Source organism: Delphinapterus leucas, unplaced genomic scaffold (genome assembly GCF_059928025.1).
Source record: "Delphinapterus leucas isolate spDelLeu-1000000601 "Yukka" unplaced genomic scaffold, BTC_Dleu_Yukka2 spDelLeu_asBTCV2_sq25, whole genome shotgun sequence".
NCBI classification, from domain to species: Eukaryota; Metazoa; Chordata; class Mammalia; order Artiodactyla; family Monodontidae; genus Delphinapterus; species Delphinapterus leucas.
Window position 1 is genome coordinate 19,257,456 of NW_028322234.1, and position 287,606 is coordinate 19,545,061.

At 46.6% G+C, this 287,606-nt stretch overlaps 1 protein-coding gene and 1 long non-coding RNA gene across 4 annotated transcripts; both read left to right on the forward strand.

Moving 5' to 3' along the window:
• Positions 1-201: 201 nt before the first annotated feature.
• On the forward strand, positions 202-20,125 carry PLPP2 (phospholipid phosphatase 2). 3 transcript variants are annotated; one of them, XM_089905858.1, is made up of 8 exons: positions 202-360; positions 3,351-3,502; positions 3,685-3,959; positions 7,191-7,248; positions 7,482-7,658; positions 7,913-7,975; positions 9,637-10,225; positions 11,461-20,125. In XM_089905858.1, the coding sequence occupies exons 2-7, from the start codon at positions 3,467-3,469 to the stop codon at positions 9,655-9,657; spliced, it is 630 nt and encodes a 209-aa protein (XP_089761984.1). In that variant the 5' UTR covers positions 202-360; positions 3,351-3,466; the 3' UTR covers positions 9,658-10,225; positions 11,461-20,125. The 3 variants fall into 3 exon arrangements, with proteins under 3 accessions (XP_089761984.1, XP_089761985.1, XP_089761983.1); XM_089905859.1 differs by lacking the exon at positions 7,482-7,658 and having other exon boundaries at positions 203-360; XM_089905857.1 differs by lacking the exons at positions 9,637-10,225; positions 11,461-20,125 and having other exon boundaries at positions 204-360; positions 7,913-8,103.
• A 9,712-nt stretch (positions 20,126-29,837) lies between these two features.
• Positions 29,838-133,936, forward strand: LOC111171345 (uncharacterized). Its single transcript, XR_016391546.1, has 10 exons — positions 29,838-43,195; positions 88,256-95,514; positions 104,318-104,402; positions 105,041-113,645; positions 113,752-115,878; positions 116,481-118,465; positions 118,843-118,909; positions 119,363-126,247; positions 130,034-130,127; positions 130,362-133,936. It is a non-coding gene; the product is annotated as an uncharacterized LOC111171345 (long non-coding RNA).
• The last annotated feature ends 153,670 nt before the right edge of the window (positions 133,937-287,606 follow it).

Here is a 287,606-nt window from a genome sequence, read left to right on the forward strand (position 1 = left end):
GGACTAGCCGTCCCTGAGCCTTAGCCTCCCGGCGGGGGGCGGGGAAAATGCTGGGCACCGACGACCCCCCTCCGCCAGCTCGGAGACCCGCGGCCCCTCCTGCCGCGGGTCTCGTACCGACACTGTTCCCCTGCCATCCCCGCGCGCTCCCCACGTCCCTCCTCCCCGCGCGCCTCGGGCGGGGCCGAGGCAGAGTCCGCCCCTCCCCTCGGAGGCTCCGCCCCGCCCTCCGCTCCCCTGCCCTGCCCGCCCCTCCCGGGTTGGGCCAGGCTCCCCGGCCATGTGACCCCGCGGCCCGTCTGGGACGCGACGGGACGCGCTGGGACGGGCGCCGGGGGTCGCGGGCAGCATGGAGCGGAGGTGGGTCTTCGTGCTGCTCGACGTGCTGTGCGTGCTGGTCGGTAAGAGCCGCGGGGACCCGGGTGTGTGTGTGAGGACCCTTTCCCAGGCGGGCCCATCCCCGGGCTGGGGGCTGCAGCGGCCCCCGGGGCTGCAGCGGCCCTATCTCTCGGAGGCCCCCTGGAGGTGGGGGGAGCCGGGGGGGGACCCTCGGGCCGCGGATCGAGCAACGCGCCCCCGCCCCGCGTGCCCCGGCGCTCGCGCGCGCCCTCTCAGGTCTCAGTTTCCCCCGCGCATCCCCGGTCGGAGGGGGTCGGTGTCCCCCGCCCGCGGCAGCAGGAAGTCGCTGCCGGGGGCCCCCCACGCCTCCCCTCCCGCCCTGCCCGGCCCGGCCTGGGCGGTGATTCACGCGGGCGTCGGCTGGGCTCGGGCGAGACGGGCGGGGGGCGCGGCCGCGGGTCGCCCTGGGAGGCCCTCCACCCCGCACCTTGGGTCGGCTGGTCCAGTGGGGTCTGGGAGGGCGGAGCCCTGGCCGGGGCGCACGGGCAGTGGTGGGATTCGAACCCGCGCCCCGTCGCCCTCCTCGCTCGGGCCCAGGAGAGCCGGGAGAAGGACTGGGCCGCAGGCTGTTGTGGAACTGGAGGCCTCGGGGTGGCGCGGGCCAAACCTGTCGGGCGGGTTTGTGGCCCAAGCTGGGGGCAGAGGCCCCCTCCCCGCCCCTCCTCCAGGGTCCCGGAAACAAAGGCTGTGTGTTTGCTCCGGGGCTGTGCGGACAATGGCCCCGGAATTCTACACCACCCCCACCCCCACCCACCCCCCCACCCCCCCCGCAGGGAGGGGCCCCTCCAGCCTAAACTGCCCTACCCCCAGTCAGGCTGCTGCTCCTCCGCTGGGGACCGAGGGGTCTGCCCTGACTACAGGCAGAGGCCAGGCTCTCCTCCCATGTCCTAGAAGAGACCCTTTTGGGATGCGCCAGGTGGCAACTGGAGGTCCCCGGGGGGCATCTGCCAACCCTGGGTATCGTTTCCTGAGCACTTATTTATTTAAACATTTGTGTGGCACTGACTGTATGTCAGGCACTAAGCAGCCTGCAAAATAATTAAACCTTTTTCTCCAATCAGCCTATAAGGGAGTGCTGTTATGCTCCCCAGTTTCCACCCAGAGATGTTCAGGTGCCCGCTGGAGGTCACACAGCAGTGGGGGAGGGGGGTTGGGTGCAGCTGCCAGGTGCCAGGTGCTGGGGGCCCGGGCAGAGCCAGCTCCCAGTCTAGAAGCTTCAGGACACAAAACAGTTCAGTCTTAGATGGTGACAAGGACCCTGGGGAAAACACCAGGGGTTGACACCAGGGCAGGGAGGCTCTGGTGGTGTCTACCGTGGGGACATCTGAGCTGGTGCGGCCCAGGCAGAGGGAGGCGCCATTCCTGTGCTCTGAGCTCTGTGCCCTGAATCCCGGGAGAGCCCAGCTCCAGTTCTGATCGGGGGTGCCCGAATCTCCAGCGGGGAGGGCTGGGGCTTGGGGACAGGAGTTGGGGGGCTGACTCGATGCCCGGGCCCCCATGGGAGCCCCTGCTCTGCTCAGGCCGTGGGGTTTCTCGGCCTCTCCTCCTAGGCCTCCACCCTGGCCAGAGAGGTCTTTTGGAAACATTCTCCCTCCCTCTGCTGCAACCCTCCTGAGACCCCCGCCCCTGCCGCAGAGCCCCTTTCCCCAGCGCTCTGCTCTCCAGGCTCAGGCCCATCTCCGGCCTTGGCACTGGCCACCCCTCTGGGGGATGTTCTTTCCCAGGTCTCCCCTGTACTTCTTCCTTTAAGGCACCTTCCCTGTGTGGCCTCCGCGACACCCTACTGAAGGCCGCAGCCACCTCCCCGATTCCGGTCATCGTGTGCGTATTATTTTTATTCCCAGTTGCTCTCAGCTCCATGAGGCAGATCTCTGTGTTCTTCACCGAGTCTTTCCCTACATCAGCACCATCACACGGTGGTCCCGGAGGCCCTTGAATTTGGCCTTTGGAAGGAGGAGTTGGCCCTGCCCTCCCCCTGCTCTGGTTGTCAGGCCCCAGCAGAGCCACACCCTTTTCCACGTGTCACCTGCCCTGCCAAGGCCAAAGGGCACCCTGCCTGGGTTTGTCTCTGTGCACCCACCCTGGGGAGCAGGGAGCCCTGTGCCCCAGCCGCCCTTGGTCACCCTTGGCTGGCGGGGCCTCTGGATTCCGGGGCTGCGGCCGTGCCAGGCAGGGCCCGGTCATGACTTGTGGCTCCTGAAAGCACCTTTGGATTGAGCTCCCGGGGCCTGGGCCGGGCCTGTCGGGTCACCATGTGGCCGGTTCAGGGACAACACGTGGATGAGGTGTGTTCCTTATCTCTCTGGCCGGCCCTAGGACAAGGAGCAGAGTGTCCTCCTTTTAACAGATGCCTGTTAAACACTGGCCTTGGCCAGGCCCCAGCAGGCTCCAGGGACTCAGCCTTGACCACGACAGGCGCGGCCCCCACCCCCACCCCCGGTGCTCACAGAGCGCTGTGTGTAGCTGGGAGAATCATTCGAGTATCACACGGTGATTGCACAGTTGCACACAGGCAAGAACCATGAAGAACGGAAGTTTCCTGCCGTGAGAGGGCTCCCAGGAGCACGGAAGGGAGTTCGAGATGTTCTGGGCCACGAGAAGGATGTGAGCAGAGGCCCTGGTGGCTGCCTGCTGGCTTCGTGCAAAGGGCAGAGAGGAGGCTTGAGGGAAGCGAGGCGGGGAGAGGGTGGGCGACGTTGGGGGGGTGGACACTGGGTCTGGGCAGGACGTTGGTGTTTATCTGATGGTGATGGGGAACCACAAGGGGGTTTAATGGGGCAGTGACCTCCCATTTGCTGTGAGAAAAGCTCCTCCTAGCTCTCGGGAGGGCTCGGAGACCCGGAGGGAGGCTGAGGCAGGCGTCCAAGCGCTCGGTGCTGGCGCAGGCTCGTCCGTGTGGCCCTGGGGCTCAGAGAACCTCGTGGCTACCGGCCTCCTCTCCCCAACCCCAGCCTCTCTGCCTTCCGCCATCCTGACGCTCGTGAACGCCCCGTACAAGCGAGGATTCTACTGCGGAGATGACTCCATCCGGTACCCCTACCATCCAGACACCATCACCCACGGGCTCATGGCCGGGGTCATCATCACCACCACCATCATACTTGTAAGGCAGGAGGGGCGTGGAGGGCGGAGGGCTGGGGCGTTAGCAGGTCGAGTCCTGCCCAGGGTGGTGTCTGCGGGGAAGAGGGCCCCCTTGGAGTTCCCAGCCCCCCAGTGACCGTAGGGAGGCCGCGCACCCTGACCCCTTTCTTCAGCGGCCCTGAAGTCCCCGGCTGTTCCCTGCAGGTGTCGGCCGGGGAGGCCTACCTGGTGTACACAGACCGCCTCTACTCCCGCTCCGACTTCAACAACTACCTGGCCGCCCTCTACAAGGTGTTGGGGGCGTTCCTGTTCGGGGCTGCAGTGAGCCAGTCGCTGACAGACCTGGCCAAGTACATGACCGGCCGGCTGCGGCCCAACTTCCTGGCCGTGTGTGACCCTGACTGGAGCCGCGTCAACTGCTCCGTGTACGTGCAGGTGGAGGTGTGCAGGGGAAGGCCTGCTGACGTCACCGAGTCCAGGTAGGTGCTGCAGGGGGCCCGGGCCGCAGACACCCCACCCGGGGAGGAGAGTGGGGGGCTGGAGAAGGGCCCTCGGGAGCTGGATATTGAGGGATGAGTTGTCAGGTATAGAAGGTACAGGGGCTCCACGCTGGGCAGAGAACAGGCAGGAGCAAGGCCTGCAGGTGCCCGTGGGCCTGTGTCCTGCAGGCGGGGAGGTGAGGTGGCGCCAGGCGTGTCGGGCCCTGGAGCAGAGCAGGAGGTTTCAGGAGGAGTGACCCACCTCCCCTAAATTTCAGGCCCCATCCTCACGCTGCTGCTCTGTTCTCTCACCATCTCTACTGGTAAACTTTTCATTTAATTGATGTCCTTATTTTCCTTCTTTAAAAATTAGATTAAAATTCACAAAGTATAAAATTCACCAATTTAACCATCTTAAGCTTCTGTCAGCTTCTGCCTCCTGTATTTTGGGCTCTGTTGTTAGGTGCTTATATCTTTGTAATTGTTATTTTTATACCTTCTTAATGGATGGATCCTTTTCTCGCTATGTAATGCTTTTTGTTTTGTTGTTTGTTTTGTGTATATTGTATCTTTTTTGTTTGTATTTCAATTTCTCCATTACTGCCTTTTCTGTTAATAGGTATTTACTCTGCCAAGAATTTGCAGCTATATAGTTCCACACACACACACCCCCGCCCCCTTACGAGGTTATTGTCACAAATTATATCTTTATACAGTGTGTGGTTATCAACATATATTTGTAATTACTGTTTTACGTGGTTTTTAGAAAATTGAGCTATATTTGCCACATAACGTTATGTTAGTTTCAGGTGTACAACATAATGATGAGATGTTTGCATTTATTGTGGAATGATCCAGTAAGTTTAGTTATGTGCAGTTGTTTTTTCTTTTTTTAATCACGTAGGGAAAAGCAGGACTATAAACTAAAATACGTTAACACTGCTGTTTTTGTTTTGTATTTACTTTTACTGGTGACTTTTACGGGTCTTTTTGTGGATTTGAGTTACTGTCTAGTACCCTTCATTCCTCCATGAAAGACTCCCTTTAGTATTTCTTGTAGAGCTTGTAGGTGTATGAGCTATGAATTTTCTTGGTTCTTGTTGGTCTGGGAATGTCTAAGTTTCTCCTTTATTTTTACAGGATCATTTTGCCAGATGTAGAATTCGTGATTCACAGGGGTTTTTTTCCTTTCAGTACTTTTGAGTATGTCATCCTTCTGGCCTCCATGGTTTCTGATAAGAAATGAGCTACTAATCTTACCGAGGATTCCTCGTACACAATGAATGCCTTCTCTTGCTGCTTTCAAGATTTTCTCCTTGACTGTCTTTTGGTGGCCTGATTATACTGTGTCTCTTTGTGGCTCTCTTTGAGTTTATCCTCTTTGAAGTTCATTGGGCTTTTTGGATATGTAGATTGATGTTTTTCATTTGATGAAAATATTCTTCAAGTATTCTTCCTGCCGCTTTCTCTCTTCTCCTTTTGAGACTCTTATATGTATATATGTTGGTACATTTGATGGTGTCCCACAAGGCTCTGCGGTTCATTCATTTTTCTTCATTCTTTTTGTTGTTGTTGTTGTTCCTTAGACCAAAAGTCTCGATTGACCTATCTCCATGTTCACACACGCTTCTGCCTGCTCAGATCTGCTTTTGAGCCCGTCGGGTGATTTATTTCAGATACTGTAGTTTTGAACTCCACAATTTCTATTTGTTTCCTTTTTATAACTTCTGTTTCTTTTTGGTGTTCTCTGTTAGGTGAGACATCATTCTCACAGTCCCTTTAGCTCTCTGAACATATTTTAAATGGCAGACTAAAAGTCTTTATCTAGTGAGTCTAACATCTGGGCTTCCTCAGGGACAGCTTCTAGTAATAGATTTTTTTTTCCCTAGGTACTTCCCGCATTTTTTCATGCATGCCTTATAATTTTGTTGTTGTTGTTGAAAACTGGGCATTTTAAATGTTATAATGTAGCAACTCTGGAAATCAGGTTCTACTCTCCCCAGGGCTTGTTTTTGCTGTCTGTTGTAGTTGTTGGTGGTTTGCTTAGTGAGTGTCGTGAACTAACTTTGTAGAGTTGGAGTGGCCGTGAAGTTCGGCTGTTAGCTGAGTGATCAGCTAACGATTGGACAGATAGGTCCTTAAATACCTGGAACCGGGGGGAAAAAATTCCATTTTACAGACGGGCTTTGTGTGCTATGTTGGGGCATGTCAGCTGACAACTCTGCCTTAACCTTTACTTACTTCTTGCTTGGTCAGCCAGAGGTGAGAGCTTAGGGCCTTCTCAGGTCTTTCCTGAGCCCTGAGGCCCAGCCCTGGCCTCTGGAATCCCAGCCCTTATTCTCCAGAGCTTCTCATTCCCTGGCCTTTCCTCCCAAGCTTTTTGGTGAGTCTGTTTGCTGCAACTGCTATCCGTTGCCGCAGGCAGTGGTGACCATTATATTTGCTGTAAATATTTACGACCAGTGATCCAGGGAGCCATCAGACAGGACCGAACTATCTCAGTTCTTTGTAAGCGAGCTCTGTTCTCCCTCCACGGCCACCACCAATCTGATTCTTACCGTTGTTGTCAGTTTTTTAGTTGCTTTTATGGGGTGGGGGGATGGACCTTTGGAGTCTCTTAATCTGCCATCTTTTCTCTTGTCCGTTGATGTCCTTTGTTAAAACTTGAAATTACATAAAAAGAAAATGTGGGGCTTCCCTGGTGGTGCAGTGGTTGAGAGTCCGCCTGCTGATGCAGGGGACACGGGTTCGTGCCCCGGTCCGCAAAGATCCCACGTGCTGCGGAGCGGCTGGGCCCGTGAGCCATGGCCGCTGAGCCTGTGCGTCCGGAGCCTGTGCTGCACAACGGGAGAGGCCACAACAGTTAGAGGCCCACGTACTGCAAAAAAAAGAAAATGTGAGCCTTGTATCAGTGACCACAGGTGGAAAATAGTCTTGAAAAGAAACACAGTGAAAGTGGAGCTGCTGGCTGGACACAGTTGTCTGCCCTCAGTTCTGAGTTCAGGGCCTGCAGCATCTTTGTGGTGAGGCCTTAAAGACCGTGAGACCCTATCGCATTGTCAGAGAAATGGAAAGGGAAGAACTGATGGTGTCCAACAGTGGCCGTGTTTCTACCTGAAATCTTCCCAGACTCTGGGAGGCATGGCAGGATGGGACCGGGGCCGGGGGTGTTTGAAGGCAGAGGTGCTGAGTGTGGGCCCTCCTGAAACCTGCCGCACTCTCCTTTCTCAGATTATCCTTCTACTCTGGACACTCCTCCTTTGGAATGTACTGCATGATGTTCTTGGCGGTGAGTTTGTTTCTCTGTGACTCGCTTGTTGTGGAGTGGTGGCCTAGGCCCTTCCCTGGGCCTCAGTAAAGCGGGGTGGGTGGTGGTGGTGATGGATGGGCTCTGGCTTGTTGATAAAAACTGGAGGCCCTGGGCCTACAGGTTCCAGGCTCCTGGCCTCAGTGTCACCGTCTGTGCGTCCGGCGGGGGTGGGCGGGCAGGCTCCCATGCTGACGGCTGCTCTTGGCCCCCAGCTCTACGTGCAGGCCCGGCTGTGCTGGAAGTGGGCACGGCTGCTGCGGCCCACCGTGCAGTTTTTCCTGGTGGCCTTTGCCCTTTACGTGGGCTACACCCGTGTGTCTGACCACAAACACCACTGGAGTGATGTTCTCGTTGGCCTCCTGCAGGGGGCGCTGGTGGCCGGCCTCACTGTGAGCTCCCGGGCCCCGACCCCCTGCCCTGACCAGAGATCCCCCTCTGGGGTCCTGCTGCCCTCTCTCTGCCTCTCCAGGACCCTAGCCCTCTCCTCCCATCTTTCCCCTAAGATCCCCCCCCCTCTGCTGTCCTCACTGACCCCGCCACGGTGCCCCTCAGCTCCTGGGCTCTACTGCCCCTCCCTGCCCTGTGCTGCCCCATCCCGTCCTGCCCCCGCCCAGTCAGCTCCTGCCTTCCTCTCCTCTGCTAGGTCCGCTACGTCTCCGACTTCTTCAAAGCCCGGCCCCCGCAGCACTGCCTGGAGGATGAAGAGGTAGAGCGGACACCCAGCCATCACTAACACTGGCCCTGGGCGAGGCTGGCTGCAGCCTCTGCGGGTCCCCTCCTGCTGGGGCTCGGGCTGTGGGCAGCGAGCGTGTCCATGGTCCTGGCAGGCCCCTAAGCCAGGATGGCTGGACCCTGGCGTGGGTTCCACTAACCCCACCTCCATGCACTGGGCTAGGGGGTACCTGGGGCAGCCCTAGCGTGTGGAGGGGGACTCTTCCTCAGAATCCCTGTCTTTTGTTGGATTAGGGAAGGGACTGAGAGATCCCAGTGGATGCCGGTTTTGTAAAATGTGACGTCTATGTGGATTTTTAGTAAAATAGGGCGTTTGCTTGACAGATGTTATCAGCACCTCTTCCTTATGGCCGTTCTGAGGACTCTGTTCCTACAGCAGAGGGGGGGAGACCCTCTCTGGTTGGGGGCTCAGCTGAGCGAACCAGCCATGCCTGCGTTGCTGCACTGGTCACGTGGGCAGGAGGGGTGCAGGAGAAAGGCCGACTGCCCGTTCCATTCTCCTGTGGTGCTAAGGTTGGGGGTCAGGTGGACCTGCACAAGCAATCGGGGTGTCACCCTGCAGAGAGAGCCCTGAACGAAAGACACCTGCCGTTGTTTGGCCCCTGGGGCCGGGGAGGCTAGCAGAGACCCGAGTCCACGTCGCGTGGAGAGGTGTATTTACAGCTCTTCCCTCCTCCCAGTAAGGAAGCCTCTGCCGGGGGCCCCTGGGCAGGCCCCCAAATGTAAGGGCTTGGGAAGAAGTTCAGATGTGGTTAAGACCATGGCCACAGGAGCCTGGGTCCTCATCAACGCCTCCAGAGACTGACTGTGTGCAGGGCTGTGCTCAGGTCCGCTGGGAGGGCAGCTCCCGTGGGCTCTGCCAGGTGGAGCCTTGCCGTGGCTGGTGTTGAGTTTGAAAGATCACACACGGGGTTTGGGCCTGGAGTGAGCTCCTTGTGCCCTTTCTGCTGGTGGATATACCACCCCAGCCCCCGGCCCAGGCCTCAGAGTCCCTCCCCTTCGAATGACCGGGACCTCTGCCCTCGGATCGTCCCGTCTCAGTAGTGCCCACCTGCGTCTGTCCACTCCCTGTGTCCCTGGAGGACTCACTGAAGCTGAAACTCCCCCACTCCTGACCCCTTCCCTCGGGTCACATGGACCCCTGTGCACATGGGGCTTCAGAAACGGGCCCCCATGACTTCTGCCCTGGAATGGGAACCGCTCACTCACCATCCACAAAAGTGAATGTCAGGCAAGCGGCATAGATCAGGCCATAAACAAACCTTAAAGAGGGAAAATAGGTTCAAAACCTTAGCGTGGGGAAGACTTTTGTAACTGGGAAAAATAGAGAACGGGAAGTAGAGGGAAGCTGGGGCCCAGGCCGAGGCGGGGGGGTCAAGCGGTGGAACAGACGATGGGGGATAGACTCCATGTGCCAGGAAGGTGTCCAAGGTGACTGAAGCTTCTGGACCTGATCACTGATGGGCCGGGGTCCCTGAAACTTGCAGAACACACAGAGCTTACCTGCTCAACCAGAGCGTAAGTAGGAAGTTTAATCTTTCGTCAAATATCTGGGCAAAATGGGTGATTTAGTTTTAAGAGTCTGTTTTTGTTTGACCTGCGCCCAGAACCTGTCTTATTCTGTATCCGTTTCAGGGTGGTCCCGTCTGGTCTTAGCAGTGCCTGGGGGCCGAGATGCAGCCTAGCAGCCTGCACTGGAGGCCAAGATGGAGAAGATGAAGATCTTCACGGCCACCATGGCCTTGCCCTCAGCCTGTGGTAGACGGGGAGGGAGGTGGCCCACACACTGCACGTCAGCAGGACGCTGAAGGTCAGGAACTTGGCTTCCTTGAAGGTACTGGGCAGGTTCCGGGCCAGGAAAGCCCTGGTGAAGCTCCCTAGGGCTAGGAGCCCAGGTATCCCAGGGCACAGTAGAAGACAGGGACCAAGCCCCGGTTGCAGGCGAGGGGGACACATCTAGGCTTGGAGTGCGTGTCTGTGTCAGTGAAGAGAGGAGAGGTTCCCAGGCAGATTCCACAGAGAGTCGGGTGGATTGGGGAGTGGATGAGAAAGGTGAAGTCGGGTGCCCCTGACACCAAGCAACTTTCCTCCCAGGAGCAGTGATCCTGAAAGTCAAGACCACACAGAGGGTTTTGGCCCGAACAGTGGAAACAGCGCAGTAAACACCGTGCCAGATGTGGTTGCTGGAGGGCGCAGGTGGCTGTGCTGGGACGGCCGATGAGGGGTGAGCAGCACAGAAAGCCTGGGCACAGGGAGATTAGGAGGACGCAGCTGAGAGTCTCGCTCTTGGCCTTGACTGTGGGCGAGTCTCGGGCTTAACGAAGACCCCAAGGACCACAGCCGTGAGAGCAGCGGAGGAGAGAGCCGCCCCCAAAGGGTCCTCAGAAGCTGAGCAGGTCACAGCCGTCGGGGGGTGGGCAGCGTTCTCTCTTACTGTTTGAGTATAGGATGCTGCACACACTGGTTTGCATCTGACAAGAAGAGCAGAGATGCAGTGTTTCAGGTGCAGCAATTCTTACGAACCCAAGCATCAGTGTGTGGTCACATTGGAAGTTAGGACATATTGACAACACCCAGGCAGCGCTGTAAGGAAACTCTCGTGTGTAATTTGAGGTTTATGGTCCTTATGGTTCTATGGCAAGAATGGTCTTTTCTCTTTTCCTCTTTACATGGAGGGGCGTGGGGGTGGTGCTTCTTTAGTTGATTCTCATGGGAAACTCCTAGGCTCTTAGCCAGGTAAATACCATTTCTCATGGCGTGTTCTCGACGCTCAACATTCCGTCTACCTTCTGATGGCGGGTTTTGAGAACCCCTCCTAACTGAGTATCGAACCATATGCAGGAATTTCTGTGCAGCACGGTGCTGTGGTTTTGTGGGAAGTCATGCTTGCTTTTCCACAGGTGAGATTTTGTAAGGGCTGTGACTGACAATATTTCACAGTACAAAAATGGGATGAAAATGTGGCAAAATTTAGTAATTATGAAGTCTGCCTGTTCGTGTATAGGAATCCATTATGTCACTCTCTTTACTGTATTTTGAAAACTTTTACAGTAATTCAAAACAGGAAAGCTCTGCCTAAGTAAATCTTCCTTAGTTGAAAAATAATGTATTCATTCCTCATTCACCAAATAAATCCCTGTTTAGGTTGGAACAACATAAAATCCTAATGGAAAAACTTTGTAACGTTGGTTACTGTAGCGGTTTCTGCTCATGGGTTCCCAGCAGCAGTGGAGGTCATGACGTTCATGTCTGTCTGACCGACCACAAACAGGCCATTGGTAGGGACTTCGTGGAGGGTCACCCCCTGAGGCTGTGTGGTTTGGGGATTCTTCCTGGAGGCTTCGCAGCCTCAAGCCTGCTAGACTAGCCCCTCCAGGACCGTCAGCCATCGAGCACCTCTTATGGGGGGTGGGAGGTGCTGTTCTACTGCAATTTTTAAAACCTGTGCTTTTCCTTCAGCCTCTTATAGCATATTTTCAGCAGCTGGACAGCTCCTAGGTCTCCTGTCGGCCTGCTGACTTCCCGTATCTGATGTAAACATGCCCCAGAATTTTTCTGTTGGCCTCATTTTTATCAGTGTGATTTTTTGGGATCCAAGTAGCCCAGTTTATACAATTGAGAGCTACATTTTTGGGTGAATCTAGGGCACTAAGTAACAATTTCCAACTGGAAAAAGGCTGGAATCACTTGACAACAGGCATCCACCCTGCAAGGGTGCCCAGATCTCCCCTGTGCATGTCTTTCCTTGGGCTCCAGAGAGGATGCTCACCTCTCACATCATCACAGACCAACAGCCCCGCCCAGGTCCAGCCATGGGGCAGCAGCAGCCACACCACGCCTGAGGCCAGAGGAGCACTCCTGGAGGCCACCTGACTCAGACCTGGTGACTGACCCTTGACACTCAGCAGAAGGTCACAGGGACCTTCAGTGACCTGAATGGGAAGGAGAAAAGCATGGTCAGTTTCTTCTCCAAGGGAACAATCAAGAGAGAATACCTCTGTGGTACTCATTTGAATCATATTCCTTTTCACCTGCCGTGGAAAGTGATCTAGATATTAAACAACGTTACTTTCAGTAAGTGCAGCTGCAAGGGTTTCTTCGTACCATGTTTTCTTTTCTTTATTTTTCTGGCCACACCGCACGGCTTGCAGGATTTTAGTTCCCTGAGCAGCGACTGAACCCGGGTCCTGGCAGTGAAAGCGCCAGGTCCTGACCACTGGACCACCAGGAAATTCCCCATATTTTATTTTCAACGTCACTGGAAGGGCTACCTGGAAAAATTGCTCAGAACCTATTTCTAGGACCTCCTGCGGTTGACTTTAGCCTGTAAAGTCTTCATTCTCTCCCTTGTCGTTGCCGAGTCAAGTAAAGAACATGCCACTCCAGTTCTGTGCATTCCGGTTTTCCACCTTGAACGATGTACAAGGACATTCTCTCTTCATTTGTTTTACCGCCATATTCTGTTGCTGGACAGGATGTATATTCAGCTCTGCCCCCGCCGCGCCTTCATCTCCACTTGTGGGAATTTGTAGAGGTCCAGCAGTGTCCCCCTGAGGAGGAAAAAGCTGATGTGGTTCCTGCAGTGACAGCGGTGGCTGTGTTCTCTTTCTCACAGGTGAGATACAGGTTGGTCTGGCCCGCTCCTGACAGCCATGCCAGGGAGCTTTGCCAAGGTCCTTTGGTCTCTTTTGTAGGAAATGTACACGTGATATCCTAAGGGTGTGTTAGGTGGGTGATTGGTGTTCCTGTTGATCTCCTCAGGGTCAAGTCCAAAGATCAGAATGTAAATATAGTTTCTGAATATCCACCTGCATTAAAGGAAGAGCATTAGGGATCCGAAGTCATCCACACATGCGGTGATTATCTATTAGGCTAATCACAGGGCACCATGTGGTGCTTTGTCCAAATATGGAAGCCACCAATGACACGTGGCTTTTTAAATTCAAATTAATTTAAGTGAACAAGATAAACATCCAGTTTACCAGTCACAGTAGGCTGAGGAGAAGAAAAAGGATATTTCTGTCATTGGAGGAATTCTTTTGAGATATTCTTGTTTAGAGAATTAAAACTAAGAAAATTCAGTTAGGGTTAAGGTTCCAAGTTAGAGTTAAGGTCAGGGTCAGAGGTTAGTTCAGGATGAGATTAAGGTCAAGGTCATCATTAAAGAGTGAGGAGGTAGCTCCATATCCTTGGTGGCTGAGTGACTATATCAATTAATTGGAATTCTCTGCATAAACTAAACTGAGGGGAAAAATAGACGGCCATACAATTATAGTGGAGACTTTGCTATCCACTTTTGGTAGTGGGTAGATCTAACAGACAGAACCAACAACAAGCAAAAATAAATAAATAAATAAAAATAAAAATCAGTGGACTTGAATAACACCACAGACCGAATGGACCTAACAGACATATGTGGAACTTTCAGCCCAACAACAGCAGGATGTACATTCTTCTCAAGCACATATGGCACATTCTCAAGTATAGATCACATGTTAGGTCAACAACTCTTTAAGAAGATTGATATATACCAAGTATCTTTTCTAACCACAGTGGAATAAAACTAGAAATCAATAGTAGAAGGAAAACTGGAAAATTCACAAATAGGTGAAAATTAAATAACACACTTTGAACAATCAGTGGGTCAAAGAAGAAATAAGAAGTGAAATTTAAAAATATCTTGAGACAAACAAAAATGGAAACACAGCGTACCAAAACTTGTGAGATGCAAAGAAATAGAAAACTGTCCCTGTTTGCAGATGACATGATCTTACCTATAGAAAACCCTAAAGACCAGAAACAAAAAACCTGCTAGAAATAAATGCTTTCAGCAAAGTTGCAGAATACAACTCAAAAATCACTTGTTGTATCTATACACTAATTAATAGTGATTAATGTTGAATCTTTTCAGGTGACTTGTCATCTGTAAACCTTCTTTGGACAATTGTCTATTCAGGTGCTTTGTTCATTTAAAAATTGGGTTGTTTGTGTTTGGTTCAGTTGTAAAAGTTTTTTGTACGTTAGGGCTAGAGTTAGGATATAAATGTTAGGGTTTAGGGTTGGGATTGGAGTCAGGGGTTAAGGGTCAGGATCAGAGTTAGAGGTCAAAGTTTAGAGTCCAAGGTCTAGGGTTCCAGGGTTAGGGTTGTTAGGGTTTAGGGCTTGAAGTTGAAGGTTGGGGTTAGGTTTAAGCCTCACTGGCCCACTTCCCCCTCTTCTTTCCCATCTCTCTGAGGCCTCCAGGATGGATAGGACTCACCTGGTCACGAGGCCCTAGCCTGACAAGGGTCTGCGTGGTACCAGGGGCCTCAAAGAGACCCTCAAGTCTGACACATGAGTCGGGAGTTGAGCTGGACCGTTGGTTGTCTGCCCTGCCTAGTCCTGGGCTCTGACAGTGGAAGAGTGAAATGTCCACACTGGTCACTGACTGTTTCAATCCAACCTAACCTCATTCAAGGATTGTGAAGGGCCTCAAAAGTCAGGCGGGGAAGGTGATGCTGGCCCCTCTCTATCCGGGCAGTCCCCAGGTCCAGCACAGCCCTGACACATGAGGGTACTTAGTAGACGTGTATAGATTTATGTAGGACTGGGTGCAGCGACCTGCCAGCCCCCAGGTGCTGCCTTCTTGATGGCTGATGTGGCCCTCCTGGGACTTGATGAATCCTTCGTCCCATCTGAGTGGGCAGCAGAAACAGGTCTCAGAACAGCCCTTGGTCTCCGACCATCCAGGCAGGCATCTGTGGCTCTCCAGCTCAGGTCAGTCTGGTCCCCCTCAAGCCCTCGTGGCCAATTACTGAGCTGACCCTGCTGCTGGGCCATTGACCAGCTACCTGGGCAGCCTAGAGAGCCCCTTGGGATTTTCTAATTCCCAGTATCCCCACGGTTGGGAAAAGGGCCTCCTTCCTCACATCCAGTTAGGTAATGGCCCTCTAAACGTTGAGTGTGGCCCTGGCCACCACAACCAGACGGTGGCCCTGCAGTCCTTTGCCCTTCTGGTTGTAACAAAGTTTGACATTCCTGTTCATTGAGAATCAAAGATACGGGAGCAACTGGGCCTCCCAACGGGCAGTTTCACACTAAGCCCTTGTGTTCTTGGAGAGCCACGTGCGTCCACGGTCCAGCCCCTGTGGTCTCCAGAAAGCCAGCCAACTGTGGATTCCATGGTAGGGAATAATCCTTGAGCCTCCCTCTGCTTCACTGAGCCAGTTTCCTTGCCATCCTAGCGTTCGGTCGAAGGCACATGGGCTGTTCTCGGCCAGTCTCTGAGATGCAGGGATCCAGTGCCCAAGGCGGGAGCCCTGAGTTTACCACCAGTACCTACCTTGCTTTTTCAGCAAGTGGAAGAGCTTGCCATCCTGGGAGAACAGCAAGGGCACTGGGTGTGCGGCTGCAGCCCCTGACCCTAAGCCAACCCCTTCTTTCCCTGGGATTCCGATCCCACAGCTGTACAGTGGGCTGTCAGCGATGTGGAATCTGCTGCTTTCACTGAGCCGGCATCTGTCCTCATGTCCAAGTCCAGCACCCCAGCTTTCCTTTGGGCACTACCTCTCCCCTGCTTCCAGTCTAAACAGTTCCAGAGGGCTGACCCTCCATTTCACCCACCGTGAAGACAGGTGTATGATCCAAGTCTAGCCAATCCCATGTTCCATCCTGTGGGTGCTCTGATGGGCTCAAGGATGAGAATGTGACCCAAGCCAGGCCAAAGGCATTTAAAGCTGTGATTTTCATGGAGCCCTAGGGACGCAGAAACCCTTCGCAGTAGACCCGCGGAAGCAGTGAGAGAGACTGTGCCTGTGAATGGGCCACCCCAGGGCACTTAGTAGGGTAGGGCTGGAGAGGGACCAGGAGGTCACACTGCGAAAGGGTGAGCCCCTGGGTCTGCCAGGTCCAAAGCCGTTCTTCAACCTGCCTCTTGCAACGATTAGTTTACTTCTATCATTTAAAGATATTAATTTATTTTACTTCAGTAAGTGTGTCCAGTCACTTGCCATCAAAAAAGTCCCGACACTTGAGAGAATCCGTAATCCCTGAGATTCCTTCAGTTGTCCTCACTGGGTGTGGCATGGCTGGAAGAGTTGAAGACACTGGCTGGGGTCTGGTTTTAGGGGAGCTGCCAAACATCTCTGTCCCTGTTCCTTCCTTTTCCCAGGGGAGGAAAGCCCCTGAACAACGAGCAAAGAACCAGCAGAGGGAAGAGGTCCCCGGGCGGTTAACTGGTCTGTTTGTATTTTCTTTATTTTAGGGTCAGTTTTGTTACTGTGTATTTTTACTAGGAAATCACCCATTTCCACTAGTTTTGCAGTTTGATGCGATAGGTTTCTCATATTTGACTTTCGATTTCTCCTCTTCTTCTAGCTTTCTACAGAACTGTTACAATTAGTGAACCGATATTCATACGTCATTTTAAACTAAAATGTCCGTATTTTATTTGGGTTCCCTTCTACCTTTTCTGTGCTAGGATCCCATCCAGGGTATCACATGACATTTATCTGTTATGTCTCTTTGGGCTCCTCTTGGCTTTGACAGTTTCTAGACGCCTTGTGTCAATGACCTTGACGGAGGTAGGTCACCGTGCAGACCCCACACTTCAGGAAAGGGGAGTTAGCTTCACTTCCCTGATGCATGGTTGAGTGTCTTATCAATTGTTCGGAATCCCCCTGCATACGAGATTTCTATTCAACCTCATTTATTAAAAAAAAAAAAAATCTGTGCGATCATTTATTTCTTACCAGTGTGGACACCTGTATAGATATTTTAGGCTTTTTGGTTTATAATCCAGCACTACAGTATTTGGTTGCTTCATTCATTCCTGCTCTGGCTACTGTGAGCTCTGTTCATTGGTCCTGTTTCCCTTGACATAATTCCATCGGTGGTTTTTTTTTCTTGGTACTTTCTTATTTATACTTCAGGGTTATCCTGGCTGATATATGTACTGTCTCAGTCCTAGTATCAGCCATTTCTTCAAAGAGCCCTGGTTCCTTTTACCAGAGAATGATATTAAAACATGTGGGAGGTAAATGTGCTCAGCTGACAATGCAGGGACATTTATGCATGCATTCTAACCTGTGTGAGTTGTTGGCGCTCAGGGCGGGCGGGCAGCTCCAAACTATGTCACAACGACAGAGTGATCATTTTAAATTCAAGTTACTTAAGAAACAGGCTGAAGCAAGAGGAACACTTTGACCCTTCTCTCTGTCTCCCTGAAAGCAGGAAATAAATCTCCTGTGTGAAAGGTGCATCTGGAGGTAAAAGGACATCGCTATTGCTGGAGACAAGGAATTCAGGGCCAGGAACATAGATAAACAAACCTCGTTACTTCTTTTTTTTTTTTTAAAAACGATCATACACCACCACCAAGTGGGTTTTATTTTATTATTATTATTTTTTGGCTGCGTTGGGTCTTCGTTGCGGTGCGCGGGCTTCTCTTTGCGGTGGCTTCTATTGTTGCGTGGGGTCTATGCATGCGGGCTCAGTAGTTGTGGCACGCGGGCCCTAGAGCGCGTGGGCTTTAGTAGTTGCAGCCCGTAGGCTCGGTAGTTGTGGCGCATGGGCTCAGTTGCTCCGCGGCATGTGGGATCTTCCCGGACCAGGGCTCGAACCCGTGTCCCCTGCATTGGCAGGCGGATTCTTAACCACTGCACCACCAGGGAAGCCCCTACTCCTTTAATTTACTCCGGAAGCCCAGACTCTGTTTAGATTCTTCACTAATTGAACACGTCAAACCTCAGTTTCTTTGTCCTGTCGATTCCTCACAAATTTATTGTTTCTTTGCCTAAAAAGTATAAAAGCTGCCTGCTCTGACTACTACTTAGGTCCCATTTCTGTGAGACCTCTGTGTGCAGGGATAAAGATTTGTTTTTTCCTCCTGTTAATCTGTCTTGTGTCAATTTTATTATCGGTTCAGCCTCAAAAACTCAAAAGGGAAATTCCCCCTCGCTGACAGTATATTCACCTAATTATAAAGATTTCTGTGTGGAACTGTCTTTATCCATATTAAACTAAAGATGAGTTTATACTGATGTCTCCAACATGATCTTTTATCACATGGATGTTGTAACCTTCTCCCCTTAATTATCTGTAACTTTCCACTCAGACGGTGAGAAAACTGCCTCCCACTGTCTGTCATTTATTTAATTCATTGCTTGTTCTCTTCCAGGTTACAGATATACTGGTTTCAGTATTGGTAGCTACTACCCCATGGGAAAGACTTTTATAAAATAGAGTCCATGTGTGGTTCATTTTGCCTTTAGTCTACAGAGTCTGTTCATTTCCAAAGTTACTGAGGTCAGCACCTTTTGCCCCACCACCAACAGTGAGTTTTTTTCATACATTTGTAAATTGGTTAGATTCTTTGTTACATTCTGCATTCCATCGTGTGACACTCCTATATCCTAAATAACTAAATTTTAATAGATTATGATTTACTTATTGGACTGTACAAATCCATGGGTTTAGACAAATGTATAGTGTCTGTTATCCATCACTTAAGTATCAAATGGAACCCTTCACCCCACCCCACCCCAGAATCTGTTTACCGTCTCTGTTTTGCCTTTTCCACATTTTCATATGAATGGGGGTCATACAATGTGTAGCCTCTTCTGGCTGTATTATTTCACTTAGTATAATTCATGTAAGATTCATCCTTTTTTTTTTTTTGCATGGGCTGATGGTTCATTCCTTTATATTTCTGAATAGTATTCCATTGCATGTGTATGAGAGGAAAAAGAGTTTTTCCCTCTATCATTGTAGGTTCTTTGTTGAGACACCCCCCCCCACCATAATAAAAGATTACCAGGAAAAAAAACAGAAGTTTAATAACATGTGTACCTTTTGTATGCATGAGAGATACCCAGGAAAACTGAGTAACTCCCTGAAATGGCCCAAATCACTTTAAATACCATCTTCTTCTAAATGGAAAGAAAACAGGGGTGTGGTTGCTGTGCAGATTTAATTCAGACCTTTTCCACTGAGAAGAATTTCTTGAGGTTTTGTCACCCTTCTATTCTTAGTTTGGGGAGGGAGATAACCTTTCAAATGAAGAGTTCCCTTATAAATGTAAATTTCCTTCACAAAAGGGCCATCTTGACTTGGGTTTTAGAGATTCTTTTTTTTCAGAGATTCTTATGTGTCTTTTTTTTTGTTTGTTTTTTTTTTGAAGATTTTTTTGATATGGACCATTTTTAAAGTCTTTATTGAATTTGTTACAATATTGCTTCTGTTTCATGTTTTTTTTTTTTGGCCGCAAGGCATGTGGGATCTTAGCTCCCTGACCAGGGATCGAATCCGAACCTCCTGCGTTGGAAGAGGGAGTCTTAACTGCTGGACCACCAGGGAAGTCCCTATGTGTCCCTTTTAAAAAAACCCAAAAAACCAAAAAAAAACCACCATCAGTCCCCAATAATCCTTATGCCAAAGAGACATCTTTTGGGGTGGCATGTTCAGTTCCCGTGACATGGATGTACCCCAATTTGCTTATGCTTTCATCCACTGAAGGACATACTGATTTCTTTATGTTTTTAGCCATTATGAGTGGAGGTGCTGCGGACATAGTTGATCAAAACAGTTGTCTAAATGGTGGAAGAGCAATTGTTGGATCCTGAGGTGAGACTTGTTTAGTTTTGGGAAAAAACTGCCAAGCTGTCTTTTGAAGCAGCTGTACATGCATTTCATCAGCAAAGAGGGAGAGTTCCTATTTTTCCTCACCCTCCAGCAATCGGTTCTGTCACTTTTTTGGAGTTTACCAGTTCTAATAAGTGTGCAGTGCTATCTTGTTTTCATTTGTAATTCTCCAATGGTATATGATACGAAACATATTGTATGCTTGTCTATTGTCTGTATGTTATTTGACCAGGTGTCTGTTCAGATCTTTACCCACTTTAAATGGTATTGTTTTGGAGTTCTTGGTATAATTTGAGTACTTTTATCAGATACGTGTTTTGAGAATATTTTTTTCCCTCTGTGGCTTGTCTTTTGGTTTTCTGAATAAGGTCTTTCACAGAGTAACGATTTTTAATTTTCTAAAGTCCACATTATACTTTTTTTTTTTCTTTTGTGGGTAGACTTTGGGGATTTTTGTGTTAAAGTTCATTACCAAAGCTGATAGGGATAGAGTAGGATAGTCACACAGGTAGCTGTAGAAGTCCCAGTAGGGCATTATAGATAGAGAGGGAAACCCAGGGGACTTTGGGAGAACACTGAGAGTTAATGACCGCTCAAGAAAGCCATCTGAATGTCGGGGAAGAGGCAGGCTTGTTTAACTATAAATAAATAAAACCACGAGATCTACCCTAGGTCATTAAGTGAAAGGAACAAATGAGGCCTGCATTCTGCTGGTTCAGCAAGGGGATGGCCCTTAGGACCAAGGACAGGTATCCTGTCTGATACTAAACAGGTGCGGTGATGTAAGCCTGACCTCAACTCGAAGAATGACGGAGAAAGCGGTCTTTTCCCCCTCCCCACTTCCCTTTGGTTATAAAAATGTAGCCCACTTAATCCTTGGGGCAGAGCCCCCTCTCTTGCCCGCTTGCATCCCTCACAAGTGTCCTATAAATCTACTTCTTGCCTATCATTTTGCCTCTCGCTGAATTGGAGACACAAAGAACCTGAGCCTCAGTAAGTCCAGACACCAGGTGAGTGATTCTAATTAAAAGACTGTGGGTTCTAGCCCCCAATCTGGGTTTTGGCTGGGTCCGAGTCCCGGCACATGGCTTCAAGTCCCAATCAGAGGTGCGTGGTTTCAAAACCAAGGTTATGTAGATTTTCTTCTAGAATTTTTATAGTTTTACATTATAAATTTGTCTATGGACAATGCTGAGTAAATTTTGGTGTGAGTTGTAAAGTTTGTGTCTATGTTCATTTCATTCCATGCAGTTTCCAATTAATTGTTCCATAACTAATTGCGGAGAAGTCATGGGCTATTTGGCTATTTTCATATTTTTATCTCCAAATCTTAGTGGATTCACCAGGACTGCCAGCAGGGAGCACAGTCCCCACTGAACTGTGGGGTGGTGTGGCCTGCATGTCCTCAGCGGCTCCCTGGGGGTGCGGAGCCCGCCTCTGTGACCCCGCAGTGTGTGCGCGTTCTATCTGTGGTCTTGGCTCCCTGCACAGAGAACGGGAGCTGTGTGTCCTCAGGACCTGCTGGGGAGGAGGCGCCGTGACGGGAGAAGTGGGGAGAAGCTTCCTGTGCATGGCTGACTGCTGGGGGCCAATGCTGAGGACCCAGCAGAAGAAGGGCTTGATTGGAACATTGTGGGTTTTTCATTGGTTTTGTGTGTGGCGCAGATGGCGTCCAGTTTTCCCAGCGCCCTCTGTTGAGGGGCCCGTCCTTTCCCTGCTGTGTGTCTTGACTCCTTCGTCGTGAATTAACCGACCACATGTGTGTGGGTTTATATCTGGGCTCTGTGCCTCTAGTCCACGTGTCTGCTCTTCTGCCAATTCCATGCTGTTTTAGTTGCTGTAGCTCCCTGATACAGTTTGAAGTCGGGGAGCGTGATTCTTCCAGCCTGCTCTCCTTTCTCAGGGTTGCTTTTGCTGTTCGGGGTCCTTTGTGGTTCCACACAAATGTTAGGATTGTTTGTTCTATTCCTGTGAAAAATACCTTTCATATTTTGATAGGGACTGCATTGTATCTGTAGATTGCTATGGGTATGATGGACATTTTAACGATATTAATTCTGCCATTCCATGAGCACAGAATATTTTTCTATTCATTTGTGTCTTCTTCAATTTCTTAATCAATGTCTTATAGTTTTCCTAGTACAGGTCTTTCATGTCCTTGGTTAAATTTATTCCTGGGTAATTTGTTCTTTTTGATGCAGTTATAAATGGGATTGTTTTCTTAATGTCTCTTTCTGACGGTGTGTTATTAGTGTATAGAAATGCAGCTGAGTTTTGTACCTTGATTTTGTACTCTGCAGCTATATTCTGACAATTTTTTGTCAGTATGGCTTCTTTCACTTAGGGTGTTTTCAGTGTTCTTCCATGTTGTAACACGTGCGAATACTTCGTTCCATTTTTAGTTGTTATTACAAATATATAACTAACCCCGACCCTAACCCTAACCACTTAAACCGTTTTAAGTATACAATTCTGTGGCATTAACTACATTCACATTGTTGTACAAATGTCCTCGCCATCCACCGCCAAGAGTGTTTCATTTTCCCCAAGTGAAACTGTGCATGCATGAACCACTGACTTCCTGCGGCCCCTGGCAACCACGTTCACTCCCTTTCTGACTCTCTCTCATCAAGGTATCTTACAGAAGTGGAATCATATACTTGTCCATCAAGACTGGCTTGTTTCACTTAGCATAGTGACTTTAGGTTTCATCCACATTGTAGCACATGTCAGAATTTCCTTAGTTTTTAAGGCTGAATAATATTTCCTTGCGCATATACCACGTTTTGTTTTTCCATTCATCCATTGATGGACACTTGGGTTGCTTCCACCTTTTGGCTACTGTGAATAATGTTGTTATGAATATGGGTGTACAGATACCTGTTCCTGCTTTCAAATATTTTGAGTATATGCTCTGAAGTGGAATTTGTGGGTCATACGTTACTCTATGGTTAAGTTTTTGAGGAAGTGCCGTATTGTTTTCCACAGTGGCTGCACCCTTTTACTTTATCCCTTTATATGGCAGAATAATATGGTAGTTTATGGATCTACTCCATTTTATTTATCCATTCGCGCTCTGGTGGACATTTTCATTCTCTCTAACTTTTGGTTGCTGTGAACAATGCTGCTGTGAATAATCGTGTACAAGTTTTTTGTTTTCAATTCTTTGGGGGCTATATCTAGGAGTGGAGTTTTGAACTATATGATAATTGTATTTTTATCGTTTCAAAGAAATGCCAAAGTATTGTACACATAAAGCTGCAGCATTTTTCATTTCCACAAGCTATGTTTAAGGGTTCCAATTTCTCTACGTCGTTGCCAACATATTATTTTTAGTTTTCTCGTTTATAACCATTCTAGTGTATGTGAAGCGGTATTGTATCATGGCATTAATTTGCATTTCCATTATGACTACTGATGTTTGAAATCTTTCCATCTGCCTGTTGGACATTTGTATGTCTTTTCTGCAGAATGGTCCATGCAAATCCTTTGTCCATTTAAAAAATTGGCTTATTTGTTTTTTTGTTGATGATTTGTAAAAGTTCTTGATACATTCGGAAGAACAGACTCTTCTCAGATATGTCTCATGTGCAAACACAGACCGTTCTGTGGTCTGTGTTTTCACTTTCTGGGTAGTACCGTGTGATGCACAGAAGTTTTTAAAACCGAGGAAATAGAATCTATCAATTATTACATGGGGAATGTAACCTTCCGCCTTTGTTCATCTGTAACTTCCCACTCCAAGGGTTCCACCATTTGTCATTCATTGAATTCATTGCCTGCTCCATTCCAGATTACAGATATAGTACCCTCAGTATTGTTAGCTCCTAACACCACGGGAAAGAACTTACAGAGTCCAGTATTTACGTATGACAGAATTTGCCTTTGTAGTACAGATTCCGTTCTTTTCTATAGGTAACTAGGTCAAGTACCTTTTGCCCCACCACCAACAGTGAATTTTTTCCATACATTTATAAATCATATTCTTTGTCACGTTCTCTATTCCACCCTATGACACTCCCATGTCATATTTGAATATATTACGATTTATTTGTTGGGTTGTAAGAATCCATGGGTTTAGACTAATGCATAGTGGCAGGTATCCATCACTAAAGTGTCATATGCAATATTTTGACACCCCCCACCCTCTAACATGTTTACCATCTCCGATTTACCTGTCCCAGAATGTGATATAAATGGAGTCATTCACTGTGTAGCTTTCTCGGACTGAATTCTATCACTTAGCAATATACATGTAAGATTCATCCATGTTTCTTGCATGGGTTGATGGTTTCTTCCTTTTTATCTCCGAGTATTATTTTATTGCATATGTATGGTAGAAAAATAATTTTCCCTTTACCCTCCTAGGTTCTTGACTGAGACCCCCACCCAGTAATAAAAGATATACACAATTATGCAGTCAAATGCGAATAGATATATCTTCCTTTCCAAAATTTTAGCCGTGAGTCAGTAAAACTGAGTAATAAAAAATTATCTGTTTATTTAAAATAGTTGGCTCAAAAATAGCACTACCATGTGACCCAGCAATCCCACTACTGGGCGTATACCCTGAGAAAACCATAATTCAAAAAGAGTCACGTACCAAAATGTTCACTGCAGCTCTATTTACAATAGCCCGGAGGTGGAAACAACCTAAGTGCCCATCATCAGATGAATGGATAAAGAAGATGTGGCACATACATAAAATGGAATATTACTCAGCCATAAAAAGAAACGAAATTGAGCTATTTGTAATGAGGTGGATGGACCTAGAGTCTGTCATACAGAGTGAAGTAAGTCAGAAAGAAAAAGACAAATACCATATGCTAACACATGTATATGGAATTTAAGAAGAAAAAAAAATGTCATGAAGAACCTAGGGGTAGGACAGGAATAAAGACACAGACCTACTAGAGAATGGACTTGAGGACACGGGGAGGGGGAAGGGTGAGCTGTGACAAAGCGAGAGAGAGGCATGGACATATATACACTACCAAACGTAAGGTAGATAGCTAGTGGGAAGCAGCCGCATAGCACAGGGAGATCAGCTCGGTGCTTTGTGACCACCCAGAGGGGAGGGATAGGGAGGGTGGGAGGGAGAGAGACGCAAGAGGGAAGAGATATGGGAACTTATGTATATGTATAACTGATTCACTTTGTTATAAAGCAGAAACTAACACACCATTGTAAAGCAATTATACTCCAATAAAGATGTAAAATAACGGCCAGAGGGCGGTAGCCTTTCTACGTTCCCCACGCTGGTACTAGGGGAACAGACCTTCCGGCCAGTGGTGTTCCTCGGTTATAAATTAGAGTGGAATGTGCCCGGATAAACCCACAAATGCTGATGTCTCCTTACTTTTGTTTGTTTTTAAAATTTAATTTATATTTTTTATTGGAGTAATATTCCATTGTGTACATGGACCACTTCTTCTTGGTGCATTCCTCTGTTGATGGACATTTTCGTTGCTTCCAAGTGTTCGCTATGGTAAATATTGCTGGATTGCAGGATTGCCAGCCTGTGACTTTTTGATTCTTTTTCTCAGATGATAGGCCCAGCAGTGGGTATGATTGATTGACTAGTAGTGCAATGTTTCCCTTTTGAAAGCACCTCCATTGTGTTTTCATTAGTGGCTCTTATCACGTCCCCCTTAGAACCCAGGGTACGCATTTCTCCACAATCCCTTCAGCATTTATTGTTTGCAGCATTTTTGCTAATGGCCATTCTGACTGCTGTGAGCTGATAGGTTTTTGTAATTTGGGTTTGCCTGTCTTTAAAAATTCCTAAAATTCATAATTTTTCCATGCCTTTTTCTTTTCTGTTAAAAAAAAGAAAGAAAAAAGTGTGAGTACAATATACTACTTGAAATTGAATTCTTGGAAGCTTGCTCTCTTGAATTTTTTGTTCGGTTTTCGACCCCAGGATTTTTTTTTTTTCCGGCAGGTGTCATTTACAGGCCTGCAATGAGTGTGAATATTTAGTGACCATTAGCACTGGGTTTAAAGCTGCTGTTGTGGGAAACGGCCACAAGGCGGCAGCATTTCTCCATTCCCAAATCTGGTTACTAGGGCAGCACAGCCTTTCTGGAAGTCGTGTTCCTAGGTGGTAAATTAGAATGGAATGTGCCAGGAGAAACCCCCGTAAGTTTATGTCTCATTACTTCTTCCTGGTTGTTTTAATTTTTGTAATCGGGGTAATGATTAGAATATTGTTTGTCCTATGTGTACACAATCTGGTTCCTTTGTACATTTTATGTCTATTCATGTACAGATCCACTTCCCATGTAAAACATTACAGAGTGTTCCGGAGACCTCCCTTGCTATATGGTCGGTCTTTTTGATATATGTATTTAATAGGTATTTGTACACGTATGGTAACCCTAATCTTAATTTTCCATTGCCCACCACCTTTCCTTTTAGATAAGCATAGTTTGTTTTCTAAGTCTGTGAGTGTCTTTCTCTGTGAAAATACGTTCATTTGTGTCACTTGTTAGATAACGCCTATAAGTGATATCATAGGATATGTCTTTTGCTTTCCGACTTACCTCATGTTCTGTGATTATCTCTAGGCTCAACTATGGTGCCTCAAAGAGCAGTGTTTCACTGTTTTCCATGGCTAGTATTCCATTTTGTTCATGGACCACTTGTTCTTTAGCCATTCATCTGTTGATGGACATTTTGGTTGCTTCCGTGTCTTGGCTATTGTGAAAACTCCTGCAGTGCAGATGTCGCAGCCTGTGCCTTCTCGACTCTGGTCTTCTCAGGTGAGAGGCTCAGCGCTGGGCCTGCTGAATGGAATGCTGGCTCAATTTTTACTTTGAAACGCAGCTCCTTTCTGTTCTCATTATTGGCTCTTACCACTTTACATCTCACCAGCAGCTAGAGGGTACACAGTTCTCTAAAACCCCTTCAGCATGTATTGTTTGTAGACTTTTTGCGGATGGTAGTTGAGTCGCGTGAGTTGAAACCTTTTTGTAGGCTAGATTTGCACGAGTCTAATAATACCTGATGTTGAGCTTTTACCCATTTTCCTTTATTTAAAAAAGGAGTGAGTAAAACTTAACTCTTCATACTATCCTCTTGAAAAATTTGCCTGTTTTGAATTTTTTTGGCCATTCCCTGGCTCAGGATATTTTTTGAGGGCAGGTGTCCTTTACAGCCCTGAATGCTTGTGAATGTTAAGTGACCATTAGCTGTGGTTTTAAAGCCGCTCTTGCGGGAAACGGCCACAAGGGGGGCAGCATTTCCACATTTCCAACTCTGGCTTTTTGGGCAGCAGAGCCTTCCTGGAAATCGTGTTAGTAGGCTGTAAATTAGAGTAGAATGTGGCAGCGCAAACCCCCAAGAGCTTATATCTCCTTACTTCTTGTTTGTCTTTTAAATTTTTTTTTAATTTATTATCAGAGCAAATCAGATAAAAATGTTTTGCTTGTTCTAGGTGTACAGAATCTGGTTTATTATGTCTATGTATCTATTCATCTTTGGATCCTTTCTCATGTAGGTTATTACAGAGTGTTGAGCAGACCTCTCTTGGCATTCCATAGGTATTTTGTGACTGTATATTTCATATGTATTAGTACATGTCTGTTAACCCGCATAACCTAATTCATCCATTCCTTACACCTTTCCATTTGGTTCAACACAATTTTCTTTTCTGAATCCATGTGTGTCCTTCTCTTGGACATAAGTTCTTGGGTATCATATTTTAGGTAACACCTAGAAGTGGTGTCATAGGATATCTGTCTTTTGTTTTCTTTCTTACTTCAAGTTGGGTGATTATCTCTAGGTCCTTCTGTGGTGGTGCCAATGGCACTGTTCCATGCTCTTCCATGGCTAATATCCCATTGTGTACATGGACGACTTCTTCTTGGTGCATTTTTCTGTTGATGGACATTTTGGTTTCTTCCAGGTCTTGGCTATGGTACATGTTGCTGCAGTGCAGGATTGCCAGCCTGTGTCTTTTTGATTCTGCTCTGCTCGGGTGGTAGGCCCATTAGAGGGCCTACAAGATCACATAGTACCTCAATTTTTACGTTTAAACGCACATCCATTCTGTTCTGACTACTGGCTGTTACCAGTTTACATCCCCCCAGCAGCTAGAGGGTACACAGTTCTCTGAATCCCCTTCAACATTTATTCTTTGTAGACGTTTTCGCTGATGATCATTCTGACGGCTGTGAGGTGAACGTTTCTGTAGACTGGATTTGCATGGCTTTATTAATTCCTGATGTTGAGTATTTTTCCATGCCTCTTTTTTTTAAACGAACAAAAAAGAAAGACAAAGTGTGCGTTGAATATGCCTGTTGAAATTGTCTTCTTGGAATGTTGACATCTTTTGAATTTTCTGGTCGATTTACGATGCCAGGATTTTTTTTGACTACAGGTGTTATTTACACGTCTGCAATTATTTTGAATATTACATGAGCATTAGCGCTGGGTTTAAAGCTGCTGTTGTGGGAAACGGCCACAAGGCGGCAGCATTTCTCCATTCCCAAAGTTGCTTGCTAGGGCAGCAGAGCGTTTCTGGAAGTCGTGTTCCTAGGTTGTAAATTAGAATGGACTGTGGCAGGAAAAAGTCCCTTAATTTTATGTCTCATTAGTTCTTGTTCGTTTTTTAAAATTTTACTTTATTTTTTTTCTTGTTTTTTAATTTAATTTCTATTTTTTATCACAGCAAATTTGATTACAATGTTTTGTTTCTTCTACGTGTGCAAGATGTGTTTTTTTTACACATATACATATATCTAGTCACCTTCGGGTCTTTTTCCCATGTAGGTTATGACACAATGTTGAGTATTCTTCTCTTGGTATTCCATAGGTTTTTGGTGATTATATATTTCACATGTGTTTGTATATCTCTGTTAATTCCAATATCCTAATATATGCAATCCTCCCACATTTACATTTGGTAAACCATAAGTTTGTTTAATGAATGTCTCATTGCCTGTCTCTGTGGAAATATCTTCACTGGTATCAATTTTTAGGTAACACCTATAAGTGATATCGTAGAACATGTGTCTTTCGCTTTCTGACTTACTACAAGTTGCGTGATTACTTCTAGACTCATCTACGGTGTTGCAAATGGCATTGTGTCATGTTTCTCCTTGGCTAATATTCCATCTGTACCTGTACCAGTTCTTCTTTGTCCACTCATCTGTTGACGGACTTTTCGGTTGCTTCCATGTCTTGGCTATTATAACACTGCTGCAATGCACATTTGCCTGCCTGTGCCTTTGTTTCTGTCTTTGTAGATTATAGGTCCAGGAATGGGCCTGCTGGGTCGTATGGTAGCTCAGTGTTTACCTTTTTAAGGCACCTCCATTGTGTTTTCATTAGTGGCTCTTACCACGTCCCACTTAGCACCAAGGGTACGCATTTCTCCACAACCCCTTCAGCGTCCATTGTTTGCACAATTTTTGCCGATGGCCATTCTGACTGGTGTGAGCTGATAGGGTGTCGTAATTTGGATTTGCATGTCTTACATATTTGTTTGATGGAACGGTATCTGTGCTCATTTGAAAGTCTTGTTTTAGGCATCAGCCCACCTCACCTTTCCCCTTAATCAGCCATAAGTGTGTTTTCTAAATGCGTGACTCTGTCCTCTTTTGTAATTCAGTTCATGTGTAGCGATTTTTGAAAACCCCCTATAAGTGATATCATATGATAAGTTTCTTTTTCTGTGTGGCTTATTTCACTTAGAATCATCGTACCTAAATCCACTCATTAGGCTGCTACTGGTCTTATGACATTGATTTCATGGCTGAGTCATATTCCATTGTACGTAAGTACTACAACCTGTTTATCCATTTTTCTCTTTCCTGGGATATTTAAGGTGTACCCGAGTCGAGGTTCTTGTAAACAGATCAGCCCGAAATTATGGGGTGCGTGTGTCCTGTCGATTTTTGGTTTTCCGAATATATACGCCTGTAAATGGAAGTGCCCTCGGCTCTGTAGCTCTGTTTTTTAGATGTTTCAGGAAACACCATACACTTCTCCAGAGTGGCTGTTGGCAATTTACATCCCGCCCATCAGCGTAACAAGGCTCCCTGTTCTCCATGGCCTGTCCTGCCTTTCTGGTTTTTACACTTTTTCAGGATGGCCCTTTTGACCGGTGGGAAGTGAGACTTCATTGTAGTGCGGATTTCCGTTGCACGCTTGTTTGGTTGGCCAAAAAGGGCGTATGCGTTTCTTCCTGAATATATTCAGGAAGAAACGCATACGCCCTTTTTGGCCAAGTGCATCATTGTCGACGTTCTGCCTCTTTTCATATGCTTTAAATGCAATTCCAATCCACCTCCTGAAATCGGTTTCCTGCAATTCTGCCCCGCTTTGCAGTCCTCTTCGCAGCCTTACTTCAATATATTTTTGGACGATAGTTATTATTTATAACCCTGCAGGTTTGTGAATTGCAGTGCCCCTGAGCTCCATTTTTCAACTTCCTTTTCTGTGAGCTGGCCGCAAAGCCGCAGAATTGCTTCAGGCCCTATTCTGGTTCGGGGTGGGGGGTGGGTGGCTGAGCTTGTGGTTAATTCTTCTTCCTGATTGGAAATTAGAGTGACATGTGCCCGTCCAAACACCTACAGCTAGTTTCTCATTGGTTCCCCCTTTTCCCCTTCATCCTCCGGACAAATTGCAAACTGTAAGAAACAGGTTAAAGGTGCTGATTCTCCAAGTGGGGAGATTATTAGTAAAGCGGCTGGAATGGCAAACCCGATCACCTGGAGATGAAAAATGAGGCGCGTTTTAGAAACCTTTCCCGATCACACGGTGTACCATCGTCTGGGTTTCCCATGCATGTTTTAGCTGTAGGAAGAGTCCCTTGAACCTGGACATTTGGGACCCATGGAATGGGGACCACACAGTATTACTTTAAAGGGTCTGCATTTGCTCACCTAACCTCAGCAATCCTCTCAGCCCCAAGTGTCCAGCCTTATGTCTCACCCAGCTGTGGGTCTAGTTGTGGTCAATCCAGGTTGCATCACAGGCTCTGAACGAACCTTGTAAGAATTTCTCTCTCTTTCACTGTTTTTTTTTTTTTGAAATGTATTTTTATAATGGGGTTTAGCTGCTTTTCACTGCTCTGTTTATGCTGCCTTATGCCCACTTGATTCACTTATAGAGAGATATCAGTAAATACTTTTTAAGGTTCTTACTACTCAGATATATTCTTCTGCAGTGAAAAGGGGGTGTTGAGCCCAGTTCATTGAGCAGTGAGTAGATCTTTTCTGTTACATATTTGGTTTATGGAACGGTATCTGTGCTAATTTGAAACTCCTCTTTTAGGCATCACCCCACCTCACCTTTCCCCTTAAGCAGCCATAAGTGTGTTTTCTAAATGTGTGACTCTGTTCTGTTTTCTGATTCAGTTCATGTGTAGCAATTTTTCGAAACCCCTTATAAGTGAAATATTATGGTAAGTTTCTTTTTCTCTCTGAATTATTTTACTTAGAATCATCGTACCTAAATCCACTCATTAGGCTGCTTCTAGCCTTATGACATTGATTTCATGGCTGAGTGATATTCCATTGTACATAAGTACTACAACTTGTTTATCCATTTTTCTCTTTCCTGGGATATTTAAGGTGTACCCAAGTCGAAGTCCTTGTAAACAGAGCAGCCCTAAACTTTGGGGTGCCTGTGTCCTGTCGATTTTTGGTTTTCCGAGTATATACGCCCGTAAGTGGAAGTGCTCTATGCTCTGTAGCTCTGTTTTCTAGATATTTCAGGAAACACCATACACTTCTCCTGAGAGGCTGTTGGCAATTTACATCCCGCTCATCAGCATAACAAGGCTCCCTATTTCCATTGCACGCTTGCTTGGTTGGCCAAAAAGGGCGTATGCGTTTTTTCCTGAATTTATTCAGGAAAAAACGCATACGCCCTTTTTGGCCAACTGCATCATTGTCGTTGTTCTGCCTCTTTTCATATGCTTAAAATGCAATTCCTGTCTACCTCCTGAAATCGGTTTCGTGCAATTCTGCCGCGCTTTCAAGTCCTCTTCGCAGCCTTACCTCAATATATTTTTGGACGATAGCTGTCATTTATAACTCTGCAGGTTCGTGAATTGCAGTGTCCCTGAGCTCCTTTCTTCAACTCGTTTTTTTGGGGGCTGGTAGCAAAACCGCAGGGTTGCTTCAGGCCCTGTATTGGTTCCGGGGTGCAGGCTGAGCCTTTGGTTAATACTTCTACCTGATGGGAAATTAGAGTGACATGTGCCCGTCCAAACCCCTACAGCTAGTCTCCCATCGGTTCCCCGTCGTCCCGTTCATCCTCCGGACAAATTGCAAACTGTACGAAACAGGAGGTTAAAGGCACTGACTCTCCAAGTGGGGAGAGTGTTAGTAAAGCGGCTGGAATGGCGAACCCGAGCACAAGGAGATGAAAAATGTGGTGCGGTTTAGAAATCTTTCCCGATCACACGGTGTACCGTCCTCTGGGTGTCCCAAGCATGTTTTAGCTGTACGAAGGGTGGCCTGCATCTGGAGATTTGGGAGCCCTGGAATCAGGACCAGGCAGTATTACTCTAAAGGGGCTGTATTTGCTGACTCATGCTCACCAAGGCTCTGCCCCACAAGTGTCCAACCTTGGTTCCCATCCCGCTGTGTGTTTAGATATGGTCAATCCATGTTGCACGCAGCCCCTGAACGAATCCTCTAAGAATTTATCTCCCACTCGGTGTCTTTTTTTTTTTTTTTTTTTGCAATGTATTTTTATAATGGGGTGTAGCTGATTTTCAGAGCTGTGTTTCTTGCTGCCGTACATCCACTTGGTTCACTTACAGAGAGACATCGATAAATGCTCTTTCAGATTCTTACCGGTTGTATATAATCTTTTCCGGCGTGTAGAGTGTGCGGAGCCCAGTCCTTTGAGCTTTAGAGTAAGCCTTGTTGATTGCCCATTTGGTCTATGGAAAGGTATCTGTGCTCATTTCAAACTCCTGGTTTATGCCTCACCTCAACCGAACTTTTCACTCTTGCAGTCATAAGTGTGTTTTCTAAATGTGTGATTCGGTGTCTGTTTTGACATTTAGTTCATGTGTAGCAATTTTCAAATTCCACATATAACTGACATCTTATGATAAATCTCTTTTTTCTGTCTGACTTATGTCACTGAGAATGATTGTACCTAAGTACACCCGAGTTGCTGCACCTGGCCTTATTTCATTGATTTCATGGCTGAGTAACATTCCATTGTACATAGGTGTCACATCTTCTATATCCATGTTTTCCTGCCAAGGCGATTTCTGTTGTATCCAAGTGGAGGCTCTTGTAAACAGACCAGCACTAAACGTTGTGGTGCCTCTGTCCTGTCGAGATTTGGTTTTCCAAAGATACACGCCCATGACTGGAAGTGCCCTATGCTCTGTAGCTTTGTTTCTCAGATTTTTTTAGGAAACAGAATACACTTCTGCAGAGTGCCGTTGGCAATTTACCTTCCCACAATCACCGTAAAAAGGCTCCCTTTCCTCCACGCTCTATCCTGCATTTCTGGTTTTTACACTTTGTGAGGACGGCCCTTCGGACTGATGTGAAGCGATACGTCTTTGTAGTGTTGGTTTGCACTGCGCGCCTGCTTGGTTGGCCAAAAAGGGCGTATGCGTTTTTCCTGAATATATTCAGGAAAAACGCATACGCCCTTTTTGGCCAGCGGCATTGTTGAAGAAGTTCTGCCCCTTTCCATGTGCTTTCGAGGCGAGACCAATCTCCCTCTTGAAATCCCATTCCTGCAATTCTGCTTTGCTTTCAAGTCCTCTTCCGTGACTTACCTCAAGGAATTTTTCCACGTTAGGTACCATTTACAATCATGCAGCATTGTGAATTCTAGTGCCCCTGAGCTCCACTTTTCAACTTGTTTCTTTGGGCACCGGCCACCATACAGCAGGATTGCTTCAGGCCCTCATCTGGTTCCCAAGGCTAGCTGAGCCTTTGGTCACTTCCTTTTTCTCATTGGAAATTAGAGTGGCATGTGCCTCTCCACACACCTAGGCGTTGCCTCTCATTGTTCCCCACCTTCCAGTTCATCCTGTGGACAAATTCCGAAGTGTGCGACACAGGACGTTGAAGGTGCTGACTTCCCCTAGTGGGGAAGTTGTTAGGAAAGAGGCTGGAGGGGGGAACCCGAGCACCAGGAGATGGGGAGATGAGGGGCCTTTTCCAAACTCTTCCCGATACGACGGTGTACCATCGTCAGGGTGTCCCATGCATGTTTTAGCTGTACGAAGCGTCCCCTGCACTTGGAGATTTTGGATCCATGGAATGGGGACCAGGAAGTATTACTCTAAAGGGTCTGCATTTGCTCACCCCACCTCACCAATCCTCTCAGCCCCAAGAGTGTCCAGCCTTATGTCTCATCCAGCTGTGGGCCTAGATGTGGTCAATCCAGGTTGCATCACAGCCCCTGAACGAATTTTGTAACATTTTCTTTCTGTGTCTTTTTTTTTCTTTTTTTAAAATTTATTTTTATAATGGGGTAAAGGTGATTTTCCACGCTCTTTCTGGCTGCTGCACATCCACTTGTTTCACTTACAGAGAGACATCCATATATTCTTTTAAGATTCTTACCAGTTGTGTATATTCTTTTCTGGTGACTAGAGTGTGCCGAGTCCAGTTCTTGAGCTATAGAGTAGGTCTTGTCGATTACCTGCTTGGTCTTTGCAACCGTATCTGTGTTAATTTCAACCCTCTGGTTTATGCCTCACCCCACCCCACCTTTCTCCTTTAGCAGCCATAATGTGTTTTCTGAATGTGTGACCCTGTTTCTGTTTTGTAATTTAGTTCATGTGTAACCATTTTTAGATTCCACCTATAAATGATATCGTATGCTAAGTGTCTTTTTGTGTCTGACTTTTGTCACTTAGAATGATCGTATCTAAGTCCACCCGAGTTGCTGCAACTGGCCTTATTTCATTCATTTCATGGCTGAGTACTATTCCATTGTACATAAGTACCATATCTTCTTTATCCATTTTGTCCTTCCAAGGACATTTATATTGTTTCCAAGTCAAGGATCCTGCAGAAGTGCTGCATTCATAGTTGAAGTTCCTGTGTCCTATAGATTTATGGTTATCCCGAGATATACACCCAGGAGTGGTAGTGCCGTATGCTCTGTAACTCTACTGTTTTTTAATTAAGTAAGCAATTAATTTTGCCTGGGTTGGGTCTTTGTTATTGCGCGCGGGCTTTCTCTAGTTGCAGGAAGTTGGGGCTACTCTTCGTTGAAGTGCACGGGCTTCTCATTGCGGTGGCTTCTCTTCTTGTGGAGCACGGGCTCTAGGCATCGGGCTTCAGTAGTTGTGACACACGGGCTCCGTAGTTGTGGCTCATGCGCTCTGGAGCACAGGCTCAGTAGTTGTGGCACACGGGCTTAGTTGCTCCGTGGCATGTGTTATCTTTCCGGACTAGGGCTCGAACCCGTGTCCTCTGCCTTGGCAGTTGGATTCTTAAAGTCTGTGCCACCAGGAAGTCCCTGTAACTCTATTTTTTAGAATTTTTAGCAAACATCATACCGTTCTCCAGCGTGGCTGTTAGCAATTGACATTCCCACCATCAGCGCAGCAGGGTTCCGTTTTCTCCACATCCTCTCCTCCATTTCTGGTTTTTACACTTTGTGAGGTTGGCCATTCTGACTGGGGCAAAGTGCTACATCTTTGTAGTGTTGATTTGTATTTCCCGCATGTTTGGTTGGCCACAGAGGTCGTATGGCCTCTGTACACCCTTTTTGGCCAACTGAATCATAGGCAATGTTGAGCAGCTCTCACGTGCTTTAACGGCGAGTCCAATCTACCTCTTGCAATCCAGTTCCTGCAATTCTGCCTTGTTTTCAAGCTCTTTTCAGTTACTTACCCCAAGACATTTTTCTACGATAGTTGTCATTTACAACCTTGCAGGCGTTGTGGATTGCAGCGCCCCTGAGCAACTGTCTTCAACTTGTTTCTGAAACTGGCCACAAAGTGGCAGGATTGCTCCAAGCCCCATTCTGGTTACAGGGGCAGCCTAAGCCTTTGGGAAATTCCTCTTCCTGATTGGAAATTAGAGTGTCATGTGCTGTCCAAACACGTAGAGCTTGTCTGTCATTCCTTCCCCCAGCTTCCCTTTCATCCTCCCGAGAAATTCCAAGCCTCGCACTGACCGGCTGTTGAGTGTGCTGACTTCCCCGGGTGGGGAGATTCTAAGGAAAGAGCAGGGAACCCTCCCCCAGGACATGTGGAGATCAGGTGACTTTTCCAAACTCTTCCCGCCTATATGGCCCCCAATCCTCTGGGCTTCTGTCCGGACACCCCGTGGTTTCCAGCGGTGCGGGTCTCTGGCGCTGCCCTGCAGGGAGCAGCCCTGCTACCCGCGCCTGCAGCGCCGCCTGCTGGTCTCTTCGTCCTCCCGCCGGGCACAGTCTTCCACCTTCCCCGCTGCCTCGGAAGGTCTGTCTCCACACTGTCCTGTGATCAGCCCCTCGTCCCCACCGCCGTTACCCCCAGCTCCACACCCCTCCTCCAGCCTCAGGGATGACCCAGGACTGGGCTCCCCACTCAGTCCACGTGTGCAGACAGGTGAGGATGCCCTCCAGAGGTTCCCAAACGCTTCACCCCTACATCCTCCCCGGGGTCGGCCCATGTCCTGTCGGGATGTTCCACCCTCAGCAAGCCCCCGCGTACATGCCAAGGGCAGGCATCAGGCCTGCTGCGTGCACTGCTGTATACACAGGCATGACCCTGCCCAGGGTGCAGGAAAGGCAGCCTTACCTCGGGATGTGGGGAGAGGGGCTGCCCACAGAACGGACGTCAGCTCTCAGTTCACCAGGCAAGGGCAGCCGGGTTCTCACTCCTTGGACCCTTTCTCACCCAGCCGGACCATGACCCGGCTTTGTTCCCACCCCCGTTGTCCCTCCATTGGCCTCGCTCTTGTGAGCAGAGCAGGCCAGTGTGGTCTGTGGTCACAGGCCGAGACACACAGACACTGGCTGACCCGCGTGCACCCAGCTGACCCCACGGAACGGGCACTGCACCAGGGCCCGTGCGGTGTGGGTTCGCCTGCCCACAGAGAGGCCGGGCCTCTGTCCTGGCTCCAGAGGTCACCTTGAGTCTGACGGGAGTGTCCGTGCTCCGTGGGCCTCGCTCCAGGCTGGCCTGTGCTGACGGTGTGATACACGGTGGGGTTTCCTGAGTCCCCCCGGGGGCTGGAGGCCAAGGCCAGGCACACGGCGGTCCCCACGTTGACGTGACAGGCCCCAATAAACCCTGCGCTTCAGGACTCAGGTGGGCTTCCCTGGGCTGCCACAGCCGAGGAAGCTGGACCCTGCTCGTCCCCTCTGTCCTCGCTGATTTAACTTTCATCCTTCACCATAATAACCACCTGGGTATAACAGCTTCAGGGAATTCTGGGAGCCTCCAAGAAAAAAGAAGCCGGGGACGGGGTCTCTGGGTCCCCAACTCTGCGGTTGGCTTAGAAGTCGGTGGGGAGGATCTTGGGGCCATGACTGGACATGAAGGACCAGAAACGGGTAAAAGGAGGTGGTACCCCACCCCCTTGGAGAAAGCCCCGCCCCTTCCCCCCGGAAGGCCTCTTCATCCCACCACTAGCCTCCCTCCTCCTCCCTTTGTCTTTACTCTTTAAAATTAAAGCACTCTCTCCAGGGGGGCCAGAAGGTGACCTGTGAACTCAGTTCCCGCTTCTCCGTTCTTTGGCCACCGAATAGAGCCTGTGCTGTGTTGGTCTCGGCTTTGGTTCTGTTCTTTGCCTACTTGAACCCACATGGAAAAAGGAAACCTTCCCGCCGGGACAGAGTGCCTCGCAGGCTGGGGCCCGAGCAGGGTGCACATGACTTCACCTGGTAACAGTCTGTAAGGGGACGGTGGTCTCTGCCTGCGGGGTGGGGAGGGAACACCTACAGCCACAGCACCGGCTCCGTGGACGGCACGGCCCCTCGTGGGCCTGGACCGTGTGCTCTCGTCTCCCCACGCCTCACACCCCCTGACAGTCGTGACGCGGTGACACTGGCTGCTGGAGGGACCAGAGGCAGCACCTGGTGCCAGGTGAGACGTGCCTTTTCACGGGCAGGGGACATAGGAGATATTAGGACTTTGTGTCTAGAAAACAAACCAAGCGGCTAGAAGGTGATCTGAGCTGTGGACTTGAAACCCACGTGCGAGGTGAGGGCTCCCACTGGACACTGGGTCGGGAGCTTCCGCACAGGCGAGACCACACCCGTGCTTCCCACCCGACCCCTCCAGGCCTCCCTGCGGGCACAGCTGGACCTGCGCCCCTCAGGCTCCCCGACCCAGAGCCTGGAGGGCTGATGCTGCCAGGGCCTGGGGGACGCGAGGGGTCCCTCCACCAACGCTGCTCGGCCCCTCCTGCCCAGTGACCAGGGGAGGGAAGCCCCGTGGAGTTTGAGGCCCGGCACAGGCGAAGCTCGCACCCCCACCCCCGGGACCCCCAGCCCCGCCCTGCTTCCTCAGGCCCACCGCCTGCCCCTCCCGGTGCCCGCGTCCCACCGACCCGCATTCCCAGTGTGGACGTCCACGTGCACAAGCTGCTCCGTGTCCTCTTCCCACATGGGACACCCCCATCCCTGCTTCTCCCTAATGACGGCCCGGACCCCGAATGTTCTGGGCAGGAAGAGGGCAAAGAGGATGCCGGCCTGTCCCGTCTGCCTCCCGGGGGCCCAGACACAGGGCTCGAGGGCTGCTGGGCCTTGATGTCTGGATGCTCCCAGGTGTGGGATGAAGCTGCCACTGCCCGCTGGAGCTGCTCCTTCCGAGACTCAGGAAACAGGGGGCCCCACCAAACAGAGCCCATCCCCAGGCTCTGCTGCAAGTCTTCTCAGATTTGCTCTCCCGATCCTGAAGGCAGACCTGCGGGAAACAGGGCCTGCGATTCCCATACTGACGGTGTTCTGTGGAATTTCCACTAGACACCTTCCTACCCTGTTCTGAGCAAATTACTAGTCAGTCCATGCTACCATCACCCCATGAGCAGACCGGGAAGCTGAGGCTCCGAGAAGCCAAGTAATCCAGCCGGAAGCACAGCTGTGAGACCACGGAGTGGGGTCTGCACCCGCCGCCCGCCCAGGGGGACTGCCCGCTCCCCGCAGCTTCCACGCCTGTTCCCTTCAACCCCCTCCCGGGGCCAGCTCACAGAGCCTCCTCTTGGGGGGATTCACTTACCTTCTTCTAACAGGATCCATCTCACTATCCTGTTCTGGGATCACCCGGAAGCTTGTCACTGAAGCAGGATCAGCCTCACGTCACCAGGGCAGCTTTCCTGGATCGCACGTCCACTCCCAGCTCAGAACCAGAAAGGCCACCTCAGCCCCGAGCCCCATAGCTCTGCCTGGGCTCCCACCTCCTCCTGCCTGGTCTGTCCCTCTCATGTCCCCTGCAGTGTCACCAGGCTCTCTGTCCTGGGGAGGCCTCCGTGGTGTCAGGTGGATGACACAAGAGGTACCCGTGGGGCCTCCCTTATGCAGCACAGTGGCCAGTACCCGCCTACTGACCTCATCACCCTGGATGGACGGGTTCGGGGGTCCATGGCATCTCCTGGCTCTCATTTCATCCCAGCATTGCCCAGAGGGAAGTTGCTAAGCAATTCTGTGCTGGCTGCACAGAGAGGACGTTCATACACACAGCCCCCTCCCAGCACACGGGGCTCTCGTGGTCAGGGACCTCCCAGGATATGGAGCTCACCTGCACAGGTACCCAGCAGCCCCCCGGGGCCCTCGTGGTCAGGCCCCTCCCAGGATATGGAGCTCACCTGAGCAGGTACCCAGCAGCCCATGGGGCTCTCGTGGTCAGGCCCCTCCCCAGGTATGGAGCTCACCTGGGCAGGCACCCAGCAAGGCTGGGAACACAGGAACCGTGCACATAGCCCTCATTGCAGAGCACCCCCAGGTCACCTGTCGCTCAGAGCTGACACAGAGCACCTCAGAGCAGGACTTGAACTAACAAACAGCAGCTCCGACAGGTCTGTGACCCTGGGCATCACTCTGGACGGCCTCCCTCTGCCTGGTCTTCCAGAGACTTCCACTGCAGCCGGGGCACCAGGCCCCTGGCTCCACCCACCACCCCTCCTCTCCCTGACTCCTGGGTTCCTCTCATTAGGAAAGGGTCTTCTCGAAGTTGTCTCCCACTCATGGACCAGATAAAATTATTAGAAAACAAGCTAGAGCTGCAGCCCCTTGTCTATCCTGACTCTCAGGAGCCCACACCTGTTCCTTGGACCTGGCCGGTGCAGCAAGGCCCATTTTCTGCAGCTATGAGCCCGTGATGGGCGAGGATTGGCTGACCTGGGCAGCGTGACCCGGTCGGCCAGCCCTTCCCAGGTGTGCCTGGTTTGAGGTCAATATAAACACCGCTCCAGGCAGCAAGAGCCCCTGCAGCTGTGCCGGACGCCATATTCTCTGCCCCGTCAGCAGTGTCGGGGCTGGGCTGGTGGGAGGGAGTGAGGGGCCACGGCTCTGTGGGTGCCCCAGTGTGAGTGGGGCTCTGCTGGACTTTCTGCAGCAGTTTCCAGGCTGCCACCTGCTAAAGAAGAGGATGTGTCACCCATACCTGCCGCTGGAATTTCTCCCTGGGCAGAGGTGAGGAAGGAAGAAAGCAGTGGGGGCCGGGACAGCAGGGGTACCTCAGGCAGGGAAATGGAAAGCTTCCAGAAGAGTGTCCGAGGCCAGGACCATCCTGGTTGGCCTGCAGGCACCAACTCGGCCTGCATGCTGTCGCTGGTGTGGCTCCACGGCCCTTCCTCTGGCTTTCAAGTCCTTGCACACATTCAGGTGTTTTACCTGGGAAGGGTGGGAACAGTTCAGCAGCAGCTGGCCTGGGGCTCAGCTCACGTTTACTCACAGACGCCTCGGCACGGTCCCCCAGCTTTGCAATGAGGACGCTTGTTGCGTGGGGGCTGCTGGCTGAATGGGAGACGATTCCCCACCACTGATCAACTTCAGAACTGTTTACCACTGGAGCAAGTGTCCTGATAGGGTTTTCATCTGTGTAACTGGTGGGTTCTTAATTAGCAACGTGAAGGGTGACATCAGAGGTCCTGAATCAGGGTGTAAATACTTATCCCCAACATGTACAGGCGTAAAAACCTGGGGAGGCTGTGTGCAGCCGGCAGCCTCAGGGATGCACCTCCGACTGACCCCTCAACATTTTGGTGTCCAGCCTCTGCTTTAGGTTTTCTGGGCCCCAGTCCTGACTCTAAGGGTTCTGCAATCCAGCCTCTGTCGGCCTTAGTGAGACCTGAACTTCCAGGATCCTACAGAGCAGGGTCTGTGTGACTGTTCTGTGGCTTCTGTAACAAATGACAACAAGCTGGGTGGTTTAAAACAACAGGAATTCATCCCCCCAAGTCCTGGAGACCAGACATCTGAGATCAAGGTGTTGCAGGACAGAAGTCTCTCCAAAGGCTCCAGGATAGGGTTCTTCCTGCCTTTTCCAGCTTTTGGGGTCTCCAGGCGTTCCCAGGCTTGCAGCTGCATCCCTCCCGTCTCTGCCTCTGTCTTCACATGGCTTCTCCTCTGTGTCTGTGTTTCTCCTCTTTTGTCTCTCATAAGGACTCTCTCAATTGGATTGAGGGCCATCCTAACCCAAGATGACCTCACCTCAAGATCCTTAACTACATATAGAGAGACCCTTTTCCCAGATACGGTCCTGTTCACGCGTTCTGGGGGGGCACATCTTTTGGGGCCAGCATTCAACCCATTATCTGTGTATAAAAAAACCCTTATTTTAGGAGATTACCAAGGTCCCGTATAGACTGGCACAGACAGCAACCATGTGGGTGGGGTCTGGGCAGAGTGACGACCCTGGAATCACCTGGAAGGGATGAAGCCCTGGCTGCATTAGGTGAGCTCTTCCACCACGGGGCCCGTGGAAACAGCCACTCCACTCTGTCCGTGGAAGGGGACCCAGTGCCGAGTCCGGAAGTGGTTATGTTGCAAAGCTGGCTCTTCTGGGATCTCATCATTAATAGCATCATGTAACCAATAACTACAGGCTTGGGGGAATCGCTTTCTGGCACGTGATGACAGCACTGTCACTTTAGGCTCATCCAGCCTAGAATAGGAATGTTTGAAGAAGGCTTTGGGAGATTCCCAAGCTTGGTTGTTAAGGAAACTGAGCAGGTTTGTCAAGGTTGTCAAGGAAACGTCTCCCTTAAACTGAAGGCAGGGCTGGGAGAGCTGAACTCCAGGGGTCTTTTAAAGGGGCTGCTCTGAAGCACCATCACCTGAGAGGTGGTGTCAGCGTGAGTTGGGGTTTGAGAAAAGTGTGATGAGACTGAGCCTGACTTTCTGTGACAGCTGGGGAGGGGTTTGTAAAGCACCTTAAAAGTGCCTTAAGAGCACTTTGCTTTGTTGCTAAAACAGAGTGTCTCCCAAATACGGGCCGAAGCTCAAGATATCTTTGTCCCTTTCTTGTGAGAGTCCAGGGCAGGTGGGTGTCAGGTCCCAGGCTCTGTCTCCCTTGCGTCTCCTCCCTGCTTCCAGGTGAGGGCTCCAACCAGCAGGGTGGGGTGACCAGGTGGGCATCATGCCCTCCGTCCTAGGATGCAGGCTGGTCAAGGCCCTCACCACCTCCACCCCTCCCCCTCGGTAACACGAAGACACTGCGCACCAGCTGCAAGGGGTGGGAAGCCTGGGAGGTGCGGGTTAGCCGTGAACAGGTAAAAGGGAAATAGGTTCTGATGGGCAGCTGCGCGGCTCTGCCGTGAGGGTCGCCTGGATGCTAGCGCACGCACTCTGGGTCCTGTGGAGCTTCGATGCTTCGTGGTTCTGGAAATCCTATAGCGAAGCCAATGCTCTCAGTGGAGGTGGGGAAGCCAGAGATCCGCAGCTCACACTGAAGTCGCTGATGTACATACAGGACAAAACCATCTTGTGTGAATGTGGATCAGACACGTTTAACGCGAATGCAGTCGTGTTATGCCTAAAATCTTCTATCTTGTGCCTCCCATCAGGGACCCCCTCCTCAGTTCCTGAGGCTCCTGTAACTCATGTACAGGGGGATGGAGAGTGGGTTCTGTCCAGTCTGGGCCCTGAGTTATCCTGCGTGTGAGTCTGCTCAGCACCGCCGTAACAAATAGCACAGACAGGGCAGCTTGCATAACAGACCTATGTCCCAGTCCTGGATGCTGTCGGAGATCAAGGTGAGTGCACGCTGGCTTCTCCTGAGGCCTCTCTCCTTGGTGCTTAGACAGCCATCTTCTCCCCAGATCCTCACATGGTCTCTCCCTGTGCCTATCTGTGTCCTAATCTCTTCTTGTAGGACATCAATCCTATTGGATTAGGACCCACCCTACTGACCTCATTTGTACCTTGATCACCTCTTTAAAAATCCCATCTCCAAATACAGCCACATCCTCGGGCCCTGGGGGTTAAGGATTCAGCATGTGAATTTGGGGGGGACGTGACTGAGCCTATACCACCCTCCTCAGGAACCAAGTGTGCTTCGGTCCTTCCTTCCCTCAGGTCACGAGGTGATGTAATGGCTCAAGGAGAGGCCACTTGTGCAGAGTGTGTGTCCCAGCTGGGGAAGCCTCCTCTGCTGTCTCTGATCAGGCTGTGACAGTGCCTGCCCCGTCCTGAGGTGAGCAGTTCTGCGGTTTCCTGCCGTGTCTCCCGGCCTGCTGAGGTGCTCATTGTCAGGGAACTCAGGAGCCAGCAGCCTAGTGGGGGTGCCGCGGACTCTCAGGGCCTTGGCAGATGTCTCTCTCGGCAGATACCCTAGTGAAAGGGGGGAAACATTTGGGGGATTACGGGTGGGGGAGAGTCTCGTTTATGCTTCAGAAAGACCAGGTTGGGTTGGGATGTGAGACACACCGTGCGGGCAGGGAGCTTTGTCAGGCCTGATGGAGGAACCAGGCACCAGATCGGGCTTGGGCCAGGGCTGTGGGCGTAGAGGGGAATTAGTGTGGGAACTGGCCACAGACTCTGGAGGAGGAGCTGACAGTCACTGGGGCACAAGGAGAGTGGGAGCCTGGGAGGACCCAGTATTACCGAACCACTTGGGTCTGCTTGCCCCAGTGCAGCAGAGCCAATCTACTGACACCAGTTGTGGTGAAGGAAAGTGCAGCTTTAATTGTAAAAGCGCCAGTACAAGGAGGCCAGGTGGCTTGTGCTCTAAAAGCCCAAACTCCCTGAGGGATTTCAGCAAAGCATTTTAAAGGCCAGTTTAAGGAGGGGGGCGGTCGCAGGGTATGTGATCAGCTGGTGCACAGCTCTCTGGCTGATGGTGAGGTAACCGGCGGTTAACATTATAAATTCTTAGGTGCCAGAAGCTCCGGGGCTACCTGTTCATGATCATCAAGTAGTTAATTTCTTCCACTTGGTTGTGGTTTTAGCATCTGTAAAACAACTCAGGAAGCGTGCATCAGGTACTGTTATCCAGGTACTTCAGAGAGGAGCTACAGCAGAGCATGTGGGGGAGGGGTCTGTCCTGAGAAGGCCCCATAGGGTCCTGCTCGGTTACACCCGGTGCCTGGGATCGGCAACCTGGGAAGGTGGGGCTGCTCCTGGGTGTGCGGAGCTGCGGGCCCAGTCCTCTGAGGGGCCTGTTAGCCCCCAAGGTGAGATGGGGGTGCAGTGGCTGGACAGAGGCATCTGGCCTAGGAGAGGGGTCCAGGCTGGAAATGTCACGGGAATCATCGCAGGCAGGGAGAGGAAAGAAAGGCCAGTGGGGGCAGGTAGGTTACAGCAGACCATGCGCAGGTGCCTGCGGTCCTGTTGGAAGCAACTCAGCCAGAAAGGAGTGGCCATCAGGGGCTCAGCTCCATTCTCCTGTTCCTTTGTAAAACCACTGTGTCAGAGTTTGAGACACCGCCAGGAGACGTCTGGGCCCAGTGCTGCCATGGCTTCATCAAAGGGGCCAGGGGGAACACAGAGCCACTGCAGGCCCCGCCCATGTCCTCACTGGGAGTGAATCCCATCGGGGCTCCTGGGCTCACAGACTTGAGGGAACCTCTGTCCTCAGGACCGGTCTTCCTCCCTCCTCTCACCTGCTGGTCAGAGGCCCAGGAACCCCCAACCTGGCTCCACCCCCAGGGCCTGGATTCTGGGACAGCTTAGAGGTAAGCAAGACCCTCACGTTCCTTTATCTGCCTGGGGGTGAGAATGTCTTAAATGCTGCAATTGACTGATTACGGAAGGCTGAATGTTTCCAGCTGGTATGGGTGGAAAGATGGGATGTGAAGTTCCTATGTCTTCAGGGTCTTCCCAGCATGAAGATGTGTGTGTTTCCCCCGGCCAGTCAGCATCCTGCCAGGAAGCCCAGATCCAGGATTACAAGGGCAGAGGCTCTCCCCTTGCTTATCTGTAACTTCCCACTCCCACAGCAAGGAGCCTGGCTCCCACCACTTGCCGTTTATTTACGCATTGCTCCTTTTCAGATGACAGGTGCAGAGGTTTCAGAATTGTTAGCTACTACACCCTGGAAAGAACTTCATAAAATAAAACGCTCTGTTTATGTACAGTCCGTTTTGCCTTTAGTCTATAGATTCCATTCATTTCCAAAGGTAACTTAGGTCAGCACCTTTTACCCCATCCCCTACAGTGAGTTTTTTCCATATATTTCTTTTTAAAAAAAATTAATTTATTTTTGGCTGCATTGGGTCTTTGCTGCGCGTGGGCTTTCTCTAGTTGCAGCGAGCGGGGGCTACTCTTTGTTGCGGTGTGTGGGCTTCTCATTGTGGTGGCTTCTTTTGTTGCAGAGCACGGGCTCTAGGCATGTGGGCTTCAGTAGTTGTGGCTCACGGGCTCTAGAGCGCAGGCTCAGTAGTTGTGGCGCACGGGCTTAGTTGCTCCACGACATGTGCGATCTTCCTGGACCAGGGCTCGAACCCATGTCCCGTGGTTTGGCAGGTGGATTCCTAACCACCGAGGCACCAGGGAAGTCCCTGGATAGCCTCTTTTGATGCACAAAGGTTTGTAATTTTGAGGAACTTCAGTTTATTTTTTCTGTTATTGTGTGTGTTTTAGTGTCAGATCTAAGAAACCGTTGCTAAATGCAAGGTCATGAATCCCTTGGTTTATTCCAGCATACTGTCATCCCTCGGTATCCACTCAGCTAGGGTTTAGGTCTGGGGTTTGAGTCAGTGTCAGGGTTTAGGGGTCAGGGTCAGTGATCAGGGTTGGAGAATCAGGGTAGAGGGTCTCGGGGTCTGGGGTTAGGGTGTTAGGGTTCTTTAGGGTTAGGGTTAGGTTTAAGCATAACTGGCCTCCATTGCCTTTCCCTTCTCCTCTCTGAGGCCTCCAGGATGGATAGGATTTGCCCAGTGTCAAACAGGAGTCAGGGAGCTGAGGTCAATAACTGTTTTCTGGCCTCCCCTCCCCAAGTCCTGAGCTCTGAGAGAAGAATGAAATGTCTGTTCTTGTCTCACACTTTTTCGTATCCAACTCGACCTCTGTCAAGGATTGGGGAGGGTGTCAGAAGCCATGCATGGTTTCCTTCTGCCCTCCTACCTGGGAAGGGTGATGCTGGCCCTACTCTGCCTGGGCAGCCCCAGGTTCCAGCACAGCCCAGACAGGAGGACACTCAGTGGACATGTGTGGATTTATACAGGACTGGGTGCAGTGACCTGCCAGCCCCCGGATGCTGCCTTCTTGAGGGTCCTCTAGCCCCGTCCAGCCTGGGCATTGTCAGGCTCTCATGTACAGTTACTGAGCTGACCATGCTGCCGGGCAGTGGAACAGCTACCTGGGCAGTGTAGACATTCCTTTGAGAAGTTTCAACTACCAGCATCCTTGGGGTTGAGAAAAAGGCCTCCCCCTCACAACCTCGTAGCTTTCCAAGAGAGGTAATAATCCTCTTAACATTTGAATGTGTCCCTGTCACAACAACCTACAACAGACCATGGCCCTGCAATCCTTTGGCCTTCCAGTTGTAGGAAACTTTTGACATTCATACTCATTAAGAATCGAAGATATGGGAGCAACTGGACCTCCCAATGGGAGGTTCACACTGAGACTGCATTGTCCTGGAGAGCCATATGCATCCATGTGGCCTCTGGAAAGCCTGCCAATTATGGGTTCCATGGCATGGAATAATTCTTGAGCCTCCCATTACTTCATTGCACAAGAGTTTCCTTACCATCCTAGCATTTGGTTTCTTCCCTTAGAAAAGGAGAGAGAAGAAACTGGAAAAGGAGCAGTATTGTTTTTCAGGGATGGGTAGTTAATATGGCCAGGGAGATGGCATAGCTCAAGGGCTCTCACCTCTCAAGGGCAGGAATGAGGTCTGTGTGTCTTCTGAGGGCACATGGGTTGTTCTGGGCCAGCCTCTGAGATGTGAGGACCTGGTGCCCAAGGAAAGAGACTTGAGTTTACCACCACCAATTCCTGCCTTTTCAGCAAGTGAAAGAACTTCTTGCAGTCTTGGGAGGACAGTAAGAGCCCTGGATGAGTAGCTGCAGCCCCTGACCCTAAGTGAACCCCTTTCTTCCTTTTGTGTCAGATTCTGTGTTGTGCAGTGAGCTGTAATTGACATAGAATCTGTTGCTTTTTCCCAGCCAGCATCTGTTCTCATGCCCAAGTCTAGTGCCTGAGTTTTCCTTTGGGAATTACATCTCCCCTGCTTCCAGTCCAGACAGTTCCAGAAGGATGACCCCAAGTTGCACCCAGCTCGAAATGGGTTTACAGCCCACATCTAGCCAGTCCCATTTTCCATTTTCTGGTGATGGGTCAAGGATAAGAATGCAACCCAAGCCAGACCAAAGGCATTTAAAACCATGACTTTTCTTGGAACCCAAGAAAAGGAGAAACTTTCTCGGAAAATGGATGGTGAGTGGTTGTCAGCCTAGAACTGCTGTTGGCCCAAGGGCAGTGAGAGAGCCTGCCTGTGAATGGGGTCCCCCAAAGGCACTGAGAGGGACAGAGGTTTGGAGAGAAGCAAGGTCACACTGAGACAGTGTGAGCCACTGGACCTGCCAGGTCCAAACCCATTCTTCAACTTGCCACTTGCAAGTATTTATTTCTTTCTACCCTTACAATAAATACTAATTTATTTTACTTCAGTAAGTGTGTCAAGTCGCTGGGAGAAGAAAAATTCCTAGTTGACACATCTGAATCAATAATCCCTGGTCCTTTCTCAGGTGTCCTCACTGGGTAGGCGTGGCTGGGGGAGGTGAAGACACTGGGGTCATATACTAGGGGAGCTGCCAAACAGCTCTGTCCCTGTCCCTTCCCTGTCCCGAGAGAGGGAAAGCCTGGAACAGTGATAGGATAACCAGTAGGGGAAGAGGTTCCTCAGTGGTTAATTGGTCTTTTTGTGTTTTCCTTAATGTAGGGTCCATTTTGGTAATGTGTTTTTACAAAGAAATCACCCATTTCCTCTCGATTTCCAGTTTGTTACAATAGGTTTTTCTTATTTGACTTTTAATTTTTCCCATCTTTATCTACAGAATCATCACAAATAATGAACAAGTATTTAGTTTATTATTAACTCAAGTCCATATTCATGTTCCCTTTGTTAAACCTTTCCTTGTCCCAGGATCACAAATGACATGTGGTCATCATGATTTCGGGTGGCCTCAGCCTGCAGCGGCTTGAAGCAGGGTTTTGGTTCACGGCCAGTGATTGAGGTCGGGTCGTGGCGGTGAGAGCACTGTATCCTAGTCACTAGACCAGTGGTCAGTGACAAGGTCCTGGCCCTACGGCTTTGCAGAAGTTAATTCCCACGAAGATGGAAAGTATTGAAACAAGTAAAGTATTTATTAGAAAAAAAAGAGTAGAGTACGCGTGGCTAGACACACGGGCGGTCACAGAGAGAGAGTTGTGCCCTAGAGGCAGTTTGAATCACTTTCATGGGACATTTCTTCCATGTTTCCTTTGGCCAATCATTTTGATTTGCCTGGTTCAGAGTCCTTATTTGGTGTATCTTGGGATCTTCCCATGCATGCATGTGCATCTCTTAGCCAAGATGGATTCTACCGAAGAGGCCTATGGGTAGACTTAGCCCCTTAGCATCACTTCTCTTTTGACCTCCTGGGAGCCTTTCTGCACATGTAGTTGGGGAGGTCTCCTGACTTTAAGAATGAGGAATATGTGATCTCTTATCTTCTATCTGGGCAGGGCCCAGCCTCGTCTGTCTCTCAATTGTCAGTTATTCCCATCTCGGAGTATTGGTTCACAGGGAATTAACTCAAACCGTTTGCCCTGGGAGGCCCGTCTGTCTCCTGCCTCAGTCATGTCTGTTTAGTCTCTTCCGGGCTTTGACAGTTGCTCAGACTCTCCTTGTTTCCATGAACTTAACAGTGTGGAGGAGGACTGCTCAGGTATTTTATAGACTGCTCTGCACTGGGATTTGCTTGGTGTTTTGGTTGTGATTAGACTTGCCTTTGAAAAAGCAAATCACAGAGGTGAAGTGCTTCCTCTTCACTATATATCAAGAGAACAGGCTCTCAAGGGAACTTCTCACTTATATTCTCAAGTTTGGTCACCTAGCTGAGGTAGTGTTTGTCAAGTTTTCCCACAGTGAAGTTCATTTTTTAAAATTTATTTTACTTTTTAATTTATTTATTTTGTTGTGCCAGGTCTTAGTTGAGACAGGCGGGCTCCTTATTTGAGGCTCGCCGGCTCCTTAGTTGTAGCATACAAACTCTTAGTTGCGGCATGCTTGTGGAATCTAGTTCCCTGAGCAGGAATCGAACCCGGGCCCCCTGCATTGGGAGCATGGAGTATTAACCACTGAGCCACCGGGGAAGTCCCATGAAGTTAATTTTTCCCCATGTCCATCCTGTGTGTCTTATTTAGGAAGAAGTCATAATGCAGAACCCACACTTGAGGAGAGAGGGGTTAGCTTCACATCCCTGATGGACAGCTGAGTGTCTGTATGAATTGTTTAGAAGCTTTGTGCTTAGGAGATTTCTGTTTAACACCATTCATCAAAAACTCTGTAATTTATTTTTACCAGCGTGGATACATGAATAATTATTGTAAACTTTTGCTTATAATCCAGCACTACATGATTAGACTGCTTAGTTCATTCTTGCTTTGGCTGTTGAGAGCTTTTTCCATTTGCTCCTGTTTTCATTTTACATAATTTTTCTTTTTCTTTTTTTAAAATTATTTTTGTCTGCGTTGGGTCTTCGTTGCTACGCGCAGGCATTCTCTAGTAGCAGTGAGCGGGGGCTGCTTTTGTTGTGGTGTGCGGGCTTCTCACTGTGGCTTCGCTTGTTGCAGAGCACAGGCTCTAGGCACGTGGGTTTCAGTAGTTGCAGCACGCAGGCTCAGTAGTTGTGGCTCCCGGGCTCTAGAGCACAGGCTCAGTAGTTGTGGCGCACGAGCTTAGTTGCTCCGCGGCATGTGGGATCTTCCTAGATCAGGGCTCGAACCTGTGTCCCCTGCATTGTCAGGTAGATTCTTAACCACTGCGCCACCAGGGAAGTCCCTTACATAATTTTTCTCTTGTGTTTTTTTTTCTTTCGGTATTTCTTTACTTTCTGATATTTTAAGATTATCTTGCTTCACATATTTACTGTCTCAGCCCTTTCTTCACAGAGCCCTTGTTCCTTTTATTAGAGAATGATATTAAAAGTGTACTTGTGGTAGCTAAATCTGCTCAGCTGACAATGCTTGGAAGTATATGCACGTATCCCAGCCTATGCATTATACACATAATTATAAAGATTTCCATGTGGAGCTATGTGTATCTCTGTCAGGCTAAAGATAGTTCATACTGATGTCTCCAACCTGATCTGTTATGACATGGATATTGTAACCTTCTCCCTTTGTTTGTCTGTGACTTCCCACTCCAGTGGTAAGAAACCTGGCTTCCACCATTTGTCATTTATTAAATTCAGTGCTTGTTCCATTCGATGACTGATACAGTAATTTCAGTACTGTTAGCTACTACCCACCATGGGAAAGAACTTTGAGTCCACTGTGTATGTATGGCACATTTTGCCTTTGGTCTACAGATTCTGTTCATTTCCAAAGTTCATTTAGGTCAGCCTATTTTGTCCCACCACCAACAGTGAGTTTTTTCATACATTTCTAAATCAGTTAGATTCTTTGTTACATTGTGTATTCCAGCCTTTGACACTTCCATATCCTAAGTAACTAAATTTGAATAGATTATAATTTACTCATTGGGTTGTAAAAATCTGTGGATGTAGACAAATGCATAGTGGCAGGTATTCATAGCTCTAAAGTATCATATGAACTGTTTCAACGACATGTTCCATAAACTGTTTCCAAAACATGTCTGTTTTGCCTTTTCTAGAATATCATATAAATGAGGTTACAGTGTGTAGCACTTCAGACTGGATTCTTTCACTTAGCAATGTAAGTGTTAGATTCATCTTTTTTTTTTTTTTTTTTACATGGGTTGAAGGTCCATTCCTTTATATCTCTGAATACTATTGCATGGCATGTATATGAGAGGAAGAATAATTTTCCCTCTTCTCTGTTCTTCATCGAGATCCCCCTTGTAATGAAAAGGGAGATGAACTGGAGAAAAATAATTGGAAGTTTAATTTATACCATGCATACCTACTTGTATACTTGAAAGATACCCAGGAAAACTGAGTCACTCCCTTGAAATGGCCCAAGCCATTACCTTAAGTGCCATCTTCAGCTGAGATCAAAAGAAAGACTTTAGGGAATGAAGGAAGCCATTTAAGGGAGGTTATTAGGCAAAGCACAGTAAACAAGGGTATGGTTGTTACGCAGATTTACATCCAGGCCTCTTTCACTGACAAGATTGCGTTAATACTTAGTCATCATTCAATTCCTGGTCCAGAGAGGGACACACCCTTAAAAATGGAGATACCCTTAACAAATGTAAATTTACTTTATAAAAGGACATTTTCTACTTGGTTTTCAAAGATTTTCCTGGGTTGGCTGTTTTTTAAATTAATCAGCCCCAAATAATCCTTTTGTCAAAGGGACATATTTTGGGGTGGTGTGTTCTCCCCTTGACATGTTTGTGCCATAATTTGCTTATGAATTCATCTACAGAAGGACATCCTGATATCTTTACTTTTTTAGCTCGTGAGCTCTCTGAGCACGGGCTCAGTAGTTGTGGCGCACGGGCTTAGTTGCTGCGCGGCATGTGGGATCTTCCTGGATCAGGGATCAAACCTGTGTCCCCTGCATCGGCAGGCAGATTCTTAACCACTGCGCCACCCGGGAAGTCCAAATGCTAGCTTGTGTTTGAACACAGTTTTTCAAAGCAGTTGTCTAAATACAAGAGGTGTGCTTCTTGGATCCTAAGGGGTGAGATTGTTTAGATTTGGAAAAAACTGCCAAACTGTCTTCCAAAGTTGGTTGTACATGCATTCCACCGGCATCGTGAGTATACTCGTGTCTGCTCATTTAGTATCTGTATATCTTCTTTGTCCAGGTGTGTGTTTCAGTCTTCACCAAATCTTAATGGGCTTGTTTGGTATAATTTGAGTACAAATCCTTTATCAGGTATGTGTTCATACAAATTCTCAGTAAAATAGAAGTAGAAGGGAGTTTTCTCAAGTTGATAACAAAAATCTACAAAAACTGTAACTTCACATTATGCTTAATGGTAAGAAACATGAAACTTTCCCACTAAGTTCAGTTAAAATTCAAGGATGTGGGCTTCATATCCTCATGCTGTCCTTTATCTGGTCCACAAGTTGAGAGCAAAGAGTTCAGTACAGAGCTGACGTATGAGAGCACAGGCTCCGGACGCGCAGGCTCAGCGGCCATGGCTCACGGGCCCAGCCGCTCCGCGGCATGTGGGATCCTCCCGGACCGGGGCATGAACCTGCATCCCCTGCATCGGCAGGCGAACTCTCAACCACTGCGCCACCAGGGAAGCCCGCATTTGTCTTTTTGAAGTCTGGTTTTCTGCAGATGTATGCCCAGAAGCAGGACTGCTGGATGATACGGTAGCTCTATTTTTACTTTTTAAAGGCTTCTCCATACTGTGCTTTATAGTGGCTGTTACCAGCTTACATCTCACCAACAGCATAGGAGGGTTCCCTCTTCTCCATGTCCTCTCCAGCATTTACGGTTTGTAAACTTTTTGATGATGGCCGTTCTGACTGTGCAAGGTGATACCTTGTTGTAGTTTTGATTTGCATGTGTCTAATAATTTGAGATGTTGAGCATCTTCGCATGTGGTTTTTTTAAACACTGTGAGAAAAATTTACAGTTGACATTGGCTTTTTGAAAGTCTGACTGTTTTGAATTTTTGTTCGATAACTACCACAGGACGTTTGTTAAGAGCAGGTGTCATTTACACCCTGGCAGTCCTTGTGAATATTAAGTGCCCATAAGCACATGTTTTAAAGTTGCTGTTGTGGAAATGGATACAAGCAGTAGGATTTCCTCCATGCCCCTCTCTGGTTACTTGGGTAACCACAGCCACTGTGAAAGACAGGCTCCTGGATTGTAAATTAGTGTGGACCGTGCCGGAACAAACACCCAAAATCTTGTGCTTTGTTACTTTTTGTTTTTTTTAAATTTAATTTTTCTTTTTTTGTTGGAGTAAAGTTGATTTAAAATATTGTCTGTGGTAGGCATACAGAATCTTGTTCAGTTATGTATATTCGTATGTCTGTTCATCTTCAGGTACTTTTCCCATATAGGTTATTAGAGAGTGTTGAACAGCCTTCCCTTTGTTTTATAGTAGGTCCTTTTTGATTATCTATTTTACATGTATTAGTGTGTAAATGTTTTCCCCAACCTCTTGATTTATTCCTTCCCCTCCCCTTTCTCATTGGGTAACCATAAGTTTGTTTTCTAAGTCTGTGAGTCTGTTTCTCTCTTTTATTTTATTTTTTTGGCTGCACTGCAAGGCGTGCGGGATATTCTCCCAACACCAGGGATCGAACCCACGCCCCCTGCAGTGGAAGCATAGATTCTTAACCATTGGACCACCAGGAAAGTTCCTGTTTCTCTCTCGTAAATTAGTTCATTGGTATCAGTTTTTAAATTTCACCAATAAGTGGTATCGTATGGTATTTGCCTTTCTCTGTCTGACTTACTTCACTTAGTATGATCATCTCTAGGTCCATCCATGATGCCGCAAACGGCGTTCTTTCATTCCTTTCCATTTCTGAGTAATATTTCACTGTGAACATGTACCACTTCTTCATCCATCCATCTGCTGATGGATATTTGGGTTGCTTCCATGTCTTAGACATTGTAAATTGTGCTGCAGTGCACGTTGGGCGCATGTGTGTTTTCCAGTTCTGGTTTTCTCTTGCTATACGCCTGGGGGTGGGATTGCTGGATCGTATGGTAGCTCTAATTTTACCTTGTAAAGGCACCTCCATACTGTTATTTATAGTGGCTGTTACCACCTTAGATCCCAACAACAGTATAGGAGGGTTCTCTCTTTTCTACAGTCTCTCAAGCATTTATTGTTTGTAGAGTTTTTGATGATGGCTATTCTGACTCACGTGAAGTGATCCCCCATTGTAGTTTTGATATCCATGCTGCTAATAATACACGAATTAGAGCATCTTTTCAAGTGTTTTTCTTTTAAACAGTGTAAAATTTACCTATTGAAATAGGACATTGAAAGTCTGTTTCTTTTGAATTTTGTTTTGCTTACCTACCCCTGGACATTCCCTGATGGCAGGTGTCATTTACAGCCCTACGGTCCTTGTGAATATAAAGTACCCATAAGCGTTGGTTTTAAAGTTGTCGTTGCAGGAAAGGGCAACCAGGCAGCGGAAGTTATTCATACTCATCTCGATTGCTAGGGAAAACAGAGCCTTAGTGGAACTCCTGTTCCTAGGTTGTAAATTAGAGTGGAAAGTGCCAGGACAAATACCCAAAAGCTTGTGTCACGTTGCTTCTTGTTTAATTTAATTTTTATTTCTTATCAGAATAAATTTGATTACAATGTTGTGTTTGTTCTAGGTGTACAGAATCTGATTTATTCATACGTATACATGTATCTAATCAGGTTTAGATTCTTTGCCATGTTGGTCATTACAGAGCATTGAGTAGACCTCCCTTGGCATCCAGTAGGTCCTTCCTGATTATATATTTTATATGTATTATTAAATGTATGTTAACCTAACATCTTAATTTTTCCATTCCTTTCACCTTTTTCTAAGTCTGTATGGGTCTTTCTCTGTGGAAATATGTTCATGGGTATCAATTTTTAGATAACGCCAGTAAATGATAGCATCGAATATTTGTCTTTCTCCTTCTGACTTACTTTACGTAGTATGATTATCTCTAGGCTCATCTGTGGTGCTGCAGAAGGCATTGTTTCATCTTTTCCATGGCTAATATTCCATTGTGTACATGGACCACTTCTTTTTTGTCCATTCATCTGTAGCTGGACATTTTGGTTGCATCCATGTCTGGCTATTGTAAATATCGCTGCAGTGCACGTTTGGGTGCCTGTGTCTTTCTGAATTCTGGTCTTCTTGGCTAATAGGCCCATTAGTGGTTCGGCAGGATCACATGGTAGCTCAACTGTTATCTTTAAAAGGCACCTTCATTCTGTTCTGATTAGTGGCTGTTACCAGTTTACATCCCAGCAACAGCATAGGAGGGTACCCACTCTCGGAAACTTATACAGCATTTATTGTTTGCAGACATTTTTTCTGATGGCCATTCAGACTAGTGTAACGCGATACCTTTTTGTAGTTTAAATGTGCATGTCTCCAATAATTCTTGATGGTGAACATTTTTTCATGTTCTTTTTAAAAACAAAAACCAAAAAACAGTGTGAGCAAATTTACCTTTTGAAATTGTCTTCTCGAGAGTTTGCTCTGTTTTGAATATTAATGTCCATTCCTGACCGCAGGACATTTTTTGAGGGCAGGTGTCATTTAAAGCCCTGCATTCCCTGTGAATATTAAATGACCATTAACACTGGGTTTAAAGCTGTTCTTGCGGGAAATGGACACAAGGCGGCAGCATTTCTCCATTCCCAAATATGTTTACTAGGGCAACAGAGCCCTTCCTGGAAGTCATGTTCCTCGGTTGTAAATTAGAATGGAATGTGCCAGGAAAAAACCCCATAAGTTTATGTCTCATTGCTTGTTGTTCGTTGTTTTAATTTAATTTTTTTAATTGGAGTAATGAGTAGAATACTGTTTGTTCTAGGTGTACACAATGTGGTTCATTTGTACATTATATATATCCATGTACACATCCACTTCCCATGTAAGTTATTACAGAGCGTTCAGTAGACTTCCCTTGGTATATGGTCGGTCTTTTTTTGTTTTTTTGGTGGTACGCGGGCCTCTCACTGCTGCGGCCTCTCCCGTCGCGGAGCACAGGCTCCGGACACGCAGGCTCAGCAGCCATGGCTCACGGGCCCAGCCGCTCCGCGGCATGTGGGATCTTCCCGGGACGGGGCATGAACCTGCGTCCCCTGCATCGGCAGGTGGACTCTCAACCACTGAGCCACCAGGGAAGCCATGGTTGGTCTTTTTGATATATATATTTAATATGTATTTGTATAGGTATGGAAACCCTCAGCTTAATTTATCCATTCCTTCCACCTTTCCTTTTAGGTATGCATAGGTTGTTTTCTAAGTCTGGGAATGTCTTTCTCTGTGGAAATATGTTCATTTGTGTCAGTTGTTAGATAACACTTTTAAGTGATATCATAGGATATGTCTTTTGCTTTCTGACTTACCTCATTTTCTGTATTATCTCTAGGCTCTTCTATGGAGCCTCAAAGAGCAGTGTTTCACTGTTTTCCATGGCTAATATTCCATTGTGTTCATGGACGATTTCTTCTTGGTGCATTTTCCTGTTGATTGACATTTTGGTTGCTTCCAGGTCTTGGCTATGGTACATGTTGCTGCAGTGCAGGATTTCCAGCCTGTGTCTTTTTGATTCTGGCCTTCTCAGGTGATAGGCCCAGCAGTGGGCCTACCAGATCCTATGGTAGCTCAGTTTTTACATTTAAATGCACCTCCACTCTGGTCTCAGTACTGGCTGTTACCAGCTTACATCCCACCAGCAGCTAGAGGGTACACAGTTCTCAAAATCCCCTTCAGCATTTACACTTTGTAGACGTTTTCGCTGATGATCATTCTGACTGTTGTGAGGTGAAGGTTTTGTAGACTGGATTTGCATGGCTTTATTAATTCCTGATGTTGAGCATTGTTCCATGCCTTTCTTTTGTTAAACAAAAAAAAAAAGAAAAAAGAAAAGAAAGAATGTGAGTAAAATATACCTCTTGAAATTGTCCTCTTGAAAGGTTGACCTCTTTTGAATTTTGGGGTCGATTTTCGACCCCAGGATTTTTTTTGAGGGCAGGTGTCATTTACAGCCCTGAGTCCTTGTGAGTATCAAGTTGACCATTATCTGTGGGTTTAAAGCTGCTCTTGCAGGAAACGGCCACAGGGAGGCAGCATTTCTACGTCCCACACTCTAGTTACTAGGGAAACAGAACCTTCCTGGAAGTCGTGTTCCTAGGTTGTAAATTAGAATGGAGTGTGCGAGGAAAAACCCGGATAAGTTTATGTCTCATTATTTTTTGTTCTTTTTAAATTTAATGTTTGGTTTTATATCAGAGCAAATTTGATTACAATGTTTTGTTTGCTCTAGGTATGCAAGATGTGGTTCTTTTACACATATACATATATATCTATTCATCTATTCATCTTGGCATTCATTTCCCATGTAGGTTATGACACAATGGTGAGTAGTCTTCTCTTGGTATTCCGTAGGTCTTTGGTGATTATATATTTCCCATGTGTTTGTACAACTCTGTTAACCCCAGTATCCTAATTTATACAATCCCCACACCTTTCCATTTGGTTAACCATAAGTTTGTTTAATGAATCTATGATTACGTTTATTTGTGGAAATACCTTCACTGGTATCAATTTTTAGGTAACCCCTATAAGTGATATCATAGGATATGTGTCTTTCGCTTTCTGACTTCCTTCAAGTTGTGTGATTACCTCTAGGCTCATCTATGGTGCTGGAAATGGCACTGTGTCATTTGTCTCCTTGGCTAATATTCCATGTGTACCTGTACCAGTTCTTCTTTGTCCACTCATCTGTTGATGGACTTTTTGGTTGCTTCCATGCCTTGCCTATTGTAATACTGCTGCAGTGCAGATTTGCCTGACTGTGTCTTTCCAATTCTGTCTTCTTAGGTTATAGACCCAGGAGTGGGCCTGCTGGATCCTATGGTAGCTCAATGTTCACCTTTTAAAGGCACCTCCATTCTATTTTAATTGGTGACTCTTACCGGTTTACGTCTCACTTGAACTTGAGGGTATGCATTTCTCCACAACCCCTTCAGCATTTATTGTTTGCAGTGTTTTTGCTGGTGGTGATTCTGACTGGTGTGAGATGATACTTTTTTTGGATGGATTTGCATGTGTCTAGTAATTCCTCATATTGTGCTTCTAGCCGTGTCCTTTTATTTTTTTTAAAAAGTGACTACAAGTTACCTATTCAAATTATTTTCTTGAAGTATGTGCCACATTTTGAATGTTTTTGGCCATTACATTCCCTCAAGACATTGTGAGGGCAGGTGTCATTTACAGCCCTGCACTCTTTGCGAATATGAAGTCACCATTTTAAAGCTGCTGTTGCGGGTAATGGCCACAGGGCGGCAGCATTTCTACATTCCCCAAACGGGTTACCAGGGAAGCAGAAACTTCCTGGAAGTCCTGTTCCTCGGTTGTAAATTAGAGTGGAATGTGCCCGGATAAACCCCCAAAAGCTTATGTCACCTAACTTATGCTTGTTTTTAAAATTTAATTTATATTTTTTATTGGAGTAATATTCCAAGTGTACATGGACCACTTCTTCTTTGTACCTTGATCTGTTGATGGACATTTTGGTTGCTTCCACGTCTTGGCTATGGTAAATACTGCTGCAGTGCAGGATTGCCAGCCTGTGTCTTTTCGATTCTGGTCTTCTCAGGTGATAGGCCCAGCAGTGGGCCTGCTTGACTGAAAGGTAGCTGTATGTTCACCTTTTAAATGCACCTCCATTCTGCTTTCATTAGTGGCTCTCAACAGTTTACGTCCCAGTTAGAGCTGAGAGTACGAATTTCTCCACAACCCCTTCAGCATTTATTGTTTGCAGAATTTTTGCTGACGGTCATTCTGACTGGTGTGATCTGATACGTTTTTGCAGATTTCATTTGCATGTCTTTAATGATTCCTAATGTTAAGCATTTTTCTACGCTTTTGTTTAAAAAAAAAAGGAAAAAAAGGGTGAGTAAAGTATACCACTTGAAATTGTCATCTTGAAATGTTGCCCTCTTTTGAATTTTTTAGTCGATTTTCGACACCAGGATGTTTTTGAGGGCAGCTGTCATTTACAGGCGTGCAATTATTGTGAATATTAAGTGACCATTAGCACTTGGTTTAAAGCTGCTGATGTGGGAAACGGCCACAAGGCGGCAGCATTTCTCCATTCCCAAATCTGGTTACTAGGGCAGCACAGCCTTCCTGGAAGTCGGGTTCCTAGGTTGCAAATTAGAATGGAATGTGCCAGGAAAAAACCCCAATAAGTTTATGTCTCATTACTTGTTGTTCGATGTTTTAATTTAATTTTTTAAATCGGGGTAATGATTAGAATATTGTTTGTTCTAGGTGTACACAATCTGGTTCATTTGTACAGTTATATATATCTATTCATGTACAGATCCTCTTCCCATATAAATTATTACGGAGCGTTCAGTAGAACTGTCTTGGTATATGGTCAGTATGTATGTAATAGGTATTTGTACACGTATGGTGACCCTAATCTTAATTTATGCATTCCTCCCACCTTTCTATTTAGATAACCATAGTTTGTTTTCTAAGCCTGTGAGTGTCTTTCTCTGTGGAAATACGTTCATTTGTGTCAGTTGTTAGATAACGCCTATAAGTGATATCATGGGATATGTCTTTTGTTTTCCGACTTACCTCATGTTCTGTGATGATCTCTAGGCTCATCTATGGTGCCTCAAAGAGCAGTGTTTCACTGTTTTCCATGGTTAGTATTCCATTTTGTTCATGGACCACTTGTTCTTTAGCCATTCATCTGTTGATGGACATTTTGGTTGCTTCCGTGTCTTGGCTATTGTGAAAACTCCTGCAGCGCAGATGTCGCAGCCTGTGCCTTCTCGACTCTGGTCTTCTCAGGTGAGAGGCTCAGCGCTGGGCCTGCTGAATGGAATGCTGGCTCAATTTTTACTTTGAATCGCAGCTCCTTTCTGTTCTCATTATTGGCTCTTACCACTTTACCTCTCACCAGCAGCTAGAGGGTACACAGTTCTCTAAAACCCCTTCAGCATTTATTGTTTGTAGACTTTTTGCTGATGGTAGTTGAGTTGCGTGAGTTGAAACCTTTTTGTAGGCTAGATTTGCATGAGTCTAATAATACCTGATGTTGAGCTTTTATCCATTTTCCTTTTTTTGAAAAATCATGAGTAAAACTTACCTCTTCATACTATCTCCTTGAAAAAGTTGCCAGTTTTGAATTTTTTTGGCCATCTGATACCTCAGCACAATTTTTTTTAAAACATCTTTATTGGAGTATAATTGCTTTACAATGGTGTGTTAGTTTCTGCTGTATAACAAAGTGAATCAGTTATACATATACATATGTTCCCATATCTCTTTCCTCTTACGTCTCCCTCCCTCCCACCCTCCCTATCCCACCCCTCTAGGCGGTCACAAAGCACCGAGCTGATCTCCCTGCCTCAGCACAATTTTTGAGGGCAGGTGTCCTTACAGCCCTGAGTCCTTGTGAATGTTAAGTGACCGTTAGCTATGGGTTTATGGGTTTAAAGCCGCTCTTGCGGGAAACGGCCACAAGGCGGCAGCATTTCTACATTTCCAACTGGGTTTTTGGGCAACAGAGCTTGCCTGGAAATCGTGTGTTAGTAGGCTGCAAATTAGAGTGGAATGTGCCAGGGCAAACCCCCAAGAGCTTATATCTCCTTGCTTCTTGTTTGGTTTTTAAATTTAATCTTTATTAATTATCAGAGCAAATTTGAGAAAAAATGTGTGTGTTCTAGGTGTACAGAATCTGGTTCATTATATCTATGTATCGATCTATTCATCTTTGGATCCTTTCCCGTGCAGGTTATTACAGAGTGTTGAGTAGACATCTCTTGGCATTCCATAGGTATTTTGTGATTATATATTTCATATGTATTAGTATATGTCTGTTAACCCCCATATCCTAATTCGTACATTCCTTACACCTTTCCATTTGGCTCAACATAATTTGGTTTTCTGAATCTATGAGTGTCCTTCTCTTGGAAAGTATTTCATGGGTATCAAGTTTTACATAGCACCTATAAGTGATGTAATAGGATACCTGTCTTTCGGTTTCTTTCTTAGTTCAAGTTGGGTGATTTATCTCTAGATCTTTCTATGGTGGTGCCAACGGCACTGTTCCATGCTTTTCCGTGTCTAATATTCCATTGTGTCTGTGGACGACTTCTTCTTGGTGCATTTTCCTGTTGATGGACATTTTGGTTTCTTCCAGGTCTTGCCTATGGTACATGTTGCTGCAGTGCAGGATTTCCAGCCTGTGTCTTTTTGATTCTGGTCTACTCAGGTGATAGGCCCATCACTGGGCCTACCAGATCACATGGTAGCTCAATTTTTACCTTTAAACACACGTCCATTCTGGTCTCAGTACCGGCTGTTACCAGCTTATATCCCACCAGCAGCTAGAGGGTACACAGTTCTCTAAAACCCCTTCAGCATTTATACTTTGTAGACTTTTTTGCTGACGATCCTTCTTACGGCTGTGAGGTGAACGTTTTTGTAGACTGGATTTGCATGGCTTTATTAATTCCTGTTGTTGAGCATTTTTCCATGCCCTTTTTTTTTTAACAAAAAAAAGAAAAAGAGAACACAAAGTGTGCGTAAAATATGCCTCTTGAAGTGTTCGTTTTGAAATATGCACGTCTTTTGAGATTTTTGCTCGATTTACGACCCAAGGATTTGTTTAGCGCGCAGGTGTCATTTACAGGCCTGCAATTATTTTGAATATCATGTTACCATTAGCACTGGGTTTAGAGCTGCTGTTGTGTGAAACGGCCACAAGGTGGCAGCAGTTCTCCTTGACCAAATCTGGTTACTAGGGCAATAGAGCCTCAATGGAAGTCGTTTTCTAGGTTGTAAAGTAGAATGGAATGTGCCAGGAAAAAGCCCCTTAAGTTTATATCTCACTACTTCTTGCTCGTTTTTTTAAATTTAATTTTCATTTTTTATCACAGCAAGTGTGATTACAGTGTTTTGCTTGTTCTAGGTGTGCAAGATGTGGTTGTTTTACACATATACAATATATCTATTGTTCTTTGGACCCTTTTCCCAATAGGTTATGACACAATGTTGAGTAGTCTTCTCTTGGTATTCCGTAGGTCTTTGGTGATTATGTACTTCACCTGTGTTTTTATATCTCTGTTAACCCTGACATCCTAATGTATCCAATCCTCACACCTTTCCATTGGTGAACCATAAGTTTGTTTAATGAATCTGTGATTGCTTTTATCTGTGGAAATATCTTCACTGGTATCAATTTTTAGGTAACACCTGTAAGTGATATCACAGGATATGTGTCTTTCGCTTTCTGACTTACTACAAGTTGCGTAATTACTTCTGCACTCATCTACGGTGCTACAAATGGCATTGTGTCATTTTTCTCCTTGGCTAATATTCCATCTGTACCTGTACCAGTTCTTCTTTGTCCACTCATCTGTTGATGGACTTTTTGGTTGTTTACATGTCTTGGCTATTGTAATACTGCTGCAATGCACATTTGCCTGACTGTGTCTTTCCAATTCTGTCTTCTTCGGTTTTAGGCCCAGGCGTGGGCTTGCTGGATCATGTGGTAGCCAAATGTTTACCTTGTAAAGGCAACTCCATTCTGTTCTCATTAGTGGCTCTTACAAGCTTACGTCCCACCTAAAGTTGAGGGTATGCACTTCTCCGCAACCCCTTCAGCGTTTATTGTTTGTAGTTGTTCTGATGATGTTTATTCTGACTGGTGTGAGCTGATACCTCTTTGTGGTTGGATTTGCATGCGTCTCATAATCCCTTGAAATTCAGCTTTCAGGCATGTCCTATTTTTCTTCAAACTGTGAGTACAGCTTACCTCCTCAAATGGTTTTCTTGGAGTATGTGACACATTTAGAAATATTTTGGCCATTACCTCCCTGAAGACATTTTGCGGGCAGGTTTCATTTACAGCCCTTCAGTACTTGTGCATATGAAGTGACCCTCAGCACAGGTTTTAAAGCTGCTGTTGCCGGTAACGGCCATTGGGCGGCAGCATTTCTGCTTTCCCCACTCTGGTAACTAGGGAAAGAGTCTTTCCGGCTAGTGGTGTTCCTCGGTTATACACTGGAGAGGAATGTTCCCGGATAAACCCCCAAAAGGTGATGTTGTCGTACACTAAACTGTACCCTAAACCGTACCCGTTCCCTAACCCTAACGCTTACCCTAACCCGTACCCTAATCCTAACCCGTACACTAACACTAACCCGTACCCTAACACGTACCCTAACCCTAACCCGTTGTCGTACCCTAACCTGTACCCTAAACCGTACCCGCTCCCCAACCCTAACCCAAACGCCAACCCTAAACCGTACTCTAATCCTATCTTGTACCCTAACATGTACCCTAACCCGTTGTCGTACCCTAACCTGTACCCTAAACCGTACTCTAACCCTAACCCTTACCCTAACCTGTACCCTAATGCTAACCCGTACACTAACACTAACCCGTACCCTAACACATACCCTAACCCTAACCCGTTGTCGTACCCTAACCTGTACCCTAAACCATACCCTAACCATAACCCTAACCCGTACCCTAATCCTAACCCATAGACTAACACTAACCCGTACCCTAACACGTACCCAAACCCAAACCCGTTGTCGTACCCTAACCTCTACCCTAAACTGTACCCGTTCCCTAACCCTAACCCATACCCTAATCCTAACCCCTACACTAACACTAACCCGTACCCTAACCCGTTGTCGTACACTATCCTGTACCCTAAACAGTATCTGTTCCCTAATTCTAACCCTAACCTTTACCCTAACACGTAGCCTAACCTGTACCCTAAACCGTACCCGTTCCCTAACCCTAACCCTAAATCTAACCCTAACCCTTACCCTAAGCCATACCCTAATCCTAACCCGTACACTAACACTAACCCGTACCATAACACGTACCCTAAATCTAACCCGTTGTCGTACCCTAACCTGTACCCTAAGTCGTACGTGTTCCCTAAACCTAACCCTAACCCTAAACCTTACCCTATCTCGTACCCTAATCCTAACCCGTACAATAACATCAACCTGTACCCTAACACGTACCCTAACCCTAATCCGTTGTTGTACCCTAACCTATACCCTAAACCATACCCGTTCCCTAACCCGTACCCTAATCCTAACCCGTACAATAACACTAACCCGTACCTTGACACTTACCCTAACCTGTTTTCGTACCCTAACCTGTACCCTAAACTGTACCCGAACCCTAACCCTAAACTTAACCCTAACCATTACCCTAACTCGTAGCCTAATCCTGACCCATACCCTAACACTCACACAAATGCGAATACAGGTGTAATACATGTTTCAGAGGTTCTGTTAGTTCCTACTCACCCAACCCCGTTCCCTCAAATCCAGAATACAAGTAGACAGAAACTTCCGATTTCATCTAGTGACAAGTCAGGAAACTCTTAATCATTTTTCACAGCATTTTAACACCTAAATTCCAACACCATTGGATGTATGCAAGTTAAATTTTTCTGAATTATTTTCTGAGCTAAACCTAAATGCAGCAGTTTCTTTTTCTTAATGACCTAGGTAAGTGGATGAAGCCTTACCCTGCTCTCTCACAAAATATTTCACTGAACAGTGGCTGAAATTGAGCCCCGTCCAAACCCAAATTTGAGGCCTCAACCCCCCTGGCCCCCGTGCCTTCTGTTGCCCCCAGGGGTCCAGTCCATGGCTTACCTGTTTTTCCCACGAGTGTCTATTCCATGGCTTCTTGCTACTCTCTGTTAGCAGTGCCAATCCTGCTGTTCTTTCCTCCAAGGTTCACTTAGGACCACAGCCCCCTCTTTTTTGTACTGTCTCGAGCCCTCCCTTCTAGACTGCGCGCTGATGCTGGGGCTGGAACTCTGCAAACGTCACTGCCCGTTCGCCGTCTGTCTCCCTGTTGGGCTCTGCCAGGAAGGGGTGCTAGATGGAGGCCAGGCCAGGAATTCTTCCCCTTTGCTTGCTGGTCCTGTCAGTGTCATCCCAGCCACACTTCCTTGCCACGGCAGCAGTTGCTTCCAGTAACAATTGGTTCCAAATTCCAGTATTATTCTCCACCTCTTTAAAGGTATTAGCCCCAGCCAACTGCTAGCTGCCTCCCCGGAGGCCTTGGTCCCAGCTCTGCAAGCCTCGGCTCATAGACTTTAGGTTCTGATAATGTCACTTTCTTCCATTTCTTCCTGCGGGCCTAGGAGTGGGCCTTGCTTCCAAGTAGCAGTGACTACCTCTGTGTTACCTCAGTCTTGCCTCCTTCTCTTCTCAGTCCTTTTTCCCCGAGTCCCTATATTAAATTATCTCTGTTAAAGTAACTGGTGTGTTTCCTCCTTTCTCAGCTGCATCTTGACAGACACTTCTCTGTTATGATTCCTCAAGCATGCCACATATCAGTACAAGGGAGCCTGGAAGCATCCCTTCCAACTTGTCCAGGGTTTACTGTCCCCTCATTGAGATCTGTGTTCTTATATAAAGTGGCCCCTAAAGGCCCTCCTATGCATGTGCAGACACACACACACAAATTTCTGTTGCTGCTTTGTGACTCCTGCGTGGATTGGCCACACACCAAGGGTTCTGCCCAAGGGTTCCCTTTGATCTTTGCTCAGAAAAACCAGCCTCCCTGGTGTGGAACCCCAACAAAGAGCCTAGACTCTAGGACATTCCTATCGTTGATTCCATCCTTATCAGGATAACTTGTATCTTACTTCGGGTCAGTCTGCTTTCCATTCTGACTACTCAGAGAGAGCTGACCCCTCCCCAGAGGGCCATACACTAGCTGGTCAGAGGGCTCCTAGATTAGCCCTAAGATGCCTCATCTTAGCCCCACAAATCACTTCTTAGATACACTTGCATTCTGACAGGTAAAATGGACCTTAAAAATTATCTAGCATCTATTCCAACCCTTCATCTTAGGGAGGAGTCATACATTCCATGTTTTTTAAAATGACAATTTGGGACAAATAAAACAAAAAAAATTGGTTGACTAGATAATTCACAGAATTCTCATTTCCCTCTGCCTGACGCTGTAAAGCAGCCAAAGTATTCAAAGGAAATCTTATAAAATACATTTAGATTTTTTTTGATCTTTAACATGTGTCTACACACCTTCAAGCGTGGGGGTTACAGTCTCAACAAGGGCCAGGTTTGGGAACATGTACATTTTATGGAAGAGTATTAAAGCAATTTTCCCATAATTATTCAGCACCTGTCATTCCTGAAAATTGTAACTGCAGTGAAATATCGAACAGAATTTTCCCCATCATGAGGGGAGGCAATGTTCTGTGATCTGGAGCATGCGATGCCAGTGAACGCAGCCTATAATCTGAATAGCTCGAATATGAAATGAAAATACCGCTAGGGTATATGAGGTCAACATTTTTCAGTTATTCGAAATACTTTACATTATTTTGATCCCTCGTGTACCAGTGGTCACATTCTGAAGTGATTGCATATAATCCTCTGTGTGTTCTAGTTCTGATATTTGACTATGTATGTCATCCTCACCACTATAAAAAACAGCCATGCTTGTGTACGTTTAAAAAGCACTTTAAACAATGAACTCCTTCTTTTCCCCATAAATGTAAAACAGCTGAAAAGCAGGGGTGGTTCTCTGTAGTTACGTTTGAATGTCCTGAATTCCATTCCGAATGTTAGGGTTATCTGCTGGTTTTCTATTGCTACACAACAAACTACCCGAAATCTTAGTTTAAACCAGCAAACTATTATTCCACCATTTCTGTGGATCAGGAATTCAAGAGCACCTTAGCTGGGTGGTGCCTCACACACTTGCCTGAGGTTGCAGTCAAGCTGTTGACCAGGGCTGCAGTCATCTGAAGATTTCACTGGGGCTGGAAGATTGGTTTGCGGGCTCACGCAGGTAGTTATTGGCAGGCCTCAACTCCTTGTGGACTTTTGGCCAGAAGCTGCAGGTCTCCCACGGGCCTACTCAGAATATAGCAGTTTGCTTCCCTCAGAAGCAAGCAATCTCTGAGACCCTGCTTTCAATTCTTTTGAATGTATATACCCAGAAGTGAGATTACTGGCTCATATAGTAGTCCTATATTTAGTTTTTTGAGGAATTGTCACATTCTTTTCCATAGTGGCTGCACCATTTTACAGTCCCATCAGCAGTTCACAAGGGTTCCAGTTACTCCACATCCTTGCCAGTACTTGTTATTTTCTGGTTTCTTTGTTTGTTTACATTAGCCATCATAATGGGTATGAGGTGGTATCTCATTGTGTTTTTGATTTGCATTTCTCTAATGATTAGTGATGTGGAGTATCTTTTCCTATGCTTGGTGACCATTTGTCTGTCTTCTTCGGAGAGATGTCTATTCAAGTCCTTTGACCATTTTTTAATCGTGTTATTTCAGTTTTTTGTTGTTATCGAGTTCTAGGAGTTCTTTATATATTTTAAATGTTTATTCCTTATCAGATATATGATTTGCAAATATTTTCTCCCACTCCATAGATTGCCTTTTCACTCTGTTGACTGTGTCCTTTAATGCACAGAAGTTTTTAAGTTGGATATAGTGCCATTTGTGTTATTATTGCTTTTGTTTGCTGTACTTTTGGTGTCATGTCCAAGAAATCATTGTCAAATATGAAGTCCTGAAGCTCTTCCCTCTGTTTCCTTCTGAGAATTTCATAGTTTTAAGTCTTAAGTTTAGGTCTTTAATCTATTTTGACTTAATTTTTTAGAATTTTATTGAAGTATAACTGATTTACGAAGTTGCATTTAATTTCTGCTGTACAGCAAAGTGACTCAGTTATACCCATATATACATTCTTTTTCATATTCTTTTCCATGATGGTTTATCACAGGATATTGAATATAGTTCCCTGTGCTCTACGGTAGGACCTTGTTGTTTTTCCATCCTATATATCATAGCTTGCATCTGCTAACCCCAAACTCCCAATCCCTGCCTCCCCTACCCTCTCTCCCCCTTGGCAACCACAAGTCTGTTCTCTATGTCTGTAAGTCCGTTTCTGTTTCACAGATTGGTTCATTTGTGTTGTATTTTAGATTCCACCTATAAGTGATATCATATGGTATTTGTTTTTCTATTTCTGACTTACTTTGCTTAATAATCTCTAGATCCATCCATGTTGCTGCAAATGGCATTATTTCATTCTTTTTTATGGCTAAGTCGTATTCCATTGTATATATGGACCACATCTTCTTTATCCATTCATCTGTTGATCAGAATTTAGGTTGTTTCCATGTCTTGGCTATTATAAATAGTGCTGCTATGAACACAGGGGTGCATGTATCTTCTCAAATTATAGTTTTGTCTGGGTATGTGCCCAGGAGTGGGATTGCTGGATCATATGGTAACTCTATTTTTAGTTTTTTGAGGAACCTCCATACAGTTTTCAGTGTGAGGTGGTACCTCTTTGTAGTTTTTTTTTTAACATCTTTAGTGGAGTATAATTGCTTTACAATGGTGTGTTACTTTCTGCTTTATAAAAAAGTGAATCAGTTATACATATACATATATCCCCATATCTCCTCCCTCTTGCGTCTCCCTCCCACCCTCCCTATCCCACCCCTCTGGGTGGTCACAAAGCACTGAGATGATCTACCTGTGCTATGCGGCTGCTTCCCACTAGCTATCTATTTTACATTTGGTAGTGTATATATGTCCTTGCCACTCTCTCACTTCATCCCAGCTTACCCTTCCCCCTCCCCATGTCCTCAAGTCCATTCTCTACGTCTCTGTCTTTATTCCTGTCCTGCCCTTAGATTCTTGAGAACCATTTTTTTTTAGAAACCATATATATGTGTTAGCAGACGGTATTTTTCTCTTTCTGACTTACTTCACTCTGTATGACAGACTCTAGGTCCATCCACCTCACTATAAATAACTCAATTTCATTACTTTTTATGACTAATATTCCATTGTATATATGTGCCACATCTTCTTTATCCATTCATCTATTGATGGACACTTAGGTTGCTTCCATGTCCTGGCTATTGTAAATAGAGCTGCAATGAACATTGTGGTACATGACTCTTTTTGAATTATGGTTTTCTTAGGGTATATGCCCAGTAGTGGGATTGCTGGGTCGTATGGTAGTTCTGTTTTTAGTTTTATAAGGAACCTCCATACTGTTCTCCATAGTGGCTGTATCAATTTACATTCCCACCGACAGTGCAGGAGGGTTCCCTTTTCTCCACACCCTCTCCAGCATTTATTGTTTGTAGAGTTTTTGATGATGGCCATTCTGACTGGTGTGAGGTGATACCTCATTGTAGTTTTGATTTGCATTTCTACTTTGAGTTAACTTTTGTATATGGTGTAAGATAAGGGTTCGACTTCATTTTTTTGATATGCATATCCAGTTTTCCCAATATCATTAGTTGAAGAGACTGTCCTTTCCTCATCAATTGGTCTTGGCACTCATGTCAAAATTCGTTTGACTGTATATATGAGGGTTTATTTATGGACTTTCTATTCCATTGGTTTATACATCAGTCTTTATGCTAGTACCACACTGTTTTGATTAGTATGGCTTTAAAATACATTTTGAAATCAGAAAGTTTGAGACTTCCAACTTTACGCTTCTTTTTCAAGATTGTTTTGGCTAGTCCGTGTCCCTTGAAATTCCACATAAAGTCTGAGATGAATTTTTCTATTTGTGCAAGAAGCGCCCTTGAGATTTTGTTAGGGCTTACATTGACTTTGTAGATCACTTTGGACAGTATTGACATCTGAACAATATTAAGTCTTTCAACCCATGAACACAGAATGTCTTTCCATTTATTTGTGTCTTTAATTTCTTTCAGCAGTGTTTTCTAGTTTTCAGTGGTACAAGCCTTTCACCTCCTTGGTTAAGTTTATTCCTAAATATTTTATTATTTTTCATGCTATTTTATATGGATTTTTTTCTCAATTTCCTTTTCAGATTGTTCACTGTCAGTGTATAGAAACACAAGTGACTTTAGTGTGTTGATTATGTATCCTGCAACTTTGCTAAATCATTTATTCTAATTTTTTTGGCATGGAATCTTTGGAGTTTTCTCATATAATGTCATCTGCAAACAGAGATCATTTTACTTTTTCCTTTCCAATTTGGATGCCTTGTATTTCTTTTTCTTACCTGACTGCTCTGGCTGGGACTTGCAATACTATTTGGGTTTTTTGTTTGTTTGTTTGTTTTTAAACCTTTTTTCTTAAATTTATTTATTTATTTATTTATTGGCTGCATTGGGTCTTTGTTGCTGTGCGCAGGCTTTCTCTAGCTGTGGCGAGCCGGGGCTACTCTTCATTGCAGTGCGCGGGCTTCTCATTGCAGTTGCTTCTCTGGCTGTGGAACATGGGCTCTAGGTGCGCAGGCTTCAGTAGTAGTGGCACACAGGCTCAGTAGTTGCGGCTCACGGACTCTAGAGAGCAGGCTCAGTAGTTGTGGCACACGGGTTTAGTTGCTCCATGGCATGTGGAGTCCTCCCGGACCAGGGCTTGAACCCATGTCCCCTGCTTTGGCAGGCGGATTCTCAACCACTGCGCCACCAGGGAAGTCCTCTCTCACCACTTCTATTCAAAATAGCATTGGAAGGGCCTTCCCTGGTGGTGCAGTGGTTAAGAATCCACCTGCCAAAGCAGGGGACACGGGTTCGAGCCCTGGTCTGGGAAGATCCCACATGCCGTGGAGCAACTAAGCCCGTGCGCCACAGCTACTGACCCTACGCTCTAGAACCTGCGAGCCACAACTACTGAGACCTCGTGCCACAACCACTGAAGCCTGCGTGCCTAGAGCCCGTGCTCCACAACAAGAGCAGCCACTGTAATGAGAAGCCCGCACACCACAAGGAAGAGTAGTCCCCACACGCCACAACTAGAGAAAGCCCGCGTGCAGCAATGAAGACCCAATGCAGCCGAAAATAAATAAATAGGTTTAAAATAAATTTTAAAAAAAAGAAGTGGTGAGAGCAGGTTTTCTTACCTTGTTTGTGATCTTAGAGGAAAAGCTTTCAGCCTTTCTCCAATGAGTATGATGTTAGCAGTGGGATTTTCGTATATGGCCTTTATTATGTGGAGGTAGTTTCTTTCTATTCCTAGTATGTTGTTTTCATCATGAAAGGTGTTGGATCTTGTCAAATGCTTTTTCTGCATCATTTGAGATGGTCATGTGGGTTTTTCTCCCCCACCCTTTGGTCCTTCATTCTATTAACGTGTTATACTTACATTGATTAATTTTCATATGTTGAACCACTCTTACATTCCAGGAATAAATCCCACTTGGTCATGGTGTATAATCGTTTAATGTGCTGTTGAATTGGGTTTGCCAGTATTTTGTTGAAGTTTTTTGAGTATGACCTCGTCTTAGCTAATTACATCTGCGGTGATCCTATTTCTAAATAGGGTCACATTCTGAAATAACTGTTAGTTAGAACTTCAACATCTCAAACCTTTGTGATTTCCAGCATAAGTACCCACATACTTTATTTATTTTGAGTTCTGCAGTCCCAGAGAATTGCTTTTCATTGGTTACAGAGGTCCTTTGAATGCAAACCATTTGTATCATTCCCTTGATTTTTCCCTCCTGTGGAAACTAGCCACTTTTGTACAGTGAGTTCACTTTCAATTCAGGAAACTAAAGAAAATAAATGGTTGGTATGTAGGTCAGTTCCTAGTTCTGCCTTGGTTAGAAAACAAAGGATTAGGGTTCAGCTAGAACTTGCATAGTTCAACTATTTCTTTTTTTTTTAACATCTTTATTGGGGTATAATTGCTTTACAATGGTGTGTTAGTTCCTGCTTTATAACAAAGTGAATCAGTTATACATATATGTTCCCATATCTCTTCCCTCTTGCGTCTCCCTCCCTCCCTCCCTCCCTCCCTCCCTATCCCACCCCTCAAGGCAGTCACAAAGCACCGAGCTGATTTCCCTGTGCAACTATTTCTTAATATGGCCTTTGTACAGATGCTCGTGTGCATTTCACCCTGCTCTTTCTTTGTGACCTAGAGATAGTAAGCCTCCAAAGACCTGGCTTTTGAGGCTAGGTTAAAAAGTCCCAATTTATTACATCTTAGATGAATCTTATGTGAGGCTTTAGAGAAGCTTCTTCTGACCTCGCTCAACCAGCTTGCTTTCTCTGCATAGACATAATTATTTTAAAATGAACTTCATATGGTTATTTAAGAGAATGTGTTTTTCTGCCAGCCAGATGATTCCTGTAAGATTTTAAGCATATTGTTGAGACTTTAGTACGTAATCTCTCAAAACATTCAAGGGATATATAGGATCTTTGGTTGCTTTATGGCACGCTTCTCTTTTGGAAATCTCCCTGGTGCCCTGACCGCCCTCCCACGTCACCCTCAAGCTCCGACCAATGTCCTACAGCTTCAAGACCATTCTCATGCACCTCACTGATTAAGAGCCTTCTACCCAAAGCTTCAACAGGTTGGAAATAAAGTTTCCACTGCAGAACATTTTTCATATTTAAAATTAAAATTGCAGCACAGCTCTGGTTAGAAGAGTAGCATTTTTAACTAAGGTGAGTGACATCAAGTCACACATGATACAGATGAATCACTTTATGGTATTTGCCATACTTGACAGACAGAGCAAGATGCTTCAGAAAAATTAGGCACTGGCTTCTAGCATCTGTCCACATAAATCTATTTCTTGAAAAATGCTCACAACCAACCTTCTTTTGGGAGATTAGGAAATAACAGAATGACTTTTCCACAGTCAAGTATCGTATTTTCTTATGAATCAGGAAGAAGGTTATAATGTTTATTTAAGAAGGACTACTTTTGGGCTTCCCTAGTGGCGCAGTGGTTGAGAGTCCGCCTGCCGATGCAGGGGATGGGGGTTCGTGCCCCGGTCCGGGAAGATCCCACATGCCACGCAGTGGCTGGGCCTGTGAGCCATGGCCGCTGAGCCTGCGCATCTGGAGCCTGTGCTCCGCGACGGGAGAGGCCACAGCAGTGAGAGCGCCGGGTACTGAAAAAAAAAAAAAGTACTACTTTTTTTTTAAGCCAATAAACGTTTATTCAGTATTTGTTATTTTCTAGCATTGTACTGGGTGCTTGGGGACAGAAGGATGAAAGTATAAAATACATTTTCTTTTTTAAAGGAGACTTCTTTTTTTGGCCATGCCATGCGGCTTGTGGGATCTTAGTTCCCCGACCAGGGATTGAACCCGGGCCCTCGGCAGTGAAAGCACCTAAAAAGGACTTCTTATTTATAACATTTTGTCTAGTGAGGTACCAGAGCCAGCTCACACTGGCCCATAAGAACTAATTGTTAAAATATTCAGGAATTTTGTGAGTTAATTGACATCATATTGGTAACTTGAAATCAGCCACGACAGAAGTATTTACACCAAGGGAATCAGCAAATGATCAGGACTTCTACCAGCATACCATTGATTTTTGTCCCCTCTTTTTAAAAAACTCCCAAGCAAATCAACATTATGCATGAAATGCCTACCATGTCCTTTTTAAGATGGTGGACTACCCCACCCCCCAAAGAAAGACACTTTTGCCGTGGAATTTGTAACCTACTTGAAGGGAAAAACAAACAGGGACCATTAAGCAAACGAGTATGACATGAACCACGAGGACAAAAGGAGTCCAAAGAGAGAGAAAGGAGTGGGCACACATAAGGCAGAGACGTCATGAAAATGTTAGACTTTGAGCCGGGCTTTGAAGGACAGGTAGGAAAGGAAAATGGGCAGTCGAGCAGAGAGAAGGTCATGGAGAAGAAGCGGGAAGCACACAGAGGAATACAGTCTCCTGTGAATATGCCAAGCAAGTGTGGAAGGAGAGCGGTGACGTGGGGACAGCAACTGTGGGACAGCACAGTTTGTGAAGCCTTTCTGTATCAATACCTCATCTCATTCTGACCTTCAAAGCAAGCCTGAGGGACAGGGCAACTGAGGCACAGAGAACTGGTGCGAGGCAGCTGCGTGGGCCTGTGTTCAGAACGAAATGTTTGTCTTTGGGCCGTGTTCAGCATTCTTCCCACCGTACCGTGGTGACTGCTCATCTAACATTGTACAGCAAGTGACATAGAAAAGCAGCAACGAAAAAGAATTTTAAACAATATATTTAACACACCCCTGTATACTTTAAATGTGAAGATATGATGTTCTGGTGGCTCTGAATGACAGTAAAGCCTAACTTCTAAGTATCATCGCTTTCAAGAGTTCAGACACGATTTCTCTGTGAGGCGCCCACAGCTTTGTTGTATTCAACCCTAACTCTTGACAGGAAACAGAATTAGAACCAGAGCTCGATTTCTAAGAAAAAGAAAACACAGAACAAATAGAAAAACAGTGCTATCTAAACTACGAGGGCTGGATTCTTAGGTCCCCTGAAAGTCAGCTTTTCGAATAGAAATGTTTTTGTTCTTCTCCCCATACTAAACCTCAAGAGGGATAAACAAGAACTGAACTTTTGAGTTTAAAAATTTCCAGAAACCTGAATCTCACACACACAGTGTTGAGCAAAAAAAGCCAGACACAAACACAGTACTTAGGATTTCATGTCTCTGAAGTAGGAAAAACCAGGCAAAACTAAACGGTGTAGTCAGAAGCCAGCCCTGTGGTTACCCTTGGTGGGGTGGGAGAAATGGGGACAGGAAGGGGTCGCCAGAGAGCCTCTGGGCGTAGTAATGTTCTGTTTCTCCATCCAGCTGCTACTTTCACGGGTATATGCATTCTATAAAAACTCATCCACCTTCTACATTCGTAGCTTGTACATTTTTCCTTATGTCTGTCATACTTTGATTTTTCAACAGTGCTTAAATATTTCCTGGATCCTTAAGCAAGATAGAGGCAGAATTACAATTCTTTCAGAGGCAAAGACCGTTTGATGCGGGAAAAATGCTCGACGATAAGAAAGTGAAGTATTAGAAGTCTGGCTCCAGCCGATGCTGGAGCGGAGCCATCTTAGGAGGTGGGACAGGACGAAGGCCATGTACACAGGAGTGCTGGTACAGTCCAGCCCTCCAGATGGGCCCCACAGTGGACCTGAGGGATACTTGAGAGGATCAGATGCAGTAGGCAGCCCAAGGTGGCATATGATATATACTATTACAAGAGATAATATCAGGATCTGGCCCGCTCTTGGGGCCACTTTCCCAAAATTCAGCTGATTGGCTGCCCTCGGAGGTCTTAATTCAGAAGGAAATGATTTTAGATAAAGATGGCAAAGGCTATGCTCATACAGGCAAAGTAAAATGTTCAATCTTTAGGCACTCAACAAAGAGGATGCAATTATATAAAAAAGCAGGGCATAGGGGCCCTTGAATTTCACGCCCTGTTTACTCTTTATAATTTTAGCAGATATTCAGAATCGTAGGATTTTTGAGCAGAAAGAGGTGTGCAGTTTAAGAAATGTGCTATCTTATCTCCCTTCTAGGTTTTCTAAGCCTATACTTATATCAAGTTAGATCATCAGAAAGTTCTGGATCATGTTAGGTTTGTCTCTTACTTCCTTGGAGCAGGAGTCTTATCTTTTACTATGCTACAGGGCCCCCTGGTGGTCTGATGAAGCCCATAGGACCCTTCTTAGAATAACTATTTCAATGCATAAAGCAAACGCAGGGGCTTGGAAAAACCACTTACACTAAAATTCAGTTATCGGATATGTCAGTATAGCAACATACGTGCTTCTTAACTAAAGCAGCACAGACAAGACCTGCCTGAGATCTAACGTAACTGTAATTCCAGAGTAGCAAGGAGAATGAACGAAATTTTGAGATATCTGCAACAACTCTATCACGGTAAGAAAATATCTGCGATTTCTGTTGATGGCAAAGTTACGGCTAATGGTAAAACTCTGCTGGCGTCACGGACAGGGGAAGAAAGTGCTCAGAAATATCAGTTAGAAGTTGAGGAGACTGGTTCAAGATTGTGGAGTGGAAGGACGTGCGCTCAGTCCCTCTTGAGAGAGCACCGGAATCACAACTAACTGCTGAACAGTCATCGACAGGAAGACGCTGGAACTCACCAAAAAAGATACCCCACGTCCAAAGACAAAGGAGAGGCCACAATGAGACGGTAGGAGGGGCGCAATCACAGTAAAATCAAATCCCATAACCGCTGGGCGGGTGGCTCACAAACTTGAGAACAGTTGTACCACAGAAGTCCACCTCCTGGAGTGAAGGTCCTGAGCCCCATGTCAGGTTTCCCAACCTGGGGGTCTGGCAATGGGAGGAGGAATTCCCAGAGAATCAGATTTTGAAGGCTAGCAGGATTTGATTGCAGGACTTCAACAGGTCTGGGGGAAAGAGAGACTCCACTCCTGGAGGGCACACACAAAGTAGTGTGCACATCAGGACCCAGGGGGAAGGAGCAGTGACCCCATAGGAGACTGAACCAGACTTACCTGCTAGTGTTGGAGGGACTCCTGCTGAGGCGGGGGGTGGCTTTGGCTCACCGCAGGGACAAGGACACTGGCAGCAGAAGTTCTGGGAAGTACACCTTGGCGTGAGCCCTCCTGGAGTCCGCCATCAGCTGCACCAAAGAGCCTGTAGTCTCCAGTGCTGGGTCGCCTCAGGCCAGACAACCAACAGGGCGGGAACTCAGCCCCACCCATCAGCAAACAAACGGATTAAAGTTTTACTGATCTCTGCCCACCAGAGCAACACCCAGCTCTACCCACCACCAGTGCCTCCCATCAGGAAGCTTGCACAAACCTCTCAGATAGCCTCATCCACCAGAGGGCAGACAGCAGAGGCAAGAAGAACTACAGTTCTGCAGCCTGTGGAAGGAAAACCACATTCACAGAAAGACAGACAAAATGAAAAGGCAGAGGGCTATGTACCAGATGAAGGAACAAGATAAAACCCCAGAAAAACAACTAAATGAAGTGGAGATAGGCAACCTTCCAGAAAAAGAATTCAGAATAATGACAGTGAAGAGGATCCAGGACATCTGAAAAAGAATGGAGGCAAAGATCGAGAAGATGCAAGAAATGTTTAAAAAGACCTAGAAGAATTAAAGAACAAACACCTAGAAGAATTAAAGAACAAACAAACAGAGATGAACAATGCGATAACTGAAATGAAAAATATACTAGAAGAAATCAATAGCAGAATAACTGAGGCAGAAGAACGGATAAGTGACCTGGAAGACAGAATGGTGGAATTCACTGCTGCAGAGTAGAATAAAGAAAAAAGAATTAAAAGAAATGAAGACAGCCTAAGAGACCTCTGGGACAACATTAAACACAACAACATTCATATTATAGGGGTCCCAGAAGGAGAATATAGAGAGAAAGGACCCGAGAAAATATCTGAAGAGATTATAGTGGAAAACGTCCCTAACATGGGAAAGGAGATAGCCACCCAAGTCCAGGAAGCACAGAGAGTCCCAGGCGGGATAAACCCAAGGAGAAACATGCCAAGACACACAGTAATCAAACTGACAAAAACTAAAGACAAAGGAAAATTATTAAAAGCAACAAGGGAAAAATGACAAGTAACATACAAGGGAACTCCCATAAGGTTAACAGCTGATTTCTCAGCAGAAACTCTACAAGCCAGAAGGGAGTGGTACAATATATTTAAAGTGATGAAAGGGAAGAAGCTACAACTAAGATTACTCTACCTGGCAAGGATCTCATTCAGATTCAACACAGAAATCAAAAGATTTACAGAAAAGCAAAAGGTAAGAGAATTCAGCACCACCAAACCAGCTCTACAACAAATGCTAAAGGAACTTCTCTAAGTGGGAAACAGAAGAGAAGAAAAGGACCTCCAAAAACAAACCCAAAACAATTAAGAAAATGGTCATAGGAACATACATATCGATAATTACCTTAAACGTGAATGGATTAAATGCTCCAACCAAAAGACACAGGCTCACTGAATGGATACAAAAACAAGACCCATATATATGCTGTCTACAAGAGACCCACTTCAGACCTAGGGACACATACAGAGTGAAAGTGAGGGGATGGAAAAAGATACTCCATGCAAATGGAAATCAAAAGAAATCTGTAGTAGCAATACTCATATCTGATAAAACACACTTTAAAATAAAGAATGTTACAAGAGACAAGGAAGGACACTACATAATTATGAAGGGATCAGTCCAAGAAGATATAACAATTATAAATATATATGTACCCAACATAGGAGCACCTCAATACATGAGGCAAATACTAACAGCTATAAAGGAGGAAATCGACAGTAACACAATAATAGTGGGGGAGTTTAACACCTCACACCAATGGACAGATCATCCAGACAGAAAATTAATAAGGAAACACATGCTTTAAATGACACAGCAGACCAGATACATTTAATTGATATTTATAGGACCTTCCATCCGAAAACAGCAGATAATACTTTCTTCTTAAGTGCACACGGATCATTCTCCAGGGTAGATCACATCTGGAGTCACAAATCAAGCCTCAGTAAATTTAAGAAAATGGACATCATATCAACCATCATTTCTGACCACAGCACTATGAGATTAGAAATAAATTACAGGGAAAAAAGACACAAAAAGCAGGAACACATGGAGGCTAAACAGTACGTTACTAAATAACCAAGAGATCACTGAAGAAATCAAAGAGGAAATCAAAGAATACCTAGAGACGAATAAAAACAAAAACATGACGATCCAAAACCAATGGGATGCAGCAAAAGCAGTTCTAAGAGGGAATTTTATAGCAATACAATCCTACCTCAAGAAACAAGAAAAATCTCAGATAAACAACCTAACCTTACACCTAAAGGAACTAGAGAAAGAAGAACAAATGAAACCCAAAGTTAGTAGAATGAAAGAAATCATAAAGATCAGAGCAGAAATAAATGAAATAGAAACAAAGAAAACAATAGCAAAGATCAATAAAACTAAAAGCTGGTTCTTTGAGAAGATAAACAAAATTGATAAATCTTTAGCCAGACTCATCAAGAAAGAGAGGGAGAGGACTCAAATCAATAAAATTAGAAATGAGAAAGGAGAAGTTACAACAGACACCGTAGAAATACAAAGCATCCCAAGAGACTACTACAAGCAACTCTATGCCAATAAAATGGACAACCTGGAAGAAATGGACAAGTTCTTAGAAAAATATAACCTTCCAAGACTGAACCAGGAAGAAATAGAAAATATGAACAGACCAATCACAAGTAATGAAATTGAAACTGTGATTAAAAATCTTCCAACAAACTGAAGTCCAGGACCAGATGGCTTCACAGGCGAATTCTACCAAACATTTAGAGAAGAGCTAACACCCATCCTTCTCAAACTCTTCCAAAAAATTGCAGAGGAAGGAGCACTCCCTAACTCATTCTACGAGGCCACCATCACCCTGATACCAAAACCAGACAAAGATACTACAAAAAAAGAAAATTACAGACCAATATCACTGATGAATATTGATGCAAAAATTCTCAACAAACTATTAGCAAACAGAATCCAACAACACATTAAAAGGATCATACACCATGATCAAGTGGGATTTATCCCAGGGATGCAAGGATTCTTCGGTATACGTAAATCAATCATTGTGGTGCACCATATTAACAAATTGAAGAATAAAAACTATATGATTATCTCAGTAGATGCAGAAAAAGCTTTTGACATGATAAAAACTCTCCAGAAAGTGGGCATAGAGGGAACCTACCTCAACATAATAAAGGCCTTATACGACAAATGCACAGCAAACATCATTCTCAATGGTGAAAAACTGAAAGCATTTCCTCTAAGATCAGGAACAAGACAAGGATGTCCACTCTCACTACTATTATTCAACATCGTTTTGGAAGTCCTAGCCATGGCAGTCAGAGAAGAAAAAGAAATAAAAGGAATCCAAATTGGAAAAGAAGAAATAAAACTGTCACTGTTTGCAGATGACATGATACTATACATAGATAATCCTAAGGATGCTACCAGAAAACTAGTAGAGCTAAACAATGAATTTGGTAACATTGCAGGATACAAAATTAATGCACAGAAATCTCTTGCACTCCTATACACTAACAACAAAGGATCAGAAAGAGAAATTAAGGAAACAATCCCATTCACCATTGCAACAAAAGAATAAAATACCTAGGAATAAACCTACCTAAGGAGGTAAAAGACATGTACTCAGAAAACTGTAAGACACTGATGAAAGAAATCAAAGATGACGCAAACAGATGGAGAGATATACCATGTTTTCGGATTGGAAGAATCAATGTTGTGGAAATCACTATAATAGCCAAAGCAATGTACAGATTCAGTGCAATCCCTATCAAATTACCAATGGTATTTTTTACAGAACTAGAACAAAAAATCTTCAAAATTTGTATGGAGACACAAAAGACCCTGCATAGCCAAAGCAATCTTGAGGGAAAAAAATGGAGCTGGAGGAATCAGACTCCCTGACTTCAGACTATACTACAAAGCTATAGTAATCAAGACAATATGGTACTGGTACAAAAACAAAAATATAGATCAATGGAACAGGAAAGGAAGGCCAGAGATTGACCCACACGCCTATGGTCAACTAATCTATGGCAAAGGAGGCAAGGATATACAATGGGGAAAAGAGAGTCTCTTCAATAAGTGGTGCTGGGAAAACTGGACAGCTACATGTAAAAGAATGGAATTAGCACACTCCCTAACACCATACACAAAATAAACTCAAAATGGATTAAAGACCTAAATGTAAGACTGGACACTATAAAACTCTTAGAGGAAAACATAGGAAGAATACTCTTTGACATAAATCACAGCAAGATCGTTTTTGACCCACCTCCTAGAGTAATGGAAATAAAAACAAAAATAAACAAATGGGCCCTAAGGAAGGTTCAAAGCTTTTGCACAGCAAAGGAAACCATAAACAAGACGAAGCAACCCTCAGAGTGGGAGAAAATATTTGCAAACGAATCAGTGGACAAAAGGTTAATCTCCAAAATGTATAAACAGCGCATGCAGCTCAATATTAAAAAAAACAAACAACCCAATCCAAAAATGGGCAGAAGCCCTAAATAGACATTTTTCCAAAGAAGACATACAGATGGCCAAGAGGCACTTGAAAAGCTGCTCAACATCACTAATTATTAGAGAAATGCAAATCAAAACTACAATGAGTTATCTATCACCTCACACTGGTTAGAATGGGCACCATCAGAAAATCTACAAACAACAAATGTTGGAGAGGGTGTGGAGAAAAGGGAAACCTCTTGTACTGTTGGTGGGAATGTAAATTGATAAGCCACTATGGAGAAAAGTATGGAGCTTCCTTAAAAAACTAACAATAGAATTACATATGACCCAGCAATCCCACTACTGGGCATATACCCAGAGAAAACCATAATTCAAAAAGACACATGCACCCCAGTGTTCAGTGTAGCACTATTTACAATAGCCAGGTCATGGAAGCAACCTAAATGCTCGACAGATGAATGGAAAAAGAGGATGTGATATGTATATACAATGGAATATTACTCAGTCATAAAAAGGAATGAAATTGGGTCATTTGTAGAGATGTGGATGGACCTAGGGACTGTCATAGAGAGTGAAGTCAGAAAGAGAAAAACAAATATCATACATTAACGCATATATGAGGGATCTAGAAAAATAGTACAGATGAACCGGTTTGCAAGGCAGAAATACAGACACAGATGTAGAGAACAATTATATGGACACCAAGGGGGGAAAGTGGGTGGGGGGGGTGGTGGTGGGATGAATTGGGAGATTGGGATTGACATGGATACACGAATATGTATAAAATAATAAGAACCTGGTATATTAAAAAATTAAGTTAAAAAATAATAATAAAAAAAAGTTGATGAAGGTAAGGATACAGTTCTCTTACATCCAAGCCCACAGGTCCCATGAATTCTCCACACAGACTTGGGATTTGCAAATCCCAGGTTAACAGTCTCCAACTGTTGACCTGTATTTGCTCTTACTAGCCATTTGACCCTAACATTCTTGATTTCTTAATAAATTGGTTTAAATCATTGTGTAATGTGTAGTTCAAGGTCTCCTGCATAAAGGGTTTAGATTTTAGCATTAAGAGAAACCAACTCTGTAAACTCAGAAGGGTTATATGTGACTGCCTTGCTTACATTTTTGCCCACGTTAAATTTTCCGTTTATTGACAGTAACTATATTAACCTTTGTGGCTTGCTTATCAGGCTTTCTGCCTTTTCACAATTTTAGTTTTCTACGGCTGGTGCATGAACCCAGTTTTATGTGTGTTTATATCAAAGCCATCTTGTGTGTGTGTGTGTGTGTGTGTGTGTGTTTTAAACGGTGTGGTATAAATATATAAATAAGAGCCATCGTCCTGTCACACTTGGGGCTGCAGAGCCACCAGGAGGATCTGGGGGTCTAGTTTACATACCATGTGATCTTTCCTAGACCCCAATACCTGCTTCCTGTTTCACTGTTTGCTGGCAAAACTAACCAATAGATTAGATATTTAATCCTGGAAAAGCAAGAGTAAAAGGTCTTATTTCTGGAAACAAATGAAAATGACATATTTTCAGGAAGTTCAGAGATAAAAGCCCACAGGAGCAGGCAGGCAGAAGGAATACAATCTTCTAAGGATAACATGTTTGTCAAACCATGGGAGGAAAATCTCATTTATGCCCTCCATGCTAAAGAAAGGGCGGGATGGTGTCTCAGTATACCAGTTAGGCTTTTATGTCATCCGTCCATCGCATGAAGATTCCCAGGTGCCTTGTGAAAATTCTGAAGTATTCTGAAGGCTAGCTTAGGAAGGACTGTCTACCCTGCTCGAGAGAGCACCAATGAGCTTCTCTGTTCTCTGTGGAACATTCTTGAGATTGAAAATTTCACATGGATAATCCCATCCCCAGCCCCAGTTCATTTTCCTCCACCGATTCAACCTCCTTCAAATACACACACAAACACGCCCCACAAATTGGATTATTCCAGGATCTGAACATTCTGAAAGAAATTTATGATCAGGAACAAGAGTTTACCTTAAGGTTTGAGGGAGGAAAAATCCTGTTTGTTAATGTCGTATTTCCAAATATTTGAAAACTCTGGCAAATAACAAGCGTAAGATTTAGAACTAGCTTGTACTGCAGTTGAGTATGGATTTATAGTCCCATGGGAGAGGCTGGTCTCCAGCAGACAGGAATTGCCTTTGAAAAACAGTCAAATGCAGAATTCCATTTGGTGTGCTGGAGGAGTCCACGCCCATGTCCTGTCACTGAAGGCGACGTCAGAGGGTGAACCAGGACTGATCTCTAGGCAATGGCAAATTTCCTCTCATGTTCTAATCTTCCCACCCCCATTTAAATGTGATTCTTTTTCTTATACTGACTTCAATTTTACAACTCTCGGCTTAGGGAGAAACAACAGAAGAGTAATTTATTCATTATTTTTAAAGACCTTAGAGGGACAGCAAAAAGTCTTATTCTGATTGATTAAATTCACTGTACTGCCTGCATGATACATAACAAATCTATTTGCTGGATTGGAAAAGGGCCTCACATGGCAGCCGAGAGAAGATAGATGAATTGTGTGATAATTTTCTTTGCCCTTCTTTAGCAAATGCTATGGCTGTGATTTTCTTCACTGTTAAGCTTGAGAGTGACCATGACAATGGATGACTCCAATTTGGAGGCAAGGCCATCCTTAAATGCATTCTCCATTCTTCCGCGTCTGTGAAAGAGACAGTGACAGTACATGACTCCTCCTTCGAGGCAAAACCATCAATTGTCCTCTCCATTCTTCTGCCTCTACATTTGAAGCAGGAGCTACATGAATCATTTATAATGGGTTTTTTGGGGTAATCATCAAAGTCAGGTCCTTACAACTTGTGGATCTGAATGTCCACCCTAGCCAGCCAGCAAAGGCATAGGATGACCTTCAAACCCTTTAAAATGGTCCCCCCTTGGGGCTAAGGATTAAAAAGCCTTTTAGTGTTCCCTTGAGAAGTTCATGACTCCAGAGTAGGCATTTAAACAGTTTTATCGAAGAACAGACAAGTTTTCTACTCCTTCCTCCACCTGTTGTATTTTAAGCCTATACTCCATGTATCCCACAGATATCTGGGATCTCATGAGACTTGTGCCCATATAATTGGCACATTTGAAACTGGAAGAACTTAACTCATACAGAAACAAACTCACTCTACTGTCCTTCATTTCTGTACAAGACACAGTTTTTCTCTCCTTCATTTGAGAATGAAACATGGTATAAAAGCCTGCAGGGGACTGGATTATTTCGACCGATGGTCTCCCCATTTTCTCAGATCTCATCTTGCTCAAACGCTGCTGCTCAAGGGCTTTTGAAGAATAGCTCTCCACTGCCTATGAAATAAAAAACTTAACCTTATTAGCCTGGACTCACAGCATCTGTGATTTACCTTACTTTTTTTAAAAAAAATATTTATTTATTTATTTGGCTGCACCGGGTCTTAGTTGCAGCATGTGGGACCTTTGTTGTGGCATGTGGGATCTAGTTCCCTGACCAGGGATCGAACCCAGGCCCCCTGCATTGGGAGTCAGGAGTCTTAGCCGCTGGACCACCAGGGAAGTCTCTGTGATTTGCCTTCTGACTCATCTCCCTCGACCCTTCCCCATCACATGTTACCTGCCAGCAATACTCATTAAGAGCAACACCCTCAAAATGTCACGCTCTCTCTTCTCTTTGGACCTTCACACGTAACATTTCTCAAAATAACTTACCTGATTTGTGTGCCTGGGAAACTCCTATTCATCCTTCAAATCTTAGCTCAAAGCTCTCACGTCCTATCACCCCCCAGCCAATGAATCCTGCTGCCCTGTGCTCCAGACACTTCGCTCATGTCCATCTGCAAGGGGTCTCAGCCTTGGCTGCACATCCTGAGTTCATTACATCAGAATCTCTAAAGATGAGACACAGGCATCAGCATTTTTAAAAACTCCCCTAGTGATTCCAAAAAAAGTGAGGACCACTTTTTTCCTCCCCCAAATGAAGACTCCAGGCAAGCAGTGACCATGCAATTACTCTTATAAACTTAGTGCCTAGTACAAAATCAATAAATACATAGAGCCTGGGAAGTAACTTTCTTCAAAATGTGTTTGTCACTACTGAATTCTTTAGAATATAACTCCAGGGAACAGCAAAAACTGCTTAATACAAATCTTTTTCAAATCACCTCCCATCACTTTCAGAGAAGGAAGGGGACTTTCCCTTCAAAATTGCTGTTTTTTAATGGGGTTCAATGTATCTTATTCATTTAGCACAATCAGAAAAAAATATAAAAATAAGTAAAATTAGCAAGTTCCCTTCAAAAACGATCATCATGTGCAGTGGAGAAAGGGGGTATTACCTAGTAGAGCCCCTGGTCCATGCTGTCTGCTCAGTAATGGCGGCTGGTATTCTGGCTCCCTCTTCCCGGAAAGGCTGCCGTATTAACTTGCCTCACACAAAGGCATCTGGAGATGACACTAGAAGAGGAAATAAGGTGACTTTCCAAATGCTTCCTCTCATTAATGTACAGCCCATGAGATTTCCTGACTTCATTCATCATAAACAGAGAGGTGGTTGCAGCTTTAGAAATTCAATGGATATGTTCCGCATCGCATGACACACAGGCAAAAAAGACCCAGTTCTGTTCCACCTTTTCTCACTCCATTTGGCTACCGCTATATAAGGCCTGCTTTTCTAGATCCTTCTTTTTTTCCTCAGAACAGTGGCTCTACGTTTACCCAAGAAGCCTTCAGATTGTTCCAGGGCTAGCCAGCTACTTCTTAGCTTAATCACACAACTCCGCTCCTACACAGGCCCTTCTTTCCTTGGGGTTGTGATTCACCACCACACGAGCTGAGTCATTCAGTCACAATCGCATTTTTTGCCTCCACCTGAGTGACTTTCTTTGGGCAGGCTGCCTTTGTCAAGCATTAAGTGGCAACATTTATTTATGCCATAGCATTTCTTAGTACACAAGGTACAGATCAACCCTGCAGGCTTTTGAGGCATGAATTAAAGTGACAGCTCTCTGTGTTACAGTGACAGCAAAATTTGAGTTAGCTGCAAGTCTCAATAAACAAGTATGTTTTTATTTAATTTAATTTTTATCCAATTCAGGATGAACTTTAAAAAATCATTCTGTTTTCATCCCTTGGTTTCATGCTTTAGTAAGTGCCATGCATGAATGCAATAAGGTTTTTCTTTTGACAATTAAGTCTTGCCGTGTGGGTTCATAATGATGACTGTAACTTTTCACTGACTAGGCCTTCAAGAATTGATTAAGCTACACACAGAAGACCAGACCTTCTTGGCATAGACTAGCTAGCTGTTGAACAAACCCCTCTCCTCTTCCTCCTGGGCACCCACATTTCCCAGCTGCCCTTGAAGTTAGGTGTGGCCATGTGACTGCATCCCGGCCAATGAAATGCAGACAGAAGTAATGCAGGTGAATTCCAGGCCTGGCCCATTAAAACTCTCTAAGCACCATCCTCCATACTCTTTCCCACTGTCTCATGACCTTGGAGGCCATACGTTGAAAACAGCAGAGCCACCTGATGCATACAGCCTGGGTACCAGCATTCCCACTTGGAGAAATGTCGCCCACCTATCAGGAATACCTTTCTTGGACCTTACATGAGAAAGAAAGAAATTTCTATTTTTTTAAGCCCCTGAGGCTTTGGACTTACATGTTATAGCATAGTTTTACCTTAACTCATAAAGATTTATACTGTACTTTAAAAACTAAATTGCTATGTTCCCCCAATGACAGTATTATATTTTCATTGTTTACTATGTAGAAAATACTCCACACTGGCATGTTAATGTCACCTGAAAAATGCTTGTAGAAATAAATCTCTGATAAGAACTTTGTTAATGATAACATCCTTCCTTTTTCGTGAACACGGAAGGCTAAAAAAAAAAAGACCCCCTCAACTGAAATGCATTATTCTGATTAATGTTTTAGGAACGGAAGAGGTAATTCTAATAACTAAACGCAGAGTATTAAGCAATTTTGGAATTGTAACTTTCTCAGGCCCCCAAGACGTGACGCAGTCAGTTGCAATGACAGCATTTCTATTTTACAACTAGGATACAATCTGGGCTCTGCTCGAAATTTTCTCAGCATACCTCAGTACGTGTAGAAATGGAAACTGTCATGCAGTTGAGGCTTGATATAGTACCTTATTGTTTCTGGGACACAAATACAGCTAACTTTCACAAGTTATATGCAACGCTTTATATTCAGTGTCACATTCCTTCAGATAAGTGTTTAGGCTTTGCCGTCTGCTTCACTCTTATTTACTCACTCAGACATTTATTAAATAGTGACTATGAATTGTCTAGGTGCTTGGGGCACAAGACTGAATGTGAAACAGTCTTGATAACTGAGGAGCTTATAGGTCTGGGCAGAGGGGGACTAATTCTCATGAGGAAAAAGACAGGAAAATCTTCACATACAAGATTATATCTGATAGAGGTCTAGAAAGGAGGAGTGAGAGTGTGATAGGAGTAAACCAAGGAAGGGCATCTCAAGTTGAGAGAACAGGGACCAAGTCATAAGATTCTTAATGAGCCTGAAGTATCTGGGGAATGATGAGTTCATTTGGGCTAGACTTTAGGGGGAAACTGGGGAGTACCGGAATAGGAGGCTGGAGAGGCAGACTGGGGGCCAAGTTATAGGGCCTTGGATGATAGTCTATAAATCTTGAGCATTTATTTTCTGTGTAAGAGGGTGGCCAACAAATAGATAATCATAGATGATAGATATTTTTTAAAGATGTTGGGGGTAGGAGTTTATTAATTAATTTATTTTTGCTGTGTTGGGTTTTCGTTTCTGTGCAAGGGCTTTCTCTAGTTGTGGCAAGCGGGGGCCACTCTTCATTGCGGTGCGCGGGCCGCTCACTATTGCGGCCTCTCGTTGCCGAGCACAGGCTCCAGATGCGCAGGCTCAGCAGCTGTGGCTCACGGGCCTAGTTCCTCTGTGGCATGTGGGATCCTCCCAGACCAGGGCTCAAACCCGTGTCCCCTGCATTAGCAGGCAGATTCTCAACCACTGCGCCACCAGGGAAGCCCTAGATGATAGATTTTAAGCAGAGCAGTGAGTGACCTGATCGTGTTAGGTTTAGGGAAAGAATTCTAGGCATAGCACGGAGGATGGCCTAGAACAGAGATAACCCTGGAAGCACAGAGGCCAATTAGGAGGCTGTTGAAATATTGAAGTAGAGGAGGCACTTGATTTGGGAGAGGTTTGAGACAGAAATCAGTATTTTATTTGTTAGCTGTTTGGGTGTAAGGGAGAAGAAGTTAAAGATGCCTGAGGTTTCCAGCTGTGGTATCTAGGTGGACAATGATACCGAAAGCTAAAAGCTAAATTTATAAAGGAGAGCAAAGCAGAGGTGAAGCTAAAGAGGTTGGTCGTGGACTTGTGATAAAAGGAACTGTGGAGTGTCTAGGTGGCACAAAAACTAAAAGTACACTGTAGTTTACAGTCTCAAAGTGTCTCCTTATTAATAGTTCATATTAATTGCAAATGAGAAAAAAATATTTTTTTTTTACAGTGGAGAAACCAGGAAGTCACCACCTTAACCGAATGATGAGTCAACACCAAAATGTCTCCCGATACAATACACTGATAAGGATGCCGCATCACTTAAGAAATTCTTCTGCCAGAAATCCATAACCGGATCCTAATCATGAGAAAATATCACACAACCCCCATTATGTTACAAACAACTGCCCTGTGTTCTTCAACCATGTCAATGCCACAAATGACCAAGAAAGGTAAGGAACTCTTCCAGATTAAAGGTAACTAAAGAGATATGACAATAAAATGCAATGTGTGATCCTGGATAGGGTCTTGGATTGGGAGAGAGGGGAACTGCTATTAAAAAACATTACTGGGGGCTTACCTGGTGGCACAGTGGTTGAGAGTACGCCTGCCGATGCAGGGGACATGGGTTCGTGCCCCGGTCCGGGAGGATCGCACATGCCACGGAGCGGCTGGCTACATGAGCCATGGCCGCTGAGCCTGTGTGTCCGGAGCCTGTGCTCCGCAACGGGAGAGGCCACAACAGTGAGAGGCCCGCGTACCGCAAAAAACAAAAACAAAAACATTAACATTACTGAGGTGTAGCTGCTACAGCTGGGTAGTAACTGATGGGCTCTGGAGATTTCAGACTTGGGTCACGTCCCCGCGCCCCATCCTCTCGCCACTTCCAGCGCCTGCGCGCGCCTCAACTATACGCGAGACATCCGGGCACTGCGCGACTAGAGTCCGCAGCTTGCGTGCGCGACCTGCGTGATCTTCTCCCTGTGCGCCTGCGCGAACCCATCCGTTTGACCTACGCAGATGTGGCTGAGAGTGGACTGCTGGTGGACACTTCTGTTAAAAGCAACCGAAAGGGCTTCCCCGGTGGTGCAGTGGTTAAGAGTCCGCTTGCCGATGCAGGGGACATAGGTTCGTGCCTCGGTCTGGGGGGATCCCACATGCCGCGGAGCGGCTGGGCCCCTGAGCCATGGCCGCTGAGCCTGCGTGTCCGGAGCCTGTGCTCCGCAACGGGAGAGACCACAACGGTGAGAGGCCCGTGTACTGCGGAAAAAAAAAAAGCAACCGAAAGTTCCTTTTCCAAAGAAATTTGGTTAGCACCCCCACCTCCCCGCCCAGCACCCAGTTTTACAAAATAAAGGACCGCTGTGACGTGCACACGAGGGGGGGAAAGATAGCTGCTGTTCTCATTGACTGCTAATGGGGCGCTCCAGCTTTGACCAGGAGATGAACTGTTCGGAAGATTCAAATTCAAAATATAAACACGTCTATCTTAAGACCTATCTTAGGTAGCAGCCTAAGAAAAACAGATAAGAGACCCAGAGACTAGAGATCCAGTGTCTAAAAGAAAATTCGAGAGCCAATGGAAGCAAAGCAATATTTGGAGAAGAGAACAGTTTTCTTGAGCCGAAGAAAAATGTTTCATCTTCAGATGAGAAGTCCCTACCACAGTCAACACAAAATCGACGAAAATTGTTCAGTACCTAGATGTGAAGAGCTAACGTTTTAAATTTCAAAGATGAAGAATGTCATCGTTTTGCAGAAAAAAGATTATCCACAAAGTACAAAATCTGGCATCTGCTGCGTGTCAGAGTAACAGGATACACAAGACAGCATATGTAATATTTTGAAGGGGGAGGCTGTTTGTGACTCAATAATAGTATGTCAAGTCATGGGTGAAAGCCACAGAAATCTCACTTATATACGGGCTCTGAAGATTCAACCCTCTCTGAAAAAATTCACGTGTGTACTCTAAATAACTGAAAGATTAATCAAAATGAAGACTTTTGAAGTAAAACTGCATGGTAGAAGTCCTGATGGTGAGTGTAAAAGTCAATTAAATTGGGAAGTCAGTATAATTATTGTAAATATGGTCTAAAAGCACTGCAAATGTTTTTAAAAGTTCAAATTTTAACCCGTTTTGTTTGTTTAAAAAAATCTATTGATAAGAATAATTTGGTTCAGTTGAAAAATTATTGAGACTTAGGAAAGTTTGAATTAGAAGTACCTACTAGATAATAGTACTGTGTATCACCATTAAATTTTCTAAATTTAAGAATTGCACTGTGGTTACGTTACAGGATGGCATTGTTCTTAGGAAATACTGAAGTGTCACTGGGGAAATGACTATATACACACACAAGAGGGAGAGAGAGAAAGCAAGTGTAGTTAAACGTTAACTGGGGAAGCTGGGTAAAGGGTGTACTGGAGCTTTGTGTTATTTTTGCACATCTTTTGTACACTTGAAATCATTTGAAAATAAAATGTTTAAAAATAGTTTTTTTAAAAAATGTAGAATCAGGATGTTATTAATATTCTGGCGAGAGACATTTCCATGCAGTGGTTGGAGTCAAAGCCAGTTTGGGTGGGCTTATGGAGCAAGAGATGGAAAAAGTAGAGAAAATGAGAGGGGCCTCTTGGCCCTAAAATATAGATATCGTGCCTGCTTAAGTCTTGGATGTTCATAGTTTGAGTTTTCATAGGCAGATCACATGTAAACTCACTGATTGATGTACCCATATAGATTTATTCTATGCTCTAATGTAACAAGACATAAATTCTTCAGGGCTCTTATTATTCTAAACAGGAAATTCCAATTAATTTTTAGACGGAGATTAGAATTCTGGCCAAGGTGCAGCACCAGGTGAGGAAAGAGAAATACCAGCAGAGATGCTGAGGTTTGTTACCAGTGACCAGGGTGCTGCATTCTCACACCAGCCCCTCCCCTTCTTGGAAAGTGAGGGCAGGATTCTTGGGTACAGACCAGTGATTGCTTGATTGGCTCTGGCCCTCAGTGGCTACATGATTATACTCTTTACTCATGAAAGAAAATGGAAGTGGTTGTGTAAACACATTACATGTCATTACCAAAAATCACAACATGGCTTCTTCCTGGCTGCCCAGCTAAATATCTAAATTACCCACTCTTGCCAAGGAGGGGAGAAAACTGGACCCAAGGAAAAACAGGGAAGAGAATGACTTAAGATGGGAATGTTTGTAAAACCTTTATTTGTGATTAAAGTGTTTTTAAAATATATGAAGGACATTTAAAAAATGTACATAATTCCAATATCTCAACAACATAATGATTTGCATTTGTTTGGAGTTCTTTCAAACTTTTATCCATATGGATATATTGCTTCTAAGTTCATCAAACTATATATATATTATACATTTAAAAATTTTATGCGTTATGTAACATTATTTTAGAAACACTTTCCCTTGATTTTCACTTTTATCATAAATTTTTGATAACCATGTTACATTCCATTGTATTTATATATAATATATATACTTTATTTAATCATTTCCTTATTATTGGATGCAAATGCTGTTTTTTAAAAAAATTATTAATAACTCTGCTGTAAATGTCTTTATACATATGGATTTTTCTCCTTTTGAATTTACATATTTCCTCAATTCCAAGATACACATTTTTCTTCCTTTATTATATATCAGGGTACATTTTGGTATAAGGTGACAATATTCTTTCTCTTCAGAAAGTTAGTATTAAAGATGTTGCATCTTAAAATTGGTAGTCTAGGGCTTCCCTGGTGGCGCAGTGGTTTAGAGCCCGCCTGCCGATGCAGGGGACACGGGTTCGTGCCCGGTCTGGGAAAATCCCACATTCCGCGGAGCGGCTGGGCCCCTGACCCATGGCCGCTGAGCCTGCGCGTCCGGAGCCTGTGCTCCGCGATGGCGGGAGAGGCCACAACAGTGAGAGGCCCGCGTACCGAAAAACAAACAAACAAACAGACAAGAGTACTTTTGTCCTCTTGAATAGCACCAAACACCGGACTTCTACAACAAAAAAGAAATACTACCATCTTTGACTTTCTGTTACATCTAATGGTAAGGTCAGTGCGTATATCGGAGCCCAGAAAATGGAGGCCACGCCAGCGGCACGGCCCACATCACAATTCTAACCCTGAGTCAGCCTGCATTTAGGAGAAATGCCTCTCAAGGGAACCTAACACACACCAGTCACAGCCCTCCAGCTCAGCTTTAGGTCGCTCACCTTACCCTAGAAAATAGTGTAACAGGGAAGAGCTAAATGGGACTCCATGTTGGATCTGTTTCTTTGACTTTAGCCCTTGCTTTTCGTTGCTTTTGTTATTTTAATCATACATAATGGCCTGCCTCAGGGAACCCTGCCCCTCCGCTATTCAGCTCTCAGGGAGATAATCTGACCCTGCCGCCTGTGAAAGGCTACAAGAAACTAACAGATCCCCTCTGAAGCTTGTCATTCCAGGAAATGTTTTGCAAGACTGATGGCCCTTTTACTTTACTTCCTCACTGCCTCTCCCTCTCTGATTTCATAAAAGAAACCCGCATCGAGACCCCGATATGAGGGTTTCTCGGAGACTCTGGTCTGCGGTCTTCTCGGTCAGCCATCTTCCTTGAATCACACCTCGTGTCCGATTCATTGACCTGTCGTGCGGTGAGCAGAGCGAGCTTGGATTCGGTAACAATAGGATTGCCCGTCTTGTAAGGAAATCCACAGCCTCCTAGCCAACTGTGTGCTGTTTGCACGTTGCCTCTTCCAATATCCTCTAAAACTCTTTCTTGCCCATAATCCTCAAGAAGAGCAGTCTGCTGCTTGTGAGGCACTGTACCCCTATTCCATGGATTGTTTTCCCTTGAATAAAGGACATCAAATTCATTACTAAATTTAGTTTTGTCATTTGACACTAACAATGCTGGGTTTTATAAGTATCTGTTAAATGATATACAAATCCATGTACAGTGATGTTGATATTTTTTACTGGGCCTAGAACATCTAATTGTTTGGTGTCTTCTTAAAAAAAGGGAGAGGATAATGAAGTTAAGTAATCAGAATTCATAAATAGAGTTTCATTTTTAAGATAAATAGTATGCTTAGAAGTGGCAACCTCTTCTGTTTGTGTATCTATTTGGTTTCTCTTGATTTTTAAAAAAGTACTCTGGTATTGTGATTTATGAGATTTATATAGATTTGGTCTTCGTTCATGGTTTCTGGCTCACAGCTTCCCCAAACCCTTGGAATTTCCTGAGTGAAAAGAGTAAATGAGAGTGTCTTTTGTTATAATATCTGGTCTCCTGTCCTCAGTTCCTGAAATCCCTTCAGAGCCATAAAGGTGAAATGGCTGTCTTGTTATTCAAAACAAGGCCTTTCCACTACTACCGGGTTTGTGTTCTTGAGGTGACTTTTGGAAAGCTCCTAAGGAGGGGGGCTGGTTGCCAGGGGAACCAACCTTGATTAGGGGGTTGGAACTTTCAGTCCCACCCCCTGATTTCCAGGGAAGGGAGAGGGGAGAGGGGCTGGAGGGTGAATCAATCACCAGTGGCCAGTGAGTCAGTCAATTATACTTGTATAATGAAGCCTCCATAGAAACCCAGAAGGATGTGATTTGGGGGGCTTCTGGGCTGGTGAACATGTAGAGGCGCTGGGAGAGTGGGGCGCTCGGAGAGGGCTTTGGGGTTCTGTGCCACTTCCCTGTACCTTGCCCTCTGCCTCTCATCCAATTTTGTTGTTCCTGAGGTACATTCTTGTATAATAATCCAGTGGTCTGATGAGTAAAATGTTTTTCTGAGTTCTGTGAGCCATTCCAGCAAATTAATCAAACACAGGGAGGGGGTTGTGGGAACCTCTGATTTATAGGCCAGAAGTACAGAGAAGTACTTCTGTCAGAAGTACAGATGTTCTCTGGACTTGCAATTGGCATCTTAAGTGGTGGTGGGGAACAGTGTTGTGAGACTGAATCCCTAACCTGTGGGATCTGATGCTCTCTCCCGGTAGTTAGGGTCAGAATTGAATTAGATTTGTGGGACACCCAGCTGGTGTGGGGAATCCCCCCCATACATGTTATCGTTGTTCTTAGCACCTTAAGAACCAAAATAGTAATTTTAGTAATAGTAATTTTAGTATCAACCCCTGGAGTTCCAAGCTTACATAAAATAAAGTTATTATTAGGATTTATACTAATATGTATGATATAATATATATCATGTGTATAATAACAGCTATACAGTATTGTGACTGTATTCAGAGATAATAGTCAAGACATGAGATATATAAAATACAGAATTAACTTTGGAAGTCATCTCAGTCATGGCCTGAGAGGGTGCAAGGCTGCAAAGACAAGGATCCTTGCTGAGTCAGGAAGTGCCATAGCTGGAAGCCCAAATGCCAGACTTTGCCCTCTGTTCTGCCTACAGCAGGGCCCAGCTGTCTCTTGTTGCCCAGTAGATGCTGATAAACACAGAGAGGCAAGCTCTTCAGTTGCTCTTTCATACTGGTAATAGATGTGACTGTAAAGCGTTTTCTCTCCTAGTGTCAAAATGTAAAGGGAGAGCCCCACATGAATCTGACCCCAGGAGTTTTGAACATAAAAACCCAGTTGGTAGCACATTATAATTTTAAAGCACATTTAATTTCCTACAAGGCAGGAAATAATTCCATATGAATTCAACCAGTGCATGTCACAAGATCATTACACTACTAGCAAAGAAGATCATCTTTCTCACTTTGAAAAAGGAAAGAGTGAATTAGGTGGGATGTAGGTTTAGTAGACAGAACGGTGGTCTCAGGGACCCTTTGTGCCCCGGTTGCTGCATTAATTTGTCACCAGTATTGTTTCTCACGGGTGATGGCTGATCTTGGTGTGTAGAAATGGCTAGTAGCTAAGAATAATCATTAAGAAATAGAAGGTTTTCTTTATAAAAGGAAAATTGCCTGGTGGTCTATCAGTTGTTTTTTTTTTTTTCCTTTTTTGGTGTAAGCGGGCCTCTCACTGTTGTGCCCTCTCCCGTTGCGGAGCACAGGCTCCGGACGTGCAGGCTCAGCGGCCGCTCCGTGGCGTGTGGGATCCTCCCGGACTGGGGCATGAACCTGTGTCCCCTGCATCGGCAGGCGGACTCTGAACCACTGCGCCACCAGGGAAGCCCCGGTCTATCAGTTTTACGTAGTGTTTATCATCTCTGTGGTCCATTTAACTTATCAGTTTTCTATTATCAGGAAGGGTTGCAGAAAAGTGAGGGTGCAAGGAGAAATAAAGAAGTTTGAAGCTGAAACCAACCTCAACATGAGAAGTAGAGCCTTTACTAATTGCATTCTGCTTCTTTTAGCCTTTGGGCAATCTGAAGGACACAGCCATCAAAATTGCAGCCATCATGTGGAGCTTTTTTCCCCCAAGAATCACCATAAAATTGGTTCCCATACTGTAGACCTAAAACGAGGGGATGTGGATTGCTGCTTCTCTCTTGACATTTTACTTGATTTTCGAAGGAAAGGTGACTAAGAACTTTATGAAATTCAAATATGGTTACTGATACTAGGTTGTCATGAAAAGCCCAATAAGAAATTTAGTGGTAACGGAGATAAAAGATTTGCTCTGGTAAATGGGGTGATATATATATTAAATTATATATATATATATATATATATATATATAATTTTTTGGTTAGGTGTAATAATATTTAACTATTGGGGTTTTTTTTTTTTGGAAATTTGTCAACTTTGGACATATTGAAATCCAGTAAGTCCCTGATCAACATTAATATACATTAATGTTGTATAAACTAAGTTCAACATTAGTATAAACTAAGTAATTTGTAATGTAAGTGTTTATCCATTTTTTTCATTAAGTATACAAATTTGGAAAAATAATAAATTTTAAGGCATATGTAGAATAAACTGGCACATTCCTTCATCCACAAAAGTCACATCAGATTCATGAGAAAGCAAGATTGAGTTGTCATATTAAGTAGTGCCTCCGTCTGTTCATTTATTACTTTATTCATGAGTACATCCTGGTAAATACCTAGAAGAAAGGGCCTGATGTGTAGCGTTTGCCAGTTTCTGTGGTGTAAATACTCCACCATGGCCTATTTCAAGGCCGCTGAACACTGAGTTGCCAAGAGATGGCAATTATCAGCTCCTGTTAGATGGTAAGCGCTGGCTTGAGAATTCTACTGCCCGTAACCAGGGAAATTCAATGGTTTAGAACGTTCACATAAAGGATGAGAGGGGATGACGGGCTGAGGCTGGTGAGGCAGGCAGAGTCAGACATGAAGAGCCTTGAATGTCTAGTCAAGAGATTCAGTGACCATAGGACTTGGCAGATGTTCAGGTAAGAGATGACAGTGGCTGTCACCAATGTAGTGACCACAGTATTTTGAAGGAATCCTGGGAAGAAATGGTGGTATCCTTAACTATGTTAGTGCCATGGGATTTTGTAGATGGAGAGTAAAAAGACGGCAGAGACCCTGACTATGTTTATATCCATGGGACTTTGTAAACAGCGAGGTAGGAAATGAGGATGTTCCTACCTAGGAACATGTTCCTACAAAATTATGATCGATGTAACCATGGGAGTGACCATGGTATTTTGTAGATATCCAGTTAAGATAGAATAGTGGCCTTAACTATCAATACAGTACTGAAACTGGGATTTCTCAGGTAGGCAGGTAGAAGCTGATCGTGTCCCTTACCACATTAGTGAACATGGTGTTTTGTGGTAGTCCCGGTATGATGGTGAACCTAACCACAAAAGCAACCATGGGATTTTTCAGGGGTTTAGTGAAGAGATGATGGTGTCCTTAACCATGAAATTGATGATGGGATTTTGCAGGTATATGCAGTCAAGACATGTTAGTGATCCTAACCCCAGTACTGAGCAAGGGATTTTGCAAGTATTCAGGTTAGAGATGTTGGTGTCCCTAAAAATGTGACGACCATGGGTTGAAGGTGTCCAGGTAAGACATGATGTATAACTGACAATGGTAGTACCAAGATACTTTATAGTTACCCAGGTTAGAGATGATGTGTCCCTAACAATGGCATTTATCCGGATAACTGGTAGGTCTCCGTGTAAGATATGTTTTTCTAAACCTAATAAAGACTACAGGCTTCTGTATTTATCCAGGTAAAGATGATGTGTCGTAAACCGCTGTGGTAACCAAGGTACTTTGCAAGTATCTAGTCAAGAACTGATGGTAAACCTAGAGTGAATATGGGACTATGAAGATATTGTAGGGGAAGAAAACACATTTTCCCTCTAGTGTTCTAGGTTCTTGGCTGAAACCCTCCTGTAATAAAAGACAGATTAACAGGGGAAAAACAAATGATTTTAATTACATATGCACATATGTACATATGGGAGCCCCACAAAGATATATGAAAAAGCAGCCAGGCAATTGAGGCTCATATACATACCATCCTGAGCTAAGGGAAGAGACAGGGGTCTGGGGTTTCCAAGGGGAGGAAGGCAATTTACAGGAAGCCGAGAAGAAGAAATAGATGGTAAACAAAGTTTGCCCTGCCATGAAGATAAGTCTCTCAGGTGAAACAGTGATCTCCAGTAATAGCTCTCTTTCTGGTGCAAGCCCCCTTTCTAATGTAAATTTCCCTTACAAAAGGGTAACTTCTACCCTGCTTTTAGAGCTTCTCTGTCTTCAGTTTCTCAAAATAACAAGCTCAAAATAATCCTTGTGCCAAGGAAGCCTATTTTGTGGCTGCATACTCTGCTACCCTTCAGCATCCATTAGGTAATGATGGTGACTTAAGTCATGGCAATGACCGTGGGATTTTCAGGTGTCCTGGTAAGAGGTGATATATCTCTAAGGTTGTCACCATGATTTTTTGCAGGTTCCAGTAAGGAAATGAAGTTGAAATTTACCACAGTAGTAACCCTGGGATTTAATAGATGACAAGGAAAGAATGTGGGCTTTAACCAAGTGGACTTCACAGTATTTTGTAACTGTCCAGATAAGTTATCATGGTGTCACTCACCACAGTACAGACCATGGAATTTTTCAGGTTCCAATCAGTAGATGATGGTGAACCTAATGGAGTAAATGTGAGACTTTGCTAATATCCAGGTAAAAGATGATGTGGGCCTTAAACACATTAGAGAACATATGATTTTCAGATATCTAGAAGAGTGATGATGCTGTCCCAAACTCTTATCATAGCCATGTGTTTTTTTTGACTATCAAATATATTTAATTTTATTTTTATTTATTTATTTTAAACATCTTTATTGGGGTATAATTGCTTTACAATGGTGTGTTAGTTTCTGCTTTATAACAAAGTGAATCAGTTATACATATACATATGTTCCCATATCTCTTCCCTCTTGCATCTTCCTCCCTCCCACCCTCCCTATCCCACCCCTCCAGGCGGTCACAAAGCACCGAGCTGATATCCCCGTGCTATGCAGCTGCTTCCCACTAGCTATCTACCTTACGTTTGGTAGTGTATATATGTCCATGCCTCTCTCTCGCTTTGTCACAGCTCACCCTTCCCCCTCCCCATATCCTCAAGTCCGTTCTCCAGTAGGTCTGTGTCTTTATTCCTGTCTTACCCCAGGTTCTTCATGACATTTTTTTCCTTAAATTCCATATATATGTGTTAGCATACGGTATTTGCCTTTCTCTTTCTGACTTACTTCACTCTGTATGACAGACTCTAGGTCTATCCACCTCATTACAAATAGCTCAATTTCATTTCTTTTTATGGCTGAGTAATATTCCATTGTATATATGTGCCACATCTTTTTTATCCATTCATCCGACGATGGGCATTTAGGTTGTTTCCATCTCCGGGCTATTGTAAATACAGCTGCAGTGAACATTTTGGTACATGACTCATTTTGAATTATGGTTTTCTCAGGGTATATGCCCAGTAGTGGGATTGCTGGGTCGTATGGTAGTTCTATTTTTAGTTTTTTAAGGAACCTCCATACTGTTCTCCATAGTGGCTGTACCAATTCACATTCCCACCAGCAGTGCAGGAGTGTTCCCTTTTCTCCACACCCTCTCCAGCATTTATTGTTTCTAGATTTTTTGATGATGGCCATTCTGACTGGTGTGAGATGATATCTCATTGTAGTTTTGATTTGCATTTCTCTAATGATTAATGATGTTGAGCATTCTTTCATGTGTTTGTTGGCAGTCTGTATATCTTCTTTGGAGAAATGTCTGTTTAGGTCTTCTGCCCATTTTTGGATTGGGTTGTTTGTTTATTTGTTATTGAGCTGCATGAGCTGCTTGTAAATTTTGGAAATTAATCCTTTGTCATTTGCTTCATTTGCAAATATTTTCTCCCATTCTGAGGGTTGTCTTTTGGTCTTGTTTATGGTTTTCTTTGCTGTGCAAAAGCTTTGAAGTTTCATTAGGTCCCATTTGTTTATTTTTGTTTTTATTTCCATTTCTCTAGGAGGTGGGTCAAAAAGGATCTTGCTGTGATTTATGTCATAGAGTGTTCTGCCTATGTTTTCCTCTAAGAGTTTGATAGTTTCCGACCTTACATTTAGGTCTTTAATCCATTTTGAGCTTATTTTTGTGTATGTTTTTAGGGAGTGATCTAATCTCATACTTGTACATGTAGCTGTCCAGTTTTCCCAGCACCACTTATTGAAGAGGATGTCCTTTCTCCACTGTACATTCCTGCCTCCTTTATCAAAGATAAGGTGACCATATGTGCGTGGGTTTATTTCTGGGCTTTCTATCCTGTTCCATTGATCTATCTTTCTGTTTTTGTGCCAGTACCATACTGTCTTGATGACTGTAGCTTTGTCTGAAGTCAGGGAGCCTGATTCCTCCAGCTCCTTTTTTCATTCTCAAGATTGCTTTGGCTATTCGGGGTCTTTTGTGTTTCCATACAAATTGTGAAATTTTTCTTCTAGTTCTGTGAAAAATGCCAGTGGTAGTTTGATAGGGATTGCATTGAATCTGTAGATTGCTTTGGGTAGTAGAGTCATTTTCACAATGTTGATTCTTCCAATCCAAGAACATGGTATATCTCTCCATCTATTTGTATCCTTTTTAATTTCTTTCATCAGTGTCTTATAATTTTCTGCGTACAGGTCTTTTGTGTCCTTAGGTAGGTTTATTCCTAGATATTTTATTCTTTTTGTGGCAGTGGTAAATGGGAGTATTTTCTTGATTTCACTTTCAGATTTTTCATCATTAGTGTATAGGAATGCAAGAGATTTCTGTGCATTAATTTTGTATCCTGCAACTTTACCAAATTCCTTTATTAGCTCTAGTAGTTTTCTGGTAGCATCTTTAGGATTCTCTATGTGTAGTATCGCATAGAGATACTTCTTTTCTGATTTGGATTACTTTTATTTCCTTTTCTTCTCTGATTGCTGTGGCTAAAACTTCCAAAACTATATTGAATAAGAGTGGTGAGAGTGGGCAACCTTGTCTTGTTCCTGATCTTACTGGAAATGCTTTCAGTTTTTCACCATTGAGGATGATGTTGGCTGTGGGTTTGTCATATATGGCCTTTATTATGTTGAGGAAAGTTCCCTCTATGCCTACTTTCTGCAGGGTTTTTATCATAAATGGCTGTTGAATTTTCTCAAAAGCTTTCTCTGCATCTATTGAGATGATCATGTGTTTTTTCTCCTTCAGTTTGTTAATATGGTGTATCACATTGATAGATTTGCATATATTGAAGAATCCTTGCATTCCTGGAATAAACCCCACTTGATCATGGTGTATGATCCTTTTAATGTGCTGTTGGATTCTGTTTGCTAGTATTTTGTTGAGGATTTTTGCATCTATGTTCATCAGTGATATTGGCCTGTAGTTTTCTTTCTTTGTGACATCCTTGTCTGGTTTTGGTATCAAGGTGATGCTGGCCTCGTAGAATCAATTTGGGAGTGTTCCTCTCTCTGCTATATTTTGGAAGAGTTTGAGAAGCATAGGTGTTAGCTCTTCTCTAAATGTTTGATAGAATTCACCTGTGAAGCCATGTGGTCCTGGGCTTTTGTTTGTTGGAAGATTTTTAATCACAGTTTCAATTTCAGTGCTTGTGATTGGTCTGTTTATATTTTCTATTTCTTCCTGATTCAGTCTTCGCAGGTTGTGCATTTCTAAGAATTTGTCCATTTCTTCCAGGTTGTCCATTTTATTGGCATAGAGTAGCTTGTAGTAATCTCTCATGATCCTTTGTATTTCTGCAGTGTCAGTTGTTACTTCTCCTTTTTCATTTCTAATTCTATTGATTTGAGTCTTCTCCCTTTTTTTCTTGATGAGTCTGGCTAATGGTTTATCTATTTTATCTTCTCAAAGAACCAGCTTTTAGTTTTATTGATCTTTGCTATCGTTTCCTTCATTTCTTTTTCATTTATTTCTGATCTGATTTTTATGATTTCTTTCCTTCTGCTAACTTAGGGTTTATTTTTTGTTCTTCTGTCTCTAATTGCTTTAGGTGCAAGGTTAGGTTGTTTATTCGAGATGTTTCATGTTTCTTAAGGTGAACTTGTATTGCTATAGACTTCCCTCTTAGAACTGCTTTTGCTGCATCCCATAGGTTTTGGGTCGTCGTGTCTCCATTGTCATTTGTTTCTAGGTATTTTTTGATTTCCTCTTTGATTTCTTCAATGATCACTTCGTTATTAAGTAGTGTATTGTTTAGCCTCCATGTGTTTGTATTTTTTTACAGATCTTTTCCTGTAATTGATATCTAGTCTTATGGCGTTGTGGTCGGAAAAGATACTTGATATGATTTCAGTTTTCTTAAATTTGCCAAGGCTTGATTTGTGAGCCAAGATATGATCTATCCTGGAGAATGTTTCATGAGCACTTGAGAAAAATGTGTATTCTGTTGTTTTCGGATGGAGTGTTATGTAAATATCAATTAAGTCCATCTTGTTTAATGTATCATTTAAAGCTTGTGTTTCCTTATTTATTTTCATTTTGGATGATCTGTCCATTGGTGAAAGTGGGGTGTTAAAGTCCCCTACTATGATTGTGTTACTGTCGATTTCCCCTTTTATGGCTGTTAGTATTTGCCTTATGTATTGAGCTGCTCCTATGTTGGGTGCATAAATATTTACAATTGTTATATCTTCTTCTTGGATCGATCCCTTGATCATTATGTAGTGTCCTTCCTTGTCTCTTCTAATAGTCTTTATTTTAAAGTCTATTTTGTCTGATATGAGAATTGCTACTCCACCTTTCTTTTGGTTTCCATTTGAATGGAATATCTTTTTCCATCCCCTTACTTTCAGTCTGTATGTGTCTCTAGGTCTGAAGTGGGTCTCTTGTAGACAGCATATATATGGGTCTTGTTTTTGTATCCATTCAGCCAATCTGTGTCTTTTGGTGGGAGCATTTAGTCCATTTACATTTAAGGTAATTATCGATATGTATGTTCCTATTCCCATTTTCTAAATTGTTTTGAGTTCGTTATTGTAGGTCTTTTCCTTCTCTTGTGTTTCTTGCCTCGAGAAGTTCCTTTAGCATTTGTTGTAAAGTTGGTTTGGTGGTGCTGAACTCTCTCAGCTTTTGCTTGTCTGTAAAGGTTTTAATTTCTCCATCAAATCTGAATGAGATCCTTGCTGGGTAGAGTAATCTTGGTTGCAGGTTTTTCTCCTTCATCACTTTCAGTGTGTCCTGCCACTCCCTTCTGGCTTGCAGAGTTTCTGCTGAGAGATCAGCTGTTAACCTTATGGGGATTCCCTTGTGTGTTATTTGTTGTTTTACCCTTGCTGCTTTTAATATGCTTTCTTTGTATTTAATTATTGACAGTTTGATTAATATGTGTCTTGGCATATTTCTCCTTGGATTTATCCTGTATGGGACACTCTCTGTGCTTCCTGGACTTGATTAACTATTTCCTTTCCCATATTAGGGAAGTTTTCAACTATAATCTCTTCAAATATTTGCTCAGTCCCTTTCTTCTTCTTTTCTTCTTCTGGGACCCCTATAATTCGAATGTTGTTGCGTTTAATGTTGTCCCAGAGGTCTCTGAGAGTGTCCTCAGTTCTTTTCATTCTTTTTTCTTTATTCTGCTCTGCAGTAGTTATTTCCACTATTTTATCTTCCAGGTCACTTATCCTTTCTTCTGCCTCAGTTATTCTGCTATTGATCCCATCTAGAGTAGTTTTCATTTCATTTATTGTGGTGTTCATCATTGTTTGTTTCATCTTTAGTTCTTCTAGGTCCTTGTTAAATGTTCCTTGCATTTTGTGTATTCTATTTCCAAGATTTTGGATCATGTTTACTATCATTATTCTGAATTCTTTTTCAGGTAGACTGCCTATTTCCTCTTCATTTGTTTGGTCTGGTGGGTTTTTATCTTGCTCCTTTATCTGCTGTGTGTTTTTCTGTCTTCCCATTTTGCTTATCTTACTGTGTTTGAGGTCTCCTTTTTGCAGGCTGCACGTTCATAGTTCCCGTTGTTTTTGATGTCTGTCCCCAGTGGCTAAGGTTGGTTCAGTGGGTTGTGTAGGCTTCCTGGTGGAGGGGACCAGTGCCTGTGTTCTGGTGGATGAGGCTGGATCTTGTCTTTCTGGTGGGCAGGTCCACATCTGGTGGTGTGTTTTGGGGTGCCTGTGGCCTTATTATGATTTTCGGCAGCCTCTCTGCTCATGGGTGGGGTTGTTTTCCTGTCTTGCTAGTTGTTTGGCATAGGGTGTGCAGCACTGTAGCTTGCTGGTCATTGAGTGAAGCTGGGTGTTGGTGTTGAGATGGAGATCTCTGGGAGATTTTCGCCTTTTGATATTATGTGGAGGTGGGAGGTCTCTTGTTGACCAGTGTCCTGAAGTTGGGTCTCCCACCTCAGAGGCACAGCACTGACTCCTGGCTGCAGCACCAAGAGCCTTTCATCCACATGGCTCAGAATAAAAGGGAGAAAAAGTAGAGAGAAAGAATTAGTAGAAGTGGGAAGAAAGAAAGAAAGAAAGGAGGGAAGGAAGGAAGCAAGAAAGAAAGAAAGAAAGAAGAAAAGAAGGAATGAAAGAAAGAAAGGAGGGAGGGAGGGACGGTGGGAGGAAGGAAGGGAAGGAAGGAAAAAAGAAAGAAAGAAGATAAAGTAAAATAAAATAAAGTAAAATCTAATAAAGTTATTAAATTAAAAAATAATAATTAAGAAAAAAATTTTGAAAAAACAAAAAAATGGACAGATAGAACCTTGGGACAAATGGTGGAAGCAAAGCTATACAGACAAAATCTCAACACAGAAGCATACACATACACACTCACAAAAACAGGAAAAGGGGAAAAAATCATAAATCTTGCTCTCAAAGTCCACCTCCTCAATTTGGGATGATTCGTTGTCTATTCATGTATTCCACAGATGCAGGTACATCAAGTTGATTGTGGAGCTTTAATCTGCTGCTTCTGAGGCTTTTGGGAGGTCTGAGGTCTTCTGCCAGCATTCAGTAGGTGTTCTGTAGGAGTTGTTGCACGTGTAGATGTATTTCTGGTGTATCTGTGGGGAGGAAGGTGATCTCCGCATCTTACTCTTCCGCCATCTTCAGAACACCCTAAACCATGTGTTTTTGTAGGTATCCATGTAAGAAATTTTAATGTCCCTAACAAAAATAGCAACCATCAGATTTTACTGTTTTCTAGTTCAGGGTTGATTTTGTCTTAAAACTTAGTAGTGACAAAGATACTTGCAAGTATCCAGATAATATATCACAGCGCTCTCACTGTAGTAGTGACCATGGGATTTTTGAGGTATCCAGTGAATAGCAGATGGTGTCCAAAACTACAGTGTTGACCTTAGAAATCTCTAGATATCCAGGTAGAGTTGGTGGTTGCCATAATGGAATTGACAGATGGAATTAGCAGAGGCCCAGATGGAAAAACGTTTTCCTAACCAGGGTTGCCACCATGTGTTTTTTTCAGGTCCCAGTCAAGAGATGATGGTGTCTCTTAACTAGTGTTGACCTTAGAACTAAAGGATCCAGGTTGAGATCATGATTCCCCTAATGATAGTATTGATCATAGGATTTTTTGAGGTCCATGTAGGAGACGTATCCCTAATCATAGTTGCCATCATGTGTGTTTGTAGGCTCCAAATCATGAGATAATGGTGAAGATCATGGAATCCAGGCAAGTGATGACGTGGACCTTAAATATTACATAGACCATCTGATTTTCAGAAATCTAGGTAAGCGATGATGGTGTCCCCAACACGTGTTAGTACCATGTTGTTTGCAAATATTCAGGTAAAAGAATGATACGGGGCTTACAAACACTGATAACTGTGAGATCTAGTTTAGCCAGTTTTCTAGTTTAGAGCTAATGTGTGTTTAACTTTAGGAATGAATGAGAGATTTGAAGGTATCCCGGTAAGTATGCATAACGTTCTCCACCACAGTGTTGACCATGAGATTTTTACAGGTACAAGGTCAAGAAATGATGGTACCTGTAACAACAGTGTTAACCTTGAAGTTCTGCCAGTGTTCAGGTAGCATTGATGTGCCCATAAAGTTGGAAGTGACAAAAGTTCTTTGCCAGTGTCCTGCTAGGAAAAGTTATGTCCTTAAATACATCTGTCACAGTGTGTTTCTTTTAGGTTCCAGTCAGGGGATCACAGTGACCCTAACAATGGTGGTTAATGACACTTTGCTGGATGCAGTAAGTGACTATGTGAGTCTTACCACGCTATAGCCCTTCTGACCTTCAGAAATCTAGGTAAATTATGATGGTGTCCCGAACATCTGTGTCACCATGTTTTGCTTTGTTTTTGCAGATATCAGGTAAGAAAAGTTAGTGCTCTCATAAACACTACTAAGAATTAGCCCTTACTGTTCACTAGGTTTTTTACAAGTGTCCAGTCAACAAAGGATATTGTTACTAACAAAGGTGCAAACAATGGAATACAGTAAGTATCCAGGAGAAAAAAGATGTGTAAGTAGAAACATTTGTAACAATGTGTTTGTCGGGTTTCAGTCCGGAAAGCATGATGAACTTTACCATGGTCATTGACAGGGATTTTGCTGGTGTCCAGGTAAGTGTGAACTTTACCATGGTCATTGACAGGGATTTTGCTGGTGTCCAGGTAAGTGATGATGTGGGCCTAAACCATAGCACAGGCCATCTGATTTTCAGATATCTAAGTAAGTGACAATAGTGTCCCTAACACTTAACATGTTTTTATTATAGCTATTTAAGTAAGAAATGATAGAGTCCTTACCAATTTTAGAGGCCGTGAGTGTTTACATTTTATATTTTGAGAGAAAATTTGTTTTACCTTCCAAGTGTCCAGAGGTTACAAGTCTACAGGTAATTATGGTGTTCTTTCCTACAGTAGTAACCATGGGATGTTTGCAGGTATACAGTTAGGAAATGATGGTCTTACCCCCAAAATGATGCTGACCTTGGAATGCTGCTTATATGCAGGTAGAGTTGATGTGTCCCATAATAATAGAAGTAAACAAGGTTATTATTTGCAGGTACGCTGGTAGAATAAATTGTGTCCTTTGACACGTACTTCATAATATGTTTTTCAGGCTCCTACCAAGACATAGTGGTAAACCTAACAGTGCTCATTAATGGGGACACTGCTAATGTCCAGGTAAGTGATGATGTGGGCCTAAACCAGAGCACAGGCCATCTGACCTTCAGAAATGTAGGTAAGTGGTGATGGTGTCCCTAACACTTTCTGACCATGTATTTGGTACAGCTATTCCATTTAGAATAATAGGGTCCTCACCAATTCTAGTAACCATGATCGGGGGTAGCCTATAATCGGTACTTAATGTGAGACATGGCTGGTATCAAGGTATGTGATAATGAGGGCCTAAACAACAGCCCAGGCCATCTGATCTTCAGAGAGATAGGTAAGTGATGATGGTATCAATAATACTTAAGATAATTTTATTGCATGCTATTGAGGTATGAAAATGTAGAGTCCTTACCATTCTAGAAACCATGGGTTTTCATTTTTTTATATTTTAGAGAAAATTTATATTTATTCATTAGAGTGCCGAGTGAGCATGTGTTCAGGTAACAGTCATGGTGTTCCACAACACAGAGGTAACGTGGGGATTTTGTAGGTGTACATTCACCAAATGATGGCCTCGTGACAATGGTATTAACCTTGGGGTACTGGAAGTATCCATGTCTAGTTGATGTGTCCCATAATGATAGAAATAACCAAGATTATTTACACATACCCTGGTAGAAGAGGTTGTGTCCTTAAACACATTTGTTAAATTTTTTTCAGGTACCGGTTAAGAGATCACAGTTAAGCTCTCAGTGGACATCAGTGGGATTTTGCTCTTAATCAGGTAAAGATAATGTGGGTCTTACCACAATACAGACCTCAAATCTGATCCTCAAATATCTAGGTAAGTGAGGATGGTGTCCCTAACATTTGTGTTACCATATTTTTTTGCTGGTATCTCATCACAGTCTTTGATAGTATACAAATATGGAATTACGTTACATTAACCCACGGGAGACCTTCTTTATTTCAGATATCTAGAAATGAATGATGTTATAGAAACTCTTTTATTAACCTCTTATTTGGCATGTATGCTGTTAAGTTAATTTGTTCATAACAACACTGGTAAGCATGAGATTTTACTATCTTCTTGTTTAGAACTAATGTGTATTTAACATTCGCAGTGATAGGTTTGCAGGCATCCAAGTAATTTATCTTATTCTCCATCACACCTAATTGCCCATGGGATTGATTGATTTATTCATTTATTTTTGGCCGCGCCATGCAGCGTGTGGCATCTTAGTTCCCCGACCAGGGATCGAACCCATACCCCGTGCAGTGGAAACATGGGGTCTTAACCACTGGACCACCAGGGAAGTCCTCGACCATGGGATTTTTGCAGGCATCCGTCCAAGAGAGGATGATGTCTTTTTCTAAGGTATGACTCTGGACTTCTGCAAGTATGCAGGCAACATTGATGGGTCCTGAAATCGTATAAGTGACAAAGGGAATTTGCAGGTGTTCAGGTAGAATAAGATGTGTACCAAACACATTTTTCACGATGTGTTTTTCAGATTCATGTCAAGATGTCATGGTGAGCTTATCAATGATAGTGAACATGGGATCTCAAGGTAAGTGATGATTTGGTCCTAAACCACAGCACAGACCATCTGGTCTTCATATACATAGGTAAGGGGTGATATATCCCTGACACTTCTTGTTACCATGATTTTTACAAGTATTCAAGTAATAAATGGTAGATTCCTAATCAATTCTTATAACCATTGGTTTCCACATCTTACATTTTAGGGAAAAATTATGTTTCACTTTGTGATCGCTGAGGTATTGTACGTATCCAGGTAATTATCATGGTCTTCCCCATCCCCGCCCCCAGGTAGTAATCATGGGATTTTTATAGGGGTTTTGCAAGAAATTATGATGTTATCTGATAATGATATTGACCTTGAATTAATCCAAGTATCCAGATAGACTTGATATGCTCTGTAATGATGGAGTCACCATGGTTATTTGCATATGTTCTGGTAAAAAAAAGTTGTGTCCTTTAACATATATTTCACAAGGTGGTTGTCAGGTTCCTATCAAGATACCATGATAAATTAAACAGTGGTCATTAACAGGGGGACATTTCTGATATCTAGGTAAGTGATGATCTTCATATCAGAGACCATCTGATCTTCATATATCCACGTAAATGATGTTGGATCACTTACATGGGTTTTATGTGTGAGTTCTTAGCAGGTCGTCAGGTAAGAAATGATAATGTTTTGCCAGTTCTAGCGACCGTGTTATTCTGTGGTTTTATATTTCACAGAAAATGTATGTTTAACCCTGTGAGTATTGAGTAATCTGCATTTACTCAGGTAACTGTCCTGGAATTCTGCTTCATAATAGTAACCATGGGGTTTTGTAGATGTAAAGTCAAGAGTTGATGGTGTCTCTAAATATGGCTAGACCTTGAATACTGCAAAAATCTAGTTGATGGGTCCCGCAGTGGTGGAAGTGAAGAAGGTTATTTGCAGGAATTCATGTGGGAAATGTGTGTCCGTAGATAAAACATTTGTCACCATGTGTTTTTCAGGCTCCAGTCAAGAGATCATAGTGAACCTCATCGTCATCATCAAGAGACTTTGCATGAATCCCAGTAAATGATGATGCGAGCCTTAAGCACCTTACAGATCATGTGATCTTCAGATTGAGGTAAATGTGGATGATGTCACAGTAGTAACCATGGGATACTTGCAGGTGTGCAGTGAAGAGTTGATGGCGTCTCTAACAGTGGTGTAGAGCTTGGACTACTGCAAATATCAGGTAGGTCGATAGGTCCTACAGTGATGGACGAGGAAGGTCATTTAAGGTATCCAGGTGAAAATGTGTCTCCCTGGACACATTTGTCACAATGTATTTTTCAGGGTCCAATCAAGAGACCATGGTGACTTCATAAGTGATTGTTAACAGAGACTTTGCTTATATCCAGGTAAGTGATGATGTGTCTTTAAGCCCCCTTCAAATATCTGATCTTCAGATTTCTTGGTAAGTGAGGATGGTGTGTCTAACATTTGTGCACCATGTTTTTTTTTTTAAGATATTCAGGTAAGAAGTGACACTGTCTCAACCAAATCTAGTAAGCATTAGACCTTACAGGATGAGAATTTAAATATAATGTATGTTGAACCTAGGTAGTGCTAGAGGTATATGCAGTTAAGGGACCCTACAGGTCCATACCACAGTACTGATCTGGAGATTTTTACATGTGCCCTGCAGAGAGGTGGTGGTGTCTCTAAGAACATTATTAGCCTTGAAGTACTGCCAGGTTGATGGTTCCCTCATTGATGAAAGTGACCAAGATTATTTGCAGGTGTCATTGTAGAGCAAGTTGTTTTCTTAAATGTATTTGTCATGTATATTTTTTTGAGATTCCAGTCAAGGAATCATGGTGAATCTAACAGTGGTCATTACCAGGACATTGCTAGTAACCAGGTGAGTGATAAAGTGGGTCTTACTACAATGCAGACTGTCTGATCTTCAGTATCTAGTAAGTGAGGATGATGTCCCTAACACATGTGTTACGTTTATTGCCGGTATCTCATTAAGGTCTTTGCTAGTAAGGATGTATGATATTATGGGATATTAACTCATTAGAGACTTTAGTTGTTTCCACACATCTAGGTAATTAATTAATGACGTTCCCATGATTCTTATAATAACCTTGCTTTTGGCATGTATACAGTTAAGAAATTAATTCTTCCTGAACAACACTAGTAAGCAAGAGCATCAACTGTATTCTTGTTTAGAAATAATGTGTTTTTTATACTCTTGATAATAGATATGCAAGTATCCAAGTAATTTATCACATTGTCCATCACAGCGATATTGACCATAGAATTTCTACAGGCATCCCTTCAAAAAAAGAAGGTACCTCTTACTAGGCTTGGACCTTGGAGTTCTGCAGTTACCCAGCTAACACTGATGAGTTACAAAATGATACAACTGACCAAGGGAATGTTTTCGCTGTACAGGTAGAACAGGACATGTACTGAACATTTCCCACAACACGTTTGTCAGGTATTTCAATGGTAGTTAACAAGGCACCTAGCAAGTATGGAGGTAAGGGATGATTTGGGCCTAAACAACAGCATAGATCATGTGATCTACATATATTTAGGTAAGTGATAGGAAGTGTCTCTCACACTTCTTGTTAGAATGATTTCTTTGCAGGTATTCAGGTAAGAAATGATAGAGTTCTTACCAATTCTAGTAACCATGTGTTCATACATCCATATTTTACAGAAAAGTTATGTTTACCAGTGTAAGTGTTCAGGGATTGATCGTGTTGGTAATTGGAGTTTCTCACCACACTGGTAAGGATAGGATTTTTGCAGGTGTCCAGTGAAGAAATGATGGTCTCTCATGACCATGGTATTAACCTTGATTTAATGCTAGTATTCAGGTAGAGTTGATGTGTTAGGTAATAATAGAAGTGAACAGGGTGATGTGCAGGTGTACTGGTATAACAGGTTGGGTCCTTAAACACATTTTATCCATGTGTTTTTTCAAGTTCCTGTGAAGAGAACACAGTGAACCTAAGAATGATTGTTAATGGAAGCTTGCTCATAACCAAGTAACTGAAAAGTGGGTCTAACCACAATGTAGACTATCTAATTTTCAATATCCACGTAAGTGTTGTTGGTGTCCTAACACTGGTGATACCATACTTCCGTTTTGTTTTTGGTTTTTTTTTGGCAGGTATCCTGTTAAGGTCTTTGCTAGTATACAGATATGAGATGATGTGGCATTAACTTATTAGAGACTTTCTTATTTTCAGATCTCTACATAATTAAAGTTTCCAAGGCTCTTAAATTTGTTTTTGGCATGTATGCAGTTCAGAAAGTAACATGTCCCTAATAATACTACTAAGAATAAGATTTTATTATTTATTTGGAAACACTGTGTATTTAACACTTGGAATGATCCTGCAACATATATGTATCCAGGTGATCTATCATATAGTCGACCACTGCTTTATTGACTCCGGAATTTTTGCAGGTATCCCTTCAGGAGAGCAAGGAGTCTCTTTCTAGGGTATGACATTGCAGTTCTGCAAGTACACAGGTAACGTTGATGGGATACAAAATGATACTGTTGACTGAGGAAATCTGATGGTGTACCCTAGGATAATATGGATATCACAAACATTCTCTGAATGTGTTTCCGGACTCCTGTCAGGACATGATAGTGAGCTACCAGTGGTAGATAACAGGGGACGTTGGTGGCATCTAGGTAAGTGATGATGTGGGCCTAAAGCACATCACAGACCATGTGTCCTTCACGTACGTAGGTAAGTGATGATGGCGTTCCTAACGCTTCTCGTTAGCGTGATTTTGTTGCACACGTTCAGGTGAGAACTTCTAAGAGTCCTTACTAATTCTAGTAAACACGAGTTTACACTTTTCGTATTTTAGTTAGAATTTGTTTAATCCTGTAAGTATTGAGGAGTCGTTCACCTCCAGGTAGTTGTTGTGACGTCTCTCCGCTGCCGTATCCATAAGATGTTTGCAGGTACCCAGGTAGGTGCCACTGGTCTCTCCTGACAACAGTGTTGACCTTGAATGGATGCAAGGAGCCAGGTAGAGTTGATGTGTTCTCTAATAATGGACGTGAACAAGGATAGGTGCAGGCACCCTGGTAGAAGAAGTTGTGTCTTGCACACATTTGTTGCATGTATTTCATCAGGTTCCTGCTAGGAGAACGGGGTGAACCTAATGGTTCCTAGCGTAACACTTAAACAGGTGCGTGTTAAAGTGCGTCTTACCACAGCGCAGACCGTGTGAACTTCAATGTCTAGGTAAGTGAGGACGCTGTTCCTAACAGTTGTGTTAATGTCTTTTATTTATTTATTGTTTCTGCAGGTATCCTGTAAAGAAGCGTTACTGCCTCACAGTGTCCTTGACCTCAGAGTCAAGTCCCGGAAGTATTGAGGTGGAGTTGATTTCATAACGATGGAAATGACCAAGGTTGTTTGCAGGTGTCCCGCTAGAGCAAGTTGTGTCCTTTTACACGTATATCATCACGTGCTTTTCCGGTTCCTGTCAAGAGATGAAGCTTGGAGCGGTCATTCTCTGGGGACACGTATGGTATCCAGGTAAGTCGTGATGTGTAATGATGTGCACCTTCACCATATCAGACCATCCGCTCTTCACATTCGTAGGTCAGTGTCAGTGATTGAGTAAAGTTACCTACCGTGTGTGTTTCTTTTCCGAGTGGTCAGGTAAGAAATGACAGAATTTTACCCATCGTAGCAATCGTGAGACGCTGCTGTTTGCCATTTTAGAGAAAATTTGTGTTTAGTCGTGGGAGTGTTGAGCAGCTCGTGGGTATCCAGGTCACGATGATGGAATTGTGTGGCACGGCGTCTTTGCAAGTGAGCTGGGAATTGATGACGGCGTGTCTAACTTTGGCATCGACCTTGGAGTACGGCATGAATCCAGGGAGAACTGATGGGGCCTGCGGTGATGGCAGTGGGCAAGGTGGTTTGCAGTGTCCTAGTAGAAAAGGTGTGTCCACAGACGTATTTGTCTCAAAGCGTTCTTTACATTCTTGTCAAGAAGTCATGGTGAGTCTCGAAATGACCATTAATGGGACTTGGCTTGTATCCAGGTAAGTGACGACGTGGGCCTTTAGCTGCCTCAAACAGTCTGATCGTCACATACGTAGGCTAGCGTGGATGGTGTTCCTAACTGTTGTATTACCATGGTTTCGTGTTGGTGTTTTTGTAGCAGGTGTTCAGTTAAGAAGTGACATTGTCTCATGCAGTGCTAGTAAGTATTTGCCTTTTTTGTTAGAATTTTGACAGAACGTGTGTTGAATAGAACGCGTGTTTCAACAGTGACAGAGGGTAGTGCAGGTCCAGGCAACTTATTCTACTGTTGAAATATTAACCGTGAGGTTTCTTCCACAGGTACTCGTAGAAGAGGTGACCCTGGGCCTAACAGTGGTGTTGACCTTAAAGTGCTTCCAAAATCCAGGTAGTGCATATGCTTCCCCTAACGATGGAAGTGAGCAAGATTATTTGCAAGGTACAGATTTTGCATATAAAAAAGCACGTCCTTTACAGAATTGTGGAATGCATCTCTCAAGTTTCTAGCGTTCATTGTGACGTCATAATGAACGAAATCACAGTTGTCAGTGGGACCCTGCTAGTAACCAGGTATGTGATAAAGTGAGTCTCACCCCAATGCAGGTTATTAGGTTTTCGGATATCTAGGCGAATGAGAATGGTGTCTCTAACACGGTGCACTATGCTTTTTTTATAGGGTTCCCGTTAAGTCCTTTGGCTCGTGTACAGGTAGCAGACGACGTGACGTTAATTCACTGGATAACCTTCTTTTTTTCAGGTAGGTAGGTAATGAGTGATATTTGAAAGATTCTTAAATTAACCTTGTTTTGGCATGTAGTATTTCAGAAATGAGTTTGTCCCTAATAGTATTAGTCAGCATGAGAAATTCTTCTTCTTCAGAGATCATTTTTGTTACACTATTGTGATGGTTTCCAGGTAATTTATTGTATTTTCCATACCCATAATACTGACCATGGGATTTTTGCAGGTATCCCTTCAAAAGAGGAAGGTTCTCTTGTTACGGTTTGACCTCAGGTTTCTGCAGTTACGCAGAGAATGTTTATGCATCCGTAAATGATAGAAATGACCAGTGGAATTTGCAGGTGCACAGGTAGAATGAGGTGTGTACTGAGCACATTTTGCGTGATGTGTTTCCAGATACATGTCAAGATCCCTAGGTGGGCTTCTCAGTGGCAGTTAACATGTGACATTGCTGGTATCGAGGTAAGTGATGGCCTGGGCCTAAACCACAGCACAGGCCTTCTGGCCTTCACGTGTCTTGGTGAGTGATGTTGTGCTCTCACACTCAGATTAACGTGGTTTCTTTTTTTCATGCAGGTATTCAGGTAAGAAATGATAGAGCTTTACCAATTCTAGAAAACACGTTTTCGCTTTTTGTATCAGAAGAAGTCTGTGCTTCACCCTGTGCGTGTTGAAGGATGACACATACCTAGGTATTTATCACGGTGTCCCCAACCCCAGTAGTACCCACAGGTTTTTTGCAGGTATCCAGTGAAGTAATGATGATTTTATTTGACATCAGTCCTGATCTTTCATTAATGAAAACATCCAGGCTTGGTTGGTGTACTCCATAAGGATATTTGCAGATATCCTGGGAGAAAAAGTTGTGTCCTTTAACAGAGCTTTCCGAATGTCTTTTTCAGGTTCCTGTCAAGGCATCCCTTTGAACCTAGCGTTGCTGTTCACGGGGGACACTGTTAGAGTGCAGGTAAGTGACGATGTGGGCCTAACTCACGGCACAGGCCCTCTGATCTCCAGATGGCCCGCTAAAGGATGATGGCGTCTCTCAGGGTTTTAGTTACCACAGTTTCTTAGCTGGTATTCAGGCAGAAAACTATAGAGTCCTTACTGATTCTGAAAACAAGTCGTTTTCACCTTTCATAACTTAGAGAACATTTTTGTTGAACCCTGTGAGTGTTGATGCATTGCCACATCCACGTAATTAACATTATGTCCTCAAGCGCAGCAGTAACCGTGGAAACGTTGCAGGTGTCCCATAAAGAAACACTGTCTTACCTGGCAGCGGTCTAGACCTTGGAATACCGCAAGTATTCAGTTCCAGTTGATGGCCTCATAACGATGCAGTGACCGAGGTTCCTGCAGGTGTCCTGGAAGAATAATTGCATCCTTTCACACGTACATCATAATGTAGTTTTCAGGTTCCTGTCGAGTGACCTCAATGAACCTGACAGTGGTCATTCAGGGGGGACATTTCTGGTGTCCAGCTATGTCACGAGGTGCACCTTCGCTACGTGAGACCTGCCGGTCTTCGTGTATCTACTTAATCGATGTTGATTGCTTGAACTCGTTTTACCATGTGTTTTCTTTTCAGATATTCAGGTAGAAATGACAATAGTGTTTTTTTTTACCAATGCTAGCAAACGTCTTACTTTTTCATCTTAAAGAGGAAATGTGTGTTTAAGCATGTGAGTGTTGCGCAATCCATGGGTATTCACGTAATAAAACTGGAGTTGTAGGTCACACAGGTGTTCCCCTAGTATTTTTGCAGGTAAGAAGTCAAAACATGATGGCGTCTCACAATGGCATAGATCTTGCAGTAATACAAGATTTCAAGTAGAGTTGATGGGTCCTGCAGTGATGGAAGTGGAGAAGGTTATTTGAAGTGTCCTGGGAGAAAAGATATGCTGTAGACACATTTGTCACAATTTGTTTTTCAGGTTTCTGTCAAGAGACGACGATAAACCTCGTAATGCTCAATGACGGGACTTTGCTTTCATCTGGTCAGTAACGATGCAGACCTATGTTTATTGAGGACCCTACAAATAATCTGCCCATCTGACAGGTAGGTAGGTTAAGTGTGGATGGTTTGGTAACTTTTCTGTTACTATGTTTTTTTCCTAAAGAGGTCAGTTAAGAAATGATATTGTCCCAACCAATGCTACTAATCGGTTTAGAGTTCAGGTAGAATGTATGTTTCACCTTAGCAGTGGTGGAGGGATGTGCAGGAATCCGGGTAAGTTACCCTGCTGTTCCACCCCAGCCCGTTGAGCATGAAATTTTCACAGGTACTCAGACAAGAGGTGATCGTGTGCCCAACCGTGGTGTTAACCTTGAAGTGCCTGCAGGACCCACATAGTGTTGATGATTCCCCTAATGATGCCAATAATCAGAATTAATTACAGGCAGGCTTTTTTAGTTTTGTCTTTAGGTGAAACGGTTTTTTTGCCGTAAACTCCCTTGTCAAATGTGTTTCTTCATGTTATATTAGTGGTGACATTGCACTGAACCTAGTGACGGTCGTTAATGGGACCCTGCGAGTAGCCAGTTAAGTGGAGCTGAGGACCTTACAGCAGAGTATAGACCAAGTGTCTTCAGATGTCTGCATAAGAGAGGATGATGTCCCAAAGCCCGAACACAGTGTTCCCGTGGTTTTTCTCCCTGCAGATATCCTGTTACGGTGTTTGCTAGTATGAAGGTACGAGATGTCACATGAATTCATTAGACCTTCTTATTTTCAGGTATGTATGCAATGAATGGTATCTTGAAGACTCTTGATATTTTAACTTACAGATACTATATTAGCTTTATGTTTGGCTCGTGCGCCGTAAAGGTATTAATTTGTCCCTAACAACACAGGGAGACACGATGTTTTACTATATTCATGTTCCAAAATACCATTTTATAGCCTCCTACTGCTAAGAGGCTCTGCAGCTATCCAGGTAATTTATCCTATTGTTCATCACCAGAGTAGTGAGCATGGAATTTGAAATACCTCTTCAAGAGAAGAAGGTATCTCTTACTAGGGTTTAGTCCCAGACTTCTGCAAGTGCCCAGGTAATGTTGATGAGTCTCAGAAGTATGCAACTGACCAAGGGTATCTGAAGGTGTACCCTAGAATGATATGGATATCAGACACATTCCCTCAATGTGTTTTCAGACTCCTGTCAGGACGTGATGGTGAGCTACCAGTGGTAGATAACAGGGGACGTTGGTGGCATCTAGGTAAGTGATGATGTGGGCCTAAAGCACATCACAGACCATGTGTCCTTCACGTACGTAGGTAAGTGATGATGGCGTTCCTAACGCTTCTCGTTAGCGTGATTTTGTTGCACGCGTTCAGGTGAGAACTTCTAAGAGTCCTTACTAATTCTAGTAAACACGAGTTTACACTTTTCGTATTTTAGTTAGAATTTGTTTAATCCTGTAAGTATTGAGGAGTCGTTCACCTCCAGGTAGTTGTTGTGACGTCTCTCCGCTGTCGTATCCATAAGATGTTTGCAGGTACCCAGGTAGGTGCCACTGGTCTCTCCTGACAACAGTGTTGACCTTGAATGGATGCAAGGAGCCAGGTAGAGTTGATGTATTCTTTAATAATGGACGTGAACAAGGATAGGTGCAGGCATCCTGGTAGAAGAAGTTGTGTGTTGCACACATTTGTTGCATGTATTTCATCAGGTTCCTGTTAGGAGAACAGGGTGAACCTAATGGTTCCTAGCGTAACACTTAAACAGGTACGCGTTAAAGTGCGTCTTACCACAGCGCAGACCGTGTGAACTTCAATGTCTAGGTAAGTGAGGATGCTGTTCGTATCAGTTGTGTTAATGTCTTTTTTTTTTTGCAGGTATCATGTTAAGATCTTTGCTTGTTAAGCCTGTATGAGATCACGTGATATTCAGTGATTCAAGACGTTCTTATATTGAGATATCTACATAATTTCTGATTTCAGTGTCTTATATTGACTTTGTTTTTGACATGTGATCTGTTAGGAATTTAATGTGTCCCTAATAATACTGGTTGGGATGAGATTTTTAGTAGTCTTCTTTAGAGATAATGTGTATTTAACACAGTAGTGAGAGATGCATTTGCAGATGGGACCTTGCTGGTGTCCAGGTAAGTGATGATGTGAGCATAAAGCACAGCACAGGCCTTCGGAACACCGGATATTTGAGTAAGTAAGGATGTGTCCTAACACTTCCTGTTACCATGGGGTTTTTTTCAGGGATCAGGGTAAGAAATAATAGTGTCCTTGCCAATCTGGAAAGCAATAGTTTTCCCTTTTTATAGTTTAGAGAAAATTTAACACTCTTAAGTGTCGAGGGATTGCACATATGCAAATATTTATTATGGATTTCCCACCACACTACTTCCCATAGGGTTTCTCAGATGTCCAGTCAAGAAAGTATGGCTTTCCAACCTTGGTGTTGACCTGGGAGTCCTGCAAGTATCCAGATAGAGTTGATGCGTCTTATAATGATAACGTAATCGAGGTGTCCTGGTAGGAAGGCCATATCTCATGTCTTTTCCAGGTTCCTGTCCAGACCTCACTCTGAACCTAGCGTTGGTGTCAATGGGCGACAGTGTTGGGGGGCAGCTGTGTGACGATCTCGGCCTCACCCACAGCACAGGTTATCTGACCTGCGCATACGTAGGTAAGTGATGAGTGTGAGCCTGACACTTGTTACAATGGCTTGTTTGCAGGTATTCAGGTTAGGACCGATTCCTTTCCAGTTCTTAAAACATTAGCTTTCAGTTTTCATATACCTACGTACATGAAGATCAGACCATCTGTTTTTCATGTACGTAGGTAAGTGTTGATGGCATTCCTAACACTTCTTGTTAGCTAGATTTTGTTGCAGGTATTCAGGTAAGAAATGCTAAAATTTCTTAATAATTGTAGTAACCATGAGTTTATGTTTTTTACGTTTTAGAGGCTAGTGATATTTAACCCTGTGAATGTTGTAGGTTGATCATATCTTGTAAGTGTTTTGAACTTGCCACCACAGTCGTAACCATCGGTTTTTTGCAGGTGTCCAGTTAAGAGGTGAAAGTCTTACCCGACATTGTTGTTGACCTGAATTAACGCACGTACCCAGGTAGAGTTGATGTGTTCCATAATAATGGAAGTAAACCAGGTTAGGTGCAGGTGTCCTGATAGAACAAATTTTAATCTTTTTCTTTTTAATTAATTCAGTTATTTAATTTTGGCTGCATTGGGTCTTTGTTGCTGCCTGTGGGCTTTCTCTAGTTGCAGCGAGCAGGGGCTACTCTTCGTTGTGTTGCTCAGGCTTATCATTATGGTGGCTTTTCTTGTGTGGAGCACGGGCTCTAGGCACGTGGGCTTCAGTAGTTGTGGCTCTTGGGCTCTAGAGAGCAGGCTTAGTAGTTGTGGCGCACGGGCTTAGTTGTTCTGCGGCATGTGAGATCTTCCCAGATCAGGGCTCGAACCCGTGTCCCCCTGCATTGGCATGTTGATTCCTAACCACTGCGCCACCTGGGAAGTCCCACAAATGGTATATTTAAACACATTTGTTGAATGTGTTTTTCAGGTTCCTGTCACGAGATAACTGTGAACATAACAGTGGTTGCTAACAGAACCTTGCTTTCAAACAGGTAAGTGATAAAGTGGATCCTACCACAGTGAAGACCCTCTGATCTTCAATATGAAGGTAAGTAAGTATTGTGTCCCAAACATTTGTGTTACCATGTTTGTTTTCAGTTATTAGTATACAAGTATGAGATGTTGTGATGTTAACTCATTAAAGACATTCTGATTTTTAGATATCTATGTAATTAATTTTTGAGACTCTAATATTTACCTTGTTGGCATGTGTGTAGTTAAGAAATTAATTTGACCCTAATTATATTAGTACAAATGAGATTTTTTTGTATTCTGTTTAGAGATGACATGTATTTAATACTTGTAGTGATGAACAGATATGCAGGTGATCCAGGTAATTTATCATATTGCCATCACTGAGTTAGTGACCTTGGGAATTTTTTCAGGTATCCCTTCAAGAGAAGATGGTGTTTCTTCTCAGGAATTGACCTTGAACTCCTGCAACTAGCCAGATAATGTGGATGGGTACCAAAATGGTACAAGGGACCAAGGAAATTTATAGCTTTAGAGGTAGGATGATTTATGTGCCCCAAACATATTCCACACTGTGTTTTTCAGATTCATGTCAAGACATCCTGGTGAGCCTATTAATGGTAGTTATTGTGGGTCATTGCTGGTATGGAGATAGGTGCTGGTGTGGGGCTTCACCACAGCACATTCCATCTGACCTTCGTATACCTAAGTAAGTAATGATGTGTCCTCCTATGTCTTGTTACCATGATTTTTGAAGGTATTGAGGTAGGGAATGATAGTCTTTACCGCTTCTAGATACCATGAGTTTTCATTTGTTCTATTTCTGGAAATGTTCACTTTTACCCGTGTGAATGCTGAGGTATTATGTGAATACAGGTACTTATCATGGCGTTCCCCATCACACTACTAGTCATAGGATTTGTACAGGTGTCCAGTCAAAGAAGGACATTTTATCTAACGTTGGTGTTGACCTTGGATTGCTGCAAGTATGCAGGTAGATGGATGCGTCTCCTAATGATGAAGTGACCACCATTATTTGTGGGTGTCCTGGTAGAAAACGTTGTGTCCTTTAACAGGCATCTCATATTATTTTTCTAGGTTTGTGCGAAGAGATCTTGATTAAACTAACAATGCTCATTAATGGTGGACATTGCTTGTGTACAGGTAGGTGACCATATGGACTAAACCAGATATGGAGTAAACCAGAGCACAGGTCATTTGATATTTACATAGCTGGGTAAGTCATGATAGTTTCCCTAACAACTGTTGTTACCATTTTTCTTTGCAGGTATTCAGGTAGGAAATGACTGTTCTTACCAATTCTAGAAACCATGAGTTTTCATTTACCTTATTTTAGAGAAAATTTTTAATGAGCCATGTGAGTGATGAGCACTTGCCATATTCGGGTGATTGTCATGATGCTCGTAACCATGAGACTTTGCAGGTGCCCCATAATGAAATGCTGTCATATTTGACAGTGCCCTCGACCTTGGCGTACTACAAGTATTCAGGTAGAGTTGATATTCTCATGGTGAAGGAAATGTCTAAGGTCGTTTGAAGGTGTCCTGCTACGAGTTCTGTCCTTTTGAACCTGTAGCATGTGTTTTTCAGGATCCCGTCAAGAGATCAAGATAAAATGAATGGTTGTTATAGGGGGTCCTTTCTGGTGTCCAGGTAAGTGATGATGTGCACCTTCGCCACGTCGGAGCATCCTGCATTCACATCTCTAGGTAAGCGGTGTTGATTGGCTAAACTTGTTTTCCCATGTGATTCATTTCAGGTCTTCAGGTAAGAAATGATAGCGTTTTATCAATCCTAGCAGTCATATCATCCTACTGTTTTATATTTTTGAGAATTTATTTTGAACCCTGTGAGTGTTGAGCGATTCCCGGGTATGAATGCAATGATGACCGAGCGTGTGGCACAGTAGTGACCGCGGCGTTACTGCAGGTGAGCAGGGAAAAGAGGATGGAGTTTCTAACAGTGGCATAGACCTTGGAGGACTGCATGAACCCAGGGAGAGCTGATGGCAGGTCCTGCACGGAAGGCAGTGAATGGGGTTATCTGCAGGGTCCTAGTAGAAAAGGCATGTCCATAGACATATTTTACAGTGTGATTTTCAGGTTCCTGCAAAGACATCCTGGTAAAGATCATAATGATCGATAACAAGCCTTGATTGTATTGAGGTAAGTGATGGCGTGGACCTTTAGCCCCCTTCAAACCATCTGATCTTCATATATGTGGGAAAGTGTGGATGGTGTTCCTAGTGTTTCTGTTCCTGTGTTTTTATGCAGGTATGCAATTAAGAAATTATGTTTCCCAATCAGTGATAGTAGCATTAGCCACTTTTTTTAGAGTGTACATATAACGTGTGCTTAACCTCAGTTGTGACAGAGGCATCTGCAGGTGGCAGCTAAGTTATCCTAGTTCGGATTCACAGTATTGACCATGAGATTCCTACAGGTGCTCAGAGAAATCTGTCTCTAGCACTGATGTTGACATTGAAGTTCTGAAAGGTTCAGATAGGGTTGATGGTTCCCTGAATGATGTAAGTGACTAAGATTATTTGCTGGTGCCGTTTTTTCTTGTATTTATTTGTTTGATTTTGTTGTTGTTTTCTTTGGGTTTTTTCTTTTTCGTGTCACACAAGTGTTGTCCTTCAGTCCTTAAACACACTTGCCGTGAATGATTTTACATGTTCCAGCAGTTCTGATACCACAGTGGACGTAACAGTGCTCATGAATGGGACCTTGCTAGTTGACAGGTATTTGATAAAGTGGCTTTTACCCCAGTACAGGTCATTTGACCTCAGACACCTAGGTAAGTGAGCATGCGGTCTCTTCACACAGTGTTACCGTGGTTTCTGCAGGGATCCTGTTAAGGTCTTTGATGGTGAACAGGTATGAGATGACGTGACAATAACTCAGAGACATTCCCAATATCAGTATTTACAAAATTAATGTTTTTGAGACTCTTAAATTTACCTAGTTTTTTTCATACATGTGGTTACGAAGTTAATATGTCCCTAATAATACTAATAAGATTTTTATGTCCTTCTTTAGAGGTAACATGTACTTAACTACTAATGAAAGATGCAGGGATTCTTGTAATTTATCATGTTGACATCACAGCATTACTAGCTCAGGGATTATTGCAGGGAGCCCTTCTGAGAAGAAGGCGCCTCTTCCTAGGGTTTGACCCCAGTGTCTGCAGGCAAGTGTCCAGGTAGTGTTGATGGGTACCAAAATCATACCAGAAGTGACCAAGGGAATCTGGGGGTGTAGAGGTAGAATGACATGTGTACCAACTACATTTACTGCAATTTGTTTTGCAGATTCAGGATAACACGTCACAGTAAGCGCATCAGTGGTAGTGAACGTTGCAGCGTGTTGGTGTGGAGGTAAGGGATGATGTGGGTATAAACCACAACACAGGCGATCAACATTCACATATCTAGGTAATGCTGATGGGTCTGCACGCTTCTTGTTATCATGACTTTTTTTGCAGGTAGTCAGGTAAGAAATTGTAGACACCTTACAAATCTAGCAACCATGTTATCCTATAGTTTTATATTTTAGAAAACTTGATATTTAACCATCTGATGGTTGAGTGACAGATATCCATGTAATCCTCGTAGAGCTATGAGTCACAGTAATAACCAAGGTTCCATGAGGGTGTAAATGCAGGAGATAATGGTCTGTGTAACAGTGGCCTAGGCCTTGGAGTATAGCAAGATTCCAAGTAGATTTGCTGAGTTCTGCAGTGATGGTCATGACAGGGTTATCTTCAGGGTCCAGGCAGTAAGTAAACTTGTGTCCATAGGCACATTTGTCACAATGTGTTTTCCAGGTTCCTGTCTAGGGATCATGGTGAACTTCTTAATGATCATTAAAGGGACATGGCTTTTATCCAAGTAAGTGATAGTGTGTGCCTTTTGCAGGCGACAGGCCATGTGATCTTCGGATATCTGGGTAATGAATATGATTTCCCTAACACAGTGTTATCCTGTCATTTTGCAAGTGCTCTGTTAAGTCCTTTCCTAATATGCAGGTATTAGGTTATGTGACTTTAGCTCATTAGAAAGCTTCTTATTTTCATATGTGTTAACGATGATGCTTTCAAGACTACTTTAAGTATGGCTTTGGCACGTATGCAGTTCAGAAATTAAATTCACCCCAACAATACCAGTGAGCAGGATATTTGACTGTATTCTTGTTTAGGGATTATGGGGGGGGTTGTTTTTTTTTTTTTTTTTTGGTGGTACGCGGCCACTGTTGTGGCCTCTCCCGTTGCGGAGCACAGGCTCAGCGGCCATGGCCCACGGGCCCAGCCGCTCCGTGACGTGTGGGATCCTCCCAGACCAGGGCACGAACCCGTGTCCCCTGCATCGGCAGGCGGACTCTCAACCACCGTGCCACCAGGGAAGCCCGGGTTTATGGGTTTTATATACACAGAGTGCTAGATGGATCAGTAGATGGCCAGGTGGTTTCTCATACTGCCCATCAGTGGTTGTTATTCACTCTGGGATTTTTCCCGGCATCCCTTCAAGGGAGGAAGGTATGTCTTATTAACGTTTAATCTCAGATATCCAGTTATCCATGGAAGGCCGATGTGTCTTAAAATGATAGAATTTAACAAGGAATTTGTGGGTGTCCCAGTGGAATAAGATGTATACCAAACACAATTTACACAATTTTTTCAGCTTCATGTAAAGACATCACAGTGAACCTATCAACAGCAGGTAACAAGGCACATAGCAGGTATTGAGGTAAGTGATAATTTGGGCCTAAACCACAGCCCAGATCATGTGATCTTCACACATATGAGTAAGTGATGATCGTGTCCCTAACACTTGTGCTCCCCTATTTTTTTTTTTTGCAGGTATTCTGTTCAGGTCTTTGGTGGTACATAGGTATGAGATGTGACATTAACTCATTAGAGGATTGCTTATTTTCAGATATCTATGTAATTATCTGATATTTACCTTGTTTTTTGGCAAGTGTAAGCCAAATTAATTTGTCCCTAGTAATAGTAGCAAGTGGTAATTTTTACTGTATTCTTGTACAGAGATAACGTGTATTTCTCACTTGTAGTGGTAGACAGATTGCAAGCATCCAGGTAGTTTGTCATATTGTTCTAACTGCGTTATTAACCGTGGGATATTTGCAAGTAGCTGTTCGTGGGAGGAAGGTGTGTGTTACTAGGGTTTGAGCTCCGAGTTCTCCAAGTATCCAAGTAATGTTGAATGGTCCCAAAATGATACAGATGACAAGGGAATTTGCAGGTGCACAGGTAGAACGAGACACTGTACCAAGCACATTTTTCACACTGTGTTTTTCAGGGCTTGCCAAGAGATCAGGCAGCGAGCCTCTCTGTGGCAGTCGATGGAGGGACATCGCTGGTGTTGAGATAAGTGATGTGTGGGCCTAAACCATCCAGTCTTCCTGTATGTGGGTAAGTGATGACGGGTGTCAGTGCTGCTTGTCACCGTGACTTTGTTGCAGGTGTTCAGGTAAGAAATGAACAGGTAGTCTTTACCAAATCTAGAGACCATGAGTTTTCACTTTTTATATGTTAGGGAAAATTTATGTTTAACACTAGGAATGCCCAAGGGTTACAGGTATACAGGTATTTATCATGATTTTCCCCACCACAGTACTACCCATAGGGTTTGTATAGGTGTCCAGTCAAGAAATGACAGTTTTCCAACCTTGGCATTGACCTTGGATTACTGTAAGTATCCAGGTAAAGTTGATATATCTCCGAACGATTAAGTGACCAAGATTATTTGCAGGTGTCCTGGTAGAAAAAACTGTGCCCCTAACAAATGTTTCAAAACATGTCTTTCACGTTTCCTTCAAGAGATCACAGTGAACCTAACATTGGTCGTGGATGGGGGGACATGGCTGGGATGCAGGTAAGTGACGATATGGGCCTCAACCACAGCACAGGCTTTCTGATCTCCAGGTAGCCGGGTAAGTGATGATGATATCCCTCACGCTTGTTACCATGATTTCCTTGCAGGCGTTCAGATAGGAAATGATGGATCCCTTACCAGTGCTAGAAACCAGGAGTTTTCATTCATTATATTTTAAAGAAACTTTCTGCCTTTCTCTGTGAGCGTTGAGTAATTTCACATAAGCATGTAATTAGCGTGATGGCCCCAGCCATGGTAGTGACCATGGAAATTTTGCCTGTGCTCCCTTAAGAAACGTCAGCTTACCTGAGAATATTCCTGGCTGGGCTTACTGCCAGTATTCAGTTAGAGCTGATGTTCTCATAATGATGGAAATAGTGAATGTTCTTTGCAGGTGTCATGTTAGAACAAGTTGTGTCCTTTTACACATATATCATAATACCTTTTTCAGGTTCATGTCAAGAGATTGTGGTGAACCTGACAATGGTTGTTTTCAGAGACATTTCTGTTATCCAGGTAAGTGATGACAGGCACTTTCACCCCATCAGAGACCGTCCAGCCTTCATATCCTTAGGTAAGTGATATTTGTTCCTGTTTTGCCATGGCATTTTGAGGGCTAGGTTTTCAGGTAAGAATTGATAGTGTCTCACCAATTCTGGAAGCCATGTTATCCTCCTGTTCTTTATTTTATAAAAAATTTATGTTTGTGTAATGGTTGAGAGACTTGCAGATATCCAGGTAATTCTCATACAGCTGCGTGTCACAGTAGTAATCATGGTTTTCTTTTGCAGGTGAGCATCCAAGGGGTAATGCCGTGTCTAGCAATGGCCTAGACCTTGGAGTTACTGCAAGATTCCAGGTAGATTTGATGAATCCTGCAAGAGTGGTGGTGACAGGGTTATCTTCAGGGTCCAGGTAGTAAAGGTGGGTCCATAGACACATTCGTCACAATGTGTTTTCCAGTTTCCTGTTGAGAGGTCATGATGAACCTCATAATGATATGAAAGGGACATGGCTTGCATCCAGATAAGTGATAAGGTGGGCCTTTTGCACACAACAGATGATCTGATCTTCATATCTAGGGAAGTGTGGATATTGTTACTAACTGTTGTGTTGCCATCCTTTTTTGCAGGTATTCAGGTAAGAAATGTTGTCCCAACCAATGCTAGTAAGCATTAGCCCTTATGATTTTAGAGATTAAATATAACGTGTGTTTTTCCTTAGTAATGACAGAAGGATATGTAGGTATCTAGGTCAGTTATCATTTTGTTCATCACCTTTTTGTTTACCATGGCTTTTTGCAGTTATCTCGTCAAAGACAGGATTGTGTCTCTAACTAGGGTGTTGACATTGAACTCTTACAAGTTTCTGGATACATTTGATGGGCCTCATAATTTTTTTTTTTTTTGCGGTACGCGGGCCTATCACTGTTGTAGCCTCTCCCGTTGCGGAGCACAGGCTCTGGACGTGCAGGCTCAGCGGCCATGGCTCACGGGCCCAGCCGCTCCGTGGCATGTGGGATCTTCCCAGACCAGGGCACGAACCCATGTCCCCTGCATCGGCAGGCGGACTCTCAACCACTGCGCCACCAGTGAAGCCCCAGAAATCTCTTGAATCCCTATACCCTAATGATGAAAAGTCTGAAAGAGAATTAAGGAAACAGTCCCATTTACCATTGCAACAAAAAGAATAAAATACCTAGGAATAAACCTACCTAGGGAGACAAAAGGCCTGTATGAAGAAAACTATAAAACACTGATGAAATAAATTAAAGATGATACAAACACATGGAGAGATATACAATGTTCTTGGATTGGAAGAATCAACATTATGAAAATGACTATACTACCCAAAGCAATCTACATATTCACTGCAATCCCTATCAAACTACCACTGGCATTTTTCACAGAACTAGAACAAAAAATTTCACAATTTGTATGGAAACACAAAAGACCCCGAATAGCCAAAGCAATCTTGAGAAAGCAAAACGGAGCTGGAGGAATCAGGCTCCCGGACTTCATACTGTACTACAAAGCTACAGTAATCAAGGCAGTATGGTACTGGCACAAAAACAGAAAGATAGATCAATGGAACAGGATAGAAAGCCCAGAGCCAAACCCACACACATATGGTCACCTTATTTTTGATAAGGGAGGCAAGAATATACAATGGAGAAAAGACAGCCTTTTCAGGAATTGGTGCTGGGCAAACCAGACAGCTACATGTAAAAGAATGAAATTAGAACACTCCCTAACACCATACACAAAAATAAACTCCAAATGGATTAAAAACCTAAAGTAAGGCCAGACACTATCAAATTCTTAGAGGAAAGCATAGGCAGAACACTCTATGACCTAAATCACAGCAAGATCCTTTTTGACCCACCTCCTAGAGTAATGGAAATAAAAACAAAAATAAACAAATGGGACCTAATGAAACTTCAAAGCTTTTGCACAGCAAAGGAAACCATAAACAAGATGAAATGACAGCCCTCAGAATGGGAGAAAATATTTGCAAATGAAGCACCTGAGAAAGGGTTAATCTCCAAAATTTACAAACAGCTCATGCAGCTCAGTGTCAGAAAAACAAACAACCCAATCCAAAAATGGGCAGAAGACCTGAATAGACATTTCTCCAAAGAAGATATACAGATTGGCGACAAACACAGGAAAGGATGTTCAACATCACTAATCATTAGAGAAATGCAAATCAAAACTACAATGAGGTATTACCTCACACCCGTCAGAATGGCCATCATCAAAAAATCTACAAACAATAAATGCTGGAGAGGGTGTGGAGAAAAGGGAACCCTCTTGCACTGTTGGTGGGAATGTGAATTGATACAGCCACTATGGAGAACAATATGGGGGTTCTTTAAAAAAATAAAAATAGAACTACCATACGACTCAGCAATCCCACTACTGGGCATATACCCTGAGAAAACCATAATTCAAAATGAGTCACGTACCACAGTGTTCATTGCAGCTCTATTTACAATAGCCAGGACATGGAAGCAACCTAAGGGTCCATCATCAGATGAATGGATAAGGAAGATGTGGCACATATATACAATGGAATATTCCTCAGCCATAAAAAGAAACGAAATTGAGTTGTTTGTAGTGAGGTGGATGGACCTAGAGTCTGTCGTACAGAGTGAAGTGAGTCAGAAAGAGAAAAACAAATACCATATGCTAACACATATATATGGAATCTAAGAAAAAAAAAGTTCTGAGGAACCTATGGGCAGGACCAGAATAAAGACACAGACGTAGAGAATGGACTTGAGGACATGGGGAGGGGGAAGGGTAAGCTGGAACGAGGTGAGAGAGTGGCATGGACTTATGTATACTACCAAATGTAAAATAGGTAGCTAGTGGGAAGCAGCCGCATAGCACAGGGAGATCAGCTCTGTGCTTTGTGACCACCTAGAGGGGTGGGTTAGGGAGGGTGGGAGGAAGATGCAAGAGGGAGGATATACGGGGATATATGTATACGTGTAGCTGATCCACTTTGTTATAAAGCAGAGACTAACACACCATTGTAAAGCAATTTTACTACAATAAAGATGTTAAAAAAATTTTTAAAAACAAGGTATATTGGGCTTCCCTGGTGGCGCAGTGGGTGAGAGTCCGCCTGCTGATGCAAGGGACACGGGTTCGTGCCCCCGTCTGGGAAGATCCCACATACCGTGGAGCGGCTGGGCCCGTAAGCCATGGCCGCTGAGCTTGCGCGTCCGGAGCCTGTGGTCCACAGCGGGAGAGGCCACAACAGTGAGAGCCCCATGTACCGCAAAAAAAAAAAAAAACCCAAAAAACAAAAAAATATATATATAGTTCTTAGGCCCTTTTCTAGGTACTTGATATTCTGTGTCAGTCGAGGTCCTCCAAAGAGTGGATGCCAAGAGGAAATGATCAATGAAGCGTGCTAGAGGCATATTGGGGAAACCCTTGTGCAGGATGGAGTGGAGGAAACAGTAGCAGGCCAGGGGGGTCTTCCGGCCGCTGTACAGGTCTGATGCCGGTGAGAGGAGGCAGGGAAGGGAGCAGGCGCGCTGGGGAGGGCGCCCTCAGGCGGCGGTGCAGTCTACGAAGTCTTGGGCCATATCAATGGGTCATCTTCAAGCTCATCTCCCATCAGAGGAGTCTCTTGTCCCCCAGCAGTGGGCCTGAAAGGGTGTCTCTGCTGTGCTTCATTGTCGCCCACTTGCAGCCTAGGGGAAGCACAGCCTCAGTGCAAACCCACGGGAGAATCCAGAGCTGAGGCTGTGAAACACTTAGGCTCCCAGCAGCAGATTCTCTAGAAGGAGCTCTGGCTGGTGCATGTCCATGGTCACCACACAGCTATCATGTTCAAAGCTCACAACCCCTCTTCCAAGCATTTTATAATCTCCAGTTAACAAAAGGGGAAACAGGGCTTAAATAAATTGCCCCAAAGCACTTGGCCCTGATTTGGTCCAGCCAGCTTCCAAAGCCAAGTTTTAAAGACCCCCAAACCGTGTTTTTTCTTCTCTCATGTGGTAGATTAAATTATTGTTCAGCAAGTATGTAGCCTCCTACCCCCACCAACTCTATGGGAGGGATCATTCTGCCCCATTGACGTGACCTTGGCGTGTGTCTTGTTTGGGCCATGGAATGTGGGTATAAAGGACTGTGAGCCAGTTCTGAGCCTCAGCTTTGAGAGGCATCATGTGTTTGCCCTCATCTCTTCCAGGAGAAGCCGTATCAGGAGAAGATCAGACGCCCAGTCAAGCCCTGCCTGAAGCAAAGCACTGTACCCCCCACCTAGCCAACCTGCAGATCCAAAAGTGAGCAATAAAGGCTTGTAGTTGTACATCATTGAGATTTGGGTGACTTCTTAGGCAGTATTACTTTGGCAAGAGCTGACTGATACATATCATGTTGCCAACAGAAGGAGTAATTGATGCTGCCTGAGGGAGATGGTAAAGACTTCATGGAGGAAGTAACATTTAAGCAGATTATTGTTTGTTTTTTTTTTGCGGTATGCGGGCCTCTCACTGTTGTGGCCTCTCCTGTTGCAGGGCACAGGCTCCGGACGCGCAGGCTCAGCGGCCATGGCTCACGGGCCCAGCCACTCCGTGGCATGTGGGATCTTCCCGGACCGGGGCACGCACCCGTGTCCCCTGCATCGGCAGGCGGACTGTCAACCACTGCGCCACCAGGGAAGCCGCAGATTATTCTTAAAAATAATAAAATTCCATTTTTGAAAAAAGGTTTGTCTATTTTCATTGTCAAAATTTTGGAAAATATGGCAAGTATTAAAAGGAAAGTCAAAGAGATTACATCTGTTGATATTTTTTATATTAGAGTCCTTCTCCATGCATACTATGCCTTTATACACTCTGGGGCTTTGCCTTTTATGACCTAACCTACTATCATCAATCAGCATTCTTATTTATTTATTTATTTATTTATTTATATTTTTGGCTACATTGGGTCTTCATTGCTGCACGTGGGCTTTCTCTAGTTACGGCGAGCAGGGGCTCCTCTTCATTGCGGTGCGCAGGCTTCTCATAGCAGTGGCTTCTCTTGTTGTGGGGCATGGGCTCTAGGCATGTGAGCTTCAGTAGTTGTGGCACATGGGCTCAGTAGTGGTGGCTCACGGGCTCTAGAGCACAGGCTCAGTAGTTGTGGCACATGGGCTTAGTTGCTTCGTGGCATGTGGGATCTTCCCGGACCGGGGCTCGAACCTGTGTGCCCTACATTGGCAGGTGGATTCTTAACCACTGTCCCACCAGGGAAGTCCCAATCTGCATTCTTATATATGATCAAATATTCTTTGAAAACATAGTTTGTAATGGTTGCATAATATTCATGGCAGCACTAACTTGAGCTTCAAGGACAAGTTGAAGCACATCAGAAGGACATTCTTCCATTCATTTGTTTAAAATTATTTATTGAGTACTTGCTATGTGCCAGGCAGTGTTCAAGGTACTAGGAAAACAACTGTTACAAAGAGACAAAGCCGCAGTGTCTGTCAGCAGGTGGCCAATAAAGAAATCATAGCCTATCCATACAGTGCAAGATTACTCAGCAATAAGAAGGAGCTAACTACTGATAGGGGCTGCAACATGGAGGAACCTCAGAAACATTATACTGAGTGAAAAGAGCCAGACACCAAGCGCTCTATGTTATGATTGCATTGTTATAAAACTCTAGATGATTCAAACAAATCTCTAGTGACAGGAAGCAGACTAACAGGTGTGGGAGAGGAGGGGACAGGGAGGGAAGAAAGGAATTATAAGGGGCATGAGAAACCTTTGGGGGGGTAGATATGTTTATTATCTTGATTGGGGTAATGTGGTCATGAATGAATACATGTCAAAACTTTAAAAAAATTTTTAATTTTATATTGGAGTATAGTTGATTTACACTGTTGTGTTACTTTCAGGTGTGCAGCAAAGTGGTTCAGTTATACACACACATATACTATCCTTTTTCAAATTCTTTTCCCATTTAGGTTATTACAGAATATTGAGTAGAGTTCCCTGTGCTGTACACTAGGTCCTTGTTGGTTATCTATTTTAAATACAATAGTGTGTATATGTCAATCCCGAACTCCCAATTTGTCCCTCCCCCTTACCACCTTTCCCCTTTGGTAACCATGAATTTGCGTATGTCTAAAGTTTAAATATGTGTGGTTTATTGCATGTCAGTCCCACCTCAGTAAAGCTGTTAAAAAAGTCATAGGAGTAGGGTGGGGTCTGACAAAGTGGAGGATAAGCATCTGGGCAGCAGGAAAAGCACGTACAAGGCAAAGAGGCATTTTATTTACTAAGCACATAAAACTTACCATCTCCTAGGCAATGTGGCAAAAGTTTTACAAATATTAACTCATTTTCTCCTCACAGCCTCCCTGGGAGGTAAGTACTATTAATGTCATCCCCACATTGCAGATAAAAGAAATTGGCCCAAAGATATTAAATAACTTGGCCAAAGTCACGGAGTAATGGTCATAGCTGGGCTTTGCATCCGCAAACCTAGATTTAGAATCCTGCTTGAAATCTGATGACAAGCTGCCTTCCAGGAACATATCTGGTAGTATTCACAGGTATATTTGAAGAGCCAGGTGTCTGTAACCAAAAGTGAATGGAGAAGAGAAGAAGCAGAAGACCTTGGAAATGTAGGCTGGGGTCAGTTCATTTCAGTCTGAAAAGTCCAGTCATATAACGTGAAGATGTATTGGAAGGCTTCTGAATGGTATCTGTATTTTGCATGGACTAATTTTCATTTATCATCAAATACTAATTATATCCTCAGTGGAACTCATCTGAAAGTAACTTTTCCATCACTCTTATAAAGGACTTAGTCCCAGATGCACAAATTGATGAGACAATGCGTTATGCTCCCCTGGTAGCTTAAGGTGACATTGCTCACAAAAAGAGCTGCTCCCTTTTGGAGCGGGCATTTGGAGGCTTCCCTTGGTACCCGCTTGGGGAGATGCAAATAGAAGAGAAAGGCAGCCTCCCCATGAGCAGTGACACCACAGCTTTTGCTTTTCTCTCTGGCTTTAAGTCCGCTCTCTTACAAAATCTCCTTTGCTTGTCTAAAACCCTGAGGAGGGCATGACTGGTAATTGGGCTATCAAATGCTATTAAACCACAAAGCAGGCTACGAAGGTTCTTAAAGTTTATACCAACTACGAAATACACCTCGAGCAGCAGCTGTGTTGGAGACAGGAGCCTCCTGTCGCATGTCTTCCCAAATCCAGGCATTTATTGCTGCTCGTCTTGGCTGGCCTGTGTCACTTCCTCTGGGAGCCCAGCCTGCAAATAGAAGACTCTCCCCAAGTCTTTCTCTCTCCTATTCATTTCCTGCCAAAACATGTCTCCAGAATCCTGAAGAGATGAATGAGCCATTGGGGGGGTTGCCTTGAGGGACTCAGGAGCTCATCCCTCACAGGGGCCAGCAAAGCAGACTAAGCTCCCGGTGTTGGTCTGCCCGGCTGCCATAACAAGATACCACAGGCTGCCTGGCTCAAACATGAGGACTTGATTTCCTCACAGTTCTGGAAGCTGGCAGTCCTAGATCAGAATGCCAACAGGGTCAGGTTCTGGTGAGAGCATTCTTCCGGCTTATAGACGGTGTCCTCACAGGGCCTTCCTTCAGTGCATGCGCAGGGAGAGAGATGGTCCCCCTCTTATAAAGCCACCAATCCTATTGGATTAGGACTCCACCCTTATGACCTCCTTTAACCTAAATTACCTCCTAAAGCCCCATCTCCAAATACAATTACATAGGGAATTAGGGCTTCAATGTATGAATTCAAGGGGGACGCAATTCAGATCATACCACTCCCCCTCCTCCAGATTCAGTGCTGCATCCATTTGATAGAGTGGGCCCCGGCATCCGTACCTCTCCCCGTGTGAAAGCCACCCTCCCACAACCCAGGCATTTGAGATTGTAAACTTGAGACCCATGCGTTAGATTTCAGCTTTCACAAATATTTTGTTCAGTGCACAGTTTTTAAACGAATTTAAATTAGCTGTCAACAGTTAAAAGTTGGAGCATAGCAAATCATCATTTGCATTCCCAGCTTTTCTTGAAGGAAATCTGCAGTGGACTGTGTTTTAGTCTTTGTATTGGCATTGATAGCTCCAAGTCAAGCTTGTGTCCAATGGCTAAAACATCAGGGCAAGACCTTATGGAATCTATGGGGGATGGAGCCAAATTGCTTCTGGACTCATTTTATTTCTTCCACCCCTAATTAAGTTTTTCTCCCCCTTTTCATCAAATTATTTATCTTTTGTTGCACCTTGCATTTATAATCCACTTCAAATTTAGGGGAAGATAAAACTAGGTATGTGTATGTGTGTGTGTACATATATATGTACGTATGTGTGTGTATATGTATACACATATATAAATATACACCTTCAATATCTGTTTGCTGCAAGAATGAATGAGTGAATGAAAATGTGCCTGTGTGTATATGTGTATTGTCAAAATGTCCAAAGAGGACTCCTTATTGAATTCAGAAATAAATATAGCATTTGAAAGGCAACTTACTGTTTAACAAAATCTTGAAAAGAACTAATACATAATAAAGGGAAAACGTCTCATTCATAAATTAATGAATCTGTATCGTACTTCACAGTTTACAAGGCATGTACCCAGATACTATCTTATATATGGTTCATATCTGGGAGCCATCAGGGAGAGGAGGGCTTGACGCTTACAGCTGAGCTGTAAAAATAAGCATATGAGCTACAGCTCACATCAAGCCCGTTTGATGGTTTATCCCCATTTTGACACAGGCTCGAAGACATGGGTTCATGGGCAGTGCAAAGAGAAGAGACAGATCTTCTTGAAATATTTGTCCAAGGCTGGTTCCTGGCATGTGTAAAACACTATATCATTCAAGGAGTCTTCACATTAATGATCTCACTAGATGCTCACAGGAAATGTTATTTCCATTTAACAAATGTGGAAATTAAAGCATTATGAATGGTGTGCCAAGTTCACATGGCTATTTGGTGAAAGAGGTGGAGCTAAAACCCTGGACCTGACCACAAGCCCAGTTTTACTGTAGAAAGCTAGCCCGAAGTGTAGCCAGGGAACATAGTGCTATGGGATGTCAATAGGTATTACACAAAACAAAGTTAAGAAAAATTAAAATCTCCATGATGAAATAGATTTAGAAGGTTTGAGATTAAACAAAGTCCAGCATTTTGCAAGACTTTTCAGAGACTTGAACATACTACCATCAATTGCCAGGTTATAATGGAGAATTTGGTATATAGTGTTTTCCCAAATCATAAGACCATGCAAGCCATTCTTTAGCAATGTCTCACACAACTAGTGTTCTTGAGGATGCACTTTGAGAAACATTTTCCTACATCAATCATGAGTTACATCCAACCCTGAGTGACATCACAGCCCTGTGAAATGTTCATTCTTAAGTCTGTATGTTATTGGGTCTAGGGACACAGAATTAGAAAAGTTCATTGGAAATATGGAAAGTCTTCTGTGTTCATAGTCACTGGCACTCTCCAGGGAAGGATCATCCTTCTCTACCCCGTTAATGTCACACTTGGTTGTATAAGTTACTTTGGCCAATGAAATGACAGTGGACCCACCTCGTGTGACTTACAGGCAGAGGTTCTAGAGCCAGCATGTGATTTGCTATGCATCTTTTTCTCTGCCATGATGACCAGCCATGATTCAGATAGAGATAGTTCCATCAGCCTGGGGCCTGGAGTGAGGACCCCATGGAGCAGAGGTGTTGACCAACCCAACTGTTCCCAACAATGAGAAATAATCCTTTGCTGTTGTAAGCGACTGACATTTGGGGGCATTTATTGCTGCAGCATAACCTATCCCATCCTGACCATTACAATTTCCAAAACACTTATCACATAATTAAGTATTGATAGGGTTTTTTCTTCCACAAAGTCTTATTTATATGTAATATTTGAAGAGTCATTAAGACTCAGCAGAAAATTCAGTGGTCCTGAATTTAGATCTGTTTCTAACTTGTTTGCCCTTGATAATGTCACTGAACTCCCCTGAACCTGTAGTTTTTAAAAATGCCTACATAGCCGTGTTCACATGGTTGATGAGGTGATCACATATATGGGAGTATTTTAAAAGCTGTGAAGTGCTAAGCAACTGTAAGACCTGTAAGTGCAGCCTTCTGTCCTAGGCTGGGTTTCAGAGCTCCGGCTTTGCAAATGAATGACAGAGCACAGTAGCGTCCAAGTGGGGAAACAGGAAGTTAAATGCTCTTGATCCAGGTCTACGGTTCCGTTTCTTTGTACAGTTAACCCTTGAACAACATGGGTTTGAACCCCATGACTCTACTTACACACAGATTTTTTTTTTCTTTTTTTCTTTTTTTGGCCACGCCTCACGGCTTGTGGGATCTTAGTTCCCTGACCAGGGATCGAACCCGGGCCCAGGGCAGTGAAAGCACCAAGTCTTAACCACTGGACCGCCAGAGAATTCCCTAGATTTTTTTCAATACTAAATACTACAGTACTGCATGATCTGTGAGCAGTTGGGTGAATTCTCAGATACGGAATGGCAAATACAGAGGAACTGTGCATATGGAGGGCAAACTATAAGTTATGTGTGTATTTTAAACTGTGTAGAGGATTGATGCCCTTAACCCCTGCTTTGTTCAAGGATCAACTGTATTTCATGAATTTTATAGCAAGAGACTTGTAAATAAATGAATATTAAAGTTTCTCCATCTTTTATCAAGGTGTTTTGGGCTCTAAGTAAAAGAAACCCTGACTCACACAGACTTGAACAAGAGAATATTTCACCTGACCAAAACCATGTCCAGAGGTTGGGCAGGTGATAGGTAATTGACAACTTGATAATGTTAAAGACTCACGCTTTCTCTGAGTCTCTTTTCCACTGTCCTCAACACCAGCTTCATCCTAAATCTGAGGTTTCCTCATGGTGACTAAATGGCTGCTGGAAGAAATCATGTCTAGCATCTTTGGCCACATCAGGTGAGAGACAGAGATATGAACACTTAACTCCTACAAGCTTGTAAGTCCTTCTTCAATTTACTGAAAACGTGTGCCAAGGGCTTGCTGAACTAATAGTGAAGGAGTCAGCTCAGGAGCTCAGATGAGGATATCAAAAGAAAATCAAGGATTGTTAGGAAGGAGGGAAGGAGAAAGAGACAAGAAACTAATATTTTGCAAAACAGTGCAACAGGAGAAAATCTAGCACCTCGTGCATTTCCACAGACCTGTGAACTGTTTAATGTTCAGATTTGCAAACCTGATAGTTGGGCATAAGTAAGATCTCCTAACACTTAGCTCTACCATCTGTTGCTGACATAACAGTTTTACATAATATGAAAAATGCCAGATGGAAGCTACACATTAACTATGTCCAAGATGTTTTATGCTCACACAACGTACACGGAATAGAAGGAATTAGTTTTGTCCCATAGACTGTTGAGCTCATAATTCTCCAGTTGTATTTCTGGCCATTGATGGATAAGGACAACTCCAGAGCTTCCTAAACACTTACGTTGCCATGGTGTTTGGAGGGCCACATGAACTGGTGGCCGTGGAATTTCTATGCAGGACAGACTTAGAAGCTACAACTTGTAGAGCTGAGGGCTGAAAAGGGGAAGGCACACGTATTTGAAATTGTGTTTGCACAGCAAAGACACAGTTTTTAGCTTAGAATCTATATCATGGTAAATAAGAACAGTAAAGTTTTCTAAAGATGTTTTTATTTTTACTGTATATAAGATTGAGAAACTATCAGTTGTACAGGTCATAGAATAAGAAGTCAAGTAATAGCTGTTGTTTTGGAGCAAAGGTGATGGCAAATGTTTTAGGGGAAATCAGATTCTTACCATAAACTTTCTACAAGCAGGAAGAAATTTATAAAGTACAGGCAACAATTTCCCCATTTTGTTATAAAATGCTTCAAACATATATTAATCTAGAGAGTGGTATAATAGACATCCAGCCACATGCTCAACACTCGGGTCTATCAGATGTTCAGATTCTGACATTCTCCATTTCCACCTTTTGATGTATTCCCTTTCTTTCTGTAGTGATTACCCCATCTGGTATCAAGCTTCTGCATATTTTATACTATTACCATATGTGCATGTATCATAATAAGACCATAGTTTTGAAAGTGGCGTCGTATGGGATGTTATTCAGCAGCTCGCCCGTTCTTTCATTGTTTTGATGAGTTTTACCCTTGTTGTTCTAGTTCCCTCTTTTGAACTGCTCTATAATATTCTGTTACTGAATATAGTACAATGTACTTGCCTGTTCTTCTGCTGATGAACACTTAAGCTATTTCCATTTTTCACCATCATAAACAGTGCTGCAAAGAACAATCTGATGTGTGCTTCCTCATGCACAGGTCAGAGACCTTCTCTAGGTTACAGATCTGCAAAGGTGGAGTGAGAAATTCTTCTCCATCCTGATTTATCAAGTAACAGCTACACCAACAATGTATATGAAACCTCCTTTTTCTTCATTTTGCCAATCTGTTGGCTATGAGAGCATTTTCTGCATAGCTATAGAGATAGAGCAACTTTTGATTTATTTGATATTCAGATTTCCTCCTCTGTGAATTTGCTCCTTGATATATTTTGCCCATTGGGGGGCATTTGTCTTTTTCTTGCTGAATTATAAAAATATTTTTACATATTTTAGATACTAACATTTGCCGATTATATGCACTCAATATTTTCTTCCTGTCTATGACTTGTCTTTTAAATTTTGTTTAAGATGGTTTTTCACTGTATTTAAATTTATAATTTAAATTTATAATTTATAATTTTAGTGTAGTTATATTTGGCTACCTTTTCCTTAATTAAGGGTTTTTTTTTCTTGTGCTTGTCTATGGAATCCTCAAGATTTATTCAGGGTCATACAGAGATTTTCCTTTATTCTTTTCCAGGTGTTTTAGTGGTTTCTTTTGTACATTTAGATATTTAATCTGCCTGGAATTTGTCTTTGCAAGGTGTAAGATAGTGACTTAATTTTCTTCCCAGAAGGATAATTAATTTTCCCAGACTCATTTCTTGACTAGTTCATACATTCCGTCCTGATTTGTAGGGTCCTCTCTGTCCAGCATCAAATCTCTACATGTGCCTGGGGTCTATTTTGTCCAACTCAAATAGCATGCTGTCTACATTACGATTAATAAGTAGTTAATTAATAAGTCTTGGTATCTGGTAGAGCAAGCTGTCTGGCTGTGTCTTGGCTTTTGTGATGGTTAATTTTATGTGTCAACTTGACTGGGCCATGGGGTGCCCAGATTAAACATTATTCCTGGGTATGTCCGTGAGGGTGTTTCTGGATAAGATTAACATTTGAATTGGTGAACTCAATAAACTAGATTGCCCTCCCCAATGTGGACAGTCATCATCTAGCCCACTGAGGGCCTAAATAGAACAAAAAAGCAAAGGAAGGGAGGATTTTTTTCCCTTCCTGCCTGCGTGCTTGAGTTAGGACTTCGGTCTTCTACTGCCCTTGGACTGGGATTTATGCCATCGGTTCCCCTAGTTTCCAGGACTGGAATTAAACCATCAGCACTTCTGGGCCTCCAGCTTGCAGACAGAAGATCACGAGACTTCTCGGCCTCCATAATTGCATGATCCAGTTCCTGATTCCACATGATAAATCTTCTTTTGTGTCCCATTGCTTTTGTTTCTCTGGAGAATCCTATTATGGTCTCGTTTCTCTCCTATACAAACGCTAGGGTCAGCTTGTCACTTCTACAGAAAACCCTGTTGGGATTTTAATTTTAATTCCATGGCATTTATAGATTAATATGGGGACAAGTGTCGTCTTCCTAATCTTGTATTTTCTTCATGAACCTGCTATATCTCTGCATATATTCAGATCAAATTTTACATTCTTCAGTACTGTTTTGTAATTTTCTCCATAAAAGGTTTTGCACATCTTGTATAAATTTATTCTTAGGTATTGTAACTATGAAACATACTTTTTGTAGCTATGAAAAATGAGAATGCTGTTTGAAAACATTTTCTAAGTGGTTATTGCTATATGTAAGAATGCAAAAAATGTTAGTATGTTGGTTTTGTACCCAGCACATTGCCAAACTTTGTTATCAGTCTAAAAGTTTTTTGTAAATTCTCTTGAATTTTCTATGGAGATAAACATATTGTTTATAAATAAGGACTGTTTTATCTCCTTTTAAAATATTCTTAGACATCTTATTTCTTTGCTTACCTAGAACCTCCAATGCAAAATTGACCAATGAGTTTATTCTTTCAATCCTGATGTAAATGGGAATGATTCCAAAGTTTCTGATGAAGTATGATACCTGCTAAAAAGGTTGATAACAGATATAACTTGTCAGGTAAAGGAAATTCTCTTCTATTCCTGGTCTGCTAGAATATCACAATTACTTCTGTTGAATTCTTTTATTAATTGAGAAAAATATAGTTTTTATGCTCTAGTCTTATGATATAAAACATTAATTGAATTCTAAAAGTTAAAATATTAATTCAGTGCTGGGAAAAACCGTACTTGAAATTATAGACATATATTATAAAGCCATAATCTTTTTGACATAAATAAATTATATCTTTCATATAGTCAAATATAATAATTTTATTCCTTTTCTTATTTTCTTAAGGAAATAATCCTATTTCCTTATTCTATGATAATCTTATTCCTTTTTAATTCTCTCTCTGACTTATACTTTGAAGGTCCTTCCCCACTTCAGTCAACTATCAACACTTCTCATTATTTTTTGCAATTGTTAAAAGCATTTGCATTTTGTTCTTTGTATGATGTGACATCTAACACTTTTCCTCCAGTCAATTATTTTTAACTCTTTGATGAATTATCTCTTGACCACTGGTTTGTGATGCTTCCTTTATTATATGTTATCTTCCCATATATATCAGGATTTTTTCTCTACATTTGCTTTGTTTCCATTGATGAATATATCCATTTTCATGCTAGGGTCATGATGTTTCTATTTCTACAGTTTTTTAAAATGTGTGTGTGTGTGTATGTACACACAAAAAGTAGATCAATAAAATAATGCATCTTCTTCTAAAGGTAGTATTGAACCAGGATCCACTGACATAATTTTTTTTTAATTTGTATTATGCTTTAATGTCTAGCAGTGCAGCTCAAGTAATTACTCTTGGAATTGTGTTAAATCAATAAGCTAACTTGGACAAAACATGCTTCTATAATATTCATTCTTCTCACCTGATTATATGGGTATATATTCATTTACTTTTATGATTTTACATATTTTTTTCTTTGAACTCTCAGTAAATTTTGCAACGTTCCTTATATATTCATTTTTAACATTAAGGTTATATCTGGATATTTTGAGGTGGAGCAAAACCTCACGTATTCAATATTTTTTTGTTACTTTGCGGAGGGCAGGAAAGCTTGTTACTTTAATACACGTATCTTTAACCAGCCATTTTACTGAACATCCATAAAGATAACCAGTTTTTAATTATCTTGGGGTTTCTCGATAGGCAATTATATCATCTCCAAATAATACTTTTTGTCTTCTCATTTTCAATAATAATGTCCCTATATCTGTACTACAGTTGTATTAACTGATACAATGGTGGAGAGCTCCTTGTTCTCTTTCTGATTTTAATGGGATCCTGCCTCCTAGTTTTGTTATTCGTCCAGTAATGCTGGTGCTTATTAAATGACGTCATTCCTGTTTTGTGTGGATTCTCTAGGCACATGATAAGCTCCTTGTGAAGACAGGCCATCCTGTGCCAACACATCTAACACTCTGGATCTGACCTCAGCATCCCCAGGCGCTGAGCAAGGAAGTTGGTCAGGGCCAGAAAGAATCTGTCTTATGCTGGATTCTGGGGAGGCAATAACAGACTGGGGCTGCTTCTCTCTGGGTGTGGCCATGTGTCTAGACACTTCTGCCCTCCCGCAAGCCACAAGAAGGCCTTGACTAAGCCAAGAACAGAAAGTGGGTCTTCTAGAAAATTCTGTGCAAAGATACTAATGGCACCTGTTACCCCCTGCAGCATACTTTTTTCCTACTCGCATTACAGTTCTTCACTCAAGTCAGAGCTAGTCATTGTAAAATGCCCAGTCTGATTCTAGGTCTACACAAGACCACTCAAGTTGGGAATCCAAAGGACTCAAGAGCAGTGCCAAGGGCAGGGGCGGGGGTGAGGGTGGGGAGTGGAACGCTCACAAGTCAGGGGGCTTTATTTCCCGCCCTAATCTCCATCAGATCCCCTCCACCTTGCTTATGTGCACCAACAATATTTTCTCAAGGTAAGATGAATTCCTTTGCCGACATATCTCTGAGACCCTGCCAACCTTCCAAATAGGTCACTGTTCTTAAGTTCCTCCCAGCGCTGCCATGGAAAGAACTGAAAATTTGGAGAGGACCACCTTGAGTCATTGCCCTTATGAGAAATTTTCCAGAAAGCCTCTTGAGATGCCAAAAGACCTTGAATTTGCCCTCTTTTCTTGCAAGGATCCTTAGCCGCCCTTGAGCCTGCATTAATAAACTCATATAGCGTTTTTGGAGTCAACCCAGTGGGACCAAGGAGGGCGTGTGCCGTGAGCTAATCGTATGTGAGGCCGTGAGCGGGCTTTGCAGGGACTCAGCCCAAAGTCTATGAGCCAACATGTGTTCCACGAAGTAAGAGGAGGGGAGAGGGACGTGCACAGGCATTTATTCTCCCCTAACCCTCATAATCCTAGCTCCATACTGGACAAAGTGTTTTTACTAGCTCTAAAATCGGAGGGAAGTGCCTTCTTGTTAGGTCAATATTCCGAAGACACTGAAAGTTCATGACAGTCCACGGCTTCCGAGGAAGGGGAAAGCAGCTGGTCCGTCTCCTGGGCTATGGCCAGCTGCAAGGCTTTCCTCAATGACAGCAGGGAAGCAATACATCAGGTACTATGAAGTCTTATCCACGAAGCGTTTGTCTCTAGAAAGTGTTGTACTTCAAGTAAAATGGTCGTGGACAAGTGAACTTCAGAATGACTTAAACAGCATTTTCATCTGCTTGAACCTGGCTTCTAATGAAAATAGGGGAGTGTTAGCCTAATCCAGTCCTCCACTGGGGCAGCTCAGACGTGCTCTGGAAGATTTGAAAAGAAGCACAGCTGTGGACTCAGGCGTGAATTTCTGATTTACTGGCAGAAAACACCAAGTTCTTTTTAATCTCACTCGAGAGAGATAATTCTGTTAAAATCACAGTTTTAAATGTAGCCTGTAGAACCAGGAAGTGTCAGTTGAATGCATTGATATTTCTCAGTTTAGAAAAGAGTGAATAGTTAAATTTAGCTTATCCAAACAACCCAAAAATGCCCCACCTATTCTTGTTCAAGGAATTTCAATAACTCTAACATAGGGTCAAGCAGTGAGGCTACTCACAGGAGACCCCACGTGGCCATCGTCGGGGCAGGGGTGGTTAATATCTATGCGATCCTCCAGGTGGGATACAGGACTGATGAGAGATTTTAGAACAGATGTTTTCAACCTTGGCTGCACATTATGTAACAGAGAAGAGCCAAATCTGCCTACATACTGGATCTGTTTCTTTTACTTTAACCTTGCTTTCCACTGCTTTTGTTCACTAAAAGGATACTGTCAGGACATAGTGGCCTGCCTCGGGGGAACTCTTCCACTCTGCCTGAATGTTCAACCAAAGTGCCTTTGTTCAGGGAAACAGCCAGACCCCATCCACCTGTGAATGCCTACAGGCAAGAAGAAATTAACACATCCCCTCCCCGAGGCTGGCCGTTCCAGGTGATATTTTCAAAACTTATAGTCTTTTTACTCTACTTCCTCATCTCCTTCCGCTCTGCGTGCTATAAAAGAAACTGGCATCCTGACCCCGATAAGATGGTTTTTCAGAGACTCTAGTCGGCCATCTTCTCGGTCTGCCGACTTTCCGAATAAAGTCTTCTTCCTTGCATCAGCACCTCGTCTACGATTTATTGGCCTGTCTTGCTGGGAGCAGAGCGAGCTTGGACTCGGTAACAATTGGACTCACCTGAGGAATTTTAAAATACTGACGTTGGGGTCCCGCCCCCAGAGATGCTAATTTAATTGGTCTGGGGTGTGGCCAGAGTGCCAAGAGTTTAAAAAGCTCCCCAGGTGATTGTGATGCACAGCTACAGTTGAGAAGCAGTGTTTAGAGTGGGGCTCGCCAGCCTGTTTTTACAAATAAAGATTTTTTTTGGAACATAGCCACCCTTCATGTATATAGCGCCTGTGGCTGCTTTCCTGCCACGATGGCAGAGTTGAGTAGGTGCAACAGAGGCCTTAAAACCTGCAATGGCAAACATATTTACTACTTGGTCCTTTACAGAAAACGTCTGCAGAGCCGCTTTGAAGAGAAACTTCAGGAGGACATTCAGTATCATGTGAAAAGCCAAGTTAGAGGGATTTTTGCTCAAGGTAACGGCAGAATTCCCTTAAGGGGATTCTGACAGAGACAAAATATTCAGAGGACATAAATATTAAGGGACGACAAAGGTAAATGAGCCTTCACAGCTGTGCCTGTTTTCCTTGGCCTGGAGAGGCAAGATGGAGGTCAGGAAGAAGGAAAGGCCAGGCAGGTTTATGCTGCAGAAGCAGGAGCTGTTTTTAGGAAGAAACAATCCTGAAAGGAAAAAGCTGTGAGGCAGAGACGAGCCAGAGAGCTTCAGGTAAGAGTTTAAAAGGTTTTGAGGGTGGAGGGTGGGGGTCGGAGGTGGAGCTGAAGCTGTCACCCTGTACGAGTGGCACTGCAGAGGTGGACGTCTCTGGTGATCTTTAGAAATTTGGCTGTGTGCTCTGAATCATAATGCCCTTAGTCTGAGAGACTATAAAGTTATATATGTTTTCCATGCTTTTTTTAAACATGTTTATTGGATTATAACTGCTTTACAATGGTGTGTTAGTTTCTGCTTTATAACAAAGTGAATCAGTTATACTTGCATGCTTTTTAAAATGTTAGTTTTGGTTGTTTTGCAATGTGACTCTGTACTATGACTGGTCCCAATGGAAGCCAGAAGTATTTGTGTTACAGGATGAATGTGTCTTAAAACCACCCATCTTAAACAGCCTTGTAGCAGTTGGAATTGAACATCTAGAGAGTCACCAGCAGGAAAGTAAAGAAGGAGTAAGATGGGTGAGGTAAAAGCTTGCAGAAGAGCAATGTAACATCACTGGGTCAGTTTTCCCAACTCTGAGCTCTAAGTAACTCTGATAGGACACATGTAAAGGAGCATCTGCTCTGCTCCTGGTCACTGGAATCCAAGACCATTTTATTCATCCATCTCCAATTTACTGCGAGGAATGGAACACCAGCACTTTAAGTGATTGTCCAAACCAACATTATCGCCAAAGTCATCGTCTTTTAGATCTTAGATTTCCGTCACTCAGAATCAAGGCTTTTAAAAGGTGGAGGACAGGAATTGGAATGAATACAAATGCTTGCCCCTGGAGAAGGCCTCCTAGAATTACCAGCAAACACTGCACTCTTTCCCTGGTTTGTCAGTTCTCCCAACACGAGAGAAATGGCTTAGGAACCTGCATTCCTCAAGACCCTGAATGATCGGGCACATATGGAGGTGACCTAGGATAATGTGAATCACGGGGTTGTCAGCCTTAGAGCAAGGGATCAAGTCAGATGCCAGAGGCAGGAAGCAAATCTGGGCTTCCAGCATCTTGGACAACCAACACGAGCTGGGTGTTTATCTCTAATTCAGAAACCAATCATCATTATTATCATTTATTCATCATATCATTATCATATTCCTACAGGCTGAACCCTGAGAGCATCTAACTCAAAAGAGTATTGCAATAAAATATCCATAGGAAGTGTGCCTGCCTACGGTATATTTCAAAAGTAGAATCCTTCAGTTTCAGCCCTTCTCCCATTTCTGTCTATGCTTATCTCTCTATACACGCTTATCATATTGTTTCATAAATATTGGAAGGCTTCGTTATCCAAGGATAATACGTATCTGAAAAAGGCTATTTAAAACAAATCCACCTAAAATAGGAACCAAATGTCATTAGTAAGTACTGGAAAAAAAGATTGGACCATAATTTCATTCTGAAAAAAAAATTTACTCTTAAAAAAAAGGAAAATAATTTTATACACTCTCAAATATTAAAGATTCAATACAATTGCCGTATATTCTTAATATGAACAACAATGACACATGTTGATTTTTCTTTGGCCATAATTGTTCTGGAAAAACTGTATGATGGTTTTGTGTGGCCCTCTTTTCACAGTTGGCTTTCAGGCATGGTCTCAAAGGTCATCTTATAAAAACATTTGAAGGTTTCCTCAGTTTCCCACAGAGACCTTGCTAAGCCCTTGATATTCAAATCTTTTTTTTTTCAAACCCCATACTCTGACATTGTAGAGGAGGAAAAATAATTTTCCCTCTACCCTTCTAGGTTCTTGGCTGAGACTCCTACCCCCCCTGTAATAAAAGAAAGATTAACAAGAGAAAGACAAAGAGAAGTTTCATAACATGTGCACCTCCTATATACATAGGAGAGACCCAGGAAAACTGAGTAAACATGGTCTAAGCCATAAACACCTTAAATATTGTCTTCAGCACGGTAAACAGGGATAAGGTTGCCTTCTCCATTGATAAGAATCTTTCTTCCTGATACAGAGGGAGACACCCTCACAAGCAGAGATTTCCTTTATAAATGTAAATTTCCCTTACAAAAGAGTAAGTTCTACTCTTTTTAGAGTTTTTTTCGTGTCTGCTTTTTCTCAAAAATAATCAGCTCAAAATATTCTTTATGCCAGAGAGGCACGTTTTGGGGTGCCGCATTCCGTTAGCCTTCATTTGGAGAGGAGGATGGGATTGCTGCTTCAGAGTGAGAAATGGACACAAGACAGCTGCTCTGAATAACTCTCATCCTGGACAGTATTCCGTCCTTGTTCATTTTCTCTTCTTCCAATGTTAACTCCAGCAGATTCTTATCTTGGCTTTGCCAACGATTTGAGCCATTCTCCTGGTCATCTGCTTTGTGAAATCCTTCATGTTAGCAAGCTGTGTGATTTCAGTTAAAAACTATTTGCATTACTTTGTTAGATTTTACAATACCTATGTTCAATGACACAGTTATTTACCAGCCTCATTCACTAGATTAAGAACTCTTTAACAGAGAGGATGTGAGTTATCTTGTACCGCCAATGACTGGCATAAAGTAGGCACCAATTAACGTTAGCTGAATTTAATGACTTTTCATTTAAGTTCTTCATCTTCAAATACTAGTGTGAAAGGAAAATAAAAATGGAGTCGGTATTGCTAAGACAGGTCTCTAAAATGGAGCCAGGAGACCACTGAGGAAGTATGACTTATGTACATCTCAGCCCGGATGGAATCTGACCTTTTGACCACTCATTGTCTTAACACAGCCATCCACAACATCTGGACAATGTTCCAGAAACTCAAAACACTTATTGGACCCTTACCCTAAAATAACTCATGACAGCCTATCCCTTAAGTACAAATATTTCTTGTGTCAGAGTACAGCCTTGTGTCTTTCACCTTTATAAGCTCCTGATTCTTGCTCTTAGCCAGAACACTTTTGGCTTTACCCAAATCTGTGTCTCCCAAATTGCAATTCTTAAGACCCCAAATAAACTCTTACTTGCAGCCTTCTGCAGTTTTTTGGTCGATGTTACCAAAGACGCCAACACAGTAGGCAGGGATATGCCTTAGTGTCAAGGAGGGATGCTTGGCTGGGGACAAGTTTTACTAAGTAGTCAGTTCCTTGGTATATTTTTAAACGTTACATTGACTTTTGCTTCCCTGAACAATCTGTGAATATTTGAATAATAAATATTTGGACACGAGCACCACTGATACTGTTTAATCATCATCCTTCTTAATGGAGGGGCTGTGACTTATTCATCTTCTACCTCCAATAACTACCATAAAGTCGGTATCAATGAACAGTAGTTGAATTGAATGTCTTTTCACGTTGTATCTTCATCTTCCAATAGTTCCAGGCCAAAGAGAACCACATAATAAGCAGCATGTCACCCAGTTAGATTATTGGCAGTGTTAGAAAGACAATCCGGAAGTAACTTTGAGCACATGCAGTGTGTTCCATAAGTGTTCTTTGTTGTTGCTGTGTTTTTTTGTTTGTTTTGTTTTCTTTTTCTTTTTTTTTTTCTCGGTATGCGGGCCTCTCACTGTTGTGGCCTCTCCCGTTGCGGAGCACAGGCTCCGGACGCGCAGGCTCAGCGGCCGTGGCTCACGGGCCCAGCCGCTCCGTGGCATGTGGGATCTTCCCAGACCGGGACACGGACCCGTGTACCCTGCATCGGCAGGTGGACTCTCAACCGCTGTGCCACCAGGGAAGCCCTTCATTTTTAAATTTAATTTTAATTTTACATTGGAGTATAGTTGATTTATAATGTTGAGTTCGTTTCAGGTGTACAGCGAAGTGAATCAGTTATACGTATATATATATATATCTATCCATTCTTTGTCAGATTCTTTTCCCATATAGGTTACTACAGAGTATTGAGTAGAGTTCCCTGTGCTATACAGTAGGTCCTTGTTGATTATTTTATATATAGTAGTGCGTATATGCTAATCCCAACCTCCTAATTTATCCCTCCCCCCTACCTTTCCCCTTTGTACCTTTTTCCATCCCCTCACTTTCAGTCTTTTTGTGTTCCTAGATCTGAAATGGGTCTCTTGTAGACAGCATATATACGGGTTTGGTTTTGTTTTTATTATTTTTTATTGACGCGTTTTGTTTTTGTATCCATTCAGCCAGTCTGTGTCTTTTGGTTGGGGCATTTAATCCATGTACATTTAAGGTAATTATCGATATGTATGTTCTTATTGCCATTTTGTTGATTGTTTAGGATTTGTTTTTTTAATAAATTTATTTATATATTTATTTATTTTTGGCTGTGTTGGATCTTCATTGCTGAGCACGGGCTTTCTCTAGTTGCAGCAGACAGGGGCTACTCTTTGTTGCGGTGCTCAGGTTTCTGATTGCGGTGGCTTCTCTTGTTGTGGAGCATGGGCTCTAGGCACACAGGCTTCAGTAGTTACGGCACACAGGTTCAGTAGTTGTGGCTCACGGGCTCTAGAGCACAGGCTCAGTAGTTGTGGGATCTTCCTGGACCAGGGCTTGAACCCGTGTCCCCTGCATTGGCAGGTGGACACCAGGGACGTCCTAGGATTTGTTTTTGTAGGTCTTTATTCTTCCCTTCCTCTTTTGTTCTCTTCTCTTTAGTGTTGTGTTTGGCTTCCTTTTTCTTTTGTGTGTGTGTATCTATTGTAGATTTTTGGTTTGTGGTTACCATGAGGTTTTGATACAGCAGTTGCTGGTCTCTTAATTTCAAATGCATTTCCAATATCCTGCCTCTGTATTCTCATGATTGCTGGGTTTGATATCTTATTTGTGTGTGGATGATTTCCTAGTTTCATTGTATGTTTGCCTTTACTGGTGAGCTTTCCCACTCATAATTTTCTTGTTTCTAGTTGTGGACTTTTCTCCACCTAGAGAAGTTCTTTTAGCATTTATTGTAAAGCTGGTTTGGTGGTGCTTGATTCTCTTAGCCTTTGCTTGTCTGTAAAGCTTTTGATTTTTCCATTGAATCTGAATGAGAGCCTTGCTGGGTAGAGTATTCTTGGTTGTACGGTTTTCCCTTTCATCACTCTGGCCTGCAGAGTTTCTGCTGAAAAGTCAGCTGATAACCTTATGGGGATTCCCTTGTATGTTATTTGTTGCTTTTCCCTTGCTTTTAACATTTTCTCTTTGTCTTTAATTTTTGTCAGTTTTATTAATATGTGCCTTAGCATGTTCCTCCTTCGTTTTATCCTGTATGGGACTCTCTGCGCTTCCTGGACTTGAATGTTTCCTTTCCCATGTTAGGGAAGTTTTTGGCTATTATCTCTTCAAATATTTTCTCAGGCCCTTTTTCTTCTCCTTCTGGGACTCCTGTGATGTGAGTGTTGGTGTGTTTAATGTTGTCTCAGAGGTCTCTTAGACTGTCCTCATTTCTTTTCATTCTTTTTTCTGTAGCAGTGATTTCCACCAATCTGTCTTCCAGGTCACTTATTCGTCCTTCTGCCTCAGTTATTCTGCTATTGATTCCTTCTAGTGTATTTTTCATTTCAGTTATTGTATTGTTCATCTCTGTTCATTAAATCTTCTAGCTGTTGAACATTTCTTGTATCTTCTCTGTTTGTGCTTCCATTCTTTTTCTGAGATCTTATATCATCTTTACTGTCATTATTCTGAATTCTTTTTCAGGCAGATTGCCTATCTCTATTTCACTTAATTGTTCTTCTCGGATTTTATCTTGTTCCTTCATCTGGGACATATTCCTCTGCCGTCTCATTCTGTCTCACTTTCTGTGCTTCTGGTCGTTTCTTAGGCTTCAGGTTTGTAGTTCCTCTTGCTTCTGGTGTCTGCCTCCTGGTGGGTAAGGTTGGTACAGGGGCTTGTGCAGGTTTCCTGGTGAGAGGGACTGGTGCCTGTGCACTGGTCATTGGAGCTGGGTTTTGTTCCTCTGTTGGGCAGGGCCGTGTCAAGGGGTGTGTTTAGAGGGACTGTCTGCTGATGGATGGGGCTGTGTTCCCACCCTGTTGGTTGCTTGGCCTGAGGCATCCCAGCACTGGAGCCTGCAGGCTGCTGGGTGGGGCCAGGTCTCCAGGAGAGCTCACACCAATGAGTTTTCCCTGGGGCCTCTTCCACCAGTGTCCTTTCCCCCACAGTGAGCCACAGCCAATCCCCGCCTCCCCAGGAGACCTTCAAAGACCTTCAGGTAGTTCTGGCTTATGCTCCTATGGGAGTCACTGCTTTGCCCTGTGTCCCAGTGCATGTGAAAACTTGTGCATGCCCTGCAAGAGTGGAGTCTCTGTTTCCCCCAGTCCTGTGGAGCTCCTGCACTCAAGCCCCACTGACCTTCAAAGCCAAATGCTCTGGGGGCTCCAGACCCCCAGGCTGGGGAGCCTTAAGAGGGGCTCAAAACTCTCACTCCTGTGGGAGAATCTCTGTGATATAATTATTTCCAGTTTGTGGGTTGCCCACCCGGTGAGTATGGGATTTGATTATATCATGAATGTGCCCCTTCTACCATCTCGTTGTGACTTCTTCTTTGTATTTGGTTGTAGAATATCTTTTTTGGTAGGTTCCAGTCTTTTCTGTCGACAGTTGTTCAGCAGTTAGTTGTGATTTTGGTGTTTTCATGAGAGAAGGTGAGCTCAAGTCCTTCTACTCCGCCGTCTTGTCTCCTCCCTCTATCCATAAATGTTCTTTGAATTGAATAATGGATCTTTAAACAAGATAGAGAAGACTTTATTTTACCTACAACCTTGTATGGAAGTCTTGAGTGACCATAATAGTCATATAGTCATTCCTAGTCTGTCTCTGTCTCTGTCTCTGTCTCTCTCTCTCTCTTTCTCTTTCTCTTTCTCTTTCTCTTTCTCTTTCTCTCTCTCTCTCAGCATTGACATCCTGAAGGACTAAGGGAATGGCTTACAAGAGCCAAATATCTCTATGTTGATGATAATATAACAGAGATTCAAGATGCCCCCAAAGAAAGAGTATTTGCTTATATGGGCATTGTGTGTACTCGCTTTTAGTGGAAAGATGTTTCAGTACGCTTATTCATTCCTCCCATCTTCAGGAGATTTTGTAGCCATTTGACTTACTTGGTGACCCTTGCCCTTTCTGGAAACAGCCATAAATGCAAAGCTCTCAAAGGAGAAAGTCTGTCTCATTCCAAAGGCTCCGTTTAGTCAAGATTAGAAAGATAGGAGATAAAGATCCTCTCCCATCCCCCTTGATTTTAAATACACAAATTAAAAAGCACATGAACCCTTTGTTTAAAAAGAAAACCAGAATGTCACAAAAGGCAGGAATAATTCAAATGCAGTTTAGGCTAATGAGGGGACTGTATCCTTTCACTGTTTTATTCTGGGAGCTTTTCAGTCAGCATTGGCAAAGCTTCTGAACAAAGCCAGTAATTACCAAATAAAAATTGGCTTCAGTGCATTGTCTAACTGTGTTCACAGTTTGGCATGAACGGACTTATGATCCTTTTATTTCAACAGGAACTACCAGTCCTCCCTTCACTTCAAATAACCTATTCATCTCAGCATAAAAACGGCTAAAATACACCCGCAGAATATTCTGCCTCTGCACACAAGCAATAGACAGCAGGAGTCAGCTTCTATCAACAGACACCAATAGAGCAGGCTTTGAAAAACTCCATCCAAAACAGAGACTCTAAACATCTCTTAAATATTTATTTTTAGAAAACAGCAATTATTTGGTTTCACTTCTTTTTACTACTCTGGATATTTTGTTCAAAAGCAAATTCATTCCATTTTGTATAAAATGGTCCAAAATAAAGACTATAATAAGAAATTTATGCTTAAATAGTGATATGTGGCCGCTACTCAGATACATAGATTAATACTTTCTATTCTTGGGTATAAGTGGCATAGGTATATATCTCACTATCATAAAGAATCACTTTATCAGAAACCACCTAATTGGTGGCATCATCAAGCAGTTTACTTTACTCCCAACACCCCTCTGCAAACCATTCTCTTTTGCTACCCTCTAGCCCACGCTTGAGGTAAATGTGTATATACATATAAACCACATGTCCAAATCCTAGAATAGCATTGAGAAAGGAAGTCTCTATAAAAAAAATCGAGACCTTTGCACAGAACTTTGTGTTGCAGTATAATACAAGGTATGTTAAAACGCTGACCTGAGACAATCTACAGATATAATGGTTATAAATGTCGGGGAGGAAGAAATGTTCTACCCTTCTAGTTCTTGCAGCTGGTCTAAGAATTACATTGACATGAGACGGATTAACAGGAGAAAATCAAAAGTTTAATAACATGTATCCATGGGAGAGACCCAGGAAAACTGAGTTACTCGCCAAAATGGCCAAAGCCCTCACCTTAAACAGCATCTTCAGCTAAAGACAAAAGAGGACATGGGGGTAGAAGTTTGGGACTTCAAAGGGGAGGAAGGCAATTGACAGGGAGATGGAAAAGCACGTGTTTGGTAAACAAATGTTTGCTGGGTCCTGCAGAGACAGTGGGACACAGAGTGGACTCTGATCTCTGGGCCCGCCCAGTACCCCAACGACACCTAGCCCCATCTTCTTTGAAGATATTTCTGTTGACTGCTCTATTCTGGCCACAGGCCCTTTATCTAAAGTCTTTAAGCAGCTAAGAGGGAAGTAAAAAGAAAACTTCCTGAGTCTTCTGTTTCTTAAAAAGAATCAGCCTAAATTAATCCTCATGCCAAAGAGACACAGTTTGGGGTGGCAAAGTTTTCTCCCCTGTACAAGGTCAGTTCCAGCCACAACGTTTTTATTGGTCAGTATCACATCATGTCCTCATGGCATTGTGAGCTTAGCAGTTGTTACCTTTGGCTTTTGGGTTCTCAACATTGCTCCACTGGGTGTATACCAACTGTACACATTGGGTTGTCCCAAATGTACATTGGACGTGTGACTATTTGGCTAAGGTGGGTGTATAGCTATCGCAGAATGGGGTCCTGGAAAGGGCACTCTCCAAAAAGTTGGGAGACTTGCTTCTACTCTTCAATCTATTATTGCCTGCGTATAATGTCAGGTAACTCTCTTTACCTCTCTGAACTTCAGATGCTATTGTTTAAGGATAGAGGAAGGAGCTGGTCCAGATGATTCCCTTTGTCTCAAAGTGTATTTCATAGGGAAATGATCTGATGAGATACAACAATGCTTGTTACTATGCCCTTCTGTAAGAATGAAGCCTCTGGGAATCCCTGCAATAAGTGAATCTGTTTAACTTTTTAACTCAGGATTATATAAATTTATAAAACCACGGAATTCCTTCTTTTTTTAGAAGAAGGCTCAGGACATCCCCACTCTGCTTGTTTCTCAACTACACTTGGAGAAGCCCTGGACAGGCTCCCTTCCAGACCTAATATTCTGTGTTCTGATTCTAGGCTGTCTCCACTTGGTGGACCAATGGCCGTGGACCTCCATCATGGCCAACTGCTGGAAAGCTTGAGAATTTTTAAAACTCAATGCAGTTTTTTCTGTCCTCCAACACTTATAGGGACAAAAAACGTCTCTCCCTATGTATTCTCCAACCACCAAGCACATGCGAAGTGTCTACGATCACCAGGCACATGTGAATCTAAATTTTGCAAATGTACCCTTGTTTGTGGTTCCTTGGTCGATGTAGATAAGGGGTTAGCCCTGAGTAATCTGAATATATATGAAGCAATAACATTTTGCCTTGTCTAAGTCCTGTCCTTTAAAATCAATGCAAATTATACCTTAATAAAGTCTTCATGGATACCAGCATGTCACTGGTCTTGTCAGGACTTTGCCTGCAACCTGTTTTAAATCCCAACTGCTCCCATTTTTGCTCACTCCGACTTTCTCATTCTGGATGCACCCAGAGAACAAGTGTCAGCTACCACCCATAGAATAGTGATTGGCATATTTGAAGTCTTATTTCCCCCTCAACATTCTTTATTTCATTTACCATTTTTTTCTAGAATTCCACCATCCGAACTTTTAATGGCTTTGCTTGCTTTTCTCTGAACTCTCTACAGCTCTCTTTTGAACTAAAAGTTCCTAATTTGAACACAGTGCTTCCATGGAGATATGACTAATAATGCATTGGATCTTAAATCTGGCTGAACATCAGAATCATATTTTTTTAACTATAGATTCCTGAGCTCCACACAGCCATGTATGGGAAACATGGAACTGTTACCATGTTGATTTTCATTGGAATGGCTTCCTTCCAACAGTCCAGGCCTACCTCAGTTGTTACCTCTTTGGGAAGCTTTTCCTCATCCATGCAACTCAAGTTAACAGATATCCCTCAGAGTTTATAAGGCCCGTTGGGCTTTGGACCATATTGCATTGCTTTGCTAGTCATATATAGTAGTATCCCTTTTGGGAGCTTTTAGATTGTAGAGCCCCTTACTCTTGTGTTTGTCTTCCAACCCCAGTACTGGGAATGAATCAATTTCAGTTAGAAGCAGCACTTGGGACAAGTCCTCATTATCTTCCTCTGCACACATTTCCTACCAAACAGCAACCAAAATGAAGGTCCCTTCAAGTCTGAGCATTTGTAATCTGCCTATCACTACCACATGACGTGGCATATAACATCTGTATTTTTTAGTTGAAAATTTTTTCCCGTTGAGATTGGAAGCATTCTGAAGGTGGGCATTAGGTTTCAGAAAATTTTGCATTTCCTATAGGGACTGTACCTAGTAAACAGTCCTCAGTAAATAGACCATCAGAATGGAAAAAGAGTAATTAAAGACTAAGCATTCTAATAACAAAAAAGAAGTAGACTCACAGATATAGAGAACAAACTAGTGGTTACCAGTGGGGTGGGGGCCAGCAAGATGGGGTGGGGGCCAGCAAGGTAGGGTGGGAGGTACAAACTACTGGGGGTAAGATAGGCTCAAGGATGTACTATACAGCACAGGGAATATAGCCAATATTTTGTAATAACTGTAAACAGAAAGTAACCTTCAAGATTTTTAAAGTTTTTAAAAAGTAAAAAGAAAAAAAAAGACTAAGCATTCTAAACCCCCATTTTACAGATGAAGAAACTGAGGCCAAGAGAATTGAAGTGATTCACTCAGATAAAAATAGGTTTCAAACTAGTCAGGCTACCCTATTCCCTGGGCTCTTTTTGCTTATTCCATGTGCCCTCTGTTGATTGAATGGAGTTGATTGATAGAGTTCCTGGAAATGGAGCTAGGAAACCAAAGTAAATCTCTACCACTGAACCCTTGAAAGGCATGTCTTCTGAAGGCTGGAGTTTCCCATCAAGGAAACAGGGAAATGCCATAGGCAATAAGCTGAAGACTGACTTTAGTGTACTCTACTGTGCATGATTTTAAATGAGCAACTACTTGTACCCACACGTAGGCCACACCAACCTCGGGTAGATTTGAATACATTAGGTAATCGAGTATGAAAATATAAGCACAAGTGAGGCCAGGCTCAAAAACCTGACCTCATATCAGTTAAAACCGTCATATCTAGATCAGACACTTTTTTTTTTTACATCTTTATTGGAGTATAATTGCTTTACAACGGTGTGTTAGTTTCTGCTTTATAACAAAATGAATCAGCTATACAAATACATATATCCCCATATCTCCTCCCTCTTGCGTTCCCTCCCACCCTCCCTATCCCACCCCTCCAGGCGGTCACAAAGCACCGAGCTGATCTCCCTGTGCTATGCGGCTGCTTCCCACTAGCTATCTATTTTACGTTTGGTAGTGTATATATGTCCATGCCACTCTCTCACTTTGTCACAGCTTACCCTTCCCCCTCCCCATATCCTTAAGTCCATTCTCTAGTAGGTCTGTATCTTTATTCCCGTCTTACCCCTAGGTTCTTCAGGACATTTTTTTCCCTCAGATTCCATATATATGTGTTAGCATACGGTATTTGTCTTTCTATTTCTGACTTATTTCACTCTGTGCGACAGACTCTAGGTCCATCCACCTCACTACAAATAACTCAATTTCATTTTGTTTTATGGCTGAGTAATATTCCATTTTATGTATGTGCCACATCTTCTTTATCCATTCATCTGATGATGGACACTTAGGTTGCTTCCATCTCCTGGCTATTGTAAATAGAGCTGCAATGAACATTTTGGTACATGACTCTTTTTGAATTATGAAAACCATCATATCTAGAATAAAAAGAATAGAAGATATCACTTGCAGTTGAATTAAGTTGGACTCATTTGCATTCCAATTTCAAGTTAGCAAGATTTCATCAGAAGGGTTCTCCTGCAAATTGAATTCCATCTTACTGTTATTATTTGTATTCTTGGGGTGGATGTGTAGTTTTGGAATATCTTAGTATTGTTGCTACCACCGTTGTATCTGTTATTGTTGGATGCTGGGACTCATATTTCCAATCACGCTTTTACCCAACTGGGTAGCCTCCATATCAGCCCTCGCTGGTGAGTCAGATCATCTAAATAGATTCTCTAAAAGAAACACCCAGCGATGAAGGGGCAACCAAGGTGGCCGTAATCCAGTCCTTGTGAGCCCAGGACCTGAGCATAAATGTTTATCTGATACACATTTAAAGGAATTCCAGGGCGGGGGAAACAAACTTAGCAAAGGAATCTTTAACTTGTAGAATATATTCTTTAGAAGTGGTTCCGAAAGCCATGTTAAACCCCCTCACTCACCAGGATACTGAAAACCCAAAGCAAAGCTTCTTGTGAGCTTCCCCTGTTTGGTAGCAGCAGGGAGGCAGGGGAATGGCTCAAGGAAAGTGTGGCTTCTTTTGCATTATGTGCCTGAAAAATTCTAGTCCAACACCAAATGAGTCAGCAGAGTTTTGTGGAATAGCCAAGGAGAGGATGCTTTCTTTAGGAGATTATTTATTTGGGTGCCACATAATACTGTAGATAATTAGGAGTCAGAATGAGTGAGATTATTTGGAAAAAGTGATAGCAGCTTGAAAGGTTCCCTCGCTTGTGACGTCATGGAGGAAGAAACATTACGGTTCCATGCAACTCGTTATTTTGAGGGGGAGTAAGAAAGTGACATCAACCAAAATGTTATCATAAAATCACTGACCATACTAGCCCAGATATCAGCCTTACAAGGTCAAGATTTTAGAAAAGCAAATTGGTTCACAATTTCAATAAACCCTTGACATTTAAAGGAGCAAAATTTGTGCAGTGTGGCTCCCAATATGTTAAGTACATCAAGAGAAAAATCTAGCCAAAGTGCAAATTAATATGGCTTGGAAACATCTTTCCTCATCTTCTAAATGTCTCCACATCTGGCAAAATGACCAGGGTGGAGGGAGATGTTTTCAGTATGCTCAAGATTCAGGCTGAGTTTATAGTGATGACTTGAGAGACTCTAGTCTCTGAAATCTACCTCCTGTCCCATCATGTCTTTTTTAAGAAATTTTTATTTTATATTGGAGTATAGTTGATTTACAACGTTGTGTTAGTTTCAGGTGTACAGCAAAGTGATTCAGTTATACATATACACATATGTATTCTTTTTCAGATTCTTTTCCCATATACGTTGTTACAGGGAATTGAGTAGAGTTCCCTGTGCTATACAGTAGGTTCTTATTAGTTATCTATTTTATATATAGTAGTGTGTGTATGTTAATCCCAACCTCCTAATCTATCCCTCCCCCCTCTTTCCACTTTGGTAACCATAAGCTTATTTTCTAAGTCTGTGAGTCTGTTTCTCTTTTGTAAATAAGTTCATTTGTATCATTTTTTTAGATTCCACATATAAGTGATATCATATATTTGACTTACTTCACTTAATATGATAATTTCTAGGTCCATCCATGTTGCTGAAAATGGCATTATTTCGTTCTTTTATGGCTGAGTAATATTCCACTGTGTATATATATATGGTGGAATCTTCTTTATCCATTCATTCGTTGATGGGCATTTAGGTTGCTTCCATGTCTTGGCTATTGTAAATAGAGTTGCAATGAACACTGGGGTACATGTATCTTTTCAAAGTATGTTTTCTGCAGGTATATGCCCAGGAGTGGGATTGCTGGATCATATGTTAGCTCTATTGTTAGTTTTGTAAGGAACCTCCATACTGTTCTCCATAGTGGCTGTATCAATTTAGATTCCCACCAACAGTGCAAGAGGGTTCCCTTTTCTCCACACCCTCTCCAGCATTTATTGTTTGTAGACTTTTAAATGGTGGCCATTCTGACTGGTGTGAGGTGACACCTCTTTGTAGTCCATCATGTCTTGAATGTTTGCTTCTTAGGCTGTTTCTTCTCTCTTCTTGGTCATCAATTGCTCCAACTGCACTGGACCATTTCCATTAGCATACATACACCTTCATGTATTCATCACCAGTTTAAAACAATTATCCACTCATGGCGAACTTTATTTCATCCATGCCCTTTCCCTTGAACTATTTTGAAGCACTTTCCAGACATTATACTGTCTTAATCCATAGATAGTTATGAATTTATCTCTAAAAATAAAGATCATTTTAAAAAACGTAACCATAATACCATCATCCAACCTAAAAATATTAGCATCTTTAACAGTCTGTTTCTTACTAAGAACTAGAAACTATACTAGAAACTGACCAGAGACAAAGATCATCTGATTCTTTTCTTGAACGTTTGCTTGCAAAGAATCCCATGTCCACCAAAGAGGGCCTGGCCCTGTCTATTCCACCAGTAGGAGCAGCATGGTATTTGGGAATGAAAGGCAAAAACTGAAACGTCATCATAAGTCTATAATGCCGCTGTCTGGAAACGCTGACCTCCGAAGGTGGGTTCTGAGGTTACTGTTCTCTTAGTTTTTAAGAGAATATACACTGATCATTTTTTAAATGAGAATGGGAGCTTACAACAACAAAAACCCTCCCTTGAACATTGGCTCTGCGGATTAAAGTAAATGGAACTTTGTGGATGAGACTGGCTTTCTAGAGGTTTCATGGCTTAGAACGAAAAGAAGGCAAGCTGACCTGTGAAGACCTTCACAAGGTCACGAGTTCCTCCCAAGCCCAGCTTGGTACCACGATTAATTTTTTAGGCCAGAGAAATCAACCTTAAAAGATCTTGCATTTGCTTTCTGCATATTGCTGATCTGAAATAAATAGACTGCCGGATATTTCTCCAGGAAAGATGTGTTTATTTGGGATCAGCAGAGAATTGCAATTCAGGGTCTGCAAGCTTGGCGAGCCACAGGCAAGTCCCCGCCTGTCAAGGGAAGAGCACTTTTATAGAGGGGAAAGGGTTATAGTAAACAGGGTCCATGGCTTTTCTTTGGCTGAGCCCTTGCCAGGAAAGAAGAGGAGTCTTTCTTCTTCCTGTTGGACTCTGCTGTCATCAAACGGCATGAAAGCTCCCCTTCTGGTGTCCTGACTCTATTTAATCAAGGTTTCTGTTTATTATTTTCTTTACAATTCTGTTTGCTTCTTAAGGAGTATGATTAAGCTGTACCGGGGTCTATAGGCTAAGAAAATCCTTAGTCTTGGGAAAAACACTGCAGAGGAAGAGGAAGGCCTCAGGCCCCAGACACCCACCAAAATTAAATTGAAATCGTCTGGTAGAACAAACAATCCCATCACCTTATGCCAGCCCCTAAATTCTTGCTGGCAACCAGAATTTAGCCAAGATAAAGGTACAGTTTTTGGCTTCTGGGGTGAGCCTTCACCCAGCTCAAAACATTCTGTAAGAAGGATGGCCTGACACCTGAAATTCTACAATCTTAGGCGCTCCTTTTCAAGGAGCAGGTCTTCATCAGATGTACCCCTCCGTATGGCAGTGGTATAATTAATGTATAATCCAGTAGAGCTGGGCTTCTCGGCCTGGGCACTACTGTCATTTGGGCCAGGCAGTTCTTTGCTGTTGGTTGAGCGGAGGCTAACTGAGCACTCCAGGCTGCTGAGCAGCTTCCCTGGCCTCCACCCACCAGATGCCAGGAGCGCCCTCCCCTGGGGTGGGGCGAGGTGCAGAATCACCCCTGTTTGAGAATTCCTGCAATAGAAGTGATATTTCAGCGACTGCATGAAGCATAAATGTTGCCAAGGGATACAAAGTAGACTACTTTAGATATCGTCTTAAAGGGAACTACTTTAATCATTATTGGAAAAAAAAACAGTGCTAAATGATTAGACATAAAATAATGAATGAAAACTACTATTGCTTTAAAATATTCCCTCAAGGAAGTGAAGTAGTTGCCCTTTCACCCATGAAGGTGACTGCGATCGCAGGTGTGGTGAAAGACATTATTCAGAAGCTCAACCTGTGGTTTGCTGGTGAGAATAGTTCCTGGCTCGGGGCTACAGCTGCCGGGCAGAGTCTGGAGCTGCCACTCCTGAAAATCCCCACGTTGTTTGAACTTGAGTACTGTAATTACAGACGAGATTCTCAGAGCCAAAAATGAAGCTGCTTGGCCAGAGCAGCAGGATATAGAATAGACCCTTGGGGCTGTAAATGTTAATTTTTGTGGTTTCCAAGTACTCGTAAGTGTGGTGGAGAAGGATTTTGGAGATGATCCTCAACATGTCAGAGGCCCTGGCATTCTTTTACCCACAGCCATTGTAGAGAATCCACCCCAAGTTCAGGAGTATTGAAGCAATACTCCTTCTGAGCCTGGACTGTTGTGTGTGAAAGTTAAAAAGAATGACGTTCTGTACACGTGTGCATTGTGGTCATTACGTACATGCACATACATATGCATATGTCAAATAAATCAATCTCTAGAAATGCCTAAGGCAATGAAAGTGATGGGGGCGGTTTAAACTGTTTGGCACATAATCGGGCTGAGACACTGATCAGAGAAAAATGATCTGTAACACCGAGAAGGAGCCAGCTGGTGTGGGTGGAGGCTCAAGCAGAGAAAAGTGGGGAGGCCCCAGGAACAGATGGGGAGGCTTGAACCCCGACACAGAGCAGAGGGTCCAACAGCTTGAGCTGATGAATCCAGGTGGCTGACGATGACATCATGTGTCAGGTTACACCCAAGTGAGCAGCGCAGCGTTCCAAGCAAGTTCAGGCCAACATGGAGGCCCTTCCCAGTGTCCACCTTGGAATTCCAGGAGGGATGGAAACACTGCCCAGCCCTGTCTTGTGTCCTCTATGGAAAGAGTAGGAGGAAGACATATAGGCCCTTCCCACCCCTTCTTTATTCTTTTTCATTCTCAGGTTAAAAAGGAGTAGAAAAGGAGAGAAATTGGGCTTTTAAAGAACCTTGTTCCCCTCTGCCTTTGTTCTCTGCTTGCTCTCTAAATTACGTTACAGAGGGAAAGATAAGGAACTTTAACGTAGGAAATTCAACCCAACAAACTGATCCCAGAGTCCAACATGTCGGGGGTCTGGGGGGGGGCGGGGAATGTTTCTGAGGATAGATTTGATCCACTTATGCTTCTTAGTGAGCCCATAAGCACTTCCAACAACCTACCGGAAGCTGAACTTGACACATGTCCCCTCTCCAGCATTCTCTTCAAGTCAGAAACTGAGCTCCGGGTGCCCAGTTATATCGTCCATCAGTTATCGAGTCTTGGAGATTCTGTCTCCTTAGCATCTCTTGAAACCATCTTCGCTTCTCCATGCACATTTCAATTGTCTTAATTCTGACCTTCATTGAGTTCTACCTGGGCTGTTACAATTGTTTCTTCTAGCTGGCCTCTTTGCATCAATGCATTCTTTCCATAGCTTCCAGAATAATCTTTTAAAAACGCAAATCTGTTCATATTATTTTCCTACTTACAACTCTTGTATGACTGCCCATTCTCAAAGGTTTTTCAACTTCTTTTTTGCCCTGACAGACCCAGTACAGATGCCATTCATCAGACCAATGGAATCCTACAGGCAAAGTCAGATTCTGACCAAACTCTTCCTTTTTTTATTTTTTTCAGGGAAATAAAGCTCAGCCCAGTGAGTCACGGTGTCTCATCACAAGGTATGGTGTATATTACATACACTAGGCAACGTGCACATTTGTCTTTGTGCTAGGCATAACACATCACCTTCCTGTCACCAAAGGATATGTGTTGGTACCAATGATAATGTCTTAGTTTTGATAAGTGGACTATGGTATTTTAACTGTAGAAGATGTTATATTAGGGGAAGGTGGGTGAAAAATATGTGGGACCTCTCTGTACTATCTGTGCAACTTTTCTGTAAATCTAAAATCATTTCAAAATGTTACCATTACCTATGTTCTTGATGTTACTTATGTCTATTATATCTGACTAGTGGAAATACCATACAATGATGTGCTACTGGTCATCTCCCCCAACTCCACGTTCAGTGATCCCTACTTTGTGCTTTGATAGCAGATAACTTGGGGGTATTTATACCATGGCAGTTGATAAATGTCATAAACATTTATCAGCATTGCAAAGCAGCCAGACATTACCCTCTCTGCCTGAAAAATGGAAAGATATTGATAAATATGAGTGGCCAAAAGTGTGAGGGGGAAGAGAAACTGGCATCTGTGGAAGCCAGCTCCTCCTTTTTCTGAAAAAGCCTGCTGGTTATGAGTGTTTCAGTCACTGGGCGACCAGGTCACAGGCATATGGCATATGGTGGAGATCCCTGTGCTGCCCCCGGCCCCCAAGAAGGCAGGGTGTGGAGCCCAACATTGGAGATCCTGAGGGCTTTGCGCAGTAAGGATGAAGGTGGAGACAGTAAGCCGAACAGGAAGATTCCCATAATGTGAGCCATTGTGAATACTGAGAAACATTCAGACTACTTAAAAGTTGGCATGGTTCATCAGTTCTACATAGCAGCTACCAACATAATATTTTCCAGCATGGCTTTCTGTCCGTTAAATGATATGATTCTGTGCCGAAATCATTAGATTTAGTACAGAGAGAAAAAAGGACCACTTTCATCCCAGCAGAGTGGGGTGTTGCAAAGATTCACCATCCTGATCTTTCATGGCAGAGATGACCAGCATTGAGGGTACATTTGGGTGATTTTTAAGGTACAAACTCTATTCAGCTTTCCATATACATGGGGATTCATCCTTGAGGGAGGGCTCAGAGATGAGGTTAAGTATTAAAATCAGCATATAAGGCAAAAATGGTTTATAATTAGAACGACTCTCTAAAATCCCTTAAATTAGTGGTTTTGCAGAGAAGGTACACCCCTAAGGGGAATTTGGGAAATTTTGCTGTGTGTTTTTGGTGTTCCCACCAGTAGGGAGGTAGGGGAAGTTGCCTTAGACGCTGATGAGCCACAGTTGGGGATTTCAGGCATCATTTGCTGCTCATAAAGCCCAGGACGACGAAGGATCCTCCTGGGTCCTGCTAGAAGGACACATTCATGTGTGTGAAAACCTGCTCAGGATTATCTGAAGACAGATATCACGTCATTTTACAAATAAACAAAAAGCGTTTTTAGGCCAGTTTTAATGAACGTTGAGTTTTTCTGGAAGTAAATTACCGCGTAAATCGGAAGATTGTGTTTTCTTTGGGATGGAACTTTAGCACAAGCCGTTTGCTCTTCTGGAAAATCATGACACCACCCGTCTTCTGTCGTGCACACCTGTATCTATGGGCATGTATAGCAGTTGCATTTTTGGTGATCCTACTAATAGGCACAGGCATCTGAGGACTTTATCTACCAGTGCAGCTTTTATACAAATCAAAATGCATTTTATTTCATTATAGATTATCTTTTTATTTCTCCCTGATATATTACAATCATAACATTATGTTGATATTTTTAAAATTATTTGTATAATTAGCTTTATTATCTCTGAATTTCATTTCAGGATAGAAAAGGAACAGTTACAAAATATAGGTTACAAAAAAGGCCCACCGGGTCTGAGCAAGTTGAGAATTATTGCCTTAAATTTCTCTAAATCACTGGAACCTGGGATGCTTGAAACCGAACCAAGAGTGAAATTTGTTGTTTTTTTCGTTTTGCATCTTAGGCTGTGGATTCCTTTCCCAGGGATATTGGAGGTTCCAGCTTTGCTTTATTTAAGGCAAAGTTTCTCAACCCCACAACTATTGACAACTTGGGCTGGATAATTCCTGGGGTGTGGTGGGGTGGCGATGAGGAACTGTCCTGTGCCCTGGAGGATGTTTAGCAGCGTCCCTGGCCTCTACCCACCGGATGCTAGGAGCAGCCTCCCCCCAACTTGTGACAACCAGAAATGTCTCCAGACATTGCCACGTGTCCCCTAGGGGCAAAGTCACCCCTAGCTGAGAACCTCTGATTTTAGGGAACTCCACTATGGAGTTCTTTTCAGAAAGAGGGGAGTTTTGGTCATGTTTCTCAAAGCATGATCTGCAAGTCGAATCAAAAAAAGAGGATCCACCAGAGTGCTGACAAAAAGTGCAAATAGACTCTGGGCTGGGGGCAGAAATCGGCATCTGAACGTACGCCTGAGGGCTGGGGAAGTACACAGAGCTAGGAAGATCCTGGCTTGATCCCAGCCTGTTGGTAACAGTGAGACTTTGACAGTTCAACCTCGGTGAACTTGAGATTCGTCATCGACCAACTGGGGGTGAAAATCATGACGCGAGGATTAAATGAGATGCTGTAACTGAGGGGTGGACAAGAGTGTAGGCCTTATTTATCTTGGTAATGTCTTGTTATACTAACCCAAGCCAGGCACACTCAGAAGGTAGAAGTGCAAGAGCCTGGGAGCATGGACTGATGAACCAGCCCTGGCTTCAAAAGGTCCGATGCCTTGAACTGTTCCTGGTGGTGGGCTGCCAGCCCTGCCCTTGGAGGACAGCTGCTACTCCAGCCCCCTTGGGTCAAAGAGCTGAGACTCCCTCCTTCCTGCTGCCTCCCTTGCAAGGGATCACCCATAGCCCCAGGGAGCAAAGATTAAACAGAAACAATCACAGAACTTCTGGGGTGATAACCTTAGCGACCAGGTGCTCTGCTCTTCCCTGTGACATCATATGATCTTTCACACAATCAAGATGTAGGAATGAACAGGAATGAGCTAGGCTCATCCACCCATTCCACCCCCCTTGCACGTGCAGCAGTTACTGTTATGTTGCTCAGAAAGGTTAAGTGTCTTGGCCAGTGTCACACAGCTAGTAAAGGGGAAAGCAGGGATCCGGACCTAGTCAGTCTGACTAGAGTATATGCTTTCAAAACTGTAAGTAAGAAACATGTCAAAGTAGCAATGACATATCAGGGCTTCAGACCAGCACTATCCAATCCAGCGGTCCCTTGCCATGTGGAGCTATCTAAATGTAAATGTGTACTAATTATAACTAAATAAAAGGTCAGTTCTTCGGGCACACTAGCTACATGTCACACAGTGAGGGACTACTGTATTGGACGGCACAGATACAGAACATTTCTATCATTGCAGAAAATTCTATTGGACAGCATTGGGCATTTTTAAAATAATTTTTAACAATGTCATTTATTGAACCCTTAGCATGTGCTTTACATCCATTTTCAGGTATCCTTACACAAATTCTAAGTATTTTCCATTTTACAGATGAAGAAATTCACAGTCACAGTGGGAAGGGATTTGCCCAAGTTCACATAGATAGTAAACAGTAGAACCAAGTATTTAAAAATTGACCCTTTCTGCTACCCCATGTTAAAGTTCTAAGGAGGAGTGAGATTCTTTTTTTGTTGAAGTATAGTCGATTAGTTGATTTAAAATATTTCAGGTGTACAGCAAAGCGATTCAGTTTTCTATCTATATGTATAAATATATATATCCTTTTTCAGGTTCTTTTCCATTATTTCATTCTTTTTCATGGCTGAGTAATATTCTATTGTGTGTATATATATATATATATATATATATATACTACATCTTCTTTGTCCATTCATCTGTTGATGGACATTTATGTTGCTTTCATGTCTCGGCTATTGTAAATAGTGCTGCTATGAACATTGGGGCACATGTATCTTTTGGAATTAAAGTTTTCGTCTTTTCCAGATATATGCCCAGGAGTGGGATTGCTGGATCATATGCATTGTGCATTTATTTTTAACTGAAGTACAGTTGATTTATTGCTACAATGTTGTGTTAGTTTCAGGTGTGTAGTACAATGATTCAGTTATATATATATATATATATATATATGCACATATACATGTATATATATATATATATTCTTTTTCAGATTCTTTTCCCTTATAGATTACTACAAAATACTGAGTATAGTTCCCTGTGCTGTACAGTAGGTCCTTGTTACCTATTTTATATATAGTAGTGTGTATATGTTAACTCCATCCTCCTAATTTATCCCACACCCCTTCCCCTTTGGTAACCATAAGTTTGTTTTCTATGTCTGTGTGTCTCTTTCTGTTTTGTTAATAAGTTCATTTGTATCTTTCTTTTTTTCTTTGATTCCACATATAAGTGATATCATATGGTATTTGTCTTTCTCTCTCTGGCTTACTTCACTTATTATGATAATCTCTAGGTCCATCAGTGTTGCTGCATGCATTGTGCATTTTAAATCACCACAGAAGCGTAGCTCATTGTGTCTGTCATTTTTAGTATGACTATGTTAAACTAAAATGAAGACATACATTAGGAATTTCTGGGGAAAAGCCATATTTGCTCACTGTAAATGGTCTTTTATTTCTTGTCATTTTGCGGAAACACACCAGAGAACAAATTAAAAAGTAAAATATTCCCTGTACCTGTATTGACTCCTCATTAAATTAATAATGAGACACAAATAAAATATTCCCTTTTCCAATACTCTTTGTTACTGCTCAGTCTGTTTTCAAAGAGAACTTATTTGAGAAATGCCCTACTCAGAATTGTCACATTTTCCTCAAATAAGTACTTCTATATATTTTTTAAATGACACTAAAACGTTGTAAATCAACTATACTTCAATTTTACAAAAGAAATAACATATCCATTACCCAAATGAATTAAATAAAATAAGTCCAAGATCTTCCACAACATTAACCAAAAGGGAATGATTCATAAACAGCCTTCCATCATTTTCTCTGGTTGTTTCAAGGAAGAGCAAAGGCAAACCAAGTGTATTCCATCTTTCATAGCTGAAGAGTTTGTATTCACAAACCCAATGCTAATCGAGAGAAACTTTAGCTGTTTACCAAGGAGAACGCTTAACTTGTGGAAATACCCAAGGAAAACAGTGTGGGTCGGTTCACTTCATGGATTAGGGCCTCTTACAACTTTCTAGAGGAATCATAGAGTCATAAATTGTTGGAGCCAGAAAAGATCTGAGCAAACATTTTATCTACATTTGCAGATAAAGAGACCGACACTGAAAGTGAAGGCACCCACCCTGTTAGTAGCAGAACCAAGACTAAGGGAGGGACAAGGATCTCTTTGGCTTCAGACCACTGGTGCTTTCCTTTTTGAAGCCTGGCCAGAGAAGTAAATGCCCTTTGCTGTAGTACTAAGAACAGACCAGCAGGTATGGGGTGTCTTTTATATCCCATATCAGGTTCAACCATGTCATGTAACTTCCCCAGTTGGTGGTTGTCAAATCCGTGACACAACATAAAGTTCCAAACAGCCCTTTCCATTCCCCAGCTCACAGTGTCTTTGAGAACATAAGGATCAGCCCCTTATGCCCTGCAAGACCCTCGGCTGCTTCCTTCAAAGGAGGCAGAAGTTCAAAGGAAAGTAGTCATGTGGAGGCCCACTGTTTAGGCACAAGCTGGCTGGGTTTCCAAGGCCTCAAGGGAATTGGGTGTTGAGGACCATGTCAAGTTGATTAGGCCTTCAAACAGCCTTTCATGAAGTAATCCTTGAGAGGGTCTCATTCGAGAGCCAGGAGAGTACCTTTCTCCCTGCGCTCAGTGCCCTCTATCTGTTCTCTTCTTAATGCCTTGCTTTGTCTCTTCTGCAATGCAGAAGTCATTGGATATTTATGAGGAAAACCTGCAAGACTTTCTACTATTCCCCCAAATTTGTGTACATCCCTAAAGCATAACATTTTAGCTCCCTTGACTTTGAGGTCAGGCAACTAGTACCTACATCACAGGATTGTTGCAGGATTCAATGCAATCCTTTATTAAGTGAGTTGGGGGTTCTGGGTTTATGAATTTCCTAAAGGACTTTCTGCCACTAGAATACACACTAGCCGAGTGGTGTTCCTCCCCCAAATGGAAAATTGCTTCAGCAAAAACCCTTTCCACTCAGCAGAGAAGAAGTAAAGAGTCATATGTGACACCCACCAATACCAGGAGTCCAGGGAGGTCTCTTCAGTGCCTCTTCTTGTGTGAAGCCTTATATTGCTGTTGGATAAGAGGATGAGAGGAGACAACTCCCCAGACCCTGAAATATGATGACTGGTCCCAAATAATGACACTCTGAGGGCCTGCCTTAGTTAGCTATTGCCTTGTAACAAATTACCCAGAAATGTTGTGGCTCGAAATAATAAACATTTATTAGCTCACAGTTTCTAGGGGTCAGGAATCCAGGTGGTTCTGCCTCAGGGTCCCTCATGGGGTTGCTGTCATCTGAAGGCTCAACTGGGGCTGGTAGATCCACTTCCAAGATGGTGTACTCACAAGGTGGTGGGCAGGAGGCCTCAGGTCCTCACCACCGGACTCTCCATAGGACTGCTTGAGTGTCCTGATGGCTTGGCAGCTAAGCCGTGAGAGTGAGAGGAAGGAGGAAGCCACCATGCTGACACCATCTAGTCTCAGAAGTCACACAGGGTCACTTCTGCCATATATTCTATTATTGAGAAGTGAGCCATTAAGTTTAGCCTATACTAAAGGGGAGGGGAATTAGTCTCCAGCTTTTGAAGAGAAGTTTCAAAGAACTTGTGGACATACTTTTAATTTTCTTTTCTTTTCCATTATGGTTTATTACAGGATATTGAATATAGTTCCCTGTGCTCTACAGTAGAACCTTGTTGTTTATCCATTCTCTATATAATAGTTTGCATCTGCTAATACCAAACTCCCAATCCTTCCCTCTCCCCACTCCCCCTCTGCTGTGGCAACTACAAGTCTGTTCCCTATGTCTGTGAGTCTGTTTCTGTTTCATAGGTATGTACATTTGTGTTGTATTTTAGATTCCACCTATAAGTGATATCATATGATATCTGTCTTTCTCTGTCTGACGTACTTCACTTAGTATGATCATCTCTAGGTCCATCCTTGTTGCTGCAAATGGCATTATCTCATTCTTTTTTATAGCTGAGTAATATTCCATGGTATATATGTACCACATCTTCTTTATCCATTCATCTGTCGATGGACATTTAGGTTGTTTCCATGTCTTGGCTATTGTAAATAGTGCTGCTATGAACATAGGGGTGAATGTGTGTTTTTGAATTAGAGTTTTGTCTGGATATATGCCCAGGAGTGGGAATGCCGGAACATATGGTAGTTCTGTTTTTAGTTCTTTGAGGAACCTCCATGCTGTTTTCCATAGTGGCTGCACCAATTTACATTCCCACCAAAAGTGTAGGAGGCTTCCCTTTTCTCCACATCCTCTCCCGCAGTAAAATTGATTTTTGAAAAACCTCAGTGTTGTTGAACATCATATTCAGAGGCTCTTTGTAAATGATTCTCTCCATCTCTGCCCTTCCTTCCTTCCTATGATTTCATGCTTTGTCTGCCCTCCCAATAATAAGCATGTTTCTAAATTTTACGTTTTCCATTGCAGACTGACATTCATAATTCTAGTGCCTTCCAATGCACAATTTGTTCCCCATTTCAGTGTACTTCTTTCAGCAATAGATTTCTTTTCAAAAGAGCAGCCTTTAGAAACAGCCAGCACAATATACAGTTCATCAACCAAAGAGCTTATTTTTCAATAGCCCGCTCACATTTCATAGATCATACGGCCATTGTTATAACTGATTGGCTCAAAAGGTTTCATTTGATTTTCAATCCAGTTATTTTGATAAAAGTAAGGTGGTGAATGGTTTCTTTTCTAAACTTGTAAAAAAAAGAAAAAAAAACAAGGTGCATACTAATTAGCTTATTAAAATAGTGAAATTCATGGTACATGATGTCTGTCTGGTGAAAATGATTATTTAAGAAGCTAAAGTAGCCTCTCTGCCTGGTGAAGGAAGTGCTCAAATTTAAGAGCCTGTGACAGAAATCTTGGTGAGACTAAATCCAACCCTTGGTTTCCTTCTCCAGTGAATTTTGTACCTCCATCTGTCTCCATAACTGCAATTCAAAACATGTACACAAAAGATAGTTGGAATTTTCAAGGAAGCAGGTAACTTATTCATGACCAGAAGTGCCTGCTTATACAATCTTTCACCTTTACGCCTTGCAGGAAACTCTGATTTTACCTTGTGAAAAAATTTTAAGTATCTGTGAGAACAGCTGTTGTATGAAACAAAGATGGTAATGGATACAGAGTTAAAGCTGCAAAAAAAGAGGACGGAATTCTTAAAGGGGATGTCAGAAAATAAAAGCCTTTCCTTTTATGTAGACCTTGGAGACAAAAAATAAATAAATAGGCAGAAACTTGCATGATCCTTATTATGTCCCATGAGCTACAGTGTATTCAATATTATTTGTATGGATTAATAGGAAAGGATGGTTAATTATGGCTATGGATATATAGGAAGAAACAGTCTTGCAAAACTGTAAATTGAAACACTCACTGAATTATTCCTGGATGTGTGTTGAATCAAGTTAAAGGCTTAATGATGCAGATATGAATGTGGCTTGTAAAGACATGATGGAAGGAGTAAACAGTCTAATAAAAAGAGAAAAGCAGACAGCGCATCACCTAAGATTATTGAGACTGTTCTTATTAGCCTCCTTCATTCATGTTGGAGATAATCTAGAAGGGTCAAGAATTTCCCGTTGTGAAGGGAAGAGGTGGCTATTGGTTTGTGCCTTGTGACTCAGGTTCACTGTTCAAGAACCTTTATCCAAGAGTGTGTAAGTGTTTGCCCTCCCTGTGATACAGAAAAAGTAACAAAGGATTAAACAAGGCCACGGAAAGAAGCAAGCTGCCATCATGGCAGGTTCTCAAGCCCACGAACTTGATACCCACAACCCCATTCTAAAAGTAGAGTTCAGAGACCACAGGTACTACAGGCATGGATGATTTAATATTTATTCTAGAAAGGATTAGCATGAACGCTTTACAGATGCACCCAGCAACAGTGGGCTCTCAGGCTTGCCGGAAATGACTCAGGGTCAGGTTTTGGGGGCCAGGATGGCTCCACTTTTACTGGAATGCTATGAGCCATGTGTTAGTCAGCTGGGTGAGGAGACGGTACTGGTCGCCTGTAGTCTTCTGTTTCACACAATCCAGGCCACCTGACCAAAATTTTGACAAGACTCACAAGCAGATAAGAAGATACTATTTCAGTGTTCAAGCAGAGAAGAGAAAGTCTGAACGTTTTTAAACCTCCAAACCAAGAACTGAAATATGAAACAATTTTCTGCCACAGAACTTTTATAAGACCAGTAGCTTCTTTTGCTCCCCAAAAAGTATTTAAGAAACAATTTGACTGGTGTTAAATCTTGATTATTCCCCTGTTTAAATACTGTCTTTAAAAGACCTGCCTTGCTGACTGTCTAGAGTGCAAAGAACAAGTCAGATGTCTCGAATATTTCACAGTTCTAGCTCTGGAAGTCCTAGCTATGTAACTGTCGGTTACAATTCAGGCAGTTGATTTAAGATAGTACCCAGGGTTTATCTTCTCATATTGAAAAGTCCAGAGGTAGGCAGTCCAGGCTGGTATGGTGGCTTAACAAGATCACTGGGCAGGGCTTCCCTGCTGGCGCAGTGGTTGTGAGTCCGCCTGCCGATGCAGGGGACACGGGTTCGGGCCCTGGTCCTGGAGGATCCCACATACCGTGGAGCGGCTGGGCCTGTGAGCCATGGCCACTGAGCCTGCGCGTCCGGAGCCTGTGCTCCACAACGGGAGATGCTGCAACAGCGAGAGGCCTGCGTACCGCAAAAAAAAAAAAAAATCACTGGGCAATGAGTCCCCTCTGCTTCAGCATTCTCATACATATATGGCTTTTATCCTCACTGTCACAAGATGCCTGCTCCAGCTTCAGCCATCACATCCACATTACAGGAAACAGGAAGGTAAAGGGAGGAAGGCAAAAAGAGACACATCCCATTGCTTTTTTTATGTCAATCATTCTTTTAATTGAAGTGTAGTTGATTTAAAATATTATATTAGTTTCAGGTGAACAACATAGTGATTCAGTATTTTTATAGATTAAACTCCATTTAAAGTTATTACAAAATAGTGACTGTAGTTCCACCTGCTGTACAATATATCCTTGCTGCTTATTTATTTTATACATAGTAGTTTTTTTGTTGTTGTTCTTAAATGTATCGTGATTTGATTTGACTTTTTTAACATCTTTATTGGAATATAATTGCTTTACAATGTTTTGTTAGTTTCTGCTGTATAACAAAGTGAATCAGCTATACGTATACTTATATCCTCATATCCCTTCCCTCTTGCATCTCTCTCCCACCCTCCCTATCCCACCCCTCTAGGTGGTCACAAAGCACCGAGCTGATCTCCCTGTGCTATGTGGCTGCTTCCCACTAGTTATCTATTCTACATTTGGTAGTGTGTATATGTCCATGCCACTCTCTCACTTTGTCCCAGCTTACCGTTCCCCCTCCCCGTGTCCTCAAGTCCATTCTCTACATCTGTGTCTTTATTCCTGTCCTGCCCCTAGGTTCTTCAGAACCCTTTTTTTTTTAGACTCCATATATATGTGTTAGCATCTGGTATTTGTTTTTCTCTTTCTGACTTACTTCACTCTGTATGACAGACTCTAGGTCCATCCGCCTCACTACAAATAACTCAATTTCATTTCTTTTTATGGCTGAGTAATATTTCATTGTATATATGTGCCACATCTTCTTTATCCATTCATCTGTCGACAAACACTTATATATGCTGTCTACAAGAGACCCACTTCAGACCTAGGGACACATACAGACTGAAAGTGAGGGGATGGAAAAAGATATTCCATGCAAATGGAAATCACAAGAAAGCTGGAGTAGCAATTCTCATATCAGACAAAATAGACTATAAAATAAAAACTATTACAGGAGACAAAAAAGGACACTACATAATGATCAAGGGATCAATCCAAGAAGAAGATATAACAATTGTAAATATTTATGCACCCAACATAGAAGCACCTCAGTACATAAGGCAAATGCTAACAGCCATAAAAGGGGAATTGATAGTAACACAGTAATAGTAGGGGACTCTAATGTCCCACTGTTACCAATGGACAGATCAACCAAAATGAAAATAAATAAGGAAGCACAAGCTTTAAATGATACATTAAACAAGATGGACTTAATTGATATTTATAGGACATTCCATCCAAAAACAACAGAATACACTTTCTTCTCAAGTGCTCATGGAACCTTCTCCAGGATAGATCATATCTTGGGTAACAAGTCAAGGCTTGGTAAATTTAAGAAAACTGAAATCATATCAAGTATCTTTTCCGACCACAATGCTATGAGACTAGATATCAATTACAGGAAAAAAAACGGTAAGAAAATACGAACACATGGAGGCTAAACAATATGCTACCAAATAACCAAGAGATCACTGAAGAAATCAAAGAGGAAATCAAAAAATACCTAGAAACAAATGACAATGAAAATATGGCAGCCCAAAACCTATGGGATGCAGCAAAAGCAGTTCTAAGAGGGAAGTTTATAGCAATACAATCCTACCTCAAGAAACAAGAAGAAGCTCAAACAATCTAACCATACACCTAAAGCAATTAGAGAAAGAAGAACAAAAAATAAACCCTAAGTTAGCAGAAGGAAAGAAATCATAAAGATCAGATCAGAAATAAAAAGAAATGAAGGAAAAGATCACAAAGTTCAATAAAACTAAAACCTGGTTTTTGATAAACCAAATTGATAAACCATTGGCCAGACTCATCAAGAAAAAAAGGGAGAAGACTCAAATCAACAGAATTAGAAACGAAAAAGGAGAAGTAACAACTGACACTGCAGAAATACAAAGGATCATGAGAGATTACTACAAGCAACTCTATGCCAATAAAATGGACAACCTGGAAGAAATGGACAAACCCTTAGAAAAGCACAACCTTCCAGGACTGAACCAGGAAGAAATAGAAAATATAAACAGACCAATCACAAGCACTGAAATTGAGACTGTGATGAAAAATCTTCCAACAAACAAAAGCCCAGGGCCAGACGGCTTCACAGGCAAACTCTATCAAACATTTAGAGAAGAGCTAACACCTATCCTTCTCAAACTCTTCCAAAATATAACAGAGGGAGGAACACTCCCGAACTCATTCTACGAGACCACAATCACCCTGATACCAAAGCCAGACAAAGATGTCACAAACAAAGAAAAGTACAGGCCAGTATCACTGATGAACATAGATATAAAAATCCTCAACAAAATACTAGCGAACAGAATCCAACAGCACATTAAAAGGATCATACACCATGATCAAGTGGGGTTTATCCCAGGAATGCAAGGATTCTTCAATATACACAAATCAATCAACGTGATATACCATATGAACACATTGAAGGAGAAAAACCATATAATAATCTCAGTAGGTGCAGAAAAAGCTTTTGAAAAAATTCAACACCCATTTATGATAAAAACTCTCCAGAAAGTAGGCATAGAGGGAACTTTCCTCAACATAATAAAGGGCAGTCATTTTTAAGGAATCTTTCCGAAATGCTGCCCAACAGCTTTCAGATTGGCCAGAACGCAGTCATATGGCCACACCTAGCTGAGAAATACACTCTTTTAGTGGAGTTGCTGCCCTGAAAAATATCAGGACTCCTTGATTAAAGGAGAGAAGAATGAATATTAGGTAGGCAACAAGCAGTCTCAGTCGGAGTGACATTTAAAGCTGTCTACTTCTGTAAGTCCGTGGCCTCGTCCTCATTTATAAAATAGGCAGAGAGTGCCTACTCCACGTGGTTGGTGAGGTGAAAAACACACACAAATACTCGCTGTTCATAGCCTACCCAAAGCTAACTCAGAATCATCGGCATCCATGTGTACATGCAGCATTACTCCCTCTTCTGAAAAAATCAAGTCCCTAGTTAGAGTACAGAGACTCTGCTTTGCTTTGCTGCCTTATTCCAGTCCCAGTAACTGGACATCTGCTCTTTCCTGTGATTTCATTCCTTTCTTCATTCCCTCTTTCTAGCTCTCTAGTTCCTCCACGACTGGGCCCAGCCATGCTCTTCCCACTATATTGCCACCTACCTTTAAAACCTGATAACCTCCCACATTTTATGCAAATCCTTTCAGTGGTTTCTAAAACATCTCAAGTCTCCCTAGGATTATTACTTTCTCATCTTACTTTGTCATCCTCTTGTTGAATTACCTGGGAAACCAGACACAAGAATTTAGTAAACATGGGCAAATGCAGTGTGTATTTCTAAGTGGGGTTCATCACATTGCTTCCTAATTGGAAATGTGTTAATAACAACTAGTGTGCCTTGTTCACCACTATTCTTTCCACGTGATGTTCTAGTAAAGATCAACCTTCAAATTTTACAGACATTTCTCCTTTAAATTCTTCAGCATTCTATAAGATATGCTCTTCAGGCATTCCATGCAGTGTTAAGAATAAGTTAATATTTTTATAAATGTTAAAATTATAGTTTAGTCAATCGATGAATGGATAAAGAAGATGCAGTGTGTGTATGTGTGTGTGTGTGTGTGTATATATATATATATATATAAAATGGAACATTAGCCACAAAAAAGAGTGAAATAATGCCATTTGCAGCAACCTGAATGGACCTAGAGATTATCATATTAAGTGAAGTAATATGATAATCTTTCTCTGAAGACAAAGACAAATATATGATATCACTTATATGTAGAATCTAAAAAAATGATACAAATGAACTTATTTACAAAACAGAAATAGACTCACAAGCATAGGAAACAAACTTATGGTTACCAAAGGGGATGGGTGTGCACAGAGGACATAAATTAGGAGTCTGGGATTAACATACACACACTACTATATATAAAATAGATAACCAACAAGGACCTATTGTATAGCACAGGGAAATACACTCAGTATCTTGTAATAACTTATAAAGGAAAAGAATCTGAAAAAGAATATATATATATATATATATATGTATGTATAACTGAATCACTTTGCTGTACACTTGAAACCAACACAACATTGTAAGTTAACTATACTTCAATTTGAAAATTTTGTTAGTTTAAGGGGTTAAGTGAATTGTTTCTAAATTGAAGTAGCTCATCCAAGACCTTCCAGGCTATAACCAATAGGGCTAAGATCTATATCCACTGTCTGTTTCCAAATCCATGCACTTTTCACCAGAACAAAAATGCCCAATTCCCGTTATAGTCAGCGTGAATCACACTGCTCTATCTTATGACGAATTGAGAAAATCTAAGGTTCAAAACTTAAGGGTGTAAAATCTGCTTGCATCACGATAAACTATACTATTAGTACTCATGATTTCAAACACTGAAAGAGGTGGAGGTGAGGGGAAATTTCATGCTAGTCATTAATTTGTAAGCCTTTACCCTACACTAGTCTATTTGATATGTAGACAGGTCAATCAATCTTGACTATAATGACAAATCTTGCTTGTCTAAGAATAGGTTTATAGCTCAGATCATGTTTTCCTAAAAGAATTATTTTCCTGTAGTAGCTTTGTAAGGATAGAGAGACATTTGAAATGTTAGAGGATTTGGGAATAATTGGTGAAATTTCAAGCCACTGGGGTTAAAATAACCATTTCATCTAACTATGCCTTGCAGGCTGGTGTATAAGGTTGGTGTATTGATGAGGAAAGGAAGGTTCTAACTTAATACACCCAGACATTTTATATAGAGAGGATGCTGAAGAGTAGGTGTAGAGAATTGACTACACAAATGCCTGGAGCTAAATGTATTGATTGAGAAGGTGAGCGTATTAGCAGGAGCCCCAAGCCTTCTCATCCATTAACCCGAATTATTGAGTGTGATCAGGGAAGCCAAGGGGAAAATGGAAAGCTCTTTTTAAAATAATTAATTAATTAATTTTTATTTTTGGCTGCGTTGGGTCTTCGTTGCTGCATGCGGGCTCTCTCTAGTTGTGGTGAGCAGGGGCTACTCTTCATTGTGGTGCGTGGGCTTCTCATTGCAGTGGCTTCTCTTGTTGCAGAGCACAGGCTCTAGGCACGCGGGCTTCAGTAGTTGTGGCACGCGGGCTCAGTAGCTGTGGCCTTCAGGCTCTAGAGCACAGGCTAAGTAGTTGTGGTGCACGGCTTAGCTGCTCCACGCTGCATGTGGGATCTTCCCGGACCAGGGCTCAAACCTGTGTCCCCTGCATTGGCAGGTGGATTCTTAACCACTGCGCCACCAGGGAAGCCCCAAAATGGAAAGCTCTTAAACAATGAAATGGTTTTTGTCTTCCTGCAATGAGACCTGAATATCTATGTCTCCATCCATGGGGCATTTTCACTACAGCCCTAGGATTCTTCACTCAGGCGGCTCTCACTGTATGAAAAATGAGAAGTCCATTTTGAAGCACAGCTAAAATGGGTAAGTTTGCTGAAGACTCACTAGCATGCATAATCAAATGAATCACCTGGTCGCAAAAATAATGAACAGTCTTTAGAGCTAAGACCCTAAGAATTTACAGATAGTGACCCCCAAACGATGTTAATATTATATATTGAATGTAATATACATAGTGCCTTACAAATTAACCATATTTATCCAGGTGTAAGACAGCCTACAAGAGCTGCCTGTGGGAAGCAATGTAGGCCAAGCAGTCCTGGCCAGGACAACGCCATTGAACTGACAAAGGGCATGGTCCTTGGCCTCTCTGGTCTGTGTGAGCTCATATGGACAGGAGAGACTCACAAGACGCTGCTGGAACCAAAACATGGCTTTGCTAGTTTAAAGGAAGGCTTCCCTCCCTTTCCCCCATCTTCCTTAGGTTCTAAAGACCTCGCTTTGAAAGAGTGGATAGACCAGTACACTGACTCACCACGACTTCCCAGGCCTTTCCGCCTTTCTTTTCTGCTGCTTGGATTACTCTGTCCTCTGCTCCTCCTTAACTAGCTTTCAGTCAGATGAAGTCCAAGCACCTATGTTCAAGGTTCCCTAAGTTCTCTGTGGGAATTATTAAATTTTGTTCATTTCTAAGTTGGTCTTAAAGATATAATAATACAGGCAAATTCTGGGTTATGTAGTCAACCATCTGACAACCGCGGGCTACCATGCAATTCCAAGGTCTACGCTTGCATTCCTATTGATGATTGCGTTGGTGCCAAGTGATCTGCTTACGTGACATGTTTAATGTAGTGCTTCTCAAACTAGGGTTAGCACAGACATCTGCAGACATAATCCTAACAGGAACCTGTATATATATATATACACATATATATATGTATTCATGTACAGATCCTCTTCCCATGTAAATTATTGCAGTGTTCCGTACACCTCCCTTGCTATATGGTCGGTCTTTTTGATATATGTATTTAATAGGTATTTGTACACGTACGGTAACCCTAATCTTAATTTTCCATGGCCCCCACCTTTCCTTTTACATAAGAATAGTTTGTTTTCTTAGTCTGTCAGTGTCTTTCTCTGTGAAAATACGTTCATTTGTGTCAGTTGTTAGATAACGCCTATAAGTGATATCATGGGATATGTCTTTTGCTTTCCGACTTACCTCATGTTCTGTGATGATCTCTAGGCTCATCTATGGTGCCTCAAAGAGCAGTGTTTCACTGTTTTCCATGGCTAGTATTCCATTTTGTTCATGGACCACTTGTTCTTTAGCCATTCATCTGTTGATAGACATTTTGGTTGCTTCCGTGTCTTGGCTATTGTGAAAACTCCTGCAGCGCAGATGTCGCAGCCTGTGCCTTCTCGACTCTGGTCTTCTCAGGTGAGAGGCTCAGCGCTGGGCCTGCTGAATGGAATGCTGGCTCAATTTTTACTTTGAATCGCAGCTCCTTTCTGTTCTCATTATTGGCTCTTACCACTTTACCTCTCACCAGCAGCTAGAGGGTACACAGTTCTCTAAAACCCCTTCAGCATGTATTGTTTGTAGACTTTTTGCTGATGGTGGTTGAGTTGCGTGAGTTGAAACCTTTTTGTAGGCTAGATTTGCATGAGTCTAATAATACCTGATGTTGAGCTTTTATCCATTTTCCTTTTTTTTTTGAAAAATCGTGAGTAAAACTTACCTCTTCATAGTATCTCCTTGAAACATTCGCCAGTTTTGAGTTTTTTTGGCCATTCCATACCTCAGCACAATTTTTGAGGGCAGGTGTCCTTGACAGCCCTGAGTCCTTGTGAATGTCAAGTGACCCTTAACTGTGGTTTTGAAGCCGCTCTTGCGGGAAACGGCCACAAGGCGGCAGCATTTCTACATTTCCAACTGTGGGTTTTGGGGCAACAGAGCTTTCCTGGAAATCCTGTTAGTAGGCTGCAAATTAGAGTGGAATGTGCCAGGGCAAACCCCCAAGAGCTTATATCTCGTTACTTCTTGTTTGTGTATTTTATTCAATTTTTATTCAGAGCAAATTTGAGAAAAATGTTGTGTGTGTTCTAGGTGTACAGAATGTGGTTCATTACGTCTATGTTTCGATCTATTCATCTTTGGATCCTTTCCCGTGCAGGTTATTACAGAGTGTTGAGTAGACATCTCTTGGCATTCCATAGGTATTTTGTGATTATATATTTCACATGTATTAGTACATGTCTGTTAACCCCCATATCCTAATTCGTACATTCCTTACACCTTTCCATTTGGCTCAACATAATTTGGTTTTCTGAATCTATGAGTGTCCTTCTCTTGGAAAGTATTTCATGGGTATCAAGTTTTACATAGCACCTATAAGTGATGTAATAGGATACCTGTCTTTCGGTTTCTTTCTTAGTTCAAGTTGGGTGATTTATCTCTAGATCTTTCTATGGTGGTGCCAACGGCACTGTTCCATGCTTTTCCGTGTCTAATATTCCATTGTGTCTGTGGACGACTTCTTCTTGGTGCATTTTTCTGTTGATGGACATTTTGGTTTCTTCCAGGTCTTGGCTATGGTACATGTGGCTGCAGTGCAGGATTGCCAGGCTGTGTCTTTTTGATCCTGGTCTACTCAGGTGATAGGCCCATCACTGGGCCTACCAGATTACATGGTAGCACAATTTTTACCTTTAATCACACGTCCATTCTGGTCTCAGTACCGGCTGTTAGCAGCTTACATCCCACCAGCAGCTAGAGGGTACACAGTTCTCTAAAACCCCTTCAGCATTTGCACTTTGTAGACGTTTTCGCTGATGATCATTCTGACGGCTGTGAGGTGAACGTTTTTGTAGACTGGATTTGCATGGCTTTATTAATTCCTAATATTGAGGCATTTTTCCGTGCCCTATTTTTTAACAAAAAAAAAGAAAGAAAAAGAATGCAAAATGTGCATTCTTTATGCCTCTTGAATATGTCGTTTTGAAATATGCACGTCTTTTGAGATTTTTGCTCGATTTACGACCCAAGGATTTGATTAGAGGGCAGGTGTCATTTACAGGCCTGCAGTTATTTTGAATATCAAGGAACCATCCGCGCTGGGTTTAGAGCTGCTGTTGCGTGAGACGCCCACAAGGCGGCAGCAGATCTCCTTTACCAAATCCAGTTACTATTTGCACGTATGCGTTTTTTCCTGAATATATTCAGCAAAAAAGCATACGCACTTTTTGGCCAAGTGCATCATTGTCGGCGTTCTGCCTCTTTTCCTATGCTTTAAATGTAATTCCACTCTACCCCCTGAAATCGTTTTCCTGCAATTCTGCCCCATTTTCAAGTCCTCTTCGCAGCCTTACTTCAATATATTTTTGGACGGTAGCTGTCATTTATAACTCTGCAGGTTTGTGAATGACAGTGCCCCTGAGCTCCTTTCTTCAACTCGCTTTCTTGTGAGCTGGCCGCAAAACCGCAGGATTGCTACAGGCCCTAATCTGGTTCCGGCACTGCACGCTGAGCCTTTGGTTAATTCCTATTCCTGGTGGGAGAGGAGCGTTAAATTTGCCCGTGCAGACACCTACAGCTAGTCTCTCATTGGTTCTCCCTATTCCTGTTCATCATGCGCAGAAATTGCAAACTGTGCCAAAAAGGAGGTTAAATGCACTGACTCTCCAAGTGGGGAGAGTGTTAGTAAAGGGTCTGGAATGGTGAACCCGAGTATCAGCGGACGAAAACTGAGATGCATATGAAAATGTTTCCCGGTCACACGGTGCACCATACTGTGGGTTTCCCATGCATGTTTTAGCTGAAGGAAGAATCCCTTAAACCTGGAGAGTTGGGACCCATGGAATGGGTACCATGCAGTATGACTTCAAAGGGTCTGCGTTTGCTCACCGAACCTCACCAATGCTATCAGCCTGGTGTCCAGCCTTATGTCTCACTCAGCTCTGGGTGTAGATGTGGTAAATCCAGGTTGCATCACAAGCCCTGAATGAATTATTTAAGAATTGCTCTCTATTTCACTGCCATTGTGTTTTGTTTTTGTAATTTATTTTGATAATTGGATTTATCGGATTTTCACTGCTGCGTTCATGCCGCTGTACACATGCTTGATTCTCTTACGGAGACATATAAATCCATGGATTTTAAGATTCTTACTAGTCAGGTTTATTCCTAGGCGTTGAATATGCGGTGTTTAGTCCATTTCGTTGAGTAAGGAGTAGGTCTTGACTATTACATATTTGGCTTATGGAATGATATCTGTGCTAATTTCAATCTCTGGTTTTATGTAGCAACCAAACTCACCTTTCCCCTGAAGCAAGCATAAGTTGGTTTTCTAAATTTGAGAGCCTGTTCTGTTTTTTAATTCAGTTCATGTGTAGCCAAGTTTACATTCCGTGTGTTAGTGATAACTTATGATGTTTCTTTTTCTGTGTGACTTATTTCTCGTAGAATCATCGTACCTGAATCCACTCATTATGCCCCGACGGGCCTGACGACATAGATTTCATTGCTGAGTGATATTCCATTGTACGTATGTACCACAACTTCTTTATCGATTTTTTGCTTTCTGGGATATTTAACTTGTTCGGTAGACGAGGTTCTTGTAAACAGAGCCGTCCCAAATTTTGGGGTGGCTGTGTGTTTTTGATTTTAATTTCCCTAAGCTATACGGCAATAAGTGGTAATGCCCTAGGCTCCATTGCTTTGTTTTTTAGGTGTTTGAGGAACACCATACACTTCTACAGAGAGGCTGTTGGCAATTTACATCCCGCCCATCAGCATAACAAGGCTCCCTGTTCTCCATGGCCTGTGCTGCCTGTCTGGATTTTACACTTTTTTCAGATGGCCCTTTTGACCGGGGGGCAGTGAGACTTCATTGTAGTGCAGATTTCTTTAACATGCTTGCTGGTTGGCCAAAAAGGGCGTATGCGTTTTTTCCTGAATATACTCAGGAAAAAACGCATACGCCCTTTTTGGCCAAGTGCATCATTGTTGACGTTCTGCCTCTTTTCTTATGCTTTAAATGCAATTCCAGTCTACCCCATGAAATCGTTTTCCTGCAATTCTGCCCCGCTTTCAAGTCCTCTTCGCAGCCTTACTTCAATATATTTTTGGACGATAGCTGTCATTTAAACTCTGCAGGTTTGTGAATTACAGTGCCCCTGAGCTCCTTTCTTCAACTCTCTTTCTTGTGAGCTGGCCGCAAAACCGCAGGATTGCTTCAGGCCCTAATCTGGTTCTGGTATGGCATGCTGAGCCTTTGGTTAATTCCTCTTCCTGGTGGGAAATGAGCGTTAAATTTGCCCGTGCAGACACCTACAGCTAGTCTCTCATTGGTTCTCCCTATTCCTGTTCATCTTGCGCAGAAATTGCAAACTGTGGCGAACAGGAGGTTAAAGGCACTGACTCTCCAAGTGGGGAGAGTGTTAGTAAAGGGTCTGGAATGGTGAACCCGAGTAAAAGGGGACGAAAACTGAGATGCATTTGAAAACGTTTCCCGGTCACACGGTGAACCATACTGTGAGTTTCCTATGCATGTTTTAGCTGAAGGAAGAATCCCTTAAACTTGGAGAGTTGGGACCCATGGAATGGGTACCATGCAGTATGACTTCAAAGTGTCTGCATTTGCTCACCGAACGTCACCAATGCTATCAGCCTGGTGTCCACCCTTATGTCTCACTCAGCTCTGGGTGTAGATGTGGTAAATCCAGGTTCCATCACAAGCCCTGAATGAATTATTTAAGAATTGCTCTCTATTTCACTGTCATTGTGGTTTGATTTTGTAATTTATTTTCATAATGGGATTTATCGGATTTTCACTGCTGCGTTCATGCCACTGTACACACGCTTGATTCTCTTACGGAGACATATAAATCCATGGGTTTGAAGGTTCTTACTAGTCAGGTGTATTCCTAGGCGTTGAATATGGGGTGTTTAGTCCATTTCGTTGAGCAAGGAGTAAGTCTTGACTAATACATATTTGGCTTATGGAACGGTCTCTGTGCTCATTTCTATCTCTGGTTTTATGCAGCACCCCAACTCACCTTTCCCCTTAAGCAAGCATAAGTTGGTCCTCTAAATTTGAGACGCTCTTCTGTTTTGTAATTCAGTTCATGTGTAGCCAAGTTTACGTTCCGTGTATTAGTGATATCTTACGATATTTCATTTTCTGTGTGACTTATTTCGCTTAGAATCATCGTACCTGAATCCACTCATTATGCCGCGACGGGCCTGATGACATAGATTTCATTGCTGAGTGATATTCCATTGTACGTACGTACCACAACTTCTTTATCTATTTTTTCCTTTCTGGGATATTTAACTTGTACCGTAGACGAGGTTCTTGTAAACAGAGCCGTCCCAAACTTTGGGGTGGCTGTGTGTTTTTGATTTTAATTTCCGTAAGCTATAGGACCATAAGTGGAAGTGCCATAGGCTGTGTTGCTTTGTTTCCTACGTGTTTCAGGAAACAGCATACACTTCTCCAGAGAGGCTGTTGGCAATTTTCATCCCGCCCATCAGAATAACAAGGCTCCCTGTTCTCCATGGCCATGCTGCCTTTCTGGATTTTACACTTTTTTCAGATGGCTCTTTTGACCGGGGGGCAGTGAGACTTCATTGTAGTGCACATTTCCTTTACACATTTGCTTGGTTGGCTAAAAAGGGCGTATGCGTTTTTTCCTGAATATGTTCAGGAAAAATCGCATACGCCCTTTTTGGCTAAGTGCATCACTGTCGACGTTCTGCCTCTTTTCTTATGCTTTAAGTGCAGTTCCTCTCTACCCGCTGAAATCGTTTTCCTGAAATTCTGCCCCGCTTTCAAGTCCTCTTCGCAGACTTACTTAAGTATATTTTTGGACGATAGCTGTCATTCATAACTCTGCAGGTTTGTGAATTACAGTGCCCCTGAGCTCCTTTCTTCAACTCGCTTTCTTGTGAGCTGGCCGCAAAAGCGCAGGGTTGCTTCAGGCCCTAATCTGGTTCCGGCAGGGCATGCTGAGCCTTTGGTTAATTGCTCTTCCTGGTGGGAAATGACTGTTACATTTGCCCGTGCAGACAACTACAGCTAGTCTCTCATTGGTTCTCCCTAATCCTGTTCATCTTGCGCAGAAATTGCAAACTGTGCCAAAGAGGAGGTTAAAGACACTGACTCTCCAAGTGCAGAGACTTTTAGTAAAGCGTTTATAATGGTGAACCTGAGTACCAGGTGAGGAAATCTGAGATTCATTTAAAAACGTTTCCTGGTCACATGGTGCACCATACTCTGGGTTTCCCATGCATGTTTTAGCTGAAGGAAGAATGCCTGAAACCTGGAGAGTTGGGACCCATGGAATGGGTACCATGAAGTATGCCTTCAAAGGGTCTGCGTTTGCTCACCGAACCTCACCAATGCTATCAGCCCGAAGTGTCCAGTCTTATGTCTCACCCAGCTCTGGGTGTAGATGTGGTAAATCCAGGTTGCATCACAAGCCCTGAATGAATTATTTAAGAATTGCTCTCTATTTCACTGTCATTGTGTTTTGTTTTTGAAATTTATTTTGCTTATGAGATTTATCGGATTTTCACTGCTGCATTTGTGCCGCTGTACACACGCTTGATTCTCTTACGGAGACATATAAATCCATACGTTTTAAGATTCTTACTAGTCAGGTATATTCCTAGGTGTTGAATATGGGGTGTTGAGTCCATTTCGTTGAGCAAGGAGTAGATCTTGACTATTACATATTTGGCTTATGGAACGGTATCTGTGCTCATTTCAATCTCTGGTTTTATGCAGCACCCCAACTCAACTTTCCCCTTAAACAGGCATAAGTGTTTTTTTAAATTTGAGACACTGTTCTGTTTTATATTTCAATTCATGTGTAGCCAAGTTTACATTCCATGTATTAGTGATATCGTATGTCTTTTTCTTTTTGAATTATGTGACTTCGAATGATCATACGTAACTCCTCTGGGGTTGTTACCACTGGCCATATATCATTGATTTCCAGGCTGAGTAATATTCCACTGTACAGAAGTGCCACATCTCTATCCATTTCTTCCCTCCAGAGACATATAAGTTATATCCTAGTCGAGTATCTTTTAAACAGAGAGGCGGTAAACATTGGGGTGCCTGTGTCCTCTCGATTTTTGTTTTTCCCAAGATATACGTCCATGAGTGCAAGTGCCCTGTGCTCTGTAGCTCATTTTTTAGATGCTTTAGTAAACACAATACACTTCTCCAGAGTAACCGTTGGCAATATACATTTCCACTATAAGCCTCACAGGGCTCCCTTTTGTCCTTGCCCTGTCCTGCATTTCTGGTGTTTACACTTTATGAGGACGGCTTTTCTGACTGAGGCAAAGTGATATGTTTTGTAGTATTGATTTCCAGTGCCCACCTGTTTGGTTGGCTAAAAAGTGTATGCCCTTTTCTTGAATATATACAGAAAAAGACGCATACACCCTTTTTGGCCAACTGCAATGTTGGCAATGTTCAGCCCCTTTTCTTGTGCTTAATGGCGAGTCCTTTCTACCTCTTCCAATCCCTTTCCTGCCATTCTCCATTGCTTACAAGTCCTTTTCTCTGACTTTCCTCAAGACATTTTTCAGTGATAGATATTTTCAACTCTGCAGTTTCGTGAATTTTAGTGTCCCTGAGTTCCATTTTTCAACTTGTGTTTATGGGAACTGGCCACAAAGCAGCGGGATTTCCTCAAGCCCTATTCTGTTTCCATGGGCAACCCTAGCCTTTGGTCAATTCGTCTTCCTGATTGGAAATTAGAGTGACATGTGCCTGTCCGAACACCTAGGACTTGTCTCTCATTGTTCCTCCTCCTTCTGCTTCATCCTCTGGACAAATTCCAAACTGTCTGCAACAGGATGTTGACAGTGCTGACATCTCCAGGTGGGGAGACTGTTCGTAAAGACGCTGGAGGGGTGAACCCGAGCACCAGGAGATGAGGAGATGAGATGCCTTTTCCAAACTCTTCCCGATCAGACGGTATACCATCCTCTGGGTGTGACAGGCATGTTTTAGCTGTAGGAAGTGTCCCATTCATGTGAGGAGAACACCAGGGCTTTTACAAAATCAGTGTCTCTCCGCAACCCAAACTGGGGAATTTTTTAAGCTACGGCTACACATATGTTCATTAAGGGCCTTGGGAAGTAGGCAGAGTCCAAACTTTAGATGATTGAAGTCTTCAGGGTCAGAAGCACTCACCACCGGCTTCCCTTAGGTTCCATTTTAACTGTCATTAATAGATGATGTCAATAAAAATATCTATTCTTTTTTCAGATTATTTCCCCTTATAGGTTATTGTAAAATATTGAGTGTAGTTCCCGGTGCTATACAGTAGTTCCTTGTTGATGATCGATTTTATACATAGCAGTGTGTATGTGTTAATCCCAAACTGTTAATTTATCCCTCCTCCCACCTTTCCCCTTTGGTAATAATAAATTATAAGATTTTATACTTCTCAGAATTGGGGGAGCTGAAAGAGAGGTATCATTTTCAATGGAAAAGCATTTAAAACAAGATTGAAGCTTTAAGCAAGATTATTAGATGTACATCCTTGGAAAGAAATCACTTCGTTTCTCTAATATTGACCTGACAAATAAGACAAACCTTTTCACTGAACTTGCTTATAATAAAGTGATGGAAATATCAAATGGGAGTGTTAGAAACATCTTATTTTACCCGAGCCTTATACACTGTTCTATGTTAATTACAGTTTGGCTCACACATCTGTTCATTGAAGTTACAATGTTCTCAATTTCTGTTACTGATCCTCCAGAGTGGACCCCAACAAGTGTCCCCCTGCCCAGTGTCATTGGAGCCAACAGATTGAGACTGAGTTTGGTTCAGAAGCAAAGGAAACTTTATATTTTGATCAGAGAATGGAGAGGTGAGAGCATGTGCTACCCCGTGGGCTGTGGGCTGGGCTGCTGTGTAGAGATCCTGTCAGAGTCAGTGGGAGGGAGGGGGCGGAGCTCTCGAGGGCCCGGTTGGCTGCAGCTCAGGCTCTATATCGCAGAGTGTGCACTGTGTCCCAGGAGCTGAGGTGTCGACCCAGCCATTCCGCACTAGGAAATCTGGTCTGAAGTGCCGGGTGTGGAACCTCTGTATGCGGGACCCTAGGAGCACGTGAAATTAGACAAAACACAAAGGATAAAAAAGGTTAGACTTTATTTTATTGCCCAGATTCTATTTTTATCTCCCAGGGATTTTTAAGGGGCTTTGCCTGGGACAAACCCCTCTTCTGCCTTTTTTCCCCTTCCTAATTCTTGGAGTGCTGAGGGTGCAGACCCTTCTTCTGTAACTGCTGAGTGCTGAGTTAGGAGCCCTCATACCCGTGGGCGAGGGTCAGAACTTCTCCCCAGCAGCCTCCAGGTGACGTTGATTGTCCCCAGGTCTCCTGCCTCCCCGCTCGTCCGCCTGAGCACCAGTATTGGAAGCGTTATAGATTCTAATGACCTTTAAGGGTCCAGGAAGGAGATGTGCAGTGACGCTGTGAGGTCCAGTTTCACCCCACCCTGCATTTGTTCGGCCACCTTAGGCTGACCGTTTCTGCCAGCCTAGATGCTCTGACCAGTAGTCTGCACTTTCTTCAATTAGGCCCCTGAATTAACGTAAAAAGAGCACCAGGTGTCAGGACCCTGTCCGCTCAACTCCCAGACAGTCCAGGGTCAGTGGTGATGAAGGACCATGATGGCCACTGAGTCAACAGCCTTTTGAAGTAAACAGGAGTCCAGCCGGTCTTATTGGCCACCATCATCACAGTGTCTGTAGGCTCTTCTATGGTGACAGCGTGATATACGGTTCCCCCGCCAAGATTATTAGGTCCGCTCTGGGTGCAGTAAGTCCTGCAAGCAGTAGTCTACTCTTTTGGGACACACTCTTGTTGTTTTATGAGAGAAACTCCAGGTCAAGTGATGGTCACATGAGTCGTCATGGTGCCCCGTTGCCCCCGGTTATCTCTCTGGAGGTTGGAGTTGGAGGGCCTCCTCACTCGAGGTCAGTGTGCCCACGGAGCAAACCCTGCAACTTCAGGGCATGGTTGGGGCTTAGGATCACCACGTGGGGTCCTTTTCCCTTAGGAGGGAGGTGGCCTTTTGTGCTGCTGATTTCCAGGTTTTCAGATACCGCCAGTATCTTGGCCAGATGTGGCTGTGGGCCAAGCCCATTGGTGACCGTAGTTTATCCTACCGGGATGGCATTCTTGCATTGTTCCATTTCAAGTGGTCCCAGTTTTTGCACTAATACTCCAATAGCGATTCACCATTCACCAGGAATGTAAAGGTCAAAGGGTTTAGCTAAATTAGGGAGTTCCAGGGCAAGGGTCTGAATTGACTGCTCTTTCCGTTCTTGAAAGGCCACTTCTGGATTCTATTCAAAAGGATCATCATCTTTTCCTTTCAGTGTTTCATATAGAGGCCCAGCTAGTAGACTGTAGTTAGGGATCCAGAAGCACCAACCCTGGCCTCCCCAGGAACCCCTAAGCTGTCTTCTAGTTTTAGAAATGGGTAAGGCTGTAAATTGTTTCTTCCCTTTCCTGAGATGGGCTTCTCCGACCTTCTGTGAGAATGAAGCCCAGGCAGGTCACCATAGTCTGTGATATTTGAGCTTTTTATTTGACAACTTCTATCCTTTATTGGCTTGGTAGTTCAGAGGTCTCCTTAGTAGGGCTGGCGATCAGAATGTCATCTGCATATTGAAGGAGTGTTTCCTTTTCCAGAGGTAGAACTTTTAGGTCTTTAACTGAGCTTTCCCCAAAGATGGTGTGGGAATTTTTGAACCCTTGGGGCAACACGGCCCAGAAGTATTGTTTTAGTTGTATGTTGAGTCCTGCCACTCACAAGCCAAAATTTCTTGTGACTCTGGGACTAATAGAATACAAAAGAAGGCATCATTGAAGACTAATACAGAATACCATGTCCCGGTGGTTGGTAGAATGACCAGCAGGGTGTAGGATTTAGGAACTACTGGAGGTATATCCTCGGTGGCTTCACTGACTGTCCTGCCATCCTTTCCTGCCATCCTTTACCAGGACTCCAGCAGCCCATGGGGCTGTCGAGGTCAGGCCAATCCCAGGATATGGAGCTCACCTGGGCAGGTACCCCACCCCCACCGCAGCCCACGGTGCTCTGCTGTTCAGGCCCCTCCCAGGATATGGGGTTCCCTGGGCAGGTTCCACTGCAGCCCATGGGGCTCTCGAGATCAGGCCAGTCCCAGGATATGGAGATCACCTGCGCAGGTACCCTACCCCCACCCCAGACCAGGGGGCCCTCGTGGTCAGGCCCCTCCCAGGATACAGAGCTACCCTTGCAGTTACCGTGGCAGGGCTGCGCACACAGGAACCGTGCACACCGCCCTCATTGCAGAGCACTCCCAGCTCACCTGTCACTCAGATCTGACACAGAGCACCTCAGAGCAGGACTTGAACTAACAAACAGCAGCTCCGACAGGTCTGTGACCCTGGGCATCACTCTGTGTGGCCTCCCTCCACCTGGTCTTCCAGAGACTTCCACTGCACCCGGGGCACCAGGCCTCTGTCTCCACCCACCACCCACCCCTCCTCTCCCTGACTCCTGGGTTCCTCTCATTAGGAGAGGGTTTTCTTGAAGTTGTCTCCCACTCATGGGCCAGATAATATAATTAGAAAACAAGCCAGAGCTGCAGCCCCTTGTCTATCCTGACTCTCAGGAGCCCACACCTGTTCCTTGGACCTGGCCGATTCAGAAAGTTCCATTTTCGGCAACTGTGAGCCCCTGAGGGGTGATTATTGGCTGGCCTGGGAAGCCTGACCGTGCCGGCCAGTCCTCCCCAGGTGTGCCTGGGTTGAGATCAATATAAACACCGCTCCAGGCAGCAAGAGCCCCTGCAGCTGTGCCTGACGCCATTTTCTCTGCCCTGTCAGCAGTCTCGGGGCTGGACTGGTGGGAGGGAGTGAGAGGCCACGGCTTTGTGGGTGGCCCAGTGTGAGTGGGGCTCTGCTGGACTTTCTGCAGCAGTTGCCAAGATGCCACCTGCTAAAGAAGAGGACGTGTCACCCATACCTGCCACTGGAATTTCTCCCTGGGCAGAGGTGAGGAAGGAAGAAAGCAGTGGGGGCCGGGACAGCAGGGGTATCTCAGGCAGGGAAATGGAAAGCTTCCAGAAGAGTACCCAGGGCCAGGACCATCCTGGCTGGCCTGCAGGCACCAAGTCGGCTGGCATGCTGTCGCTCATGTGGCTCCATGGCCCTTCCTCTAGGCTTTCAAGTCCTTGTACATATTCAGGTGTTTTACCTGGGAAGGGTGGGAACATTTCAGCAGCAGCTGGCCTGGGGCTCGGCCCACGTTTACTCACAGATGCCTCGGCCCGGTCCACCAGCTTTGCAATGAGGACGCTTGTTGCGTGGGGCCTGCTGGTTGAATGGGAGATGATTCCCCACCACTGACCAACTTCAGAATTGTTTACAACTGGAGCAAGTGCCCTGATACGGTTTTCCTCTCTGTAACTGGTGGGTTCTGTTTTTTTTTTCTTTTTTTCATTTTTGGTTCAAGGTAGATTTTATTCCTCTTTTTTGTATTTACAGATATAAGCATGGAAATAATTTATTCATATAAATACATGTATGTGAAGGGAAGAATATTTTTTCTGTTTTAATTTTTTTAATTTTATTTTTTTAGCTTTGAATTTTATTTTATTTTTTTATAAAGCAGGTTCTTTTTGGTTATCTCTTTTCTACATATAAATGTATACATCCCAATCCCAATATCTCAACTCCTCCCACCACCACCCCCAACAGCTTTCCCCCCTTGGTGTCCATACGTTTGTTGTCTACATCTGTTGCTGTATTTTTGCCTTGCAAAACGGTTCATCTGTACAATTTTTCTAGGTTCCACATATATGCATTAATATACAAGATTTGTTTTTCTCTTTCTGACTTACTTCACTCTGTATGACAGTCTCTAGATCCATCAACGTCTCTACAAATGACCCAATTTCATTCCTTTATATGGCTTAGTAATATTCCATTTTATACTTGTACCACATCTTTATGCATTCTTCTGTCTGTGGGCATTTAGGTTGCTTCCATTACCTGGATATTGTAAATAGTGATGCAATGAACATTGCGGTGAATGTCTCTTTTTGATTTATGGTTTTGTCTGGGTATATGCCTAGTACTGGGATTGCTGTATCATATGGTAATTCTATTCTTAGTTTTATAAGAAACTCCATAATGTTCTCCACAGTGACTGTATCAATTTACATTCCCAACAATAGTGGAAGAGGGTTCCTTATCTCCACACCCATTCCAACATTTGTTGTTTGTAGATATTCTGATGATGCCCATTCTAACAGGTGTGAGGTGATACACCATGGAGGAGTCTATTTCGTTGAGCAAAGAGTAGGTCTTGTCTATTACATATTTGGCTTATGGAACGGTATGTGTGCTAATTTCAATCTCTGGTTTTATACAGCACCCCAACTCAACTTTCCCCTTAAGCAAGCATAAGTTTTTATCTAAATGTGAGACTCTGTTCGGTTTTGTAATTTAGTTTATGTGTAGCCAAGTTTACACTCCCTCTATTAGTGATATCTTATGATAATTATCTTTCTGTGTGTGACATATTTCTCTTAGAATCATACCTAAATCCACTCAATTTGCTGCTACAGTCCTGATGACATTGATTTCATTGCTGAGTGACATTCCGTTGTACGTAGGTAGCACAACTTCTTTATCCATTTTTTTCTTTCTGGGATATTTAATTTGTACTGGACTCGAGGTTCTTGTAAACACAGCAGCCCTAAATTTTGTGTTGGCTGTGTCTTGTTGATTTTAATTTTCCTAAGCTATAGGGCCAAAAGTGGAAGTGCCCTAGGCTCTGTAGCTTTGTTTTTCAGATGTTTCAGGATACACCAGAAACATCTCCAGAGTGTCTGTTGGCAGTTTACATCCCGCCCATCAGCATAACAAGGCTCCCTGTTCTCCATGGCCTGTCCTGTGTTTCTGGTTTTTACACTTTTTTCAGATGGCCCTTTTGACGAATGGGAAATGAGACTTCATTGTAGTGCGGATTTCCATTGCGGGAGTGCTTGGTTGGCCAAAAAGGGCATATGCGTTTTTTCTGAATATATTCAGGAAAAAATGTATACGCACTTTTTGTCCAAGTGCATCACTGTCAAAGATCTGCCCCTTTTCACATGCTTTAAACGCAATTCCAATCTACCTCCTGATATATGATTCCTGCAATTCTGCCTCGTTTTCAAGTCCTCTTTGCAGACTTACTTCAATATATTTTTGCCAATAGCTGTCATTTATAACTCTGCAGGTTTGTGAATTACAGCGCCCGTGATTTCCTTTCTTAACTCGCTTCCTTGAAAGCTGGCCACAAAACCGCAGTTTTGCTTCAGGCCTTAATCAGGGTGTGGCACGGCACTCTGAGCCTTTGGTTAATTCCACTTCCTGGTGGGAAATTAGAGTTAAATGTGCCTCTCCAGACACCTGCCTCACTCCCAGCCCCTTGGTGATGTGTGTCCTCTGGTTTGAGGCCACATGTGATGGGTTCCTCATCTTTTGATGATGTGTCCCCACTGGTGTGAGGACACTCCTGCCTGCTTCCCATCCCCTTGGTGATGTGGTCCCTCCGGCGAGAGTCTGATCCTGGTTGGGTTCCTCACACTTCTGTGAGGTGGACCCTCTTCTCTGAGGTCATTTTTGCCTGGGTGGCACACCCCGCCTTGGTGACGTCGGCCCTCTGGTGGCAGTTGGAGCCTGCTGGGAGCCTCCTTCCCTCGGTGATGATGCCCTCTGGCATCAGGCCCTAACTGCTGGGTTCCCACATTTTCTGATACGTGCTAAGTGGTGCGAGGGCACTCCTGCCAGGTTCCCATCCCCATGGGCATGTGGACCTTTTGCTCTAAGGTCCCAACACCTGTGTTGTTCACCGTTTCATGATGTTGGCTCTCTGGTGTTAGTTCACTCAGGCCTAGATCCCATAGACTCTGTGCTCTGAGCCGCCTGCTGGGAGGTTTCTACTGCTGGATTCCTTACCTTTTCTATTCTTTGGGTCCTGTGTTTTCATGCTCCTCCTTCCTAACTCACTCCCAGCCCCTTTTTGATGTAGGTCCTCTGGTTTTAGGCCACCTGTGCCAGTTTCCTCACCTTTCTTGATGTGGTCCCACTGGTGTGAGGACACTCCTGCCTGGTTCCCACCCCCTTGGTGATGGGGGCCCTCTGGTGAGAGTCTGATCCTGGCTGGATTCCTCACACTTATGGGAGGTGGGCCCTCTGCTGTGAGGTCACTCCTGCCTGGCTGGCACACGTCACCTTGGCGATGTGCGCCCTCAGTTGGGAGTTGGTGCCTGCTGGGAGTCTCCTCCCCTCGGTAATGAGGACCCTCTGGCGTCAGGCCCTAACTCATGGGCTCCCAAAATTTTCTGATGTGCGGCCTGTCGTGCGAGTACACTCCTGCCAGCGTCCCATCCCCATGGGGATGTGGGCTTTCTGCTCTGAGGTCCCAACAGCTGGGTTGCTCACAGTGTCAGAATGTGGGCCGTCTACTGTGACTTCACTCCGGCATGGATCCCATAGCCTCAGTGCTCTGGGCCACCTGCTTGGAGCTTCCAACTGCGGGGTTCCTCACCTTTTTTATTCTATGGGCCCTCTGTTGTGAGTCTCCTCCTGCATGCCTCACTCCCAGCCCTTTCGTGATGTGTGTCCCCTTATTTGAGGCCACATGTGCTGTGTTCCTCACCTTTGGCTGATGTGGCCCCACTGGTGTGAGGACACTCCTGCCTGGTTTCCATCCCCTTGGTGATGTGGGCCCTCTGGTTAGAGTCTGATCCTGGTTGGGTTCCTCACACTTCTGTGAGGTGGGCCCTCTGCTGTGAGGTAACTCCTGCCTGGCTTTCTCCCGTTGCCTTGGTGACGTCGGCCCTCTGGTGGCATTTGGAGCCTGCTGGTAGCCTCCTCTCCTCGGTGATGAGGGCCCTCTGGCGTCAGGCCATAACTGCTGGGTTCCCACATTTTCTGATATGTTCTAAGTTGTGCGAGGACACTCCTGCGAGGTTCCCATCCCCATGGGGTTGTGGGCCTTCTGCTGTGAGGTCCCACCGGCTGGGTTGCTCACAATTTCATGATGTGGGCCCTCTGCTGTGAGTTCACTGTGGCCTGGATCCCATAGACTCCGTGCTCTGGGCCACCTGCTGGGAGGTTCAAACTGCTGGATTCCTCACATTTTTTATTCTGTGGGCCCAGTGTTGTTAGGCTACTCCTGCCTGCCTCACTCGGAGCACCTTGGAAATGTGGGTCCTCTGGTTTAGGCCACATGTGCTGGGTTCCTCACCTTTCTATAATGTGGCCCCACTGGTGTGAGGACACTCCTGCCTTGTTCTGATCCCCTTGGTGATGTGGGTTCTCTGGTGAGAGCCTTATCCTGGCTGGGTTCCTCACCCTTCTGTGAGGTAGGCCCTCTGCTGTGAGGTCACTCCTGCCTGACTGGCACACGTCACCTTGGCGACATGGGCCCTCAGTTGGGAGTTGGTGCCTGCTGGGAGTCTCCTCCCCTCCGTAATGAGGGACCTCTGGCATCAGGCCCTAAGTCCTGAGCTCCCAAAAGTTTCTGATGTGCACCCTGTGGTGCGAGTACACTCCTGCCAGGTTCCCAACCCCATGGGAATGTGGGCCTTCTGCTCTGAGGTCCCAACGGTGGGTTGCTCAGTTTCATGATGAGGGCCCTCTGGTGTGAGTTCACTCCGGCCTGGATCCCATAGCCTCGCTGCTGCTGGCCGACTGCAGGGAGGTTCCAACTGCGGGATTCCTCACCTTTTTTCTTCTATGGGCCCTCTGTTTTGAGACTCCTCCTGCCTGCTTCACTCCAGGCCCCATGGTGATGTGTGTCCTCTGGTTTCAGGCTACGTGTGCTGGGTCCCTCACCTTTCAATTATGTGGCCCCACTGGTGTGAGGACACTCCTGCCTGGTTCCTATCCCCTTGGTGATGTGGGTCCTCTGGTGAGAGTGTGATCCTGGCTGGGTTCCTCACCCTTCTGTGAGGTGGGCCCTCTGCTGTGAGGTCACTCCTGCCTGGCTGGCACACCCCGCCTTTGCAACGTCGGCCCTCTTGTGTCAGTTGGAGCCTGCTGGGAGCCTCCTCCAATCGGTGATGAGGGCCCTCTGGCGTCAGGCCCTAACTGCTGGGTTCCCACATTTTCTGATACGTGCTAAGTGGTGTGAGGACACTCGTGCCATGTTCCCAACCCCATGGGAATGTGGGCCTTCTGCTCTGAGGTCCCAACGGCTGGGTTGCTCACAGTTTCATGATGTGAGCCCTCTGCTGTGAGTTCACTGCGGCCTGGATCGCATAGACTCGGTGCTCTGGGCCACCTGCTGGGAGGTTCACACTGCAGGATTCCTCAGCTGTTTTATTCTATTGGCCCTGTGTTGTGAGGCTACTCCTGCCTGACTCGATCCGAGACCAATGGTGATGTGGGTCCTCTGGTTTGAGACAACATGTGTTGGGTACCTCAACTTTCGATGATGCGGACCCACGGGTGTGAGGACACTCCTGCCTGGTTCCCAGCCCCTAGCTGATGTGGGCACACTGGTGAGAGTCTGCTCCTGGCTGGGTACCTTACCCTTCTGTGAGGTGGGCCCTCTGATGTGAGGTCACTCCTGCCTTGTTGGCTCATGTCGCCTTGGCGACGTGGAGCCTCTGTTGGCCACTGAAGCATGCTGGGCCTCCTACCCTCTTGAATGGCGGCCCTGGAAAAATCACATATGCCATTTTGACCAAGGGCATCATTGTCGAGGTTCTGCCTCTTTTAATATGCTTTCAAAGGACTTCCCGTTTACCTCCTGAAATCGTATTCCTGGAATTCTGCCCCACTTTCAAGTCCTCTTCGCAGCCTTCCTTCAAATATTTTTGGACGATAGCTGTCATTTATAACTCTGCAGATTTGTGAATGGCAGTGGCCCTGAGCTCTTTTCTTCAACTCGCTTTCTTGTGAGCTGGCCGCAAAACCACTGGATTGCTTCAGGCCCTAATCTGGTTCTGGCACGGCATGCTGAGCCTTTGGCTATTTCTTCTTCCTCGTGGTAAAGGAGCGTTAAATTTGCCCATGCAGATACCTACAGCTAGTCTCTCATTGGTTCTCCCTGTTCCTGTTCATCTTGCGCAGAAATTGCAAACTGTGCCAAACAGGAGGTTAAAGGCACTGACTCTCCAAGCTGGGAGAGTGTTAGAAAAGGTTCTGGAATGGTGAACCCGAGTACCAGGGGACGAAAACTGAGATGCATTTAAAAATGTTTACCAGTCACACGGTGGACCATACTCTGGGTTTCCCATGCATGTTTTAGCTGAAGGAAGAATCCCTTAAACCTGGAGAGCTGGGACCCATGGAATGGGTACCATGCAGTATGACTTCAAAGGGTCTGCGTTTGCTCACCGAACCTCACCAATGCTATCAGCCCGAAGTGTCCGGCCTTATGTCTCACCAAGCTCTTGGTGTAGATGTGGTAAATCCAGGTTGCATCACAAGCCCTGAATGAATTATTTAAGAATTGCTCTCTATTTCACTGTCATTGTGTTTTGTTTTTGTAATTTATTTTGATAACTGGATTTATCGGATTTTCACTGCTGTGTTTAGGCCGCTGTACACACGCTTGATTTCCTTATGGAGACATATAAATCCATGGGTTTTAAGATTCTTACTAGTCAGGTATATTCCTAGGCGTGGAATATGTGGTGTTGTGTCCATTTCGTTGAGCAAGGAGTAGGCCTTGACTCTAATATATTTGGCTTATGGAAGGGTATCTGTGGTAATTTCAATCTCTGTTTTTATGCAGCACCCCAACTCACATTTCCCCTTAAGCAAGCATAAGTTGGTTTTCTAAATTTGAGACCCTGTTCTGTTTTGTAATTCAGTTCATGTGTAGACAAGTTTACGTTCCGTGTATTAGTGATATCTTATGATGTTTCTTTTTCTGTGTGACTTATTTCTCGTAGAATCGTCGTACCTGAATCCACTCATTATGCCGCTACGGGCCTAATGACGTAGATTTCATTGCTGAGTGATATTCAGTTGTACGTACGTACCACAACTTCTTTATCCATTTTTTGCTTTCTCGGATATTGAACTTGTACCGTAGACGAGGTTCTTGTAAACAGAGCCGTCCCAAACTTTGGGGTGGCTGTGTGTTTTTGATTTTAATTTCCCTAAGCTATAGGACCATAAGTGGAAGTGCCATAGGCTGTGTTGCTTTGTTTCCTACGTGTTTCAGGAAACACCATACACTTCTCCAGAATGGCTGTTGGCAATTTACATCCCGCCCATAAACATAACAAGTCTCCCGCTTTTCCATAGCCTTTTCTGCCTTTCTGGATTTTTCACTTTTTTCAGATGGCCCTTTTGAGCTGGGGGCAATGAGAATTCATTTTAGTGCAGATTTCCTTTACACGCTTTCTTGGTTGGCCAAAAAGAGCGTATGCATATTTTCCTGAATATATTACAATATATTATTATATTTAGTTATATATATATTTACATTATATATTATATTTAGTTTGAGTGTATGTGTTAGGGTATGGGTTAGTGTTAGCGTACGGGTTAGGATTAGGGGACAGTGTAGGGTAAGGCTTCGGGTAAGGGTTAGGGTTAGGGGACGGGAACTGTTTAGGGTACAGGTTAGGGTACGACAACGGTTTAGGGTGAGCGTACATGTTAGGGTACGGGTTAGTGTTAGCATACGGGTTAGGATTAGGGGATGAGTTAGGGTAAGGCTTCGGATAAGGGATATGGTTAGGGTTAGGGTTAGGGTTTTCGGACGAGGATGGTTTAGGGTACAAGTTAGGTTACAACAACGGTTTAGGGTGAGTGTACGTGTTAGCGTACGGGTTAGTGTTAGCGTACGGGTTAGGATTAGTGTACGGGTTAGGGTAAGGCTTCGGGTAAGGGTTAGGGTTAGGGTTAGGGGACTGGGACGGTTTAGGTTACAGGTTAGTGTACGACAAAGGTTTAGGGTGAGCATAAGTGTTAGCGTACAGGTTAGTGTTAGCGTATGAGTTAGTGTTAGCGGACGGGTTAGTATTAGGGGAAGGGTTAGGGTAAGGCTTCTAGTAAGGTTTAGGGTTAGGGTTAGGTGACGGGGATGGTTTATGGTACAGTTTAGTGTACGACAACGGTTTAGGGTGAGCGTACGTGTTAGGATTAGGGGACGTGTTAGGGTAAGGCTTCGGGTAAGGTTTATGGTTAGGGTTAGGGTTAGGGTTAGGGGATGGGGACGGTATAGGGTACATGTTAGCGTATGACAACGGTTTAGGGTGAGCGTAGGTGTTAGGGTATGGATTAGTGTTAGCGTACGAGTTAGGGTTAGTGGATGCATTAGGGTAAGGCTTCGGGTAAGGGTTAGGTTTAGGGTTCAGGTTAGGGGACGGGGACGGTTTAGGGTACAGGTTAGGGTACGACAATGTTTTAGGGTGAACGTACGTGTTAGGGTACGGGTTACTGTTAGCATACGGGTTAGGATTAGGGGACGGATTAGGGTACGGCTTCGGGTGAGTCTTAGGTTTAGGGTTAGGGTTAGGAGATGGGGACGGTTTAGGGTACAGGTTATTGTATGTGAACGATTTAGGGTGAGCGTACATGTTAGGGTACGGGTTAGTGTTAGCATACGGGTTAGGATTACGGGACGGGTTAGGGTAAGGCTTCGGGTAAAGTTTAGGGTTAGGGTTAGCGTTATGGAATGGGGACAGGGACGGGGACAGTTTAGTGTACAGGTTAGTGTACGACAACTGTTTATGGTGACCGTATGTGTTAGGGTACGGGTTAGTGTTAGCGTTTGCCTTAGGATTAGCGGACGGGTTAGGGTAAGGCTTCGGGTAAGTGTTAGTGTTTGGGTTAAGGTTAGGGAATGGGGACGGTTTAGGGTACAGGTTAGCGTATGACAACGGTTTAGGGTGAGCGTACGTGTTAGGGTATTGGTTACTGTTAGCGTACGGGTTAGGATTAAGGGACGTATTAGGGTAAGGCTTCGGGTAAGTGTTAGGGTTAGGTTTAGGGTTAGGGTTAGGGGACGGGGACGGTTTAGGGTACAAGTTTGTGTACGACAACGGTTTAGGGTAAGCGTACGTGTTAGGGTATGGGTTAGTGTTAGCGTAGGAGTTAGTGTTAGCGTACGGGTTAGTATTAGGTGACGGGTTAGGGTAAGGCTTCTGGCAAGGGTTAGGGATAGGGGACGGGGACGGTTTAGGATACAGGTGAGGGTACGACAAAAGTTTAGTTTGAGCGTATGTGTTAGGGTCCGGGTTAGTGTTTGCATACGGATTAGGATTAGGGGACGGGTTAGGGTAAGGCTTCGGGTAAGTTTTAGGGTTAGGGTTAGGGAATGGGGACGGGAACGGGGACGGTTTATGGTACAGGTTAGGGTACGACAACGGTTTAGGGTGAGTGAAAGTGTTAGGGTTTGGGTTAGTGTTAGTGTATGGGTAGGATTAGGGGATGTGTTAGGGTAAGCCTTCAGGGAAGGTTTAGGATGAGGGGACTGGGACGGGGACGGGTACAGTTTAGGGTACAGGTTAGTGTACAACAAAAATTTTGGGAGAGTGTACGTTTCAGGGTACGGGTTAGTGTTAGCGTATGGGTTAGGATTGCGGGACGGGTTAGGGTAAGGCTTCGGGTAAGGGTTAGGGTTAGGGGACGGGGACGGTTTAGGGTACAGGTTACTGTATGACAAAGGTTTACGGTGAGCGTACGTGTTATGGTACGGGTAAGTGTTAGGGTACGGTTTAGGATTAGGTTACGGGTTAGGGTAAGGCTTAGGATTATGGTTAGGGTTAGGTTTTGGGGATGGGGACAGTATAGGATACATGTTAGGGTATGACAGCGGTTTAGGGTGAGCGTACGTGTTAGGGTACGGGTTAGTTTTAGCGTACGCTTTAGGATTAGTGGACGTGTTAGTGTAAGGCTTCGGTTAGGGTTGGGTTAGGGTTAGGGTTAGGGTTGGGGTCAGAGGACGGGGACGGTTTAGGGTACAGGTTAGGATACGACAATGGTTTAGGGTGAGCGTACGTGTTATGGTAAGGGTTAGTGTTAGCGTACGGGTTAGGATTAGGGGACGGGTTAGGGTAAGGTTTCGGGTAAGTGTTAGGGTTAAGGTTAGGGGACGGGAACGGCATAGGGTACAGGTTAGGGTATGACAAAGGTGTAGGATGAGCATACGTTTTAGGGTATGGGTTAGTGTTAGTGTACGTGTTAGGATTAGGGGACAGTTTGGGGTAAGGCTTCGGGTAAGGGTTGGGGTTAGGTTTAGGGTTATGTGACGGGGACGGGGACGGTTTAGGGTTCAGGTTAGTGTACAACAATGGTTGAGAGTGAGCGTATGTGTTAAGGTACGATTTAGTGTTAGCGTATGGGCTAGGATTAGGGGAGAGGTTAGGGTAAGGCTTCGGGTAAGGTTTATTGTTAGGTTTAGGGTTAGGGTTAGGGTTAGTGTTAGGCGACGGGGACGGTTTAGGGTACAGCTTAGAGTACGACAATGGTTTAGGGTGAGCGTACGTGTTACGTTACGGATTAGTGTTAGCGTACGGGTTAGGATTATGGGAGGGGTTACGGTAAGGCTTCGGGTAAGGGTTAGGGTCAGTGTTAGGGTTAGAGTTAGGGGACGGGGACGGTTTAGGGTACAGGTTAGGGTACGACAACGGTTTAGGGTGAGCATACGTGTTAGGGTACGGGTTAGTGTTAGCGTACGTGTTAGGATTAGGTGACGGGTTGGGGTAAGGCTTCGGGTAAGGGTTAGGGTCATGGTTAGGGTTAGGGTTAGGGGACGGTTTAGGGTACAGGTTAGGGTACGACAACGGTTTAGGTTGAGCGTACGTATTAGGGTACGGGTTAGTGTTAGCGTACGGGTTAGGATTAGGGGACGGGTTAGGGTAAGGCTTCCTGTAACGGTTAGGGTTACGGTTAGGGGACAGGGACGGTTTAGGGTACAGGTTAGTGTATGACAACGGTTTAGGGTGAGGGTACGTGTTAGGGTACAGGTTAGTGTTAGTGTACGGGTTAGGTTTAGGGGACGGTTTAGGGTAAGGCTTCTGGTAAGTGTTAGGGTTAGGGTTAGGGTTAGGGGACGGGGACAGGGACGGTTTAGGGTACAGGTTAGTGTACGACAACGGTTTAGGGTGAGTGTACATGTTAGGGTACGTGTTAGAGTTAGCGTCCGGGTTACGATTAAGGGACGGGTTAGTGTAAGGCTTCGGGTAAGGGTTAGGGTTAGGGGACGGGGACGGGGACGGTTTAGGGTACAGGTTAGGGTACGACAACGGTTTAGGGTGAGCGTACGTGTTAGGGTACTGGTTAGTGTTAGCGTACGGGTTAGGATTAGGGGAGGGGTGAGGGTAAGGCTTTGGGTAAGGGTTAGGGTTAGGGTTAGGGTAAGGGGACGGGGACGGGGACGGTTTAGGGTACAGGTTAGGTTACGACAACGGTTTAGGGTGAGTGTACGTGTTAGGGTACGGTTTAGTGTTAGCGTACGGGTTAGGATTAGGGGACGGGTGAGGGTAAGGGTTAGGGTTAGGGTTAGGGGACGGGGACGGTTTAGGGTACAGGTTAGGGTACGACAACGGTTTAGGGTGAGCGTACATGTTAGGGTACGGGTTAGTTTTAGCATACGGTTAGGATTAGGGGACGGGTGAGGGTAAGGCTTCGGGTAAGGGTTCGGGTTAGGGTAAGGTTTAGGGTTAGGGGACGGGGACGGGGACGGTTTAGGGTACAGGTTAGTGTACGACAACGGTTTAGGGTGATCATACGTGTTAGGGTACGGGTTAGTGTAAGCGTACGGGTTAGGATTAGGGGACGGGTGAGGGTAAGGCTTCGGGTAAGGGTTAGGGTTAGTGTTAGGGTTAGGGTTAGAGTTAGGGGACGGGGACGGTTTAGGGTACAGGTTAGGGTATGACAACGGTTTGGGGTTAGCGTACGTGTTAGGGTACGGGTTAGTGTTAGTGTACAGGTTAGGATTAGGGGACGGGTGAGGGTAAGGCTTCGGGTAAGGGTTAGGGTTTGGGTTAGGGTTAGGGTTAGGGTTAGGTTTAGGGCACGGGGACGGTTTAGGGTACAGGTTAGGGTACGACAACGGTTTAGGGTGAGAGTACGTTTTAGGGTACGGTTTAGTGTTAGCGTACGGGTTAGGATTAGGGGACGGGTGAGGGTAAGGATTCGGGTAAGTGTTAGGGTTATTTTTAGGGTTAGCGTTAGGGTTAGGTTTAGGGCTAGGGGACGGGGACGGTTTAGGGTTCAGGTTAGGGTACGACAACGGTTTCGGGTGAGCGTACGTGTTAGGGCACGGGTTAGTGTTAGTGTACGGGTTAGGATTAGGCACGGGTTAGGTTAAGGCTTCGGGCAAGGGTTAGAATCAGGGTTAGGTTTAGTGTTAGGGTTAGGGTTAGGGGACGGTTTAGTGTACAGGTTAGCGTACGACACCGGTTTAGGATGAGCATACGTGTTAGGGTACCATTTAGTGTTAGCGTACGGGTTAGGATTAGGGGACGGGTGAGTGTAAGGCTTCGGGTAAGGGTTAGGGTTAGGGTTAGGGATAGGGTTAGGGTTAGTTTAGGGTACAGGTTAGGGTACGACAATGGTTTAGGGTGAGCGTACGTGTTAGGGTACGGGTTAGTGTTAGCGTACGTGTTAGAATTACGGGACGGGTGAGGGTAAGGCTTCGGGTAAGGGTTAGGGTTAGGGTTAGGGTTAGGGTTAGGGTTAGGGTTAGGGGACGGGGACGGTTTAGTGTATAGGTTAGGGTATGACAACGGTTTAGGGTGAGCGTACGTGTTAGGGTACGGTTTAGTGTTAGCGTACGGGTTAGGATTAGGGGACGGTTGAGGGTAAGGCTTCTGGTAAGGGTTAGGGTTAGGGTTAGGGGACGGGGACGGGGACGGGGACGGTTTAGGGTACAGTTTAGTGTATGACAACGGTTTAGGGTGAGCGTACGTGTTAGGGTAAGGGTTAGTGTTAGCGTACGGGTTAGGATTAGGGGACGGGTGAGAGTAAGGCTACGGGTAAGGGTTAGGGTTAGGGTTAGAGTTAGGGTTAGGGGATGGGGACGGTTTAGGGTACAGGTTAGGGTACGACAACGGTTTAGGGTGAGCGTACGTGTTAGGGTACGGGTTAGTGTTAGCGTACGGGTTAGGATTAGGGGACGGGTGAGGGTAAGGTTTTGGGTAAGGTTTAGGGTTAGGGTTAGGGTTAGGGGACGGGGACGGGGACGGTTTAGGATACAGGTTAGGGTACGACAACGGTTTAGGGTGAGCGTACGCGTTAGAGTATGGGTTAGTGTTAGCGTACGGGTTAGGATTAGGGGACGGGTGAGGGTAAGGCTTCGGGTAAGGGTTAGGGTTAGGGTTAGGGTTAGGGGACGGGGACGGTTTAGGGTACAGGTTAGGGTACGACAACGGTTTAGGGTGAGCGTACGTGTTAGGGTACGGGCTAGTGTTAGCGTACGGTTTAGGATTAGGGGACGGGTGAGGGTAAGGCTTCGGGTAAGGGTTCGGGTTAGGGTAAGGTTTAGGGTTAGGGGACGGGGACGGGGACGGTTTAGGGTACAGGTTAGTGTACGACAACGGTTTAGGGTGAGCGTACGTGTTAGCGTACGGGTTAGTGTTAGCGTACGGGTTAGGATTAGGGGACGGGTGAGGGTAAGGCTTCGGGTAAGGGTTCGGGTTAGTGTTAGGGTGAGGGTTAGGGTTAGGGGACGGGGACGGTTTAGGGTACAGGTTAGGTAAAGACAACGGTTTGGGGTGAGCGTAAGTGTTAGGGTACGGGTTAATGTTAGCGTACGGGTTAGGATTAGGGGACGGGTGAGGGTAAGGCTTCGGGTAAGGGTTAGGGTTTGGGTTAGGGTTAGGGTTAGGTTTAGGGGACGGGGACGGTTTAGGGTACAGGTTAGGGTACGACAACGGTTTAGGGTAAGCGTATGTGTTTGGGTACCGTTTATTGTTAGCGTACGGGTTAGGATTAGGGGACGGGTGAGGGTAAGGCTTCGGGTAAGGGTTAGGGTTAGGGGACGGAGACGGGGACGGGGACGGTTTAGGGTACAGGTTAGTGTACGACAACGGTTTAGTGGGAGCGTACATGTTAGGGTACGGGTTAGTGTTAGCCTACGGGTTAGGATGAGGGGACGGGTTAGGGTAAGGCTTCGGGTAAGGGTTAGGGTTAGGGTTTGGGTTAGGGTTAGGGGACAGGGACGGGGACAGTTTAGGGTACAGGTTAGGGTACGACAACGGTTTAAGGTGAGCGTACGTGTTAGGGTATGGGTTAGTGTTAGCGTACGGGTTAGGATTAGGGGACGGGTGAGAGTAAGGCTTCGGGTAAGGGTTAGGGTTAGGGTTAGGGTTAGGGGACGGGGACGGGGACGGTTTAGGGTACAGGTTAGGGTACGACAACGGTTTAGGGGGAGCGTACATGTTAGGGTACGGGTTAGTGTTAGCGTACGGGTTAGGATTAGGGGACGGGTGAGGGTAAGGCTTCGGGTAAGGGTTAGGGTTATGATTAGGGTTAGGGTTAGGTTTAGGGGACGGGGACGGTTTAGGGTACAGGTAAGGGTACGACATGGTTTAGGGTGAGCGTACGTGTTAGGGTACGGGTTAATGTTAGCGTACGGGGTAGGATTAGGAGACGGGTGAGGTTACGGCTTCGGGTAAGGGTTAGGGTTAGGGTTAGGGGACGGGGACGGTTTAGGGTACAGGTTAGGGTACGACAACGGTTTAGGGTGAGCGTACGAGTTAGGGTACGGGTTAGTGTTAGCGTACGGGTTAGGATTAGGGGACGGGTGAGGGTAAGGCTTCGGGTAAGGGTTAGGGTTAGGGTTAGGGTTAGGGGACGGGGACGGGGACGGTTTAGGGTACAGGTTAGGGTACGACAACGGTTTAGGGTGCGCGTACGTGTTAGGGTACGGGTTAGTGTTAGCGTTCGGGTTAGGATTAGGGGACGGGTGAGGGTAAGGCTTCGGGTAAGGTTTAGGGTTAGGGGACGGGGACGGGGACTGGGACGGGGACAGTTTAGGGTACAGGTTAGCGTACGACAACGGTTTAGGGTGAGCGTATGTGTTAGGGTACGGGTTAGTGTTAGCGTACGGGTTAGGATTAGGGGACGTCTGAGGGTAAGGCTTCGGGTAAGGGTTAGGGTTAGGGTTAGGGTTAGGGGACGTGGACGGGGACGGTTTAGGGTACAGGTTAGGGTACGACAAAGGTTTAGGGTGAGCGTACGTGTTAGGGTACGGGTTAGTGTTAGCGTACGGGTTAGGATTAGGGGACGGGTGAGGGTAAGGCTTCGGGTAACGGTTAGGGTTAGTGTTAGGGTTAGGGTTGGGGGACGGGTACGATTTAGGGTACAGGTTAGGGTACGACAACGGTTTAGGGTGAGCGTACTTGTTAGGGTACGGTTTAGTGTTAGCGCACGGGTTAGGATTAAGGGACGGGTGAGGGTAAGGCTTCGGGTAAGGGTTAGGGTTATGGTTAGGGTTAGGGGACGGGGACGGGGGCGGGGACGGTTTAGGGTACAGGTTAGGGTACGACAACGGTTTAGGGTGAGCGTACGGGTTAGGGTACGGGTTCGTGTTAGCTACGGGTAAGGATTAGGGGACGGGTGAGGGTAAGGCTTCGGGTAAGGGTTAGGGTTAGGGTTAGGGTTAGGGTTAGGGTTAGGCGACGGGGACGGTTTAGGCTACAGTTTAGGGTACAACAACGGTTTCGGGTGAGCGTACGTGTTAGGGCACGGGTTAGTGTTAGTGTACGGGTTAGGATTAGGGACGGGTTAGGTTAAGGCTTCGGGAAAGGGTTAGAATCAGGGTTAGGTTTAGTGTTAGGGTTAGGGTTAGGGGACGGTTTAGTGTACAGGTTAGCGTACGACACCGGTTTAGGATGAGCATACGTGTTAGGGTACCATTTAGTGTTAGCGTACGGGTTAGGATTAGGGGACGGGTGAGTGTAAGGCTTCGGGTAAGGGTTAGGGTTAGGGTTAGGGATAGGGTTAGGGTTAGTTTAGGGTACAGGTTAGGGTACGACAATGGTTTAGGGTGAGCGTACGTGTTAGGGTACGGGTTAGTGTTAGCGTACGTGTTAGAATTACGGGACGGGTGAGGGTAAGGATTCGGGCAAGGGTTAGGGTTAGGGTTAGGGTTAGGGGACGGGGACGGTTTAGTGTATAGGTTAGGGTATGACAACGGTTTAGGGTGAGCGTACGTGTTAGGGTACGGTTTAGTGTTAGCGTACGGGTTAGGATTAGGGTACGGTTGAGGGTAAGGCTTCTGGTAAGGGTTAGGGTTAGGGGACGGGGACGGGGACGGGGACGGTTTAGGGTACAGTTTAGTGTACGACAACAGTTTAGGGTGAGCGTACGTGTTAGGGTAAGGGTTAGTGTTAGCGTACGGGTTAGGATTAGGGGACGGGTGAGAGTAAGGCTACGGGTAAGGGTTAGGGTTAGGGTTAGAGTTAGGGTTAGGGTATGGGGACGGTTTAGGGTACAGGTTAGGGTACGACAACGGTTTAGGGTGAGCGTACGTGTTAGGGTACGGGTTAGTGTTAGCGTACGGGTTAGGATTAGGGGACGGGTGAGGGTAAGGTTTCGGGTAAGGTTTAGGGTTAGGGTTAGGGTTAGGGGACGGGGACGGGGACGGTTTAGGATACAGGTTAGGGTACGACAACGGTTTAGGGTGAGCGTACGTGTTAGGGTACGGGTTAGTGTTAGCGTACGGGTTAAGATTAGGGGACGGGTGAGGGTAAGGCTTCGGGTAAGGGTTAGGGATAGTGTTAGGTATAGGGTTAGGGTTAGGGGACGGGGAAGGTTTAGGGTACAGTTTAGGGTACGACAATGGTTTAGGGTGAGCGTAGGTGTTAGGGTATGGGTTAGTGTTAGCTTACGGGTTAGGATTAGGGGACGGGTGAGGGTAAGGCTTCGGGTAAGGGTTAGGGTTAGGGTAAGGGTTAGGGTTAGGGGACGGGGACGGAGACGGTTTAGGGTACAGGTTAGGGTACGACAACGGTTTAGGGTGAGCGTACTTGTTAGGGTACGGTTTAGTGTTAGCGTACGTGTTAGGATTAGGGGACGGGTGAGGGTAAGGCTTCGGGTAAGTGTTAGGGTTAGGGTTAGGGTTAGGGGACGGGGACGGGGACGGTTTAGGGTACAGGTTAGGGTATGACAAGGTTTAGGGTGAGCGTTCGTGTTAGGGTACGGGTTCGTTTTAGCATACGGGTAAAGATTATGGGACGGGTGAGGGTAAGGCTTCGGGTAAGGGTTAGGGTTAGGGTTAGGGTTAGGTTTAGGGGACGGGGACGGTTTAGGGTACAGGTTCCTGTACGACAACGGTTTAGGGTGGGCATACGTGTTAGGGTACGGGTTAGTGTTAGCGTACGGGTTAGGATTAGGGGACGGGTGAGGGTAAGGCTTCGGGTAAGGGTTAGGGTTAGGGTTAGGGGACGGGGACGGGGACGGTTTAGGGTACAGGTTAGGGCACGACAACGTTTCAGGGTGAGCGTACGTGTTAGGGTACGGGTTAGTGTTAGCGTACGGGTTAGGATTAGGGGACGGGTGAGGGTAAGGCTTCGGGTAAGGTTTAGGGTTAGGGTTAGGGGACGGGGACGGTTACGGGGACGCTTTAGGGTACAGGTTAGGTTATGACAACGGTTTAGGGTGAGTGTACGTGTTAGGGTATGCGTTAGTGTTAGCGTACGGGTTAGGATTAGGGGATGGGTGAGGGTAAGGCTTCGGGTAAGGGTTAGGGTTAGGGTTAGGGTTAGGGGATGGGGACGGTTTAGGGTACAGCTTAGGGTACGACAACGGTTTAGGGTGAGCGTATGTGTTAGGGTACGGGTTAGGGTTAGGGTACGGTTTAGGGTTAGGGGATGGGTGAGGGTAAGGCTTCGGGTAAGGGTTAGGGTTAGGGTTAGGGTTAGAGTTAGGGTTAGGGTAAGGTTTCGGGACGGGGAAGGTTTAGGGTACAGTTTAGGGTACGACAATGGTTTAGGGTGAGCGTAGGTGTTAGTGTATGGGTTAGTGTTAGCGTACGGGTTAGGATTAGGGGACGGGTGAGGGTAAGGCTTCGGGTAAGGGTTAGTGATAGGGTTAGGGTTCGGGTTAGGGTTAGGGGACGGGGCCGGCTTAGGGTAAAGGTTAGTGTTCGACAACAGTTTAGGGTGAGCGTACGTGATAGCGTACGGGTTAGGATTGGCGACGGGTTAGGGTAAGGCTTCGGGTGAGGTTTAGGGTTAGGGTTAGGGTTAGGGGACGGGGAAGGTTTAGGGTACAGGTTAGGGTATGACAACGGTTTAGGGTGAGCGTTCGTGTGAGGGTACGGGTTCGTTTTAGCGTACGGGTAAAGATTAGGGGACGGGTGAGGGTAAGGCATCGGGCAAGGGTTAGGGTTAGGGTTAGGTGACGGGGACGGTTTAGGGTACAGGTTAGGGTACGACAACGGTTTAGGGTGAGCGTACGTGTTACGGTAAGGGTTAGTGTTAGCGTACGGGTTAGGATTAGGGGACGGGTGAGGGTAAGGCTTCGGGTAAGGGTTAGTGTTAGGGTTTGGGTTAGGGTTAGGGGACGGGGACGGGGACAGTTCAGGGTACAGGTTAGGGTACGACAACGGTTTAAGGTGAGCATACGTGTTAGGGTATGGGTTAGTGTTAGCGTACGGGTTAGGATTAGGGGACGGGTGAGAGTAAGGCTTCGGGTAAGAGTTAGGGTTAGGGTTAGGGTTAGGGGACGGGGACGGGGACGGTTTAGGGTACAGGTTAGGGTACGACAACGGTTTAGGGGGAGCGTACATGTTAGGGTACGGGTTAGTGTTAGCGTACGGGTTAGGATTAGGGGACGGGTGAGGGTAAGGCTTCGGGTAAGGGTTAGGGTTAGGATTAGGGTTAGGGTTAGGTTTAGGGGACGGGGACGGTTTAGGGTAAAGGTAAGGGTACGACATGGTTTAGGGTGAGCGTACGTGTTAGGGTACGGGTTAATGTTAGCGTACGGGGTAGGATTAGGAGACGGGTGAGGTTACGGCTTCGGGTAAGGGTTAGGGTTAGGGTTAGGGTTAGGGTTAGGGGACGGGGACGGTTTAGGGTACAGGTTAGGGTACGACAACGGTTTAGGGTGAGCGTACGAGTTAGGGTACGGGTTAGTGTTAGCGTACGGGTTAGGATTAGGGGACGGGTGAGGGTAAGGCTTCGGGTAAGGGTTAGGGTTAGGGTTAGGGGACGGGGATGGGGACGGGGACGGTTTAGGGTACAGGTTAGGGTACAACAACGGTTTAGGGTGCGCGTACGTGTTAGGGTACGGGTTAGTGTTAGCGTTCGGGTTAGGATTAGGGGACGGGTGAGGGTAAGGCTTCGGGTAAGGTTTAGGGTTAGGGTTAGGGGACGGGGACTGGGACGGGGACGGTTTAGGGTACAGGTTAGCGTACGACAACGGTTTAGGGTGAGCGTATGTGTTAGGGTACGGGTTAGTGTTAGCGTACGGGTTAGGATTAGGGGACGTCTGAGGGTAAGGCTTTGGGTAAGGGTTAGGGTTAGGGTTAGGGTTAGGGGACGGGGACGGGGACGGTTTAGGGTACAGGTTAGGTTACGACAAAGGTTTAGGGTGAGCGTACGTGTTAGGGTACGGGTTAGTGTTAGCGTACGGGTTAGGATTAGGGGACGGGTGAGGGTAAGGCTTCGGGTAATGGTTAGGGTTAGTGTTAGGGTTAGGGTTGGGGGACGGGTACGATTTAGGGTACAGGTTAGGGTACGACAACGGTTTAGGGTGAGCGTACTTGTTAGGGTACGGTTTAGTGTTAGCGCACGGGTTAGGATTAAGGGACGGGTGAGGGTAAGGCTTCGGGTAAGGGTTAGGCTTAGGTTTAGGGTTAGGGTTAGGGGACGGGGACGGGGACGGTTTAGGGTACAGGTTAGGGTACGACAACGGTTTAGGGTGAGCGTACGTGTTAGGGTACGGGTTAGTGTTAGCCTACGGGTTAGTATTAGGGGACGGGTGAGGGTAAGGCTTCGGGTAAGGTTTAGGGTTAGGGATAGGGTTAGGGGACGGGGATGGGGACGCTTTAGGGTACAGGTTAGGTTACGACAACGGTTTAGGGGGAGCGTACGTGTTAGGGTACGGGTTAGAGTTAGCGTACGGGTTAGGATTAGGGGACGGATGAGGGTAAGGCTTCGGGTAAGGGTTAGGGTTAGGGTTAGGTTTAGGGTTAGGGGACGGGGATGGTTTAGGGTACAGGTTAGGATACGACAACGGTTTAGAGTGAGCGTACGTGTTAGGGTACGGGTTAGTGTTAGCGAACGGGTTAGGATTAGGGGACGGGTTAGGGTAAGGCTTCGGGTAAGGGTTAGGGTTAGGGTTAGGGAACGGGGACGGTTTAGGGTACAGGTTAGGGTACGACAACGGTTTAGGGTGAGCGTACGTCTTAGGGTACGGTTTAGTGTTAGCGTACGGGTTAGGATTAGGGGACGGGTGAGAGTAAGACTTCGGGTAAGGGTTAGGGTTAGGGTTAGGGGACAAGGACAGGGACGGTTTAGGGTACAGGTTAGGGTACGACAACGGTTTAGGGTGAGTGTACATGTTAGGGTATGGGTTAGTGTTAGCGTACGGGTTAGGATTAGGGGACGGGTTAGGGTAAGGCTTCGGGTAAGGGTTAGTGTTAGGGTTAGGGTTAGGGTTAGGGTTAGGGTACGGGGACGGTTTAGGGTACAGGTTAGGGTACGACAACGGTTTAGGGTGAGCGTACGTGTTAGGGTACAGATTAGTGTTAGCGTACGGGTTAGGATTAGGGGACGGGTGAGGGTAAGGCTTCGGGTATGGGTTAAAGTTAGGGTTAGTGGACGGGGACGGGGACAGGGACGGGGATGGTTTAGGGTACAAGTTAGTGTACGACAACGGTTTAGGGTGAGCGTACGTGTTAGGATACGGGTTAGTGTTAGCGTACGGGTTAGGATTAGGTGACGGGTGAGGGTAAGGCTTCGGGTAAGTGTTAGGGTTAGGATTAGGGTTAGGGTTAGTGTTAGGGGACGGGGACGGTTTAGGGTACAGGTTAGGGTACGACATGGTTTAGGGTGAGCGTACGTTTTAGGATACGGGTTAGTGTTAGCGTACGGGGTAGGATTAGGAGACGGGTGAGGGTATGGCTTCGGGTAGGGGTTAGGGTTAGGGTTAGGTTTAGGGTTAGGGGACGGGGACGGGGACCGTTTAGGGTACAGGTTAGGGTACGACAACGGTTTAAGGTGAGAGTAGGAGTTAGGGTACGGGTTAGTGTTAGCGTACGGGTTAGGATTAGGGGACGGGTGAGGGTAAGGCTTCGGGTAAGGGTTAGGGTTAGGGTTAGGCTTAGGGTTAGGGGACGGGCACGGGGACGGTTTAGGGTACAGGTTAGGGTACGACAACGGTTTAGGGTGAGCGTATGTGTTAGGGTACGGGTTAGTGTTAGCGTATGGGTTAGGATTAGGGGACGGGTGAGGGTAAGGCTTCGGGAAAGGTTTAGGGTTAGGTTTAGGGTTAGGGGACGGGGACGGGGACGCTTTAGGGTACAGGTTAGGTTACGACAACGGTTTAGGGTGAGCGTACGTGTTAGGATACGGGTTAGTGCTAGCGTACAGATGAGGAATAGGGGACGGGTGAGGGTAAGGCTTCAGGTAAGGGTTAGGGTTAGGGTTAGGGTTAGGGTTAGGGGACGGGGACGGTTTAGGGTACAGGTTATGGTACGACAACGGTTTAGGGTGAGCGTAGTTGTTAGGGTACGGATTAGTGTTAGCGTACGGGTTAGGATTAGGGCACGGGTAGGGTCAGGCTTCGGGTAAGGGTTAGGGTTATGGTTAGGGTTAGGGGACGGGGACGGGGACGGTTTAGGGTACAGGTTAGGGTACGACAACGGTTTAGGGTGAGCGTACGTGTTAGGGTACGGGTTAGTGTTAGCGTACGGGTTAGGATTAGGGGACGGGTGAGGGTAAGGCTTCTGGTAAGGGTTAGGGTTAGGGTTTGGGTTAGGGTTAGGGGACGGGGACGGTTTAGGGTACAGGTTAGGGTACGACAACGGTTTAGGGTGAGCGTACGTGTTAGGGTACGGGTTAGTTTTAGCATACGGGTTAGGATTAGGGGACGGGTGAGGGTAAGGCTTCGGGTAAGGGTTAGGGTTAGGTTTAGGGTTAGGCGACGGGGACGGGGATGGTTTAGGGTTCAGGTTAGGGTACGACAACGGTTTAGGGTGAGTGTACGTTTTGGGTACGGGTTAGTGTTAGCGTACGGGTTAGGATTAGGGGACGGGTGAGGGTAAGGCTTCGGGTAAGGGTTAGGGTTAGGGTTAGGGTTAGGGGACGGGGACGGGGATGCTTTAGTGTATAGGTTAGGTTACGACAACGGTTTAGTGTGAGCGTACGTGTTAGGGTACGGGTTAGTGTTAGCGTACGGGTTAGCATTAGGGGACGGGTGAGGGTAAGGCTTCGGGTAAGGGTTAGTGTTAGGGTTAGGGTTAGTGTTAGGGTACGGGGACGGTTTAGGGTACAGGTTAGGGTACGACAACAGTTTAGGGTGAGCGTACGTGTTAGGGTACAGATTAGTGTTAGCGTACGGGTTAGGATTAGGGGACGGGTGAGGGTAAGGCTTCGGGTATGGCTTAAAGTTAGGGTTAGTGGACGGGGACGGGGACAGGGACGGGGACGGTTTAGGGTACAAGTTAGTGTACGACAACGGTTTAGGGTGAGCGTACGTGTTAGGATACGGGTTAGTGTTAGCATACGGGTTAGGATTAGGTGACGGGTGAGGGTAAGGCTTCGGGTAAGTGTTAGGGTTAGGATTAGGGTTAGGGTTAGGGTTAGGGGACGGGGACGGTTTAGGGTACAGGTTAGGGTACGACATGGTTGAGGGTGAGCGTACGAGTTAGGGTACGGGTTAGTGTTAGCGTACGGGTTAGGATTAGGAGACGGGTGAGGGTAAGGCTTCAGGTAAGGGTTAGGGTTAGGGTTAGGCTTAGGGATAGGGGACGGGGACGGGGACGGTTTAGGGTACAGGTTAGGGTACGACAACGGTTTAGGGTGAGCGTACGTGTTAGGGTACGGGTTATTGTTAGCGTATGGGTTAGGATTAGGGGACGGGTGAGGGTAAGGCTTCGGAAAGGTTTAGGGTTAGGTTTAGGGTTAGGGGACGGGGACGGGGACGCTTTAGGGTACAGGTTAGGTTACGACAACGGTTTAGGGTGAGCGTACGTGTTAGGATACGGGTTAGTGCTAGCGTACAGATTAGGAATAGGGGACGGGTGAGGGTAAGGCTTCGGGTAAGGGTTAGGGTTAGGGTTAGGGTTAGGGGACGGGGACGGTTTAGGGTACAGGTTATGGTACGACAACGGTTTAGGTTGAGCGTAGTTGTTAGGGTACGGATTAGTGTTAGCGTACGGGTTAGGATTAGGGCACGGGTAGGGTAAGGCTTCGGGTAAGGGTTAGGGTTATGGTTAGGGTTAGGGGACGGGGCCGGGGACGGTTTAGGGTACAGGTTAGGGTACGACAACGGTTTAGGGTGAGCGTACGTGTTAGGGTACGGGTTAGTGTTAGCGTACGGGTTAGGATTAGGGGACGGGTGAGGGTAAGGCTTCTGGTAAGGGTTAGGGTTAGGGTTTGGGTTAGGGTTAGGGGACGGGGACGGGGACGGTTTAGGGTACAGGTTAGGGTACGACAACGGTTTAGGGTGAGCGTACGTGTTAGGGTACGGGTTAGTGTTAGCGTACGGGTTAGGATTAGGGGACGGGTGAGGGTAAGGCTTCGGGTAAGGGTTAGGGTTAGGTTTAGGGTTAGGCGACGGGGACGGGGACGGTTTAGGGTACAGGTTAGGGTACGACTACGGTTTAGGGTGAGTGTACGTTTTAGGGTACGGGTTAGTGTTAGCGTACGGGTTAGGATTAGGGGACGGGTGAGGGTAAGGCTTTGGGTAAGGGTTAGGGTTAGGGTTAGGGTTAGGGGACAAGGACAGGGACGGTTTAGGGTACAGGTTAGGGTACGACAACGGTTTAGGGTGAGCGTACGTGTTAGGGTACAGATTAGTGTTAGCTTACGGGTTAGGATTAGGGGACGGGTGAGGGTAAGGCTTCGGGTATGGGTTAAAGTTAGGGTTAGTGGACGGGGACGGGGACAGGGACGGGGACGGTTTAGGGTACAAGTTAGTGTACGACAACGGTTTAGGGTGAGCGTACGTGTTAGGATACGGGTTAGTGTTAGCGTAAGGGTTAGGATTAGGTGACGGGTGAGGGTAAGGCTTCGGGTAAGTGTTAGGGTTAGGATTAGGGTTAGGGTTAGGGTTATGGGACGGGGACGGTTTAGGGTACAGGTTAGGGTACGACATGGTTTAGGGTGAGCGTACGTGTTAGGATACGGGTTAGTGTTAGCGTACGGGGTAGGATTAGGAGACGGGTGAGGGTATGGCTTCGGGTAGGGGTTAGGGTTAGGGTTAGGTTTAGGGTTAGGGGACGGGGACGGGGACGGTTTAGGGTACAGGTTAGGGTACGACAACGGTTTAGGGTGAGAGTACGAGTTAGGGTACGGGTTAGTGTTAGCGTACGGGTTAGGATTAGGGGACGGGTGAGGGTAAGGCTTCGGGTAAGGGTTAGGGTTAGGGTTAGGCTTAGGGTTAGGGGACGGGGACGGGGACAGGTTAGGGTACAGGTTATGGTACGACAACGGTTTAGGGTGAGCGTACGTGTTAGGGTACGGGTTAGTGTTAGCGTATGGGTTAGGATTAGGGGACGGGTGAGGGTAAGGCTTCGGGAAAGGTTTAGGGTTAGGTTTAGGGTTAGGGGACGGGGACGGGGACGCTTTAGGGTACAGGTTAGGTTACGACAACGGTTTAGGGTGAGCGTACGTGTTAGCGTACGTGTTAGTGTTAGCGTACGGGTTAGGATTAGGGGACGGGTGAGGGTAAGGCTTCGGGTAAGGGTTAGGGTTAGTGTTAGGGTGAGGGTTAGGGTTAGGGGACGGGGACGGTTTAGGGTACAGGTTAGGTAAAGACAACGGTTTGGGGTGAGCGTAAGTGTTAGGGTACGGGTTAATGTTAGCGTACGGGTTAGGATTAGGGGACGGGTGAGGGTAAGGCGTCGGGTAAGGGTTAGGGTTTGGGTTAGGGTTAGGGTTAGGGTTAGGTTTAGGTGACGGGGATGGTTTAGGGTACAGGTTAGGGTCCGACAACGGTTTAGGGTAAGCGTACGTGTTTGGGTACGGTTTAGTGTTAGCGTACGGGTTAGGATTAGGGTACGGGTGAGGGTAAGGCTTCGGGTAAGGTTTAGGTTTAGGGTTAGGAGACGGGGACGGGGACGGTTTAGGGTACAGGTTAGTGTACGACAACGGTTTAGTGGGAGCGTACATGTTAGGGTACGGGTTAGTGTTAGCGTACGGGTTAGGATGAGGGGACGGGTTAGGGTAACGCTTCGGGTAAGGGTTAGGGTTAGGGTTAGGGTTAGGGTACGGGACGGTTTAGGGTACAGGTTAATGTAGGACAACGGTTTAGGGTGAGCGTACGTGTTAGGGTACGGATTAGTGTTAGCGTACGGGTTAGGATTAGGTGACGGGTGAGGGTAAGGCTTCGGGTCAGGGTTAGTGTTAGGGTTAGGGTTAGGTTTAGGGTACGGGGACGGGTTAGGGTACAGGTTAGGGTACGACAACGGTTTAGGGTGAGCGTACGTGTTAGAATATGGATTAGTGTTAGCGTACAGGTTAGGATTAGGTGACGGGTGAAGGTAAGGCTTCGGGTAAGGGTTAGGGTTAGGGGACGGGGACGGGGACAGGGACGGGGACGGTTTAGGGTACAGTTTAGGGTACGACAACTGTTTAGGGTGAGCCTACTTGTTAGGTACGGTTTAGTGTTAGCGTACGGGTTAGGATTAGGGGACGGGTGAGGATAAGGCTTCGGGTAAGGGTTAGGGTTAGGGTTAGGGGACGGGGACGGTTTAGGGTACAGGTTAGGGAACGACAACGGTTTAGGGTGAGCGTACGTGTTAGGGTACGGGTTAGTGTTAGCGTACGGGTTAGGATTATGGGAGGGGTGAGAGTAAGGCTTCGGGTAAGGGTTAGGGTTAGGGTTAGGGTTAGGGTCAGGGGACGGGGACGGGGACGGTTTAGGGTACAGGTTAGGGTACGACAACGGTTTAGGGTGAGCGTACGTGTTAGGGTACGGGTTAGTGTTAGCGTACGGGTTAGGATTAGGGGACGGGTGAGGGTGAGGTTTCGGGTAAGGTTTAGGGTTAGGGTTAGGATTAGGGGACGGGGACGGTGACGGGGACGCTTTAGGGTGCAGGTAAGGTTGCGACAACGGTTTAGGGTGAGTGTACGTGTTAGGGTACGGTTTAGTGTTAGCGTACGGGTTAGGATTAGGGGACGGGTGAGGGTAAGGCTTCGGGTAAGGGTTAGGGTTAGGGTTAGGGGACGGGGATGGTTTAAGGTACAGGTTAGGGTACGACAACGGTTTAGGGTGAGCGTACGTGTTAGAGTACGGGTTAGTGTTAGCGTACGGGTTAGGATTAGGGGACGGGTGAGGGTAAGGTTTCAGGTAAGGTTTAGGTTTAGGGTTAGGGTTAGGGGACGGGGACGGTGACGGGGACGCTTTAGGGTGCAGGTTAGGTTACGACAACGGTTTAGGGTGAGTGTACGTGTTAGGGTACGGTTTAGTGTTATTGTACGGGTTAGGATTAGGGGACGGGTGAGGGTAAGGCTTCGGGTAAGGGTTCGGGTTAGGGTAAGGTTTAGGGTTAGGGGACGGGGACGGGGACGGTTTAGGGTACAGGTTAGTGTACGACAACGGTTTAGGGTGAGCGTACGTGTTAGCGTACGTGTTAGTGTTAGCGTACGGGTTAGGATTAGGGGACGGGTGAGGGTAAGGCTTCGGGTAAGGGTTAGGGTTAGTGTTAGGGTGAGGGTTAGGGTTAGGGGACGGGGACGGTTTAGGGTACAGGTTAGGTAAAGACAACGGTTTGGGGTGAGCGTAAGTGTTAGGGTAGGTGTTAGTGTTAGCATATGAGTTAGGATAAGGGGATGGGTGAGGGTAAGGCTTCGGGTAAGGGTTAGGGTTAGGGCAAGGTTTAGGGTTAGGGGACGGGGACGGGGACGGTTTAGGGTACAGGTTAGTGTACGACAACGGTTTAGGGTGAGCGTACGTGTTAGGGTACGGGTTCGTGTTAGCGTACGGCTTAGGATTAGGGAACGGTTGAGGGTAAGGCTTCGGGTAAGGGTTAGGGTTAGTGTTAGGGTTAGGGTTAGGGTTAGGGGACGGGGACGGTGTAGGGTACAGGTTACGGTACGACAACGGTTTGGGGTGAGCGTACGTGTTAGGGGACGGGTTAGTTTTAGCGTACGGGTTAGTATTAGGGGACGGGTGAGGGTAATGCTTCGGGTAAGGGTTAGGGTTAGGGTTAGGGTTAGGGTTAGGTTTAGGGGACGGGGACGTTTTAGGGTACAGGTTAGGGTACGACAACGGTTTAGTGTGAGCGTACGTGTTAGGGTACGGTTTAGTGTTAGCGTACGGGTTAGGATTAGGGGACGGGTGAGTGTAAGGCTTCGGGTAAGGGTTAGGGTTAGGATTAGGGTTAGGGTTAGGGGACGGGGACGGTTTAGGGTACAGTTTAGGGTACGACACGGTTTAGGGTGAGAGTGCGTGTTAGGGTATGGGTTAGTGTTAGCGTACGGGTTAGGATCAGGGGACGGGTGAGGGTAAGGCTTCGGGTAAGGGTTAGGGTTAGTGTTAGGGTTAGGGTAAGGGGACGGGGACGGGGACGGTTTAGGGTACAGGTTAGGGTACGACAACGGTTTAGGGTGAGCGTACGTGTTAGGGTACGGTTTAGTGTTAGCGTACGGGTTAGGATTAGGGGACGGGTGAGGGTAAGGCTTCGGGTAAGGGTTAGGGTTAGGGTTAGGATTAGGTATAGGGGACGGTGATGGGGACGGTTTCGGTTACAGGTTAGGGTACGACAACGGTTTAGGGTGAGCGTACGTGTTAGGGTACGGGTTAGTGTTAGCGTACGGGTTAGTATTAGGGGACGGGTGAGGGTAAGGCTTCGGGTAAGGGTTAGGGTTAGGATTAGGGTTAGGGTTAGGGTTAGGGGATGGGGACGGTTTAGGGTACAGGTTAGGGTACGACACGGTTTAGGGTGAGAGTACGTGTTAGGGTACGGGTTAGTGTTAGCGTACGGGTTAGATTTGGGGAGGGGTGAGGGTAAGGCTTCGGGTAAGGGTTAGGGTTAGGGTTAGGGTTAGGTTCAGGGGACGGGGACGGGTACGGTTTAGGGTACAGGTTAGGGTACGACAACGATTTAGGGTGAGCGTACGTGTTAGGGTACGGGTTAGTGTTAGCGTACGGGTAAGGATTAGGGGACGGTTGAGGGTAAGTCTTCGGGTAAGGGTTAGGGTTAGGGTTAGGGGACGGGGACTGGGACGGGGACGGGGACGGTTTAGGGTACAGGTTAGTGTACGACAACGGTTTAGGGTGAGCGTACGTGTTAGGGTACGGGTTCGTGTTAGCGTACGGGTTAGGATTAGGGTACGGGTGAGGGTAAGGCTTCGGGTAATGGTTAGGGTTAGGGTTAGGGTTAGGGATAGGGTTAGGGGACGGGGACGGTTTAGGGTACAGGTTAGGGTACGACAACGGTTTAGGGTGAGCGTACGTGTCAGGGTACGGTTTAGTGTTAGCGTACGGGTTAGGATTAGGGGACGGGTTAGGGTAAGGCTTCGGGTAAGGGTTAGTGGTAGGGTCAGGGTTAGGGTTAGGGGACGGGGACAGTTGAGGGTACAGGTTAGTGTATGACAACGGTTTAGGGTGAGGGTACGTGTTAGGGTACAGGTTAGTGTTAGTGTACGGGTTAGGTTTAGGGGACGGTTTAGGGTAAGGTTTCTGTTAAGTGTTAGGGTTAGGGTTAGGGTTAGGGGACGGGGACGGGGACGGTTTAGGGTACAGGTTAGTGTACGACAACGGTTTAGGGTGAGTGTACATGTTAGGGTACGTGTGAGAGTTAGCATCCGGGTTAGGATTAAGGGACGGGTTAGTGTAAGGCTTCGGGTAAGGGTTAGGGTTAGGGGACGGGGACGGGGACGGGGACGGTTTATGGTACAGGTTAGGATACGACAACGGTTTAGGGTGAGCGTACGTGTTAGGGTACTGGTTAGTGTTAGCGTACGGGTTAGGATTAGGGGAGGGGTGAGGGTAAGGCTTTGGGTAAGGGTTAGGGTTAGGGTTAGGGTTAGGGTTAGGGTTAGGTTTAGGGCACGGGGACGGTTTAGGGTACAGGTTAGGGTACGACAACGGTTTAGGGTGAGAGTACGTTTTAGGGTACGGTTTAGTGTTAGCGTACGGGTTAGGATTAGGGGACGGGTGAGGGTAAGGCTTCGGGTAAGTGTTAGGGTTATTTTTAGGGTTAGCGTTAGGGTTAGGTTTAGGGCTAGGGGACGGGGACGGTTTAGGGTTCAGGTTAGGGTACGACAACGGTTTCGGGTGAGCGTACGTGTTAGGGCACGGGTTAGTGTTAGTGTACGGGTTAGGATTGGGGACGGGTTAGGTTAAGGCTTCGGGCAAGGGTTAGAATCAGGGTTAGGTTTAGTGTTAGGGTTAGGGTTAGGGGACGGCTTAGTGTACAGGTTAGCGTACGACACCGGTTTAGGATGAGCATACGTGTTAGGGTACCATTTAGTGTTAGCGAACGGGTTAGGATAAGGGGACGGGTGAGTGTAAGGCTTCGGGTAAGGGTCAGGGTTAGGGTTAGGGATAGGGTTAGGGTTAGTTTAGGGTACAGGTTACGGTACGACAATGGTTTAGGGTGAGCGTAGGTGTTAGGGTACGGGTTAGTGTTAGCGTACGTGTTAGAATTACGGGACGGGTGATGGTAATGCTTCGGGTAAGGGTTAGGGTTAGGGTTAGGGTTAGGGTTAGGGTTAGGGGACGGGGACTCTTTAGTGTATACGTTAGGGTACGACAACGGTTTAGGGTGAGCGTACGTGTTAGGGTACGGTTTAGTGTTAGCGTACGGGTTAGGCCTAGGGGACAGTTGAGGGTAAGGCTTCTGGTAAGGGTTAGGGTTAGGGTTAGGGGACGGAGACAGGGACGGGGACGGTTTAGGGTACAGTTTAGTGTACGACAACGGTTTAGGGTGAGCGTACGTGTTAGGGTACGGGTTAGTGTTAGCGTACGGGTTAGGATTAGGGGACGGGTGAGAGTAAGGCTACGGGTAAGGGTTAGGTTTAGGGTTAGGGTTAGAGTTAGGGTTAGGGGCTGGGGACGGTTTAGGGTACAGGTTAGGGTAAGACAACGGTTTAGGGTGAGCGTATGTGTTAGGGTACGCGTTAGTGTTAGCGTACGGGTTAGGATTATGGGAGGGGTGAGGGTAAGGCTTCGGGTAAGGGTTAGGGTTAGGGTTAGGGGACGGGGACGGGGACGGGGACGGTTTAGGGTACAGGTTAGGGTACGACAGCGGTTTAGGGTGAGCGTAAGTGTTAGGGTACGGGTTAGTGTTAGCGTACGGGTTAGGATTATGGGAGGGGTGAGGGTAAGGCTTCGGGTAAGGGTTAGGGTTAGGGTCAGGGTCAGGGGACGGGGACGGGGACGGTTTAGGGTACAGGTTAGGGTACGACAACGGTTTAGGGTGAGCGTACGTGTTAGGGTACGGGTTAGTGTTAGCGTACGGGTTAGGATTAGGGGACGGGTGAGGGTGAGGTTTCGGGTAAGGTTTAGGGTTAGGGTTAGGATTAGGGGACGGGGACGGTGACGGGGACGCTTTAGGGTGCAGGTAAGGTTACGACAACGGTTTAGGGTGAGTGTACGTGTTAGGGTACGGTTTAGTGTTAGCGTACGGGTTAGGATTAGGGGACGGGTGAGGGTAAGGCTTTGGGTAAGGGTTAGGGTTAGGGTTAGGGGACGGGGATGGTTTAGGGTACAGGTTAGGGTACGACAACGGTTTAGGGTGAGCGTACGTGTTAGAGTACGGGTTAGTGTTAGCGTACGGGTTAGGATTAGGGGACGGGTGAGGGTAAGGTTTCAGGTAAGGTTTAGGTTTAGGGTTAGGGTTAGGGGACGGGGACGGTGACGGGGACGCTTTAGGGTGCAGGTTAGGTTATGACAACGGTTTAGGGTGAGTGTACGTGTTAGGGTACGGTTTAGTGTTATTGTACGGGTTAGGATTAGGGGACGGGTGAGGGTAAGGCTTCGGGTAAGGGTTAGGGTTAGGGTTAGGGGATGGGGACGGTTTAGGGTACAGGTTAGGGTACGACAACGGTTTAGGGTGAGCGTACGTGTTAGGGTACGGGTTAGTGTTAGCGTACGGGTTAGGATTAGGGGACGGGTGAGGGTAAGGCTTCGGGTAAGGGTTAGGGTTAGGGTTAGTGTTAGGGTTAGGGGACGGGGACGTTTTAGGGTACAGGTTAGGGTACGACAAAGGTTTAGGGTGAGCGTACGTGTTAGGGTACGGGTTAGTGTTAGCGTACGGGTTACGATTAGGGGACGGGTGAGGGTAAGGCTTCGGGTAAGGGTTAGGGTTCGTGTTAGGGTTAGGGTTAGGGGACGGGGACGGTTTAGGGTACAGGTTAGGGTACGACAACTGTTTAGGGTGAGCGTACTTGTTAGGTACGGTTTAGTGTTAGCGTACGGGTTAGGATTAGGGGACGGGTGAGGGTAAGGCTTCGGGTAAGGGTTAGGGTTATGGTTAGGGTTAGGGGACGGGGACGTGGACGGGGACGCTTTAGGGTACAGGTTAGGGTACGACAACAGTTTAGGGTGAGCGTACGTGTTAGGGTACGGGTTCGTGTTAGCGTACGGGTAAGGATTAGTGGACGGGTGAGGGTAAGGCTTCGGGTAAGGTTTAGGGTTAGGGTTAGGGGACGGGGACGGTTTAGGGTACAGGTTAGTGTGCGACAATGGTTTAGGGTGAGCGTACGTGTTAGGGTACGGGTTAGTGTTAGCGTACGGGTTAGGATTAGGGGACGGGTGAGTGTAAGGCTTCGGGTAAGGGTTAGGTTTAGGATTAGGGTTAGGGTTAGGGTTAGGGTTAGGGGACAGGGACAGGGACGGTTTAGGGTACAGGTTAGGGTACGACAACGGTTTAGGGTGAGCGTACATGTTAGGGTACGGGTTAGTGTTAGCGTACGGGTTAGGATTAGGGGACGGGTGAGGGTAAGGCTTCGGGTAAGGGTTAGTGTTAGGGTTAGGGTTAGGGTTAGGGTACGGGGACGGTTTAGGGTACAGGTTAGGGTACGACAACGGTTTAGGGTGAGCGTACGTGTTAGGGTACGGATTAGTGTTAGCGTACAGGTTAGGATTAGGTGACGGGTGAAGGTAAGGCTTCGGGTAAGGGTTAGGGTTAGGGGACGGGGACGGGGACAGGGACGGGGACGGTTTAGGGTACAGGTTAATGTACGACAACGGTTTAGGGTGAGCGTACGTGTTAGGGTATGTGTTAGTGTTAGCGTACGGGTTAGGATTAGGGGACGGGTTAGGGTAAGGCTTCGGGTAAGGGTTAGTGGTAGGGTCAGGGTTAGGGTTAGGGGACGGGGACAGTTGAGGGTACAGGTTAGTGTATGACAACGGTTTAGGGTGAGGGTACGTGTTAGGGTACAGGTTAGTGTTAGTGTACGGGTTAGGTTTAGGGGACGGTTTAGGGTAAGGCTTCTGGTAAGTGTTAGGGTTAGGGTTAGGGGATGGGGACGGGGACGGTTTAGGGTACAGGTTCGTGTACGACAACGGTTTAGGGTGAGTGTACATGTTAGGGTACGTGTTAGAGTTAGCATCCGGGTTAGGATTAAGGGACGGGTTAGTGTAAGGCTTCGGGTAAGGGTTAGGGTTAGGGGACGGGGACGGGGACGGGGACGGTTTATGGTACAGGTTAGGATACGACAACGGTTTAGGGTGAGCGTACGTGTTAGGGTACTGGTTAGTGTTAGCGTACGGGTTAGGATTAGGGGAGGGGTGAGGGTAAGGCTTTGGGTAAGGGTTAGGGTTAGGGATAGGGTAAGGGGACGGGGACGGGGACGGTTTAGGGTACAGGTTAGGGTACGACAACGGTTTAGGGTGAGCGTACGTGTTAGGGTACGGGTTAGTGTTAGCGTACGAGTTAGGGTTAGGGGACGGGTGAGGGTAAGGTTTCGGGTAAGGTTTAGGGTTAGGGTTAGGGTTAGGGGAAGGGGACGGTGACGGGGACGGTTTAGGGTACAGGTTAGGGTACGACAACAGTTTAGGGTGATCATACGTGTTAGGGTACGGGTTAGTGTAAGCGTACGTGTTAGGATTAGGGGACGGGTGAGGGTAAGGCTTCGGGTAAGGGTTAGGGTTAGTGTTAGGGTTAGGGTTAGAGTTAGGGGACGGGGACGGTTTAGGGTACAGGTTAGGGTACGACAACGGTTTAGGGTGAGCATACGTGTTAGGGTACGGGTTAGTGTTAGCGTACAGGTTAGGATTAGGGGACGGGTGAGGGTAAGGTTCGGGTAAGGGTTAGGGTTTGGGTTAGGGTTAGGGTTAGGGTTAGGTTTAGGGCACGGGGACGGTTTAGGGTACAGGTTAGGGTACGACAACGGTTTAGGGTGAGAGTACGTTTTAGGGTACGGTTTAGTGTTAGCGTACGGGTTAGGATTAGGGGACGGGTGAGGGTAAGGCTTCGGGTAAGTGTTAGGGTTATTTTTAGGGTTAGCGTTAGGGTTAGGTTTAGGGCTAGGGGACGGGGACGGTTTAGGGTTCAGGTTAGGGTACGACAACGGTTTCGGGTGAGCGTACGTGTTAGGGCACGGGTTAGTGTTAGTGTACGGGTTAGGATTGGGGACGGGTTAGGTTAAGGCTTCGGGCAAGGGTTAGAATCAGGGTTAGGTTTAGTGTTAGGGTTAGGGTTAGGGGACGGCTTAGTGTACAGGTTAGCGTACGACACCGGTTTAGGATGAGCATACGTGTTAGGGTACCATTTAGTGTTAGCGAACGGGTTAGGATAAGGGGACGGGTGAGTGTAAGGCTTCGGGTAAGGGTCAGGGTTAGGGTTAGGGATAGGGTTAGGGTTAGTTTAGGGTACAGGTTACGGTACGACAATGGTTTAGGGTGAGCGTAGGTGTTAGGGTACGGGTTAGTGTTAGCGTACGTGTTAGAATTACGGGACGGGTGATGGTAATGCTTCGGGTAAGGGTTAGGGTTAGGGTTAGGGTTAGGGTTAGGGTTAGGGGACGGGGACTCTTTAGTGTATACGTTAGGGTACGACAACGGTTTAGGGTGAGCGTACGTGTTAGGGTACGGTTTAGTGTTAGCGTACGGGTTAGGCCTAGGGGACGGTTGAGGGTAAGGCTTCTGGTAAGGGTTAGGGTTAGGGTTAGGGGACGGAGACAGGGACGGGGACGGTTTAGGGTACAGTTTAGTGTACGACAACGGTTTAGGGTGAGCGTACGTGTTAGGGTACGGGTTAGTGTTAGCGTACGGGTTAGGATTAGGGGACGGGTGAGAGTAAGGCTACGGGTAAGGGTTAGGTTTAGGGTTAGGGTTAGAGTTAGGGTTAGGGGCTGGGGACGGTTTAGGGTACAGGTTAGGGTACGACAACGGTTTAGGGTGAGCGTATGTGTTAGGGTACGCGTTAGTGTTAGCGTACGGGTTAGGATTAGGGGAGGGGTGAGGATAAGGCTTCGGGTAAGGGTTAGGGTTAGGGTTAGGGGACGGGGACGGGGACGGGGACGGTTTAGGGTACAGGTTAGGGTACGACAGCGGTTTAGGGTGAGCGTAAGTGTTAGGGTACGGGTTAGTGTTAGCGTACGGGTTAGGATTATGGGAGGGGTGAGGGTAAGGCTTCGGGTAAGGTTTAGGGTTAGGGTCAGGGTCAGGGGACGGGGACGGGGACGGTTTAGGGTACAGGTTAGGGTACGACAACGGTTTAGGGTGAGCGTACGTGTTAGGGTACGGGTTAGTGTTAGCGTACGGGTTAGGATTAGGGGACGGGTGAGGGTGAGGTTTCGGGTAAGGTTTAGGGTTAGGGTTAGGATTAGGGGACGGGGACGGTGACGGGGACGCTTTAGGGTGCAGGTAAGGTTACGACAACGGTTTAGGGTGAGTGTACGTGTTAGGGTACGGTTTAGTGTTAGCGTACGGGTTAGGATTAGGGGACGGGTGAGGGTAAGGCTTTGGGTAAGGGTTAGGGTTAGGGTTAGGGGACGGGGATGGTTTAGGGTACAGGTTAGGGTACGACAACGGTTTAGGGTGAGCGTACGTGTTAGAGTACGGGTTAGTGTTAGCGTACGGGTTAGGATTAGGGGACGGGTGAGGGTAAGGTTTCAGGTAAGGTTTAGGTTTAGGGTTAGGGTTAGGGGACGGGGACGGTGACGGGGACGCTTTAGGGTGCAGGTTAGGTTATGACAACGGTTTAGGGTGAGTGTACGTGTTAGGGTACGGTTTAGTGTTATTGTACGGGTTAGGATTAGGGGACGGGTGAGGGTAAGGCTTCGGGTAAGGGTTAGGGTTAGGGTTAGGGTTAGGGGATGGGGACGGTTTAGGGTACAGGTTAGGGTACGACAACGGTTTAGGGTGAGCGTACGTGTTAGGGTACGGGTTAGTGTTAGCGTACGGGTTAGGATTAGGGGACGGGTGAGGGTAAGGCTTCGGGTAAGGGTTCGGGTTAGGGTAAGGTTTAGGGTTAGCGGATGGGGACGGGGACGGTTTAGGGTACAGGTTAGGGTACGACAACGGTTTAGGGTGAGCGTACGTGTTAGCGTACGTGTTAGTGTTAGCGTACGGGTTAGGATTAGGGGACGGGTGAGGGTAAGGCTTCGGGTAAGGGTTAGGGTTAGTGTTAGGGTGAGGGTTAGGGTTAGGGGACGGGGACGGTTTAGGGTACAGGTTAGGTAAAGACAACGGTTTGGGGTGAGCGTAAGTGTTAGGGTACGGGTTAATGTTAGCGTACGGGTTAGGATTAGGGGACGGGTGAGGGTAAGGCGTCGGGTAAGGGTTAGGGTTTGGGTTAGGGTTAGGGTTAGGGTTAGGTTTAGGTGACGGGGATGGTTTAGGGTACAGGTTAGGGTCCGACAACGGTTTAGGGTAAGCGTACGTGTTTGGGTACGGTTTAGTGTTAGCGTACGGGTTAGGATTAGGGTACGGGTGAGGGTAAGGCTTCGGGTAAGGTTTAGGTTTAGGGTTAGGAGACGGGGACGGGGACGGTTTAGGGTACAGGTTAGTGTACGACAACGGTTTAGTGGGAGCGTACATGTTAGGGTACGGGTTAGTGTTAGCGTACGGGTTAGGATGAGGGGACGGGTTAGGGTAACGCTTCGGGTAAGGGTTAGGGTTAGGGTTAGGGTTAGGGTACGGGACGGTTTAGGGTACAGGTTAATGTAGGACAACGGTTTAGGGTGAGCGTACGTGTTAGGGTACGGATTAGTGTTAGCGTACGGGTTAGGATTAGGTGACGGGTGAGGGTAAGGCTTCGGGTAAGGGTTAGTGTTAGGGTTAGGGTTAGGTTTAGGGTACGGGGACGGGTTAGGGTACAGGTTAGGGTACGACAACGGTTTAGGGTGAGCGTACGTGTTAGAATATGGATTAGTGTTAGCGTACAGGTTAGGATTAGGTGACGGGTGAAGGTAAGGCTTCGGGTAAGGGTTAGGGTTAGGGGACGGGGACGGGGACAGGGACGGGGACGGTTTAGGGTACAGGTTAGTGTACGACAACGGTTTAGGGTGAGCGTACGTGTTAGTGTACGGGTTAGTGTTAGCGTATGGGTTAGGATTAGGGGACGGGTGAGGGTAAGGCTTCGGGTAAGGGTTAGGGTTAGTGTTAGGGTTAGGGTTAGGGTTAGGGGACGGGGACGGTTTAGGGTACAGTTTAGGGTACGACAACTGTTTAGGGTGAGCCTACTTGTTAGGTACGGTTTAGTGTTAGCGTACGGGTTAGGATTAGGGGACGGGTGAGGATAAGGCTTCGGGTAAGGGTTAGGGTTAGGGTTAGGGGACGGGGACGGTTTAGGGTACAGGTTAGGGAACGACAACGGTTTAGGGTGAGCGTACGTGTTAGGGTACGGGTTAGTGTTAGCGTACGGGTTAGGATTATGGGAGGGGTGAGAGTAAGGCTTCGGGTAAGGGTTAGGGTTAGGGTTAGGGTTAGGGTCAGGGGACGGGGACGGGGACGGTTTAGGGTACAGGTTAGGGTACGACAACGGTTTAGGGTGAGCGTACGTGTTAGGGTACGGGTTAGTGTTAGCGTACGGGTTAGGATTAGGGGACGGGTGAGGGTGAGGTTTCGGGTAAGGTTTAGGGTTAGGGTTAGGATTAGGGGACGGGGACGGTGACGGGGACGCTTTAGGGTGCAGGTAAGGTTGCGACAACGGTTTAGGGTGAGTGTACGTGTTAGGGTACGGTTTAGTGTTAGCGTACGGGTTAGGATTAGGGGACGGGTGAGGGTAAGGCTTCGGGTAAGGGTTAGGGTTAGGGTTAGGGGACGGGGATGGTTTAAGGTACAGGTTAGGGTACGACAACGGTTTAGGGTGAGCGTACGTGTTAGAGTACGGGTTAGTGTTAGCGTACGGGTTAGGATTAGGGGACGGGTGAGGGTAAGGTTTCAGGTAAGGTTTAGGTTTAGGGTTAGGGTTAGGGGACGGGGACGGTGACGGGGACGCTTTAGGGTGCAGGTTAGGTTACGACAACGGTTTAGGGTGAGTGTACGTGTTAGGGTACGGTTTAGTGTTATTGTACGGGTTAGGATTAGGGGACGGGTGAGGGTAAGGCTTCGGGTAAGGGTTCGGGTTAGGGTAAGGTTTAGGGTTAGGGGACGGGGACGGGGACGGTTTAGGGTACAGGTTAGTGTACGACAACGGTTTAGGGTGAGCGTACGTGTTAGCGTACGTGTTAGTGTTAGCGTACGGGTTAGGATTAGGGGACGGGTGAGGGTAAGGCTTCGGGTAAGGGTTAGGGTTAGTGTTAGGGTGAGGGTTAGGGTTAGGGGACGGGGACGGTTTAGGGTACAGGTTAGGTAAAGACAACGGTTTGGGGTGAGCGTAAGTGTTAGGGTAGGTGTTAGTGTTAGCATATGAGTTAGGATAAGGGGATGGGTGAGGGTAAGGCTTCGGGTAAGGGTTAGGGTTAGGGTAAGGTTTAGGGTTAGGGGACGGGGACGGGGACGGTTTAGGGTACAGGTTAGTGTACGACAACGGTTTAGGGTGAGCGTACGTGTTAGGGTACGGGTTCGTGTTAGCGTACGGCTTAGGATTAGGGAACGGTTGAGGGTAAGGCTTCGGGTAAGGGTTAGGGTTAGTGTTAGGGTTAGGGTTAGGGTTAGGGGACGGGGACGGTGTAGGGTACAGGTTACGGTACGACAACGGTTTGGGGTGAGCGTACGTGTTAGGGGACGGGTTAGTTTTAGCGTACGGGTTAGTATTAGGGGACGGGTGAGGGTAATGCTTCGGGTAAGGGTTAGGGTTAGGGTTAGGGTTAGGGTTAGGGTTAGGTTTAGGGGACGGGGACGTTTTAGGGTACAGGTTAGGGTACGACAACGGTTTAGTGTGAGCGTACGTGTTAGGGTACGGTTTAGTGTTAGCGTACGGGTTAGGATTAGGGGACGGGTGAGTGTAAGGCTTCGGGTAAGGGTTAGGGTTAGGATTAGGGTTAGGGTTAGGGGACGGGGACGGTTTAGGGTACAGTTTAGGGTACGACACGGTTTAGGGTGAGAGTGCGTGTTAGGGTATGGGTTAGTGTTAGCGTACGGGTTAGGATCAGGGGACGGGTGAGGGTAAGGCTTCGGGTAAGGGTTAGGGTTAGTGTTAGGGTTAGGGTAAGGGGACGGGGACGGGGACGGTTTAGGGTACAGGTTAGGGTACGACAACGGTTTAGGGTGAGCGTACGTGTTAGGGTACGGTTTAGTGTTAGCGTACGGGTTAGGATTAGGGGACGGGTGAGGGTAAGGCTTCGGGTAAGGGTTAGGGTTAGGGTTAGGATTAGGTATAGGGGACGGTGATGGGGACGGTTTCGGTTACAGGTTAGGGTACGACAACGGTTTAGGGTGAGCGTACGTGTTAGGGTACGGGTTAGTGTTAGCGTACGGGTTAGTATTAGGGGACGGGTGAGGGTAAGGCTTCGGGTAAGGGTTAGGGTTAGGATTAGGGTTAGGGTTAGGGTTAGGGGATGGGGACGGTTTAGGGTACAGGTTAGGGTACGACACGGTTTAGGGTGAGAGTACGTGTTAGGGTACGGGTTAGTGTTAGCGTACGGGTTAGATTTGGGGAGGGGTGAGGGTAAGGCTTCGGGTAAGGGTTAGGGTTAGGGTTAGGGTTAGGTTCAGGGGACGGGGACGGGCACGGTTTAGGGTACAGGTTAGGGTACGACAACGATTTAGGGTGAGCGTACGTGTTAGGGTACGGGTTAGTGTTAGCGTACGGGTAAGGATTAGGGGACGGTTGAGGGTAAGTCTTCGGGTAAGGGTTAGGGTTAGGGTTAGGGGACGGGGACTGGGACGGGGACGGGGACGGTTTAGGGTACAGGTTAGTGTACGACAACGGTTTAGGGTGAGCGTACGTGTTAGGGTACGGGTTCGTGTTAGCGTACGGGTTAGGATTAGGGTACGGGTGAGGGTAAGGCTTCGGGTAATGGTTAGGGTTAGGGTTAGGGTTAGGGATAGGGTTAGGGGACGGGGACGGTTTAGGGTACAGGTTAGGGTACGACAACGGTTTAGGGTGAGCGTACGTGTCAGGGTACGGTTTAGTGTTAGCGTACGGGTTAGGATTAGGGGACGGGTGAGGGTAAGGCTTCGGGTAAGGGTTAGGGTTAGGGTTAGGGTTAGGGGACGGGGACGGTTTAGGGTACAGGTTAGGGAACGACAACGGTTTAGGGTGAGCGTACGTGTTAGGGTACGGATTAGTGTTAACGTACGGGTAAGGATTAGGGGACGGGTGAGGGTAAGTCTTCGGGTAAGGGTTAGTGTTAGGGTTAGGGGACGGGGAATGGGACGGGGACGGTTTAGGGTACAGGTTAGCGTACGACAACGGTCTAGGGTGAGCGTATGTGTTAGGGTAGGCGTTAGTGTTAGCGTACGGGTTAGGTTTAGGGGACGTGTGAGGGTAAGGCTTCGGGTAAGGGTTAGGGTTAGGGTTAGTGTTAGGTTTAGGGGACGGGGACGTTTTAGGGTACAGGTTAGGGTACGACAAAGGTTTAGGGTGAGCGTACGTGTTAGGGTACGGGTTAGTGTTAGCGTACGGGTTACGATTAGGGGACGGGTGAGGGTAAGGCTTCGGGTAAGGGTTAGGGTTAGTGTTAGGGTTAGGGTTAGGGTTAGGGGACGGGGACGGTTTAGGGTACAGGTTAGGGTACGACAACTGTTTAGGGTGAGCGTACTTGTTAGGTACGGTTTAGTGTTAGCGTACGGGTTAGGATTAGGGGACGGGTGAGGGTAAGGCTTCGGGTAAGGGTTAGGGTTATGGTTAGGGTTAGGGGACGGGGACGTGGACGGGGACGCTTTAGGGTACAGGTTAGGGTACGACAACAGTTTAGGGTGAGCGTACGTGTTAGGGTACGGGTTCGTGTTAGCGTACGGGTAAGGATTAGTGGACGGGTGAGGGTAAGGCTTCGGGTAAGGTTTAGGGTTAGGGTTAGGGGACGGGGACGGTTTAGGGTACAGGTTAGTGTGCGACATCGGTTTAGGGTGAGCGTACGTGTTAGGGTACGGGTTAGTGTTAGCGTACGGGTTAGGATTAGGGGACGGGTGAGTGTAAGGCTTCGGGTAAGGGTTAGGTTTAGGATTAGGGTTAGGGTTAGGGTTAGGGTTAGGGTTAGGGGACAGGGACAGGGACGGTTTAGGGTACAGGTTAGGGTACGACAACGGTTTAGGGTGAGCCTACATGTTAGGGTACGGGTTAGTGTTAGCGTACGGGTTAGGATTAGGGGACGGGTTAGGGTAAGGCTTCGGGTAAGGGTTAGTGTTAGGGTTAGGGTTAGGGTACGGGGACGTTTTAGGGTACAGGTTAGGGTACGACAACGGTTTAGGGTGAGCGTACGTGTTAGGGTACGGATTAGTGTTAGCGTACAGGTTAGGATTAGGTGACGGGTGAAGGTAAGGCTTCGGGTAAGGGTTAGGGTTAGGGTTAGGGTTAGGGGACGGGGACAGGGACGGGGGCGGTTTAGGGTACAGGTTAGTGTACGACAACGTTTTAGGGTGTGCGTACGTGTTAGTGTACGGGTTAGTGTTAGCGTACGGGTTAGGATTAGGTGACAGGTGAGGGTAAGGCTTCGGGTAAGGGTTAGGGTTAGGATTAGGGTTAGGTTTAGGGTTAGGGGACGGGGACGGTTTAGGGTACAGGTTAGGGTACGACAACGGTTTAGGGTGAGCGTACGTGTTAGGGTACGGGTTCGTATTAGCGTACGGGTAAGGATTAGGTGACGGGTTAGAGTAAGGCTTCGGGTAAGGGTTAGGGTTAGGGTTAGGGTTAGGTTTAGGGGATGGGGACGGTTGAGGGTACAGGTTAGGGCACGACAACGGTTTACGGTGAGCGTACGAGTTAGGGTACGGGTTAGAGTTAGCGTACGTGTTAGGATTAGGGGACGGGTGAGGGTAACGCTTCGGGTAAGGGTTAGGCTTAGGGTTAGGGTTAGGGTTAGGGGACGGGGACGGGGACGGTTTAGGGTACAGGTTAGGGTACGACAACCGTTTTGGGTGAGCGTACGTGTTAGGGTACGTGTTAGTGTTAGCGTATGGTTTAGGATTAGGGGACGGGTGAGGGTAAGGCTTCGGGTAAGGGTTAGGGTTAGGGTTAGGGTTAGGGGACGGGGACGGTTTAGGGTACAGGTTAGGGTACGACAACAGTTTAGGGTGAGCGTACGTGTTGGGGTATGGGTTAGTGTTAGCGTACGGGTTAGGATTAGGGGACGGGTGAGCGTAAGGCTTCGGGTAAGGGTTAGGGATAGTGTTAGGTTTAGGGTTAGGGTTAGGGGTCGGGGAAGGTTTAGGGTACAGTTTAGGGTACGACAATGGTTTAGGGTGAGCGTAGGTGTTAGGGTATGGTTTAGTGTTAGCGTACGGGTTAGGATTAGGGGACGGGTGAGGGTAAGGCTTCGGGTAAGTGTTAGGGTTAGGGTAAGGGTTAGGGTTAGGGGACGGGGACGGAGACGGTTTAGGGTACAGGTTAGGGTACGACAACGGTTTAGGGTGAGCGTACGTGTTAGGGTACGGGTTAGTGTTAGCGTATGGGTTAGGATTAGGGGATGGGTGAGGGTAAGGCCTCGGGTAAGGGTTAGGTTTAGGATTAGGGTTAGGGTTAGGGCTAGGGGATGGGGACGATTTAGGGTACAGGTTAGGGTACGACACGGTTTAGGGTGAGCGTATGTGTTAGGGTACAGGTTAGTGTTAGCGTACGGGTTACGATTAGGGGACGGGTGAGGGTAAGGCTTCGGGTAAGGGTTAGGGTTAGGGTTAGGGTTAGGGTTAGGGTTAGGGGACGGGGACGGGGACGGTTTAGGGTACAGGTTAGGGCACGACAAGGTTTCAGGGTGAGCGTACGTGTTAGGGTACGGGTTAGTGTTAGCGTACGGGTTAGGATTAGGGGACGGGTGAGGGTAAGGCTTCGGGTAAGGTTTAGGGTTAGGGTTAGGGGACGGGGACGTTTACGGGGACGCTTTAGGGTACAGGTTAGGTTATGACAACGGTTTAGGGTGAGTGTACGTGTTAGGGTACGGGTTAGTGTTAGCGTACGGGTTAGGATTAGGGGACGGGTGAGGGTAAGGCTTCGGGTAAGGGTTAGGGTTAGGGTTAGGGTTAGGGGATGGGGACGGTTTAGGGTACAGCTTAGGGTACGACAACGGTTTAGGGTGAGCGTATGTGTTAGGGTACGGGTTAGGGTTAGGGTACGGTTTAGGGTTAGGGGACGGGTGAGGGTAAGGCTTCGGGTAAGGGTTAGGGTTAGTGTTAGGGTTAGGGGACGGGGACGGGTACGGTTTAGGGTACAGGTTAGCGTACCACAACTGTTTAGGGTGAGCGTATGTGTTAGGGTACGGGTTAGTGTTAGCGTACGGGTTAGGATTAGGGGACGTGTGAGGGTAAGGCTTCGGGTAAGGTTTAGGGTTAGGGTTAGGGTTAGGGGACAGGGACGGTTTAGGGTACAGGTTAGGGTACGACAACGGTTTAGGGTGAGCGTACGTGTTAGGGTAGGTGTTAGTGTTAGCATATGAGTTAGGATAAGGGGATGGGTGAGGGTAAGGCTTCGGGTAAGGGTTAGGGTTAGGGTAAGGTTTAGGGTTAGGGGACGGGGACGGGGACGGTTTAGGGTACAGGTTAGTGTACGACAACGGTTTAGGGTGAGCGTACGTGTTAGGGTACGGGTTCGTGTTAGCGTACGGCTTAGGATTAGGGAACGGTTGAGGGTAAGGCTTCGGGTAAGGGTTAGGGTTAGTGTTAGGGTTAGGGTTAGGGTTAGGGGACGGGGACGGTGTAGGGTACAGGTTACGGTACGACAACGGTTTGGGGTGAGCGTACGTGTTAGGGGACGGGTTAGTTTTAGCGTACGGGTTAGTATTAGGGGACGGGTGAGGGTAATGCTTCAGGTAAGGGTTAGGGTTAGGGTTAGGGTTAGGGTTAGGTTTAGGGGACGGGGACGTTTTAGGGTACAGGTTAGGGTACGACAACGGTTTAGTGTGAGCGTACGTGTTAGGGTAGGTTTAGTGTTAGTGTACGGGTTAGGATTAGGGGACGGGTGAGTGTAAGGCTTCGGGTAAGGGTTAGGGTTAGGATTAGGGTTAGGGTTAGGGTTAGGGGACGGGGACGGTTTAGGGTACAGTTTAGGGTACGACACGGTTTAGGGTGAGAGTGCGTGTTAGGGTACGGGTTAGTGTTAGCGTACGGGTTAGGATCAGGGGACGGGTGAGGGTAAGGCTTCGGGTAAGGGTTAGGGTTAGTGTTAGGGTTAGGGTAAGGGGACGGGAACGGGGACGGTTTAGGGTACAGGTTAGGGTACGACAACGGTTTAGGGTGAGCGTACGTGTTAGGGTACGGTTTAGTGTTAGCGTACGGGTTAGGATTAGGGGACGGGTGAGGGTAAGGCTTCGGGTAAGGGTTAGGGTTAGGGTTAGGATTAGGTATAGGGGACGGTGATGGGGACGGTTTAGGTTACAGGTTAGGGTACGACAACGGTTTAGGGTGAGCGTACGTGTTAGGGTACGGGTTAGTGTTAGCGTACGGGTTAGGATTAGGGGACGGGTGAGGGTAAGGCTTCGGGTAAGGGTTAGGGTTAGGATTAGGGTTAGGGTTAGGGTTAGGGGATGGGGACGGTTTAGGGTACAGGTTAGGGTACGACACGGTTTAGGGTGATAGTACGTGTTAGGGTACGGGTTAGTGTTAGCGTACGGGTTAGATTTGGGGAGGGGTGAGGGTTAGGGTTAGGGTTAGGGTTAGGTTCAGGGGACGGGGACGGGGACGGTTTAGGGTACAGGTTAGGGTACGACAACAGTTTAGGGTGAGCGTACGTGTTAGGGTACGGGTTAGTGTTAGCGTACGGGTAAGGATTAGGGGACGGGTGAGGGTAAGTCTTCGGGTAAGGGTTAGGGTTAGGGTTAGGGGACGGGGACTGGGACGGGGACGGGGACGGTTTAGGGTACAGGTTAGTGTACGACAACGGTTTAGGGTGAGCGTACGTGTTAGGGTACGGGTTCGTGTTAGCGTACGGGTTAGGATTAGGGTACGGGTGAGGGTAAGGCTTCGGGTAATGGTTAGGGTTAGGGTTAGGGTTAGGGATAGGGTTAGGGGACGGGGACGGTTTAGGGTACAGGTTAGGGTACGACAACGGTTTAGGGTGAGCGTACGTGTCAGGGTACGGTTTAGTGTTAGCGTACGGGTTAGGATTAGGGGACGGGTGAGGGTAAGGCTTCGGGTAAGGGTTAGGGTTAGGGTTAGGGGACGGGGACGGTTTAGGGTACAGGTTAGGGAACGACAACGGTTTAGGGTGAGCGTACGTGTTAGGGTACGGGTTAGTGTTAGCGTACGGGTAAGGATTAGGGGACGGGTGAGGGTAAGTCTTCGGGTAAGGGTTAGGGTTAGGGTTAGGGGACGGGGACTGGGACGGGGACGGTTTAGGGTACAGGTTAGCGTACGACAACGGTCTAGGGTGAGCGTATGTGTTAGGGTAGGCGTTAGTGTTAGCGTACGGGTTAGGTTTAGGGGACGTGTGAGGGTAAGGCTTCGGGTAAGGGTTAGGGTTAGGGTTAGTGTTAGGTTTAGGGGACGGGGACGTTTTAGGGTACAGGTTAGGGTACGACAAAGGTTTAGGGTGAGCGTACGTGTTAGGGTACGGGTTAGTGTTAGCGTACGGGTTACGATTAGGGGACGGGTGAGGGTAAGGCTTCGGGTAAGGGTTAGGGTTAGTGTTAGGGTTAGGGTTAGGGTTAGGGGACGGGGACGGTTTAGGGTACAGGTTAGGGTACGACAATTGTTTAGGGTGAGCGTACTTGTTAGGTACGGTTTAGTGTTAGCGTACGGGTTAGGATTAGGGGACGGGGACGTGGACGGGGACGCTTTAGGGTACAGGTTAGGGTACGACAACAGTTTAGAGTGAGCGTACGTGTTAGGGTACGGGTTCGTGTTAGCGTACGGGTAAGGATTAGTGGACGGGTGAGGGTAAGGCTTCGGGTAAGGTTTAGGGTTAGGGTTAGGGGACGGGGATGGTTTAGGGTACAGGTTAGTGTGCGACAACGGTTTAGGGTGAGCGTACGTGTTAGGGTACGGGTTAGTTTTAGCGTACGGGTTAGTATTAGGAGACGGGTGAGGGTAATGCTTCGGGTAAGGGTTAGGGTTAGGGTTAGGGTTAGGGTTAGGGTTAGGTTTAGGGGACGGGGACGTTTTAGGGTACAGGTTAGGGTACGACAACGGTTTAGGGTGAGCGTACGTGTTAGGGTACGGTTTAGTGTTAGCGTACGGGTTAGGATTAGGGGACGGGTGAGTGTAAGGCTTCGGGTAAGGGTTAGGGTTAGGATTAGGGTTAGGGTTAGGGTTAGGGGACGGGGACGGTTTAGGGTACAGTTTAGGGTACGACACGGTTTAGGGTGAGAGTGCGTGTTAGGGTACGGGTTAGTGTTAGCGTACGGGTTAGGATCAGGGGACGGGTGAGGGTAAGGCTTCGGGTAAGGGTTAGGGTTAGTGTTAGGGTTAGGGTAAGGGGACGGGGACGGGGACGGTTTAGGGTACAGGTTAGGGTACGACAACGGTTTAGGGTGAGCGTACGTGTTAGGGTACGGTTTAGTGTTAGCGTACGGGTTAGGATTAGGGGACGGGTGAGGGTAAGGCTTCGGGTAAGGGTTAGGGTTAGGGTTAGGATTAGGTATAGGGGACGGTGATGGGGACGGTTTAGGTTACAGGTTAGGGTACGACAACGGTTTAGGGTGAGCGTACGTGTTAGGGTACGGGTTAGTGTTAGCGTACGGGTTAGTATTAGGGGACGGGTGAGGGTAAGGCTTCGGGTAAGGGTTAGGGTTAGGATTAGGGTTAGGGTTAGGGTTAGGGGATGGGGACGGTTTAGGGTACAGGTTAGGGTACGACACGGTTTAGGGTGAGAGTACGTGTTAGGGTACGGGTTAGTGTTAGCGTACGGGTTAGATTTGGGGAGGGGTGAGGGTAAGGCTTCGGGTAAGGGTTAGGATTAGGATTAGGGTTAGGTTCAGGGGACGGGGACGGGGACGGTTTAGGGTACAGGTTAGGGTACGACAACGGTTTAGGGTGAGCGTATGTGTTAGGGTACGGGTTAGTGTTAGCGTACGGGTAAGGATTAGGGGACGGGTGAGGGTAAGTCTTCGGGTAAGGGTTAGGGTTAGGGTTAGGGGACGGGGACTGGGACGGGGACAGGGACGGTTTAGGGTACAGGTTAGTGTACGACAACGGTTTAGGGTGAGCGTACGTGTTAGGGTACGGGTTCGTGTTAGCGTACGGGTTAGGATTAGGGTACGGGTGACGGTAAGGCTTCGGGTAATGGTTAGGGTTAGGGTTAGGGATAGGGTTAGGGGACGGGGACGGTTTAGGGTACAGGTTAGGGTACGACAACGGTTTAGGGTGAGCGTACGTGTCAGGGTACGGTTTAGTGTTAGCGTACGGGTTAGGATTAGGGGACGGGTGAGGGTAAGGCTTCGGGTAAGGTTTAGGGTTAGGGTTAGGGTTAGGGGACGGGGACGGGGACTGTTTAGGGTACAGGTTAGGGTACGACAATGGTTAAGGGTGAGCGTACGTGTTAGGGTACGGGTTAGTGTTAGCGTACGGGTTAGGATTAGGGCACGGGTGAGGGTAAGGCGTCGGGTAAGGGTTAGGTTTAGGATTAGGGTTAGGGTTAGTGTTAGGGGATGGGGACGGTTTAGGGTACAGGTAAGGGTACGACAATGGTTTAGGATGAGCGTACATGTTAGGGTACGGGTTAGTGTTAGCGTACGGGTTAGGATTAGGGGACGGGTTAGGTTAAGGCTTCGGGTAAGGGTTAGGGTTAGGGTTAGGGGACGGGGACGGGGACAGGGACGGGGACGGTTTAGGGTAAAGGTTAGTGTACGACAACGGTTTAGGGTGAGCGTACGTGTTATTGTACGGGTTAGTGTTAGCGTACGGGTTAGGATTAGGGGACGGGTGAGGGTAAGGCTCCGGGTAAGGGTTAGGGTTAGTGTTAGGGTTACGGTTAGGGTTAGGGGACGGGGACGGTTTAGGGTACAGTTTAGGGTACGACAACTGTTTAGGGTGAGCGTACTTGTTAGGTACGGTTTAGTGTTAGCATACGGGTTAGGATTAGGGGACGGGTGAGGGTAAGGCTTCGGGTAAGTGTTAGGGTTAGGGTTAGGGGACGGGGACTGGGACGGGGACGGTTTAGGGTACAGGTTAGCGTACGACAACGGTCTAGGGTGAGCGTATGTGTTAGGGTACGGGTTAGTGTTAGCGTACGGGTTAGGATTAGGGGACAGGTGAGGGTAAGGCTTCGGGTAAGGGTTAGTGTTAGGGTTAGGGTTAGGGGACGGGGACGGGGATGGGGATGGTTTAGGGTACAGGTTAGGGTACGACAACGGTTTAGGGTGAGCGTACGTGTTAGGGTACGGGTTCGTATTAGCGTACGGGTAAGGATTAGGTGACGGGTTAGAGTAAGGCTTCGGGTAAGGGTTAGGGTTAGGGTTAGGGTTAGGGGATGGGGACGGTTGAGGGTACAGTTTAGGGCACGACAACGGTTTACGGTGAGCGTACGAGTTAGGGTACGGGTTAGAGTTAGCGTACGTGTTAGGATTAGGGGACGGGTGAGGGTAACGCTTCGGGTAAGGGTTAGGCTTAGGGTTAGGGTTAGGGTTAGGTTTAGGGGACGGGGACGGTTTAGGGTACAGGTTAGGGTACGACAACAGTTTAGGGTGAGCGTACGTGTTAGGGTATGGGTTAGTGTTAGCGTACGGGTTAGGATTAGGGGACGGGTGAGGGTAAGGCTTCGGGTAAGGGTTAGGGTTAGGGGACGGGGACGGAGACGGTTTAGGGTACAGGTTAGGGTACGACAACGGTTTAGGGTGAGCGTACTTGTTAGGGTACGGTTTAGTGTTAGCGTACGTGTTAGGATTAGGGGACGGGTGAGGGTAAGGCTTCGGGTAAGTGTTAGGGTTAGGATTAGGGTTAGGGGATGGGGACGGGGACGGGGACGGTTTAGGGTACAGGTTAGGGTACGACAAGCTTTAGGGTGAGCGTTCGTGTTAGGGTACGGGTTCGTTTTAGCGTACGGGTAAAGATTATGGGACGGGTGAGGGTAAGGCTTCGGGTAAGGGTTAGGGTTAGGGTTAGGGTTAGGGTTAGGGGACGGGGACGGTTTAGGGTACAGGTTCCTGTACGACAACGGTTTAGGGTGGGCATACGTGTTAGGGTACGGGTTAGTGTTAGCGTACGGGTTAGGATTAGGGGACGGGTGAGGGTAAGGCTTCGGGTAAGGGTTAGGGTTAGGGTTAGGGTTAGGGTTAGGGGACGGGGACGGGGACGGTTTAGGGTACAGGTTAGGGCACGACAACGTTTCAGGGTGAGCGTACGTGTTAGGGTACGGGTTAGTGTTAGCGTACGGGTTAGGATTAGGGGCCGGGTGAGGGTAAGGCTTCGGGTAAGGTTTAGGGTTAGGGTTAGGGGACGGGGACGTTTACGGGGACGCTTTAGGGTACAGGTTAGGTTATGACAACGGTTTAGGGTGAGTGTACGTGTTAGGGTACGGGTTAGTGTTAGCGTACAGGTTAGGATTAGGGGACGGGTGAGGGTAAGGCTTCGGGTAAGGGTTAGGGTTAGGGTTAGGGTTAGGGGATGGGGACGGTTTAGGGTACAGCTTAGGGTACGACAACGGTTTAGGGTGAGCGTATGTGTTAGGGTACGGGTTAGGGTTAGGGTACGGTTTAGGGTTAGGGGACGGGTGAGGGTAAGGCTTCGGGTAAGGGTTAGGGTTAGTGTTAGGGTTAGGGTTAGGGTTAGGGTTAGGGGACGGTGTAGGGTACAGGTTACGGTACGACAACGGTTTGGGGTGAGCGTACGTGTTAGGGGACGGGTTAGTTTTAGCGTACGGGTTAGTATTAGGGGACGGGTGAGGGTAATGCTTCAGGTAAGGGTTAGGGTTAGGGTTAGGGTTAGGGTTAGGGTTAGGGTTAGGGTTAGGGGACGTTTTAGGGTACAGGTTAGGGTACGACAACGGTTTAGTGTGAGCGTACGTGTTAGGGTACGGTTTAGTGTTAGCGTACGGGTTAGGATTAGGGGACGGGTGAGTGTAAGGCTTCGGGTAAGGGTTAGGGTTAGGATTAGGGTTAGGGTTAGGGTTAGGGGACGGGGATGGTTTAGGGTACAGTTTAGGGTACGACACGGTTTAGGATGAGAGTGCGTGTTAGGGTACGGGTTAGTGTTAGCGTACGGGTTAGGATCAGGGGACGGGTGACGGTAAGGCTTCGGGTAAGGGTTAGGGTTAGTGTTAGGGTTAGGGTAAGGGGACGGGGACGGGGACGGTTTAGGGTACAGGTTAGGGTACGACAACGGTTTAGGGTGAGCGTACGTGTTAGGGTACGGTTTAGTGTTAGCGTACGGGTTAGGATTAGGGGACGGGTGAGGGTAAGGCTTCGGGTAAGGGTTAGGGTTAGGGTTAGGATTAGGTATAGGGGACGGTGATGGGGACGGTTTAGGTTACAGGTTAGGGTACGACAACTGTTTAGGGTGAGCGTACGTGTTAGGGTACGGGTTAGTGTTAGCGTACGGGTTAGGATTAGGGGACGGGTGAGGGTAAGGCTTCGGGTAAGGGTTAGGGTTAGGATTAGGGTTAGGGTTAGGGTTAGGGGATGGGGACGGTTTAGGGTACAGGTTAGGGTACGACACGGTTTAGGGTGAGAGTACGTGTTAGGGTACGGGTTAGTGTTAGCGTACGGGTTAGATTTGGGGAGGGGTGAGGGTAAGGCTTCGGGTAAGGGTTAGGGTTAGGGTTAGGTTTAGGTTCAGGGGACGGGGACGGGGACGGTTTAGGGTACAGGTTAGGGTACGACAACGGTTTAGGGTGAGCGTACGTGTTAGGGTACGGGTTCGTGTTAGCGTACGGGTAAGGATTAGGGGACGGTTGAGGGTAAGTCTTCGGGTAAATGTTAGGGTTAGGGTTAGGGGACGGGGACTGGGACGGGGACGGGGACGGTTTAGGGTACAGGTTAGTGTACGACAACGGTTTAGGGTGAGCGTACGTGTTAGGGTACGGGTTCGTGTTAGCGTACGGGTTAGGATTAGGGTACGGGTGAGGGTAAGGCTTCGGGTAATGGTTAGGGTTAGGGTTAGGGTTAGGGATAGGGTTAGGGGACGGGGACGGTTTAGGGTACAGGTTAGGGTACGACAACAGTTTAGGGTGAGCGTACGTGTTAGGGTACGGGTTCGTGTTAGCGTACGGGTAAGGATTAGTGGACGGGTGAGGGTAAGGCTTCGGGTAAGGTTTAGGGTTAGGGTTAGGGGACGGGGACGGTTTAGGGTACAGGTTAGTGTGCGACAACGGTTTAGGGTGAGCGTACGTGTTAGGGTACGGGTTAGTGTTAGCGTACGGGTTAGGATTAGGGGACGGGTGAGTGTAAGGCTTCGGGTAAGGGTTAGGTTTAGGATTAGGGTTAGGGTTAGGGTTAGGGTTAGGGTTAGGGGACAGGGACAGGGACGGTTTAGGGTACAGGTTAGGGTACGACAACGGTTTAGGGTGAGCCTACATGTTAGGGTACGGGTTAGTGTTAGCGTACGGGTTAGGATTAGGGGACGGGTTAGGGTAAGGCTTCGGGTAAGGGTTAGTGTTAGGGTACGACAACGGTTTAGGGTGAGCGTACGTGTTAGGGTACGGATTAGTGTTAGCGTACAGGTTAGGATTAGGTGACGGGTGAAGGTAAGGCTTCGGGTAAGGGTTAGGGTTAGGGTTAGGGGACGGGGACGGGGACAGGGACGGGGGCGGTTCAGGGTACAGGTTAGTGTACGACAACGTTTTAGGGTGAGCGTACGTGTTAGGGTACGGTTTAGTGTTAGCGTACGGGTTAGGATTAGGGGACGCGTGAGGGTAAGGCTTCGGGTAAGGGTTAGGGTTAGGGTTAGGATTAGGTATAGGGGACGGTGATGGGGACGGTTTAGGTTACAGGTTAGGGTACGACAACGGTTTAGGGTGAGCGTACGTGTTAGGGTACGGGTTAGTGTTAGCGTACGGGTTAGGATTAGGGGACGGGTGAGGGTAAGGCTTCGGGTAAGGGTTAGGGTTAGGATTAGGGTTAGGGTTAGGGTTAGGGGATGGGGACGGTTTAGGGTACAGGTTAGGGTACGAGACGGTTTAGGGTGAGAGTACGTGTTAGGGTACGGGTTAGTGTTAGCGTACGGGTTAGATTTGGGGAGGGGTGAGGGTAAGGCTTCGGGTAAGGGTTAGGATTAGGGTTAGGGTTAGGTTCAGGGGACGGGGACGGGGACGGTTTAGGGTACAGGTTAGGGTACGACAACGGTTTAGGGTGAGCGTATGTGTTAGGGTACGGGTTAGTGTTAGCGTACGGGTAAGGATTAGGGGACGGGTGAGGGTAAGTCTTCGGGTAAGGGTTAGGGTTAGGGTTAGGGGACGGGGACTGGGACAGGGACGGGGACGGTTTAGGGTACAGGTTAGTGTACGACAACGGTTTAGGGTGAGCGTACGTGTTAGGGTACGGGTTCGTGTTAGCGTACGGGTTAGGATTAGGGTACGGGTGAGGGTAAGGCTTCGGGTAATGGTTAGGGTTAGGGTTAGGGATAGGGTTAGGGGACGGGGACGGTTTAGGGTACAGGTTAGGGTACGACAACGGTTTAGGGTGAGCGTACGTGTCAGGGTACGGTTTAGTGTTAGCGTACGGGTTAGGATTAGGGGACGGGTGAGGGTAAGGCTTCGGGTAAGGTTTAGGGTTAGGGTTAGGGTTAGGGGACGGGGACGGGGACTGTTTAGGGTACAGGTTAGGGTACGACAATGGTTAAGGGTGAGCGTACGTGTTAGGGTACGGGTTAGTGTTAGCGTACGGGTTAGGATTAGGGCACGGGTGAGGGTAAGGCTTCGGGTAAGGGTTAGGTTTAGGATTAGGGTTAGGGTTAGTGTTAGGGGATGGGGACGGTTTAGGGTACAGGTAAGGGTACGACAATGGTTTAGGATGAGCGTACATGTTAGGGTACGGGTTAGTGTTAGCGTACGGGTTAGGATTAGGGGACGGGTTAGGTTAAGGCTTCGGGTAAGGGTTAGGGTTAGGGTTAGGGGATGGGGACGGGGACAGGGACGGGGACGGTTTAGGGTACAGGTTAGTGTACGACAACGGTTTAGGGTGAGCGTACGTGTTATTGTACGGGTTAGTGTTAGCGTACGGGTTAGGATTAGGGGACGGGTGAGGGTAAGGCTCCGGGTAAGGGTTAGGGTTAGTGTTAGGGTTAGGGTTAGGGTTAGGGGACGGGGACGGTTTAGGGTACAGTTTAGGGTACGACAACTGTTTAGGGTGAGCGTACTTGTTAGGTACGGTTTAGTGTTAGCATACGGGTTAGGATTAGGGGACGGGTGAGGGTAAGGCTTCGGGTAAGTGTTAGGGTTAGGGTTAGGGGACGGGGACTGGGACGGGGACGGTTTAGGGTACAGGTTAGCGTACGACAACGGTCTAGGGTGAGCGTATGTGTTAGGGTACGGGTTAGTGTTAGCGTACGGGTTAGGATTAGGGGACGGGTGAGGGTAAGGCTTCGGGTAAGGGTTAGTGTTAGGGTTAGGGTTAGGGGACGGGGACGGGGATGGGGATGGTTTAGGGTACAGGTTAGGGTACGACAACGGTTTAGGGTGAGCGTACGTGTCAGGGTACGGGTTCGTATTAGCGTACGGGTAAGGATTAGGTGACGGGTTAGAGTAAGGCTTCGGGTAAGGGTTAGGGTTAGGGTTAGGGTTAGGGTTAGGGGATGGGGACGGTTGAGGGTACAGTTTAGGGCACGACAACGGTTTACGGTGAGCGTACGGGTTAGAGTTAGCGTACGTGTTAGGATTAGGGGACGGGTGAGGGTAACGCTTCGGGTAAGGGATAGGCTTAGGGTTAGGGTTAGGGTTAGGGTTAGGGGACGGGGACGGTTTAGGGTACAGGTTAGGGTACGACAACTGTTTAGGGTGAGCGTACTTGTTAGGTACGGTTTAGTGTTAGCGTACGGGTTAGGATTAGGGGACGGGTGAGGGTAAGGCTTCGGGTAAGGGTTAGGGTTATGGTTAGGGTTAGGGGACGGGGACGTGGACGGGGACGCTTTAGGGTACAGGTTAGGGTACGACAACAGTTTAGGGTGAGCGTACGTGTTAGGGTACGGGTTCGTGTTAGCGTACGGGTAAGGATTAGTGGACGGGTAAGGGTAAGGCTTCGGGTAAGGTTTAGGGTTAGGGTTAGGGGACGGGGACGGTTTAGGGTACAGGTTAGTGTGCGACAACGGTTTAGGGTGAGCGTACGTGTTAGGGTACGGGTTAGTGTTAGCGTACGGGTTAGGATTAGGGGACGGGTGAGTGTAAGGCTTCGGGTAAGGGTTAGGTTTAGGATTAGGGTTAGGGTTAGGGTTAGGGTTAGGGTTAGGGGACAGGGACAGGGACGGTTTAGGGTACAGGTTAGGGTACGACAACGGTTTAGGGTGAGCCTACATGTTAGGGTACGGGTTAGTGTTAGCGTACGGGTTAGGATTAGGGGCCGGGTTAGGGTAAGGCTTCGGGTAAGGGTTAGTGTTAGGGTTAGGGTTAGGGTTAGGGTACGGGGACGGTTTAGGGTACAGGTTAGGGTACGACAACGGTTTAGGGTGAGCGTACGTGTTAGGGTACGGATTAGTGTTAGCGTACAGGTTAGGATTAGGTGACGGGTGAAGGTAAGGCTTCGGGTAAGGGATAGGGTTAGGGTTAGGGGACGGGGACGGGGACAGGGATGGGGGCGGTTCAGGGTACAGGTTAGTGTACGACAACGTTTTAGGGTGAGCGTACGTGTTAGGGTACGGTTTAGTGTTAGCGTACGGGTTAGGATTAGGGGACGGGTGAGGGTAAGGCTTCGGGTAAGGGTTAGGGTTAGGGTTAGGATTAGGTATAGGGGACGGTGATGGGGACGGTTTAGGTTACAGGTTAGGGTGCGACAACGGTTTAGGGTGAGCGTACGTGTTAGGGTACGGGTTAGTGTTAGCGTACGGGTTAGGATTAGGGGACGGGTGAGGGTAAGGCTTCGGGTAAGGGTTAGGGTTAGGATTAGGGTTAGGGTTAGGGTTAGGGGATGGGGACGGTTTAGGGTACAGGTTAGGGTACGACATGGTTTAGGGTGAGAGTACGTGTTAGGGTACGGGTTAGTGTTAGCGTACGGGTTAGATTTGGGGAGGGGTGAGGGTAAGGCTTCGGGTAAGGGTTAGGATTAGGGTTAGGGTTAGGTTCAGGGGACGGGGACGGGGACGGTTTAGGGTACAGGTTAGGGTACGACAACGGTTTAGGGTGAGCCTACATGTTAGGGTACGGGTTAGTGTTAGCGTACGGGTTAGGATTAGGGGACGGGTGAGGGTAAGGCTTCGGGTAAGGTTTAGGGTTAGGGTTAGGGGACGGGGACGGTTTAGGGTACAGGTTAGTGTACGACAACGGTTTAGGGTGAGCGTACGTGTTAGGGTACGGGTTAGTGTTAGCGTACGGGTTAGGATTAGGGGACGGGTGAGTGTAAGGCTTCGGGTAAGGGTTAGGTTTAGGATTAGGGTTAGGGTTAGGGTTAGGGTTAGGGTTAGGGGACAGGGACAGGGACGGTTTAGGGTACAGGTTAGGGTACGACAACGGTTTAGGGTGAGCCTACATGTTAGGGTACGGGTTAGTGTTAGCGTACGGGTTAGGATTAGGGGACGGGTTAGGGTAAGGCTTCGGGTAAGGGTTAGTGTTAGGGTTAGGGTTAGGGTTAGGGTACGGGGACGGTTTAGGGTACAGGTTAGGGTACGACAACGGTTTAGGGTGAGCGTACGTGTTAGGGTACGGATTAGTGTGAGCGTACAGGTTAGGATTAGGTGACGGGTGAAGGTAAGGCTTCGGGTAAGGGTGAGGGTTAGGGGACGGGGACGGGGACAGGGACGGGGTCGGTTCAGGGTACAGGTTAGTGTACGACAACGTTTTAGGGTGAGCGTACGTGTTAGGGTACGGTTTAGTGTTAGCGTACGGGTTAGGATTAGGGGACGGGTGAGGGTAAGGCTTCGGGTAAGGGTTAGGGTTAGGGTTAGGATTAGGTATAGGGGACGGTGATGGGGACGGTTTAGGTTACAGGTTAGGGTACGACAACGGTTTAGGGTGAGCGTACGTGTTAGGGTACGGGTTAGTGTTAGCGTACGGGTTAGGATTAGGGGACGGGTGAGGGTAAGGCTTCGGGTAAGGGTTAGGGTTAGGATTAGGGTTAGGGTTAGGGTTAGGGGATGGGGACGGTTTAGGGTACAGGTTAGGGTACGACACGGTTTAGGGTGAGAGTACGTGTTAGGGTACGGGTTAGTGTTAGCGTACGGGTTAGATTTGGGGAGGGGTGAGGGTAAGGCTTCGGGTAAGGGTTAGGATTAGGGTTAGGGTTAGGTTCAGGGGACGGGGACGGGGACGGTTTAGGGTACTGGTTAGGGTACGACAACTGTTTAGGGTGAGCCTACATGTTAGGGTACGGGTTAGTGTTAGCGTACGGGTTAGGATTAGGGGACGGGTTAGGGTAAGGCTTCGGGTAAGCGTTAGTGTTAGGGTTAGGGTTAGGGTCAGGGTACGGGGACGGTTTAGGGTACAGGTTAGGGTACGACAACGGTTTAGGGTGAGCGTACGTGTTAGGGTACGGATTAGTGTTAGCGTACAGGTTAGGATTAGGTGACGGGTGAAGGTAAGGCTTCGGGTAAGGGTTAGGGTTATGGTTAGGGTTAGGGGACGGGGACGTGGACGGGGACGCTTTAGGGTACAGGTTAGGGTACGACAACAGTTTAGGGTGAGCGTACGTGTTAGGGTATGGGTTCGTGTTAGCGTACGGGTAAGGATTAGTGGACGGGTGAGGGTAAGGCTTCGGGTAAGGTTTAGGGTTAGGGTTAGGGGACGGGGACGGTTTAGGGTACAGGTTAGTGTGCGACAACGGTTTAGGGTGAGCGTACGTGTTAGGGTACGGGTTAGTGTTAGCGTACGGGTTAGGATTAGGGGACGGGTGAGTGTAAGGCTTCGGGTAAGGGTTAGGTTTAGGATTAGGGTTAGGGTTAGGGTTAGGGTTAGGGTTAGGGGACAGGGACAGGGACGGTTTAGGGTACAGGTTAGGGTACGACAACGGTTTAGGGTGAGCCTACGTGTTAGGGTACGGGTTAGTGTTAGCGTACGGGTTAGGATTAGGGGACGGGTTAGGGTAAGGCTTCGGGTAAGTGTTAGGGTTAGGGTAAGCGTTAGGGGACGGGGACGGAGACGGTTTAGGGTACAGGTTAGGGTACGACAACGGTTTAGGGTGAGCGTACTTGTTAGGGTACGGTTTAGTGTTAGCGTACGGGTTAGGATTAGGGGACTGGTGAGGGTAAGGCTTCGGGTAAGTGTTAGGGTTAGGGTTAGGGTTAGGGGATGGGGATGGGGACGGGGACGGTTTAGGGTACAGGTTAGGGTACGACAAGCTTTAGGGTGAGCGTTCGTGTTAGGGTACGGGTTCGTTTTAGCGTACGGGTAAAGATTATGGGACGGGTGAGGGTAAGGCTTCGGGTAAGGGTTAGGGTTAGGGTTAGGGTTAGGGTTAGGGGACGGGGACGGTTTAGGGTACAGGTTCCTGTACGACAACGGTTTAGGGTGGGCATACGTGTTAGGGTACGGGTTAGTGTTAGCGTACGGGTTAGGATTAGGGGACGGGTGAGGGTAAGGCTTCGGGTAAGGGTTAGGGTTAGGGTTAGGGTTAGGGTTAGGGGACGGGGACGGGGACGGTTTAGGGTACAGGTTAGGGCACGACAACGTTTCAGGGTGAGCGTACGTGTTAGGGTACGGGTTAGTGTTAGCGTACGGGTTAGGATTAGGGGACGGGTGAGGGTAAGGCTTCGGGTAAGGTTTAGGGTTAGGGTTAGGGGACGGGGACGTTTACGGGGACGCTTTAGGGTACAGGTTAGGTTATGACAACGGTTTAGGGTGAGTGTACGTGTTAGGGTACGGGTTAGTGTTAGCGTACGGGTTAGGATTAGGGGACGGGTGAGGGTAAGGCTTCGGGTAAGGGTTAGGGTTAGGGTTAGGGTTAGGGGATGGGGACGGTTTAGGGTACAGCTTAGGGTACGACAACGGTTTAGGGTGAGCGTATGTGTTAGGGTACGGGTTAGGGTTAGGGTACGGTTTAGGGTTAGGGGACGGGTGAGGGTAACGCTTCGGGTAAGGGTTAGGGTTAGTGTTAGGGTTAGGGGACGGGGACGGGTACGGTTTAGGGTACAGGTTAGCGTACGACAACCGTTTAGGGTGAGCGTATGTGTTAGGGTACGGGTTAGTGTTAGCGTACGGGTTAGGATTAGGGGACGTGTGAGGGTAAGGCTTCGGGTAAGGTTTAGGGTTAGGGTTAGGGTTCGGACACAGGGACGGTTTAGGGTACAGGTTAGGGTACGACAACGGTTTAGGGTGAGCGTACGTGTTAGGGTAGGTGTTAGTGTTAGCATAAGAGTTAGGATGAGGGGATGGGTGAGGGTAAGGCTTCGGGTAAGGGTTAGGGTTAGGGTAAGGTTTAGGGTTAGGGGACGGGGACGGGGACGGTTTAGGGTACAGGTTAGTGTACGACAACGGTTTAGGGTGAGCGTACGTGTTAGGGTACGGGTTCGTGTTAGCGTACGGCTTAGGATTAGGGAACGGTTGAGGGTAAGGCTTCGGGTAAGGGTTAGGGTTAGTATTAGGGTTAGGGTTAGGGTTAGGGGACGGGGACGGTGTAGGGTACAGGTTACGGTACGACAACGGTTTGGGGTGAGCGTACGTGTTAGGGGACGGGTTAGTTTTAGCGTACGGGTTAGTATTAGGAGACGGGTGAGGGTAATGCTTCGGGTAAGGGTTAGGGTTAGGGTTAGGGTTAGGGTTAGGTTTAGGGGACGGGGACGTTTTAGGGTACAGGTTAGGGTACGACAACGGTTTAGGGTGAGCGTACGTGTTAGGGTACGGTTTAGTGTTAGCGTACGGGTTAGGATTAGGGGACGGGTGCGTGTAAGGCTTCGGGTAAGGGTTAGGGTTAGTATTAGGGTTAGGGTTAGGGTTAGGGGACGGGGACGGTTTAGGTTACAGTTTAGGGTACGACACGGTTTAGGGTGAGAGTGCGTGTTAGGGTACGGGTTAGTGTTAGCGTACGGGTTAGGATCAGGGGACGGGTGAGGGTAAGGCTTCGGGTAAGGGTTAGGGTTAGTGTTAGGGTTAGGGTAAGGGGACGGGGACGGGGACGGTTTAGGGTACAGGTTAGGGTACGACAACGGTTTAGGGTGAGCGTACGTGTTAGGGTACGGGTTCGTGTTAGCGTACGGGTAAGGATTAGGGGACGGGTGAGGGTAAGGCTTTGGGTAAGGGTTAGGGTTAGGTTTAGGGTTAGGGTTAGGGTTAGGGGATGGGGACGGTTTAGGGTACAGGTTTGGGTACGACAACGGTTTAGGGTGAGCGTACGTGTTAGGGTACGTATTAGTGTTAGCGTACGGGTTAGGATTAGGTGACGGGTGAGGGTAAGGCTTCGGGTAAGGGTTAGGGTTAGTGGACGGGGACGGGGACAGGGACGTGGACGGTTTAGGGTACAGGTTAGTGTACGACAACGGTTTAGGGTGAGCGTACGTGTTAGGGTACGGGTTCGTGTTAGCGTACGGGTTAGGATTAGGCGACGGGTGAGGGTAAGGCTTCGGGTAATGGTTAGGGTTAGGGTTAGGGTTAGGGTTAGGGTTAAGGGACGGGGACGGTTTAGGGTACAGGTTAGGGTACGACAACGGTTTAGGGTGAGCGTACGTGTTAGGGTACGGGTTAGTGTTAGCGTACGGGTTAGGATTAGGGGACGGGTGAGGGTAAGGCCTCGGGTAAGGGTTAGGGTTAGGGTTAGGGTTAGGTTTACGGTTAGGGGAAGGGTACGGGCACGGTTTAGGGTACAGGTTAGGGTACGACAACGGTTTAGGGTGAGCGTACGAGGTAGGGTACGGGTTAGTGTTAGCGTACGGGTTAGGATTAGGGGACGGGTGAGGGTAAGGCTTCGGGTAAGGGCTAGGGTTAGGGTTAGGGTTAGGGTTAGGGGACGGGGACTGGGATGGTTTAGGGTACAGGTTAGTGTTCGACAAAGGTTTAGGGTGAGTGTACGTGTTCGGGTACGGGTTAGTGTTAGCATACGGGTTAGGATTAGGGGACGGGTGAGGGTAAGGCTTCGGGTAAGGTTTACGGTTAGGGTTAGGGTTAGGGTTAGGGGACGGGGACGGTTTAGGGTACAGGTTAGGGAACGACAACGTTTTAGGGTGAGCGTATGTGTTAGGGTACGGGTTAGTGTTAGCGTACGGGTAAGGATTAGGGGACGGGTGAGGGTAAGGCTTCGGGTAAGGGTTAGGGTTAGGGTTAGGGTTAGGGTTAGGGGACGGGGACTGCGACGGGGACGGTTTAGGGTACAGGTTTGCGTACGACAACGGTTTAGGGTGAGCGTATGTGTTAGGGTAGGGGTTAGTGTTAGCGTACGGGTAAGGATTAGTGGACGTGTGAGGGTAAGGCTTCGGGTAAGGGTTAGGGTTAGGGTTAGTGTTAGGGTTAGGGGACGGGGACGGTTTAGGGTACAGGTTAGGGTACGACAAAGGTTTAGGGTGAGCGTACGTGTTAGGGTACGGGTTAGTGTTAGCGCACGGGTTAGGATTAGGGGACGGGTGAGGGTAAGGCTTCGGGTAAGGGTTAGGGTTAGTGTTAGGGTTAGGGTTAGGGTTAGGGGACGGGGACGGTTTAGGGTACAGGTTAGGGTACGACAACTGTTTAGGGTGAGCGTACTTGTTCGGTACGGTTTAGTGTTAGCGTACGGGTTAGGATTAGGGGACGGGTGAGGGTAAGGCTTCGGGTAAGGGTTAGGGTTAGGGTTAGGGGACGGGGACGGTTTAGGGTACAGGTTAGGGAATGACAACGGTTTAGGGTGAGCGTACGTGTTAGGGTACGGGTTAGTGTTAGCGTACGGGTAAGGATTAGGGGACGGGTGAGGGTAAGGCTTCGGGTAAGGGTTAGGGTTAGGGTTAGGGTTAGGGTTAGGGGACGGGTAATGGGACGGGGACGGTTTAGGGTACAGGTTAGCGTACGATAACGGTTTAGGGTGAGCGTATGTGTTAGGGTAGGGGTTAGTGTTAGCGTACGGGTTAGGTTTAGGGGACGTGTGAGGGTAAGGCTTCGGGTAAGGGTTAGGGTTAGTGTTAGGGTTAGGGGACGGGGAAGGTTTAGGGTACAGGTTAGGGTACGACAAAGGTTTAGGGTGAGCGTACGTGTTAGGGTACGGGTTAGTGTTAGCGTACGGGTTAGGATTAGTGGACGGGTGAGGGTAAGGCTTCGGGTAAGGGTTAGGGTTAGTGTTAGGGTTAGGGTTAGGGTTAGGGGACGGGGACGGTATAGGGTACAGGTTAGGGTACGACAACTGTTTAGGGTGAGCGTACTTGTTAGGTACGGTTTAGTGTTAGCGTACGGGTTAGGATTAGGGGACGGGTGAGGGTAAGGCTTCGTGTAAGGGTTAGGGTAATGGTTAGGGTTAGGGGACGGGGACGTGGACGGGGACGGTTTAGGGTACAGGTTAGTGTACGACAACGGTTTAGGGTGAGCGTACGTGTTAGGGTACGGGTTCGTGTTAGCGTACGGGTAAGGATTAGTGGACGGGTGAGGGTAAGGCTTCGGGTAAGGGTTATGGTTATGGTTAGGGTTAGGGGACGGGGACGGTTTAGGGTACAGGTTAGTGTGCGACAACGGTTTAGGGTGAGCGTACGTGTTAGGGTATGGGTTAGTGTTAGCGTACGGGTTAGGATTAGGGGACGGGTGAGGGTAAGGTTTCGGGTAAGGGTTACGTTTAGGATTAGGGTTAGGGTTAGGGTTAGGGGATGGGCACGGTTTAGGGTACAGTTTAGGGTACGACAATGGTTTAGGGTGAGCGTACGTGTTAGGGTACGGGTTAGTGTTAGCGTACGGGTTAGGATTAGGGGACGGTTTAGGGTAAGGCTTCGGGTAAGGGTTAGGGTTAGGGTTAGGGTTAGGGGACAGGGACAGGGACGGTTTAGGGTACAGGTTAGGGTACGACAACGGTTTAGGGTGAGCGTACATGTTAGGGTACGGGTTAGTGTTAGCGTACGGGTTAGGATTAGGGGACGGGTTAGGGTAAGGCTTCGGGTAAGGGTTAGTGTTAGGGTTAGGGTACGGGGACGGGTTAGGGTACAGGTTAGGGTACGACAACGGTTTAGGGTGAGCGTACGTGTTAGGGTACGGATTAGTGTTAGCGTACAGGTTAGGATTAGGTGACGGGTAAAGATAAGGCTTCGGGTAAGGGTTAGGGTTAGGGTTAGGGGACGGGGATGGGGACAGGGACGGGGACGGTTTAGGGTACAGGTTAGTGTACGACAACGGTTTAGGGTGAGCGTACGTGTTAGTGTACGGGTTAGTGTTAGCGTACGGGTTAGGATTAGGGGACGGGTGAGGGTAAGGCTTCGGGTAAGGGCTAGGGTTAGTGTTAGTGTTAGGGTTAGGGTTAGGGGACGGGGACGGTTTAGGGTACAGGTTAGGGTATGACAACGGTTTAGGGTGAGCGTACGTGTTAGGGTACGTATTAGTGTTAGCGTACGGGTTAGGAATAGGTGACGGGTGAGGGTAAGGCTTCGGGTAAGGGTTAGGGTTAGTGGACGGGGACGGGGACAGGGACGGGGACGGTTTAGGGTAAAGGTTAGTGTACGACAACGGTTTAGGGTGAGCGTACGTGTTAGTATACGGGTTCGTGTTAGCGTACGGGATAGGATTAGGGGACAGGTGAGGGTAAGGCTTCGGGTAATGGTTAGGGTTAGGGTTAGGGTTAGGGTTAGGGGACGGGGACGGTTTAGGGTACAGGTTAGGGTACGACAACGGTTTGGGGTGAGCGTACGTGTTAGGGTACGGGTTAGTGTTAGCGTACGGGTTAGGATTAGGGGACGGGTGAGGGTAAGGCTTCGGGTAAGGGTTAGGGTTAGGGTTAGGGTTAGGGGACGGGGACGGGGACAGTTTAGGGTACAGGTTAGGGTACGACAACGGTTTAGGGTGAGCGTACGTGTTAGGGTATGGGTTAGTGTTAGCGTACGGGTTAGGATTAGGGGACGGGTGAGGTTAAGGCTTCGGGTAAGGGTTAGGTTTAGGATTAGGGTTATGGTTAGTGTTAGGGGATGGGGACGGTTTAGGGTACAGGTTAGGGTACGACAAAGGTTTAGGGTGAGCGTACGTGTTAGGGTACGGGTTAGTGTTAGCGTACGGGTTAGGATTAGGGGACGGGTGAGGGTAAGGCTTCGGGTAAGGGTTAGGGTTAGGGTTAGGGTTAGGTTTAGGGTTAGGGGAAGGGTACGGGGACAGTTTAGGGTACAGGTTAGGGTACGACAACGGTTTAGGGTGAGCGTACGAGTTAGGGTACGGGTTAGTGTTAGCGTACGGGTTAGGATTAGGGGACGGGTGAGGGTAAGGCTTCGGGTAAGGGTTAGGGTTAGGGTTAGGGTTAGGGGACGGGGACGGGGACAGTTTAGGGTACAGGTTAGGGTACGACAACGGTTTAGGGTGAGCGTACCTGTTAGGGTATGGGTTAGTGTTAGCGTACGGGTTAGGATTAGGGGACGGGTGAGGTTAAGGCTTCGGGTAAGGGTTAGGTTTAGGATTAGGGTTACGGTTAGTGTTAGGGGATGGGGACGGTTTAGGGTACAGGTTAGGGTACGACAAAGGTTTAGGGTGAGCGTACGTGTTAGGGTACGGGTTAGTGTTAGCGTACGGGTTAGGATTAGGGGACGGGTGAGGGTAAGGCTTCGGGTAAGGGTTAGGGTTAGGGTTAGGGGACGGGGACGGTTTAGGGTACAGGTTAGGGAACGAAAACGGTTTAGGGTGAGCGTACGTGTTAGGGTACGGGTTAGTGTTAGCGTACGGGTAAGGATTAGGGGACGGGTGAGGGTACGGCTTCGGGTAAGGGTTAGGGTTAGGCTTAGGGTTAGGGTTAGGGGATGGGGACTGGGACGGGGACGGTTTAGGGTACAGGTTAGTGTACGACAACGGTTTAGGGTGAGCGTATGTGTTAGGGTAGGGGTTAGTGTTAGCATACGGGTTAGGTTTAGGCGACGTGTGATGGTAAGGCTTCGGGTAAGGGTTAGGGTTAGGGTTAGTGTTAGGGTTAGGGGACGGGGACGGTTTAGGGTACAGGTTAGGGTACGACAAAGTTTTAGGGTGAGCGTACGTGTTAGGGTACGGGTTAGTGTTAGCGTACGGGTTAGGATTAGTGGATGGGTGAGGGTAAGGCTTCGGGTAAGGGTTAGGGTTAGTGTTAGGGTTAGGGTTAGGGTTAGGGGACGGGGACGGTTTAGGGTACAGGTTAGGGTACGACAACTGTTTAGGGTGAGCGTACGTGTTAGGGTACAGGTTAGTGTTAGGGTACGGGTTAGGTTTAGGGGACGGGTTAGGGTAAGGCTTCAGGTAAGTGTTAGGGTTAGGGTTAATGTTAGGGCTAGGGTTAGGGGACAGGGACGGTTTAGGGTACAGGTTAGGGTACGACAACTGTTTAGGGAGAGCGTACGTGTTAGGGTACGGGTTAGTGTTAGCGTACGCTTTAGGATTAGTGAACGGGTAAGGGTAAGGCTTCGGCTAAGTGTTAGGGTTAGAGTTAGGGTTCGGGTTAGAGGACGGGGACGGTTTAGGGTACAGGTTAGGCTATGACAACGGTTTACGCTGAGCGTACGTGTTGGGTACGGGTAAGTGTTAGCGTACGGGTTAGGATTAGGGGACGAGTTAGGGTAAGGCTTCGGGTAAGGTTTAGGATTAGGATTAGGGTTCGGGTTAGGGGACGGGGACGGGGACGGTTTAGGGTACAGGTTAGGGTACGACAACGGTTTAGGGTGAGCGTACGTGTTAGGGTACAGGTTAGTGTTAGCGTACAGGTTAGGATTAGGGGACAGGTTATGGTAAGGCTTTGGGTAAGGGTTAGGGTTAGGGTTAGGGTTAGAGGATGGGGACGGTATAGGGTACATGTTAGGCTATGACAATGGTTTAGGGTGAGCGTACGTGTTAGGTTACGGGTTAGTGTTAGCGTACGGTTTAGGATTAGGGGACGGGTTAGTGTAAGGCTTCGGGTAAGGGTTAGGCTTAGGGTTAGGGTTAGGAGACGGTGACTGGGACAGTTTAGGGTACAGGTTATGGCACGACAACTGTTTAGGGTGAGCATACGTGTTAGGGTACGAGTTAGTGTTAGCGTATGGGTTAGGATTAGGGCATAGGTTAGGGTAAGGCTTTTTGTAAGGGCTAGGTTTAGGGTTAGGTTTAGGGTTAGGGTTAGGGGACGGGGAAGGTTTAGGGTACAGGTTAGGGTACGACAACGGTTTAGGGTGAGCGTACGTGTTAGGGTATGTGTTAGTGTTAGCGTACGGGTTAGGATTAGGGGACGGGTTAGGGTAAGGCTTCGGGTAAGGGTTAGTGGTAGGGTTAGGGTTAGGGTTAGGGGACGGGGACAGTTGAGGGTACAGGTTAGTGTATGACAACGGTTTAGGGTGAGGGTACGTGTTAGGGTACAGGTTAGTGTTAGTGTACGGGTTAGGTTTAGGGGACGGTTTAGGGTAAGGCTTCTGGTAAGTGTTAGGGTTAGGGTTAGGGTTAGGGGACGGGGACGGGGACGGTTTAGGGTACAGGTTAGTGTACGACAACGGTTTAGGGTGAGTGTACATGTTAGGGTACGTGTTAGAGTTAGCATCCGGGTTAGGATTAAGGGACGGGTTAGTGTAAGGCTTCGGGTAAGGGTTAGGGTTAGGGGACGGGGACGGGGACGGGGACGGTTTATGGTACAGGTTAGGATACGACAACGGTTTAGGGTGAGCGTACGTGTTAGGGTACTGGTTAGTGTTAGCGTACGGGTTAGGATTAGGGGAGGCGTGAGGGTAAGGCTTTGGGTAAGGGTTAGGGTTAGGGATAGGGTAAGGGGACGGGGACGGGGACGGTTTAGGGTACAGGTTAGGGTACGACAACGGTTTAGGGTGAGCGTACGTGTTAGGGTACGGGTTAGTGTTAGCGTACGAGTTAGGGTTAGGGGACGGGTGAGGGTAAGGTTTCGGGTAAGGTTTAGGGTTAGGGTTAGGGTTAGGGGAAGGGGACGGTGACGGGGACGGTTTAGGGTACAGGTTAGGGTACGACAACAGTTTAGGGTGATCATACGTGTTAGGGTACGGGTTAGTGTAAGCGTACGTTTTAGGATTAGGGGACGGGTGAGGGTAAGGCTTCGGGTAAGGGTTAGGGTTAGTGTTAGGGTTAGGGTTAGAGTTAGGGGACGGGGACGGTTTAGGGTACAGGTTAGGGTACGACAACGGTTTAGGGTGAGCATACGTTTTAGGGTACGGGTTAGTGTTAGCGTACAGGTTAGGATTAGGGGACGGGTGAGGGTAAGGCTTCGGGTAAGGGTTAGGGTTTGGGTTAGGGTTAGGGTTAGGGTTAGGTTTAGGGCACGGGGACGGTTTAGGGTACAGGTTAGGGTACGACAACGGTTTAGGGTGAGAGTACGTTTTAGGGTACGGTTTAGTGTTAGCGTACGGGTTAGGATTAGGGGACGGGTGAGGGTAAGGCTTCGGGTAAGTGTTAGGGTTATTTTTAGGGTTAGCGTTAGGGTTAGGTTTAGGGCTAGGGGACGGGGACGGTTTAGGGTTCAGGTTAGGGTACGACAACGGTTTCGGGTGAGCGTACGTGTTAGGGCACGGGTTAGTGTTAGTGTACGGGTTAGGATTGGGGATGGGTTAGGTTAAGGCTTCGGGCAAGGGTTAGAATCAGGGTTAGGTTTAGTGTTAGGGTTAGGGTTAGGGGACGGCTTAGTGTACAGGTTAGCGTACGACACCGGTTTAGGATGAGTATACGTGTTAGGGTACCATTTAGTGTTAGCGAACGGGTTAGGATAAGGGGACGGGTGAGTGTAAGGCTTCGGGTAAGGGTCAGGGTTAGGGTTAGGGATAGGGTTAGGGTTAGTTTAGGGTACAGGTTACGGTACGACAATGGTTTAGGGTGAGCGTAGGTGTTAGGGTACGGGTTAGTGTTAGCGTACGTGTTAGAATTACGGGACGGGTGATGGTAATGCTTCGGGTAAGGGTTAGGGTTAGGGTTAGGGTTAGGGTTAGGGTTAGGGGACGGGGACTGTTTAGTGTATACGTAAGGGTACGACAACGGTTTAGGGTGAGCGTACGTGTTAGGGTACGGTTTAGTGTTAGCGTACGGGTTAGGCCTAGGGGACGGTTGAGGGTAAGGCTTCTGGTAAGGGTTAGGGTTAGGGTTAGGGTTAGGGGACGGAGAAAGGGACGGGGACGGTTTAGGGTACAGTTTAGTGTACGACAACGGTTTAGGGTGAGCGTACGTGTTAGGGTACGGGTTAGTGTTAGCGTACGGGTTAGGATTAGGGGACGGGTGAGAGTAAGGCTACGGGTAAGGGTTAGGTTTAGGGTTAGGGTTAGAGTTAGGGTTAGGGGCTGGGGACGGTTTAGGGTACAGGTTAGGGTACGACAACGGTTTAGGGTGAGCGTATGTGTTAGGGTACGCGTTAGTGTTAGCGTACGGGTTAGGATTAGGGGAGGGGTGAGGATAAGGCTTCGGGTAAGGGTTAGGGTTAGGGTTAGGGGACGGGGACGGGGACGGGGACGGTTTAGGGTACAGGTTAGGGTACGACAGCGGTTTAGGGTGAGCGTAAGTGTTAGGGTACGGGTTAGTGTTAGCGTACGGGTTAGGATTATGGGAGGGGTGAGGGTAAGGCTTCGGGTAAGGGTTAGGGTTAGGGTCAGGGTCAGGGGACGGGGACGGGGACGGTTTAGGGTATAGGTTAGGGTACGACAACGGTTTAGGGTGAGCGTACGTGTTAGGGTACGGGTTAGTGTTAGCGTACGGGTTAGGATTAGGGGACGGGTGAGGGTGAGGTTTCGGGTAAGGTTTAGGGTTAGGGTTAGGATTAGGGGACGGGGACGGTGACGGGGACGCTTTAGGGTGCAGGTAAGGTTACGACAACGGTTTAGGGTGAGTGTACGTGTTAGGGTACGGTTTAGTGTTAGCGTACGGGTTAGGATTAGGGGACGGGTGAGGGTAAGGCTTTGGGTAAGGGTTAGGGTTAGGGTTAGGGGACGGGGATGGTTTAGGGTACAGGTTAGGGTACGACAACGGTTTAGGGTGAGCGTACGTGTTAGAGTACGGGTTAGTGTTAGCGTATGGGTTAGGATTAGGGGACGGGTGAGGGTAAGGCCTCGGGTAAGGGTTAGGTTTAGGATTAGGGTTAGGGTTAGGGTTAGGGGATGGGGACGATTTAGGGTACAGGTTAGGGTACGACACGGTTTAGGGTGAGCGTATGTGTTAGGGTACGGGTTAGTGTTAGCGTACGGGTTAGGATTAGGGGACGGGTGAGGGTAAGGCTTCGGGTAAGGGTTAGTGTTAGGGTTAGGGTTAGGGGACGGGGACGGGGATGGGGATGGTTTAGGGTACAGGTTAGGGTACGACAACGGTTTAGGGTGAGCGTACGTGTTAGGGTACGGGTTCGCATTAGCGTACGGGTAAGGATTAGGTGACGGGTTAGAGTAAGGCTTCGGGTAAGGGTTAGGGTTAGGGTTAGGGTTAGGGTTAGGGGATGGGGACGGTTGAGGGTACAGGTTAGGGCACGACAACGGTTTACGGTGAGCGTACGAGTTAGGGGACGGGTTAGAGTTAGCGTACGTGTTAGGATTAGGGGACGGGTGAGGGTAACGCTTCGGGTAAGGGTTAGGCTTAGGGTTAGGGTTAGGGTTAGGGTTAGGGGACGGGGACGGTTTAGGGTACAGGTTAGGGTACGACAATAGTTTAGGGTGAGCGTACGTGTTAGGGTATGGGTTAGTGTTAGCGTACGGGTTAGGATTAGGGGACGGGTGAGCGTAAGGCTTCGGGTAAGAGTTAGGGATAGTGTTAGGTTTAGGGTTAGGGTTAGGGGTCGGGGAAGGTTTAGGGTACAGTTTAGGGTACGACAATGATTTAGGGTGAGCGTAGGTGTTAGGGTATGGGTTAGTGTTAGCGTACGGGTTAGGATTAGGGGACGGGTGAGGGTAAGGCTTCGGGTAAGTGTTAGGGTTAGGGTAAGGTTTAGGGATAGGGGACGGGGACGGAGACGGTTTAGGGTACAGGTTAGGGTACGACAACGGTTTAGGGTGAGCGTACTTGTTAGGGTACGGTTTAGTGTTAGCGTACGTGTTAGGATTAGGGGACGGGTGAGGGTAAGGCTTCGGGTAAGTGTTAGGGTTAGGATTAGGGTTAGGGGATGGGGACGGGGACGGGGACGGTTTAGGGTACAGGTTAGGGTACGACAAGCTTTAGGGTGAGCGTTCGTGTTAGGGTACGGGTTCGTTTTAGCGTACGGGTAAAGATTATGGGACGGGTGAGGGTAAGGCTTCGGGTAAGGGTTAGGGTTAGGGTTAGGGTTAGGGTTAGGGGACGGGGACGGTTTAGGGTACAGGTTCCTGTACGACAACGGTTTAGGGTGGGCATACGTGTTAGGGTACGGGTTAGTGTTAGCGTACGGGTTAGGATTAGGGGACGGGTGAGGGTAAGGCTTCGGGTAAGGGTTAGGGTTAGGGTTAGGGTTAGGGTTAGGGGACGGGGACGGGGACGGTTTAGGGTACAGGTTAGGGCACGACAACGTTTCAGGGTGAGCGTACGTGTTAGGGTACGGGTTAGTGTTAGCGTACGGGTTAGGATTAGGGGACGGGTGAGGGTAAGGCTTCGGGTAAGGTTTAGGGTTAGGGTTAGGGGACGGGGACGTTTACGGGGACGCTTTAGGGTACAGGTTAGGTTATGACAACGGTTTAGGGTGAGTGTACATGTTAGGGTACGGGTTAGTGTTAGCGTACGGGTTAGGATTAGGGGACGGGTGAGGGTAAGGCTTCGGGTAAGGGTTAGGGTTAGGGTTAGGGTTAGGGGATGGGGACGGTTTAGGGTACAGCTTAGGGTACGACAACGGTTTAGGGTGAGCGTATGTGTTAGGGTACGGGTTAGGGTTAGGGTACGGTTTAGGGTTAGGGGACGGGTGAGGGTAAGGCTTCGGGTAAGGGTTAGGGTTAGGGTTAGGGTTAGGGGACGGGGACGGGTACGGTTTAGGGTACAGGTTAGCGTACCACAACCGTTTAGGGTGAGCGTATGTGTTAGGGTACGGGTTAGTGTTAGCGTACGGTTTAGGATTAGGGGACGTGTGAGGGTAAGGCTTCGGGTAAGGTTTAGGGTTAGGGTTAGGGTTAGGGGACAGGGACGGTTTAGGGTACAGGTTAGGGTACGACAACGGTTTAGGGTGAGCGTACGTGTTAGGGTAGGTGTTAGTGTTAGCATATGAGTTAGGATAAGGGGGTGGGTGAGGGTAAGGCTTCGGGTAAGGGTTAGGGTTAGGGTAAGGTTTAGGGTTAGGGGACGGGGACGGGGACGGTTTAGGGTACAGGTTAGTGTACGACAACGGTTTAGGGTGAGCGTACGTGTTAGGGTACGGGTTCGTGTTAGCGTACGGCTTAGGATTAGGGTACGGTTGAGGGTAAGGCTTCGGGTAAGGGTTAGGGTTAGTGTTAGGGTTAGGGTTAGGGTTAGGTGACGGGGACGGTGTAGGGTACAGGTTACGGTACGACAACGGTTTGGGGTGAGCGTACGTGTTAGGGGACGGGTTAGTTTTAGCGTACGGGTTAGTATTGGGACGGGTGAGGGTAATGCTTCAGGTAACGGTTAGGGTTAGGGTTAGGGTTAGGGTTAGGGTTAGGTTTAGGGGACGGGGACGTTTTAGGGTACAGGTTAGGGTACGACAACGGTTTAGTGTGAGCGTACGTGTTAGGGTACGGTTTAGTGTTAGCGTACGGGTTAGGATTAGGGGACGGGTGAGTGTAAGGCTTCGGGTAAGGGTTAGGGTTAGGATTAGGGTTAGGGTTAGGGTTAGGGGACGGGGACGGTTTAGGGTACAGTTTAGGGTACGACACGGTTTAGGGTGAGAGTGCGTGTTAGGGTACGGGTTAGTGTTAGCGTACGGGTTAGGATCAGGGGACGGGTGAGGGTAAGGCTTCGGGTAAGGGTTAGGGTTAGTGTTAGGGTTTGGGTAAGGGGACGGGGACGGGGACGGTTTAGGGTACAGGTTAGGGTACGACAACGGTTTAGGGTGAGCGTACGTGTTAGGGTACGGTTTAGTGTTAGCGTACGGGTTAGGATTAGGGGACGGGTGAGGGTAACGCTTCGGGTAAGGGTTAGGGTTAGGGTTAGGATTAGGTATAGGGGACGGTGATGGGGACGGTTTCGGTTACAGGTTAGGGTACGACAACGGTTTAGGGTGAGCGTACGTGTTAGGGTACGGGTTAGTGTTAGCGTACGGGTTAGGATTAGGGGACGGGTGAGGGTAAGGCTTCGGGTAAGGGTTAGGGTTAGGATTAGGGTTAGGGTTAGGGTTAGGGGATGGGGACGGTTTAGGGTACAGGTTAGGGTACGACACGGTTTAGGGTGAGAGTACGTGTTAGGGTACGGGTTAGTGTTAGCGTACGGGTTAGATTTGGGGAGGGGTGAGGGTAAGGCTTCGGGTAAGGGTTAGGGTTAGGGTTAGGGTTAGGTTCAGGGGACGGGGATGGGGACGGTTTAGGGTACAGGTTAGGGTACGACAACGGTTTAGGGTGAGCGTACGTGTTAGGGTACGGGTTAGTGTTAGCGTACGGGTAAGGATTAGGGGACGGGTGAAGGTAAGTCTTCGGGTAAGGGTTAGGGTTAGGGTTAGGGGACGGGGACTGGGACGGGGACGGGGACGGTTTAGGGTACAGGTTAGTGTACGACAACGGTTTAGGGTGAGCGTACGTGTTAGGGTACGGGTTCGTGTTAGCGTACGGGTTAGGATTAGGGTACGGGTGAGGGTAAGGCTTCGGGTAATGGTTAGGGTTAGGGTTAGGGTTAGGGATAGGGTTAGGGGACGGGGACGGTTTAGGGTACAGGTTAGGGTACGACAACGGTTTAGGGTGAGCGTACGTGTCAGGGTACGGTTTAGTGTTAGCGTACGGGTTAGGATTAGGGGACGGGTGAGGGTAAGGCTTCGGGTAAGGGTTAGGGTTAGGGTTAGGGGACGGGGACGGTTTAGGGTACAGGTTAGGGAACGACAACGGTTTAGGGTGAGCGTACGTGTTAGGGTACGGGTTAGTGTTAGCGTACGGGTAAGGATTAGGGGACGGGTGAGGGTAAGTCTTCGGGTAAGGGTTAGGGTTAGGGTTAGGGGACGGGGACTGGGACGGGGACGGTTTAGGGTACAGGTTAGCGTACGACAACGGTCTAGGGTGAGCGTATGTGTTAGGGTAGGCGTTAGTGTTAGCGTACGGGTTAGGTTTAGGGGACGTGTGAGGGTAAGGCTTCGGGTAAGGGTTAGGGTTAGGGTTAGTGTTAGGTTTAGGGGACGGGGACGTTTTAGGGTACAGGTTAGGGTACGACAAAGGTTTAGGGTGAGCGTACGTGTTAGGGTACGGGTTAGTGTTAGCGTACGGGTTACGATTACGGGACGGGTGAGGGTAAGGCTTCGGGTAAGGGTTAGGGTTAGTGTTAGGGTTAGGGTTAGGGTTAGGGGACGGGGACGGTTTAGGATATAGGTTAGGGTACGACAATTGTTTAGGGTGAGCGTACTTGTTAGGTACGGTTTAGTGTTAGCGTACGGGTTAGGATTAGGGGACGGGTGAGGGTAAGGCTTCGGGTAAGGGTTAGGGTTATGGTTATGGTTAGGGGACGGGGACATGGACGGGGACGCTTTAGGGTACAGGTTAGGGTACGACAACAGTTTAGGGTGAGCGTACGTGTTAGGGTACGGGTTCGTGTTAGCGTACGGGTAAGGATTAGTGGACGGGTGAGGTTAAGGCTTCGGGTAAGGTTTAGGGTTAGGGTTAGGGGACGGGGACGGTTTAGGGTACAGGTTAGTGTGCGACAACGGTTTAGGGTGAGCGTACGTGTTAAGGTACGGATTAGTGTTAGCGTACATGTTAGGATTAGGTGACGGGTGAAGGTAAGGCTTCGGGTAAGGGTTAGGGTTAGGGGACGGGGACGGGGACAGGGACGGGGACGGTTTAGGGTACAGGTTAGTGTACGACAACGGTTTAGGGTGAGCGTACGTGTTAGGGTATGTGTTAGTGTTAGCGTACGGGTTAGGATTAGGGGACGGGTTAGGGTAAGGCTTCGGGTAAGGGTTAGTGGTAGGGTTAGGGTTAGGGTTAGGGGACGGGGACAGTTGAGGGTACAGGTTAGTGTATGACAACGGTTTAGGGTGAGGGTACGTGTTAGGGTACAGGTTAGTGTTAGTGTACGGGTTAGGTTTAGGGGACGGTTTAGGGTAAGGCTTCTGGTAAGTGTTAGGGTTAGGGTTAGGGTTAGGGGACGGGGACGGGGACGGTTTAGGGTACAGGTTAGTGTACGACAACGGTTTAGGGTGAGTGTACATGTTAGGGTACGTGTTAGAGTTAGCATCCGGGTTAGGATTAAGGGACGGGTTAGTGTAAGGCTTCGGGTAAGGGTTAGGGTTAGGGGACGGGGACGGGGACGGGGACGGTTTATGGTACAGGTTAGGATACGACAACGGTTTAGGGTGAGCGTACGTGTTAGGGTACTGGTTAGTGTTAGCGTACGGGTTAGGATTAGGGGAGGGGTGAGGGTAAGGCTTTGGGTAAGGGTTAGGGTTAGGGATAGGGTAAGGGGACGGGGACGGGGACGGTTTAGGGTACAGGTTAGGGTACGACAACGGTTTAGGGTGAGCGTACGTGTTAGGGTACGGGTTAGTGTTAGCGTACGAGTTAGGGTTAGGGGACGGGTGAGGGTAAGGTTTCGGGTAAGGTTTAGGGTTAGGGTTAGGGTTAGGGGAAGGGGACGGTGACGGGGACGGTTTAGGGTACAGGTTAGGGTACGACAACAGTTTAGGGTGATCATACGTGTTAGGGTACGGGTTAGTGTAGGCGTACGTTTTAGGATTAGGGGACGGGTGAGGGTAAGGCTTCGGGTAAGGGTTAGGGTTAGTGTTAGGGTTAGGGTTAGAGTTAGGGGACGGGGACGGTTTAGGGTACAGGTTAGGGTACGACAACGGTTTAGGGTGAGTATACGTTTTAGGGTACGGGTTAGTGTTAGCGTACAGGTTAGGATTAGGGGACGGGTGAGGGTAAGGCTTCGGGTAAGGGTTAGGGTTTGGGTTAGGGTTAGGGTTAGGGTTAGGTTTAGGGCACGGGGACGGTTTAGGGTACAGGTTAGGGTACGACAACGGTTTAGGGTGAGAGTACGTTTTAGGGTACGGTTTAGTGTTAGCGTACGGGTTAGGATTAGGGGACGGGTGAGGGTAAGGCTTCGGGTAAGTGTTAGGGTTATTTTTAGGGTTAGCGTTAGGGTTAGGTTTAGGGCTAGGGGACGGGGACGGTTTAGGGTTCAGGTTAGGGTACGACAACGGTTTCGGGTGAGCGTACGTGTTAGGGCACGGGTTAGTGTTAGTGTACGGGTTAGGATTGGGGACGGGTTAGGTTAAGGCTTCGGGCAAGGGTTAGAATCAGGGTTAGGTTTAGTGTTAGGGTTAGGGTTAGGGGACGGCTTAGTGTACAGGTTAGCGTACGACACCGGTTTAGGATGAGCATACGTGTTAGGGTACCATTTAGTGTTAGCGAACGGGTTAGGATAAGGGGACGGGTGAGTGTAAGGCTTCGGGTAAGGGTCAGGGTTAGGGTTAGGGATAGGGTTAGGGTTAGTTTAGGGTACAGGTTACGGTACGACAATGGTTTAGGGTGAGCGTAGGTGTTAGGGTACGGGTTAGTGTTAGCGTACGTGTTAGAATTACGGGACGGGTGATGGTAATGCTTCGGGTAAGGGTTAGGGTTAGGGTTAGGGTTAGGGTTAGGGTTAGGGGACGGGGACTGTTTAGTGTATACGTAAGGTTACGACAACGGTTTAGGGTGAGCGTACGTGTTAGGGTACGGTTTAGTGTTAGCGTACGGGTTAGGCCTAGGGGACGGTTGAGGGTAAGGCTTCTGGTAAGGGTTAGGGTTAGGGTTAGGGTTAGGGGACGGAGACAGGGACGGGGACGGTTTAGGGTACAGTTTAGTGTACGACAACGGTTTAGGGTGAGCGTACGTGTTAGGGTACGGGTTAGTGTTAGCGTACGGGTTAGGATTAGGGGACGGGTGAGAGTAAGGCTACGGGTAAGGGTTAGGTTTAGGGTTAGGGTTAGAGTTAGGGTTAGGGGATGGGGACGGTTTAGGGTACAGGTTAGGGTACGACAACGGTTTAGGGTGAGCGTACGTGTTAGGGTACGCGTTAGTGTTAGCGTACGGGTTAGGATTAGGGGAGGGGTGAGGATAAGGCTTCGGGTAAGGGTTAGGGTTAGGGTTAGGGGACGGGGACAGGGACGGGGACGGTTTAGGGTACAGGTTAGGGTACGACAGCGGTTTAGGGTGAGCGTAAGTGTTAGGGTACGGGTTAGTGTTAGCGTACGGGTTAGGATTATGGGAGGGGTGAGGGTAAGGCTTCGGGTAAGGGTTAGGGTTAGGGTCAGGGTCAGGGGACGGGGACGGGGACGGTTTAGGGTACAGGTTAGGGTACGACAACGGTTTAGGGTGAGCGTACGTGTTAGGGTACGGGTTAGTGTTAGCGTACGGGTTAGGATTAGGGGACGGGTGAGGGTGAGGTTTCGGGTAAGGTTTAGGGTTAGGGTTAGGATTAGGGGACGGGGACGGTGACGGGGACGCTTTAGGGTGCAGGTAAGGTTACGACAACGGTTTAGGGTGAGTGTACGTGTTAGGGTACGGTTTAGTGTTAGCGTACGGGTTAGGATTAGGGGACGGGTGAGGGTAAGGCTTTGGGTAAGGGTTAGGGTTAGGGTTAGGGGACGGGGATGGTTTAGGGTACAGGTTAGGGTACGACAACGGTTTAGGGTGAGCGTACGTGTTAGAGTACGGGTTAGTGTTAGCGTACGGGTTAGGATTAGGGGACGGGTGAGGGTAAGGTTTCAGGTAAGGTTTAGGTTTAGGGTTAGGGTTAGGGGACGGGGACGGTGACGGGGACGCTTTAGGGTGCAGGTTAGGTTATGACAACGGTTTAGGGTGAGTGTACGTGTTAGGGTACGGTTTAGTGTTATTGTACGGGTTAGGATTAGGGGACGGGTGAGGGTAAGGCGTCGGGTAAGGGTTAGGGTTTGGGTTAGGGTTAGGGTTAGGGTTAGGTTTAGGTGACGGGGATGGTTTAGGGTACAGGTTAGGGTCCGACAACGGTTTAGGGTAAGCGTACGTGTTTGGGTACGGTTTAGTGTTAGCGTATGGGTTAGGATTAGGGTACGGATGAGGGTAAGGCTTCGGGTAAGGTTTAGATTTAGGGTTAGGAGACGGGGACGGGGACGGTTTAGGGTACAGGTTAGTGTACGACAACGGTTTAGTGGGAGCGTACATGTTAGGGTACGGGTTAGTGTTAGCGTACGGGTTAGGATGAGGGGACGGGTTAGGGTAACGCTTCGGGTAAGGGTTAGGGTTAGGGTTAGGGTTAGGGTACGGGACGGTTTAGGGTACAGGTTAATGTAAGACAACGGTTTAGGGTGAGCGTACGTGTTAGGGTACGGATTAGTGTTAGCGTACGGGTTAGGATTAGGTGACGGGTGAGGGTAAGGCTTCGGGTAAGGGTTAGGGTTAGGGTTAGGGTTAGAGTTAGGGGACGGGGACGGGGACGGTTTAGGGTACAGGTTAGGTTACGACAACGGTTTAGGGTGAGCGTACGTGTTAGGGTACGGGTTAGTGTTAGCGTACGGGTTAGGATTAGGGGACGTGTGAGGGTGAGGCTTCGGGTAAGGGTTAGGGTTAGGGTTAGTGTTAGGGTTAGGGGACGGGGATGGTTTAGGGTACAGGTTAGGGAACGACAAAGGTTTAGGGTGAGCGTACGTGTTAGTGTACGGGTTAGTGTTAGCGCACGGGTTAGGATTAGGGGACGGGTGAGGGTAAGGCTTCGGGTAAGGGTTAGGGTTAGTGTTAGGGTTAGGGTTAGGGTTAGGGGACGGGGACGGTTTAGGGTACAGGTTAGGGTACGACAACTGTTTAGGGTGAGCGTAGTTGTTCGGTACGGTTTAGTGTTAGCGTACAGGTTAGGATTAGGGGACGGGTGAGGGTAAGGCTTCGGGTAAGGGTTAGGGTTAGGGTTAGGGGACGGGGACGGTTTAGGGTACAGGTTAGGGAACGACAACGGTTTAGGGTGAGCGTACGTTGTAGGGTACGGGTTAGTGTTAGCGTACGGGTAAGGATTGGGGACGGGTGAGGGTAAGGCTTCGGGTAAGGGTTAGGGTTAGGGTTAGGGTTAGGGGACGGGGACTGGGACGGGGACGGTTTAGGGTACAGGTTAGCGTACGACAACGGTTAAGGGTGAGCGTATGTGTTAGGGTAGGGGTTAGTGTTAGCGTACGGGTTAGTTTTAGGGGACGTGTGAGGGTAAGGCTTCGGGTAAGGGTTAGGGTTAGGGTTAGTGTTAGGGTTAGGGGACGGGGACGGTTTAGGGTACAGGTTAGGGTACGACAAAGTTTTAGGGTGAGCGTACGTGTCAGGGTACGGTTTAGTGTTAGCGTACGGGTTAGGATTAGGGGACGGGTGAGGGTAAGGCTTCGGGTAAGGTTTAGGGTTAGGGTTAGGGTTAGGGGACGGGGACGGGGACTGTTTAGGGTACAGGTTAGGGTACGACAATGGTTAAGGGTGAGCGTACGTGTTAGGGTACGGGTTAGTGTTAGCGTACGGGTTAGGATTAGGGCACGGGTGAGGGTAAGGCTTCGGGTAAGGGTTAGGTTTAGGATTAGGGTTAGGGTTAGTGTTAGGGGATGGGGACGGTTTAGGGTACAGGTAAGGGTATGACAATGGTTTAGGATGAGCGTACATGTTAGGGTACGGGTTAGTGTTAGCGTACGGGTTAGGATTAGGGGACGGGTTAGGTTAAGGCTTCGGGTAAGGGTTAGGGTTAGGGTTAGGGGACGGGGACGGGGACAGGGACGGGGACGGTTTAGGGTACAGGTTAGTGTACGACAACGGTTTAGGGTGAGCGTACGTGTTATTGTACGGGTTAGTGTTAGCGTACGGGTTAGGATTAGGGGACGGGTGAGGGTAAGGCTCCGGGTAAGGGTTAGGGTTAGTGTTAGGGTTACGGTTAGGGTTAGGGGACGGGGATGGTTTAGGGTACAGTTTAGGGTACGACAACTGTTTAGGGTGAGCGTACTTGTTAGGTACGGTTTAGTGTTAGCATACGGGTTAGGATTAGGGGACGGGTGAGGGTAAGGCTTCGGGTAAGTGTTAGGGTTAGGGTTAGGGGACGGGGACTGGGACGGGGACGGTTTAGGGTACAGGTTAGCGTACGACAACGGTCTAGGGTGAGCGTATGTGTTAGGGTACGGGTTAGTGTTAGCGTACGGGTTAGCATTAGGGGACGGGTGAGGGTAAGGCTTCGGGTAAGGGTTAGTGTTAGGGTTAGGGTTAGGGGACGGGGACGGGGATGGGGATGGTTTAGGGTACAGGTTAGGGTACGACATCGGTTTAGGGTGAGCGTACGTGTTAGGGTACGGGTTCGTATTAGCGTACGGGTAAGGATTAGGTGACGGGTTAGAGTAAGGCTTCGGGTAAGGGTTAGGGTTAGGGTTAGGGTTAGGGTTAGGGGATGGGGACGGTTGAGGGTACAGTTTAGGGCACGACAACGGTTTACGGTGAGCGTACGAGTTAGGGTACGGGTTAGAGTTAGCGTACGTGTTAGGATTAGGGGACGGGTGAGGGTAACGCTTCGGGTAAGGGTTAGGCTTAGGGTTAGGGTTAGGGTTAGGGTTAGGGGACGGGGACGGTTTAGGGTACAGGTTAGGGTACGACAACAGTTTAGGGTGAGCGTACGTGTTAGGGTATGGGTTAGTGTTAGCGTACGGGTTAGGATTAGGGGACGGGTGAGCGTAAGGCTTCGGGTAAGAGTTAGGGATAGTGTTAGGTTTAGGGTTAGGGTTAGGGGTCGGGGAAGGTTTAGGTTACAGTTTAGGGTACGACAATGATTTAGGGTGAGCGTAGGTGTTAGGGTATGGGTTAGTGTTAGCGTACGGGTTAGGATTAGGGGACGGGTGAGGGTAAGGCTTCGGGTAAGTGTTAGGGTTAGGGTAAGGGTTAGGGTTAGGGGACGGGGACGGAGACGGTTTAGGGTACAGGTTAGGGTACGACAACGGTTTAGGGTGAGCGTACTTGTTAGGGTACGGTTTAGTGTTAGCGTACGTGTTAGGATTAGGGGACGGGTGAGGGTAAGGCTTCGGGTAAGTGTTAGGGTTAGGATTAGGGTTAGGGGATGGGGACGGGGACGGGGACGGTTTAGGGTACAGGTTAGGGTACGACAAGCTTTAGGGTGAGCGTTCGTGTTAGGGTACGGGTTCGTTTTAGCGTACGGGTAAAGATTATGGGACGGGTGAGGGTAAGGCTTCGGGTAAGGGTTAGGGTTAGGGTTAGGGTTAGGGTTAGGGGACGGGGACGGTTTAGGGTACAGGTTCCTGTACGACAACGGTTTAGGGTGGGCATACGTGTTAGGGTACGGGTTAGTGTTAGCGTACGGGTTAGGATTAGGGGACGGGTGAGGGTAAGGCTTCGGGTAAGGGTTAGGGTTAGGGTTAGGGTTAGGGTTAGGGGACGGGGATGGGGACGGTTTAGGGTACAGGTTAGGGCACGACAACGTTTCAGGGTGAGCGTACGTGTTAGGTAACGGGTTAGTGTTAGCGTACGGGTTAGGATTAGGGGCCGGGTGAGGGTAAGGCTTCGGGTAAGGTTTAGGGTTAGGGTTAGGGGACGGGGACGTTTACGGGGACGCTTTAGGGTACAGGTTAGGTTATGACAACGGTTTAGGGTGAGTGTACGTGTTAGGGTACGGGTTAGTGTTAGCGTACGGGTTAGGATTAGGGGACGGGTGAGGGTAAGGCTTCGGGTAAGGGTTAGGGTTAGGGTTAGGGTTAGGGGATGGGGACGGTTTAGGGTACAGCTTAGGGTACGACAACGGTTTAGGGTGAGCGTATGTGTTAGGGTACGGGTTAGGGTTAGGGTACGGTTTAGGGTTAGGGGACGGGTGAGGGTAAGGCTTCGGGTAAGGGTTAGGGTTAGGGTTAGGATTAGGGGACGGGGATGGGTACGGTTTAGGGTACAGGTTAGCGTACGACAACCGTTTAGGGTGAGCGTATGTGTTAGGGTACGGGTTAGTGTTAGCGTACGGGTTAGGATTAGGGGACGTGTGAGGGTAAGGCTTCGGGTAAGGTTTAGGGTTAGGGTTAGGGTTAGGGGACAGGGACGGTTTAGGGTACAGGTTAGGGTACGACAACGGTTTAGGGTGAGCGTACGTGTTAGGGTAGGTGTTAGTGTTAGCATATGAGTTAGGATAAGGGGATGGGTGAGGGTAAGGCTTCGGGTAAGGGTTAGGGTTAGGGTAAGGTTTAGGGTTAGGGGACGGGGACGGGGACGGTTTAGGGTACAGGTTAGTGTACGACAACGGTTTAGGGTGAGCGTACGTGTTAGGGTACAGGTTCGTGTTAGCGTACGGCTTAGGATTAGGGAACGGTTGAGGGTAAGGCTTCGGGTAAGGGTTAGGGTTAGTGTTAGGGTTAGGGTTAGGGTTAGGGGACGGGGACGGTGTAGGGTACAGGTTACGGTACGACAACGGTTTGGGGTGAGCGTACGTGTTAGGGGACGGGTTAGTTTTAGCGTACGGGTTAGTATTAGGGGACGGGTGAGAGTAATGCTTCAGGTAAGGGTTAGGGTTAGGGTTAGGGTTAGGGTTAGGGTTAGGTTTAGGGGACGGGGACGTTTTAGGGTACAGGTTAGGGTACGACAACGGTTTAGTGTGAGCGTACGTGTTAGGGTACGGTTTAGTGTTAGCGTACGGGTTAGGATTAGGGGACGGGTGAGTGTAAGGCTTCGGGTAAGGGTTAGGGTTAGGATTAGGGTTAGGGTTAGGGTTAGGGGACGGGGATGGTTTAGGGTACAGTTTAGGGTACGACACGGTTTAGGATGAGAGTGCGTGTTAGGGTACGGGTTAGTGTTAGCGTACGGGTTAGGATCAGGGGACGGGTGAGGGTAAGGCTTCGGGTAAGGGTTAGGGTTAGTGTTAGGGTTAGGGTAAGGGGACGGGGACGGGGACGGTTTAGGGTACAGGTTAGGGTACGACAACGGTTTAGGGTGAGCGTACGTGTTAGGGTACGGTTTAGTGTTAGCGTACGGGTTAGGATTAGGGGACGGGTGAGGGTAAGGCTTCGGGTAAGGGTTAGGGTTAGGGTTAGGATTAGGTATAGGGGACGGTGATGGGGACGGTTTAGGTTACAGGTTAGGGTACGACAACGGTTTAGGGTGAGCGTACGTGTTAGGGTACGGGTTAGTGTTAGCGTACGGGTTAGGATTAGGGGACGGGTGAGGGTAAGGCTTCGGGTAAGGGTTAGGGTTAGGATTAGGGTTAGGGTTAGGGTTAGGGGATGGGGACGGTTTAGGGTACAGGTTAGGGTACGACACGGTTTAGGGTGAGAGTACGTGTTAGGGTACGGGTTAGTGTTAGCGTACGGGTTAGATTTGGGGAGGGGTGAGGGTAAGGCTTCGGGTAAGGGTTAGGGTTAGGGTTAGGTTTAGGTTCAGGGGACGGGGACGGGGACGGTTTAGGGTACAGGTTAGGGTACGACAACGGTTTAGGGTGAGCGTACGTGTTAGGGTACGGGTTCGTGTTAGCGTACGGGTAAGGATTAGGGGACGGGTGAGGGTAAGTCTTCGGGTAAGGGTTAGGGTTAGGGTTAGGGGACGGGGACTGGGACGGGGACGGGGACGGTTTAGGGTACAGGTTAGTGTACGACAACGGTTTAGGGTGAGCGTACGTGTTAGGGTACGGGTTCGTGTTAGCGTACGGGTTAGGATTAGGGTACGGGTGAGGGTAAGGCTTCGGGTAATGGTTAGGGTTAGGGTTAGGGTTAGGGATAGGGTTAGGGGACGGGGACGGTTTAGGGTACAGGTTAGGGTACGACAACGGTTTAGGGTGAGCGTACGTGTCAGGGTACGGTTTAGTGTTAGCGTACGGGTTAGGATTAGGGGACGGGTGAGGGTAAGGCTTCGGGTAAGGGTTAGGGTTAGGGTTAGGGGACGGGGACGGTTTAGGGTACAGGTTAGCGTACGACAACGGTCTAGGGTGAGCGTATGTGTTAGGGTAGGCGTTAGTGTTAGCGTACGGGTTAGGTTTAGGGGACGTGTGAGGGTAAGGCTTCGGGTAAGGGTTAGGGTTAGGGTTAGTGTTAGGTTTAGGGGACGGGGACGTTTTAGGGTACAGGTTAGGGTACGACAAAGGTTTAGGGTGAGCGTACGTGTTAGGGTACGGGTTAGTGTTAGCGTACGGGTTACGATTAGGGGACGGGTGAGGGTAAGGCTTCGGGTAAGGGTTAGGGTTAGTGTTAGGGTTAGGGTTAGGGTTAGGGGACGGGGACGGTTTAGGGTACAGGTTAGGGTACGACAACTGTTTAGGGTGAGCGTACTTGTTAGGTACGGTTTAGTGTTAGCGTACGGGTTAGGATTAGGGGACGGGTGAGGGTAAGGCTTCGGGTAAGGGTTAGGGTTATGGTTAGGGTTAGGGGACGGGGACGTGGTCGGGGACGCTTTATGGTACAGGTTAGGGTACGACAACAGTTTAGGGTGAGCGTACGTGTTAGGGTACGGGTTCGTGTTAGCGTACGGGTAAGGATTAGTGGACGGGTGAGGGTAAGGCTTCGGGTAAGGTTTAGGGTTAGGGTTAGGGGACGGGGACGGTTTAGGGTACAGGTTAGTGTGCGACAACGGTTTAGGGTGAGCGTACGTGTTAGGGTACGGGTTAGTGTTAGCGTACGGGTTAGGATTAGGGGACGGGTTAGGGTAAGGCTTCGGGTAAGGGTTAGTGTTAGGGTTAGGGTTAGGGTTAGGGTACGGGGACGGTTTAGGGTACAGGTTAGGGTACGACAACGGTTTAGGGTGAGCGTACGTGTTAGGGTACGGATTAGTGTTAGCGTACAGGTTAGGATTAGGTGACGGGTGAAGGTAAGGCTTCGGGTAAGGGTTAGGGTTAGGGTTAGGGGACGGGGACGGGGACAGGGACGGGGGCGGTTCAGGGTACAGGTTAGTGTACGACAACGTTTTAGGGTGAGCGTACGTGTTAGGGTACGGTTTAGTGTTAGCGTACGGGTTAGGATTAGGGGACGGGTGAGGGTAAGGCTTCGGGTAAGGGTTAGGGTTAGGGTTAGGATTAGGTATAGGGGACGGTGATGGGGACGGTTTAGGTTACAGGTTAGGGTACGACAACGGTTTAGGGTGAGCGTACGTGTTAGGGTACGGGTTAGTGTTAGCGTACGGGTTAGGATTAGGGGACGGGTGAGGGTAAGGCTTCGGGTAAGGGTTAGGGTTAGGATTAGGGTTAGGGTTAGGGTTAGGGGATGGGGACGGTTTAGGGTACAGGTTAGGGTACGACACGGTTTAGGGTGAGAGTACGTGTTAGGGTACGGGTTAGTGTTAGCGTACGGGTTAGATTTGGGGAGGGGTGAGGGTAAGGCTTCGGGTAAGGGTTAGGATTAGGGTTAGGGTTAGGTTCAGGGGACGGGGACGGGGACGGTTTAGGGTACAGGTTAGGGTACGACAACGGTTTAGGGTGAGCGTATGTGTTAGGGTACGGGTTAGTGTTAGCGCACGGGTAAGGATTAGGGGACGGGTGAGGGTAAGTCTTCGGGTAAGGGTTAGGGTTAGGGTTAGGGGACGGGGACTGGGACGGGGACGGGGACGGTTTAGGGTACAGGTTAGTGTACGACAACGGTTTAGGGTGAGCGTACGTGTTAGGGTACGGGTTCGTGTTAGCGTACGGGTTAGGATTAGGGTACGGGTGAGGGTAAGGCTTCGGGTAAGGGTTAGGGTTAGGGTTAGGGATAGGGTTAGGGGACGGGGACGGTTTAGGGTACAGGTTAGGGTACGACAACGGTTTAGGGTGAGCGTACGTGTCAGGGTACGGTTTAGTGTTAGTGTACGGGTTAGGATTAGGGGACGGGTGAGGGTAAGGCTTCGGGTAAGGTTTAGGGTTAGGGTTAGGGTTAGGGGACGGGGACGGGGACTGTTTAGGGTACAGGTTAGGGTACGACAATGGTTAAGGGTGAGCGTACGTGTTAGGGTACGGGTTAGTGTTAGCGTACGGGTTAGGATTAGGGCACGGGTGAGGGTAAGGCTTCGGGTAAGGGTTAGGTTTAGGATTAGGGTTAGGGTTAGTGTTAGGGGATGGGGACGGTTTAGGGTACAGGTAAGGGTACGACAATGGTTTAGGATGAGCGTACATGTTAGGGTACGGGTTAGTGTTAGCGTACGGGTTAGGATTAGGGGACGGGTTAGGTTAAGGCTTCGGGTAAGGGTTAGGGTTAGGGTTAGGGGACGGGGACGGGGACAGGGACGGGGACGGTTTAGGGTACAGGTTAGTGTACGACAACGGTTTAGGGTGAGCGTACGTGTTATTGTACGGGTTAGTGTTAGCGTACGGGTTAGGATTAGGGGACGGGTGAGGGTAAGGCTCCGGGTAAGGGTTAGGGTTAGTGTTAGGGTTAGGGTTAGGGTTAGGGGACGGGGACGGTTTAGGGTACAGTTTAGGGTACGACAACTGTTTAGGGTGAGCGTACTTGTTAGGTACGGTTTAGTGTTAGCATACGGGTTAGGATTAGGGGACGGGTGAGGGTAAGGCTTCGGGTAAGTGTTAGGGTTAGGGTTAGGGGACGGGGACTGGGACGGGGACGGTTTAGGGTACAGGTTAGCGTACGACAACGGTCTAGGGTGAGCGTATGTGTTAGGGTACGGGTTAGTGTTAGCGTACGGGTTAGGATTAGGGGACGGGTGAGGGTAAGGCTTCGGGTAAGGGTTAGTGTTAGGGTTAGGGTTAGGGGACGGGGACGGGGATGGGGATGGTTTAGGGTACAGGTTAGGGTACGACAACGGTTTAGGGTGAGCGTACGTGTTAGGGTACGGGTTCGTATTAGCGTACGGGTAAGGATTAGGTGACGGGTTAGAGTAAGGCTTCGGGTAAGGGTTAGGGTTAGGGTTAGGGTTAGGGTTAGGGGATGGGGACGGTTGAGGGTACAGTTTAGGGCACGACAACGGTTTACGGTGAGCGTACGAGTTAGGGTACGGGTTAGAGTTAGCGTACGTGTTAGGATTAGGGGACGGGTGAGGGTAACGCTTCGGGTAAGGGTTAGGCTTAGGGTTAGGGTTAGGGTTAGGGTTAGGGGACGGGGACGGTTTAGGGTACAGGTTAGGGTACGACAACTGTTTAGGGTGAGCGTACTTGTTAGGTACGGTTTAGTGTTAGCGTACGGGTTAGGATTAGGGGACGGGTGAGGGTAAGGCTTCGGGTAAGGGTTAGGGTTATGGTTAGGGTTAGGGGACGGGGACGTGGACGGGGACGGTTTAGGGTACAGGTTAGGGTACGACAACAGTTTAGGGTGAGCGTACGTGTTAGGGTACGGGTTCGTGTTAGCGTACGGGTAAGGATTAGTGGACGGGTGAGGGTAAGGCTTCGGGTAAGGTTTAGGGTTAGGGTTAGGGGATGGGGACGGTTTAGGGTACAGGTTAGTGTGCGACAACGATTTAGGGTGAGCGTACGTGTTAGGGTACGGGTTACTGTTAGCGTACGGGTTAGGATTAGGGGACGGGTGAGTGTAAGGGTTCGGGTAAGGGTTAGGTTTAGGATTAGGGTTAGGGTTAGGGTTAGGGTTAGGGTTAGGGGACAGGGACAGGGACGGTTTAGGGTACAGGTTAGGGTACGACAACGGTTTAGGGTGAGCGTACATGTTAGGGTACGGGTTAGTGTTAGCGTACGGGTTAGGATTAGGGGACGGGTTAGGGTAAGGCTTCGGGTAAGGGTTAGTGTTAGGGTTAGGGTTAGGGTTAGGGTACGGGGACGGTTTAGGGTACATGTTAGGGTACGACAACGGTTTAGGGTGAGCGTACGTGTTAGGGTACGGATTAGTGTTAGCGTACAGGTTAGGATTAGGTGACGGGTGAAGGTAAGGCTTCGGGTAAGGGTTAGGGTTAGGGTTAGGGGACGGGGACGGGGACAGGGACGGGGGCGGTTCAGGGTACAGGTTAGTGTACGACAACGTTTTAGGGTGAGCGTACGTGTTAGGGTACGGTTTAGTGTTAGCGTACGGGTTAGGATTAGGGGACGGGTGAGGGTAAGGCTTCGGGTAAGGGTTAGGGTTAGGGTTAGGATTAGGTATAGGGGACGGTGATGGGGACGGTTTAGGTTACAGGTTAGGGTACGACAACGGTTTAGGGTGAGCGTACGTGTTAGGGTACGGGTTAGTGTTAGCGTACGGGTTAGGATTAGGGGACGGGTGAGGGTAAGGCTTCGGGTAAGGGTTAGGGTTAGGATTAGGGTTAGGGTTAGGGTTAGGGGATGGGGACGGTTTAGGGTACAGGTTAGGGTACGACACGGTTTAGGGTGAGAGTACGTGTTAGGGTACGGGTTAGTGTTAGCGTACGGGTTAGATTTGGGGAGGGGTGAGGGTAAGGCTTCGGGTAAGGGTTAGTATTAGGGTTAGGGTTAGGTTCAGGGGACGGGGACGGGGACAGTTTAGGGTACAGGTTAGGGTACGACAACGGTTTAGGGTGAGCGTATGTGTTAGGGTACGGGTTAGTGTTAGCGTACGGGTAAGGATTAGGGGACGGGTGAGGGTAAGTCTTCGGGTAAGGGTTAGGGTTAGGGTTAGGGGACGGGGACTGGGACGGGGACGGGGACGGTTTAGGGTACAGGTTAGTGTACGACAACGGTTTAGGGTGAGCGTACGTGTTAGGGTACGGGTTCGTGTTAGCTTACGGGTTAGGATTAGGGTACGGGTGAGGGTAAGGCTTCGGGTAATGGTTAGGGTTAGGGTTAGGGATAGGGTTAGGGGACGGGGACGGTTTAGGGTACAGGTTAGGGTACGACAACGGTTTAGGGTGAGCGTACGTGTCAGGGTACGGTTTAGTGTTAGCGTACGGGTTAGGATTAGGGGACGGGTGAGGGTAAGGCTTCGGGTAAGGTTTAGGGTTAGGGTTAGGGTTAGGGGACGGGGACGGGGACTGTTTAGGGTACAGGTTAGGGTACGACAATGGTTAAGGGTGAGCGTACGTGTTAGGGTACGGGTTAGTGTTAGCGTACGGGTTAGGATTAGGGCACGGGTGAGGGTAAGGCTTCGGGTAAGGGTTAGGTTTAGGATTAGGGTTAGGGTTAGTGTTAGGGGATGGGGACGGTTTAGGGTACAGGTAAGGGTACGACAATGGTTTAGGATGAGCGTACATGTTAGGGTACGGGTTAGTGTTAGCGTACGGGTTAGGATTAGGGGACGGGTTAGGTTAAGGCTTCGGGTAAGGGTTAGGGTTAGGGTTAGGGGACGGGGACGGGGACAGGGACGGGGACGGTTTAGGGTACAGGTTAGTGTACGACAACGGTTTAGGGTGAGCGTACGTGTTATTGTACGGGTTAGTGTTAGCGTACGGGTTAGGATTATGGGACGGGTGAGGGTAAGGCTCCGGGTAAGGGTTAGGGTTAGTGTTAGGGTTAGGGTTAGGGTTAGGGGACGGGGACGGTTTAGGGTACAGTTTAGGGTACGACAACTGTTTAGGGTGAGCGTACTTGTTAGGTACGGTTTAGTGTTAGCATACGGGTTAGGATTAGGGGACGGGTGAGGGTAAGGCTTCGGGTAAGTGTTAGGGTTAGGGTTAGGGGACGGGGACTGGGACGGGGACGGTTTAGGGTACAGGTTAGCGTACGACAACGGTCTAGGGTGAGCGTATGTGTTAGGGTACGGGTTAGTGTTAGCGTACGGGTTAGGATTAGGGGACGGGTGAGGGTAAGGCTTCGGGTAAGGGTTAGTGTTAGGGTTAGGGTTAGGGGACGGGGACGGGGATGGGGATGGTTTAGGGTACAGGAGAGGGTACGACAACGGTTTAGGGTGAGCGTACGTGTCAGGGTACGGGTTCGTATTAGCGTACGGGTAAGGATTAGGTGACGGGTTAGAGTAAGGCTTCGGGTAAGGGTTAGGGTTAGGGTTAGGGTTAGGGTTAGGGGATGGGGACGGTTGAGGGTACAGTTTAGGGCACGACAACGGTTTACGGTGAGCGTACGGGTTAGAGTTAGCGTACGTGTTAGGATTAGGGGACGGGTGAGGGTAACGCTTCGGGTAAGGGATAGGCTTAGGGTTAGGGTTAGGGTTAGGGTTAGGGGACGGGGACGGTTTAGGGTACAGGTTAGGGTACGACAACTGTTTAGGGTGAGCGTACTTATTAGGTACGGTTTAGTGTTAGCGTACGGGTTAGGATTAGGGGACGGGTGAGGGTAAGGCTTCGGGTAAGGGTTAGGGTTATGGTTAGGGTTAGGGGACGGGGACGTGGACGGGGACGCATTAGGGTACAGGTTAGGGTACGACAACAGTTTAGGGTGAGCGTACGTGTTAGGGTACGGGTTCGTGTTAGCGTACGGGTAAGGATTAGTGGACGGGTGAGGGTAAGGCTTCGGGTAAGGTTTAGGGTTAGGGTTAGGGGACGGGGACGGTTTAGGGTACAGGTTAGTGTGCGACAACGGTTTAGGGTGAGCGTACGTGTTAGGGTACGGGTTAGTGTTAGCGTACGGGTTAGGATTAGGGGACGGGTGAGGGTAAGGCTTCGGGTAAGGGTTAGGGTTAGGATTAGGGTTAGGGTTAGGGTTAGGGGATGGGGACGGTTTAGGGTACAGGTTAGGGTACGACACGGTTTATGGTGAGAGTACGTGTTAGGGTACGGGTTAGTGTTAGCGTACGGGTAAGGATTAGTGGACGGGTGAGGGTAAGGCTTCGGGTAAGGTTTAGGGTTAGGGTTAGGGGACGGGGACGGTTTAGGGTACAGGTTAGTGTGCGACAACGGTTTAGGGTGAGCGTACGTGTTAGGGTACGGGTTAGTGTTAGCGTACGGGTTAGGATTAGGGGACGGGTGAGTGTAAGGCTTCGGGTAAGGGTTAGGTTTAGGATTAGGGTTAGGGTTAGGGTTAGGGTTAGGGTTAGGGGACAGGGACAGGGACGGTTTAGGGTACAGGTTAGGGTACGACAACGGTTTAGGGTGAGCCTACATGTTAGGGTACGGGTTAGTGTTAGCGTACGGGTTAGGATTAGGGGACGGGTTAGGGTAAGGCTTCGGGTAAGGGTTAGTGTTAGGGTTAGGGTTAGGGTTAGGGTACGGGGACGGTTTAGGGTACAGGTTAGGGTACGACAACGGTTTAGGGTGAGCGTACGTGTTAGGGTACGGATTAGTGTGAGCGTACAGGTTAGGATTAGGTGACGGGTGAAGGTAAGGCTTCGGGTAAGGGTTAGGGTTAGGGTTAGGGGACGGGGACGGGGACAGGGACGGGGGCGGTTCAGGGTACAGGTTAGTGTACGACAACGTTTTAGGGTGAGCGTACGTGTTAGGGTACGGTTTAGTGTTAGCGTACGGGTTAGGATTAGGGGACGGGTGAGGGTAAGGCTTCGGGTAAGGGTTAGGGTTAGGGTTAGGATTAGGTATAGGGGACGGTTTAGGTTACAGGTTAGGGTACGACAACGGTTTAGGGTGAGCGTACGTGTTAGGGTACGGGTTAGTGTTAGCGTACGGGTTAGGATTAGGGGACGGGTGAGGGTAAGGCTTCGGGTAAGGGTTAGGGTTAGGATTAGGGTTAGGGTTAGGGTTAGGGGATGGGGACGGTTTAGGGTACAGGTTAGGGTACGACACGGTTTAGGGTGAGAGTACGTGTTAGGGTACGGGTTAGTGTTAGCGTACGGGTTAGATTTGGGGAGGGGTGAGGGTAAGGCTTCGGGTAACGGTTAGGATTAGGGTTAGGGTTAGGTTCAGGGGACGGGGACGGGGACGGTTTAGGGTACAGGTTAGGGTACGACAACGGTTTAGGGTGAGCCTACATGTTAGGGTACGGGTTAGTGTTAGTGTACGGGTTAGGATTAGGGGACGGGTTAGGGTAAGGCTTCGGGTAAGGGTTAGTGGTAGGGTTAGGGTTAGGGTTAGGGTACGGGGACGGTTTAGGGTACAGGTTAGGGTACGACAACGGTTTAGGGTGAGCGTACGTGTTAGGGTACGGATTAGTGTTAGCGTACAGGTTAGGATTAGGTGACGGGTGAAGGTAAGGCTTCGGGTAAGGGTTAGGGTTATGGTTAGGGTTAGGGGACGGGGACGTGGACGGGGACGCTTTAGGGTACAGGTTAGGGTACGACAACAGTTTAGGGTGAGCGTACGTGTTAGGTTATGGGTTCGTGTTAGCGTACGGGTAAGGATTAGTGGACGGGTGAGGGTAAGGCTTCGGGTAAGGTTTAGGGTTAGGGTTAGGGGACGGGGACGGTTTAGGGTACAGGTTAGTGTGCGACAACGGTTTAGGGTGAGCGTACGTGTTAGGGTACGGGTTAGTGTTAGCGTACGGGTTAGGATTAGGGGACGGGTGAGTGTAAGGCTTCGGGTAAGGGTTTGGTTTAGGATTAGGGTTAGGGTTAGCGTTAGGGTTAGGGTTAGGGGACAGGGACAGGGACGGTTTAGGGTACAGGTTAGGGTACGACAACGGTTTAGGGTGAGCCTACATGTTAGGGTACGGGTTAGTGTTAGCGTACGGGTTAGGATTAGGGGACGGGTTAGGGTAAGGCTTCGGGTAAGGGTTAGTGTTAGGGTTAGGGTTAGGGTTAGGGTACGGGGACGGTTTAGGGTACAGGTTAGGGTACGACAACGGTTTAGGGTGAGCGTACGTGTTAGGGTACGGGTTCGTATTAGCGTACGGGTAAGGATTAGGTGACGGGTTAGAGTAAGGCTTCGGGTAAGGGTTAGGGTTAGGGTTAGGGTTAGGGTTAGGGGATGGGGACGGTTGAGGGTACAGGTTAGGGCACGACAACGGTTTACGGTGAGCGTACGAGTTAGGGTACGGGTTAGAGTTAGCGTACGTGTTAGGATTAGGGGACGGGTGAGGGTAACGCTTCGGGTAAGGGTTAGGCTTAGGGTTAGGGTTAGGGTTAGGGGACGGGGACGGGGACGGTTTAGGGTACAGGTTAGGGTACGACAACCGTTTTGGGTGAGCGTACGTGTTAGGGTACGTGTTAGTGTTAGCGTATGGTTTAGGATTAGGGGACGGGTGAGGGTAAGGCTTCGGGTAAGGGTTAGGGTTAGGGTTAGGGTTAGGGGACGGGGACGGTTTAGGGTACAGGTTAGGGTACGACAACAGTTTAGGGTGAGCGTACGTGTTAGGGTATGGGTTAGTGTTAGCGTACGGGTTAGGATTAGGGGACGGGTGAGCGTAAGGCTTCGGGTAAGGGTTAGGGATAGTGTTAGGTTTAGGGTTAGGGTTAGGGGTCGCGGAAGGTTTAGGGTACAGTTTAGGGTACGACAATGGTTTAGGGTGAGCGTAGGTGTTAGGGTATGGGTTAGTGTTAGCGTACGGGTTAGGATTAGGGGACGGGTGAGGGTAAGGCTTCGGGTAAGTGTTAGGGTTAGGGTAAGGGTTAGGGGACGGGGACGGAGACGGTTTAGGGTACAGGTTAGGGTACGACAACGGTTTAGGGTGAGCGTACTTGTTAGGGTACGGTTTAGTGTTAGCGTACGTGTTAGGATTAGGGGACGGGTGAGGGTAAGGCTTCGGGTAAGTGTTAGGGTTAGGGTTAGGGTTAGGGGATGGGGACGGGGACGGGGACGGTTTAGGGTACAGGTTAGGGTACGACAAGCTTTAGGGTGAGCGTTCGTGTTAGGGTACGGGTTCGTTTTAGCGTACGGGTAAAGATTATGGGACGGGTGAGGGTAAGGCTTCGGGTAAGGGTTAGGGTTAGGGTTAGGGTTAGGGTTAGGGGACGGGGACGGTTTAGGGTACAGGTTCCTGTACGACAACGGTTTAGGGTGGGCATACGTGTTAGGGTACGGGTTAGTGTTAGCGTACGGGTTAGGATTAGGGGACGGGTGAGGGTAAGGCTTCGGGTTAGGGTTAGGGTTAGGGTTAGGGTTAGGGTTAGGGGACGGGGACGGGGACGGTTTAGGGTACAGGTTAGGGCACGACAACGTTTCAGGGTGAGCGTACGTGTTAGGGTACGGGTTAGTGTTAGCGTACGGGTTAGGATTAGGGGACGGGTGAGGGTAAGGCTTCGGGTAAGGTTTAGGGTTAGGGTTAGGGGACGGGGACGTTTACGGGGACGCTTTAGGGTACAGGTTAGGTTATGACAACGGTTTAGGGTGAGTGTACGTGTTAGGGTACGGGTTAGTGTTAGCGTACGGGTTAGGATTAGGGGACGGGTGAGGGTAAGGCTTCGGGTAAGGGTTAGGGTTAGGGTTAGGGTTAGGGGATGGGGACGGTTTAGGGTAGAGCTTAGGGTACGACAACGGTTTAGGGTGAGCGTATGTGTTAGGGTACGGGTTAGGGTTAGGGTACGGTTTAGGGTTAGGGGACGGGTGAGGGTAACGCTTCGGGTAAGGGTTAGGGTTAGGGTTAGGGTTAGGGGACGGGGACGGGTACGGTTTAGGGTACAGGTTAGCGTACGACAACCGTTTATGGTGAGCGTATGTGTTAGGGTACGGGTTAGTGTTAGCGTACGGGTTAGGATTAGGGGACGTGTGAGGGTAAGGCTTCGGGTAAGGTTTAGGGTTAGGGTTAGGGTTCGGACACAGGGACGGTTTAGGGTACAGGTTAGGGTACGACAACGGTTTAGGGTGAGCGTACGTGTTAGGGTAGGTGTTAGTGTTAGCATAAGAGTTAGGATGAGGGGATGGGTGAGGGTAAGGCTTCGGGTAAGGGTTAGGGTTAGGGTAAGGTTTAGGGTTAGGGGACGGGGACGGGGACGGTTTAGGGTACAGGTTAGTGTACGACAACGGTTTAGGGTGAGCGTACGTGTTAGGGTACGGGTTCGTGTTAGCGTACGGCTTAGGATTAGGGAACGGTTGAGGGTAAGGCTTCGGGTAAGGGTTAGGGTTAGTATTAGGGTTAGGGTTAGGGTTAGGGGACGGGGACGGTGTAGGGTACAGGTTACGGTACGACAACGGTTTGGGGTGAGCGTACGTGTTAGGGGACGGGTTAGTTTTAGCGTACGGGTTAGTATTAGGAGACGGGTGAGGGTAATGCTTCGGGTAAGGGTTAGGGTTAGGGTTAGGGTTAGGGTTAGGGTTAGGTTTAGGGGACGGGGACGTTTTAGGGTACAGGTTAGGGTACGACAACGGTTTAGGGTGAGCGTACGTGTTAGGGTACGGTTTAGTGTTAGCGTACGGGTTAGGATTAGGGGACGGGTGAGTGTAAGGCTTCGGGTAAGGGTTAGGGTTAGGATTAGGGTTAGGGTTAGGGTTAGGGGACGGGGACGGTTTAGGGTACAGTTTAGGGTACGACACGGTTTAGGGTGAGAGTGCGTGTTAGGGTACGGGTTAGTGTTAGCGTACGGGTTAGGATCAGGGGACGGGTGAGGGTAAGGCTTCGGGTAAGGGTTAGGGTTAGTGTTAGGGTTAGGGTAAGGGGACGGGGACGGGGACGGTTTAGGGTACAGGTTAGGGTACGACAACGGTTTAGGGTGAGCGTACGTGTTAGGGTACGGGTTCGTGTTAGCGTACGGGTAAGGATTAGGGGACGGGTGAGGGTAAGGCTTTGGGTAAGGGTTAGGGTTAGGTTTAGGGTTAGGGTTAGGGTTAGGGGATGGGGACGGTTTAGGGTACAGGTTTGGGTACGACAACGGTTTAGGGTGAGCGTACGTGTTAGGGTACGTATTAGTGTTAGCGTACGGGTTAGGATTAGGTGACGGGTGAGGGTAAGGCTTTGGGTTAGGGTTAGGGTTAGTGGACGGGGACGGGGACAGGGACGTGGATGGTTTAGGGTACAGGTTAGTGTACGACAACGGTTTAGGGTGAGCGTACGTGTTAGGGTACGGGTTCGTGTTAGCGTACGGGTTAGGATTAGGCGACGGGTGAGGGTAAGGCTTCGGGTAATGGTTAGGGTTAGGGTTAGGGTTAGGGTTAGGGTTAGGGGACGGGGACGGTTTAGGGTACAGGTTAGGGTACGACAACGGTTTAGGGTGAGCGTACGTGTTAGGGTACGGGTTAGTGTTAGCGTACGGGTTAGGATTAGGGGACGGGTGAGGGTAAGGCCTCGGGTAAGGGTTAGGGTTAGGGTTAGGGTTAGGTTTAGGGTTAGGGGAAGGGTACGGGCACGGTTTAGGGTACAGGTTAGGGTACGACAACGGTTTAGGGTGAGCGTAGGAGGTAGGGTACGGGTTAGTGTTAGCGTACGGGTTAGGATTAGGGGACGGGTGAGGGTAAGGCTTCGGGTAAGGGCTAGGGTTAGGGTTAGGGTTAGGGTTAGGGGACGGGGACTGGGATGGTTTAGGGTACAGGTTAGTGTTCGACAACGGTTTAGGGTGAGTGTACGTGTTCGGGTACGGGTTAGTGTTAGCATACGGGTTAGGATTAGGGGACGGGTGAGGGTAAGGCTTCGGGTAAGGTTTACGGTTAGGGTTAGGGTTAGGGTTAGGGGACGGGGACGGTTTAGGGTACAGGTTAGGGAACGACAACGTTTTAGGGTGAGCGTATGTGTTAGGGTACGGGTTAGTGTTAGCGTACGGGTAAGGATTAGGGGACGGGTGAGGGTAAGGCTTCGGGTAAGGGTTAGGGTTAGGGTTAGGGTTAGGGTTAGGGGACGGGGACTGGGACGGGGACGGTTTAGGGTACAGGTTTGCGTACGACAACGGTTTAGGGTGAGCGTATGTGTTAGGGTAGGGGTTAGTGTTAGCGTACGGGTAAGGATTAGTGGACGTGTGAGGGTAAGGCTTCGGGTAAGGGTTAGGGTTAGGGTTAGTGTTACGGTTAGGGGACGGGGACGGTTTAGGGTACAGGTTAGGGTACGACAAAGGTTTAGGGTGAGCGTACGTGTTAGTGTACGGGTTAGTGTTAGCGCACGGGTTAGGATTAGGGGACGGGTGAGGGTAAGGCTTCGGGTAAGGGTTAGGGTTAGTGTTAGGGTTAGGGTTAGGGTTAGGGGACGGGGACGGTTTAGGGTACAGGTTAGGGTACGACAACTGTTTAGGGTGAGCGTACTTGTTCGGTACGGTTTAGTGTTAGCGTACGGGTTAGGATTAGGGGACGGGTGAGGGTAAGGCTTCGGGTAAGGGTTAGGGTTAGGGTTAGGGGACGGGGACGGTTTAGGGTACAGGTTAGGGTACGACAACGGTTTAGGGTGAGCGTACGTGTTAGGGTACGGGTTCGTGTTAGCGTACGGGTAAGGATTAGTGGACGGGTGAGGGTAAGGCTTCGGGTAAGGGTTATGGTTATGGTTAGGATTAGGGTTAGGGTTAGGGGACGGGGACGGTTTAGGGTACAGGTTAGTGTGCGACAACGGTTTAGGGTGAGCGTACGTGTTAGGGTATGGGTTAGTGTTAGCGTACGGGATAGGATTAGGGGACGGGTGAGTGTAAGGCTTCGGGTAAGGGTTAGGTTTAGGATTAGGGTTAGGGTTAGGGTTAGGGTTAGGGTTAGGGGACAGGGACAGGGACGGTTTAGGGTACAGGTTAGGGTACGACAACGGTTTATGGTGAGCGTACATGTTAGTGTACGGGTTAGTGTTAGCGTACGGGTTAGGATTAGGGGACGGGTTAGGGTAAGGCTTCGGGTAAGGGTTAGTGTTAGGGTTAGGGTTAGGGTTAGGGTACGGGGACGGTTTAGGGTACAGGTTAGGGTACGACAACGGTTTAGGGTGAGCGTACGTGTTAGGGTACGGATTAGTGTTAGCGTACAGGTTAGGATTAGGTGACGGGTGAAGGTAAGGCTTCGGGTAAGGGTTAGGGTTAGGGGACGGGGACGGGGACAGGGACGGGGACGGTTTAGGGTACAGGTTAGTGTACGACAACGGTTTAGGGTGAGCGTACGTGTTAGGGTATGTGTTAGTGTTAGCGTACGGGTTAGGATTAGGGGACGGGTTAGGGTAAGGCTTCGGGTAAGGGTTAGTGGTAGGGTTAGGGTTAGGGTTAGGGGACGGGGACAGTTGAGGGTACAGGTTAGTGTATGACAACGGTTTAGGGTGAGGGTACGTGTTAGGGTACAGGTTAGTGTTAGTGTACGGGTTAGGTTTAGGGGACGGTTTAGGGTAAGGCTTCTGGTAAGTGTTAGGGTTAGGGTTAGGGTTAGGGGACGGGGACGGGGACGGTTTAGGGTACAGGTTAGTGTACGACAACGGTTTAGGGTGAGTGTACATGTTAGGGTACGTGTTAGAGTTAGCATCCGGGTTAGGATTAAGGGACGGGTTAGTGTAAGGCTTCGGGTAAGGGTTAGGGTTAGGGGACGGGGACGGGGACGGGGACGGTTTATGGTACAGGTTAGGATACGACAACGGTTTAGGGTGAGCGTACGTGTTAGGGTACTGGTTAGTGTTAGCGTACGGGTTAGGATTAGGGGAGGGGTGAGGGTAAGGCTTTGGGTAAGGGTTAGGGTTAGGGATAGGGTAAGGGGACGGGGACGGGGACGGTTTAGGGTACAGGTTAGGGTACGACAACGGTTTAGGGTGAGCGTACGTGTTAGGGTACGGGTTAGTGTTAGCGTACGAGTTAGGGTTAGGGGACGGGTGAGGGTAAGGTTTCGGGTAAGGTTTAGGGTTAGGGTTAGGGTTAGGGGAAGGGGACGGTGACGGGGACGGTTTAGGGTACAGGTTAGGGTACGACAACAGTTTAGGGTGATCATACGTGTTAGGGTACGGGTTAGTGTAAGCGTACGTGTTAGGATTAGGGGACGGGTGAGGGTAAGGCTTCGGGTAAGGGTTAGGGTTAGTGTTAGGGTTAGGGTTAGAGTTAGGGGACGGGGACGGTTTAGGGTACAGGTTAGGGTACGACAACGGTTTAGGGTGAGCATACGTGTTAGGGTACGGGTTAGTGTTAGCGTACAGGTTAGGATTAGGGGACGGGTGAGGGTAAGGCTTCGGGTAAGGGTTAGGGTTTGGGTTAGGGTTAGGGTTAGGGTTAGGTTTAGGGCACGGGGACGGTTTAGGGTACAGGTTAGGGTACGACAACGGTTTAGGGTGAGAGTACGTTTTAGGGTACGGTTTAGTGTTAGCGTACGGGTTAGGATTAGGGGACGGGTGAGGGTAAGGCTTCGGGTAAGTGTTAGGGTTATTTTTAGGGTTAGCGTTAGGGTTAGGTTTAGGGCTAGGGGACGGGGACGGTTTAGGGTTCAGGTTAGGGTACGACAACGGTTTCGGGTGAGCGTACGTGTTAGGGCAAGGGTTAGTGTTAGTGTACGGGTTAGGATTGGGGACGGGTTAGGTTAAGGCTTCGGGCAAGGGTTAGAATCAGGGTTAGGTTTAGTGTTAGGGTTAGGGTTAGGGGACGGCTTAGTGTACAGGTTAG

Excerpts from the sequence above, each read along its gene's own strand:
- PLPP2 (XM_089905857.1), top strand. The coding sequence starts at position 3,467 with ATGGCCGGGGTCATCATCACCACCACCATCATACTT. Across the intron at positions 7,249-7,481 it reads ACTGCATGATGTTCTTGGCG|CTCTACGTGCAGGCCCGGCT; the intron begins GTGAGTTTGTTT and ends CTTGGCCCCCAG. Across the intron at positions 7,659-7,912 it reads CGCTGGTGGCCGGCCTCACT|GTCCGCTACGTCTCCGACTT; the intron begins GTGAGCTCCCGG and ends CTCCTCTGCTAG.